Source organism: Phoxinus phoxinus, assembly GCF_949152265.1.
Source record: "Phoxinus phoxinus genome assembly, chromosome: 22".
Lineage (NCBI taxonomy): Eukaryota > Metazoa > Chordata > Actinopteri > Cypriniformes > Leuciscidae > Phoxinus > Phoxinus phoxinus.
The window spans coordinates 18,861,719-19,150,076 of record NC_136897.1 but is presented as its reverse complement, the minus strand read 5'-3'; the positions used below and the strand labels follow the sequence as shown (position 1 = coordinate 19,150,076).

General features: G+C 38.3%; 6 protein-coding genes across 11 annotated transcripts in view; 5 read left to right on the top strand and 1 right to left on the bottom strand.

The window, feature by feature from the left end:
• The window catches only part of utp3 (UTP3 small subunit processome component), a 9,421-nt gene extending 6,673 nt beyond the window's left edge, over positions 1 to 2,748 (top strand). Inside the window, exons 8-16 of the mRNA XM_079597448.1 lie at positions 1 to 34; positions 150 to 221; positions 334 to 374; positions 1,252 to 1,348; positions 1,425 to 1,541; positions 1,624 to 1,757; positions 1,838 to 1,892; positions 2,357 to 2,464; positions 2,554 to 2,748. The exon at positions 1 to 34 is cut by the window's left edge and continues 119 nt beyond it. Of these exons, the coding sequence (XP_079453574.1) occupies positions 1 to 34; positions 150 to 221; positions 334 to 374; positions 1,252 to 1,348; positions 1,425 to 1,541; positions 1,624 to 1,757; positions 1,838 to 1,892; positions 2,357 to 2,464; positions 2,554 to 2,643 (748 nt within the window). The 3' untranslated portion in view covers positions 2,644 to 2,748. The remainder of the gene's footprint in view (positions 35 to 149; positions 222 to 333; positions 375 to 1,251; positions 1,349 to 1,424; positions 1,542 to 1,623; positions 1,758 to 1,837; positions 1,893 to 2,356; positions 2,465 to 2,553) is intronic.
• Positions 2,749 to 2,877: 129 nt separating this feature from the next.
• On the bottom strand, positions 2,878 to 7,513 carry ppcs (phosphopantothenoylcysteine synthetase). Of its 2 annotated transcripts, none has more exons than XM_079597450.1 (4): positions 7,436 to 7,513; positions 4,227 to 4,768; positions 4,031 to 4,134; positions 2,878 to 3,689 (listed from the first exon to the last, which is right to left on the bottom strand). In XM_079597450.1, the coding sequence occupies exons 2-4, from the start codon at positions 4,759 to 4,761 to the stop codon at positions 3,369 to 3,371; spliced, it is 960 nt and encodes a 319-aa protein (XP_079453576.1). In that variant the 5' UTR covers positions 4,762 to 4,768; positions 7,436 to 7,513; the 3' UTR covers positions 2,878 to 3,368. The 2 variants fall into 2 exon arrangements, with proteins under 2 accessions (XP_079453576.1, XP_079453575.1); XM_079597449.1 differs by lacking the exon at positions 7,436 to 7,513 and adding an exon at positions 5,206 to 5,371 and having other exon boundaries at positions 2,966 to 3,689.
• On the top strand, positions 6,401 to 92,630 carry foxj3 (forkhead box J3). Of its 3 annotated transcripts, none has more exons than XM_079597446.1 (12): positions 6,401 to 6,640; positions 41,114 to 41,549; positions 66,015 to 66,089; positions 70,018 to 70,101; positions 74,332 to 74,433; positions 80,241 to 80,369; positions 82,528 to 82,702; positions 85,215 to 85,637; positions 86,014 to 86,115; positions 86,976 to 87,164; positions 87,246 to 87,347; positions 88,199 to 92,630. In XM_079597446.1, exons 2-12 carry the CDS (start codon positions 41,229 to 41,231, stop codon positions 88,309 to 88,311), a joined length of 1,815 nt encoding a protein of 604 aa, XP_079453572.1. In that variant the 5' UTR covers positions 6,401 to 6,640; positions 41,114 to 41,228; the 3' UTR covers positions 88,312 to 92,630. The 3 variants fall into 3 exon arrangements, with proteins under 3 accessions (XP_079453572.1, XP_079453571.1, XP_079453573.1); XM_079597445.1 differs by having other exon boundaries at positions 87,234 to 87,347; XM_079597447.1 differs by lacking the exon at positions 6,401 to 6,640 and adding an exon at positions 6,656 to 6,786.
• Positions 92,631 to 98,235: 5,605 nt separating this feature from the next.
• On the top strand, positions 98,236 to 116,347 carry prdm2b (PR domain containing 2, with ZNF domain b). Of its 3 annotated transcripts, none has more exons than XM_079598289.1 (9): positions 98,236 to 98,294; positions 102,305 to 102,369; positions 102,521 to 102,643; positions 103,166 to 103,269; positions 103,828 to 103,980; positions 105,652 to 105,778; positions 108,112 to 108,225; positions 109,217 to 113,784; positions 113,889 to 116,347. In XM_079598289.1, exons 3-9 carry the CDS (start codon positions 102,529 to 102,531, stop codon positions 113,913 to 113,915), a joined length of 5,208 nt encoding a protein of 1,735 aa, XP_079454415.1. In that variant the 5' UTR covers positions 98,236 to 98,294; positions 102,305 to 102,369; positions 102,521 to 102,528; the 3' UTR covers positions 113,916 to 116,347. The 3 variants fall into 3 exon arrangements, with proteins under 3 accessions (XP_079454415.1, XP_079454414.1, XP_079454416.1); XM_079598288.1 differs by having other exon boundaries at positions 98,238 to 98,294; positions 108,094 to 108,225; XM_079598290.1 differs by lacking the exons at positions 98,236 to 98,294; positions 102,305 to 102,369; positions 102,521 to 102,643; positions 103,166 to 103,269; positions 103,828 to 103,980 and having other exon boundaries at positions 105,528 to 105,778.
• Positions 116,348 to 118,254: 1,907 nt separating this feature from the next.
• kaznb (kazrin, periplakin interacting protein b) lies at positions 118,255 to 262,056 on the top strand. Its single transcript, XM_079597444.1, is given in 12 exon segments — positions 118,255 to 118,366; positions 118,533 to 118,722; positions 154,462 to 154,619; positions 187,361 to 187,568; positions 235,984 to 236,091; positions 252,642 to 252,833; positions 256,018 to 256,154; positions 256,498 to 256,668; positions 257,952 to 258,132; positions 258,215 to 258,351; positions 258,353 to 258,376; positions 259,273 to 262,056. Coding segments are annotated over 11 exon segments (1,566 nt in total). The 5' UTR covers positions 118,255 to 118,366; positions 118,533 to 118,646; the 3' UTR covers positions 259,447 to 262,056.
• Positions 262,057 to 269,414: 7,358 nt separating this feature from the next.
• On the top strand, positions 269,415 to 285,888 carry tmem51b (transmembrane protein 51b). Its single transcript, XM_079597443.1, has 3 exons — positions 269,415 to 269,634; positions 276,484 to 276,951; positions 283,238 to 285,888. Exons 2-3 carry the CDS (start codon positions 276,566 to 276,568, stop codon positions 283,659 to 283,661), a joined length of 810 nt encoding a protein of 269 aa, XP_079453569.1. The 5' UTR covers positions 269,415 to 269,634; positions 276,484 to 276,565; the 3' UTR covers positions 283,662 to 285,888.
• Positions 285,889 to 288,358: the final 2,470 nt, after the last annotated feature.

Here is a 288,358-nt window from a genome sequence, read left to right as displayed (position 1 = left end):
GTTGTTGGAGCTTATTCAGGACTTCAAAGCAAAGGTAAAGGCTTGCAGCAATGACATTTATGTGGTCTTTTTAGCATTGCATTGCTATTAGGGGCTGTTGCACTCAGTGTTGTTGTATTGCTAAATTTGAGTATTTTTTGCATATTCAGCTTACAGAATTGAGGGATGAAGTTCAGCCCCTTGTGGAGATGGTCAAAGATGGACGGATTCCCCCTGGAAAGGTGAGTTAAATCTACATAATTATTGCTGTAAATAGACAATTATTCTATTTTAATGTAATTCCATTTAAAATTGACATTTTTATTTTTGCTTTGTATCCTTTCCATCCTCTAGGGTGCAACATACCTCATTACAAAACAACAACTTTATCTTAAGTAAGCCTCACCTATATCATGTTATATTCTCTAATTCTGTGATTGATTGCAGTATCACAAACACTACCATTCAAAAGTTTGTGGTCAGTAAGATTTTTTTGAAAGTCATACTTTTTTTCAGCAAGGATGCATTAAAATGCTGTTCTATTGAACTTTCAATTAATCAAAGAATCCCAAAAATGATATTTCAGTTTCCACAAAATATTAAGTAGCACAACTACCATCACAGGAATAAATCACATTTTAAACATTTATTTAAATGAAAACAGTTATTTTAAATAGTAAATTTGGGCATCTGAAAGGTAGTGGGTGTGCCAAAACGTCTTTACAATTGTTTGTGTGGGGAAGGGTTAGGGGTTAGTTTATGTTGTAGCATTGCGAATCCTCTGGAACGCCCTTACCTTTCAGAACGGCCATTACTCCAACCTGAGCTATCCCTGTCTCACTGACTGTAAACAAAGCAGCATTGCACTTCTAAACTACTTTATTTGGCATTAAACAGAGGGGAAAGAAAAAGTAATTGAAACTTTTCTGAACAGTCAGTTCCCTTCAGAGATACATTCATATAAACATAAACTCCCACCCCCTATCCAATATTTAGTTTTTTTTCCCCAATATTTCAACATTTTGGGAAATTTTTGCAATGCAGTTTGTGTGCAAGTCCGGAACAGAGATCGGCCAAAAAAACTAAAACGGTTGATAGCCGGTCAACTGGTGCATTTCTAAATATGACTGTTGTACTGTATTTTTGTAAAATAAATACAGCTTTGGGGCACATAAGAGACTTAAATTTTTTTTAAAAAAAAAACATTCGACCCCAAACTTTTTAACTATAGTTCCATTCTATTTTTCACTATGCATATTCCCTTCTTTCCAGCTATTGCACAAATATTAGTTTTTATTTGGTTCTAAAAGCTAAGCGAATTCCAGCACATAACCATCCTGTGATTGAGAGATTGCTGACCTACAGAAATGTAAGTACACTCAAATTAACCACAGTCATTCATTTAAAGAAGCTTTCAAGACTTCACCTCTTTATCACTTTCACAGCTGATAAATGAACTAGGAGCAGTAGATGCTAGACTGGCTCCTCAACTGCGGCAGCTTCTCTTTGGAGAACAGCAAGACAGAACTGCAAGGAGATCAGCCGGCAGCAAACATACCAAAGTAATTGCTTTTCCTTATTAATGTGTCCGTATTAGCATTGGCACCATTTTTGCTGAGTTTGACCTGTCTTTCTTTATTTTAGGTATCAGAAGAGGCTAAGTCGGAAGGAGAAGAGATGTCAGATTCAGACGAGGAAGCGAATCTGCGCTTCTACAATGCCATAGCGGAGAGGCAGAAACTCAAGAGGAAAAAGATTGATGCGCAGAACGAGGACGGGTGAGTCTATTTACAACATTCAGCCCTTGTGGTTTGTCATAATGTTTCAGAAATCTTACTGTCACTAACTGCATTACCAGATTGGTGGAAGAGGAACAGATAAAGGGAGATGCTAAAAGAAGGATCACCTATCAGGTGAGGTGTTGTGGTTAATATGCCTTCAACTCGTACCCAAACAATTGCCCCCAGACTATGGAATGACTTGCCCATATCGATTAGACTGGCCTCATCTTTATCTGTTTTTAAATCTAAATTAAAAACATTTTTGTTCGATAAAGCATTTAGTACATGTTGAAGCACCCTTCCATTGTACTTTCATTGTTATTTTAAAATGTTGAAGCACTTATTTTATGGTATTTTACATACATATATATATATATATATATATATAGGGTTTTTTTTGTACTGTGTTGTATTGTTAGTTTTTGTGTTTTTAGTTATTGTAAAGCACATTGGACAATGTGGGTTGTATTTAATTGTGCTAATAAATTGCCATTGCCAAATGACCTGAAAGTCAGCCATTTCCCAAAACATCTATACAATTTGAAACAATATTACGGACAGTGTTATCATATTCACATCATATGTTTTGTGAAAAGATGTCCAAGAACAAAGGGCTCACACCCAAGAGGAAGAAGATTGACCGGAATCCCAGAGTCAAACACAGAGAGAAGTTCAGACGTGCCCAGATTCGTCGCAAGGGTCAGGTAAGTGTCATAGGATTCATTTGTTTAATCCACTTTCATTTGTAAAGCACTATCCAGAACGGACACTGATTACAGATTATTTGTGTCAGGTTCGTGAGGTGCGGCGCGAGGAGACGAGATACAGTGGAGAATGGTCTGGTATTCGTGCTGGAGTTAAGAGGAGCGTCAAATTCAAGTGATAAATCTACAGATGATACTCATCCAAGCTTGAATATGATATTAAAATGGACTTTTCTGGTGTTTCTTTTTATACTCTCTATCCCAGATATCAACAGATGGAAATGACATGTTTTATGCAACAATTCAAATAATGAATGAAATAAAATCTCAAGTTCAAGATTGTGCAAAATGTTTTTTGGGGATGCATGCAGTGCTTTTCAAAATATTCATATTCAAAGAATGTACTTCAAAGTACTAAAGTGTTTAATTTAATGTTTATTGCAGAAACCTATTTATACATGTTATTATTGTACATTTAATTTACATCATCAGCTGTTAGAGTTTGATTTGCTGTAGACAGACTCAATTTAATAAACAAGAACAGATTTAAGATATTAGGCAAAGGTGAGTTTAGGATGATAGCTACTGAAGCATATATTTATTTATATCATTCATTTTGTTTTTAAACTGATTAAAGGCCAAAGAAAATTGCTAAAATAAGATGTTTGCAGATCTCTTTGTACAGAGGAAATTAATAAAAGAAATTGATAGATCTGTAATAAGCAACTGAATTTCACAACAGAGAAGTTTCCGAACTCGCAGCAGTCACAAATAACCACAAATCAATTTTCCAGGATAAACTTCTCTTTTCTAATTTGAACCATAATCATTACAAGATAACTAAACATTCATCATGTCTGAAAGAGCAACTTGAGCTTACATGCTATGAAGTCAGCAAGGTTTTTCATACTTGAGACATAAATTGACTGTGTGCTGCAGTCAGATTACTGACAATCCTGTCCTCAATCTCTAGCTCTTTCTGCACTTCCTCGTCTGTGAGGACCAGCTGGTGTTGCGTGTCTTTGGTGACGACAACAACATAACCACGGCGAGTGTCAAGAACATTTGCAACCACTGCCTGGTGGTTGTACGTTTCTAAGGCACGCTGTGCTCGCTCCAAAAGTATGGTGGGGTCCGTTTCCAGCTTGAAAGAAGTGACAAATGCCTGAGGTGCCCAGTCCTTCACCAATGGAGACAGCATCTTGGGAACCATCTTCATACTTATCTACATAACATAAACAAGCAAATGAACAACGTCATATATCGTTTAGAGCCTAGATTAACCAAATTTAGACTAGCACAGTTTTCTGCTAGGGGGTCCATGTTATAAAAACACGTTAACAAAGAATAAATGATTTTAAAAATACATCAAAACAGAACAGTATTATAGTAAACAGAAAAAAGTAATAATGTAAAAGTATTTTACACATAAATAGGGTCTTTATCCATGAAAATACATAGCTAAATGTGGAATTTTAGAATTGGGTCCCTTGCACAAGGGTGATCATATTTAGCGATCCGTGGCTTCTAAAAGACTGAATTAAAATTTGTATTTTCACACAACACCTGAAGTGGCCCATTAGAGGACTGAATTTTATGTTCTGGCATTTCAGATGCTGGGATGTAGAAATCAGAAACAGCAGCAGCCAAATAAAACATAGCCTTGGATCCTAGGAGGGGAAAAACAGAATTAATTATAACTACTAGTAATCCCACTAAAAATGTATTCGGCCTAAAGTAATCAAAAGGTGGCTTTGTTTACCTATGGAGCTTAATGCTTGGGCTGCAGCTTTGAGAAGATGAAGGTACTCTGACAAGGTGTTGAATTCCACCGGCAGCAGTAATCCTGCAGCTTTCACTGCCTGATAGCGCTTTAAAACCTTTGCAATGTTTGGAAGTGTGTTCTGATCCACCAGGATCTGACCAGTGTCCTCCTTACCAGTCTCTAATTGTAAACTATCCATTAAATTGACCCCTGCGTACAGACGAGTATATGGGTAGAGAGAACGATGCCTGTGCAGAAAGATCACTGCATAGCCTGAGTCCAGGAAATACTCAGCAGAGGATGCCCCTCGCCGACCACTGCTGAAGTTGTCCAGGAATCGCACCGTTCGGGATTCCAGAGGAACTTTAGTTCCCCCCGAGGTGATCAGAACTACTCTGCGCCCGGCCGATGTGTGATCTTCAGCAAACTCTGCCATGAGTTTCCTGACCTCCTCCACATGAGAGGGGACCGCAAACTCTTTAGACAGTCTTTCATCCACTGCACTTGAGGCTGAGGGGTCAAAGTGGGCCATTGTAAACCTGAAAAAAAGTTTCAGTTATTGAAGTGTTATCAATAGCTATGTGGTTATAAATGCCAATTTTGAATTAAAAATATGCTAAAGACGATGACCTGACACATTCCAGAGCCAAAATTATGCCATTAAATGTTACATAATATTGTCACTGAGCAGCACAGTATATCAATATACTGTTGTTGGTCAACTATGAAATGAAGGTCAGATATATATTTTACCACATGCATGCAATAATTCCAAGTGTGAGCGAGCATCATAAATTATCATCATGACTTTCACAAGACAAAAAGAAAATTTCTTCTAACATGCGTACTAATTACACTAATCTTATATGTTGAAACCTAAACACAATAATATAAACATTCTCGCTGTCAGTGTATGCTGCTCTTGTTATCGCGCTGATATTAATAAATGAACAAAATAAGCTTAACGAAGGTTTACCTGTTTGCTCACTCACAAATAAAACGCGCAAAAATATATAATTAACTTGCGAATGACCCTAATAAACTTGGACTGAGTGTGTGACAGATCAGCAGAAACAGTTCCTACAACTTATAGGGGTTTACTGTGCGCGTGCGCAGCTTTGGCTGTTGTGATTGGCTCTTTCAGAGGTCTGCTGTGTAAATTCCAAAATAAAGGTTTTTAGATTATTGTTATTCCTTCGGCTTTTATGTGGATCATGGAACAGTAATATGAAAAGACAGAAATACACAGGAAAACAGAGATAAAAGAAGGACAGTGTAATACATTATTTATTTAATGTATTTAATTTACTATGGTCAATAAACTGTGGTATAATATACCATCCAAAAAAAAAAAAAAAAAAACCGGCATTGTAGGCTTTGTAGGAGGAATGAACTACAAAATATGTGTAAACATATAGTCCACCTCCAGGTTCACAGGGGGCAGCATTGTTTAAGCAATGCGAAATGAGAAGTATTTATACCATAGACTGTAAAAAAAAAATAGATTTATACAGCTAAAAGCTGTATTATTATTAATGTTATATTCCCATCCTACAAATAAAGTTTACGGTATTGCCTAACTCTTTTTTATAAGATCCACAATTATAAAAAAGATTAAGAAAATAATAATGGAATTAAATACAATTAAAATACAATTAATAAAGAAGATGTTATTTGAAAACAGAAACACCATGTACAAAAAAAGGTAAAACTAGTATTTATGAGTATATAATATTTAAATATAAAGTAGCTAATATTTTTTCTTCCTCCAGACACTGTGGAAACCTCGTCATTAAATTAACTTATAATAATAATAATAATTCTATTTATATTTTATTAAAAAATAAAAATTGGGTGGGTACTATTCACACATTCCGAAAATGTACATAATATACCGCCTCTCATTCGAAACAGACTTTATGATCTGTATTATTATTAGCAGTAAAGTTTACAATGACTATCAGTACATTTAATATTCGAAGTTTTTTTTTTACGATATGATTATGCTTAATATGATAATGGTAAATGTGAAAAGTCATTGATAATAATTCTCATGTCAATATTTTTGTACACTAAAGGCACTACTTTCCGGCTGCAAACCCTGTCGCAGCTTGGTACAGTGAGGCGTTCTCCGGCTAATGCCCAAAAGTAGTTCCGGATTTTTGATCCGCGCAGTCCCCGGATGTTAGCTATTCAGAGAGAAAGACGAACGAGCGAGAGAGAGGCGGAGAAGCTAGGAGACGCCACGGACAAACCGGTAAAGGGATTGCGGGTCTCAAACCCACGATAAACACGGAGAGCTGAGGCTCATTTCGAGGAGAGAGAGGGAGCTGTGATCGAAAAAAGGAAGGGGAGGGGACGCCTAACTTTGACAGACCTGCACTGGCCTCCAGTAGCGGACACGAGCCTGGGTGAGTGCGGGGAACGTTACAAGCTTGCGACATGGAGCTCGCGAAGTTGAAGTCAGGGCCCGCGAAAAATGGACGACTTTAACTGTTAGTTGTGTGGTGCTGAAGTTCTGAGTAGAGCGGGAGGACAGACGTTCAGGCCTCATGTGGTATGTTGCTGCCGCCGTCGGTCGGGGGCAGGTGGGGACACTGCAAGCTCCACTGTCACAGGAGAACAAGTTTAGTTAGCAAGCCAGCTAGCCGCCAATACGGTTGTTGTCAGACAGGTAGCGAGAGTGAGCAGCTAATTAGCCGCCAGTTTTACTTTAGCTCGCCTGCTTTTTGTTCGCGTATCTGACAGGCGTCTGACGTGAAATATTTGTGACTGAAACTCGGTCAGTAAGGCGAGCTGGAAGGGGGCTCTTCGACCGGGAACTGCCAAACGAGCAACTTTAGGTCCTGTCAACTAACAGTAGTTGGAGGTGGAGGCCGTATCTATTAATATTTTGGAAACAGACGCGCGGCAGCTGCGTGTCATTTTAAATACGAATCCTGGCCAACTTTTGGTGCCATTAATATGCATTCGAGTTCTGTTTTTGTGCCAACAAGAGATGCATGATTGTTTATGGAGCGTTATTGAGATTTTAGTTTGACTGAATGAAGTTGTGCTTGAGTTATTTCCTCTCTATCTCACAGCATATGCTGGATGAATTAGCATTATATGTGAATTCGACGACGAGGGATAATACTTAGTAAGTTTCTACAGTTTGAATCCTATATAGTGCCACATTTGCAAAATTTCATACCCATCTAGGTTACCTTGGCTGTCATAGTCGATGCAAGACTAGTCCCCCGTCTAGTCAGCAGTCAGCAGCTGGAATGTTACCCGCTGTCTGTATTTGGGGTTTCCCCTCTAGCTACTGCGAATAGAGACCTTTGCGGTCATGTTGTGCTCCGTGTTGAATTTCCTTCTTGTTGTTAATACCGCGATTTCTAACGTTTATAATTTATATGGAGCAACCATAATTTGACATTAAGCCAAAACACCACAGGTGATGGATAATACAAACAGATATCACTACTCCTTCCCAGATGATTAATCTCTGTATATGACAGTTGTTACGTACTACAAGTTTCTGAAATGGTATGTTTAAATATGCAAATAAGTCGTTATCAAATAAAATATGCACTAATTTACATAAAAGGGTTTTACAGAGGGAATGTTTTGATATCAAATTGGGAATTATTCTTATTTTATTCCATGTTTTAGTACAATTTAGTCTTAGTATTTGTATCTGTATTTCTCCTGTAGAATGCCTGAGCATTTCAATGTTCGAACTGTCACTGACATCTTGTGCATATGACAAATGAACTTGAAACTAAATTGTAAAATACTGTCAACAGTCAGAAAAAAATAATTTTCACCATGTTTTTAGGAATGAAAAATAAATCAGGCAAATTATATATGAACAAGCCCCTCTGTAAAAACATCATAATAGAGATGGTAATAACACTGGAAAGTTTGGTGTAAGTTCTACTGAAGTGGAGGTTTCTGGCTCAGTGCATGAGATAAAGCAAATTTTGAGAAAACATCCTATATTGTGTGATGAATATGTACTGATGCATATAGAGAAACTGCAATAAAATAAAAATTTAATGTGTATTTTGGATGTCTTCTGTTCACTAGTCTGAACACCTTATGGAACAAAATAGCCGAACACCTCAAAATTGACCAGTGCTTGAAAAAACAATGGTTTTGCCTGTAGATGACAATGACAGCTTGTCTGCATATTTTTGCATGCACGTTACATTTGTAATGGCCTGATAAAGATCGACCATCAGCATTCTATTAGTTATAATGGGATCCTGACCCCCCCCCCCCCCCCATTCACTTAAAGAGTAGAGTACGAATGGAGAGATGTTGAATTATGCACCAGCATGCTTAAAATATTGAATGATGGACATATGTGAACTACCCGAGACATATTTTCCCCACCCAGTCAGTGTGGCAGTACAATAGTGTGAAAGATTCACGTTAGCACCAGACTTGTTTGTCTTTGGGTTGTCAGCTCACAGAACGCAGAAAATGATTGAACCATCAGTTGCCTGTCAGAACATGCCTGGTGGTTCTTGTGCTGAAACTGATGCCTTTTAGTATTTACAATTATTGCATCAAAAACATTGTTACATTTGTTTAAAAATTATTTAAGTCACGCATGTTATGCTGTACATTTTGATCTCTGTAACTTTTTGTACCCTTATATTAATATAAAATGTTATAGCGGACTATCAGGCTACACTGGGGTGGTCAATATGACTAATGATTAATACGGCATTAAAAAACAGTTCAGTACTCGCACTGAATGAGCAGCGGCTTAATGTGCGGGCATTTCTCTCAGACAGCACACACATTTATCAAAAATAGTCGTCTTTTGCTCGTGAACGGTTTAAAATCACTTGTTTTTCAAATGTGCTGACATTAGGGATGTTTTTTTTTTATTTCTAAATATTTGATAACAGCATACCTATTTTTGCTATTTTATTGAATTTGATCAGCTTATACCATACATCACCAAATCCATTGCTGCTGCTTGCTCATGCTTTTGCTGTTGTTTTCCCACCAAAATGCCATTTCCTGTAGGATAGTGTCATTAGGGACCTGACATTTGTTAGTTAAATGTATATTATGTATTATATAGATATTAGAAAAGATTATCGGGGTGGAAAGTGACAGAAGAAAAACCTATGAATTGATTACCATATAAAACATGTTTTGTTTGAAACAATTTTATTAGATAAATCATGTTTACTCAGTCAAGTTTAAAATTCATCTCTGTTCATAAAAGTAAAACTAATATGGTTCCAATCTTTACAAATTGTGATTTTTAGTATCTTCACAGTGAAGTCGACTGAGAGTAGCCATGAAAGAAGTTTTTGTTACTCTGGTTTTAAATCCTGTCTTAAGAAAGGTATTAGCCCTTAAGTGTCTTTTATCTTTTAACTTGTTCTGTATGTTGTTCATTAGTGCTTTGCTAAATGGGCTGGAATGGGAGCTGTTAAAGAACACAAGCATGGCATCTGTTGTAGCGTAGCATAACTGTTCCCATGCCAGGATCTGACGAGGCCTTCGCTGCAGTATTGCATACAGACTCGTCTCTGTCTTGCCCTCAGGCCTCAATGGGCATCCTGCCGCTACGTCTAAACTCACCTGGAAACTGCTGGCTTTATGCATTCCACCTACTTTATCATCGCTAAACGACGCTATAGGCTACACGCCAAATGGGGCATTGTATGGTGCTTTAGATCTTTGGTGACTGCGTTATTAATTTTTTATATGTTGGAGCTATACGGTGTTCAGTGTAATGAGCTGTCTTTACCGTTACGCTGTTTACAGTGTTTTTTATTTTTCCCCTCTGCTGAATTGGTTAATGAGATTTTGTCCCACATTTAGAAAAGTTAAGCCTTATTCCAGCTGTGCTGCACAAACATCTGTTCTCTTACATTTGAGTCGTGTGAAACCAGTGTATCATTTTCTTCTTCTGTCTGGTTGCAACAAGTGGTTTGCTTCCCATTTTCCCCATTAGATTTTCAAAGTCAGGCAGATTTTAATTTGTAATGTTAAAAGCACCATAATGACATTGAATTAGTAGTAAGGCGTGTGTAGATTGAGCAGTCTGACGTGGGCAAAGAAGAGACAGCCCCTCACCTTTCGCATACCAATTGCTCATTTGGAATTCAGCGGTGGCCCTTTGCCCAGCCCTGTCTCACTCAGAGGCTTTTAATTTTCCCCCCTTGTTGAAGCGATTATTCAAATGGCAGTCCGTGAGATGAAGTTATCAGACCCCTGTTGGTAAATGGGGTCCAGGCAAGCTAAATGCATGGCTTCCCCAGCTCAGAAACCGCCCATCAGGTAACCGCATGTTACATTGCTCCTACTCTCCCTCTGGCGATGACATTAAATATCTTGATGATCATTTTTTTATTGTTGCTCTTCTGTATATATTGTCTTTTTTAACTTCCTGCTACCCTCAGTGGTTGTCAATATGTGTTTAAGCATAGAAATTAGTCAGAGGATAGCACTCTTGCAATGCTAGTGTTAATATAATTAGGGTTTATTTAGTTAAATGGAGAATCATTTACAGTCAGGTAAGCAGTGTTGATTCAGACAAGCTGCCACCATTAATATTACAGCCTCTTTCTTTTTGTATTAGGTAGGCTATGTGATAAAGAACGTATTTTCATAATCAACTAGTCTGTGGTTGTCTGAAAGACTAGTCAACTAAACTGTGTGAAGGAGGCCAAGTATCTACTTGGGTTGTGTTCCTCAAGGATACATCAAAGCTGAGTGCAGCTTAATAACTGTTAGATATAGAGCTTTGTTGGCAATATTGATTCCTCAATTTTAACTGATCTTCATTTTGATGAACCAACATTGATTCTTAAAATCTCAATATCGATATTTTAGTCCATGCTGTTTTCTGTTAATGCACGAACAAAACTTCACTATCACATTTTGTCACCTTAAAATGTACCAAATACGCCTATTTTATATTGTATATTTCAAGCTGTTGCAATAACGCCTTGCATGCCGAAGCTCTTGTTATGGCAAAATCCGATAATGAAGCCTTGCTGTGCTAGTGGTGAGAGTCAGTAAGTAGCTCGGTCTTCATTAGCAAAGCCGTTCATCACTAGAATGCAGATGAGCTATGAAGCCATTCATCTATGATTCCAATTTCAATCGTGTTTGCAGTTATATTATGTGAGCCCACTTTTTCATGTACAAGAAGTCTCTTTATGTAAAAGATCACCAGGGGATAATTGCACTTAAGTGAACCTCATTTGAAACTGACCAGGGCAATTACATTAACTGCAGTTCCAGGTCTAGGCATTTTTGGGCCACCGGTTGTAGGCCTGTCATGATAACTTCTTTTTGATAATTTTAAGACCATTTTATGCCATTTTAATATATAACCATAACAACAGCATAATAATGCAATTAGGCCTACACACTTTCTAATGACAACTAATTTGTAATTCTTAAGAATATTTAGCTACTGGAATTGGTGTCAAATTAAATATCCTAAAAAAAATGGAATAAAATGCACTTATATGGAGATTTTCCATCTACCAATTTTTCCCTGACTTTCTTGTCTCAGTAAAGGCCTCATTATACTTCTGCGTCGAACTCACGCCGTAGCTACTTCGTAGGCTGTGTGTAGCGTGCGTACCCTGACGTGCACCTGTCCAAAAATGTAACAACGGGTCAATTCTACGCGGACGCAAGCGCTGTGATTGGTCTGCTAGAACCCCTCCCTCGGGTTTCACACGCTCCCTCTGCATGTGTAATTGCGCGCCAACACGGACAACGACGCAGAAGTATAAACGAAAACCAACGCGTTGCCTACAGCGTAGAGGCTCCGGCGTAGGTCCGACGCAGAAGTATAAATCAGCCTTAAGGGTACACATTATTGCTGAAAAACACAAACCTTCCTTAGCAGTCAGATGTCCATATGAACAAAGGTAAAGATTCCTTAGGCCATATCTGCTGCTAAATCTATTTTTCTAGAGGCGTATAAAAAAAAAAGAAGTAACTTCTGAACTTCGTGTATATAACGCCGCATCATGCACGAGATGCTGCAAAAGATGTGAGTGCAACGGTAATATACGTCCGTCTAGTACACCTTTACATAGAAAAACAATGGAAAAACAGCGCAAAACGTGTCCTCTGTGAAAACTAGACACTTGCAACTGCCATGTCCTGTGTGAAACGGCCTTAGCTGTGAGTGTGCACCATTTCGCGCAGTCATATTTATATTTGCAGCGGAACAGTGGGATTTATTTGGAATTATTCTTCCAAACTGTCTTAAGTGTAACGAAAACGTTATTGCGGCTCGCGAATGACACCTTCTTTTCACCTATCGATGTCTACTCTGTGTATGAAGGAGCTGCCTGAGCCCCACTTTCACTTCCAACATGGAGAGCAGATGATAGAGGCAGCGCAGAATGTTGGTAACTAATTTTTACGCAACCATAATGGGCAATATATTGCGTCACCAAAGATAATCGAGGTCATGTCCAATATCGTGCAATAAGTCAGTATATTGCCTATATATGGCCTAACCAGTTGCTAGTTTCGCAGTTTCAAGGCTATGATCAGATTGGAAATGGATTGACATTGAATAGCAGAACAATTTTGAGCATATTCATTCTCATGAATGACAATCAAAATATTTTAGCGAATACAAAAAATGAGCTTTTCACAAGGTGTTACGAGCTGAAGCCAACACAGTTTCTTCAGGCGAAACCTCTGGGGCTTTTGGGAGCTGTTTTATTATTAATGTAATTCAGGAGCCAAATTTCGAGTTTTGCTCAGCTGGGTGCTTTAATCTATTTTTGCTGTAAATTAATGAATTTTTAAAGAGCCCCTCACTAGATATGGGTGGATATGGGAATGCTGCACTGGTTCAGAGTTTTTCAAACAACCCCCCACCCCTGGGAAGAGGAGCGCGGATCTACCGAAGCACTATACTTTCATTTTTTATTAATGCTGAAATACTCTGCCAGAGCTCTACCAGTCTCTCCATGTACAGAGAACTTTGTTAGATGTTGGTGTGTGCTGTGCTGTGCTGCACTGGCAGATCCAACAGCAGTTGGAACTCCAGATATGCAGTGCAGTGGACAGATTATGTGTCATCCGCCCCCATTACCTGGCTGGAGACCCGTTCTACCATCCGGATCAAGTTTTTCACGGGTGCAAACGGGGCCTTGACTGCCTTTTTGGCCTCATGCATCGGTTTAACTGACCTCCTTACCAATCTACTGTAACGTTTTGTGGTTTCAGTAGGTTGCATGCAGTCAGTCACTTTCATTAACCATACGGCATTACCTATTTGAGTACACATGCCCTCTGTTCACCACAGGCACGTCAGAGAAATGTGTGGGGATACACCTTTGGGTATTTTCATTCCTTTCAGTATGACGGCAGAAAAAATTCTTGCTGCATTGCCTATTTGTCCTTGGTGAAACAGGCTGGTCTGCAAAGGAAGCGTCACAGTGGAATTGAAAGACTTTGTGTATCTTGTGTCTCTTAAAACAGTAAGAGCAGCACAGAATACTTCACTTGGTGCGTTCTAAAGGTAAAGGAGACTTTCTTGTTCAGCAGAGATGGACACTGTGAGGAGGGAAAGGATTTTACCTAGATTACACAGCTTAAATAATCACAATCAAGCTTAGCTAATAATACCATTTAATAACCATTTTAATTACTTTAGCTTACTGCACACTCAGCTGTAGATACAAATGCACTTCTGGGGAAGCCCTAATAACTTGCTAAAGATGGTCAATTATCCATGCTCTGTGCTCAGAGAGCAATTTCTGCCCAGTTCCCTCTATGTTTTGGTTTGTTTTCCCCCAAATGAGAGTCTTGAGTGGCCAAAGCTGTAATGCAGACATTTGTCTGATTAATAAAGCTAATTGGTTTAGTTGCTGTAGAAATGTTCAAGTTTTGTTTTTAAAGTTGCCTTTATTTTAAATAGTGTTGCATTTATTCTGTATTTTAAGATGTTTTTTTAAAAAGGATTTAAAGCTTTCACTTTTTCAACTTTAATTTGACATATTATTATGCTAATGGAACAATTGAATAATGCTTGGGTCACTTTCCTGAGGCAGTGAAATTACTTATTATAACTAAGCTAAATCTGATACCACAGTGTTGGGTTTCTACGTCTCTTTGGGAAATGCTCAAGTTTTAGAAATTTTACATCAAAATTGTTTGGTTGCAGTGTTTTGAAGGAATATTCAACACAATATTTTCAATGTGAGTAGCATGCAAACGCTTCATAGGCTGACCAGGGAAGTAGCACCAAGTGATGTTTGACTGCTGAATTAATACTATAGTTGTTAATGTTTTTTTGTTCAATTTAGTTACGGTGTAAGCTTAACATGCGCTACAATTTAAATGTTTGGAGTGGGTACTGGGTAAGTCTCATGTTCACCAGGCTACATTTATTTGATTAAAAACAGTAATATTGTAAAACATTACACTTTAAAATAACTGTTTTCTATTTTAATTAGGGCTGGCCGATAAAGCTATAACAATAATTATTGCGGTTATAATTTCCCTTGATAAAATTAAGGAACCACTAAACGGCACTGTGAGATCCAGTGAAAAGTGTTTGAGTTCTCCCATACAAACCACAAATCAAATGCCTTGTGATTTTAAACTAGTGTAAAGCCAGATGAAACACTTAGGGTGTGCATCACACTGTAGTGTTTTGAACCCCATCTGGATATTAGGTGTGTAACGGTTCAAATTACCCACGGTTCGGTTTTTTATCACGGTTTTAGGTTCTCTGTTTCGGTACTGTTCGGTATGTGCTATGTTCAGAAAAAAGAGACAACGGTCAAATAATCAAACTACTAGTAATAGCACAAATTAATACAATAGAAAAAGATAAAAATAAAATAAATGGTGCTTTTCAGGTAGGTCTCATTGTACTTTTCACTTCAGATAAAAGTGATCAGATGTAAAATAACACTGTAGCCTATATAACGCTATATATATAACGTATATAAAGATGAAAAGTTAAAGTTACAGTTATTCAGTCAAGAGCAGAGAGTGATTTCTTTGTCTTTTGTCTTTTGTCATTTGATGAACATTAATTCTTTACCAGCGTTTTTTTTTTTTAAAGTTGCCAACCACCTCCAGCGTTTTTGATCATTTTCACAATTTCATGACCCCCAGAATATTTTGTTGTATGAATATCTGAACATGCAATATATCAGAAGAAAGAACAGACCCTCTGATTTATTCTAGCTTCATGCATTTTTTTTTAATCAACACTTTAATATGGGCAAGTTTCATTAAAAAGCAAAATTTTTGAGCAAAAAGCTGAGAAAATTACTTTTTTGTGAAAGACTAGATACTTGTTTTGATTTTTTCCCTTTCTGGGATTTGATCTGGATTTCCACCTTGGGGTTAAAGTGCAATCAGAAACAACAAGCCAAAAAGACAAGATGGCAGGCCCTGCCACTGTTTACAGTGAAAATCTAACGTAACAACATAACGTACTATATCAAAAATGTAACTTAACATATAAAATTATATGACCCTTTTTGATAAGTTTTCTTTAAACACAAGTTTAACATCTTGCTATTCAGTCGATAGGAGGTAGTTCTGATAAAGTGCAAACAAAACATTCAACAGCATTAAATATCAGTGCATGAGAGCATAAGGTGCTTATTTGTTGTGCTGTTTTTAGTTTGAACATCCTTTTCTTTTTTTTCTAAATCACATAAATTTGTTGTGGCTGAGTATAACGACACCCCTTCCAGCTCCCTAGCGATCCTTATGCGTGCACTGTTAAATGGCGGAGGCAACTTAAGAAAAATATTTGCGGCTTGGTAGCACATACCTGGGGTCCAAAACTTTCAGCATGTGAATAAACCCCGGCTTTTCAACAGTATATATGGGCACCATATCTTTTGCAATATACATTGTGACTGCATCCGTGATCGCTTTCCACAGGGCCCCATTCTTATCATACCGGATAGTTTGTAAATGTTTGTAAGACTAGGTTGTTTTTTGGCGGGTGTGCTTGTGCTGGGTCTTGTTCATTTCGTAGGGCGCAACATCACTCTCACTCGGCAGCATGCCTCTGAGGTGCTGCAGTACATTGGTCGTACTGCTACTTTTGCTAGCAACAGACTTTAAACAAACTTTGCAGCGGGTGTTGTTTGTTTTGCGTCTGACACCGTAAAACCAAACTGAATTCCAATGTGTGCTGTCGTGGTTTTTGGTTTGATTCGAATTTTGAACACCCCTATTCGCTTTCGTAACGTATTTGGAAGCCAGAATGTTCCCAGACTGGAGATTTGATGCCGTGAGGGGAGAACGGGTACAGTTCCTTTTTTTTTTTTTTTTTACCGAAAACCGTTACACCACCACTGGTAATTATATTAGAATAATGAAATTGGTCATTATGTTAAGGAGTACATTTCTTGTATTAATATAAACAATAACTTTATGCAAAAACTATGTATCCTAATGAAGGAAGATGTTTGGAGATTCTGTATGCTGTTAACAATCGTTTCTTCATTAACGTTCCGTTTGTAATTCAATGCATTTCTGTATTGAAATATTTTGGGATTAAGCTATACAATTGTAATTTAAGTGCACAATAACTGCGGTTATCTTAAATAATCTTAAACAGGCGATTATGTAATTACGACAGGTTCAATGACACCGTTTTACATAATCTTAGGTCAGCCTTTGACTGCCTCACCTGTCTTCTGATTAAAATGAGTTTACATCATCATTACAGGCCTGCTGTGGTTTACATCAAAGGTAAAACTGGCACAGGAAGTGTTTAATGCATTTAACACACTATCGAGCACAAGTTACAGTGATGGCGTTCTGTGATGCATTTCACTTAAGTTCTTTCAACCTTTTGACTTCATTGACTAATAGTTTCTGCTGCACTAAATTGTTCTTAACATTCCTCTTAAAGAGAGTGATTCTGTCATTATGCTTCAGAAAGTCCTTGAATGAAGCCAAAGAAGTGTTTAGTGAACCTGTGGAGCAAAGCTTTAAGATGACGTAGCTGACACCATAAGGGATTTCTCCGTCCCCCTTGAAGCCCCTCTCTCCTCCTGAAGTGTCACACTGCTGCATTCAACTGGCCTCTCTCACTTAACAAACAAGAGTTCTGTGGAGAATGCCTCATGTTACTCAAATGAGTCATATTTCCTTTGGACTCGGTGCTGCTCCCTTTGCACAGCTTGAATTAACTCGACTTGGGGGAGGGGCGCACTCATCCCCCTTTGACTCCAAAGCTTTCGGAGGCTTGGTCAGTGCCATTGGCCTTGTGGTGGTGCTTCAGTGACGGGACATGAGCCACACTGATCAATGGGTCTTTTAGAATGCCAGATCCCTTGGTGGCTGACACTGACATCAGGGTGGGCCGGCTGAGTCATCGTCTCTTAAATAGGCCGGCTGGAATCCTAGCCCTTGGAGTGACCCCACCAGCGGCTGCAGGAGAGGAGGAAGCTGCACCTGGTGTCTAAACTCACTTTCATGATGCTCTGTTTGTTTGTTTTTTATAATGCAAGCTTTAGAGTAAGTCCAGCTATATATTTTGTAAGTTTATAGTTTTGTGGGGTTATTTGAATATATTCTCCTCCTCTAAATGTTAGTAAAGGAACTGTACAGTCTTTATTAATAATATGTTTGCAAAGATTCAAGCATCGTGTGTTGATTTCCCTTGTTTGTCTCATAGTTTTGCTGTCCATTTGCATAATTGGTATTCGCCACATCTAATTGAACATGAATGGTCTCCATTCACGTTGTCATTTAAAACATACACTACCAAGAAGTTACCCTAAAAGTTTGGGTCAGTATTTTTTTTTTCTTGAAGAAATGTATACATTTTTAATTCAACTAGGTTGCATTAAATTGATCAAAAGCGACAATAAAGCCATTTATAATGGTCAATAGATAAAAAAAGCTATTCTTTTCAACCCTATACCTCAAGTGTTTTCAACATCGATAATAATAATAATAAATGTTTATTGAGCAGAACATCTGCATTAGAATGATTTCTGAAGGATCATGTGACACTAAAGACTGGAGTAATGATGCTGAAAACTCAGCTTTGCCATCACAGGAATAAATTGCATTTTAAAATATATTAAAATAGAAAACCATTATTATAATGTTTTACAATAATACTATTTTACTGTATTTCTGATCAAATAAAGCATCCTAAGAAAATGCAACCTTGGTAAGCAAAGACTTAAGCAAAAACTTAATAAAGACTAAATGCAATTAAAAGCTGTATATTTAATGTATTGTTTCAAACGGTTAAAATGAATCAAGTGTTTTGAATATTTTTTTTAGATATCTCAGCCAGCCCTAATGTGCCTCAACACTATAGGGAAGGCTCTGTTAGAGATCTAGTTTTACATGCTTCGTGTATTGTAAGAAATTCTTAAGTATTTAATGTTTTTGGAAGGGCAGTGTGCTGATTTGTGAACACGAACCCTTTGCCAAATAGCTTCAGTCAGAAAGGCTCTTGCCTTCCCTATACCTGCACTATTTGGTTTCTTGCCAGAATTGGTGAGTCACTTGAGACTGAATGACCTACTTTTAATGTCTTTAAGGAGTGCCAGAATGAGTTTTCCTTTTTTATAGAATAGAAAATAGAGTGGATAAATAAGGGTCTTAAAACTGTTTTTCGATTCAGGATGATGCTTATAAGCTGTGTCAGTATGTGCAATTGTGCATCACCTCAAATAAATCATACTGATAAAGCAAAAACAAATGTATGTTTGTTACTGAACATGAAATCTGAACCATTCAGTAGTCTAATGTTATCAGATTTTTTTTTTTCTCCGAGTAAAAGATTTTGCGTCTCTGGCATACAGGATTCTGAAAGCATGGTTTGGTCTGACTATAGAGAGGAAATCAAATGCTATGAAGGGAATGCAGTATTAGGGGATTTCCTAAGACCATCTTTCTCTGTTTAACTTGATGATGGGTCTTGCAGTGCAGCTTCGGGTAAAAGACATGACATTGGTAACGTGACACTAAGTCAAACTGTAAAAAAACACATCTTGCAAAATTGAATCTGCTCTTATTTAAGCTTGAAATAACACTCCCCTTCCCAAATGGCACTTTGAACCACTAATTGCTGTTTCCCAGGATTTGTTGTCTCGCTTTGAATCGGAGACAAATTTGAACTGAATGTGGCTTCTTGCCTGCTTTTCCCCTTTTACAAGCCTCTGTCTTTGATGTCATCTGCTGTGAACCCTGCAGCTTCATCTGACACGAGCAGTCGTGCACAGTCCAATCTTCCTGCAACCCCTAGTATGGCCGCTCCAGGGAGTGTGTTTATTCATTTATTCTGATGTCTTTAAATACGGTTTGATACATTCACATACCCGTCTTGATTTACTATCCCATTAACATGCAAAAGAGGATGTTGCTTGTAAAAGCCACTGTGCGGTAGGGGGTAGCAGACTTTTTCATGGGGTGCTTAATGGCCAAACATTGTGACCACACATACCCAGTTCAAGTTGCCTTTTTTAAAGAGACGTTTTATTTAAAAGCCTACAAGACAGCAATGTGAAGGTTGCAAAAGGATCTGCAAATTTAGGGCCCTATGATATCCGCGATGCAGAAAACGCAGACATAGCTGAATTCAGTTATAAAAACGGAATTTACTTTATAACGCAGAATTTCATGGAATTAGAAAGAATTTATGAATGAATAAAAAATCAGATTAGTACACTTTTTTAAAAAAATTTAGTTTGTGTGAGGAAATAAAACAGACATGGCAGATTCGGACGGGATTAAAATCAAAATCCCCCCCTGAATATTCTTTTGACCTCATATGACCTATTGTAAGGTCCAGCAATAATGCGTTTTGATCAGTGAAGCGCTGTAGCACAAGACTAATGCAGCCCTTTTGGATGAAATAATTTTTTGTTTATTTTATTTATTAGGTATAACTCAATATTTAACTAATTTCAAAAGCTAAATTATAAACCAAAGCCTACTGATTAATTAGTGATATAATCGACGACTACCCGATTAATCTTTCCAATAATCGTTGATCAGACGATTAATCGTTCTAATAATCTGTGATCAGACGATTAATCATTCTAATAACCGTTGACTAGACGATTAACCGGTATAATAATCATTGATTAGACGATCAATCGTTATAATAATCGTTGGTCAGACGATTAATCGTTCTAATAATAACAACTGATCAGACGATTAATCGTTCAAATAATCGCTGACTGGACGATTAAACGTTATAATAATCGTTAGATTATTTATTTAAAAAACTTCCTTTGTTGCAGCCCTAATGATCAAGCTAATTTCCTCCCTCTTTCTTATTGGTAAAGAAAACAAAAACATTTGCCTCAACTTTTCCCTTCATGCTTAAAGTTCCACACAAATTTTCACCGCTGGAATCTTTTGCGATGTCAATACTAATATATGGCTCCTGGTGTCTGATAATGGCAGGTCAGCAGTTTGCACTAGAAATCCTCTGAATGAGTCATGCTGCCTGCCACATGACGTGTGACTTCTGCCAAGTGAGTCATCCGAAACTAGCAGTTCACAGACATACAGGGTTAGAGGAATCAAATCTTCTATGGGTTTAGAGATGGACAAGATTTTGTCTTGCTTGTGATTTCAGGCTGTATTTGCTTCAGTGTCCCTACTCTTGTAATAGGAGCAGAGGTAGATAGATCTTATTACCAAGATGTTCGAATTAACTTTGATTACTTTTTTTAGTCGCATATTTTCTGATGATACTGAGGTGATGGAGCTTCTTATTGAAACATTCATAATCAAAGTGAGCCGTCTTTCCTTTCGTTCACACCGGCCCAACTTGAGTTTGTCCACTGTGATGGTTTTTTATGGGTTTGGTGAATTGCACAGTGACAAAATTCAGTTACATATTTTTACTAGGGCTGCACGATTATGGCCAAAATGATAATCACGATTATTTTGATCAATATTAAGATCACGATTATTTGTTGATTTGAACCAAAACAAATTGTATTGTCACATAGGCTAATTATTACTGCTTTCAGATCCATATTGTGCTACATTTCCTGCTAATGTACAAATATAGTTGATAATTTTATATACATTGTACTTATAAATAATATTAGGATAGACTAGAGATATTATCTTCTGTTATAATTTTGACCTATTATTACATGGCTTGGTTAAATTCTAATGTAGAATGCGGTCTGTTATTTCTTGATAACAGACCGTTGCTATAACACACCGTTGCCATGAAAAACAAAGCGTTGCCATGGAGGCGGTGTTCGTCAACGGAAGCAATACAATCGTTTTAAAATCCATAAACTCCTTTTTAAATCAATATTTTGTGTCAAATTATTGATTTATTTGGTAGGTAGCCATGTAAGCGGGATCCCTATGTCAGTGAATAAAATTCAGAGTCATTGTTATTTGAAAAGTCTCTCGTTATTTGAAGTCTCTCGCGCACTATCGCTCGCGCGCAGACACACGGTCTCTCTCTACCGAGTTCGCTTCACTTTTGTCCAGTCCGGCAAAACATTCTAGTTTCTACATCTAGAAACTAAGCTGCGCGGTGCAGGGAACAACTCTGATTATTGGCTCATGGAGTCCATAATCAGACAGTGGTTTATGGAGCGCTAGATTGGCTTTGCAAAACAAAAACCGGAATGACGCATTTTAAATATTGCACGATCACGCGAATTTGATCGTGGGAAGATAAAATCGTGATCGTGATTAAAATTCAATTAATTGTGCAGCTCTAATTTTTACATTGGCAAATAGTTTTTTGTTTTTTAACTTTTAGAATCTGGGGCTTTTTAATCCGGAGACCTCAATGAATTACAGACTAGTGAAAATTTTATTCTTGTGTTATTTTAATAAATGATCATGTTATAGGGGTGCCAGAAAATATAGATACATGTGACTATCGCAATATTATGTTTACCGATACTGTAGCAATTCTCAAAAAAGCTATCAGTAATCCTACATTCAGACAAACATAGTCAAGTTCATGTGCACATTTGCATCCTTTTCCGGAGATGTAAGTTGAAATATTATTATTTTTTTTTGTATATATCTGATTAATCTCATTGTTGCGGTTGGAGTTTAAGCCGCTGGTGCTAGCAAAGCGCTTCAGTTTACCAGTGTAATTAGCATCAGCTCAAACGGCAACGACATTGGGTTATTTGAGACAGTCATATTCTTTTTAAATGTTTCTTTTTAAAAACATTGATGTTATTAATTAACCAGCAGTGTTGTTTTTTTTTCATCTTTTTTTTTTTTCAACAGTAGGCCTGTTAAGATCGGTTCTCGTAATGGCTTGGAATCACTTGATAAATAGATGAAAATATAGTTAAGTGCAAGATGTGTGTAGTGCCAATCTACCATATAATGTATAAACATTATAATGACGACACAACACTATAGAATATTGTGAATTCGCATTGTTACGGGAAGATTGTATCCACAATGGGATTAGCACTTTCTAGCTAGCATGTAACTTAGTTCAAGTTCACTTGCATTTGCATCCTTTTGTGCAGAAGTTGAACGTTTATGTTTTGTATCTAGGATATCTGATTCAAGACGTCATGTAGAAGGGGCTTAGCCTATGTTTACTGGTGTTCATTTACTCTTCAGCTTCATCTCATGCAGCTATTCCTTTTAGATGTTTCTTTCCGAAAACATTGATGCATTATTGATAAGCTAGCAGTGTTATAATTCTAGTTATATGTTCATATTTCGATAGACATTTTCATGTCGTATTTTTATTTGTCAACAACATTAATTTTCGTAGCAGTGTTTCAAATAAAATATTTTGATTATCGCCATGACAGACTTAAAACATTTTAATATTCTCATTACTCAGTAATTAATTATAGCCTACTGTTATTTTTTTAAGAATAGTATAGTTTTTTTGTGTGTGCGCTTGAATTATTTTGTGTATCTTGAAGAGAAACGCACGTACTGCAAATACATTACCAACCAAACAAAAGCACATCCTATCCATGAGTGTTGTCACGCTCTCGCTGATATAGCTTAAACTACCCGATGATCAGTAGCGGTTCACAAATAAAACAATTCAATAATACCGATTTACAATAAGCTTACTGAAATCTAGGATTGAAGTCAATTCTAGAGAAACTTGGCGATACACAGCCCTATCATGTTATCTATAATAGTTATCTATAGTATTGCTAACTTTATTTTCCTGGTGACTATTGGAATATTTCTAGATGAAAGTAAAACAATAATAATGTTGCTGCTGATATGATAAACAAAGATTTAAAGCATCTCATTATCAGCAAAGTGAAAAGTAATTTGAGATGTTTGAAAATGTCAGGACTCCGACTGTGATTTATTTGACCGGCATCTTTCGATGGACTCCAATTTGGCATCTACACACCAGCCTCACTGCTGACAGAAATAGCAGGCATCACAATTCAATCTCCGCCAGTCAGTTTTATTTGCTTTTACTGTGATGTTCGCCCTTGTCTGCTGCATTCTTACTTTGTTTTAACCTTTTTTTTAATCCTTTTTTACTTTTATTTAACCAAATGACAAATTATCATTATTATTATTATTATTATTATTATTATTAATAATAATAATAATAATAATACAAATAGTCAAGTCATCTTCATTTATATAGCGCTTTTAACAATGTAGATTGTTTCAAAGCTGCTTTACAGAGGTAAACGTATAATTAAAGGTAACAGATTGTTTTGGCTTTATAGCGGTTCTTGAATAATGTTATTTTCCAGCTAAAGTTAGTTTTGATTGATTCACTTCCGTCGACAGGATAATTTGTTATTAAATTAGGGGCCGCTAAGACGACACCGTTCTCTCTAAACAGACTTTAAAAGCGAACCTTTGAGAAAAGCTGATGGCGCTCACGTGCGCATCAACAATTAATTCTATAGTTATGTGTGTTTGAATATATGTGCGCATGTTTGTAATTCCCTACAAACCAAGCCTAAACAAACTACTTGTCCTGCCTATAAATTTGATACAGATTTTAATTTTATTTTATTACTACAGGGGAGATACACAAATTTTCCACAATGGTTTATCTGTAGAGTGGTAAAGGGATCCTCCATAGGGAGAGGCTAGTTGGCACTTCAACGTTGCGTTGACATCGGGTCCAGGCGAAGGTCCTTCATCAGATCTGGATACCGCTAATAATAAAGGAGACATTTGGTGGTATTAAAACAATCTGTACAAAGTGGGCCAGCTTTTATATTATTATTTTTAATAATAATATTAAGCAAATATTTGGTGTTAAAGGAATATGTAAAAATGTTGACCATTTATTATACAATATTAATAAAAATTAATTCAAAACAACATTATTATTATATACATAATATTTTCTTGTCTAAAGCTACTTGCTGTACATTTTTACAAAGCGGAGAGTCAGGGTTAGTCAATGGTGGGTAGCACAGTCTCTGGTCTTCGGAGGTTTGAATGCACAACCTTTGGTTTACCAGCCAGGTCTGAGACTGTAACCATAAAGCTCTCCCTTCCCAGTATTATTGACTTATTTAAAAACACTTCATGGGACTGTGTGATATTGACCTGCCTTGAATCATTGTTCTCTTTTATTTTTTCACCTGTGATAATTGTGTTGTTGCAGATGTTGGATTGAATTGGTGAGTGTGGCCCCTTTAAGTTCCTCTCTTGTTATGCTGCTGTATCTGGGCCCTGAACTGAAGCTCTTGCTCTCAAATGAGTGAAGACTGGCAGAGGCAACCACTGGGAGTTTGATTTATCTCCACTCAAACTGTTCTGGAGCAGACATGCAAATCCAGTGAAATGAGTGCAGCACGTTTCGTGTCGAAGCTAAGAAAGCGACCGCAGATTTTAAGTGGAGAGGAAATAAAGGTGAGCTTCAGACCGATTTGTGAAATAAAAAAGGGAGGAAAATGTGGAATTAGAAGGAAGACTACTAAGACATGGTTCATAACAGGATTTCATTCACGTTCAAATCAAGTATTAATTAATTAACTGGATTTCCTGCTTAGTGTTTCTCTTATGGTGTTATAGTGCTCAAGGGGAAAGCTGTTAATGGTTTGGGTAATTGAGTATTAAACTAGAATAAACAAAAGCTGGCACAGAGTGGTGAAAGTAAGCTGCTAATATGTTCTGGTTTGGTTGCTTTAGTATTAAGCCGACTTTACATGTTGTTTAATGCATGTTCGGTTTTTAATATTACAATTTCTGTTGTTAAAAAATGTGGGCAGCATGTTTTACAGTTTTATTCTTACTGTAGAAATGCTGAACTTGATGTTTCTTTGAACTAAAAGAGGGGTTAATTGTATGCCTAGAGCAGTCTTATAGCCTAGTTCAACTAAATGATCTTCCAAATCAATGAAAAATGCATCAGACATCGTTTTGCAGGCCTTAATACTCAGAGGATTTGAAGATACTGTTTGATGAGCTTCTTGCATCGATTCACAGTAAATCAGCACATTAAGTGTATTTGACTGGTATTGCTTTTTTCATGGCTTAGACTTAAGCGGTAGTTCACCCCGAGATTTCAAAGTGTTTATTACCTCCTGAGCTGGTAATTGAGCTAGCAGGCCATCTGCATTTTCCCCAGAACAGCTGTTTGGCTGTATTGTGTAATGCCATTTTGGACGCAGTTAACTCCGGTTCAATCCAAGCTATTCTTTAATCCAACTTTTTAATAATATTGTCTTGCATAGTTTGTCATGCGTTAACCCTAATGTCAGTGTAGCATGCTGTAGCACGCTTGCTGCATTAGGCTATAAGTTTAATTTTCAGACTTCTATAGGCTTTAACATGATTATGATCATAATGTTAAATAAAAGCATTTTCACTAGCGGTCCCAGACTTTGCACCACACTGTGTGTTTATAATTTGTATACAGTAGTAAACAAAATTATTCAACCCCCATTGCAAATCAGGTTTATTGGCAAAATGTACAGACTTTTATCAAAGTATGAACAAATCAAACGGATTGTTTTTTTTTATGTTGAAAATTCAAATGTTGAAATAGCTCAACTCATCAAATGTTTCAAGTTTTTCCCCCAAATTCAACTACAAAAGTCATTCAAAGTTGCATTTTCAGTCTCAAATTATTCAACCCCCTGAATAGAATCCCTCACAACAGCACACATCTGCGAAACGGGTAGATATGCTCCGATCAGCATTTTTGGGGCCGATCACAGTTTACCGATCACCAAAATCATGATCTGCCGATCACAGAATGGCAGAGGAATGGGAATCTTTTATCTATAATCTAGCAGAGTTTGCACCATTTGTAGAAATGAAACTACTGGTAACTGAGGTGGCAAGAACAATTTCTTTCTGGAACAACCAATTGTGCAAAACGCCCCAAAACCAGTAGGTTGTTTATCAGACAGAAATTTGTGAAAGACCTTTTGTAAGTCAAATTTAAGACCATAAAGATTGAAATTTAAGACCTACACGACGCATTAACCAGCAAATAACAAATACAATTAGCATCAATATGCACTTTTTGTTTACATAAGCATTAAAATAATAACATATAAAATTATGGCTAGATTTTAAGTGTCTTGCAACATGTTATCTACTAACATGTACAAGCGCTCCGTTGACATTCTAGCTCTAAATATCCCACGTATAACAACTGAATTTGGTAAGACTGCTTTTAGTTATGCTGCTCCTTGGTGTTGGAATTTGCTCCAAAAAGTTTTGAAGCTTCCTGTTTTTATCCCACTTGAAAATTTTAAACAATTACTTAAATGTTCCAAATTTGAACAATGCACATGTTTTTAATGACTCCTTTATGTCATTCTTTAATTGTTTTATATGTACTGTAAATCTGTTTTGTTTGTTTCTGTGATTCTGTGTAACTTGTATAATTGTTGCCCCAGGGCTCCCTTGTAAAAGAGATTTGAATATCTCAATGGGACAACACCTGGTAAAATAAAGGATAAATAATATTAAAATAAATTAAGTTTTGACATAAAAGGTTTTATAAAAAGATAAACCTCACATATTTCAGCCTTTACATTTTTTTATAAATAGAATGAGTCAAAAAAAAGATGAATGACTGACATTTACAATGCACATTAGCTTATCTTTTATTATTAATAGTAAAATTCGGTCCGATTTTCCCGTGGCGTCTGTCGTTGCTATGCAACCATGCACTGCGCTCTCCACAACGACAAAGAAGTTTTAGTAGCTTTTGCGGAATTCTGAAGTTGAGATTTTTTTCATCTCGCTGCGCCTGGAAAAAACGGCCGCATCGCTTCTATAATGAGCGTGCCAACAAAACTTGGAACTTTTCAGCCCAATGGATCAGCGGTATATCTGGAGAAAGAAGAATGAAGTATATGCTGAAAAGAACGCTCTGCCTACAGTTAAGCGTGGTGGTGCATGGTTAAGCATGGTGGTTGATGCTCTGGGGCTGCTTTGCATCCTTTGGCACTGGAAACCTGAAGATGGATTCATTAAAGTATCAGGAAATCCTAGGAGAAAGCGTTGTGGCGTCTGTGAGGAAGCTGAAGCTTGGGTGTCATTGAACCTTCCAACCGGACAATGATACCAAGCATACCTCAAATTCCACCAAGGCTTGGTTGCAGAAGAAAGACTTGACTTGAACCCCATAGAAAATTTCTGGTGAAGAAGGCGGTTGCAGCACTCAAACCCAAGAATATTACTGAACTGAAGGCCGTTGCTCATGAGGAATGGGCTAAGATTCCTCAGAAACGCTGTCAGAAGCAGGTGTTTGGTTATACATATTGTTATACTAAGTGCTATAGATGCTTCCCATAAAAGTGTTGAATAATTTTAAGACTGCAGAAGTCATTAAAAGTTGCCTTTTCAGTTGAGTTTGGCAACCACTATTTCAATTACTTCTGTTTGATTTGTTCATTGCAAACAGCTGGAAGTCTGTACATTTTGCCAATAAACTGATTTGCAATGGCGGTTGAATAATTTCGATTACAACTGTATGTAGTGGTATATTTTTGAAGCCATTGACTGGTAAGCCTGAGCAACAATGATGCCGCATCATGCTTTGTCTGCCAGGCAGTTTAGCTGATTACTTTCCTGTTAGTCGGCAATTGTATTTTCTTGCAGGAAACATGTCAATAGCAGTCAAAGAGGGTAGACAGGCATTGCTGCTCATTCATTCACTCATTGAGGAGGCCAAGGTCAATCGCTGCTGCTAGGTGAAATGTTTTTGATGAACATCTGCTTTAACTCATGAAAGCTTGAGATTTCAGATTCGTGCCATAAATTAGTGAAGGGAAATGAGTCACTGCTACTGCATCCTGCCCCAACAATATCCTGTGTGTGTGTGTGTGAGAGAGAGAGGGGGGGTGTCTGTCTGTGGTTTATTTATCCTTAGACCAATCATTTGCTTGTAAAGGAATTAAAACAGAATTCCATTCTTTAATGAATAGCAAGAGTTAATATCTGAGGTGGGGGGCCTTCAGCATGAATGAAGTGTGACTCTTAGCAGCTTTTATGCAGCTGATAATATTCAACTGCTAAATAGACAGATCAGTGACACTTGTGATTTTGTCAACTGACTTCTGTCCACAATCAGAAAAATAACTGCAGCTACTAGATAACCGCAATATTGTAGTACCGTGGTACTGACAAGCCAACCGCAGAGAAATGTAAATAACCGCAGCAACCGCGATATTCGCGTTGTCTTTTTTCATAAGGCTATACCCTTCTTGTTTTGAACTTCGTGCATGTGTATTGAATGTTAAATAAGTTAATAATGATTACAAGACTGTTTATCACAGTGATTTGTACAGAGGCTTTGTGAATTTGCACTTAAGCCTAAACAGACAGTGAATGAGAGAGATCGGCTGAGTGTGTGCGATTTACCTGCGTCTGTCTTTTTAGGTCAAGTCATATATTCGTGAAAAGGTTGCCTTGTCCAAGGAAAGTTAAATATTTATGGTCAGCTGAGCCTTAAAAAGTGGAGCTCAAAGTTAAAAATAATTAACTTGTTTCATTACATCTATCTTTTATTGAATCAGCATTTTTGAATGTGTTCTGTTCGTTGAATGAACGGTTTAATGACTCTTGCCGTAGAGTCATTTAATGAGACGTTGCCGTAACAATGTAACTGTGCGCTGAGTGACAACGTTTCAATGCGCAGAGACGCTGTTTAGACTAAATTTTGTTAGAGGTCGCACTGGTGCCATCACCACATTGCCCAACTGATAAGAGCTGCCATTTATGTTGCATTTGCGTTTGATTTCGCAACCAGATCGAGTGGGAAGCACTTAAATTTGTTGCAGAATTCTGTTGTGACCCACAGACATCAGATCAAACAGCATTTTTTTTTTTGCAGCATTTTTTTTTTTTACATTGTTCATTACAGGATTCGTACAACCTTTTGAGAGTGAAATTCAAGCACTTTTCAAGTGCTTTACACTTTTTCCAGCATCAAAGATCCATCACATCAGGTGCTGGCGCCACCATCTGTAGAATTTAGTGGCAATGGTGCTACTGCTCTCAAATGTTAGTCTGGAGCCCTTTATTGTTATATTGTACAAAATATAATCTCACTTCACTCACCATTAGCAGTTGTGACCGATTCTTAATTTTGGACCCTGCTGCAACTTTACCCAGAGATTGTTAATGTCAGGAGTTTGAATTTCTCTTTATATGATCTCTGTTATTAATTCAGACCAAGTCATGGATGGGATTATTTTCCCAGGTAATCGCTGTAGATGTCCTCTAAGACCCAGCCTGTGTCATGCATTATGAGTTTCTATGCACAACTAGACTTTCTGAGGAAATCTCATACTGCAGCCTTTTGCTAGTCTGTCATGCTTGAGTTCTTCTTTCAGTCTAAATGTCTGCTACTGCCTCCACTGCAGAGCCGAAAGCAAGAGTGGCCACTTCAACCTTGGCGTAACATGACCTTATGTGGAGTCCCAGTCAGCAAGGTGCTGTCTCTGAGAACTTTTCGCCCTGTTGCTCTCCATGGATCATTTTACATCCTAATTAGGGGACTGTTAGATGGCGATGTCAGCCGATGGATGGTCTTTGACGTGGTTTTCTATAGTAATGAGTATGTGTCATTCAACTGCATTTAGGGTTTGATTCTGCCGTTATTCATTTCGATCTTGATATTGAGTTTGACCGACAGTCTTAAAGTCCGCGTGAACCGGAAGTTGCAAACGACTTTTCTCCAGTGTTGACACATTTCCAAGTGAAAGGGAATATTGAAAAGAGGGCAGGGTTTTACTTCAGCGCTCCTCCTCTCCATCTCTGCTCATAGCCGACTAACGGTTTGAGGGGAGTGGTTATGCGTTTTCAACCCAAGCCGTCAAACTGACATCATCAGAAAAGGAACGCCATTTCAGACCGGAAGTAACTTTTTAGATTTTGATTAACGTTTTTAAGGCGAACGTTTTTTTCCTGTGTATTAACTTGCACAGATAAATTGTTCACCACAAGACTAGTAATATGCTCTAACAAAGTAAATAGGGTCAATTTTGATTTCATATATGCGCTTTAATTATTTACATGGGTGTAGGTTACGTGTTGGAGCGGCTCCGTTCACAGTAAATGCTGCTCCACATGAACTGTTATCATTTACACATCTCAAACTCCAACTCTGTGTGTGTTGTGAGTTTGGGTTGCTTATAATGTTCATCTGGGAACGCAATGTGCACCATTTCATTAGATTTGTAAGGTAAATAATTTATAAACTTCTAGGAGCTTTTTATAGCGGATGCCATTGAAAACATGGGAAGTCTATCCCTCACAGCCTCGCTTTCATACCCGTCACGATGCTGCTCTGAATACGGTCTATTACAGTGACTGTAGCATTTCTATTGTAAAGAAGTGGCCAATTATTAAAGATTAAGTAAACATTTTATTTAGATGTCGTTTGGCCAATATTAAACAAGGATTTGATCTGCTGTAAAGTGTAAGCCATCTGCTGGCATTTGGTATAATACATAATATGAACAATCATCTTATATACATTATGTATTTTAACACTATTGTTTATAAAACCATATGATTACTTGCTTTTGATACTTTATTTAAAGCAAATATTATTGCCTCATTGTTATTATTTAAGTAATTTTAAAGGCTTACTGGTAGGTCTTTGCTTAGGTGTATTTTTATAACCACAAATATATCAGATTACTCGATTAATCTAAAATAATAGACCGATTACCAAAATAATAATTAGTGTTTTTTCCCCCCTTTTCTGTTTTGGTCATTCTTACCAAAATCAGCCTCATTAACTCATTAATTAGCACACTTAATCTTACTTTGTTTTTTCCACTTCCACAGATTCCATAGAGTTATTAGAGTGTTATTAGATTTTTAGTTTGATACTTTTCCTTTGTATTGGGACAGCAGAAACACCATCTCATTTTATTCCATAGAAAGTATTTTTTATTAACTGTATTTAAACAGCTTGCCATGAATAATGAGAAAGCTATATACTCACACCCATAAAGTATAAGGTTGGGTGGGTTTCTGAGTCATTGGGCACATCAAAGCTGGTCTTGTAACCTCTTTGTTTAACTGTCAAATTTGTTACTATTTGTTTGTTCATTGAAAGTGGTTACTCTACAACCGACAGAAGTAAACCCAACCTTCAGAGTTGAGTATGACTCGGTCCGGACTCTCTATATATGGCATCATTCAGAGGAATTTATGACTGGGTGTAACTATAAAGCTGCATGACCAGGAATCCCTGGTCAAATTCCTCTGCTGGTCTGTCCAGTTGATTCCTTCCCTGTCACCTGCTTCATGTAGCCATACTTCATTTTTGTGTGCATTAACCATTTCTTAAGTGTCCCTGGGACAATAGCATATTAACAACACATGCCCCTTGCCTCATATGACATGGCTCCTTTCTTGCATTGTCTTTTAAAAGTGATGGCTAAGCTGCAACATCAACAAAAGATGAAACTACTGACCTGTGACTTAATCCTCTAATCTCTAGTGTGCCGCCGCGTTGTGCAACCACAGATTCCGATGCATTATCATTCTGGGAAAAGGGTAAGTCTTTATAGTGGGTGGCTGCTTTTGAACAGTAACTGTTGCTCTTTGAATTGGTCGTCGTCGTACTACTAAGGGTTTTCTCTAGACCCAGTAACTTAAAATAGGTATTTGTTTTCTAATTAGCAATGCATTGCACTTACAATATATATCAGTTGGCTCCGTTTTATGCGCTCGATGTGAGAGTATTTGTATTAGAGAAATAGCAATATTCAATGTGGCAGACAATATGATTTCTAAGACTAAACTTTCATGTTTGAAATCACCAACTTTATTCCATATTTTCATCTGCCCTCGCTGGTATTCCCCCTCTGAGTCATGTTGTCTAAGTTCTTCATTTCCTAAAGGATTAGCCCCCTGTGACACATCACGCACTGCGCTCGCAACCTCAGATTCGTTAAGCATTTTTTGTCTCTGCATGTGTTTGGGCTGATATCTGCATTATTGCTGCGTTTTAATTTTTAAACATCTGATTTGAATGTTGCATCGAGGTGCTTGTCCTTTAGCAGAATCATAATTACTGTGCATTGTGGTTGAGACTGATCATGCTCTCTTTCACTCTCACTCCTGCAACGTATTTTTTGGTATCCGCCATTGTGTGCAATTCCTAATGTGAATCTGCACCCGCCGGAAGGTAATGCGTTTCTTTTTGAGGGGGATGCCGGAATGACAGCCAAGAAGGGGGGTGGGGGGACTGGTGTGTTGCAGTAAAAAGCTGCGAAATGACTGTAGGTGTCAAAGAGTCACATTTTAACAGTTAATGATGCAGCAGCAGCCAGCTCTGCCAGGCAATAAACTCTTTAATATGTTGTTAATTACTTCTGAGAGATTGGATATTGATTGAAAAGCAAAAGGGGTTTAATTATAACCCAAGTGTTAATGTCATCCCAAGTGTTGACAATTTTAGGCCTACGTGAGATGAACTTGAAACGGCTGAATCCATTCAGTCCTTTTATTTCAGCTTGTTTATTCGCTCGTTGTGACTAAATAGTTAAAGTGTGACAGATTTAACTAGACACATCACGATAAACTGTCAGAATATTCCAATGAAATATATTTTGGAATTGCAAAACAAGTGACGCATGAATGAGATTTAGTGAGGTCTTTTCTCATATCTTCAAGTAGTAGAGATGATTTTCAATATACCTAGAGGAGAGCAATTAACGTTGATTTTTAGTTGATACAAAATCAAGAAATTTATCAGAGGTTCGCCATCCGAAAGAGATGCAAAAGAATGAACGTCAATATCTCTCATTTCATTTTTTTTATTTTTTTTATTTTTTTATAATGCTAGTGAGCATTGGCTTGTGTCTGCTGCAGCTCTGAGGTCCCATTGTGCTGCCTGCTGCAGAGTCGAAGAGCTTAGCATTTAATTGCCAAGGAAAGGAGCAGGGAATTCTGATGAGAAAGGGGGCTTTCAAGAATGCCAGGGACAAATGATTATTTTGCCAGAGCCTTAAGTGCTTTATTTGAGATTCAACAGTGGGCTCTGGCGAATGGCTGCCAGCCTGGCACTGGTCGACGCTTCTCAGGGGAAAATGTGTTAATATGGGGGCCGTGGGCTCACAAAGCAGTGTAATTGGGTTCGCATGGTTGGTGTCAGGGCAGCGGCACCGCTCCATACACAAAGGGCACCTCCTAGCCTAGCTGCCAGGGACACAGAGACAATCCCCCTCCTGATCAGGGTTGTAATTCACTGGAAGGGCTTATTGAATTACTGGAATGCCGAGCGTCATTTTGTAAGGGCCCGCAGATTGCACAATGAGCCGAAGGCCTTGTGTTTGTCAGCGTGTGCAGCTCTTAGTCGCCCGGCTCTGAAAAGCACTGCGAGTGGTGGCAGACTGCTGAGAAAATCTCTCTAATATCCCCAAATGGCATAATTACTCTTGCATAAATTCAAATTCCTTCCTCCCTTTTCAGTAATTATTTGAGTGTATCTGCATCAGAGGTTACAAAGCCTGTTGTCTCTGCTTTTAACCCCATGTGACATCCTGCAGCTGATTAGCCTGTATGGATTTTTTTTTTTTTGATCTCTCAGTAGGCATGAGTGCAATGTCTGCAGCTGGAAGCTGATATGCAGTTACGATAAAATTGTCTGGTGTACCTTTTCTCCTTTCACATTCTACATCCAGCAGTCTGAGCTCAGTCTTTTTCTGTGAAGGTCGCACCACAAATAATCATTACACTCTGATTGACTGTTTCAGTCATGATGATTCAGTCCTGTTTTGTCATTGTTTTACTTTCCCCTATGTTTATATAGATCTAGATGTGTGCCATTTAGTTTTTGTTAAATAGGTGGAAATGTCCAACATCCAATGTCTTCCTGATTCAGCCAAATTAAAAACCAATAGTGTGCAACGGTGCTTTTTCAGCATTCATGGTTCTGAAAGTATTTTACCCATAGGGACAGAACAAAAAATAAGTCATGAACCAAACTAGCTAGCTGTGAGGTGAATCGCAACATTATAGACTTTTATTTGAAGCAACAAAATCAGAAAAATCTGACCAAACAAAGGTACAAGACAAGTACTTAGCAGTTTTAATGTGTTGGTCTGTCTTTAACAATTTATAAGTTATTGTTAAAAACCAATTCCCCTGTGGATACATTTTGTTTACAAGTTTCGAAATTCGACTGTTGCACACTATTCTTACCGGGAATAGCCAATATAATAATTAAATAATTTAAAATGATCATTTATATTTAAATGACCTGGATGTAGCTTATCAAACAGTACCCAGCTAACACATAGTATGATATTCATGCTTTAATTCAAATTAATACAACACTAATGGATCATTTTCAAGTTGCAGTCCTTGTTTCGGACAACAGGGACATAGACTTTTCAAAAGCAGAAGCTAAGATTCATATCATAGCCATCTGACAAGTTTGAATTCTTTGTTTTTATAATTTTTTGAAAACTAATGTTACCTTACATTATTGCGTCACTGTTAATTAAATGTATGAAATACAATTGTCATTACTTTTTGGTATGGAATAGGTACTTGTCAGAGGTACGGGAAGTAGGTACTGCATGATTGTACAGGATTGTAAATGCAACGCAAATATTGTTTCTTATTCAAATGCCACCCCCCTCCCCTAAAAAAAATAAAAACACACACAGCACCCCCATCCTAAAACATCTTCCCGCGCCCCTGGTACCGCACAGTTCCCATGAGAAGACAGATAATGCTACATTGTCTTATATCATGTTAAGATGATAGTAATAAAAATGTACAGCTTCTTTTTTTTTCTTTTCTTTTTTTTAAATGACAGTGGTTTGATTTATTCGTGAATATGATTTTACAATTTGGCAAATTACATTTTTCAGTTGACATTCTCTGCATATGAGCACATCAGGCTGAAATGCTTATGTGGGAATTCAGTGTCCATTTGTCTTAGCTGCGTTCATGGCCCTCGAGGCTTTTTAAAATCCTGTGGCTTTTACGTTAACCTACCATTAACACTGTGTCACATTTATGATTATCAGCTGCTCGGATGTGCGCAGTTCTCCATTTCTCTCCAGCCAGAGTGGCACTTTGCTGTGACTGGCAGATTAATTATGGAGTACATGTATGCGGCCCCTGTAGACTGCTGAGCCGGCGAGGTGGGAATCTGCCCTCATGTAAAGCAATGAGACTGGCACTCTGAGGACACAGCACCCCGGCCAGTGTGTATCTGCCAGACCTCGTTACTGGAACAGGGCTCCTTCGACGCCTCAGATCTCCCGGTCTGTGCACGCTGCCTTAAAGGAAATTCTCTGGCAGGCCTGAGATCAGCGCTGGCATCCGATATGCCAGGATGAGCGGCGGTCTCATTGTGACAAGCCCTGATCTGCTGCAGGCTGTAATAAGCCGAACAATGCGCTCGGCTGGCAGTGTGCGCAGCGGAGCGATAATTGACACATCCTAAAAATGCGAGTAACGACTGGGTTATTAATGTTCTCATCCTGGGGGTGGTTTCAATGCAACCATTAAGCCTTTAATGGAGAGGGAAGACTGACATTTAAAAGCTGTTGCTGTTACCTACTTTTCCATTTAATGAAGATGAGTCTTCGAGCCGGCCGCAGCGAACAATTACAGCACTCAACATTCAGGCGCAACAATGAGCCGTTGCTATTTTAGTTGTTGTTTTCAAAAATAACTCGAGATCAGCGCCTGGGGCATTGGAAAAAATGAGGAATCTCCTTTTTACTCTGGGGCAGGTGAGCGTGTTTCCCACCACTCCCTGTTTTCCCTTTCATGATCGCTAAGACAACACAAGCCTTTTCTACACGGTGTAATAATGTTGTTGATATGGAAGACATGGCCAGAGTTTCGGTTAGGAGTAGAAAAGCCAAGGGCTTGTTACTAGGTTACATCACTGTTGTTGTTGTGAAGCGGTGTGCCAGGTCTTCAGGCGCTGTGGAAGGAGCTCACAGAGAGTGATTCCCCTCTGCCGAAGCCAAGTTACCATCCCCCCGACGGGGCCTTCTCCACCGCAAGTCTGCTTACTAATCCACACATCCATGTGCACACACAAGTTTGCTCGCGTTTGTTCCGTAAAGTAAATATTTATTGTTCACACTTTGAGTCGTAGAAACGGCATCTGAGAGAGCATACGGTGTGCCAAAGCAATTAACGTTCTCTTTTAACACTGTGATCGGATGATAGTGAGTTTTGGAATGAGATTACTCACAAGTAAATGTCATCTTTGAATTGCAGTAGGATCGTATTTAGGATTGTTTGTATACTTTACCATGGGATTTCTCAAACATTGCTTAATGCTAACCAATAAAATTATGAATATGAGCATTTTCACTGTTTCAACATGGTCTTATTGATAAAATCTACCTTATGGATATAATTTTTGGATTTTAAAGACCATACACACACACAAACACACACACACGCATGGATGCATACATACATACATACATACATATATACATTTTATATGTGAATATTTTTTTAACCACAAAGTAGGCAAAGTTTTATTGGCTGATACCTTTATGAACGCCCCTCATTCGCTTTTATTTTTCTATTTTCATTTTATTTTTTTGGATTTTAGTACTTAAACTTTTTATTTATTTATTTATAGTACTTAAAGGGGTGGTTAAGTATGATTTCACTTTTCTAACTAGTGTGTAATGTTGGTGTTTGAGCATAAACAACATCTGCAAAGTTACAATGCTCAAAGTTCAAAACAAAGGAAGATATTTGCTTTTAAAGAAAAGGACTACAACAACACAACATTCCTCCTGGGTTAGTGACATCAGCAACCCTAGAATGTAGAAACCCCGCCCCCGGGAACACGCAGTCCATGACGTGTTGAGAAGAGGAAAAGTGGTTGTATGAGTACATTTGTGATTCAGCTCAAACTTTAGCATCCATCTTTTCACATGCAATCGAAAGTCACTCTGTGTGCATCTCACAACAGTTCCTATACAAGCGATTTATAGATTATCATGACAGAATATCCTAATTGAAGAGAGTTAACTCCACATCAGCTACATAAATTCATCAACTAACCACTCAGATATGTCCTGTTGCATTCTACATGTTGTCACTTCTTCTTGAGTCTCTCCATCTTTGTCTGACTCCGTTTTAACATTAAAGGCAGAACAGTTTCTGTCATTTTAGTGTGTCTGCGTGGGGTAATCGCAGCTGGTAACGCATTCAGGAGCTCTTGAAACCCTGCCCTCTGCAGCAGCTCATTTGCATTTAAAGGGCCAGGCACAAAACGGTGCGTTTTTGCAAACCCTCAAAAAGTGACAACTTTAACATAATATATAAAAATATCTGTGGGGTATTTTGTGCTAAAACTTCATACACACACTCTGGGGACATCAGAGATATATTTTACATCTTGTGAAAATGGCATTAAACCACCCCTTTAAACTTACCGTAAGCTGATAATCATTATAAACTGAAAATTTTATTTCAGTTTTTCATATTTCTATTTGATTTTAGTTCAGCTTTATTTTAATTGATTTGTAATAGTTTTATTTAGTTAACAATAACTACACTGATCATGTGGAATTTTTTTTTGGTTTACCTAAAACATTTACTCTTATGTCTTCTTTGGTGTAAATAGTATATTATTTTAGCTGCAACAATTCTCAAAGCAGTGACATGCATTTGTTGAAATCAATTCCTAGGGGTTTACTTGCATTAGTAGGATGAACTGCCTAACTCTGTGGATGTGTGTGTAATGGCCACCAGCCATATCCCTTTTGCATGCCAGTCAATGCATGCTCTTCTACGGAGTGGGGCCTGTTACTGAGTCGTCTGTACAGGTGCCACTGTTAATGAGGGGTGATGCTTAGCATTTTACTGCCTGGCACTGCAGAGGTGTGCTAATTAACACAGCAGCACTCCTGAGTGTGTGTGGTGCATTTCTCGTTGATGTGCATGCAGTCAAAATGGCAGCAGCCCTGTGGCAAAGTAGGTGATGCTTGAGACCCGAGTCTTTATCTGCAGATTTCATCATTTCATCGCAGGGATATACTTCTGTGGTTTGTGGGATGGCGTTGTGAATATTAAGTGCACAGAGAGCCTCATTCTGCATGCATCATTTAGCGGTTTTGTACTGTATTAGTTTATTAGTCACAGCCTTAAAATACATTGTGCATTATGCACATGTGGCATGAGCAGCCTCACAAATATTCAAAGTCCAAATTGGCATTTAATCAGCTGTTTTGTTTTAAATATATTGTAATGTTGAAGTGTTTAAAGGTTCACCTGAAGTAGGCTATATTAGCATTGTTTTCGTCATCTTGACCAAAATTAGACTTCCTCTTTAAGTTTGAACTTGATATGAAAGTTTTGAACTTTACATCAGTTAGGATATTTTATTGCTGTTTTTTATATATCTGATCTGATTGATATCTAACTCTTATCAATATTTCAAAGTTTTTTCTGAGCAATTCATTATCTCCTGCCCACAGTTTTATCTGCCACATTTCAAATGCATATATGTTCATAATCGACAAGGGGAAAGAGTGGCCTAATTTCACCCTCTGGTGCTGTTTGGTCTTTTTTTTTTTACCAAATAATGTTGTTTTATATTTTTCACTTCATCTGAATGGAATGAAACTTTTGGCACAAAATGAAGGTTTTGGCACTTGCTGTGTGAACATAAAAGAAAATGTACATGATTTGAATAAGTTAAATAGTCCTGAAAAATAGAATAGCCACACTTGTATTGTTCACATCAAAAATGACCACATTGGAAATGAATGGGACTGGGAGACGAATTTCATCTATTGGAAATGTTTGGTACTGCGCACAAACAAATTCTTACTGAAAGCAAAAATGTTTTTGATGTCATCTTCAAATTTGGAACGCAGCTTCTTTAGATTTATGGTTTTGATTTTCTCGCAGGAAAATACAAAATATTAAATAAAAAATAGAATCAAACTAAAATATAGTACAATCTTTTCATTGAGAAAAAAGAAAAGGTCATTTTTGACCGACATGGACAGTACCAGAGGGTTAAGGTCACAAAAACTGTTTATCCTGAAAAAAAAAGAATCAAAATTCTGTTTATAATAGTTTTTGATTACAATGCTGATAATTTGACTTTGAAAAACTTCAGACACTGGCTAACCTTACGTTTACATTTATGCATTTGGCAAACTGTCTTATCCAAAATCATGATTAGGCTATATATTTTACCATTAGGCTATATATTTTACCATTAAATGCTTATTTGCCTTAACTTTTATGTTTTTGCTGCCGTCTGCCTGGCATTGCTTTTGTGATGCTTGATGGTTGCCTGTTTGTTGCAACATGCAGTGGTTTCAGTTTGTCGATTCAGTTTATTTCTGCAGTCTATGTGAAGATCAGATTGGATACATGAAAAACTGAGTCCACTGTGCATTGATTTGATTTAATTTAATTAACAAGCGCCCAAAGGCGCTCATTTCCTGCATGTGAACGACGAGGATGCTAAATTAGAATTTTAAGTTTGCACTTCATACAACTAGATCAGAGGTTCCCATACTCATGCAGGGGAAAATCTTTTAAATTAGAGGGTCATGACTCACCTTTATGGAAATGACACAATAATGAAAAAAAGTGTCTGTCATAGAACTGGCCTCACAGACATCTCATTTATCAGATTTCAGAGGCTCGTGCTCGCTTTCTGCCATTCTAGAGGAATTTCAATGAGGGCGTCTCTTTCAGTTCCCGAGAGAACTGGGAAGGTATTTTTAAACTGAGGTTCGTCTGAATAATATGTGGGATATTCCCCCCCCTGGTGCCTTTTTTCCAGTCGTGTTGTCATTTTCACGATAATAAGTTCTATAGAGTGTGGATGGATTATGCCGGCTGACCGTAAATCTATGCGATGGGACGAGCCTCGCGCTTTTGCTGCCATTTAAAACAGGAGAGGGCAGCGTGCCTAAAACGCAAGGTTGTTTGTGGGTGTAGGGTGCAGCCGCAGACGGGAATAAGAGCCTGTGTCGCACAGTGACGACCATTCTGAGGCCTGTTTACAACGCAGACGAGATGGAGAGGGGGAAGGGTAGAGGGAGATAGAAAGGGTTACGCTACCCTCAGGAGAATTGGAATTTCTTGTGAACCAATCCCCCATTTGGCTGGCAGTTGTGAAAACAATTCCGCAGCATTTACTCAGTTTGCGGCTCGGATTACTGTTGTGTGAGTCAGCTGCAGGGTGCAGGCCGGAGGTAGGAGGTGGGCCAGACAGCTTGGCCGGTCTGTGCAGCTCAGTGTTTTTTTTTTTTTTTGGTTTGTCTGCAGATCAGCGTCTGTTCTGGAGCTTCTCTCCAAAGAGAAACGCAGCCTGTTTGAATGTGCTAATTAAAATGACATTGGTTCCAGCTGGAGTGGTTCTAACTATTGAAGTGTCGACGTGCTTCAGAAGCAATCACTCATATCCTGACAGTGTCGGGCAATATAATGATCCCCTCTCTTGCTCTTCTCCGCAGGTTTCATTTTTGAGTGACGCCGACAAAAACAGTGATCTGAGGGAGCCCCTTCATTCTCACCGCACCGGATCGTCACCCCTTCTTCGCCGCAGCCGCCGACACTCAACCTGCCATCATGACGTCGGAGCTGGAGAGCAGCTTGACCTCCATGGACTGGTTGCCGCAGCTGACCATGCGGGCGGCCATTCAGAAAGCAGATGCGCAGAACACTCACGGGCCAGGCATGGCTAAGAAGAGCGCCCTGCTGGACCCCAACACCACACTGGACCAGGAAGAGGTGCAGCAGCACAAGGACGGCAAACCGCCGTACAGCTACGCCAGCCTCATCACGTTCGCCATCAACAGCTCGCCAAAGAAGAAAATGACACTGAGCGAGATCTACCAGTGGATCTGTGACAATTTCCCCTATTACAGGGAAGCCGGCAGCGGGTGGAAGGTAAGGGGCGAAGTGCTGACTGGAAGCGTCCTTTAATTTGTCATTATTTGCTTTCTACCCGTCAGAGACATTTGCATGCACATGAGTGACGTCCCTCCACTTAAATTCAATCAGTGTACCAAATCAGCCCTGAATTTAGTCAGAGGAGACTGCCAAGGTTAATGTGTGAAATTATTCTCATTTCTTATGCTGTCAAGGCTTTTTTTTCTGCCTTTCCTCGCCAAGGAACATTTCGAAAATATCAAAGCAACAGCCACGCTGCATTTTTGCAAAGCACCATTCAGATCTGTTTATGACCATTAATATTTGACACAGTATCTTGTCTCTAGACACTAGAAAATAAAGGCTCTTTTTGCAGACACAAGTGTGAGAAGGAAGTGTGTTGATATTCACCCAGCCAGATCCAGCCACACAAGCCATAGAGGAAAAAACTCCCTTTCATGGCTTGTATTATTGATGCCAGATGCCTTGATAGAAGTCCATTATGTTGGAGAGAGCCATTGCTGTGTCACCATCTCAAGGAGCATATGATATACAGAGATGAAGCCGTGCTGATTGCCTTTTAAAGAGCGGAGATGGAAATTGATATTAGAATGAGCTTTCCAATCAGTTGACATTTATTGGCAATAGAATTGGTAGCACAGCTTTATTGCAGACAGACAAGATGTATGTGGTTCATATCCGTGCGAGACGCGGCCCTGTTCGTTCGTTCGTTCGTGTGTGTGTGTGTGTGTGCGTGTGTGTGTGCGTGTCTGTGTGTGTGTGTGTGTGTGTGTGTGTCTGTCTATCTGTTGGTGAGCATATTTTTACACCCACCACCCTCTTTTGCTCTGCTGTGAAACGGATATTTATGTTCGTGTAGATACGAGAGCAACGCATGATTTTGCAAGTTTAAAAATCACCTTAAAATATTTGTATAGATGCAGGTTTTACTTGATAACTATAATCAAAATAACAAATCAAACAATTGGCTTTATAAACTCCCACCCCTATTGTTGTCTGTGAATTATAGAGCTTGAGAGTTTCTGCATATTTATCAATCCTATTTCTTAAAGTTTTCTTTTCTCCAGATGCGTAATGAAATTTTACAGCTGAAAAGATTTGTTTGCAGATATCTTAGGTGAGTTTGAGGGTCAGTGTGGTGCTTTTATTCGTTAAAGACTAACCTTTTTATTCTCTTGCTAGAAACGGGCTCACACTTTGTCCATGGTACCTGGAAAGATGGCTCTAATTTAATGCATTTTGGACAGACATAACAAATGGATTTCTGCGGTTTTCACTGAAATCGCTGTACAAGGTTGCTGCCCTGACACGTTTACCGGGAGACGGCTTTCCATTTTGCTGGAATGTAGCCTTTTTTCAAAAGCCTTGTGGAAAGAGGCGACCCACCGCTGTTCTCAATGATGGCCGTTAATTGCCACATTCCATCTCTATATCATGTATTGTTACAGCTATTATATTAAAGATCTAGCAGCCTATCAATTTACAAAAGGCCAAATATACATTCTTTAATGTGTTGTCATTCTTCCGTTTAGTTAGTTGAAGGTGGTTCTGTTTCTTTATTTATTTATGAATCCATAGGTTGAAGATACAGCTGAAATCAAATGCCGACCAGTCTCTGAAAGTGCTATGCTGCTGTCATACTATGTGATGTGGAAAATGGCTTTTAGGATATTGCAGCAGAAACGCATCTCCTAGGCGGAAGAGGGTGTACTGATGGGAAAACGGAGCTATGGAGTTGGTGTTAAGAATTGTATAACAGCAATACGAGTGTTGCTTTTAATAGGCAGGAGAGCGTGAATCTCACTCCGACCGCCATCGACTATTATTTTAGAGAGATCCTTTGTCTCTGAAGTGCACGCTGCTATATTTGTGAGTTTCCACATATACCGAGTGTGGCTGGGGTGAATGTAGGTCTGTGTGCAGTCATCGCCCTCCATCTCTCCACAACCCCCCTGAGATGTCGGCAGCAGGAATTTACGACCCAGCGCACGCACACGTCTGTTCTCTATGATAATTCTAGCTGTGCCGGAGAGATGAGACTGGGCTAATCCAGGCGGCGGCAACTCATTTAGTCATCTCAATAGAACTCCATTAGCCAACACTTTTAAGAAAGATCAATAAGTGCTGTCAATAAGAATAGATAATTCATCAAGGTCAAAAAATATGCAGTATTAGGGAAGACCGATATGCAGTTTGAGATTAATTTTACCACATGCAGTCACTGTAGAGTAGGATTGTAACCAATTAACTTTTTTCTGTGACTGGTTAATTTTTTTCCAGCCACTTGTTTTAGTTTTTTTTCTAGCCATTTGTATATCTATATCTATCTATCTATATATTTAACTTTTAAAATTTTGTATTTACCGGTACTCTGTCTTTGGCTTTATAAGTGGACATTTTTGGATTTTATAAGTTATAGCAGTATGCAGGATGACTTCTCTTATACACTACCAGTTAAAAGTTTGGGGCCAGTAAGATTTTTTTTTTTTTCAAATAAATTAATAGGCTACTTTTATTCTGTAATAATTAGGGCTGCCCCCAAATAGTCGACTAAATGTTAATCGACTAGAGGCTTAGTCGACCAAAATTTTATTAATCGGTTAGTTGCAGAATAAAGAAAAAAAATACCATGTTGTGAAGTCAGGCAGTTTGTGAGGGACAGATCGTTAATGGTGGGTCCTTGTGGTAATTACAGTATGTCGGTCAGGAAATCCAAATGTTCGTCTATCGTCCATCGCCCTCAAATTTGGGTTACCATTTGAAACATGCAAGTTGCAACTTTACATGGCTACTCGCTCTAACGTTAAGCTTTATGCGTGCGCTTGAGCGTGGAAGAGGCTATACTGTGCCTATATTAAATGCTCATTATGGTTTAGTATTCTCCTCAGTATATATTTACGGCTGTCTATTAAACCTTTGACAAGTCCGATTACAGCAAACATTAAAATCTGCGTTTACTCTGTCGCTGAACCAGAGAGAGCAGTTTTCATGTATAGGTATGAAACGGCTTCACAAATAGTCTTTTCAATGACACAGTATCATTATTTCTGTGTTACAAATGTTCAAAATATATCAGAAGTACTTGGATCAAAGTTTATAGCTTGTATCTAAACACTTATGTATGTCTACGGTAGCGATGAAAATAGAGCAAATCACCTTTTGAAAGTAAATTGACACATCAAATATGAACTGGTTAAAATTCTGGATCCAGAGTCCAGAGGGTCCAGAGTCATTTTCCTGGCACGCAAGAGCTTGCTAGTAGCCTATAATTTGAGTTTTTGTGACGCGCTCCACTAACTTCGCGCGAAGAAAACCGTAATGGCAGAAAGCGGCATCCTGTTTGTTTTCTTTATTTTACAAAAGCACAATGTTTTGTTTTATTGTGAGTGTAGTGTACACAGATAAAAATAGACCCTACAGTTTCGAATGATGTCTTACTCTTAATTTTCTAAATTATGTCTGACCCTAATTTATAGTATTTCCGCTGACATAATGAGACAAAATCATTTGGCTTTGTGTCGTGGAAGTCTAACTACTTCAGTCCAGTGATTAAAAAATGTGTGTCCTGGAAACGGGATGCCTCAGGTGCCGCTTCACTCACTGTCTCCTCATAGAAAGGTAAATTCGACTCAGATGTAGATGCCACTTTTCTCCTCCTCACTCAACTTTTTGTGATTTCTTTAAAAGCAATTGTTACCACATGTCAATGAACACTCACTGGTAAAGAAAACTTATCTCTGCAAGTTTTATTTTTTATTATTCTATTTATTTTATTTTTAACACAAGAGATGCTTTTCAGTTTTGTAGCTGATTGTGACCCAATACCTTTTTTTATCAGCCCTACAAAAAATATGACCTATGAAAGAGTGCATTCAGTTTTATTAGTAGTATTATAGTATATAGTACAGTAATATAGTATATTATATGCAGGCATGTTTATACATATATACACAATCCCACAGTGGTTTGAATTAGAGCTCAAATTATTGTACATGGTTTGAATTAAACAATCCAGTATTGCTGCCTTGGAACAGCCACTATGCATACAATATATTGCTTAGAGTTAGACTGTCACCACGAGAAGTAATCCTCCATCCCTATTGAAAGCTCTTATGTAATACACTCGTCTTTGTCCGGTTCTCATAATTCCAAGTTATCTGCACGCAAGCTACCTCGGTGTAAAGAGTGAAAGAGCAAATTAGATTAATTTGTCATCTATCGGGTTGAGAGGCTCACTGTTCCCCGTCAAACCCACTTGTCACTGATGAGGTGTTTAATTCGGTCAAGATGCTTAGCACCCGGTCACCCTTTGAGTCTCTGCATGGTTATCTCTGGTTAAAGCGAAAGCCATCGCAGCCCACCTGATCCGAGCGTTCCAGCAACCTCATCCCGTTTGACCTCAGAGCACTTGTATAGAAGCTGTAACGGAGTGCAACCAGGCTAAACCTCAGTTTAAAAGCATTAAATGTATGGATGTTAGAGGATTATGGAGGACCCGAGCCATGCGAAAGCTCTTGTTATCCGCCGAGAATTTTCAATCTCTGTTTACACAACAGGTTTGTAATCCGGCCACAGAGCAGGCCGTAATCTGATCAGGCACTCTGAAAACGTGCGGCACTAGCAGATGTGACAGCGCGGCCTGCTTATGATGGCTTTGCCACGGCTTCTGCTCCTTAGAATACACAATGCGGTTCTGGCATTTTCTTGCCTAATTGCTCCCTTATGATTTACCAGTAGTGCTTCGGGAAGGCCGGGTGGCTTTTCAGGTCATCGCTTTACCCGCTTTTGAACCTCGAGTCTGAATCTCATTGTGCTTCAGACTGCTCGTCTGAAGCGCCGCCGAAAATCCAGAGCAGTTCTCGCATCTTAAATATGCTTACCAGTTTAAATATGCTCGAAATGTTTGTTCTTGAATCTCTGCTGTCGCTACCGGCATGATATTCTCCCGTTTCAACACCTGCATGCAGGCGAAAAAGTGTGCAAATGCATAATTCCTCACAAACGGCGTAGCCGTTGACACTCCAAAGCTGTTTCGGCCTGCGAAAATGGATAAATGCAATAGGCGAGTTTGAGTCTTGCCCTGTTTAAAACCGCTGTTGGCACTTGTGGAGTGTCCGAACCTTCTTCTTTGATCTCATTATGAAATGCAAATGCTCACCAACCTAAACAGATCAAAGGTTGCACCCGCTGCTGGGCTGCCGACATAATAATGGAAGCTAGGGGCGATTGACCGTTTTTTTCCCTAATAAGTGATTTGGGGGACCGCTTCACCACCCCAGGGCGTTATTTACTTGCAAGCCGGGAACACTATCTCTTAAGTAACTAAACAGCCCAAATCCCAACTCCCCTTGCTTTTATTTAAATGTAGAAGCCCAGGTATTGCACTCGTCCTATCTCTCGACTCAGGCTTGGTATGCAGGGTTTGGAATATTAAGATGTAAAATTGCTTCAGCGCACTCTGATTTTCAGTTTAATCCTCTAGCCAGGATCATTACGCGGTCGGGCATTTCATTTTTAAACTGCTTCCTGATATTTTTTTCTAAAAATACAGTCACCTTCAGTACATCAGATTTGATCATCTAATGTGCAATTATTGGGCCTGTGTTGTTGCATACATTTAGTACGCAGCCTCTCTCTATCTCTCTGTTTTTAATGTGGTAGCAGCAGAAGTGGCTGTGTCAGTGGTGGGAGTGGTGGTGATTCATGCCGTAGCCAGTTTGATCCTGCTGTTTGTCTGGCTCTCGTGTCAGGAAGCTCCCGCCTGGCCGCCCGCCTACCAGCCTCACCTTGCCCCATCCCACTCGTACCCCGCCGCTCACTCAGAGTAGGTGGGCAGAAAGCGTAGCGGCTCACCAGGTGGAGCTGGCAGAGAGGGCACTCGCTACACCTCACAAAGCACAGAATTGACTTTGGCAAAGCTTGTGGAAGAGACTGATGTCTTGAAGCATTTTATCCAGTGGTGCTGTAACCAGTCATGATCTATTCTTTGTCTTTAAATGGGGAATGCACTACTTTTGACTACTTCAGTACTTGGCAGGTAGATCAAACGACTAGTTGAATATTCTAGGGAGAGATTGTCATTCTCTGTACACTATCGTTCAAACGTTTGGGGTTATTCAAATTGTTTTAATGTTTAAAAAAAAAGTATCTTATTTTAAATGTTTCTAAGGCTGCATTTATTTTATCAAAACAGTAATATTGTGAAATATTGTTCATTTTAAATAGGCTAACTGTTTCCTATTTTAATTTAGATAAAATGCAGTTTAAAATGGCAAAGCTGAATTTTCAGCAGTCATTACTCAAGTCTCACATGATCCTTCAGAAATCATTCTAACTTGCTAATATGCTGATTTTGAGTTTTTTTTTTTTACTACAATACAACTATTGTTTATGTTTTGCTGTTGGATTGCTTCAATGTTATTATATTGTTATTTTTCATCTTTTAAAAAATCTTTTTAATTTATTTGCATGTCATGTGTGTATACACTCTTTAAAAAGTCACTCCATACTAAAAAAAAATGCCCCATTGTGATGCAGTTGCTTGTTTGCTGCTCTGACCAGACCATTATTCAAAAACAATAATCAAGTTGCGCTATAATGTGTTTTCATGATCAGTAAATGCTGTCACTGTCACTAGTCATTTCCATGCTTTATTTTAAAAGTACAATACAAATATATATTGTCAGTAAGCGTTTACAGACAGAAAAAAGAAGCCAATGCTCCCTACTGTCCATGTGGGTTTAGGCTATACTTCACTCACTAAACATCAATCATTTGTCCTTCATTGATTGATTTAACCCAGTCTACAGTGATAATGAGACCTGTTACAAAGTCAATACCTGACATGGAACATTTAATCCTGGGTGAACTTCGGTGAAATCTCTGCCTCTTTAGCTTTTCTTATTGCTTGTAAAATAGCAGCCACCTTTCCATCAGACACTTAGGGGTTAAAAGCAGATGAAGATTCTAAACTGTTAAATGTTGGCCAAATAAGCTCTGTGCTCTATTTTTATTATGTATTCACTGCTTTGTTTAAGGAATTCTTTATTTTGAATATAGTCACAGCTGAAGGGGTTGCTTGTCCTCTCGTACCTTATTTCTCAACTTCCTGTTTTCATATTTCCGTCTACGTACGTTTTCCCTCCTCCCCCACAGAAGTTAATTGCCATCTTCTGCTTAAGATGCTTGTTTTTGCTTTCTCCGTAAACCACTTTATAAATAAATAAATACAATCTTCAGCACGGTTATCATGCCAACCTTTAAACAAGTCAGCAGCTTCCCTCATTCTGGTGAGGATGCCCGGCTCTTTATTAATTGAGGCTGGGATGACCTGAACATGGCCTCTCGTCGCTGCTGTGATTTGGCCCCAAGAGAGAGGCGCTGAGCCATGATGAATTTGCGCATGCTATAAATAGAGTCTGGTCCTTGGAATCCGCCTTTAACTCGGAATCTACTCTCTGAAATCTGCTTAAGCTGGAGTTGGACGGTCTGTCGCTGCCGCAGGCATTATACAAAGAAGAAAAAAATGAAATTGTAATTTTCATAAATGGTTGTGCAGTTCACTTTGAAAAAGATTTTCTTCATCTCTGATTTTTAATGAATTGTGTGTCATGGATTCTCCTCTTCTAGGCCTCCTGGTCATTGTTTTGATATAATGAATTGTCTATAATTTAAGTAATCCGGTGTTCCTATAGAACTGTTATTTGATGGAAATGCAGATCTTTTACATTGCAGATGTTATAGAATCTGTGACAATAATGCTTTTGTATTTAATAAATTATTCAAAATCGAATATATATTAATGCAATTCTTACATAGTGACTCTCACACACCTCTTCTAAGATTAAGCCTGTATTAAATTTCGTTTTTATATAAAGTTGGTAGAACTTGACATAAAATTACATATAGTTGATAGTTTTTATAATTTCCACCATTAATCTTAATCTTTAGTTTTATTTTTGAATAAATACCTTGCTCTCACCATGAATATAGCCATAAAAGCTGGAATGGCGTTAAAGGAAAGAAACATTTTAAATAAATGAATTTCCACATTAAACTACAATACATTTTTTGAAAAAAAATATTCCATTATCATGGAAACTCTTATTTATCAGTCACTATATCCTCTGTCTTTCTGTCTACTCGTATTTGTGCATGAGGAGAGAAAATGTCTATGTTAATAGTATGAAGACTCAGTGTAACGGGAGATTGAGTTAACTGGCATTGAAGTTTGCGTGAGGAGCACCTCTTCCAGAATACTGGCAAATGCACAACAGCCATACAAAATAGCACGTGCGTTTTAAAGTAATTATCCATAAGTTACTCGGTTACTTTGCTTTCTCTTTAGCAAACCTAACCCTTCTTGTCAAGTCTTTTTTTGAAGATGCAAATTTAAAGATTAAGAAGACCTGCCAAGCCATTACCAGTACAATGCTGATTTTTAACAATAGGAAATGTGCCATGGCAGAAATGTTTCATCTCATTTTATGCCCATCTGACATGGTTTTAGCAGGCAGGAGCTGCAGACAGAGTGGCACCGTGTGTGTGGTGTCACTGAGGAAATGGCACACTGCCCAGGGACTTCACATAGAGCTCCCACATCGAAAATGTCATTGAGCTCCATGCTTTTACTATCTGGGTTTTGGGTGACTTTGGTTTGTCTGTGATGGTAGCTGGGAAGGCCACGACTTTGAGGTCTAATGAGTTAGACCGGGCTTTTTTGATCCTGTGCCTGTTTTTTTTCCCCCTTTGACTTAAATTCCCGCTAGGAAACAGCAGAAATTACAAGATCTCTGCTTCAAAGCAATATGTGTCTTTTGGATTATTTATTTTATTTTTGCCAGAAACCCAATTTCTGTAATCATCTCGAGATTAGAAAATTCACTTCACATGCCTGGTATCATCATTAGTTTGCCACTACAGGATTTGTGCATCCACAGGCACTATGTCCTTACAGAATTTACCCTTTACTCAGGAGAAGAGAATGACACTGCCTCCTAGCAGTGGAGCACCACCAGTGATGGATGAGATGCCAGGAATCAACGCTGTCTTCCTGTCCCACAGCCATTGACAGGCAAAGCTCCAGCATCTTTGCATCACTCTGTATAATCGCAGGTCATAGCAGCCATGGATATGACACATCAATTCCTCACTCATGATTGCCTATTTATCAGTGTCAGTGCTCTCAATACACTTTTTCCATCCTAATTTATTGAAGAAAAGCTTTAGGGTGCACATACAGTAGCCCCAAACATGTTTGGACACTGAAGTCATAATGAATGTATGTGATTGTATTGGATAACAAATCATCAAACCAAGTGGCATTTAAAAATGGCTCAAGCTCACTTTACAAGTAAAGCGTTTAGAAAAGAAGTACATTATAACAATCAAGCCCTTTCTGTTTGTCAAACATAAATATAAAATGCAATAGTTAATGTGGTGAACTACACCTAAGTTACTCTGATAGGTCACCTGTGTGAATGTGAAGGAAAATCACTTCTATTAAAAATGACCTTGGGCCAGTGTCAGAAATTAAGTTTTTTTTATTAGGCCAATAGAATTACAATATATTGCAGCACATCATCCTCTAATTGCAGGTGCTACTTGGTTTGATATTTTATAAAATGGCAGTGATATACAGTCCCTTTAAGCGTGTTTTAAGTGTCCAAAATACTTTTCATGGCCCTGAAAACTCTTGATGAGATATACAGCCCGAGTCTGTACGCAGTCGTCTTTCTTTTCAAGGTGACGTGGGCTGCAGTGGAGAGAGTCTGGTCAGCAAGCAGAAGAGAGAGACGGGCAGAAGTGCTGCTGCTGGTTGCCGCCCCCTGTAGCCTCTGTCCTCCTTATGGCTGCAAGGCCACAACCTCTCACTGCCAACTAATTGCCTCAAAATTAGACAATTAATGTGGCCTTGTAGAGGGCTGGAGTGTCTGACTAGAGGGACTGCAGTGAGCAGAAGGGTACCCGGCCTTTCCTCACCTCAGCAATGTATTATTTATGGGTCGTTGTGCTTGACAGTTTTACATTAACTTTGCTAATGGACTCTATAGGAGGGTTGTGACTTTTGGATCTGTGTTAAGTTGAATTCAAATGGGAAACTTGAGTATTTGTTGCCCCTTTCTTGGTCAAACCACAAAGAATCTGCTGTTTTGTTTTCTCGACTTCAGTTTAAAGGAGAACGTTGCCTGAAGGGAAAGTCTGTGTACGAGCTTCAGATGGATAAAGGTGTAAAAGACTGCTCCCTGTCCACCTTCGGCACCCTCTTCGCCGTGTCGGCCGTGTGTTCTGTTGATTGATTGACTGCCTGCCTCTGTTGTGTGAGGGATTCTTGTGTCAGTCCGCAGTTATAAATGAATGCTGAGTTTCCCTTGGTTTGCCAAAACAGCCTCTCCGAAGTGTTTTTTTTTTTTTTTTTTTTGCCCTTTCTTGAAAGCGTGCAGTGCCGTTGCACCACTGTCAGACCCTCTAGCAGATCGATTTTGTTTTCAAAGAGCCTAATTGTCGGCATTGACTTGAACAGTTGTATTCTGTCGATCTGATCATGCTGATTGGAGGCCACTAGCACAATGAAGTGTTCACATAACAGCCCCTGTCTTACAGTAGTGTGAGGAGATCATGCTGCATTGTGCATATGGGAACTGGATTGTCACCTCTACTCCCCTCATTAGCTCCATTGGCTGTAATAGTGGTTATTGACTAGATGGAGCTTTAAGCACCTGTAATATTAATGGCGACTCTCACAGCTGCGATGGATGAGTGCTGCGTTTGCTAGTGGTGCTGAGGACTCTCTTCTGTCGCTGCTTCATCAGCCACTTGTGCACGGCGGCCGTTCCAAACTCGGGGTTTGCTGGTGACCCTTGCGTGTTCAGGCCTGCTCCCATTTTGTTAGCTTTTAAATGTAATAGTCTAAAGCACCAGTGAATTTTATTTTATTTTTAGCACATTTGGAGCATACTAAAGGTGGAGGTATAATAAGATTCATTGTGATATTGTGATACATTTTTCGCAGTATGTAATTGGCATATTATCTCAAAAAATTGTTTTGACCCTTTATAATAATGTATGATGAAAGGCACATTGAGCAAACTGATCTAAACAAACTTGAACAGTCACCTTTTCTTTGTTTCTTTTTCTTTTGCGCTTTTGTTAAGTGATATACATCCTTTTTCTGAGGTGAGAGACTTTATTTTGTAACAAGTTGCGAAGCTAACGATAGAATAATGTTTTTCGCTTTTTCTCATGCATCTGACAGAAGTGTCATCAGCTTTCATGCACGTCTTTCAAAATTAAAGTCTTGCATCAGAAAAACGAATCTTTAAAAACTGAAAACTTTCTTTGACTGCACAGTCCGCGACCCACTCAGACCCACCAGTTGAGAAACACTTTTACACCCCAAAAACAAAATCAAGACTTCGTAAAAGGGCATCATAGGACCCCTTTAAAGTCTGCGTGAACCGGAAGTTGCAAATGAGTTCTCCAGTGTTGACATATTTCCTAGTGAAAGGGAATATTGAACAGAGGGCAGGGTTTTACTTTAGCGCTCCTCCTCTCCATCTCTGCTCATAGCCGACTAACGGTTTGAGGGGAGTGGTTAAGCGATTTCAACCCAAGCCGTCAAACTGACGTCATCAGAAAAGGAACGCCATTCCAGACCCGAAGTAACTTTTCAGATTTTGATTATAGATTACCACGGCGGAAACAAAATTCAGTGTATTGGCTTGCACGGATTAATTGTTCACCACAAGACTAGTAATAAGCGCTAACAAAGTAAATGGGGTCAATTTTGATTTCATGTCGACTTTAAGCAGCACAACCGTTTTAAACATTAATAATAATTTGAATACGTTTCTGAATGATCATGTGACACTGAAGACTGGAGTAATGGCTGCTGAAAATTCAGCTTTGCCATTACAGGAATAAATAACTTTTTAAAAATAGAAAAGTTATTTTAAGTTCTTATATTTCACAATATTACTGTTTTTACTGTATATTTGATCAAATAAATGCAGCCGTGGTGAGCACAAAAGACTTCTTTCAAAACCATATAAAAATCGTATCAATCCCTAAGTTTTGAATGGTAGTCTATAAAAGTTGATATGGATCGCAAATTTAAGCAACTAAAGCAATACTTAACATATTTAAAACAATCGACATATAAGGAATGCACCGATCATGATTTTTCATGGCCTATTCCATTTTTTTTTTTACAAGCAAATAGGCCCTGATAGGCAAATTTTATCTTTAGGCAAATTTATTTGTTGTTTATTTGCTCTATAACAGGCCAAATTGGCCTTGAACATAAATGTCTGTAACCATTTGAAATTAGAGGCAACCACTGCATTTTAATCATGATACAAACAAAAATGCGAAACTCATGTAACATGAGCCGTTGTTTTTTATTCAAATTAGAATGTTCTGACTTTAGCTTTGTGGCGTGATGCTACATAAAACATACCTGCACAAAACAAAAACAGCAGATGGACTGAATGAAAATGCAAATTCACTCTCTGACAGTAGATGGCGCTTATGAAACCGCATTGATATAGCATTTCCTTGGTTACCACTTTAAACAAAACACTACTTCTAAACACTACTTTATTAGGCATTATACGGAGGTGAGAGGGAAAGAAAAAGCCATCAAAACTTTTCTGAACACAGTCAGTTCCCTTCCGAGATAAATTCATATACACCCCTTCCCCAATTCAATTTTTATATTTATTTCAATATTTATTGGATCGCGAACAGTAATCTTGCTGTGCCTGTCTTTAGCGTGTCCTGTCTCCCGCCTGTGTTAATGTCCTGTTTACAGACTTCGGAATATTTCCACACAAATTACATTTTGGGAAATTATTTCAGTGCAGTTTGTGTGCAAGCCCGGAAAAGAGATCAGCCAAAATGCAACCTTCCTGTTCTGATTGATGGCCGGTCGACTGGTGCATCTCTGTAACATACAATGCTTAAAAACAATATATTTGGTTAGACCAAAAGTTGTTGAAGAATCAGGTTTCAAATCCTAAGAAGCTCAGTACATATTGCATCTTGACACCGGTCTTATGATAATGTTGTATTATGGATTTCCTGGAGGTTCTTACAGCCAGCTAGATATAAGTCCTCAGACTCTCTGCATGCATAAACAATTTGAATATGATTTTTAATAAACTGACCTCCTACCTGCAGCTACATATTTAAGTCTTCCCTCTGGTGAATCTCCAAATGTACATCACAACATGGACCCAAACCAAAATTCGAATTTCGGCACAGGATTGCGGGTATTGCACATAATTTTAATCATTCATTTAATAATTTTATTTTAATCATAAGGTGATTCAGCGGCGCTGCGTCTCTCTCTCTCTCTCTCTCTCTCTCTCTCTCTCTCTCTCTCTCTCTCTCTCTCTCTCTCTCTCTCTCTCTCTCTCTCTCTCTCTCTCTCTCTCTCTCTCTCTCTCTCTCTCTCTCTCTCTCTCTCTCTCTCTCTCTCTCTCTCTCTCTCTCTCTCTCTCTCTCTCTCAAAATGAGCTTAACATAAAATTGTATCTGTGCAAGGCAAGCGTCAAGTGCACTGCAGACGGCGATAGACTCGTGTTTGGGGAGTCGGGGCAGTTGACGGAATTGTTACTTCCACAATTGGGCCAGTGTTGTATTGTCTCTAAAGTTAATTATTAGCACGTCTTTTTAAGTCTTGATTTTTAAAACTATTCATGAGCAAACATTAAGGTGATTTTATAAATGTAAAAATTAATAATTTCAAAATGTACATTTAAATAAAATATAAAAATGGAATTTGTTTACTGATGTCCATTTTCAAATAGTCAAATAGACACCTGATAATTCCAAAAATATTTTATCAGGAAAATTCGTAAAATTGACGCGAAAACTTACTGGCACGTCTAAATTTTCGCCAATTACATTTTACTCTCATAAAGTCATGATTTATACATGCGTGTTTACATTTTGATGTTGTAACAAAACAAAAACAGATAGTTTTAAATGTAATGTAAATGTGTTTGTAATTGAGTTTATAGAAAGAGCAGATTTGTATTAGTTTTCTGCATATTTGTTATGCATGTAAACCGTAAAATGTGTATGGCTGACTAAAATGTGTAATGTGGTTCTTGAAGTATATCAAGTTATGTGTTATGGTGAGGGGAAAGTGTTATTTACTTGTTATATATAAAATTATATATCTAGTCTCTTTATTTAAAACATTAGAACACGTAGTAAACACACCTTAAAATACCTCAAGTTGACTCCTGTTTGGACGGTCTGCTCACTGCTTGCTGTTTTTAAACGCTGTTTGAAGCTAACCACAAACCAATTTCCCCCCCTAGTATTAATATCTGCACTCTGCCCAACTGTCTTCTCATTTTCTTCTTCGTAGCCCTGATTATAAAGGGACATCTCCCACGCAACTCCTTAACCCTGTGTTTTATCTGTTGGCATGGACCTAAATTATAACATTTAAATTATTTTCCTTTCCACCAATCCGTGTGGCACAAAACCACGGGATGAGACGTGAGGAAATACGCCGCCTCTACCTTCCGCTTCTATAATAGACGAGAAGAATGCTCAGTATCTTTCACTTCACTGTTCACTCTCAGACAAATCCTGTTTTTCCCCCCTTGTCTCTGTCTGACTGCAGTTTTGAGGCAGTGCTGAATAAGGCCCAAAGTGCCATTGTCAGTGGCTGTTGCAGGATGCCGCTCTGAGCCGGCTGATAATTAAGAGGAGGGCCTGACAAATGGCTCTCATCAGATCGCTCATCTGGAACTGAGAGCACACGAAGGCTTTCAGGGAGGATAAACCGGGAGACGTGTCTTTGCTTTGCAATCTTTCATAACCTTCTGTGGCTCCTCAGAGAAGAGCAGAGCAAAGAGCTCTCTCTTTAAAAACTCAACAGCTATGCTACACATAAGTGCCAAGTTCTCCCTCTGCCTCGGTGAGCTATTCCTGATTTTTACTGGACTAATACACAATGGCTTTTTATGTTTTTTACCACCACCCGTTTGGGGTTACCGGATTACTCACTAGTTTGGAAATATTTTCATTGTGGTGTAAAATTGTTTTAGGCTTTTGATTGTTTTTCACCTCTTTTTCCGGCATAGCCTTTTTATTTTTTTGATGCATCAGTTGCAGTTTCTGTTGGTAAAATACAAGACAGACATCAGTCTATGCATTATAAATGTATAAATACATTTACATAATGTAGGCCTACATGTAACTTGCAGCAGAACCTGACACCGTGTCCTAACTACATGCGCCGCGACACGCTATAAAAGGTATCTTTTCCATGTTAATCAGAGTTTTTGTCCTAACCAGCTGCGACGCGTGACGATTCTATTTTTAGAAACATTTTCTATTTTTCTGCGAGGTCGCGCTGGAACAACAAACACAAAGTGTGGCATTGATAATCTCAGGTACTGTTTATGTGCTTTATTTCATGTTAAAAGCGTGTAATGTGACTTTGAATATCATTTAGTGCTCCCAGCTTTGTAGCTTTAAAAGCAACAATGGATAATTCACCTCAGATCTTGAAATGAAACAAATGGAAACAAGAACGTTCAAACTGTGAACAAACAAGTGTATTATTTGACAAAGATTGTTTTAATAACTCAGTAGCCTATGTATTTGAATAATGTTTAAATGGTGTAATATTTGTGAATTTGATTATGAAGCCTACTTATCCATTTTCTTGCGATTGCCGTTAAGATTACTCTCTGGTGCTGTGCACTTGCCGCGAGAGACCGCCCACACGCTGTTCTGATTGGCTGTGGGTTTTGATTGATTTTTACGCATCTCGGAGTCGCGTCTAGTGTGGACGGACAAATTATTAGTCGCTGGAATCTTATCGCATCGCGTCTGGTTAGGACTCGGTGTGAGATGTTGTTTACAGCAAATAAAAAAATGTTCAGTGATTTGAAATGAGAATGCACATGGGTTATTGCTGTTTGTTAGCAGGTAATGTCACAGAGGTTTAATGTTTTTGAAAGAAGACTAATGCTCACCAAGGCTGCAGTTATTTGATCACACAGTAATATTGCGGTATATTATTAAAATGTTAAATAACTATTTTTAAATTATAATATATTTTAAAATTTAATTGATTTCTGTGGTGGCAAAGCTTTTCAGCATCATTACTCCAGTCTTCAGTGTCACATGATCCTTCACATTCTTATTATTATCAATATTGAAAATATTTGTGGTGCTTAGTGTTTTTGTGGAAACCGTGATAGATGTGTTATACAAAAGAACAACATTTATTTGAAATAGAAATCTTTTGTAACGTTTTAAATGTCATTACTGTCATTAATTTAATGCATCATTGCTGAATAAAAGTATTTATTCCTTTTTTTTTTTTTTACCTTTCCGATCCCAAACTTTTGAACAGTAGTACACATGTAAGTTGTATTTTTAACATCCCACATCGCTGATATTCTCACTTTGCACTTGTTTTGGGAGTATTTATTCAACCGTTGGGTCAATTTTTGGAACATATTCAATGGCTGTGCTTCTGTAAAATTAGTAGCCTAGTTGGTAGTAAGCCATTGCGTGACATAATAGGTCAATAACAGGACAATACCATTAGCTTAACTCAGATGCTTTTTCACGTATTACTGATTGACTTTTTTTATATATTTTTTCATAACACATTTTATAAAGACACAGGCCTTTTCCCTAATTCCTGGTTTCACAGACAGGGCTTAGATTAAGATTAGGCCTTAGTTCATTTAGGGCATTTAAGTGGCTTTTTAAAAAGTGCCTTTAAAATAATAATAAATAAAAAAACATTACTGTTTTGTTCTGTAGACAAACCAAGGGCACTGACATTTGCTTTCAGTTAAAATGGCTCAAACATGCATTTTAGTCTGGGAAAATGGGTAAATCTGACTAGTCCCATGCTTTAATCTCTCTGAAATTTGCTTTTTCATTTCTAATCTGCTGAAGTAATGAATGAGACATATATATTATGTAATATTATAGGCTATATTATATTGTCTTAGCGACCATTTTCCTTAAAGTCAACATGAAGTAAAAAAAAATATTTGCTTTGCATTCTTAATGCATATTCTTAGCCTCATATACATCTTTTGTGTGTGTGTGTGTCCAACCACCTGGCTACATTCTGGTGTGTATCGCCCACTTTTCACAATCCAGTCTATTCCCAAGTTCCACCCATATTTTATTTCTCATTGAATATCTGGTTTGCATAATGTAGGAAATGCATCATTCACATTATGGGTTTTTAATGTGATAGTTGCAATGCAATGCATCTATCTGTAGTTTATGTAGAAGGACATGTTTCTTTGTTTTGTCTAACAATAACTATATAGCACAGAAGAATTAAATCAAGCTAATCCTCTAAATATATTCTCTCTAAACCAGAGCCATTGAGCAAGGCAGGATTCAGTTGAATGTCATTCTTCAAGGTTGTTAGAAAATGAAGAAAACTCTTTTTGTTGACCTCTCAGCTCTGAATTATGAACATGCCTTGCTAAAAGTCTAGCTTTAAAGAACATTAATTAAACTCCAGACAAGTGTTTTTTCATGTTTTTGAGTTTTTGGCCTGTTAGTCAGAATTACATCAGTGAATTTCTCCCCAAAACATTTTAAACCCTTATTAAACGGTTGCTGTTTAAATTGGACTCTGTACTGTTAAACTAAGCGAAGTACTGCAGCCTTGAACACATGCAGAAAACGATACAGAGGTTTTTGAAATCTCCAGAGAGAGGTCAGGTCGTATGAAATAGCTTGGGTCTTGAAGCTCTCTTTGCTTTAAAACCACCATGGGAGACAAAGCCAGCCTAACTCAGGAAGAAAATCTGAATGAATAGTCATCCTTTGTATCTTTCTGAACCTGGTCACACAGTTGTGTGTGTGTGTGTATATATTTCTATAGAAAAATTTGCAACGCCTTGCAAAGTGTTTGACACAGCTACACTAATGTAGAGGAGGAAGTCCATTTGGAAGACTTTCATTGCCACTTTCAACTCTTTTTAAATAAGAGGATCATGCAGCCAGACTCTCAAGATGCATAAAGAGGTTATTAAGGTATTTATTTATTCCATCAACACTCTTGTCTTTTAAATAAATAAAGAGACTTACACTTGATGTTTGACAGTCACAGGCTCTGTACTCAAGATCTCCTCAGATGGATTTTTTTTTTTTTTACTAATTTGGTCAAGATGAGAAAAATATTCCCAAAAAGCGCCAGTGCCATCATCTGCATGCATTGTCTAGTGTCTGTTCAGGGCTCACTTACCACGGTACTCATGTATTATTAGTCTTATAAATTAACATACTTTACATGAAAGATGGGTTTAATTTAAACTCTGAATTAGTCAGTCCCCCAAGGTGTTATATTACTTTGTACGGCATCTGCAAATTTTAATTATCGCAATACTTCACCGAGTACACCGCACACGGCATTACATCACACCGATATTGACCGCACCGCTTCTCGACTTGTTCTTATTGTGAGCTATTCAGATCTCAGTGTAATGGGGCTCTTTATGTTTATTGAGGTTTTCACCTTGGCATTAATTTTTGCTGCAGCTAGCAAAATCTTCATGTTTTATTAAAACGACTTATAAGCGAGTAAAGATCAGAGAACGAATGGTCTTTAAAAATGTTGCATGCCAACACACTGCTACTAGATGCCAAGAGAAAAGAGATCAAATACCTTTGAAGTCCTTGAAAATGAAGTTGAGAAATCGTTAAACTAGTCGTCCACTGCTGCTCGAATGTGGGTTGTTTGTCTTGAAGCTGAAGTTAGAAATGCCGTTTTGCTCTGCTTTGGTGTGCGTTTCCTCTTGTGATTGTCAGCCATTTATAAATAACTTGTATTTTCATAAAACCGATATATAGTGAATATAGGTATCAGTACTCAGAGACCCGTTTATTTCTGGTATTAAGATTAGTTTCTGGTGATCCAATCAATCACATGTTCAGCACTGAGTATTTTAATAATAATCAATTGTAAATTGCATTAATAATACTTGCATTTTTTTGGGGGGGGTTGCAATTTAAATTTTTTACTTACATTATAGGTATATCCATATTGGTAACACTTTACAGTAAGGTTCAATTTGCTAATAATTGTTTTTGCGTAAGTATCTTGAACTAACAATTAACATTTTACAGTATTTTGACATGTAAGAATAACAGTCCTATTGGAACATTTTGTAAAGTCCATACGTTTACACGAGACTTGCGTAACTAATTTTGTATGCCAGTCAGTGTTGTGATTTTATATTTCTTGTATTCTGTGGCTTTTTTGTGCTAGGATCACCTGAGACTTGTTAATACCAGGTTTAAACAGTGCCCGACTTCAGGTACAGCGCCAGTGTGATGCCTTCCTCTTATTCATTTAACAAGAGGCACCCACATCTTAGCACCTTATCAGCTCCTGCCTCTCTCACACTCAGTCATGCTGTCCTCATGGCTGTGGCCGAGGGTGAGGGATTCTCCATGCTCTAAGTGGATTAAAACCTCACTGCATCCAGTTCCAGACTGCAGTCGCATGGCTTGTCTGTCAAAGGTGGGGGATAATTTCGCAGGTTTAGTCTGCGAGCTGGATGGTGCGTTCCACCTTGGGTCTGGTTAAGGGCACCGTTTGTGCCTCCTCTCACCACACACATGGGAAAAAAAACTGCTCCAGCATCTTCCCACACCCACTACAAACACAGTCTGCCAACGTGCTACATTCCCTAATGTGTGTAGAGATATTGTAAACTTAAGAAATGCCTGTGTACGTTTCTGTGTTTGCAAAAGGCTTGTCAGGAACTGCTGTGGTTGAGGGAACTTGAACATGTTTTGCGGATAAGTCCATACGTCAAATATATTGAAAGCTTTAGAGAGAAAGGATATAAAATACTCTATGGAATGCGTCGAACTGGGAACTGGTACACTGGACAGAAAAGACACACAGCGTATATGGAGGAATGCTGGGAATTCCAGGCTGTGTTTGGGATGTCCTCCATGCCCTGGAGTATTGAAACACTCCTTTTCTGTCTCACTCAATCAAAACTTGCTCTTTTTGTTTTTCACACCTCTCGTATGATAATGAAGCATTGTGCTAAAACTTATTTTGATTGGTGGCTAGACGCATGCCCCCAAATGATCAATTCATGCTTAGGTCATACACATCACATTATACCTGGTTATTTTGTGTTGAGATGCTAGGTTTTTTTTATTTTTTTATCCAACAAACTAGTATCTATGAAATGTTGTTGAAACATCAAGTTGTTACATGTGTCTGCATGTTTTATATGAATTCATTTTTTTTTTCTAAGTTAGAGATTCTTTAAAATATATATTTTCTTTTATTCCGTTCTATATGTTTCATAATATATTAAATGAATGAATTTTTTATGCTGTGTTGTTTTTATATAGCAAAATATATTCTTTATAATAAAAAAAATTCTGTCATCGTGTACTCACCCTCATGTTGTTTCAAACCTATAAGATTTTTGTTCAACCTCCAAACACAAATTAAGATATTTTTTATGAAACCTGAGAGATTTTTGTTCCCCAATTTAGTCCATTCAATTCTGACAAAAAATTTTCATAAAGGCACCGTAAAAATTATAATTCGAGTGGTCTAATCCAAGTCTTCTGAAGAGACACGATGGCTTTATATGATGAACAGATTTACAACACGCATAAACTTGAAATAAACACGGACATTCCAATGCATTTGTGTGACGCACGAAAACAACATGCAAGTAAATGCAGAATAAAATTATTGGATAAACTAACCATTACTACATTGAACTACAATAATGTACAATAATGCAATGGGGAAATATTTGTTGGTGCAATTGTGAATAATTTGTAATAATATTATTTTAATAATAAAAAATAAATAAAAAATATTATTTTGACTTAAAATATCCCAATAGTATCGTATCATGAGTTCAGTATCATGAGATTTTATCGAATCGTTACACATCGAATTGTATTTTTAAATGTGTCTTTAGGAACCAATGCAGACTATATATATGACATCCCATAAGAATGAAATTAAGATTATTTCTGTGATAAGTTCTGCGGATAATATTATTTTTAGTAGAATGTGTTCATAAAAGGTAAAAATATGACCTTTTTTTATATGGGCTGGAATTAATTAGTGCATTAAGCAAACTGCTTAATGTATTGTGTATATAGTTTTCCGTTACAGCACAATAATAGCCTGACGTGAATTTAATGTGTATTTCTGCTTTGCCATATAGAGACCCTTTACATTAAGACCTTCAGAGATTAAAATGTGTTTCATCTTGTGATTTAAGTCATCATCAGTTTCTTGGCTAACCCTACCATAATTTAAAATCTTCCTCTGTATGTAGAGTGAGGATGTCAGGCTGGATTTGCGGGCACTGATGGGATGGTTCTGTTGTAACCTGGGCTCCCTGGGCCGAGAAGGCATGGAACTGCGGTATGTCCTTGATGAAGAACTCCGCTGCGACATGGCCTGTCCCTTTGACTCACGCTGAGCGCTTGAAACTCGGGACGAGGAGGTCAGTCTGACCCACTTTCCCCCGCCTGCCCTTCTGTCGTGTTGGAAGAGGTGGGCGAGAGGCCAGGGGTGAGTGGGCGAATGGGTGCACTAACTGTCAACGTGCGAGTTTGTGCGGGGGGTTACCAGCGAGCGTTCCCGCTGTGAAACGCAGGTATATCTCAGCCCACAGAGACAGTAATGGACAGGCACTCCCACAGAGCTCAGTGTCTGACCCTCTTATTGTAGCTCCTCATCCTCGATGACTCCTACAGCTCTCTTCCTCCTCTTCATCACTTCACTGCACTGCGGTGCTTCTGAGCTCCAGCTGTAATCTATGCAATCAAGCATAAGATATTCAGAATCAGCAGTTAGCTGCACATCATTTTATGAGATGTGGAATATTTCTATGCTCTGTAAGTCATTTGTTATGTCTGTTAGTGACCTGCCGACCTTTGGTTTTACACCAGCAATGTGCATGTTAAGATGCTGTCAGAGATGGCGTGTTTGCTAACATGTAGTGATATCTAAGGCAGACACCGGTTTGGTAACTCATTAAAAAGTAAAACTCAATTTCCAGGTTGAAAGCAGGGTCAAAAAAGATAAAAGTGCGTCTCTGATATAGCTCACTGACAAGCAGGTCTCTGCTGAATTTAGACAAGTAACATGTCCTACCTTAAGTGTGCAAAGATGTAAGACATAGTAGCACTTCATGCCATCATGTATAATATGTCTTAAACACAAAATAGCATTCACAACCTATTGTCTATTGTCAATATTGAACTATTGACTTCTTTATTGTGAGGAGAGAAAAAAAACCATTTAGGATGAAACCTAATTTTTATTCTTTTGAAATTGATTATATTGTGAAAGGTAACCGTTTTTTTATTTTTTTAACTTATTTAAATTTTTTGAATGCGTTACATGCATTTGATTTGGTAGCTTTCACTATACATGATCCATCTGATAAACACAGACTGGGCTTCTACACGTAAGCTGTCACACTCTGACTTTCTCTTGGGTCATTCTTTTTCTCTTTCTTTTTTTCTCTCTCTCACACACACACACACACACACTCAAACTCAGTGTGTCAGAATGGCAGCTGGCCCTGCGGCTCTCCTGGTTAGTTCCCCTGATAGAGAGTTGGAGACAGACTGGACTGGTGCAGTAGTGCTTATTAGCCGTGTCTGTCTGCAGGAGCCCTGCTGAGCCAGCCTTGAACCCTCTGGCCCCCAGCAGAGAAAGAGGGAGAGACTGTGAAGGGAGAGGGAGAGGAAAGTTAAAGCAGTGGAGGACAAAAGAGAGAACGTGACAGCCAGGGAAAGAGACCTGCCTGTCTGACCTGCATGTCCACTTAGCTGGTCGCAACCTAACCTGATAGAAGGTTGTCACAGAATTGTTACTTTGAACAAAAACGGATCCGTTTCTTTTCATCAGATGTTGGAAGCCTGCGTTGATTGCAAAACCTATGAGTTAAAGCATGACAGTCTGATGCACATTTATTATAATAAAAAGATCTCCCTTTATCTGCCCTCTCTGACCTAAAGACTCTTCTGTTATATCTTTCGAGTACCCAAGCATTCAAAATGCCCAAAGTGCACATCGCTATTGCAGAGCAGGCTTAAGTAGTTGACATTGTGTTTGTTTTTTTCCAGAGAGACCATGACGCTGTCTGCCTGACTAACCTCAGATATTGCAGTGTGGAGAGTTGCTGTGGCGGCTAAAGTTTTAATGCGCTACAAGATTAGGGTTTGTGGACAGATACGTAGATGCCGTCAGGTTCAGCGGCGGGTTACACAGTAACTGCTCTGACCTGCCTTTTTTTTTTTGCATGCATCTTTTGGACTCTGAGGTTCAGCCGTCCTACAGAGCTCACCTTTATTGCGTCTAATGGTTTCGGTACTGCTGATGCAGTCGGAGACTCCCTTCGGTCCACTGTTAAACATCCAGCACACACCTGCAATCAACCCTGATCGGCCCAGTGGAAATGGCCCGTTATTGCCCTCATTAGATGTTGTGGTAGTTCTCTTATACAAATACATCACAAATTAACATGGATTGTGTTTGCTTAGTATTTTCATCTAATTGCCTCTCTGAGCGTTTCTCTCGCATTCCACACCAGACCAGCACATGCGAAGATCCCAGAGCTTTTATATCACACCCATCTGTCAAAACAATTTGGTCAAATGATTTCAAAACCTGTGCGTTTCTAGTGTCTTAAGCCAAGTGGCTGGCTAAGCTCCAGCTGGAACGCGCCGAGCATTAAGGCATGATGTGCGTTCAAGCTGCCTCCTGCTGATTCATCCCTCATGCTGAAAAATTACCTTTTGCTCATTAAAGAATTGTGTAAGTTAAAAAAGAAATTATTTGCATAATTCATTTCCGTCTGAGAATCAGGATGATTAATTAATTACAATGCTGTTAAACTGGATCTTTCGCTCTTTTTTTTAATTAACCTCAGGACATCCTTCATGTATGGGAATTATCAAGGATTTTTTTTTTGTCACGTCAGTTTCAGTGCTTTTGAATGTGTGGGAATCACAGAAGTTATGAAAAATCTCTGGGTCGTTAAAAATAGTTAAGTCAGGGATATTTATTATTGAGTTTAGGAGTCTCAATATTGTGCTATCATCCTAACCATCCTTCCTTTTTTTTTTTTTTTTTTTTTTTTTTTTTTTGAGGCTGTCGTCTGCAACAAGATGAATCTCTTTAATATATTTTTCTGGCCCGGTTGCTTTGCATAGCACTGAAAAGATGACGCAGGCTGGGTTATAATACCCCAGTGTTTTATTCATATTCTCTTATTTGCAGGGACCCTACACACTCACGATTGCTACAGCACTGTCTGACAGCGCGCTATAGGCTGCATGTAAATGCGGGTTTTAGGTACTATTATACTGTAATATCATGCGGGAGTCTCATTAACCTATAAACAACCTAAACACTTCTGTCTCTCTTTCCTCCTACAGAACTCAATACGGCACAATCTCTCGTTGAACAAGTGTTTTCTTAAAGTGCCTCGCTCCAAAGATGACCCAGGAAAGGTAAGCTTTCTCTTCTTACCTCCATATGTAGTTCTGTTTTATTAAAAAATGTTTTGTACATTCTCTAAATACAAAATGCCTCTACCAGAGCAGATTCAGCCGTTAAAAATGCATACGTATCCTTGTGAAAATAGATGAGAGCGAGCACTCGCAGTAATGTTTTAAAAGTGCTCTCCGGAGCTCTCCCGGGTAGAGGAGAAAGCACTTCAGCCCGGCACTTCCTGCATGAGAGGGGGAGACCACCACCTGCTTCCCCTCAGTCAGCGTGCCGTTACCCCGGCCTGTCTGAGCTAAAACAACCCAAACAAATTCATGTAGGCCAGAGTGCAGATAGACATGCAAACATGCACCATATATATATATACATATATATATGCGCGCATCACACGGTTAACCTGTTTTTTTCCCTCCACATAGTACCCCTGCCACAAACGCTTGCTCATTTCTCTGTATCCTCAGCCATCTTGTGCAAGCACATTCACGCACATACGCTCACAGCGCGACATAAAGAGAAGAGCCGAGGCATGCAGGGGATGGGGACTGAATGCTAATTTCATGTTTTGGTGTAATCCTCTGATATTGACACTCCTGGGATGTGCTCCACTAAATACAAAATAATCTATCGCTGGATGGATTCTATTCCGAATGCACGGCCAACATGCTTGCATCCCTAATGTTCAATTTGGAATTTGCCTCCTTCCACACAGCCCTCCCCCTGGAAGGAGAACTTCAAAGCTGCGAAGGGCTCTCTTGATATGTTCCATCAATATTGTAAGACGGCAGGAATATGGACCCTGCTGTTTGTGCGAGATAGTAACTGAGGCGTGTTTCTCAGAGATGGCAAAAACGATTGTTCACTTCACCTTTGTGATCCGCAGCAGCTGCTGAGAATGAGGAAGGCCGAACTTTGGGGCGCATACAATCTTGTTTGCCCTTGAGTAGACTTCTGGTCAGGGAGGTCTAGTCTGCGTTAAGACTGTGTCAAACTGATTATTTCCATTAGAGACCAGATTAGAAATTAGATAGTCGGTTACCATTAAACCATCACAAACACAGCTGATATTTTTCACAATAATTTTGATCAAATAAATGTAACCTCTGTGAGCATAAGAGACCTTTTCTTTAATCTTATCGACTCCAAACAATATAAATACAAACAGTGAAAATAGTAATACTCTGAAATATTATTACAGTTTAAAACTTTTTTTTAAATAATGTACTAAAGGAGTCATTATTCCAGTCTTTAGTGTCACGTGATACTTCAGAAAAATTAATTCTAATGCTGATTTACTTAATATTATTATAATGCTGAAAACTTGATTCTTTGATGAATAGAAAAATAACAGTATTTGTATAAAATCTAAATCTGTGTAACATTATAAATGTTTTAATTGATACCTTTGATCAATTTGATGCGTCCTTGCTGAATTAAAGTATTAATTTCTTTGGGGAAAAAATCATAACCCCAAACTTTTGAACACTAGAATATAGTATTTATATCATCTTCATTTGTCGTCGTCTTTTTTTAAATAATGAAGACAATTTAAAAAAAATTGGTGAACTACCCCTTTATTACTTGATTTGGAGACTGTTAATGTTCTTTAGTTGATTGCATTACCGTCTGTTAATTTTGGGGCTCAACTGAGTTCATAATCTAAAGTAGTAACCTTGACAGTTTTATTGTATTGCCCCGTTTCAGATACATGTAAACTGTCCTTTCATGGATTTCTTTAAACGTTGCTTTCTCTCTAGAGGTTGTGTGTTGTAGCCTACAGATACTCCCCTCCCAAGGGCTTTCCGTTTTTCAAGATTTTTCTGCTAATTAAAAGGAATGATACTCAGCCTCCCCTTCCACAGTGAAAGTGTCTTGCAGTAGTTTTAATTTCAATTACATCTGCTAGGTGTAACAGACTGCCAGCATTCTCAGTCACCTTCAGCTGTCCTTCATCATCACTGCATCAATTACAGGAACATGATGGTTTAAATTAAAATCATGAACATGAGGGTGTTTAAACAGTGAGATTGCCCTGCATGTTATGAACTCTGATGTCTAGTGATGGAATATAATACGTAAATAGCGATGCAGGGTGAAGAAGATCGTGTTTGTTAAGCGATTTGTTGGATTGTAGCTGTGCTTATCTAGCCTGTTTGTTGTGTGGAAGCACTCACTATCTGTAACATTTAACATTGTTAGGATACTTAGGCTACATTAGAATATATAAAGAAACTTAAGACCCTTTCGCATGATTCACACTAGCGCACCTCTCAAGTGGTGTATGCTGTTGTTTAATATGCATACAAAAGATAGTGTGTAATATGATGAATTATTCTGTGAATGTCACAGAATACTGATTTCAGGTAATCAGTAGTAAGTAGGTAGTAAAAATTAGGGCTGAGTCTTTTTTTATATTTTTTATATAAACATTCAAATGGTGACTGTCAGGTTGAGTAAAAATATAATGAATATGTAATAAAGTGAATATATTTGGCAAAATGCTCCTCTCTAATTAAATAAACATAAATCGAATTAATTTATTTTTACATTATAAATGTAAAATTGTTAGTTATGCATTTCTATAATACACACACGCATGCATAACTTAAAAAAATGTCACATACAATCTTAAAATTAAATGAGGCTCTTATTGAAGATTGTGGCGATTAAATAATGGCTGTAATGACTGACTTTGGTTGACTGCCACAAAGTGATCTACATTCATTAATGTTATGTTTTGAAGGCCTAGTTTGTCATTTGATTAATGTTAGTTATGTCACTTCCTTTCATCAGGCCGCTTTTAGTACACTGCTTCTAAGGCCAGAAAATGGCATGTTAAAGCAAGGTGTGATAATGCTGCAAGCTTTGTGATTGGTCAGATTGTTTTGGAGCTGTCATCGCACTTAAATAACAAATTGATGTAACATCCGGGTGTTAAAACGGAGACAATGAGTTATTTTCTTAAAGAAGAAATGCTTTGAAAAACTGTTCGGCTGCTGGAGCTTTGCTCATTGCTATTCCATGGCTTCTAACCTGTGCTGTATTGCGGTTTAAATGCAGAAATTTACATCATTTTATCAATATGTCTTTGGAGGCCGAACGTTTGAGGAACCTAAAGCATGCTGTCTAGACAAATCCTTTGGTGATTTTCAATTATTCTCCTTGCTTAGGTGCATGCGCCAGCTGTGCACAAGTAATTTTAAAGGTCTTGATCGCACCCTCTCTGGACAATTGAGATCTTATCCCATATAATATGAAATATTTTAAAATAAAACCCAAGCCTGCAGGTTAATTTCTTTTTCTTTTCGCCTAACTTGCCGGCCAGAGTTGCCTTTAGATTTTGGGATGAGCAGCACTATTGAAAAATAAATTAATAAGGAAGAATGCAAAGATAAATTATTCAACCAGGGTCTTGGGTGCTTGGATACCAGCAGCCCCAAACCAAGGTGTGCTATTTTCTGCCTGATTATCAGAGCTCAGACCTGACCAGAAATCCAACACCTCTGTGTCCAGCCCTGAACAGGAGCAATCGATAAACCTGCGGCTGAGGAAGAGGGGCTTCAGGAGGGGCTTAACATTTTACCTGCCTCTGCCAAGGCTCAGGAGAAATGCGAAGTGAGAGCAAGCGAGCGCAAGAACCGGCTGTAGCGAAAGACCCAACAACTTCGCACCTCAACATATAGCTCCATGAACGTCCTCAAGACGTGACGGGCTTACAAATGAGCTCGCTGAAACTTTGATGAACTAAAAGTTGTACGTGTTTGACAGCAAACGCGCACAGTATCTGATTACTGAAGTTTCTCTAGAAACCCTGCTGATTATCGTGCTCGGCTTTTATGAAAGTTTTATTGCATGGCTGGCTTCAAATTGACCACTGTTTTAGAATATTATGATTTGTTTGGAGCTAATATTCCAACTTTATCCTGTTTCTAGGGTTCCTACTGGGCAATCGACACAAATCCAAAGGAGGACACGCTGCCCACACGACCCAAGAAGAGGCCACGGTCTGGAGAGCGGGTGAGTGAAAGTTTGTCCGCGTGTTTTCTGCGTGTGTGTGTTTAAAAACGACCCCCTGGTGGTCGTTTTTCAGGCTTACAGACTTTCTCAGGCCAAACTCAGCTCATTACTTTGAGTCTGGGAATGATCAAAGAGCAGAAAACAGTGAGTATCTCACTCTCCCTTCAAGCTCAATGTCACTTATTTGCACCATAACAATTCACTTAATTCTGTGGTTGCCTAAACCACACTGAATACCATTGAATCGCCACTGTAAAAAAAATTCCAGGATGTTGACAGTGTTTTAGTTCTCAAACTTTTTCGAAAAGCCCCATAACTTTATTTTTATTTTTTACAATTTCCACCTGATCAAATATTTAAGAGTTTTGTATAACTAGAAAAATCATGATAAAAATGCTCATGGAGATTTTGTTAGATTTTGCATGGACTTTTCCAGGTCTATAAATTATACTTTTAACATTAGGCTACCTCATATATCAAGGTTTTTCAAGACAATTGGAACCCTGGTTCATCAAAGAAAAAAACATTGTTGAATTGCATAAGAAATATTTAGATTTTAAGTTGGTTTAAATGCTTGTTTTGTCCTCTATCAAATAATTTAAAGCCATCTTGAGGCCCCCTTGGGAGTTTCCTGGGGCCTCCAGTTGAGAATCATTGATCTAGTGTGCCATGGGAAAAGAAATGGTTTTACCTGAGATTTAAGTTTGCGGTTTAAATTGAATGGTAATGCGATTTTAAAAACTACTTAATATCTTAGGATTACTTCAGAGGCAGGTCTTTTGATGCATTTTCTTCAGGGCTACATGATTCATGAGTCAGTTCTTTAGTGAGGTGCTCAAGAATGTACAGATTTGTCTACTATTTCATACTATTAGAATGGTCATTGAAATAACATCGACTTGCTTACTGACTGGATGTTATGTCAGTGTCTACCTAAAGATACGGATATGTAAGGTGGATATGTAAGCTTATTAGTCTAGTTCATCTTTTTATTTAAACTTAAACGATCGGCAAAAAACAAATGTGTTTCTTTAGTGAAACTGTGTTGATGGCTCGTAAATGTTTTTATCTTTTGGGAAGAGCTACAAACAAAACCAACAACACAAGTCATAAAACATTTACTGTTTATATAGTCTGACTTTGATTTGACATTGAAGCTTTTTTTTTAAATAAAGGGGTCTTTTTCCCCCTTAACATTAGCATTCTGGTAGCCCATCTTAGCAATATGTTGGCTGTATTCGTTCTAGCTAGAAATGTGTGACAACATGGACTTGGTGTAAAATCATTGATAGAAAAGGAATGAGACGGGACTGAATATTTCCTGAGTTGAGAACGCTGGCTTTCTTTCATGTCTGAGTCGGTGCTTTACAGTCGTGCCGTGCACAGGTTTGCTGATTGGGCGCTTATATCTTTTTAAATAGCTGTCTCACTCAGTGCGGCTCAGTTTATCTTGTAGAGGAGGTCCGACTTATTAATAAACTGTGCCCCAGGCAGCCTTTACATACGTTGCATTCTGCACTCATTTTTTAGCAAACATCAATTAATGCAGAGTTTCTGCGCCGGTTATTTTCAGCCAGAGCTTTTTCCTTCCATTATTAATGAGCAACGCTCACCGGAATATACAACTCGGCTGCACTCGACGCCGGCCTCCGAGGTTGACCTGGCTCAGAGGTATCTTGCATCATTTTGTCCAGCCCTGCGTTGTGGACCGGAGGCACAGGCGAACCGAAAGAGTTCAGCTATATTGAGAGAAAGGGGCGGAGATTGAAGACATGTAGACATTTAACCATGACAGGAAACCATATAGACTAGAGGAAAATAGCATTTGTGAAAAAGCATTTATTTATTAATTGTGGTCATAAGCAATTTTCTGTTTTAGGTGCACTGTAGGGATGTGCGATATATTAGATTATATCTAAATATTTTGTCGATAAAGATAATTAGACTATATTTGGTGGGTGTATTTTTGTTCTGGTACCTTGGCTGGTTTAGGCCTGTCGTGGAAAGATGACCTTGAACCTTTTCATATCCTTCATATTCTGTACGGTGGTTAGAACGCAGCAGTAACAGAAATGAACTTTTCCATTAAGAGGCAAGATTTTTTCCCTTAACTTGATTTCCTGGGACATTTTTACCTTTATAAAGGGCCAAAGGCATTTTCTAATCATTAGATAGGGATGCATGATATTGGATTATTGCAGATATCCGATATGCCGATATTTTTTTAAAAAAAATTGTCCAATACCGATATATTTTCCTTTTGATTGGAAACACCAAGTCTCTCCTGTGCAGGGATTATAAACAAATTATTTTATCAGTTTGTTTCATTTTGAGCAAAAACTAAAACATTATTTAAGTTATTTTTATAATGAGAGTACATTGAAAGCTTTGAAACTAACAATAATAAAATAATCACTGCTGGGGTTTTTTTTTTTTTTCAGACCAATTTAGTTGTAACCTTAAACATTTTATGGTTGCCAAAGAGCTGTAAAAATTAAAAATATACATTTTTTGAAAAGACAAATACACATAAATTACAATATATTGCACAATAATTAAACAACTGTATATATCAAATTATTTAATTTACAAGTGGCATGTTTGTGATTTTTATTCATCACATAAACTATAGGTGATATTATTTATCATTAATTGCTGCTTTATTTATACAGAAACACAAGTCTCTTAATGGTATTTTGCGTAATTTACTTTTCATTTTATTAACATGTAGGGCTGGAGCACCCCCTAAACAAATAAAACTCCTTATCGGGCAGGCGTTAGGACCTGGTGAGGATGTTGCTGCTCCTGCACGCGCTAGTGACTTGCACACCGGACGTGTCATTCTGTACTCGCATTCTCAAATTCAGCGCAGCGATCTAAAGCAGTGAATCTAATCACCATTCAGGCAAAAGTTTGCTCCAAGAATGACCACACTGCAGACGTTATCATATCGCTAGCACTTCTTGAGCACATGTGAGTTACTACAGATGTATAATCAACAGTATTATCGGCATCATTTTTCATATTGGGCCGATGTTTACATTTTAAGCCTTTATCGGCTGACGACGTGCCGGAAATATTGTGCATCCCTAGTACCGGTATTAGACACATGCATCATCTTTTGTCAGATTCTTACATTTAATCAATAAATTCAACATCACATTCATCACATATACAATCGTGCTGATATTCAAGAAAAACGGCACTCTTGCTTGTGTGATGTTGTTTAATTATATCATGATATTTAAATATAAGACAAAGACATAGAGGGTCACCCCCCCCCCCCCCCCCCAAAAAAAAAAAAACATTTGAATTTGTAAGCATTATAACTAGTTACACTCATGCTCTCAACAAGCTGTGTTTTTGTTCAATTGTTGCAAAGTGAGTGATATACTTAATTAAGTATGCTCGCACATCAGTATTTATATGAATGTAAATATATTGGACCAAAAAGATATGTCAGAAATCATATGTGATCAGCCTGATTGCCTAATTGACCTCATGTGTGTTGAGTCTGTAGCGTGTGTTTTCTTCTGTAGGGTCAGGCAGTTAGGCTGGTGTCATTTATAATCGCCACACTCCAGTGAGAGTATCATTCTCTCGGCACACAGCTCTGCCCTCAGGCCACACACACAAACATTTTTCATACTGACACTCACTTCGCTCACATCAAAAACCTCCAATTAGATCCATTCTCTCTCAGCCTGATCCTGCATGAAAAATAAGTGGGAATTCTGTCTGTGCAAAGTGTGATGCTCGCTATTAAGAGTATATTTCATTAGACACACACACTCGCGCTCTCTCTCACTTTCTCTCATCCTCCTCCTGTCTTGTTTAAGAAATTCTTTGACATTAAAAATTGTGACTTGGCAAAATCTAATTTATGTTTATCACAAATTAAAAATCGCATTGTTGCCAGGCAATCCTCTTATAATAAGCAGTTTTGGGAGACAGGCGTGCTGAAGTTATCTTTTACCCCAGCAAGAACAGACAGAGCACAGGGAGCCGTTCCTCTCTCCTGCTCATCTCTTTCCCAGAATGCCTCCAATTTTGACCTAAATAAAAGGTGTTGCTCTTTTGTTGTTGATAAACGCTTGCTGCTTAGGCTTTCAAATTTCTTGCACCAGAGTAATATCAAATGCCTTTAAAAGAAAATCAAAGTCACTTCAGATCACTCATCATCTCCATCCTGGTTGGCTGAATGTGTCCTTTTTTTTTTTTTTTCTGCAGGCATCTACGCCATACAGCCTGGAGTCGGATAACTTAGGAATGGACTGCATCATCTCTGGAAGTGCCTCTCCAACGCTGGCAATCAACACTGTGACTAACAAGGTAGCATTCAATTTCCAACTCCACAAGTCCTGACTGTGTTTGTCCCATCACAGCTGACATTAGCAGCCTACATACCCAGTTTACATTTATATTTATCCTGCTATGACTATATGGATGAACTGCATAACAAGACTGACATGTGATGCTTTTGTTTACACGGACTCTCAGAAAACTGGCATTGGGTTTCATCTATATTGGGCAGACATTATGTATACAAATCCTCTTAACAGTGCATATGCATTGTATTGTGAATTGCTAATACCTTATTCCATTCGTCTGTTGAGTCCAAAATGTCAGGTTTGCGCCTACACAAGATATTAAGCTATGCAAAAATACAGTATTCTTTGAGTAAAAAATATTTTTGTGGTAATCAAGATTAAAGGTGCTGTATGTAAGTTTTTGACTGTACTAAAGCATAAAAATACCATATGTTTGCAGATATTTAGGAAACATGCTGAGTTCACATACTCGTTTATCTGAAAAACAATGCTACAGCAGCCATGGAAGCCAGCGAACAAACTGGGTCAGAGATTGCAGATTCTACCCAACCTAAAAAGCCTCAGCACCCATCTAAAAATCTCTATGAACGGGAGCAAATTAAAACGCGATATCAACTCAAATAAATCAATAAATCAACTCAACTTACAAGTCTCCCCACATTCTATTGTCATTTTCACTCGTTCCTGTTGCGTGTCCTCAAACTGGCAACCCGCGCAAGCGTCGAGTCTGAGGAGGAGGGGGCGGGGGAAACGACTCTCCAATATTTTGCATTTGGACTACAGTACCCATTTCAACCGCTAGCTGTCAATCTTACATACTGCACATTTAAGGTGCTGTCTTATTTACCATTTTACTGTGAATTTTCACAGACAAAATCCAGTTATTTCAATAGAAATCCACAGTCCGAATTTTCATATGAAGTCAAGACTCTTACGCAGATTTCACAGGGTTTAAGTTGGGCAGACAGATTTTGTTTGTTGACCAAGGGAAAGCTGCTTGGTTTGAAAGTGGCTTTGTTAGTTGTGCTTCATACATCACTTCTTGACAATAAACAATGGACCATTTTTTTTTGTCTGTGAAATTTCACAGAAATTTGACTGCACCTTTATAGTCAGTTTATAGTTAACTTAACGGAATATTCCTTTATAGTGAAAGTTAGGTTGGTTTAAAGTTTGTACTCCATCTTAAAAAGCTTCGTAGTGCTAAATGCTTGCAGTACTTCTCTGCAAGAGAACAGTTTAATGTTTGGAAGTATGATTACCTGCTGAATGCTTCTAGGCAGAGCACCCCGAGTGACTCTCTCCGTAACTCGCCCTTCGTGGCATGACTTCATGGAGAAGTGTGTAAAAAGAAATAGAGTAAAACACTCTGAAATTTAAATAGGCTTTTTAACCTTAAGCGCTTCACTCTTGGCCTGTTGCGGGCTGCTCACTCTCTCTGGAGTGCTTTTACAAAGCCCAAAACCATCAGTTATTAATTTACTTCAGGCATTAAACCAATAGTTTTTCACATTAAGCATGGTGTTTAAGATGATGGCGAGGGGGATGTGGAATTCATTTGGATTGAATTATAGTAAGTAAGGTGATCTGTTCATCTGGATAAAATGCAATATGTGCAAATTTTACATTTGATTATACGTGTATATAGAATTGTTGTGTTTGTAACATTACTTTGCAAAACCTCCATTAGTAGTGACTGGTCTTAGCTGAAATTGAACCTTATAAGTGACTAATTTGGTATTAATAAAGTGATTAGTGTAATCAGCATGCAAGTTGAGTAAATTGTTTATTTTCAGTTGTTGTTGTTTTCCAGTTTTTTATAGGTTATTTTCAATATTGAATGGATATATAGTACATTTTACAATTGACTTTGTCATTCTCTCCTTTTTGCTAGCTTTTCTTAGCAAATGTTCTGGAGTTTGTCTCTGATCCCCTAAAATGCTCCTGATGTTGGAAGTTCACTAAGTTTTGAAACCCAACCTATTTATGAGAACAATAAAGCTCTTTATTGATTGTTTTATTGCAATATTATTAATGTAACCGCGCATCTCAAACGACTAACCCTTTTACAGTTTTTCACACAACAAAACAATGCGAGCATAAGGTATGACTGATTCATATGGGAGGAATTTCAAGATCCACCCAGAATGGGATTTTGAGGTTATCCCATGAGCATATGCTTTCTTTGCCCTCCTACTCGAAACGCTGATAGATTAGAAACCGAACACGCAGGAGAGCGAAAACAAGACTGCAGAGTTCGGTGGCTCCTTGGAGATGCTGTTTCTCAGTGTGGGCCCTGTAAACAGAGAACACGCCACGCCTCTTGAGTGTTCCATGCCAAGCCACAGGAATTCCCTCTTTCTCATACTTTCCCGCCTGCCGGTGCAGGCCAATGGGAAAAGCGCCTGTGCTGCATAACATTGAGAAGGAAAGCCTAGCTGTGACTGAGCATTCTCTCTCTCCCTCAATTTAAATTATCATCATGCAGTGCTTTTCCCTCTCTCAGTTCGGTTGGTTAAGCCTACTGAGCTGACCCATTGATGGAATCTGATTTTTGGATGTTGCTGATTTTAAGGAGGGTTAAAGGTTAGGGGTTAAAATCTGCAGAATGAGTTCAACAGGAAAATGTGTTAACTGTTGTATACTACAGGCTAATTGTAAAGAAGTTAGCATATTAAAACAGTTTTTAAATTATTTAAAATATTTAATTGTATTCATATTTATAAATTTATTAAAATATGTTTTACTATATTTATTATTTTATTATATTGAAAGATTATAATCATACTTGATGCTTAACATGAACATTAACTTTCTAACTAATGCCGTGTGTGTGTGCGCAATTTTGTGTTAATATATTTATGTAAATTATTTCAATATATTTTAAATATTTATTATTCTATTGAATTTTATTTAAAGATTGTAACTTAAAATGGTTTGAAGCTGAATTACTTTCTTTTTTCTAACTTTCTTTAAATTGCAATATAAAAAGGAGTCTCACATTGCTAAATAAATCTATTTGATGTAATTAATCATTTTAATATTTATATTTAAATATGCATGTATTATTATTTATTCTTATATTGAACGTGTAACATGGATTGAAACATAAGCTAAACTTTCTTTTTAATTATTATTCTTTATATTTCTTTCTTTCCTTTATTTCTTTCCAACATTGTATCTAAATTGCGTAGAGTTTTCTTTTGAATGCGAGTTATTGTTAGAGACACCTGGGTGGATTTCTCTTTGATTTCATAATCCTTGTCTCATGCTGCAGATTAGTCGCCTGTATAAAAGACTCCACTGGCTTTTGACTTTAATTCACGGCTAAATATAGCGCTCCTTTTCCACTGCAGCAAACACACCGGAGTATTTGCAATGGATTTGTTCACCTCTTACCTTCTCTCTGCGTGTTACTCTCCCACTGTGTGTACTGTATGTGTGTGTGCGGACGTGCACACAGTGTATGTAGGCGTCTACGTTTTAGGACTTGAACAAACCACAGTGTGATGAGGTCTTTAAATCATACTTTATGGATACAGGGAGTAAAAATAGATTGTGGTGAAAGGCTCATGGCTAAAAGCCTCTTTTATGACTTAATTACACATAACATTTAGACTTGTTCTTCACACCAGGTTTTGATTATAATTGTAACTGGTTTCTGCGTGATTGAATTTTCGACTTGCCTGAGCCTCTCAGTGCTTAGTTGCGCACAGGGTTAGTTGTTCTAGTAATGTACTGTTTCCAGGCCTAAACATAGCAGAAAGAGGGAAGAGTTATAAAATGCAAATCATTCTATGACATTAACCCCCCATCCACCCTCAATCCAGTGCAAACGCTATGCTCCGCTCTTTTGATGAACAGGGAATAATAGGATTGGGAAACATTTATTCTGCTTGAATGATAATTCTCTGTAAGAGACCGTGATCTGTAATGTGTCTTTCTATCTGCTGTCTCGCTGAGTCAAGGGGGAACAGGACCGAAGCGTTTTCTGCATCTCTTGCAGCAACAGAATTTTTGGGGGGCCTTTCACTCTTGAAATTGTTTGCCTTGCGTTTTGGAAACGGTCCATAAAATGAAAGTGAATACGGTCGAATGTTGTTTTGGACCCCACTGACTTGCATGTTATTGACACAAAAAAAAACATTTTGAGAGATTTTTTTGAAATATGGTCTTTTGTGTTCAGCGTAAGAAAGTAAGTCACACAGAATTGGAACGACATGAGGTAGAGTAAATAATGACCGTGGTTTAATTTGAAGTGGTTTAGTGTTGCATGAAAGCCTCTGTACGTCCTTACACGTGCAGGTGAATCTTGGGACTTGTTGCGTGGTTTTAGCACTATTCTGTGGCTGCCAAGACATGCGGCGTGTGATGCGAGCATGGCCAGCATTGTTGCGATTCCATTCATCCTTTCCTACCACGGCGAACTCAATGTAGGACTATTCTCCCAGGAGCTCATTATATTCATTCCCATACCATCCCTCCAATGCTTTATTTATTCTCATTTTGCAACCAGCACATATTTGCAGTTCAGCTTTTCAAATGATAATTGGGATTATCATTTTGAAGTCGAGGTTCTTACGCTTCGGAAAACTGCGCATTCAACAGTGCACACAGAAAGGTCAGGGTCTCTGTAGCATTCGGGACCTTTGTGAGCTGTCCCAAACCAATTTACGCTGTGCAAGTTGACGGTTTCAACGCTGCCAGCATCGTGACCTTTACTGAAGGAGAGCTCTCCCTTCTCAGCCGTCTGAGACAGCAGATCATCTTGCTGGCCACCAGCCACGCTCTCCCTCCATATGAGGCACAGTGTGGGGCGCGCGTATTAACTGACCTTACTCGTGTACAGAGTGTGGTGTACGCATGCCACACGTCACGTGTGTGACGCAACTGTCTGTTGTGTTTCTGTTACAGTTTGAAAAGGGATAAGAATTCCCCTAAAGACCTGAAACTAGGCGGTTTCTGTTTGATTGGCTTTTCCTCAGCACCCCACCCGCAGTATCTGCGCTACAGAGACTTCTTGTCGTATCTCAAACTAACTTCTGGAATGTACCTGACAATGGATGAAATGGCACAATAGCTTACTCATTTTTTACTATTATTTTTTATTAATGTTTTCCAAAATACATTAAAATGCAATTATCTGAACTCACATCTTCTATAGTAAACATGTTTTTCTGAGTTCTGATTAATTTTGATAATCATAAATATGTTTTATATAGTTTATTTTATACATCTAATCATTTTACTCATAAAATGTTTAATATGCGACTGTTTTGATATCATAATAAGGGGGGGGGGGGGGTTATTTAATGGAATATAATTTATATTTTTTATTATTAAACATCTTATATAATTGTATTAATACAATATATTTTATACATGTAATTAATTTATATTAAATAAATATAAAGAAAATCAATCATTATTTTAAATAATTACACCGTTCAGGGGGCAAAAAGTTAAATATACGTACTTAATACTACTGTCTTCATATCATAGTAAAGAATTTCTAAAATATATTATGAAATACATATTAACATAAAATATTGAATTTATTTTGTATATTTTAGTAAAAAGAATTTGTATTCACATGTATTCAATGTGTAAGGAAAATGTCCTTTTTAGTGTCATTACATTTAACCCTGTTAGTATTATTAAAGGTGTTAATGGTATTAAAATGTTGCAAAACTGTATGACACCAACATAAACAAAGTCTAAGAACTTGGCACATGTATTCTAAACTAGATTTTTACCATAGACACTCTTACAGTAAGTCATTAACCCTTTCCCTTTCTTGATTTCCAGGTGGCATTGTACAACCCTGACCAGGAGGGGAGTGACAGCCCTCGAAGCAGCCTTAACAATAGCCTATCTGATCAGAGTCTGGCCTCTGTGAATCTCAACAGCGTGGGCAGCGTGCACAGCTACACACCGGTAAGAGTCCAGTTTTCTTTGCAATTCCACTCTTTAACCTCATGAACCTGAAGCAGAGCTCTTCATTTGCTGAGTTTTATTGTGGATCTACTTTATGAAAAGCAGCAAGATTCCAGTGCGTTAGTCAGATTGCCAGAGATTGAAGGCCTGTGCATGGGAGCGTGCTGACACCGAGGTTAAGGGAATGAAAGACAGAGCTCATACTGCTGGAGCGCTGCTAAAGAGAGACGCTGCCTCTGATGTCCTCCCACCAGAGAAGCCGCTTCTTTGTTGTGGTCCCCTAGAAGCCCCGCATGCTTCTCGCTCCAGGCTCTCAGCATTGATCCGGCACAGACACTGATAGATTCACTTCAGTGGGCCAGACAATGCTCTCTCTCTCTCTCTTTCTCAGTCTCTCTGTCTCTCTTTTTCAGCTCCATCCAGCTTATTCGAACACTGTAGTCTGTTTGAACATAACCAGATTATATGCTCATCTTTACAGTGATGCATAGTGTGTCATCTGACTCCCACCGCTCATATTTCTTGTGTACAATTAGTCTCTGCTGCTAATGGTGCATGCAACCAGGTCTTTTCTTATGCAAGTTTTTTTTTTTTTTTTATCGTGCTAAGTAACTAGTGTTTCCTCTCTGATTTTACTATTTGAGTTTGCAACTGTAATGAGGATAATGTAGGGATGCACAGTATATGTATATGTGCATAACGATATATGAGTGTATGTGTAGGTACTGTGTGTGTTTTTATTTATATATATGATTATTTTTTTAGATTTTTCTTGATATTCAATATATATCGGTCAATATTGTGTTTTTCATTGTGTATGTTAATTTCCCTACTTTTTACACTTAGATTACTATGGCCGTCATCTAAGACTCACCACTAATAATTTAATAACACTGTTAAATGTAATCTCATGTTATCCATTTTTCATTCAAATGTTCTGATGCACTTGTAGCATGTTAAAGGACTGATTTTACTTAATGTTTTGTTTAAAATGTATTTGGATAAAATAGTGTAGAATTTGAATATCTGCCATTTATTACTTATCAGCCATAACATGAAACTAATTATCAACTTTTTGGTGTCAGCCTGAAAGTTAATAATGTGCATTCTAGCAAAATATGTCAGTCCAGTTTTAGAATGATAAATACGGTTCTGTTCATTTGCATTTCAGCTATTACCAATACTATAAAATGTTTTGTTCTTAGACAAGGTATTTACTTTTTTTTATTGTTACTATACTGCTACAACTTATTAACTTATTATCAGAAGGGGACACTGTCTGAATCACTGGCGCTAACAATTATCTGCTTAGGAGACTTGTTTGCAATAGCTTTGCGATGTGTTCAGATACTGTACATCCATTTCCCATCACAGCTAGAACTAGACTTCTTTGGAGTCCAGATGACTGTTTTGCCAGCCTCTCCAGTCTGTTAAACACTTTTGTCTTGAGCTAGACATGGCAGAGCCTCTGCCCTTGTGTACGCCACAAATATGCTCGGCATTATGGAGGCCTTGGGAGCCATTCAATGAATCACTCATTCTGGGCACGATAGGCATCTCTTCAGACTCAAAACAGTGAGCAGATCCCCTTTGGAGTGCAACACTTACGATTTCATAGATGTGAGAGTTTAGACACTAACTAATTCGTTTTGATGGGCAAACCTGTACTGTATTTAGTTAGAAGGATATTTATCATTAGAAAGATTTGTTTTATGGATCACTGCCTTTTTTTTGCAGGCAAGCTTTTATGATCTCGCTGTCGAATTCAGTTGCGTTGCTCAGTTAGTTTCGCCGAGCTGTTAATTACAGAATAAACAGCCGTAAAAACAACTTCAGAGAGTCTCTCAAGAGACGCGCGTCTGTTTTGATCATGGCTCTGTGGTTATGTACAGATTCAGCCGTGCTCGTAAATAAACGGTCAAGGATTGGAGGGGTTTTGTGCGCCTGAGATTTGGCTCCTGCATATTGTGCTGCAGTGTGTCTGGCAGTTCATTTCCTGTGCCGTGATCCTGAGTGCTGTAGTCAGTGCTGTCATGTTCTATCTGAGCTCTAATCTACCGGTCACTGGGCCTGGCTGAGCAGCTCTGCCGTTTAGAGTGGCAAGGCTGATTTCTGTCATTGTTGCTAATCTTGCATTCCTCCTCTCCTCCCCCTTCAGGTGTCGAGTCATCCAGAACCGGTGTCCCAGTCCATGGGCTTGCAGCAGGCCCCTCAGGCCCAGTACAGCATACCGGACCGAGACAAGCAGCTGCTCTTCTCCGACTTCGAAGATCTCAGTGCCTCCTTCCGCAGCCTTTACAAGACTGTGTTTGAGCAGTCCTACAACCAACAGGGTGAGTTTTACACACGGACATCCCACGTCAGCCAAGTCCAGATGGAGTCTGCAGACTCTATGTGCCATGTGCAGAGCTGAGAGCACTTCAGTCTTATTGGTAGCTGAAAGCACCATCATATCAGCCAAAATGATTAATAAACCAACATGCATAGAGTGGAGATTGTGTGAAGCTGTTCAGTTCTACAGAATGTGTGCGTGTACAGATTCTGTATGTGCCTGCCTAAGATTGGGACTTTCAGAAACTATATATTGCTAAATAAAGAATTTTATAGTGTTTATAATAATTTATTAATAACATTTTATTGGCTTTATTTTCGTTGTTATAATATTTATAGGTAAACTAGTTCATAATATACAATTTTATAAATGATTAATCTATTTTTTATGTCATTAATTATATCAAAAGATAGTAACCTAAAATTGATTGAAGCTTTAGCTGAGCTTGCTTTCTTTCTTTAGACTTTGTCACTATTTATTTTGCAATATATGCAATTTAATGTATGCCAAAATAATTCATTGTTGTGTGCACAATGGCACTATTATTCATAGCCAAAAGCATTATGAAATTCATTATAACATTAAGACAAGGATGGTGTCTGTGGTTGATGTTATTTATCAGTATTTATCATTAAGAACTGTGCATTTTTAAATTACAGGTAACTTCCGGTTCATGGATTTTTTTTGTGAGGATGTATAAGGAAAATGCTTCTTTTATACAGGCTTTAGTGTTTAGAAGCTGTTTTTATGTGTATTTTTATGAATTGCAAGGACGATATTGGCTTTGTGTACGGTAAGATGTTTTTCATTGAAAGAGTTCTCCATCTCAAATGGCAGCCCATCAAATAGATATAGGAACATTGCAGCGCTAGATTTGGTTCACTGCGAGCTTGCCTGTCTTTTAGAAGTTAATTCCTATTGTTTGTAATCTGATTGACTGATGTTCAAAAAGCACTTGACAAGCGGGTTGCGTGCAACACCAGACGAGCCCCTGTGTCTAACCTACTTTGCTCAAATCAGATGCTTTTCATGTTAATGTTTCCAAAGTGAACTTCTTTAATCTATCATCTATGTTTCATTAGCTGAAAGTTGTTACCTTTTTATGTGCATAAAAGTGAAATCTCTTAGTCAGACAAGCTTGGGCAATTAAAATGAGCAAATAAAGCTGGCGAGAGGATTTCACACCCCACTGCTGGAGACACTGAGCTAATTCACTGGCTTTGATAATAGGTAATGAATCGCATTATTATTCAGGGGAGCTGCTAGCTAATTGCTTTCTGTGCTCTCCCATGGTTGGACAATAGGCTTTCTCTGCTGATAAGAGATGCACCCCTGTCACCCCGCCGATGAGTGTTCTCTGGCGATTGCAGCGATGCAGGACCCCTCAGTCTGCTCTAAAAGCTCTCCACCGAAATAGGTTTACAGTGCCAGCGCCATGATGGACAGGGCCTCTTAAGACCGCGAGCCGCACGCTTCGGTGATTGCTATTGAGTGTGCAGATGTTGGAAGCTTGTCAGCCGTTTTTAGAAACTAGTTCAAAACAATCGCTTCACTAATGAAAAGTTATAGAAATTCTGGTTCGGTTTAAGAGGGCTTACCATGACTTTTTCCTGAGTGACCGTCTCGGCACCCTGGTGCATTTGAAAAGAGACACAATTAGAAGTTCTCAATGTTTTGGACTTTTAACTACATTAATAAAGACTGGGTAAAGTATTATTATGGATAGAGTAGGAAATGAGATCAGAAAGACTCAAACTTGTTGCTGGCACAAACAATGACTAATCAGAGTATGCATGGCAACCGTTTGACCGCCAAGTTTTTACGTAATACTTTACCATAAGGTTCTGTACTGTGTAGCTGTACTGTACTGTTCTGTACTAATTAGCTATTAGTGAATGTATGAAGTACTGTGAAATAACAATGCATATACATTCATTACAGCATTTAGTAATCTTCCCTCATTTATATTTGTATTTTGTTATTGTATATTATTAATAATTATTTAAATAAAATAAGTCATATATTTTTATTTTATATTGATCAGAATAAAAGATAAAAAAATATTAACATTTCTGTTAACAGTTTATTTGTGCATAATGTTAGCATATGATTTTTTAACTAACTTTTTTTCTCTAAGTAGATATAAACATTTAAGATTAATAACCAGATGAATATATATTATTTATTGTGCCTTGTTATTCATTTTGAATAACTTAATTATTGAACAAATTAAATATTATAAATGTTTTGTTACGAGTGTGTTGGTATATGTAGAAATTCATATTTAAGATCAATAACCAGAAGATGGATTAATGCTGTAAAGTGATCATCTTGTTAGTCCATGTTAACTTGTTTCATATGCAACCTTAATATAAAGTGTTACATATTAGTGACTCTGATTTGAGTATAAATACATTTTTGAAATTGACCTGATGGAAATGTAAATTTTTCTTAAATTCTGATCAGATGCAGACAGCATTTTTGATATGATGCTCTCTGTTTGATCCTTCCAGGTCTGATCGGAATGCCCTCGGAGTCGTCCCAGCAGACCCACACCTCCTGCTCTTACCAACACTCCCCCAGCAGCACCATCAGCACCCACCCTCACAACAACCAGAACAGCATCACTAACTCTCACCCCAACAACATCCCCAACAGCGGTAGCCAGGTGCCTCTCTCCCACCCCCCTCACTCGGCCCACAACTCGCCCCACGGACAGCACCTCTCCCAGCATGGCCCTCACACCCAGCACAGCCAGCACCCGCACACGGCACATAGCCAGCACAGCCAACATCCCCAACACAGCCAGCACAGCCAGCACGGGCAGCATCCCTCCCAGCACCAGGCCCACGGCCAGCACACGGCACAGCAACAGCAGCACCAGAATCTCTCCCACCAGCCTCATCCTGCCCAGCAACAGATGCAGTGCAACACCGGTAAGAGTCTGCTTGTCTGTGATGGTTCTTGCTATCTGATCGTCTGTCTTCTTTTCCTCTTGCTTTCTGTCTCGAACCCTCAGCATACTTCCTTCTGTGATGGCAATGCCCTGACAGGCCGATTTATTCAGGCCTCTTCTAACAGTCATTTATTTTAGATTAAGAAATTTATGACAACTTTAGAGCAGTCTGCAGTAAATCATGGGGTGATTTATATAGCTCGCTCTAATGAGAACAAAGCAAATCCTGCACACTTCAGAGAGCAGGCCTGTAGCAGAGGGTTATGGCTCCCCCTGCTGGCTCAAACAGGAAGCTGCTTCCACACATCCAGATGAGTTCTGCTGTGGCCTTCACTACCTTCTTGTTTGATCTGCAGGTCTTCCCAGTGACTGGTACCCCAACCTGGATGCGCTGAAAGCAAGCTGCCGCATCGCCAGCAGCTACAACTGGGCTGATGTGGATCTGTCACCCTTCCAAGGTATAATCAAAATGCCTTACTTGTATACTATATTTGCTGTCATTAGCTATTTAGTATTATTATATATTTTTTTTAAATTCTTCAAAATAATGAGTTACTTTATGCAAACAATAACAACTATTTAATATTTATTTTAATATAAACTTTTACATTATTTTATTTAAATATTATAAATTAGGGCTGTAACGATTAATCGCGATTAATCGAAATCCAAAATAAAAGTTTGTGTTTACATAATATGTGTGTGTATTGTGTATAATTATTTTGTATATATTAATACACACACATGCATGTATTTATTTGAGAAATATTTGCATTTATATACTGCATATATATTTTTTTATGATTTATATTATATATAAATAGAACTATTTTATATATAAATAATTTTTTTTTATTAAATATATACATGCATGTGTGTGTATTTATATATACAAAATAATTATACACAATACACACACATTTATTATGTAAACACAAACTTTTATTTTGGTTTTCGATTAATCACGATTAATCGTTACAGCCCTATTATAAATATAACAACTCTGAGCTTACGGTATTTTATTTAAAATCTGTGTGATGAGGTACATTTTTATTTTAGTAGTTACACTGAAAAATGAAAGACCTGCCTTTAAAGTAGCATTTTGAATAAAGAAAATATATAGATAGTTTTAATTGACTGTCACAGGATTGCTTATTAACTTGAACAGGCGGGGGGCTGTTAAGCAATTTCTGTGCTTCATTTGTTTTCTATATTATTTCACTTTGCATGTCATTTTAAAACCGTAGCCATAGATGTGAGGTGTTTTAAGGCATTTCATTTTAGTTTGGTGAAATTTTCTGTCATTGTTTTTCTGAAGGTTTGAAAGAGAGCATGAGGCAGGCGGAGCTGAATAACTGGTCTCTCGAGCCCACTCAGATGGCAGACCTCTGCTCTTCCATCAATCAGTTCTTTGCTCGCACTGGAATCCAGCCACAGGGGGCAGTGCAGCCTCCAGTGTGCCACGGCTCCATGCATCCAAACAAGCCCAGCCCACACATCAACACAGGTGAGTGAACTTTAGCATCCCTTACAGTCATACATTAAGACTGTCACAATAGTAACATAGTAACATCAGTTTGTTTTTCAGGAAACATGTACATGGATTCGAGACAGAGCTTGAGTTCTATGATGGGTCCGCCGGGATATCCTCATATGCCGCCCATGAGCAGCGCTGTCCCCACTATGACAGGTCCTTGTCTTTTATAGCTCTTATATCAACAATCAAATGGCCTCAATTTTCCAGCATGTTGAGCTGGAGCTAGTGTTTGAAAAACTTGAATATTGCTCGTACTCCAATACCATTAAACAATTGAAATAAGTATCTTATGCTCACCAAGACTGCATTTATGTGATCAAACGTACAGTAAAAACAGTAGTATTATGAAATATTATTGCAATTTCTTATTGTAATATATAATAAAATGTGATTATTCTTGTAAAGCTGAATTTTCAGCATCATTACTCCAGTCTTCAGTGTCACATGATCCTTCAGAAATCACTCTAATATGCTGGTTTGGTGCTCTTTTCTTATTATTATCAATGTTGAAAACAGTTTACAAATTGATGCATTTTTTTAAGAATCAAAAGAACAGCATTTATTTGAACTAGAGATTTTTTTTAACGCTATAAATGTGTTGACTGTCTATTTTGATCAGTTTAATGCATCCTTGCTGAATTATCCTGCATTGCACAGTTTATGCTACTGATGTGAATGATGCCTTAAATCGTGCAGCCAGAGGAACTGTGCCATATATAGTGACCAGGGTATCATAGAGACCCCTTGATATTTCTAAACACCCTAGCAACCACCCAAAACACATTAATAACGCCATAGCAACACTGTAAAACACAACCAACCACATAGTAACAAGCATATACACCTTACTTGTCACAAGGGAACCTGTGTATAATTCACTAATAGTCTGAATTTAACACTTGCCCAGGTTACAACTTTCCACGATATGTGTGGAATGTGATTTTCTTAACATGCACGTCAAAGCATTCGTGTGTCGTGACCGTTCCCCTCTGCTCTGTCCTCAGGCCATCACGCTCAGATGAACCAGCAGCATATGATGCCTGATGGGAACTTCCAGATGCGCCGCATGCCCGCCGACGACATCCAGGACGACTTTGACTGGGACTCCATCGTCTAACCCAGTCCCAGAATGCAAAGAGTGGTGCAGACAAAATGAGAGAGGAGCGTATGGAGGCAGAGTGTTTGTGTTACAGAGCAAGAGGGCTGGACCTGAGGTGTCTGCATGCCCGTGACCGAAGGCAGATTGGAACGGGACACTTGAAAAATAGTGCAGGTGTTGTTCATTATGACCTGAAAGAGACTCCTGTGTTCCTGGTGTTTTTATGAAACAAAAACAAACAAAAAAAGATATTACTTTGAAGACAATCACATTTACTAGGACATTTAAGTGATCGCTTTTATACTTGTCCAAGGGGCAAGTGGTTCATGTTTATGTCAAATGTCTCCCAACCCACAGCCTTTCTACAAGCCCGCTCAATTGCCAAGCTCTCGCCCCTGCTCTTCAACTGTTATTCTGTGATTTTCGAGTAATATGTCTGGCTTGTTCTCCCCTCTCATGGTGACTAACTCAGGCCTTGACTGCCTATCAGACAAGATTGGCTCCTTCATTTGTGTTGTGAAACTTCCTCTGAGATGCAGGGCACTTTTCAGATGAGGGCCTATGGTGCAGGTAACGTGACACTCAAAGCACCTACCGTTGTTCTCGCTGGTCATTCAGGCACAAGTAGCCCCTTTTTTCTTTCTTTTTTTGCTCCTCTGACCCTACACACTGTAACATGTCGAAGTCGCCATGCATCCGATTCTAGCCGATTTTACTGATCGTTAAGGCTCGTAATGAAACGTGTAAACCACATTACCTGCAGTATTTGTACTTGTGTATCTTTGCTGCCTGAAGTGTGTCATGTTTTTTTGTCACTAATAGTTTTAGGCAAGTCTAAACGTGTGCGTCAGAAAATGATATCGATCCAGACCTCACTATTAACGTTTTCCCTGAACGCTTTACGTTTGCATGTACAATCCTCGTTCTGTCAACTATCACCCGTCAAACTGTAGTCTCCCATTTGGACTGCATTGCTTTTAAGTTCATTTAAAGCCCTCAGGACCTGCCACTAAAACTTTCATGCATTGTTTAGGAGCAGACCGGAGATTTGTGGGATAACGGAGAGCCCCGTTCACATTCAGAAATCATCCTGCTGTGTGGCTCTTTACAGCAGCGTTGAGAAGGAGATGAAATCACGTCAAGGCACATTTGCTTAATGGTCCGCAATAAAAGAGCACTCTTTATTTTAACCCTAGGACCAACCGACATGAAATCGCTTGCTCTTTGCTGCACTGACAAGGACTTTTTGCAGAGAGCGTACCCTCACTTTAGCTGATGCTTTTGGATGCTGGGTGTAGCGTAATACCGAGAGAAAGGAGATGACTGAAATATTTAGATACACTAATAGCCTTATGTTGGAGGAATGTTAACTGCTGCGTTTGAAATTCTGCTTCTAAAGTCTTGCGAAGTTTAAAATCACACACATTCACACTGTCCTTCAAAATCGACCAGGAACTAGACTGTAACTGCGTCTTGCTCTATCAAGCGTGGCCCAACTCTCGCTGTAATTACTACATACTACAGTCTCTATTTTTTACACGTTTAGTCGAAAGTGTCTGCTAGCGTAACAAACCACGGTGTCATTTTATTATATCCGCGATATTATGGAATGTGTTTGTGCAATATAATTAATTTAGGGCTATCAGTGATTACAATCATCTCTTTTGAAGAGCACAAAACGAATGCACAGGATGTGGACTAGAATAGCGGAACCCAAATTAGAAATAGGTGCAGGCTGTTGACCTTTAGCAGGGTATTTATCAGTGGAAAGTAGCACTTCGATTAGACCAAATTCTAGAGAGAAGTGCTTATTCAGAAAAGCCATTAAGTGCGGTTGAAAAGGGAAGGAGTGGATCTGTTTCTCATAGCTTGAATGTTTACGCACTCCCCGAGTCTCCTTGGCTTCCAGTAGTTTTCAGTCATCTTATGGGATTTGTTTTATTATTTATCAGAGTGTACGTGCAAATAGACTTGTAAAAGTGAAATGATCTAATGACAGTTGTTTTTTCCTTTTTGTATTTCAGTATTATTAACTCTCAAAGTATTTACACTAGTCAGTGACATGTATCGGCCTTTGATCCCTAAGGCCCTTAATGTCATGGATCCATGAACCCTACTTAACGGTTTGTCGTATACTGTATGTCCTTCTAATATCATGAAAATGTCGCATTACAACCTCAAAATCAGAAAGGGGAAAAGATCAATTGTTTTGCTTCGAGGCATCTATTTTTAAGACCATTAAGATTTGGAGTTCTGACATTTATTATCATGAGACATTAAAATCTCCTGATATTTTTCTTTTTGTAATTCCCTGATTATTCTCTAGTCATTTTCTCATTACTGTAATACAGTATTTTTATTGTTTCATGGAAAAATCAAATTGAGTATATCAATTTATGGTGAAGGCAGTCTAACAAATACTGATATAAAATAAAATACCGTTTTATTCTGCTTTTTTCCTTCAATTACTTGTAATGAGGTGCTATTACATTTTTACAGGTTTTTAATATGATTAAAAAAAACAAATTAGAATATAAATAATAGAATAATGAACTTAAGGGTCTTAAAAAAAGTTTCTTTGATCAAAATATTACATTTTTTAATTTGGGGTGAAATTTTGAGGATTTTAATGGTTGAGGAACCCAGTCAAACTCATCATGTTCATGACATTTCAGTGCAATCCTGTCCACCATCAGCTGTGTAGTTCTTTACATATCCGTGTGTTCCATCATTACAGAACCGATCGTCAGATCCTTTTGATGCTAATGGGGTTTAAATTGGTGAAAGCGTATTACCGAAGCCAAACATAACCCTGCAATCCAACTCAACTGGCCATGATACTGAATTTGTGAGTGTGCTTTTACAAGAGAAGAAAAACAGTGACAGAACTGTTATCCACTTTACCCCAGACCGACTGTTTAACGTCTGTTTTTTTATTTTTTTTTGACTGCGATGCTGTGCACATTGTTCTTAAGCTAAGCTCCATTGCCCAAATCTGCTTTGGCTCTCTGCGTCCTTTTCTTCTTTATCGGTTTGTTCGTCTCGTGTTTTTGTTTTGGATACTGTTGAAGTGTTCACAAGCCTCATTCACCTAGCCTCAGTGTTTGTCATACAAAGAGCTTTCGGAGCTTTTATCTGGTCATTTGTGCACTTTGAAAAGAAGTCAGAAGCACAAGCGTTCATGTCGTTCATTAACTCTCCCTCGAGTGAATGTCTGGCATCGATCCACCCTCGGTGTGAACTTTAATACCATACTGTGGTGTTCACCCTCCATGGTTTGTCTGGATAGGAGGAGGAGTGTCTGTTTTAAGTTGGAACTATTTTGTATGTATTGCCAATCTATTCGTGGTAGTGATGTGTTTGGATCTCTTGTTTGCCAAAGAGAGGAAGTCTAACTTTGCAACATTTAAGACGGCGGCGGCGGCGGGTTATTGGCGTAAAGTAAGTCTGAAGGATCGGACTGAACTGAAAGCTTCAAGAGAGCGCAAGAGAATATGAGCTGGACAGGTGATGAGTTCTCTCTATCTCTCTCTCTCTCTCTTCCTCTCTTCCTCTTTTTCTCAAAAAAGAAAAAGTAAAAACATTGCTCCTTTGATTTTGTGTTCGTGTTGTGTGAAAGTTTTAACTGTTTAAAGACAATTCAGTTTTCGTAAAACAAAAGAAGAAAAAAATAACTTAAAACAAGTGGAGACGCGCGTATCTGCCAGAGAGATTACTGTAATCAAGGAAGATTTGAGAAGCCTTGTTACATTTATGGGAGAAAACTGCCAACAAGTTCTGGTATTTGGAGCCTATTTTATTCATTGTTGGTGTGTTGTTGTGCTTACTGTAAATATATGTGTTTTCGATTGTCCTTTTTTCCTCTGGGGTGGTGAGGGATCAAGGCAAGGGCTCGGGTTCACCTGCGAAAGAAAAGAGGGAGATGAATACAGAGTATTTTGTTATTGTCCAATCCAAGGGTGACACAGTATGTATATATCTATATTGTATATATGTGATGAACATGCGTTGGCTTTTTGTGTGACACTACCTTTTACTTGTACTATGGTTCAACATTCAGTGTTTCAGTGTTTATATTCTATTTTAATCTTTGTTTTCTGTTTGATTTTGTCCTGGTCATTACTTGTATTTGTTGTTTCCTTTATTTTCCCCTTTTTGTCCTTTTTGTTATTGCACGGTTTATTACTTTTGCTGTCCAATAAGATGACACGGCTTCTCTTTGTATTGGTTTTAGTGCTGTAAAATAACTGAAGTGTCATTAGGATTGTCAATACCACCCCTTCCCCGATATGCATGAATGGCACTTAAAGAAATAAAATATGTTAACTTCACTGTGCAATCCTTGCTGCTTTGTGATATTTATTTCATTATTTATATATATATATATATATATCAATTCAAAACCAGATGTACTTGCAGAGAAGCCTTCAAAATGCCTTAATTTAATTGAATGGATGATTTTGCTGTTATCGTGTCAATTTGTTTGTTTTTGAGCTCATATATGTATACTGTAAACTTTTCACTACTGACAGAAAATTGGTTAATCATGCTATTCAGCTGTTCAATTTTTATTGACATTCACTGTCGTCCATGACAACACTGTATGCGAGTCCTCTCTTCCGTGTAACACATAAACATATACAAACACATACATTAATAAGTCGCATTCTGCAGTAGAATAATAATAGTACTCATAAAACCTATAATAATGAAACATTCGGGTAGCCTACATAAAATTATTTCATAATGTCAGTAATAATAAAGGAGATTATAATGAAGTATTCATAATATAACATTACAAATATATACAGAAATATAAATATTTTCATTATGTGTGTATAAACATACATATTCAGATACATATTTTCATTTCCCTTGTTCCGCTATACACTGGTTGTTTTTTTGACTGTTGCTTCCACGTCTTTTACAACATCTCGTACAAATAAAGGAATTAACGTGCTAAGACAAATATATAATCCTGACTTTATTTTGTATTACTGTTTTTCCTTCTTTTTTTTCTTTTTTTTGCATTTCTTTTTTTTTTTTTGCTTTATTTATTCTTTCATTTATATTAATTTATTTATAAATGCATAAATGAATCTGGAAATATATATATAAATGCATGTGGGAATTAGTAAATATAAATGAATGCATACATATAAGAATAATTGAAAGAATAAATAAAAGTAATAAAATGTTCTGTATGCTGTAATGGACCATATTTTTCTTTATATTTTTCCAAAGTTTTTGTTTAATTTAATTTATAGGTACAATTATTATTTTTTAAATCAAATCCATATTTAATGTCCACAAATCTATTTCATGAGTAACACAGGACAAAGCATTCAAAGGACTTATCCCAGATATCCCAACGCATTAATATCCACATGCTAGGCCTATATCATGATACATGAAAGCAACTGACCTTAATGTGAACTTTTAAGGTTGCACTCTCACATTAAACTTAAAATCGAATTCATTTTTCATCAACGTATTCTGTAAACTCAGTCTTGTAAGGAGCACATGCAGCTGTCACAATAGGTTATAACAATAAGCTTGTTAACTAGCCTGTTTTTGCTCAGCAGATCTTGGTTAGCCATCTTGCTTTTTCAGTAAAAACCAGTTTCTGATGGCAAGACAGCCGCTGACTGGATGTTCTTGGCTTCGAGAAGCTTTCGCAACACTCAAGATGCTGTAGCGTTTGAAGCACCCTACAAGTTTGCATTTCCTCACTCTTGTGTATTTGGTGCACTCACCACGGTGCTTTGAAACCGCTTAAGCCTTTGTAATCCCAGTTTCCTCCTGAAGAGCACACACAGTCCCTTGGTATTTTACCGACCTATTTTGAATTTGACGATCTGATGCTGTCACTGACTTGGTGGTCTATTTCTAGTATATGAAGCAGAGTTATGTTCAAAACCACCTTAAAACTCAAATTCACACACACATCCACCCCGGTAAACATGATTTCACCAAGTACATGTCCCTGGATCACCATCGTTGTTGATCCTGGAACAACATTCCAGTAAACCAATCAGATTTGAGGGAAAAGTTTTTATTTATGTTAAGTTTAGGGTTAGTTTAGGTGTTTTCCCTCTGATTTTAGTGGTAAGTTACGGGTAAGGTTAGGTTTTGGGATAGGGATAGGGTGAAGACTACATTTTCTGACAGGAAAGTTGTTCTGGGACCAACACAATATGTGGATTCAGGAACATGTCTTACTTGGCAAAATCACGGTGACCCATCGACCCCATCAGATCAATATATCTTCCTCTAGTGCTGTGGGGATCCTATAAAAAAATCTCTTTCTCTGCCACGAATATATAAAATGTATGGGAATGTGAACTTTGGGTAAGACTTTGGAGGGTCTATCAGGACAGCAATGATCAAATCTAGATTCCTGCTAAAGAAGACAATCATGAACAAAGCTTCACCTCAATGATGTTGCTTCAACAAGTAAGTGTGAAATGTTGCACTTTGTCTTCCTCCTTCTTCAGATATGTATTTTGCTGAAATCAATTGCTATAAAATATATATATTGAGTGCTTTACTTGAACAATGGAAGATATAGCCTGCAGAATGTCTGAATGGATGATGATCGTCAAATTGTGCTTGTTTCCAATTAAGTAAAAAATGTGTTTCTATTTTAAGTAACATTAAATTATTTTTGTAGCCATTTGCGACAGAAACCTTACATGAACTTTAGAAATAGTAATTTTTAAAGCTACAGTCCGTAACTTTTTGCGCATTAGCGGTAAATAAACAGAACTGCATGTGTCTTGCGGAAGAACATTGTAGCCGGAGCTACTTCTCTCTGTTTACGTCTGCAGGTGAAACTCGAAAAATTAGAATAGTGCAAACGTTCATTTATTTCAGTAATTCAACTTAAAAGGTGAAAAGGTATTATTTTGATGATTATGGCTTGCAGATTATGAAAACCCCAAATTCAAAATTAGAATATTGTGAAAAGGTTTTCATAGCTGTAAGCCATAAACAAATAAAGGCTTGAAATATCTCACTTTGCAGGTAATGAGTCTATATAATATATTAGTTTCACCTTTTAAGTTGAATTACTGAAATAAATGAACTTTAGCACGATATTCTAATTTTTCGAGTTTCACTTGTATGAGCAGGTACTGAGCTACTCCGCAGTGGTAGGATAAGACAAAAACACAGTTTGGAAAATAGTTTCATGATGCAGCTTTAATTTGTAATTTCATCCATGGTTAGCGTGTTATTACTGTAGATGTTTTAACCACAATGCGTGCAATCTAAAAGTTTCCATTATTTGGCAACTTTACAATAGGAATCCATGGGATCAGGAATTTAGTGGATTTTGAAATGCCGCATTGACCAACAGAATTTAGTTTAGTGACTGTGAGATGTGCTTCATAGACAGTTGACCTTTTTTATGCCAGTGAAGTTTCGCTAATGTGACCACATTGATATGATACAATGTTATTTTAATCAAATAGACTTCTTCACGAATATAGCATACAATTTTATATTGCATCTCTTCCATTTCAAATGATGTAACATTGTAAGAATCAGCATTAAAGCTACTGTATGTTTACCTGCAAAAGAACACAAGAAATGTATCTTTACAGTGTGTTTAATGTGGGATTTTGCTGCAGTGTCTGTAAAATATGTAAAATATTCCTTCTGTGCAGCTTTTCTGACAGGATATCATGTGCTTATAAATAACATGTGACTTTTGTGCTCCTCCACTTGGAGCCTGTGCTCCCTTCTTTTCCTGGTGTGTTGTACTTTATGATCACAAATTCAGTATGGTATGTCCTGTGATGAACAGGGTGTTAAAGAGAAACTTGCTTCAACTGCAGCAGAGCAAAGTTCTCCATTAGAAGAAACCGTGCCAAATCAAATTTCTTCATCTTCTGAAACAGAAGATGTTCAGGTGATTCTAAGGAGCCTTTGTAGAAGAGCCTAGAAGAACAATTTCATGCAATTCAGTGGTGCCCCACAAACTGTCCATGTTGAATGCAGTGTAATATTTTCTGCGCAGTCTCAACGCTGCCATTGTTTAGGAGGGTTAGCTGAGGTCTCCTTCTGAACGCTGCATTCTTCTCTCCATAATGATTCAGCAGAGCCATATCAAGAACAATTCTGCTGAATCTGGTCAGTATGCTGCAGGATCAATGCATCATAATCTCCATCTTTAATAATAGCATGATGATACAACATACCTTATTGTGAACAAAGTGATGGTGTCAGATCGAAGTACAGGTTCATATCAATTCATTACATGTAATGCATGTCTTATCCATGTTATATCCCAAGTTAAATAACTATTTGTCATATATAAATCTGTGTATGTCTCTCTTTCATGTAGTGGAATAAAAACTGTTAAATGACAAATTCCCAAAGTATGTCAATAAATGCAGACACCTCATGTTAGTCTACCTTCTCTGGGGACGTATAGAACACACACACACACACACACACACACACACACGAGCGTGTGTCTAGCACATGTTGCGCAGAGGTTGTTGGGTCAAGCAGAGAAACTATGTCCATATGTGGAACATGCATTACTCTGAGAGGCATATGTCTCACTCTCTCATAACACATTATATTTATGTTGGGAAATGCCTGGATTTATTTGGGATGTGGACTGTTGTACGCATCTGGACCAGAGACAGAAGGGCATCAGGCGTAGACAGATCTCTCTGAGAACAGAGGAAAGGCTCTGCATATTTATCCGTCAGGGTGATGAATTATCCTAAAATATTTTAATTCTGTTTTTATGACTGAATACACGTTTAAAACAAACTGATCATTTTCTCTACATGCTAAATGTATTTTTTAGATCTGACTAAGAGACTCAATCTAAGGGCTGAGATCAAGAGTTCCTCCTAGTGGCCGAAATCACTACAAGCCTTCAGAATAATCATTTGGGAGGATTCTGATTTTAGGGAAATTGTATATTTTGAATTTAGTGCATGGTTTAGTGCTTTGTTCTTCATAATTTATTAATCATGTTACACCTGTAAGCCCTTTATTTGATCTCTTCATTATCAATTTAAAATATTACTTGTCATTTAGCATTTTTTTTTATCCTTTTGTTAATTATTATATCGAATATGTTTAATGAGAGATGATGAAATTTCATGTCCAGTGCAATTTCTGCATTATAAACAGAATATTTTCTTATTTTAAAAGGTCTAGGCTATATAGAAGTTCAGTTCTACAAGACAAATGAAAGAGCAAAAGAATGTTATTAGCCATATTTTTTTAACCAAATGACAAGGATAATGTTATCCGATTGTCTCTAATTGCAACCAGGTTCATTTTCATAGACCTTTGTTGACATTTCCCTACAATATGGGCAGTATTGACTAGATAGTATTAGGCAGATCCAAAAAAAAAAATCCCCTAATTTTAAGGAGGTTGTCACAAGGTGTTTTATGTATGTTTGTTTTTGTCAAAAATTAGTGTCTTTAAATTAGTCTAAATATGTGATTTTTCTCATAAACATTGGTCAAATTGTCACACTGTTTCATATTGTCATTATTTACATTCATTATTTATTATTAATTGTAGGCCAAAACAATTGGGTCATGTAATTTTGTTTTAAAACTGTTTCTTTTTTCTTGGGCAATAAATGTAAAAATATTCAGTAGCTTTTTGCTGTACCTAGCTAAAACTTTACACAGAAACTGACAAAAAATAAACAAACCTTGAGAAATATTCACTGGAGAAAAAACTATGCAAAGTGTAAAATGAAACAGGTTAGTTATACTATCCAGGCACATTTCGAATAGCCTACTGAAGAAGAAGCTGATTTGTGATGGTCCAGGTTTCGCCAGCTTTACTTTCACCAATGGCCCATCGTGAATGGTTGTGTGCCTCTCCCAATTCTGCGACCCGACCGACCAGTTACATTGGGGAAGCTCTATAAGCTCCAGTCTCCATCCGCCATTTTCAGCACATTGGAAAGCAGGTAGACCAAAAACTACACAGTGCCGGTAAAAAAACAACAGGTAAGTGTTCAAGAACACCATGCTCACATTTTTATTTCAATCAAGCCTTTGCAACGCTGCACTGAACGGCTGGGAAAGCAGGAGGACACCTTGCTCGGAGTGAGTTGCATCGGGTTTGTGCACTTCTGAGTGCTCGGATTGATGATAACAATGAAATCTGTTTGTCCTGCCAGTCCACAAAGCAACTCTAGTGCTCTGTTGAAACATTCAAGAGAACTTTTTCACTCATAGAAGAGTCCTCAAACGAAAATGTGACCATTAGAAGAGTCTTTAAAGCGCGATGTGTGTTTGTTTGCCTGAAAGTCGGGATACACAACCTGAACAGCTTTGCACGAGCTACTGAGTTAATTCACGATGTAACATCATCTGGTTTGCATGACAATATTTTAAGCACGAGGATACACTTTCAGACTGTTTTGCATACAACCCGCAGTTGTTTTGTGATTTATTTAATTTAAGTTTATTATAATCATGTTGTGCGCATTTAAGTATTGTATGTCTGTGCATCACAATCCACCTACAAATATCGTGTAAGTTTTTGCTGGTGTTTCTTTTAAGAATTTTGAAACTTTTTCGCTGTTGGTTAAACCATCTTCTGCTTTGGGTGCTGAAACGCCTTCTTTCTTTGTCCCACCGCCACCGTCTGTTATTAACAAAGATGACACCACAATGAAAGGCATCTCATTCATCTCCTGGTTTTATTCATGCTCATTCCTCGCAATCTTTTTCATATTCTTGCATGTAGTTTCGAAATATGTTAAAATACAATATACAGTGGAGGGTGTACAGATGAAATTCATTAGTAATGGGGTGCACTCAGCAATTTTTGATAATCAAAAAAAGTTGTGAAAATTAGCAACACTTTTGATAAATATCATTAAAGTGATATACATTCACATGATTTGAAGACTGAAGTCTGATATCAGTTTTGTAAAAAAAAAAAAAATGTGCATAGATTATAATACATTTTTAAGGCATTATGATTGTATCTTCTTACCGTTTTATTATTACTTTGCTTTAATTTGATAATTTTTTTGTGTAATTGTTTTGTCTTCCATTTAAGTGCAATAGTAACCGGTTTTAATAAATACAGTGGTGGCCAAAATAATTAGAACGGTAAGTTTTAAAAAGTCTCTTCTGCTCACCAAGGCTTCATTTATTTGATCCAAAAACCGTAATATTTTGAAATATTTTTACAATTTTAAGTAACTGTTTTCTATTTGAATATATTTTAAAATGTTATCTGTTCCTTTGATCAAAGCTGAATTTTCTAATATGATGATTTGCTGCTCAAGAAACAATTATTATTATGATTATTATTATTATCAATGTTGAAAGCAGTTGTGTACAATTTCTTTTCAGGATTCGTTGATGCATTTATCTGAAATAGAAAGCTTTTGCAACATAATACATGTCTATACTGTCAATTTTGTACAATTGAATGCATCCTTGCTGAATACAATTATTAATTTCTTTCAAAAAAAAAAACTCTTACTGTCCCTAAACTTTTGAACGGTAGTGATAATGTTACAAAAGCTTTCTGTTTCAGATCAATGCTGTTCTTTTGAAATTTCTATTCATTAAATAATCCTGAAAAAAATTGTAAACAACTGTTTTCAACATTGATAATAATAATAAATGTTTCTTGAGCATCAAATCATCATATTAGAATGATTTCGAAGGATCATGTGACGCTGAAGCCTGGAGTAATGATGCTGAAAATTCAGGTTTACCAACACATAAATAAAATGCAACAGTTATTTTAAATTGTAAAAATATTTCACAATATTACTGTTTTTGCTGTATTTTGGTTCAAATAAATGAAGCCTTGGTGAGCAGAAGGGACTTCTTTTAAAACATTTAAAAAATCTTAACGTTCTAATAATTTTGGCCACCGCTGTACACACACACACACACACAAACGTTTTTTTTTATGTTTTAAAAGAAGTCCCTTCTGCTCACCAAGATTTTGGTGAGTTTTATATATATATACACACACAGTGTGTGTGCTCAATGATTTTTCAATGTTCTTTGCGAAGAATAACTCCAAATACAATGTGTTCCAGCATAAAAAAAGTTTGAGATTAAATCCAATAGGCTAGATGTCCATTATATAGATGAGTAGGTGCGTTCACGCGGCACGCCATGTTGGAAATTACATTAATTACAAGATTCCGACTTGTAAAAAGCTTTCACGTCCTCATTATTACAACTTGTAAACTCTGAATTTTCTCCGAGCTCTGACTTGTACCACGTGACTGCTGCAGATTCGCTTGTGCATTGATAGTGCTGCCATAGAAATCCAGAATCCTGAGTCTTGAGGACGTCACGTGAACAGTTCTGAGTAGATTGTTATGGGTTGCCATCTTGTAATTACGACATACTGTGGATGCAGCTAGTGTACTAAAACATGTATATGGGTATGTGTAGTATAAACACATAAATTAAAAGGAACAAAACAGCTTTGGTGTAAGCGGCAGCAGTTAATAAACAAACCTCATGCATCCAGACCAATAGGTGTCACTATAGTGTTCAAAACCATTGGTAATATTGGCACAAAAAGAACCAGTTTATGAGTTTAACTTTAGAAAGATCAAATGCACCTTTAAGGATTAAATCGAGGAATAAAATACTGGTGCCAAAAGGTATATAAAGTTGGTAGTTATTAAAGTTATTCCACACATTTATGAGACTGACTTCAGAGGAGGTCACTGCTGCAGCCTAATCATTTTTTGCTGACAGACAAAAGAATGAATCCTTAATGACTGCAGTATACTTGAGCACAAAGACTATTACTGACCAGAAGACATGATCTTTCTGTGGCTGTGTGACCACACGTAGGCTTCTGCAAATTAGAAAGCATGTCTATTTCGATTCACTATACTGAGATTTGAGTAATGATGTCCTGAATTATTTCTGCAAGCATCCATCTTGTCAAATTAGAGGGGGGAGTTTGAATCGGATGTTTTAATTTGATTCCAGCGGCTTGTTTTATCACACTTTCTGTTGTGTATTTGTGCTCCCACCCATGTGAAAGTAAAAGGCAGCGGAAGCCGAGAATCTGTCTCCGACCTCCACACTTATGTAACAGCGTCACATCAGAGAGGCCCCCTTGTGTGTCATGCTGTTTTCTCAATTTCCCCTTCTTCTCTGTAGCTGTCATCCAAACCTGATGACAATGTTCTACTTACCGTCCTGTCAGCTCTCGTTATTGCTCTGTTCTTATGCTACGAGAAGAATTCTCTGCAGACCCACAACAAAATGGATCATCATTTGTCTGAAACTGAGATTTGCACCTGAATGCCTGACTGAATATAGTTTTTTTTTTGTCTCTCAGGTGAGGCTGGGTTAATTACACATAGTGTAATGCTGGGGTGTCCCCTGGTAATAGATACTGTTTAAAGTCTAACCACACCTGTTAGATCATCACCATTTGGTGTGAAATACACCTTGAGGGTGACTCGCCTGAGAGATGATCTCTGATGTTAGAAGAGCAGCTTGATTATTTGTTGAAGTATTTTGTTTATGAATTATGCTGTACATATGAATTATATACACTTTCATTCATTTCTTATGCTTTTGAAAGAAGTATCTTATGCTCAACAAGGCTGCAGTTATTTGCTTCATTTCACAGCATTGTCGTTTTGTTTTTATCGCAATTTAAAATATAATTTATTCCTGTAATGTCAAAGCTAAAGCTGATTATTTGATAAATAGAATGTTCAAAATTACAGCATTTATTTGAAATTCTTTACTGTTAGTTCTGATCAATGTAATCCTCTCTGAAAAATCTATTTCCAAAGAAGAAGAAATCATAACGACCCCAAACTTTTGCATAGTAGTGTAAATAAATAAAAAAATCAGAGGCTTTGAGTTTAGTGCGGTTTTTAAAGCATGTCTATTCATATTCAGATTTGGGATTGCTTCAAAACAAGTCCCATCCTCCTTCATAAACATAGAGGATTATTTCGTTCTGGTTAAAATAACCGCTTCAATTTTCTGTTTTACAGAATCCATGAAATAAGAAAAGTCTTAGGAGTCTCAAATTCAATCGAGTGTTAAATCCTTGCCGCAGGTATGGCGAAACAATTTTTTTCTGATGTTGTATAAATGCTTTCCCTCACAAAATTCATACTTTTGTACCATGAGTATTGGTTATGGTGATATACAGTTAAGGAACATATTGTAAAATACCCCCCCCCCCCCCCCCCCCGCACCTTTTTTAGAGGCTGCAATGGCTTTGCCTCAAGGAGCATATGAAACCTTGGATGACATCCCTGCCCATGTGTGGAAAGGGCTGCCAAACAGCATGAAGCTGGGACCGTCAGCTGTTAACCCAAATCGCATTGGTGAGTAACAGCGTGGCTGAATACTTGTAAATGATGCTGTTGATGAGAAACCATGTTCATTATTGCAGTATTTCATTTTAACTCCGCTTGCTGAAAGACTAAAAGTTGTCCCAAATATTTGACTTTGAAAAATTTACAAAGTTTGCCTGTTTTGCTCTACAACCATCACTTTTGACAGTTGCCTTGTGGTTTAGGTCAGCATTTTGAACCAAAGGAATTGAGAACGTTAAACAATTGAGTTGCAAACAACGTAACTGCAGTCTTGTTTTGTTCTACGTTTGAAATGGAGAATGCGCAGTACGCTGTGATGCTGCCCTAGAAATATACAGATAAATGTTTAATATCGAATGCTCCAAAAAATGGCTCTGTGAGAGAGTCTCTGGAGATCATAAAGTGGCTCATTCTGAATGAGGATTCATGCTGAAAAATCCATCAAATAAGTTTGAATGGTGAAGAAAATCACATTTCCGGTGTTTGCTCATATAGGATTTCTCGTGACATGCTGTCCATGTCTCTCTACAGGTGTATGGGCATCTAGATTAATACCTAAAGGCAAAAGGTTTGGACCATTTGTAGGAGAACGAAAGAAGAGATCTCAAGTTACAAGCAATGTTTACATGTGGGAGGTATGTATTAGGTATCTCATTGAGAAAACTTCATCCTTGAGCAGAAGTCTGAATACACTGATCAACACAAAGCATATCTCAACCAATATACACTACCATTCAAAAGTTTGGGGTCAGTAAGATTTTTTATGTTTTTGAAAGAGGTCTCTTATGCTCACCGAGGCTGCATTTATTTGATCAAAAATACAGTAAAAACAGTAGTTTGCCGTTTAAAAAAAACTGTTAAAGTGTCGCTTCAGTGTCACATGATCCTTCAGAAATCATTTTAATATGCTGATTTGGTGCTCGAGAAACTTTTCTTCTTATCAATGTTGAAAACAATGGAAACTAATAATTATTTTTATGATGAATAGATAAATCTAAAGTTAAAAAGAACAGCATTTATTTAAAATATGAATCTTTTGTTACATTATAAATGTCTTTACTGACACAATTTTGATACATTTAAATGCATCTGCTAAAAAAAAAAAAAAAAATTACTGACCCCAAACTTTTTAATGGTAGTATAGGTTTAAGTGGTGGTTCTTAATTAAATACATATTGTTCCACTATCATTAGGTATATTTTCCAGCCTGGGGGTGGATGTGTGTAGATGCCACAGACCCAATGAAAGGAAACTGGTTGCGGTATGTGAACTGGGCACGCTCTTCTCAAGAGCAAAACCTCTTTCCACTGGAAATCAACCGAGCTATTTACTACAAAGTATTAAGGGTAAGAGCTGATGAACTGGTTCGATTTTCACCATGTTGATTCCCACCAATTAATGTTTTATGATTGTAAAAAGATTAAGCCTGGAGAAGATGCATACAGCGAAGTAGTACACTAGTAAAGGGGTTTTCAAACTTTTTTTAAGCTTAAGATCCCCAAAATATGATTCCCTTGCAAGAGGCACTCTGCCTAAATTATTAGCAGCTACAGTATAATACCTTGTCAAAGTTTGGGGTCAATATGAGACTTTTGTAACAAGAAATTAACACCTTTATTCAGGATGCATTTAATTGACAGTAAAAAAAAAGGAGACAGTAAATACTTTTACATTACAAAAGATTTGTGTTTCAATGCTGTTCCTTTAAACTTTTGTATTCATCAAAGAATCCTGAAAAAAGGTGTCATTGGTTTTCACAAAAATATTAAGCTGCGCAACTGTTTTCAAATATGATGATCATAAGTCTTAATAATAAAATATTTCTTGAGCAGCAAATCAACATATAATCATTTCTGATGGATCATGTGAAAAACTGGAGTAATGATGCTAATAAAATGAAGCTGTTGCCATAAAAGGAATAAATTATATTTTAAAATAAATTAAAATAGATAACAGTTGATTAAAACTGCAAACTACTGTTTTTACCGTACTTTTGGTTAAATAAATGCAGCCTTGGTGAGCATAAGAGACCTTTCTCAAAAACATTAAAAAAAAATCTCACTGGCCAGTAGTGTTTGTATTTTCATGTATAAGACAATATGTTGTAAATGTAAACAAAATGTAAAAGCATTTCTTAATTCGCTTGTATTAACTTAATGACATAGTTTTTTATACCACTGTTAATGTTAGATGTATAATGCAAAGAGAACCATATTCAGATGCATTACTTATGTGGTTCTTTTCACAGTAGCCTAATTAAATATTGCAAAATATGAATGAGAATGTTGCAATAGAACTCACACTGAGCAAGCAAAAGGAAACAACAACAAAAAGACCATGTAGTTTAATACGAACTGTTCTTGAAAGCATGTACGTTGCAAGGAAGGAGAAATGTACACTTTTACATAAGTCATTGTTAAAATAGGGCTGTCAATAGAATAGCCATGACTAATATCATGATTGTGCTGTGGGTTTTTATTTATTTATTAATACTTAGTTTTTCACTGTCATTTTCCCAGCACTATTGCAACCCCCTGGGGGTCCCAGGACAGTTTGAAAACCCCTACACTAGTACGATGCACTCAATGATAATAGACATGGACTAAATAAAACAAAACTCCAATTTTGATTTCATAGTGTGCCATGGATATTTGAAAAGTAGTAATCTGGGACAAATATAGAATGATTATAATTATTATTGCTGTGCTCCTGCTTAAATGTATGCACATTCAACTTTTATATGTAAATATTTTATAGGCCTACATTGACCAGTAGAAATTGATATTCCTTTGTTTTTCTTTTTAAATGCTTCTCCTACACTTAATGTAGTTGACAGATGAACAAAGCATCTTTAACGTCAATTAAAATGTTATAACATGAGCTTTCTCATACGGCACTCTAGTTTGTTATTGGGGTCTGTTTCTAAATGCCTGACAGAACGTCAAGGCCTAGATAGTATTTCATCCTATGGCATACCAAAAACCTCGACTCTGATTGGTCCGTCTACTCTTCGTCAGCCAATCGGACCCGACGAAGAACTTCTAGTGTGGTACAATGGGGAAGACAATCCTGAGATAGCAGCTGCATTAGAGGAAGAAAGGACTAGCAACCTGAGCAAGAAGAGTTCACCTAGAGCAAAGCGAGGTAAAATGAAAACACCACCTCTTACTGCTACTACCTGCAGTTTCCCCCCGATAAAAATTAGTGTCTAATTAGTGTCCGAGAACATATGTTTATTCTATTCGGAAGTATTCGCAGTCGTTAGCTGGAGCTAGCATGTTAGCCACCTGGCTATTCTCCCATTTCCTAGGAAGATTATTTAGAAACCGGAATTATAGATGACGTTCTGTTTTAAACAGCTTTGTTAAAAAGAAAAACACACCGGGACAGAGCCAAAGTGCGATGAATATAACGTACTCTTCCTCATGTTGATGAACGGGTCAGTTAGCCGCCTTGCAGACTCGGACCTTATTTCAGTGCCTGAAAATCTAATGAACTTCTCGCCTAGAGAGCATTTTGAGCATCACGGGCACGGCCGAGCGTTCGATTCAGAACGTTTGAAAGATTTGAAACTCGCCCGTGATGCCCGAACATGTCATCTCGATAGACGGCTCACAAGGTTTGGAGACACAGCCCATGTCTGTCAGAGATGACCTTCGAGACCCTCCTCGCAAAGCATTTTGAATGAGACCTAACGTTAAATGACCCATAACATAAACACAAAGTTTCACCTCTAAAAGCTCCAAGTATGAGAGTCTCATTTGTTTGTTCGTCCATAGCTCATTTTTTAATAATTTGTCACACATCACTACATTAAGTTTGATGCTCTAAGCTTGTACGTATTTTAATAAACTTTTTTATTTTGGAATTTATTTTTCTATAAAATATTACACAAATATGTATTTGACTTTAAATGTATATATTTGGTCTGAACTGTCTTTATAGACTGTTTTAATGACTGAAAAGGACAGATGCCCGACCTAAAAGAAAAGGAGCTTTTGCTGGTCATTTCATTGAGTAGGCTAAATGGTCGTTTGACTTTCCCCTTTTCAATGACAAGTGCAGCTAAATCCATGATGGTTCAATTTAGCTAGTAATATTTTTAAAAGAAAGGTTGGATTTAAGTAAAGGAGTTCTTGAAATATTTGACCTGTTAATGATATCCAAAACTTTGCTGTCAGGGGACATTTTTAGGAATTGAGATAAGGATATAATGTTTTGTTTGTTTGTTTGTTTAAACTTATGTATGTTAGAAAGTCTTTGTGAGTTATAAGTTTTAGCCTAAACAATTTATAGACATTTTGACAGTGAACCTTTTGATGTTTTTGACAAGTCAAAACACATTGTAACTATATATGTGCATCAATCCTTTATCTGACAAAAACCAGGGTCAAATGACATTGTATTACCATGTTGTATTCAAATATGTAGTGGTGAATTTTGTTTGAAAATGTTCTAGATTGTGTACATGGAATAGTAATAGACTAGCCTTTAAGGACTGAGTTGGATGTGGATATGTGGGAATGACTATTTGACAAGTATGGTCAGATGACCAAGTTTGCAGCATGTGTCTGTTTTATGAATTGGGTTTTGTATAAGATGTTCCCAGATGACCTTGTCACAAGGACAGCAGCTGATAGCTGGTTTCTTTGCTTGGCTGTGACAATATCTGTGATCCATTGTGTAAATGTATACACATGTTTACATGTCATTATGCAGCATTTATACTTCATCAAAGGGAAAGTTCACCCAAAAATAAAAATTCTGTAATTTACTCACATCATGTCACTCCAAGCCTGTACGACTTATTTTCTTCTATGAAACACAAAAGGAGATTTTTTTTTTGTCTCTGTCTCTGTCTCACTGTTTTTTTCCCCCGTCCATACAATAATAGTCAATGTTCTTCAGAATTTTGTGTTCCACACAAGAACGTCAGTCATACAGGTTAGGAACAACATGTGAGTGAGTAAATTATAAGAGTATTTTCATTTTTGGGTGAACTATCCCTTAAACTTTAATGTTCTACAATAGCCTGTAATTCAGTAACACTACATTTAACATGCAATTACTTTGGTATAGATTTTATTAAGGGCATTATTAAAGTGTGAACAACACGCATTTCACACAATGCAGCAGCTACTGAGAAGTCAGTCTGGTTTTGTGGTGAGCTGCTAGTTTACAAAAGAAGGCGGTGACATACTTGTTTTGGTTCTTGCAGGTGGAGCTCTTTATTCTAGTTAATGTACCAGATGTTCTTACAAATCTTGGTTATTTCCAGTTTACAGGTTTCATTTAATATTTATTTATGGCTACTTTGATGAAATATCATTGGATTAAATTATTGTAGGTTTTGATGGCCATGAAAGGAAACCTTAACCTTTATTAATAGCTTTTTGTTGGCTTTAGTAAGTCTTGAAGGCTTTCTCTTTTTTCTTTTTCTTTTTTTATACTAAAAACAGATTTGTTTCTCCCTAAAGCAAGGAGGAAGCTGTCGGAAAAAGCCAGACAGGCTGATTTGGGTGGATTCTGTGACCCGAAGAAATCGAGTACCGCTGAACCCTTATTCACAGTGATGCGGGACTCAGAGGAAGGTAGGTTATGCTTTTCATCAGCCTCTGGCAGGGATTTATGCTGTTCCCAATATGCTCAGCCCAATCATATTTTTTTATGGTTAACAGTATGGCTGCAACTAACAGTTATTTTGATAATCAATTAATGTGTCATTTATTTATATGGTTAAATGGATTCAAAAATGGCAAAATTTTATTTATTATTCTGTGTTTGAATGAAAAGCATGTTATTCTACATCTTGCCCAAATTTTTCTTCCAAACAATGTGTAAATTGAATGCAATGAAATTGAAAACAATTAAAGTGTAGGCTATAATATATATTATGTGCAAAGAGGTTTACAATATAAATTCTACATTACATATGATAATATATATATAATTTTTTACATTTATATTCTATTCCATCTTACACCTTTTATACTGCTCTCATTAAAATACCAAAATACCATTACATGTAAAATGTTAAAGTTAATGTCCAATAACTATTTCACCTAAATTAATGTTTCAGTCAGAATTATTGCTCTTTTATTTTTCTGTGTAAAACACGTCCACACTTACACTTTAATTTATCAGAGACTTGTTTGATTTGGATACATTTCTAACATTTATAGATTAGGATATAACAATTAAATGTTAGTTATGCGCTGGGTCATACATGTTTCAAACACATTAAATAGCACACACGTATATCCAAGTACTTGAAATGGAAAGCCGCATTAATCTAAATGCATGTGAGTTTAAAACGCTTAATATAAAACATTATCATGTCTGGGGCAGCTTACGGTGTGCACAGCTCGCTCTCTTATCTCCATTATTTTTCAGATGTGTTTTGTAGTGTAACAGAATTATTTGTTTAGATTAATAATTTTCTTATTCACTAGTCAGTTTTCATTTGCTTGAGCAGTTACAAACACTGTGTTGGGTAGTATTTAGGGTCTGAGCACCGATGGTGTGAGGACCCTGTTGGAATTGCTCCGTTTATTATTTATATATATTTTTCTTGTGATTCAGGGCTTAATGATGAGGAAAGACCATCTTCACCTCCAGAGTTGGAACAGAATGCAGTTTCCCAGTCATCTTCTGTAGAAAGTGAAAACCCTGTCCAGTCTCACACAACAGAGATGAACCAGAGGGAAGGATTGGATGAGAAACATGTAAAGGTTGATGGACAACTGTTAAATCAGTGCCTACAGCACCCCTCTGAGGCAGAATTAGTTGATGGGAATGAAAAGTCTCTCCAGCTATTACATTCGGGCAACCCTGCAGAAGAAAGCTCTGAGAGTCCACTGTGTGATACAGAGTGTATATCTTCTTTAGCGAATCCTGAGGTGGAGGCAGATGGAGATTTCGAGGATGACCCCCAGGGAGGAACGTACCCCTGTCAGCACTGCGAGCGTCATTTCTCCACCAAACAGGGCCTGGAGCGCCACACTCATATTCACACTACTTCAAACCTTCAAACTCATACGTTTAAGTGCCGGTACTGTGCCAAGCCCTTTGGCTCTCAGGTAGGCAGGCGCAGACATGAACGTAGACATGAAAATGGGAGTAAAACTTTAAATAGGCCTGGGTCACTCAGCGGAACAGCGTTCCTCCACAGTCCTACAATGCCCAATGATTCTGCTACTTCTGGCAGCGTGTCCAGTCCAAGCCATGCAGTCATTATGAACACACAGAACGGTCCTCCTCAGCTAACCTCTGACAATTTGAAAAAAGAGCCTGGTGTTGAATCTGACCGGCCTTTTATATTAGATGAGAATGGGGAGTCAAAAGAGCTTCATCCTTGCAAGTACTGTAACAAGGCTTTTGGGACACACACCAACATGCGCAGGCACCAGCGCAGAATCCATGAGCGGCATCTAATGCCTAAAGGTGTTCGCCGGAAAGGTATACTCCTGCAGGACGGCTCCTCCCAACACCAGCACCATGAACAAGGGCAGCCTGTTTTGCTCCAGGAAGAGTCACCAAGTGCCAGTCCACCACCTATTTATGTGCCCAGTGTGGAGACCGAGGATGAGGGAGAGAGGGATGAGTGTATGGTTGATATCTCTAACAACATTTCTGAAAATCTCAGCCATTACATTGATGGAAAAATACCATCTACAAGCACAGTGAGCAATTGTGAGGTCATCGAGGTTGATTCAAGCACTGCAGCGTTGTTTGGCCTTGATGCTCTTATTTTGAGTCCCAAACAAATAAGTCATGCTCTTAAAGTTGAAACACGGACTTGTCCAGTGAAGGAAGTTTCATGCATGTCTCAGACAACTTCTAAAAGGCGGACTGCTACACCTCCGCTGCTGCCTGCTGTGAAAGTGGAGGCTGAAACTGTGTCCTCCTCTTCCTCATTGTCCTCCCCTTCCTCTCAGTCCTCTTTGTTGGTTGGAAACATTTTCTCCCAGTCATCCGAAACGTTAGCTTTTCAAAAGGAGAAAACGGTTTATCTCTCACCGAAACTTAAACAACTACTACAGGCCCCGGACGGTCAGAAAACAGCCATAGGTCTAATTACAGATAATAGATTGACCACCCCACTTTCCGTAACTTCACTGCCTGCTGTCCAAGGTAGGTTTAAAAGAAGAACCGCCTCCCCTCCCACAGCTTCACAGAGTAGCCCACCACAAAGAAATGATAACATAAGCTCTGCAGCTGGGGTTTCATGTTCTCTGAAGGTGCCAAAGATTGAGACCCACTGCATGACTCATTCTTGGAGTTTGTCCAGCAGTGATCATGGGGACACTGAAAGTCTGACAGGAAAAGACTGGTCTCCTTCAAGAAGTGGAGGGAATTCTTGCAATCAGCAGCCGCTTGACCTTTCGAATTCCTTCAGTAAAAGAGACAATAGTGTAAGCAGAGGATCTGGAGAGGCTGTGCTTGACTTAAGTATGAACCGTAAAAGTCCTGTTGACCATGAAGTAAAGACTTGCTCAGCCACACTACCACCTCATGTGAAGAGGAAAAAACCTAATACCAGCATTTTAGAAAAAGTGTTAATGAACGAGTATGCTGGCCTAAACTCACCTGGAGAAGAAGGATCCAACACTCTTGGGAGCCCTGACGCCCTTTCATCTTCTGAGAGTGCCACATGTGTAGCCCCTTCTAGTCCTGGATCAGGATCAGGATCAGAGCACCTTCCTTGTGAATCAACCTCTCCTCCCTCCTTGACCCCTATGACTATTAATCCATCCTCTCCATCTTCCTCTAGTATAGCTTCATCTACTCCCCCTCCTCCAGTCTTACCCACTATCCCATCTCCTCCGCCTCTATCATCGCTGCATTTTCACATGTCAGACGCCTTATCACCTTCCTCTTTTCCGGTGTTGTCCCCTAAAATGTCCCCAAAAGCAGTTGATAGTTTAGAGGAAGTGTCTGATTCATCTGCATTAACAGAATCATGCCATGATACATTAAATTCCATTGTTAATGAATCAGACCAAACTGCTGAGCAGTTAGACCGTGCGATTTCTCCACTGCCTCAGGATGCAAAAAGACATTGTACAGCAGATTCATCTTCAAAGTCAGAAACACTACTTGAGGGCTCAACCCATGATTCTAAGCCTCAGTTTTTAAGAAATGCAGACCAAGCAGGTTCTTCTCACCTAGAGTGGGATACTGCTTCTGTAACCAGCCAAAGCCATACCTGTGAAGGAACTCTCCCCCAAGACCTCAATATTAAAACAGAAGGTCGACACAAATCAGAGCCTTCTCTTTCTACAGTACAATCAATTACTAAAGAATCTTCACCAAACTTCCTCAGTGAATTGCATTCTCCACAGAAGAGTTCAGAGGTTGATAACAACGTGGCTGAAGAGGATGTAGGGAAAAAAGAGGAGCCGGTTGATATAACAAATGGAGGTGACGCTTCACCTGGGAGTCCGGTCAAAAATTGTGACGTTGAAACACCAGAGCGAGATAATTTTGTCAAAAGTTTTGTGTGTAACGTCTGCAAAGAGCCATTTCGCTCCATCAAAGACCTTAGTGGCCATATAATAGAGCATGCGTCAGAGTGGCCTTTTAAGTGCGAGTTTTGCGTTCAGTTATTTGGCAACGCCACTGCGCTCCTCGAGCACCGCTCCTCTCTCCACGGGGTGGGAAGAATTTATGTTTGCTCTATTTGCTCAAAGGAGTTTGCCTTCCTCTGCAATCTCCAGCAACATCAAAGTGACCTACATCCAAGTCAGAGTTGCACTCACACTGCCGTTGAAAACGGGAAGCTCAGACCTCAGAACTACACGGATCCTGCTTACACAAATGTGGAGAAAGATGCTGTTGATGCTGAGGATTCTTCTGAGGAGCATAACAGTGACACTAATAAGGTGGAAGATGAGGAAAATGGCCATGAGGACCCTACAGAAGAACTATACACTACAATAAAGATTATGGCATCTGAGGCTGGTAAACCGAAAGGTCCAGATGTGCGGCTTGGCATTAATCAACACTACCCCAGCTTTAAGCCTCCACCTTTCCCGTACCACAACAGAACACCTGATGGCTCGGTTGCCTCCGCTACTAATTTTACCACACACAACATCCCCCAAACATTTAGCACTGCAATCCGGTGTACCAAATGCGGAAACAGCTTTGACAACATGCCAGAGCTACATAAACACATATTAGTTTGTGCTAATGCTAGTGATAAGAAACGCTACACCCCTAAGAAGAATCCCATTCCTCTCAAACAAGTTGTGAAACAGTCTCCAAATGGTCTTTCCACCACTGGAGCCTCCACTGGGCAGAATGCCTTTCGTAGAATGGGTCAACCAAAAAGGCTCAACTTTAACCAAGATATAACCTCTAAAGCAAAGTTATCATCCCTAAATAAGAAGAAAAACCAGCTTGTCCAGAAAGCCATATCTCAGAAGAACAAGTCTGCTGCCTCTGCAAAGAAACCGCCAACCCGGGTAAAGGAAGAGGAGACTCATGAGGTCCATGCATGTCCATACTGTAATCGAGAGTTCACATACCCAGCCAGCCTCGCTAAACACATCGCTTGCAGTTGTCCACAAAGACCTGTTGCCAAGAAATTAAAAAAAGGTGCACTGATGCCTCAAGACAAAAACAGGAGTCTCCGAAGTCGAGCCATTGAGTCTGAAGTCAAACAAGAGGCAGGTTCTGGATCAAGTGCGAAGCCTTTGGGGAAAACTAGAGCCCGGAGCTCTGAGCCAATTGAGAATGAAGCTCTACCAGCAATTAAAGGAAAAGAACCTCAGGTACGTACAAAGAGACCAGCCTTGAATATGGACAACACTGCCCCACAAACTAAGAAAGGCAAAAAGAGCAATGAGCCACTGACTTCCATAACTCCTGCAGTTACTGATGACTCTTCATCAAGACCACCTTCTAAGATGCAACGTGGATCTAAAGAGGTTGTTGTCAAGAAGGAGGTTGTTGTCAAGAAGCAAGTTGTTGTCAAGAAGGAGATTGTTAAAACACACCAGTCTAAAAAGGAGGAGCGTTTTTCAGCAAGGACGCGGGAGAGAAAAGGTGGGCCGGTGACGCGAAGCGTACAGATTGCTAGTGCTTCAGCTCCTTTGGAAGTGAAGACTGAAGACCTTTCAAACCATGAACCAGGCCAGTCTGAGGTAATGCAGAACTTCATTGTTATCATTGATATAATGTGATTATAGTAACATTTTATAGTTGTGAGTTTTTGATTTCATCATGTTTCTTTCTCTGTTTATTTCAGGAGTCTCTATTGAAGTTAGCCAGGTAGAACTCAATGTTCTCTAAAGGATTGCTTGAGTCAATGACTGGAAGGGGAACTTCTTTCAGTTGAATTGGATTACCTTGGTTATAGCCTGAATGTTCAGGGGAACCAGGAGTTATCTCCCTGCTCATCTTTTGTGTTGGCCCATTGGAAGTATCTTCTCAGTGCACTTTTATAAATACTCCTTTGGATGTCTAACCCCCTCCCCAAATGGACTGAAGAATATGATGAATAAATAAATCTCAATCAAGCATAATATTACTTATGTAATATTAATAAATGTTGACCTTCTGGTTTTAAGATATTGCAAGAGGCAATCATTCAACAGTTTCTCTTAGGCTGATTGACCCATGTTTAATCTGTAAGGTTTTCGGATCCAGTGGTCTCCTAATGCATGTGCTTCTGTATACAGTATGATTGGACTGATCCTTTCTCCATGTCTGTACTCCATTTTGACCTGCTCCTCTTTTACTGAGAGAAATTATTTGAAGAAGAGTATATATATATGTATATTTAAGTAAATGTAATCTTCCACAGGGAATGTTTATCATACTGAAGCTCTCCTAATCTGTGAGGCTTTTTTGTTTTTACTTTGTTGGTTATGTTTTTGTTTATTTTGACACAGTAAATGAATTGAGCTGTTTGATACAGTCAGAGTGAGCAGGAGAGAACGGTTTGCTGTATGTAAAAGTTGTTTGACCTGAACCAGCCAAAACTATAAGCCGTTTTGTTCTTTTCTTTTCTCTGTTCCTTTTGTAATCTACAGATTCTACAGCAGGGCTGCTGGCCATTAAAATTACACTAAAACTTCAACTGGGAATGACCAACTGTCTTCTGCACTTGCATGATATTAATTAAAAGTTGTAAGTGCCATTATTACAACCCAAATTATGTAATTGCCTATTACATACATATTGCATATTAGTGATCTGGTAAATCAGATTGCTTGTTTCTATGAAAAGCACTTTATTTAGGCTAATTTGCCTTTTATGGATATCTCAAAGTTTGAGGTGATTTTACAATATGTGATGACACCTGCTTGAAAACTATAAAAACACCGCTAATTTTCACCGGTATGTTTATGCGCATGTGCGTCACCCTGAGGCAACCTCAGAAATTTGCTTCCAGTCTATTAAGACCTAGTTAATGTTGCATTATTAGTACAATTAGCCGTTATTGCCATGACGCCATCACAAGTACTCAGACTCTTTGGTAACCAAGCATTACACAAATGTTTTGTTTTTATCGTTTCTCATTTTATAAAATGGATAAGGCATCTGCTTTAATAGAACATCAACTGCACTTAATTCTTAGTGGTCTACCTCCTGGCAAGCTTTGAACTGATGCGTTTTCTGCCTTTGGACAGCGTAATCCCTCTCACTCCTAAGCCTGTCTCTGCCATGTCATTTTCACTTTACAACCTGGACAATGAGGACCGGTATCTAAACAAGATCTGAATGCTTAAAACATTTTTTTTTTTTTTTTTTTTTAAGCAAGGAACTTGAAACAATATTTCCATCTTGCAGTAGGCTATGTCTTTGCTGTCCTGCATTGATATATTTTTGGGAATGAAATGTTGACCGTGTTTTGTGACTATGAATAATAACCTTCACAAATGTAAAATGCATTGTCCTAATTGATATATAAAAAAAGGAAAAAATTCTATGTATACCTGATTTTAGCTTTTAGTTTGACTTCAGTGATACTTCAGATTGTATCCACAGATAAGGTACCTGTCAAATTAGTTTTTCACAAATGTTTTTCAATATTTAGGTTTGATCATATGCATAATCACTATTCATTGACCACATTGCTTCCTGACTAAACCAGGCTTTTGCATTACCTATTTCTGTTAGCACGTAGTAACATTCTGATTTTTTGTCCATGTCCGATATCAGTATGTTTTCTTTAAATCACCTGGCTTGTGAAATTGAACCTGTCTTATTAAGAGCTCGAGCTTTCCAGCAGGATTCATATTTTATTGTGGCTTTAAGAATCTTGTATGACCATCAAAAAAGCCATTAGAGTGAAATATAGTTTTCTTCTAGGCTAGCTAACCCTGACCAAATAGCCATATAGCTGTAAGGACACTTCTAACCGTCTGTCTTGCCAATATTCAAATGAAGAATAGAATATTGAGTGCAAATTTGTTCTGTTACACAGGACAGATCTTTATGTAGCAGGGAAAGCAAATCTTGTTTATGTTTCCCCCATGCCATGGTGCTGTTCTTTATGGTTCCTCCATGCTGTGTGTTGGGGAGAAGAGGTGCATGATGCTATGCTCAGCTTGACAGGATGAAATATTGCCTCACTTAATCCTGATTACTGTGCAAGTTGGCATAGCCCTAGTCATAAAAATGCAGCCCCATGCAGCTTCTGAGTTGGTCGATGCAGTACGTTATGATGAGGAAGTGACGCTTAGGTTAGAAATCATCTCCTTTATAATTTCTCCAGACCTATGTTTTATTAAACACAATATTGTTTTTACTTATAGATATCTCAGAAGTTTTGCTGTCATATATTTAAAAAAAAAAATTCTGTCAATGCTTAAATGTTTAATGCCATTTGCTATCCTTCATTTATTTGATTTACCAATTAGGTATTGACTGAATTATGAAAACAGCAGAATACAGTGTGAGATTGTTAAAACCGCCTCAATTTTTGGCATTTGGTTAGCATTAACCGGTAGCCTGTGTGGCCTAAATAACATCTTTGGAAAAAGTAAGTAATTTCACAAGAGCAAGATTTTGATTTAAACTCTTCTTTGATATCTTGTGCACCAATTAATTGTTCGCATTGAGACCATAACTTGCATTAATTATGTAAATGAGGTTTTGATTTCTTGTGGATTTTGACCTCAGACTTGCTACTAGTTGTATTGATCTATGTATTGCTGCAAAATATGACTTCTTCCCTACGTTCAGAGACCATTAGAAATAGCATTGCCTTACGTAACTAGGTAGGCAGAGGATATGTTTGTGCTGATGTACATGCTATCAAATACCTTTCTGCCTCTCTGAGGGGAGCAGAAGAACAGTGAAATTGAGAGAGCAGAATCACTCCTCGGCAGAGAGAGAGAGAGAGAGAGAGTGATCTGTTCTGGCAGGGGAGTGTATAGGAGGAACAGCTCTACCCTTCCCAGCTGACAGCTTACTATCTGCATGTCTCTTCAGTTCACGTTCAAAAAGAATTTGATTTGAGCGAACCTTCAGTTAGACAGAGGGAATTAATTCCAGCGAGCTCCAGCCACTTGGCATCTGCCTTTTCTGTCAGTTGAAAGCTGTGAAACTAACTGTGCCTCTTGTCACAACTAAATTTCAGAGGTTTGCTGATATAAAAGGAAGAAAAGAATGTAAAATCACCTTCTCTTTCACCACTCTGGCACCGCAGGATGTCCTTGTGGAAACCAGTCACCTTTCAACTACACGACTAGCTGATGTAGCTGGATGTTGCATAACACCAGGTTGACCGTGTTTCCTTTTAAAACACGAGGATATGGTTGCACTTGCAAATCTTCTATTTTCTTACAGCAAGGAGCAGATCCGACTATCGCACTGACCTGACACAGCTTCCAAAATCTAACGAATGGATTCATATACAATGATCAATGTATAAGTAGATTCATAGATCAATGTATAAGTACTTTCTTTTTTTATCTAGCTAGGTAGGACTTTCACAGCTCTATTGGATGAATAATTTGTCACAAGGAAAATTGAAGGTTACGCTTTATATGAAGATTGTGTTATTATTGTATAATATGGGTTAAGGATAAGGGTTTTAGGGTTAGTTGCTTGTAATATAACTATTAAGTTATGTGCATATAAGAGATAAAAATGTAACATTTAGATTGATTGGTTGAATAATTATTTAGGAATTAATGTTTAGAAAGTGTGACGATGTCACGAGTGGCATCTTTATGCTTCCCTCCAGGTTTGATATTTTGTTATATAATGCAGACATTCCTACTCTTTTTAGTGTCCAAGTGTACATGTTGGGTGTCACTGTAGGTGAACACATCCCATAAGATCCCGCCTAAAAAGATTTCTCATTGTATGTCAATTGTTATTTTTCACCCCTTGGGTGAGTTACCCAAAATGAACTTTCCTTTTCAACTTCTCCTCTCTCCTCCACAGGGGGAGGAATTAAAAAGTAGAGCTGCAAGAGTTGCAAAAAAATCTTTTCCCTGCAGCCGCGCTTCTTATGAAACGGATCATCGAGTTGAGAGGAGCGAGCAAGCAATGAAAGGGAGGGGTAGAGCCGAGGCAGAGGGAGGAGAGAAGAGGGCACACGCACCCGATCAGAGCACAACAAACGGCAGTCCACCCTGAGCCTGGGGGAACCGAAGGCTTCTCACTCAGTCAGCAGGACAGAGCACACTGGACCAGGAGCTTCAGACTCTGGAGAAACCTGCCAGCGAGGCACAACCTCAACACATGATCATAGAGCAGCAGGAAAAGGCAAGACATCATTGCTCTGATTCTCTCTCTCTTTCAAGCTCGCTCTCTGCACACACTCTCACTCATTCTCCTTGACGCACATAGACACACTCCCTCATTATCTTGCATGTGAGTGAGGCTATTTCTCTCCGTCCTGAGCAGAAACCTCTGTGCTATTCTTACACAGCTGCAACGTTGCTCCAGCTGCCGTTTTCAAAGGGAAGTGAAGGCAAACGGGGCTTTTCCTGCGTGGCGTGTCGTTCAGAGACTGACCCATCAAGCCTAGTGGGACATCCCAACCATGGAGGACACTCTCACCTGTACTCCCACCACCTTTTCCCAGGTTTTCGGCCGCCAAGGACAGCTGATGCAAGCTAGTAAGTACCCGAGATCTGTCATATTGGGACCAAAAAATAATAATACTTTGCCAGGTTATGTCAATTTGTAGGCCTTGGGGTAGTAAATATGAAGTGGACAAGTACTTGCTTATGCTCTGTGAAAGCTCTGCTGGTGAGACCATGGTCCACTGCATATCCTGATCTCTTGGTTTAGGCACCCAGCATGCAGAGAGAAACCCAGCTCTTGTTCCCCGCTGCTTTCAGCCCGCTAATGAGCTGCACACAGTCAAGAAATGTGTCTGCGGGTGTGCATCTCTCGTCTTGCTTATGGATATAGTGATCTTAATAAGTCAGTCATGAGGGCCGGGGCTGAAAGAGGAACATGACAGTTAACTCAAGATAGATTTTTTTTTATGGAGAACTTCACCAGTGTAATTCTGAAACAGTGCAATAATTCCTTGACAGCTTCATAAATATTGTACTCCTAAGCATTGATGAATTATGAATTTTGTCTAACAAAAAACTCCCAGTGCTATAAATAGATACCGCTTCATAGCTTATGTCTCACAGATTGTACTTCTGCATTTAATAGCTTTGTACAGATTTTGTATGGAAGCGGCTTGTACAAGATTACCAAAATACCTCCGATCCTTGTCTTAATTTAGAATGGAAATGGAAACTAGAGACAAATTAGCTCAAGACAACTCATAAATTTGGAATTAAACGCAGGTAACATAGACAAGTTTATTATAGATAATATAATTTAATATAAATCATATATTAAATCTTTAATTTAATGTGTAAAACATTTATTATACATACACTGTATGATTTTATTTACATGCCAAAACACAAACTGATCACACACACTCTTGTACACCATGAAAATATGAAGATTTTTTAAAATATTATTTAATATTCACGTTTTAATTTATTTTTCATTTATTATATAAAGAGTATGACTTAAAACCTCTTTACATTTATAGTACTTTGTATGTATCATTTTTTATTTTTTTCTAATAATTGATCAATGCTTGAGACTGCAATATTTATGAAGCTGTCAAGGATGTACTGATGATAGTTTTTGTAAACTAACTAGCTTTAACATTATTTTAGTGTACTTCCATAATTTTTTCGTAGATATATCTGGCTTATATCAATATCTTATATTAGCTTATAGCAGATTTGTACTCTCATGTCAAAGTTACAGCTTAGATGTCGGTGGAGAGCAATTCAATTAAAGAGATAGTTCACCCAAAAATGAAAATTCTGTCATCATTTACTCACCCTCAAGTTGTTTCAAACTTTTTCTTCTTCTGTTGAACACAAAAGAAGATATTTTGAAGAATGTTGGGAACCAGACAGTTGACTATAGTTTTGACTTCCACTGTAGGGGAAAAAAAATACGATGGAAATCAATGGCTACCGTCAACTGTCTTTTGTGTTCAGCAGAAGAAGAAAAAAACTCGTACAGGTTTGGAACAACTTGAGGGTGAGTAAATGATATTAGATTTTTCATTTTTGGGTGAACTATCCCTTTAAGGAGACTTGCAGCAGGACGCAATTACTCAAACAGCAGTTTGTAAATGACCGTGATACTAGCGGTAATGACAATCCAAGCAGATTTTAATTTGATGTCTAATTCGATGTCTCTACACATTAACATGACAATTAGCAGAGCAATGCCATGCTGCTCAATATCTGTTGAAAAAAACATGATTGCGTTCTTCTGGGAGAGTTTTAAAGAATGTGCATCTACATATAACAGCAATCCTGGAGAATATTAACGATAAATATTGTAACGATACAAACTAAAAGGATTGTAATGCTAAATATCGGTTGTGCAAACATGCAGGTTTTATATTTCATGTGATGATATGATTATCATGCATAGAAGAATATCATGCAGATGTAGCCAAAGTCATTGGGTTTTACGCCATGATTTTCCCAGACTGTGCGTGATTTTTTTTTGGAAAGGATATGTCCTTAAATTACCTTCCTCTGGGTGAGAGATTTCTGCCCTTTAAACCACTAGAATCTAATTTAAAGCATCTTTACCCACAGTAAATGCATGCTTGCCGGAAAAGTTTGTAAATTTTGTGTGCTAAGAAATGTGCATTATCTGAATGGTAGGCTATATGTGTGTGTTAGCAAGGGGTTTTGGTGGGAGGAATGGCAGCAGTGAAAAGGGACGGGTTGGGGGTGTTGGGTTTGTTTGAATGAAAGTCTCTCTCTGTCTCTCTGTTCGCTCTCCACAAATAGAAGAAAACTTTTATAAATAATGCCCTTTGTTTGCTTTATTTCTGTGAACTCATTAGCTGTTTGGTATGCAGGGATGTATTAGTGTCTGCAGAGTGTGTGACATTGCTATGATTAATATTCTGCGTGTGGCTTTGGAGCGCTGAAATCCTCTTTACTGAATTTGTGTTTCTGAAGTGCCTGAAGATGAGACTTCTCTGCAATATCTGAGCCTCAGAGGTGCCGAAATACTGTATGTATTACCATCAGCCACTTCTCTGTGGCTCTTTGCTTTGAATGTCTCACATTCTGGATCATCCATAATGATGAGATTTTGTAGTTTCGAGACATTCTGATGTCTCGTTCCCCGTGGACGCACTGGACGTGGATTTTTCTGAAGTTTCTGCCTTTATAAACAATGAACTGATTTGAGAGGCTTTTTCATTTTTTCACTAAAATAAGTTTTTTTTTTTTTTTTTCATTAAAGTCTTCCCAGAGGAGGATGTGGTTCTTTTCGGTGCACTTTCGCCTCAAACAATTTTCTCTTTTAACATTGATCAAAGTGCCTTATGTTTGCTCCATAAGTGTTTTTACAGATCATCTTCAAGCGATGCAAAAGTATCCACAGTGCAGATTTCATTGGCATGACGCGCCACTGCTTTTATGTTCTGTGTTGGTGTTTATATGGGTATGCATGAGCATGGCTGAGATCCAAGTCTATGCACTCACCCGCCGACACACAGACTGTTTTGGCTGACGTAATAGACGTGGCTGGACAGGGCTGTGAGTGTGGGCTCATTTGTGTGTGTGTGTCTGCAGATGTTAGTGATAGCACAATATGCAGCACCAGTGACTCTAATAGGAGTTACACGGTCTCGGTATGGACCTCTTTTCCTCACCGCATGTTTGATTGAGAAGTGCTTACTGTAGAAATATGCCTCGACACAGCATATGAATACACATCCATACATGCTTATATGTATCACATGTCTCTTTGGAACACTTGATTCTGATTGGTCAAATATTTTTGTATAATAGCCATTGATTTGTAGTACAGTAGTGCCAACCGATTTCCTACAAAATGCCAGTTTCATGTCTCATCACATCACTCTCTTTTTTCTCACAGAATAAATGAATTTCAACTCAGATCAATATTTAATGTCCATTTATGTGCAATAAATAATAATTACTGACTGTACATTAACTCTTAATGGGTTAGTTCACCCAAAAATATAGATTATCCCATAATTTACTTATCCTCAAGCCATCCAAGGTGTTCGTCAATACGTCATGCGTCGGGTCAGAGGTCACACTTCGGCCGGAACTCACAAAAATAAATGTTTTATATATTTACAGTAGGAAATTTACAAAATATCTTCATGGAACATGATCTTTACTTAACATCCTAATGATTTTTGGCATAAAAGAAAAATCGATAATTTTGACCCATACAATGTATTTTTGGCTATTGCCACAAATATACCATGCGACTTATGACATATAACGTGTAACAAGGGCACTGTAAAATAAAGTGTTACCGTAAAATGCTACCACTTTGATTTATTCTTTGTATAATGCAGGTGATTTAGAATATAAATAACTTATACAATGTTGCTTTAAATTTGCTTGGTAAAACTATATTAAACAAGCAGGGATATATGTAATGATTATGTTATACTCTCTCTCTGTGAGGCTTGGTTGACCAGAGCGCACAGAAATCAGGTTCGCTTTTGCCAAGTCTTTTGCACCGAGCCCAAGAATGTCACCTTTCTGCATCATTGGCCCAATGTAGAGGAGGTAATATAGCAGTAAGAAAAGAATAGCATCAGCAGAATTGTCTAGAAGTTATTTTCTTCCGTCACCTCTACCAATAAAGAGAGGGCCGATCTGTGTCCCTCTGGAAGGAAGTCATGATCTTGTCCTAAAGTCCTATATTTGTGCAGACAGAGCATAATCAGAGCTCTCCTGATACTACAATATAACCTCGACGCCAAAAGATACTTGGACACCAAGGCCAATCTTAAAAAGATTTGAATATTATGGCATTACGTAGATAACAAAAAAGCATATAATGTAAAATAATTAAAACACTAACAATATTTAAGAGATGGCACAAGCACATTTCACAATAAAAATGCTGAGGAAAAACTATATAATTCTACTTTCCAAAAATGACTCAAATCTGAAAAATGCTATACATAATTTATTATTTATTGGCAGATAACATTTGTTGAATTGTTAAATTTTTGTTGACCTGTTTCTCATCTATTGTGAAAATTGGGTCCATTGCAAAACACTACAACATTGTTGTTGTCATATTTTACATATTTTGAAAGTTAGTAGTTTGTGCTACTGGCATGTTGTTAGTTGCAATGTAATGACAAACAACACAGCGCTGCTGCACAGCTTCCATATTAATCTGACTATTCCTCCCATATGTTTTTAGGCATATTTTCATGGGACATTAGATGCTTACAGACTGTCACTTTAATATTGTGCATATGTTGCTCACAACAGAACGTTACTCACAACACTGTACTGTACTGTTGATAGATTTTGAAGAAGAAACTATTGCAAAAATTGATTGCCTTCTTGCTCCACTTTCTTTGCTGTGGTTATATCTTAGGTTTACTGACAAATCTTTATTGACCCAGAGTCATTAGATGTCCCTCATGAGGCCCCATAATCACTTCATCTGGGTCAATAGATGCCCAATCCGAGAGCTTCTCTTTCTTAATCACTATTATTGAATCTCACAACTATCCGACCATTGACTTGAGAAGAAGCCGAGGTGGAAAGGACATTTTTTAATTTCTAATCACTGTCGCAGAATGACATAGCCATAGGTTCTATAGGGTAGCACTAGCACCTTTGTGCCGAGTGCGAATTTGCTGATCGAATGCCGCAAATTTTAATTCCAAGAACTTTGGTGTTCACAATTGGAAAGAAATCCATTTTTCTTCTAAGTCTATTTGAAAGGAAGTGGTTTTAAGTGGCAACGCAGCCGTTAGTGCAGAAAAGGCTTAGCTTACAGGCAGCGCTCGTTGATTAGAGCGTTCTCATGAATTTTAAGCAGGGGCCAGTTTTGTTTGAATTGAAGCTTTGGAGTTTGAAGATTTCTGAACTATTTCACTTATAATAAGAAAAGTGATGTAACTCCCTCTAAACTGCAAAAAGTACACACAAGCCGTCCCCTGGAGAGTTTCCATAAGGAATAAGTTCAGAAATGATGTTGTGCCTCAGCCTGTGTGGATTTGGCTGATGCTGTTTACCGTGAGGTTAGGTGTGTGATTGTAGGCTAGTCTGCAACTTGCCATGCCGGTTTTATCCAATTGACGGGTTACTTTGGAGCCTAAAATTGCTTTGGATATCAGTCCCTACACATGATGTTCTGAACTGCTCTGAATAGTGTTTACATCTGAGGGAATATATTTTGACAGAGGCAGCTGGCAAGACTTGAGCAGCTAAAGAACTTCCTGCATGCAAATTTGTTTTCTTCTGAAACCACATCAAAGGGATCTCATAATATGTCTGTGGCAAGTGCGTCGTATTTTTAATTTATTTATTTCGAAAATTTGACACGTCTTCCGGAATGTGGGATTAAATCCACATATTTCGTTTTCATTATGTAACTTGAAGACTGCTTAATATGATCAGATCCTCCCCAACCGTCTCTCTCTTATTTTCCTCTCTGTAGACTTTGTGCTGCAGAACTTTTTACACAAGGGTCAATTTCACACCTTTCTGAATTTATGCATTTGGGAACTGCTGTAGCATTTTCTGCTGTCTTTGTTGTACAAGAAACCTTGCACTACAGTTTTATAGCAAACGGCTTGTTCTGAGATTAGGTTTCTGTCATGCTTTAGTAGCCAAGCATCCGTTTTTAACATCTGCAACAACAGATTATGCTGCTCTTTCCTCTCCATGGAGAGAATCATTTTAATCACTTGGTTTCTCTGCCTTTACATAGGATTTACTGTGTAACTCCCTTACTTTTTGCATTATATCTGGCATATATATAATATTTATTAAAATATACGTACTCTGATTTTATTCAGAAAGGATGCATTCAGTTGATCAAAAGTGACAGTAAAGACATTTATAATCTTACAAAATATTACAAATGCTTTTTTTCTTTTCTTTTTTTTATCAAAGAATCACAGTTTACACCAAAATATTACACAACACAACTGTTTTCAACATTGATAATAATAATTGAGCATATTAGAATGATTTCTGAGTAACGATGCTGAAAATTTAGCTTTGCCATCACTGGAATAAATTACATTTCAATATATAATAAAATAAAAAGCATTTGTTAGAAGTGTAGCCTGGGTAAACATAAGAAGCTTTTTCAATTAAAAAAAATCTTACATCAAACCTTTAAACAGTAGTGTGTATTTATAGGATTCGAAAACATGGTTTTATATCTAAATATAATCCAGATATATACAATTTGTGAACTCTATAATGGATTGAGTAAATTTTTTCAATTTGTTATTCTGTTGAAAAATAAGATGTGCATGGGTTAAATACAAAATGGAGGCATTGTCACCAGTGGTCTCAGGCTTTTAGCTTTTCAAACGGACAAGCCTTTAAAATGTGCAGCTTCAGTAACAAATCTCAAAGCTTGAGGGCTGCCAACATTTTCATTGTCGCCATGAACATTCTTGACAAAATGGATGTCAAACATTTAATAAATCATTCACCACCTCAAGCATGAGCCATAAAATGTGATTTTGGTTGATGTAACCTTTAAGAGTGTCACACTTGCTGGAATTTTCCATTCGGTTAGCTTGTTTGTTGGTTGGAGAACCGTGTGCATTTGCTATATAGAAACACATTATTGCTCTTTTTGTTTTGTGTGTTATCATGTAGAGAGATTGCTCAGTTAACACTGTTATCTTTTTCAGTCTTAGACACACACCGCTCTCCCATCTGTGTGCAAAGACGTGACTTGAATATTAAAACTGTACGTTTTACTGCTCAATAGTGATGAGTCTCCTGACATCGACTCGGGTAGATGTGGTTTTTCTCTTCGTCAGATGCTATTGGCTAAGCCTGTAGGATCGGGACATATTAAAGAACATGGGAGGAATATTCTGCCTGCTCTTCCTAGATGTATTATGAAAACTGTGTTGAATGTTATATGCTTTGACTTTCATTTGACTTAAGGCTCAAGCTTTATCTTAGCTTGTTCTGCCTCATCCTTTGCTCGAGGAGGAGTGCTGCTGTCATTTGCTTGCAAAATGGCAGATATTAGCAAACAATTCAGCTTGTGTTGACACACAGGGATTGAGAGGTGTGACAAAAGGGGTTTATTTTAAGCAAGATTAAGCAAAATGAGGACACCGCTATGAGTTCTGATGTCAGCAGCCATGTTGGCTTTGCTTGGTGACATGTAATAGACTAAAGCTTATTAGTGATCAGTCACACTTTGGGTTCCCTCCAGGCAACGCTTGATTTAGACATCTAAGGCAGAGCTGGGGCAAACTGTCTCACTGATTTGAGATGATTAAAGGTATTACTGTGATGAGAGGTACATTCGGAAGCATAAGGGTTAAAGATGAACACTCAGTACCCAGCAGTCTTTGCTAATGGCCATTGCTTGCCCAGGTAAATGTCTTCCTTGTTCTTGATTGCATTCATGATTAACATAGGGTTGGGTGGATGGATTTAAACTTAAATAAAGGTAATTGTAATTAAAAAAAAGAAATTGCCTTTTGGTGAACTTTGATTTACAGCACAATTTATATATAACACTTGATATTCAGTAAATAATCCTGAAAATAAACTAAAGAATCCAATTTCCATACAATCCATAGTGACAAACATCTTCTAAATGAATACATGTAACCTTAATGTTTCAGCTTCAGAAATGAGTAAACCCAAAAAAAGAAAAATAATAATACATATAATGCAATAACTAATATGCTGGTTTCAAGAAGCATTTGTTATTATTATCAATGTTGAAAAGAATCAATATAAGAATAAATAATAAGAATTTATTTGTTTGATTAAAAATACAGTACAAAAAGTACTGAAATATGATCCTTCAGAACTCATTCTAATATGCTGATTTGCTTATTACAATCAATGTCGAAAACAAAACAGTTGTGCTGCTTATTATTTTTGTGGATCCATGATCTGATTTATTTTCAGGATTCTTTAATGAATAGAAAGTTCAAGGGAACGGCATTCATTTGACATATACATCTTTTGTAACATTATAAATGTATTTACTGCCACTTATGATCAATTTAAGGCAACCGTGCTGAATAAAATGATTAATTTCTTTAAAAAAATCTTACTGACCCTGTAATATGGGGTTATTATTGTTGCAATATTCCAAATAAATAGATTAATATTCACAAATAAATGTAAAGAGATTCACAAAAATGTATCGAATGCACAAATGAATAGATTAAGATTCACAAATAAATGTAAAGAGTTTCACAAAAAATTATAAAATTCACAAATAAATAAAATGAGATTTGCAAATAAATAAAATATTTACAAATGTTTTCTTATTTTACAAACACAACTCTGCCTGGCATTTATTTGTGAATCGGTTCCTGTGCATTTGTGAATCCCCTCACGCATTTGTGGATTTTGAAACACTTCTAGCGCAGACGTGCAGAGAAATCCACAAATAGGTGGACTCCACCCACCGCCTACTCAAGCCAATCAGATAACGGCCACATCGAGCTGGCCAATCGTAACACGTTATCGCTTCAACCAATCACGTTAGGCTTTACGCTCGGGGCGGGAAGTGGGAACTGATTCTTGCATCAATGAAAGGAGCACTGGAGCGCAGTAGTAGCCTAGCGCTGAACTGTGTGTGGTAAAAACACTCTGTTTTCAAAAGATTGTTGGAGTTTAAGGCCTCTTTATATTTCCATCAGGACACACTCAGGGAATTATGATAATCAGAGATCCCGAGCATCATGAACAGTCTCTACACCGGCAAGAGGCGCGACACAGCGCGTCAAAAGCAAATAGGCACTGTCTATTCACTGCTGCCGCTTCAGTTTCAAATAATGTAAAACAACTAGCATGTTTGAAATGTTAACACACATTCCCTATGTGACGTCTGCTTAGCTTTATATGCATAATCGTGCTCTTAACGGCCCTGATCGTAGCCTGCTTATTGACTAGTGCTGGTTACTTAAATCATATTTTGTGATAGTGTACTGGACGCGGGGCATTCACTGATAGTAAACGGATGCCCGCACTTCTGATGTAGCGGCTACTTCACGCAATTAGGACATATTTGCACATTCGCTTTGCCCAGTGTAGATTGCCTCGCACAGGGTAGACAAGATGCATGACATTATACGATTTTGCCTTTTAAAGCACAATCGCAGTGACAAATAGCAATAGGATATAAATAAATGTAATGTAGAATACCAAATATAAGCCCAAATGTATAAATACAAAAACATTTGTCCTAATTGCGTGAAGTAGCCGCTACATCAGAAGTGCGGGCATCCGTTTACTATCAATGACTGCCCCGCCTCCAGTACACTATTACGAAATATGATAGTAACCAGCACTAGTCAATAAGCAGGCTACGATCAGAGCCGTTAAGAGCACGATTATGCATATAAAGCTAAGCAGACGTCACATAGGGAATGTGTGTTAACATTTCAAACATGCTAGTTGTTTTACATTATTTGAAACTGAAGCGGCAGCAGTGAATAGACAGTGCCTATTTGCTTTTGACGCGCTGTGTCGCGCCTCTTGCCGGTGTAGAGACTGTTCATGATGCTCGGGATCTCTGATTATCATAATTCCCTGAGTGTATCCTGATGGAAATATAAAGAGGCCTTAAACTCCAACAATCTTTTGAAAACAGAGTGTTTTTACCACACACAGTTCAGCGCTAGGCTACTACTGCGCTCCAGTGCTCCTTTCATTGATGCAAGAATCAGTTCCCACTTCCCGCCCCGAGCGTAAAGCCAAACGTGATTGGTTGAAGCGATAACGTGCTACGATTGGCTAGCTCGATGTGGCCGTTATCTGATTGGCTTGAGTAGGCGGTGGGTGGAGTCCACCTATTTGTGGATTTCTCTGCACGTCTACGCTAGAAGTGTTTCAAAATCCACAAATGCGTGAGGGGATTCACAAATGCACAGGAACCGATTCACAAATAAATGCCAGGCAGAGTTGTGTTTGTAAAATAAGAAAACATTTGTAAATGTTTTATTTATTTGCAAATCTCATTTTATTTATTTGTGAATTTTATAATTTTTTGTGAAACTCTTTACATTTATTTGTGAATCTTAATCTATTAATTTGTGCATTCGATACATTTTTGTGAATCTCTTTACATTTATTTGTGAATATTAATCTATTTATTTGGAATATTGCAACAATAATAACCCCATAATATACTGTACATGTTTTATTCAAACCAACAAATAGGCCTCTTCCCAGCATGCACTGCAGCATGAATAAATAAATGGCTGCATTGTTTGACTGTTTGACAGTTTTATGTAAACTGTTTTTGATTTTGTTGTCAGATTTAGTGGCGTATTGTCTTGTGATGTCAAGATGACGTGTTTTTTCTTCTACTTAAAATGATCTGTCAGTTGATTGTTAGCCTTGGTTGGGTTGCATGTACCAAGTTTTGACGTCTGTGTGGAATTTGAAGGTATTTCATGAATGTTTTTTTGTGTGACCAAGTGATGAGTATTCATTCAAACATGAGATGGAGCATGTAATATTCAATACTTTAAAACCATGTCAAACTTTTTTTACAGCTTTTTAATCTAGATAGGTGGTAGTTACAGCGATGGTGGATTATAAGTCATGACCATTTTTAATTCAGTCAAAACATTTGACTTTTTATTACAATTTAAATAATGTTCCACAGGCTTATTTTCATGCACTTATTTTCAGTGCATGACAGGTCTGTCAGTTTTTGACATCTGAGGCTGCACCATTACATAGAGTTCATTGTGTGCGGCCCAGTGAAGACATATGATTGACTCAACATGGCAGTAACATTTTGATTTTTGACATAACCCAGCTATAGGCAATCGACATGTCTTCTGCCGGCTAAATGCTCCCTGTGCCCTAAAATGCCTGCATCAGCATTGTTCAGCTATGGATGGAAGTAAACAATCACAATCCATAGTGTAGGCAACCTATAAGTCAGATTTATGGCAGGGAAAAGCCACCCTCTGCACTCTTCATAACCATCCTTTGTTTTGTCTCTCCATCAGACTGAAAAACGGGAGGATGAGGTCATGTTCTGCAGCGGCAGGCAGAGGGGAAATGAGACAGGGGTGAAGAGATTAATTCATGCAGGTCTTGGTCTTGTGCAGGATGAGTGATCCATCTATCATTGAACTGAGAGCCTGTTCTCCTTGCACTTTGAACAGAGATGTCTGGATTATGGACTGAAATGAGGCTGCTTTTAGTGAGCACAGCATCTTCAATAACCCCCTTTAAATATTTTATAGGTTTTAGTTTGAGTAGATGGTACACAAAACATGGCCTGGTACATTGTTTCCTTCCATTTCTCCTTAATTCAAACCAAATATAGTTTGTCAGCTTAAATAGTAAGTCATCAGGTAAATAATAAAACATTTTGAGTGCACGTCCATGTTTAGGAATGGGTCTAAGTCGAGTACTCTTAACATATAAAACATTTTTATCGTATATTAACTTGCATTTAAAGGTACTGGGAAAAAAAATATATGTATTTTTTGGAGTGAAAACAGCATAAGAAATAGTCACATTATGAGATTTAAAAGTAACATTTTGAGAAATAAAAACAAAATAAATGAAAAATGTGCAAAAAATTAAGATTCAAAATTAGAAATTTAAAATGCTGTTTTTACCTTACATTTAACACAAAATTAATATTATTTTTATTCACAAATAAATACAAGTTAAAGATAAGCTTAAATAGAATAAATACGCTATTCTATATGGAAATATGGAATGTAATAAATGTGAAGATATAAAAGTCACATTATGAGAATTAAAATAATAAATAAATGAACAACGTGCAAAACAAATTAAGATAAAAAAGATTAATATGAAAAAAACATGTTAGCTTACATGGAAACCAATTTGAAGATTGCACGTAATCATGTACAGTATAAAGGCTATTTTATTTATTTACTACAAGTGATGAAAGTCTTAACAAAAATGCCTGCTGTGAAAACAATGTGCTCTGCTGCTGCAGGTTATACTGATTCTGGTTTGATAAGCAACTGAGTTTCTCTCACATAGAGAATCATTAAAATGGATTGGATGCATGGATGGCCAAACAATAGCCAAATATACCAATAAGAATCAAAATAATGTCACACTTGGATGCTCTTGAGAAGCGTAGCGTTAGTTCTGGCAGGTCACGTTAGTCAAGCTCGCATCAGCTGACTCTCAACTGATCCACTACTTCGTATGATTTAGCAAAAATCTTACTAATTCGTACGAGTGAGGTCGTATGAATCCGTACGAATTAGCCACCTCGTAAAATTCAATATGAATTGCCATGAGATCGGGTTGTATATTCACTTTTGGTTAGTCAAGATTGAGTAGCTGATTTCAGACATCTTTGCTAGCTGCCATTTTGCAAACTTCTGCAACTAATTGCTAGGCGATTCAGGGTTTTTGATTGAAAAAAAAAGCTGAGAACTGCTGTGATCTCTCGGGAACCTGTTTCAGTTATGCAGTTTAGTACATTTAATGCCTGCTATTCCCCAAAAAACAAACAAACTCCAATTTACAACACCTGCGCATGAGTTATGACACGAACAATTCTGTGCAAAATGAGGTTTGCATAACAATGCACTGTTTCTAAATTACATGTTTAGCACCCTAAACAAATCCCTGTTGCGCCGCAAGGCCTCGCTTTCTTTCGTGTTGGAAAAGTTTTGACGCTTGCGTTCTCTTTTTAGAGGTGTTGAGAAGTGCTGACCCACTTTCCTCCTCTGAATATGACAGGCGCTGGCATTCACACACAAACACCCTTAATTGGCTCAAGCCTTGTCACAGGTTCTCCCTCTAGTCCTTGCTTTCCAAAGGCGCATCATCGAGGCATTAAAAATCGACGTGCGCTGTGTCAGTGCTAATCTGCCTCAGGGACGCCTCTACCTAGCCATATTTATCCATTCCTCGCATGTAAAAAGTTCCCTTTGACTGTTCTCTCATACCGAGTCTCAGCTGGGAGAATATGCATAGATAGGCCTTCTTACATTTACAATTATATTTCATTTAGCAGCAATACTTCTCTTGTATGTGGTCAGGTGGTTCTAAATTTCCCTATAGTCTGCATGTAAAAAAGCCAGCAGCAGCTTGCATCTCATGAATACATTTTGCATGTGGAATATTCCACAGTATCAAAGGCAATTTGATTTCACTGTCACTCGTCAATATGAACCGAATGTCAGCTGGCATTTAAGATCTTCATTATTGTGGCGTGCCTCTTTATATTCAGAAATGCCTGTGGCAAGACCTATTTGAACTTAATTTGTGTCCTTTTGCATTGTGGAAAAGTAATGGCGCTTGTCCCTGCGAGAATGCAAATACGATCTGACCTCTTGTTTAGTAGGATCAATATGGACGATTAGGCAAGCACCCTGTCCCACACAGCTGCTTATCTACCCTATTGTTACATGCTTCATTACAAGTGTAATTGATGCTTTGTGCTCCTTGTAGCTCTTATGTCAATTTAATTCTCTCTCCTTTGTCTCTCTAAAAGGCCCGGCTAGCATTAAGAGGAAAAAGGGGGAAAATGTGTAATGCAATTCAAAGGCATCCAGCTAGTCCACTGTAAGCCCTGGGCTGGGTATCAAAGGGTCAGAAGAGGCTTTTATCTTCAAAAGCTTAGTCAGAGCTTGAATTGCAATCTTTTTTTCCAGAGGCTTGAATTCAGTGAGAAGGCATCCAAGGCATGGAGAGCTGTACTGCGGGATGTCTCACTAGGTGGCGGACTGATCAAAGATTTCACCTGAGGAGGGCAGTCGCTCCACTTCTAGTGTGACACGGCTGCGTCCCGGCGGCATGCTAACAATGAAGTATTTGCTCGACTCTATGTGCAGACTTGACCTCAATTTCCCCCCTCCGTGAGTAACTGTGCTGCACTGGTGTCAAATATTACATAAGGACCATCATTGACCCTAAATGATATTGAGAATCAGCTTTGCTGGAACAGATCATTCATTTGGTCTGAGTTCGGACTGGCATACTATCATACTACTTTTCCTGTAGAATGCACATTGAGTATTCTATGTTCAGAATGGCATTCAAGTAGAACAACACCATTCAAAAGTTTGTGGTCGGTAAGATTTTGAAATATTGTGAAATATTATTACAATTAAAGATAACTGTTTTCTATTTTAATATATTTTAAAATGTAATTTATTCCTTTGATGGTAAAGCTGAATTTTCAGCAGCCATTCAGTGTCACATGATCCTTCAGAAATCATTCTTATATGCTGATTTGGTGCTAAAGCAAACGTTATTAGTATACTTATTATTATCGATGTTGTGCTGCTTATTTTTGTAGAAACCATGACACTTTTTTTTTTTGAATTCTTTGATGAATAGAAAGTTCAAAACAACAATATTTATTTAAAATATAAAAAATATTTTGTACAATTATAAATGTCTTTACTGTATCTTTTGAACAATTTAATGTGCTAAATAAAAGTATTAATTTCTTTCAAAAAATCTTACTGACCCCAAATAGTGTGACCCCATAGGTAGTGTGTACTGTGCACAGTATATGCAAAGTTTCACTCTTCACTTAATGTTTATATAGTATACTGTGTTTATTATGCATATTTTTGTTTGTTATATTTGCAAGGGCACACTAGCAAACTAGTATGTATGATGATCACAGTATGAACATTTTCTATATGCTATGGTTCAGAATGGCATATCACCATACAGCACAGTTTTTCCTGCAATATAATGTGCATATAAATGTTAATTATTAAATGTTCAGAATCGCATACTTCTATTTCTGCAGTCAGACTATTTCTGCAGTATGTAGTATGATTACTGTGCACAGTATGCTAATTTTAAGTATGCTGTTCATAATGGAACGCCACCCTTTTACTAGTAATATTGCTTTGGCTACTGTCTCCCATAATGCACACTGCAAAATTATTATTTTTAGCGATTCAATCACAATATTAAACATCTATTTCTCAGACTGTCAAAGGTTATCACATTTTTCAATAAACTTGAATTAAAAATTCAAATAATGGCATTGATCTCTGAGATAATAAAGCATACTAACATTGGATACATTTGCATAATACATGCAGTTTCACATGTGTTTAAAAAAAAAAAAAAAAGTAGTATGCAGAAAGCAGTATTCCAGTATTCCATTCCTTAGTCTTTCTCATTATTCTTTCTCATAATTACAATAAAATGTGTTGTCAACAAATAGACATATTTATGTGTCTGTGGTTTAATCACTGTTCTTCATCAGGTTCATGTTCATTCCTCGTGTTGCTTGATTTGCTATAACTTTCAGAGCCATATGGGGGCAATATTGTCTCTTTGGAAAGTCAGATAGAAAATTCCATACCTCTCTCGCTCATCCTAATATGATTAAACGGTTGAGACTATACGCGTATTTATCTGAGTGTTAAATAATAAAAAAGGTGCCAAGACGCCTCCAATAAAATGATTTTCTTTAAAAATGCAATAAATCAAGCTGCAATGTGAGGGATATATTTTGTTTTGTTTTTTTCTCAATTTGGTAACACTTTTAGTGCTAATTGCAGCTGCTGAGGGGTAATGAATTTGACTAAATCTATTATAATAGCGATGCAGGATGCATAAAGATCAGTTTGATTGGCATGCATCAAGATAATTGTTAAATCATGTGATGGGAAGCATTTTAAGAAATTGAGCTGAAGCATAGCCATTCTTCCCTTGAAGTTCACAGATGGGTGTGAGAATATTCTTGATGATACTGTTGAAATAATCCAAAGAATGAACTCTGACTGCAGTCAAGATGTCAAGTGTTTGCTTTGAAAATCCCTGAGCTCTAAGCAGTTGAATAGACAGTTAAGCGCAAATCATTCAAGAAGAAAAACATACAAAAAGGGAACGGTTCAGAACCCGCCTGAATGCTATAATTGAGAAAATCGAGACCATCAGCCCTTGTGTGAACTGTTACAATTGGCTGAGGACACATTCAAATTGCACAATGGGGTTAATCTACTTTTAAGAGCAGGTCAGTGAGAAAAAATCTTTGCCATGTAGTTTAGGTGCACCCATGATTAAGTGTGACAGGTAAAGACTAGTTCTCTAAGGGCTTGATACAAATGTTTTAGTCTGTGGTTGAAGTATCCGGGGTACGGGTCTTCTGAGGTGACTGTTGACATTTGCTAAATGTTGCTACATTACAGAAATGCACTCAACTCTTTGACTTATTAGTAAGTCTATTACCTCTAACATTTAATGCATATTTATTCACCGCTAACATTATTGCATTTGTAATTGCAACAGTTGAGTACATTAGTAACCGTCATTAGTATGTTATCTATGCTTCAGTTTGTCAGTATGTATTTAGTCACTGATTATGGGTTCAATTCCCAGCACTACAACAAATATTTATGTAACACATTTATAAATATTGATTTTTTATTGATTATGATGATAAATATTAATTATGTAAAATAAATGTATATGACTTTAAATAAATACATTTAATATTTATAATGTACATTTTTTTATTTAAAATTTAGTAAAATGTACTATATATATATATATATACATAGAGAGATTTTAAAGAGATAATTGAAATTGAAATATATTACTAATTATATATACTGTAACTGTATATAACAATAGTTATATATAACAAATATGTTTATGATTTTCATTATATATGTGCTGTCAAATTGATTAATTGCGATGAATCGTATCTAACATAAAAGTTTGTAAAGATATATATATATATATATAGAGAGAGAGAGAGAGAGAGAGAGAGAGAGAGAGAGAGAGATTTAAAGAGATAATTAAGAATATGTATACTAATTGTGATATATATATATATATATATATACATATATATAACTAAATGACTAATTATTTAATTTATAGTAATGTATGTATATAATATAGTAATACACACACACACACACACACACACATATATATATATATTTTTTTGTGATAGGCTTATAAGTGCTGTCAAATGGATTAATCACGATTATTTGCATTTAACAAATTCATCCTACATTTTTTTTAAATATATAATATATGTGTATGTATGTATATATGTGTGTGTGTGTGTAAATATACGTAGCCTATATATATGTGGGGGATGAATGTTGAAATCTGGTAAGGCACAGAATTCCACACCGTTCATACATCCATCTGCTCACGCGTCTTTTATTCATACACAATGATTTATTTGTTTATGAAATTCTCCACTGTCCCTTCCAACAACATGATGTTCAGTATAGTTCTCAGTGTAACGCAGTCAAGCAATCTTTGGAGGACAGCCATGGGAAAAAGCTCTCTGACTGATAAGAGCAAAGCCTCGCGGCATGTGTGACATTAACATTGATCTGAGAGCAAAGGAGGGCTGCTTTGTCACCATGGAAACCGGCGCTGAGACGGTCTTAAGTTAAACTTTCATTTATTGATGTAGGGAGTTTTCCCCACCCTCATTTGAATTTTGATTATAGCAGCTGTTGAAATACTTTGAATTTTGTTGAGAGAAAAAAAGAAGTTCACTCTATCTGCCTTGTTATTGTTAGAAGAGGAAACTAGCAGGTCCTCTCAGCAGTCTTATCAGGGAAGAGGTTTTTATACTTCAATAAATATTAATGCAATTACTGGCAGTCACAAGCACAGCAATACAGTCGTGTGCAGTGAAAGAGTTCAAAGCTGTAATTTCCTCATAAGCCAGGGATGTTTTATACAGTTTTGAGTCAGTGGTCTTGGCATATTTTGTCACCGAAGAGAATTTCAGTTGCTTTAAACATTGTGACCGCTTCATACTGAACGTTTTAGAGGGATTAAGAGCAAGTATGTGGGGAATATTTGAGTTTTCTGTGGTAATTTGAATTCTGATCACATGTGTGGTCATTGCCGTGTAATTCAGCTGACAGAATCCTTGAGCTTATGGAAACAATTCACCTACGGAAGTTAAATGGGAGACATCAGATGAATATTTCTGGAAGGTATAAAAGCGAAACGAGGAACATAAAGAGAATTCAATTTAAAGTTGGTTGTATAAATCTTAAGGGCTGTGCAACTTTTCCTGGAGAGTCAGCAGAACTCTTAATGTATCCTAACTGATAAGAGTAGGCCTACATTTATAAAAGCCCGGGTTCAGTCAATGAAAATGGTTCCTTTTATCATTTTCTATGCCTGCGTCACATTGACAGTTTTGCATGATGGACTTATTCAAGATTATTAAAATCAGATGTAGGTCTCCCTTTAATTTGTTTACTTTTGGGACTATTATTATTTAGTTCCGCTTTGCTTCTGGTTTCGTTTTATCGTGCGTGACTGCTGACGCACAAACTTTTAAATGCTTATTCCCTCACTCTCTTCTTTAATTCCACCTCTGCCCAGTAAACGTCTCTGACAGTGCGCTTGCATTCAGCCAGTCAGAGCTGTAGTTCGGAAGAGCTTGAGGGCTCGGGGGGACTGCAGTTTGTGTATGCCACTGATTAGAGGCTTTGTGGAGGTGCTTACCAGCCCTATGTTCCTCTCAAAGCCAAAGAAGCCTGTTGCACAATGAAAGTCGAGGTGGTTGAGGAGGCCTCGGGGGAGTCGGCTGACAGGCTGGGAAGATGGCAGTGCATGGATCTAAGCTGAAGAAACAGCAGTGAGGTACTACTGACCTGCTTCAGTGTTTGTTTTAGAGACGCCTGCTGTCATGGCTTGTGATGATGAGCGTCTCTATTAGTCCTTAAGGGAATAGTTCACCCCAACATGAAATTTGCCATCATTTACTCATCCTCATGTTGTTCCAAACCGTCGCTGCGTCATAATATGCCTTCTTTCATACTATATAGTGGGTGAAAATGGTATGTGAGCCGAGTAGTTTGTTCGAATTCACATTAGGCGAAAAATACCCGGATGACCTACTGCTTCCGGAGAGATTCTGAAGTGTGCATTATTTGATGGACACTTTACTATCCAATGCATCCAAGTGAGAGGATTGAGGATTGTGAATGTATTAGCGACGCAACTGCATGACACCGTAGAGTACATGACAATGACAATATGGCTGATTAAGTATGTCCGAATTTCATTCTACACATATTCACTATAGAACACAGTTTTTAATGGTCGCAAAGTAAGTAAACCAAATGTACTATTATACAGTACCGGTATATACAATTTTGGACGCAGCACATGTGATTTTCTTTCTTCTGTTGAACACAAAAGCAGAAGTTTATTAGAATGTTGATGCAACTCTTTTATATACAATTAAAGTAAAAGGTGCATGGTCAAGCTCCAAATATGACCAAAGTCAGCAAAATGCACCATACAAATGGTCCATATAACTTGCATGCGAATATCAATTTTGTTTTAATTTGTAATTTCAATTTATTGTAGTTTTGACTCTATCCTTGTTTATTTACTGTATTTGTTTGAATTTTTATAATTTTTTTTGTAGATTTAGTTTTTAGTGTTGCCAAAGTTAACTGGTACAAGTTACAATTGTTTAATAAAGTTAAATTGATCAGTAACAGTCTTTAATTATACATTCTCTAATATATATATATATATATATATATATATATATATATATATATATATATATAATATACTATCCCCTAAACAGTTTAATTTGGGAGAACTATCCCTTTTACGGTTCAGACCAATTTGTTTTCGGAAATCCCCACATTTACATTTTTTTTCTCTACTGAGGACTGACCATGTACAACACTGTAACAAGCCTCCTTCTCTGTCTCTCGCTCTCGCTTGGAGCAAATTGTAGAGGTGCAAAGGTCTAAATGGTCACAGATGGCTAACACATACTAAAAATCTCTGACTCATGAACACAGCCGTTGAATGAAAAGCCGTTGATTTTTTTTTTTTTTTTTTTTACCTTGTCCTGCGGAGCCAAATCATCATGTCCAAAACTGCAAATGCATTAAGTCTCTTTGTATCAGGAATGCAGGTGCAGGCTCACACAGTCAGCCTCTCAGAAGACCATACAATCAAAAGCACTCAGGGAATGGATTGCACACTGTCAAAGATAGCCGTTTATTACGGTGATGTAAACAGCAAAATTGCAGGTTCCTGAGTGAGTGATGCAAATGGTGTGGAATTCTGTTATAATATGCAAAACAATGGCTTAGAAAACTATAATAAAACTGTCAAAATTGTCTAGGCTTCCACTGCCTGGCAATTAGCATGACTATTGCATATGCCATTCTGGAATCTGATTTCACTGTTTATTTTTGAGGCTAAAAGAACGGGATCGTGCTCCCCCCCTTGAAGGCAGTTGCAGCCATTTCTTGTTTCTTTTCTGTTTTGTCTCCATTTTGATTTGGTTGTGTTTTTCCTTGGTAATGGGGTGATGCTGAATGCATTCCCTGGTGCACTCGAAAAACCTGCAAGGGACCAAACATCCATTCATCTAACTCTGCTCCTCACTTTTGAAGTGTGAAGCCATTGGAAAGCTCTCAAATTGCCTTGGCAGACGGTGCCCCATAGTGACTCCTTTTGCTCCCAACAGCTACAGAGGAATCAAAGACCTCATCAGATTCCCCCTTGAACATAATAGTACTCAGAATTTGTTTCTTTCTTGCTCTCATCTTTTGTTCCTTTGGTTCTGGAAGCATCAGAAATGCTGTTGTAGAGCTAAACTGAATTTGAATGGAGGATAAACTTTAGTCAAGTCTCGGTATAACAGTATCGTGTTCAGGCAGTTACGAATACTCTGAGGTCGGTAAAGCACACTACGATTTATTAGGATTCATTTTAATCATGGCTTGTCTAGAAAAGAAAAATGGAAGAAAACTGAGATGATGTGTGTGGAGCAAGTGGTGGTTTGGTGTTGTCCTACTAATTGCGTCTGCAGGTTCTGCGCTCCTATTGGTTTTTGATTTGACGGTTGTCGTAGAGAAGCCACACTGCAGGACTGTGCATTAAATCTTCTGACAGAATTTGTCGGAGGTAAAATTTGATTGCAATGGTTGTTAATCAGCTCATGTCAAACCAGCAATCAAAGACTTTGGCCTTGGACATGGGATCCTCAAATCCAGCCCTGGAGGGCCACTGTCCTGCAGAGTTTAGCTCAAACCATGATTGAACTCACTTACCTGCAATAAACTCTGAAGACCTTGAAAAACTTGTTTCAGGTGTGTTTGATTTAGGGTTAGAACTAAACTCTACAGGGACCAGATTTGAGGATCCTGGCCTTGGATCAGAAGAATATTTTAGGATTCTCAACATTTGTCGCAAAAAGCCAAATTGTAGCCAAATTGTACAGTGTGAACCCGGCTTAAGACAATGTCTCTATGATTTGTCAGGTATTTCCTTTTTTTTTTTTTTTTATGATTATTTCATTTTGCAATACACCTTAATCCGTTTGATCCATTTTATTTATGAAAAATGTGACTTATGTGATACTTATCATTTGCTGACTCATAAACATGATTTGGTACTACTTCTTGTCCTCAAATTTGATTGGCTGAGCTACGTTTTAAGAAGGCGTTTTTGCAGTCCACTGCACTGCTTTTCCATGCATAGACGTTTTTGTTTGCAGCGTTTTGCGTATGACATGGCTATTCTAAAATTGTGGCATTCAAGTTAAAATAAGTAACATTAAAAAAAATTCTGTGATCTGCCCCGTACAGTCTAACAGCACTGGGGATTTTCTTTTTTTTCACTCCACCATGTATTCGGGTTATAGACAGGCCTTCACTAATAATTATTAAAATTTTATCCCACAGATTGCTTGGTGATTCGTCCTTTTGGTTACACACAAGTGACTGTCTTTATGAGTGAGTCTGATGAACTGATTCGTTCAAACACTGATTAATAGGAATGCAAACACTTCTGCTTCGTGTTGTGCAAAAATACACAAAGTAACCAGAAACTTTGTTTAATATAAGTTACTCAGTATTATCTTCTTGATTATTGAACTGTTTATTTGTGCAAAATAACACCCACAGTTGTGCATTTGGAAAGAATATCACGTCTGCATTTACCTGTCGAACGAGGCTGCTGATATCGACTCCTTGTTTATTGAACCATAGAACACTTGCAATCGAGCTTCAGTGATGTTCAGTAGGCCTACATCATCACTCTTGCTCATGCTAAATGTAACACTGTTTTAGTTTTTTTGTTCACTGTTTTTTCAAATTGTGACTATATTTCAACATGAACATAAATATGAGGAACAGCCAAAATGTATTACAATTACAACATAATGCGTAATCTCTTAAATCCCAGTTTATCAAATTCACCTCCATCCAAAATAAACTCTTTTGTGTGAAACTGGCGAGTATCATACATTTGTGTTCAAGCCTGGTCGAAATGCATAACAGATTACAGATCTGTGTGATTCATCCTTTTATCTTATCTTTGGCTCATAAAGAACTGATCTCTCTCGATCCATAAAGCCCTAGCTTGGCTTATGACTCTTGAAATCATTTTCCACTCGTTCTCAGAAAGTTTTTGTATTTTATCTTCTGTCAGAACATTTAATGTGTCATTTCGCTCTCTGAGAGAGGAGTGCGTGTAGTCATTTGCATGGTAATGTGTTCCAGGGGCCACGCTGGCAGGGTGAATGAGTGGGCGGCCCTGTGTTGGCTTCAGCAGGGCTCTTCTCATTTCCTGTCAGGCAAAGAGAGAGAGAGGACACCAACCATCAGTTGTCATCATCTGAGAGCAAGAATAGAGATCAGATGGCCACAGGCTTGGTTCAGCAATGTTTTTTTTTTCCTCTGTCTTTCTCTTTCATGTGTCCACCAGGGAATCTGCAATCTGTTGTGTGTGACGACAAACGGCTCTCTGATGTAATTATGAAACTGTCACTTTGAACAGTCTGAACTTTATTCCATTCATCTCCCAGATCAGATTGTAAAGCTTCATCAGAACTGTCATACACACAAAGAGTCACCAAAAATAAATATTTAACAGAACTTTAACAGCAATGAACAAATCTTGCGATTCTTCCAAGATTTCAGCGACTTTTGAAAGTGTGACCTTGCTCTTTCATAGCTCAGGAGACTTAAAGGATATTGATTTTTTTAAAACTTTTTTTTAACAAAATGGCTCATAAATATATATTTATATATAAATATTTAATTATCCTTTAATGGGTGTCCTGGAGTTTTATACAGGCTGTTAACTGTTGTCATTTTATCCCACAAGTGACCCTTTCTGTAATTTACAGCATTATGCCAGTATGTAGCGACAAGTGACTGTCTTGAATAATTTACTGATTCATTTAAGAAATATAAACAAGTGTCTGCCTTCATGAACGAGTCATTGAATCATTCACTGATCATAACAAGTGATTCTCTTTATGAAAGTGTCTTTGAATCATTCGCTCAAATGTTAGCTTCCAAATGCTGATTTACTGTATTTAGGAACGCAACAAGTGATTTGCTGAATTCGGAACCTCGCACTAACATACTACTATTACTATTCTCCATAGAAAGATATGGTAAAAATAGAGTGTGCGGTTCTGAATTCATAGACTCTCTTTAATAATGAATGATTGAATCAGCCCGTCACTTAAACGGTTCGTCCAAAAACACAGATTCATTTAGGAACGCTGAGTGGCTAAGTCATTCATTCATGTATAAGCATTGTCTTGGTGTTTATCTTCAAATTCATTTGGAAAAATTAAAATAGAAGCATATAACATAAGCTATAAAATTAGTATGGATTGCTTAACTCAGATTAGTTCGTTTTGGATTTTTTTTTTTGAGTTTATATTGAATTAATCTCAGATTGCACACATTTAGCTTGTTGAGATCTCTTCTGAAACTCATTTGAGATACCGCTGTCTTTTTCTCAAGGACATTTTTTTTTATAGAATTCTCCATTGACCTGCCAATTAATGCAATTGCTGTTTGGGACAGTTGACAGACTAAAGAGATCTCCATTCCTCAGTGGACCTGTCGTAATCTGACACAGGTCTGATTGCAAAGCATCTATGAATGATCAATGCGAAACATAAACGCTCTATTCTTTAGCCGTTGCTGTGAAGGCAGATAGCTCTCTGTCATTACACTGGTATTGAGACTCAGTCTTTATTGATTTGCTCTTGGGAAAAGTCTCTTGGTTGTCTCTATTGAACCACAAACTCCATGACAGACAGCCCTGCTGGAAAATTGAAACAGTGTAGGGCAGGCTATTGCACTGCGTTTCAGTATGCGATGCCGTGTCACTTTCAATGTCGTGGTTTCATTATCCTCTGTCACATCTTAAGATATCCTCTTCAGAGAGGCACCTCGTAAACTGCTGAATGTGAAATTAGACTTCATTCGTCAGTTGGCACTATAAACATTTTATTTAGCTTTAATTCCAAGATGTGCTGCGGCGCTCGCAGAGAAGAGGTCTGATCATAAATCTGCTCCACATACGCGCTCAGTGCTCTGCAACTGCATTTTATAGGCTGGCCTGTCTCACAATCGCAATGTTTTCTGACACTGACCTTATTGGTCAATGGAGAAGCCCACACACGCTTTGACCTTCTTTCACACAATCTCTCTCTGTAAGGGCCTTAAAGCTCAGTTATGACACTGTTAGCTACTGCTTGTGTTTGGGTAACTAATTATCTCTAGTTCCATGATACGTGTCATTTGAGCTTTATCATTTGTGAATAAGGCTGATAAGGCTCCAAATATGTGTTTTTGTCATTAGTTGTTACTGTTTTTAGGTTATTCGGGTTTTGGCATAGCCTAGGCCTACTGTTTTTTTTCTGAATTATTTACTGATAAATAAATGATCATACAGTCCTATCTTCATTATATTCATTATTATCTTCATTTAAATTATTTTATTATCTTTCTTCTAATACAGTATTGTTTTAAAAAATTGGGAAGAATGTTCATAACATTGTGAAAAACAATTGGCCTAAAACAAAAAGATGAATATTGCAACAATATTAGCCTATTATTAGTAGTAGGCCTAGTTTGATTATGCATTCTAAGGTGGCGTTAACCGAAAATGTTCAGTCATTGGCGTTATTTTTTTTTAGCAGTGACGGAAAAATCTGAAACCCGTCCGTAATTTTGACAGATAACGTACTCGGTTACTAACGTAACCTCGGTTCTCTCTAGGAGAGGGAACGAGTACTGCGTCGAATCGACGCTGCGGGAAAGATATTTCTTTGTCGAGATTGAAGCCTAAAAATTAATCCTTAATTTTGTAATATGTAAAACGCTTTTCTGTAGCATACAACCCTAGGCGGAGCAATACCGCTCGCCCATTGGCTGCTCCGCCAGAAAAGCACAGCCTATGCGAGGCCAGTGACGCTGACCAATGAGGGCGCTTCGCGCCCTTCTGCGTCATCTCCCGCCGAAACAGGCGTGGCCTAGGTCTATAAATACCAAGCATAGCTGCTTCCACTCCGATTTTTGTCACAGAAGCGACACAGCGTGGGCACGCACGGCATGAGACGCAGTACTCGTTCCCTCTCCTAGAGAGAACCGAGGTTACGTTAGTAACCGAGTACGTTCTCTTACGTAGAGTTCTCTCCTACTGCGTCGAATCGACGCTGCGGGAACCCCTGTAAGACGCCGTGCGTGCTCTTGGACCGACACAGACACCCGAGGGCGCGCGCACGCGCCCCGGCATGCCAGAGCCTACACCAAGAGTATACAGGGAGAGCGGCTAGGATAGCATCATCCCTTTATAATAGGGCCCCTAAGGGCATAATAACATATATATGTAAATATAGATATATATGGGGGGGGTAATAGCATGCTCATGGGACACATTGTCAGTGAGTGATGCTTAAACATTTAGTGACCTGGGCCGCCGTGCGGGGCAGGAACACTATACCTGGTCTTAGACCGAGAGCAGTTTAGCCTGCAACGCAGGAACCTCTAGGTTATAGAACCTTATAAATGTAGACGGGGAGGCCCAGCCTGCCGCCATACAAATATCATGCAATGAGATTCCGCTATACCAAGCCTACGACGAGGCCATGCCTCTCGTAGAATGTGCTCTGATGCCCAGGGGGCATTCCGAACCTCTAGATGCGTAGGCTAGCGCAATGGCATCCACTACCCATCGAGATAGGCTCTGTTTCGTCGCAGCACGTCCTTTAGAGCGCCCACTGAACGAAACGAAGAGCTGCTCCGTCTGTCGAAAAACAGCGGAGCGGGACACGTAAGCTCTTAATGCCCTGACCGGGCAAAGGAAGCTATTTCCGTCCTCAGAGGCCGGCAGAGCCGACAGGGAGATGACCTGAGCCCTGAACGGTGTGTTGAGGGACTTAGGTACATACCCATGCCTCGGTTTCAACACGACTATAGAGTCGTTGGGCCCGAACTCCATACAAGAGGCTCTTACTGAGAGCGCTTGCAGATCCCCCATACGCTTCACTGAAGCGAGAGCCAAAAGAAACATGGTCTTGAGAGACAGATGTTTCATGTCAACTGAGTGAATAGGCTCGAAAGGGGCCCCTTTCATAGCGTTTAACACTGTAGAAAGGTCCCAAACGGGGACTGAAGGAGGCCTTGGAGGATTTAACCTTCTGGCTCCTCTAAGGAAACGTACCACCAGGTCGTTTCTGCCCAGTGCATGGCCAAGCGTCGGATTGACGAACGCTGATATGGCTGCCACATAGACTTTGAGCGTGGATGGGGTCCTACCCTTATCCAACAGCTCCTGCAGGAAGGAGAGAACCTCCGTTTCACCGCACTGAAGAGGTGATAGACCTTGGTCTGAACACCAGTCAGAGAACACCGACCATTTGGAAGCGTAGAGCCGTCTAGTAGACGGGGCCCTAGCCTGCTCGATCGTGTCTAACACTCCTCTTGGGAGTTTAGCGGGTACCCGTTTATGGCCCACACATGAAGGGACCATAGCTCTGGGTGAGGATGCAAAATCGAGCCCCTGGCCTGCGAGAGGAGGTCCCTCCTCACCGGGATCGGCCACGGAGCAGTACTCTTGAGCTGCATCAAGACTGGGAACCAGGGTTGATTCGTCCAGTATGGTGCGACAAGAAGCACTGAGCATCCGCTTTTCCTGATTCGCTCGAGCACTTGGGGCAGGAGCGAGACAGGGGGAAAAGCATAGAGCGGACGGCGGGGCCAGACTCTGGCCAGCGCGTTCGTGCTCTTTGAAAAGAATTCCGGGCAGTGAGCGTTTTCCTGGTTTGCAAACAGGTCTATCTCCGCTCTGCCGAACGTTTTCCACAGCAGACGCACTGTCTGTGTGTGTAGGGACCATTCTCCTGTCGGAACATTGTTCCGTGAGAGTCTGTCTGGTCCTACATTCAGGCGACCAGGCACATGGATCGCTCTCAGCGAGCGCAGGTTGTGCTGGGCCCATACCAGTATGCGTTCCGTCAGCCTGTAAAGGTTTCGGGATCTCACGCCACCCTGGCGGTTTATATAGGCTACTACCGACGTGTTGTCCGAACGGACTAGGACGTGGTGTCCTTTTATCCGAGGACAGAAGCGCCTCAGCGCTAAGTCCACTGCCATCATTTCTAGGCAGTTTATGTGCGGTAGTTCGACTCGTTTTGCCCATTGGCCAAAAAACGGTCTGCCTTCGAGCAGTGCTCCCCAGCCTGAGGTGGACGCGTCCGTGGACACCACCTTCAGGCTCGAAGAAGTCCCCAGGCTTACACCTGACCGGTACCAGTCTGACGCTCTCCATGGTGTCAGGGCTGAAACGCATTCCTGATTGACCTTGAGGCGATAACGACCGTGGACCCATGCTCGGCGCGGTACACGCGCTTTTAGCCAGAACTGCAGTGGGCGCATGCGCAGCAGGCCCAACTGTAGAGCTGTCGATGCTGCGGCCATGAGGCCTAGCATTTTCTGAAATCTCTTGAGCGGCACTATGTGGCCGCTGCGGAAGGATTTCGCCATCCGCAGGGAATCTCGCCTGCGTTGTGATGACAGTCGAGCTGTCATAGACAGCGAGTTCAGCTCCAGTCCTAAAAAGGAGATCCTTTGACTGGGAAACAGTGAACTTTTCTCCCAATTGACTCTCAGACCCAAGCACTCGAGGTGATCGAGAATTAGGGTCTTGTGGCGGATGAGTTCTGAAGGTGATTGAGCTAGAATCAGCCAATCGTCCAAATAATTCAGAATTCGAATGCCGCGGAGTCTCAGGGGTCTTTTTTCGGTACCAGAAAATATCTGCTGTACAGACCCCCTTCGCTCTGAGCTTGAGATAGAGGCTCTATGGCCCCTTTGCTCAATAGCTTCGCTATTTCGGCTCGAAGTAGATGTGCTACTTCTGTTTTCACCGTAGTTTCGACTTTCTCCGTGAAACGGGGAGGGCGTCGATGAAACTGTAGCGAATAGCCTCTTTTTATAGTCTCTAGCACCCATTCTGAGACCCCGGGAAGTCTTTCCCATGCATCTGCACGTGTGACTAGGGGTTGAATGTAATCTGGGCCCTGGTCGCGAAATGGCGGCGACACGAGAGCAACCGTGTGCTGTGACATGGACGCCGTGGCGTGTGAGGCGGGGGGCATGTTTAACACAGTATGCATCCCGCGCGCGCTCGGCTCTCTGTGTCGAGAGAGAGCGCGCGGGACGAGTCCCGTAGGGCTCGTTATGCTTGTGAATAAACGTGGGCGCTTGGTGGCGGGCACATTTATAACACCGGGGACACTGTGTTTGTGTACTGACTGACCGTTCGTTAGTTTCGTTTTTACAGAAACCTCGGAACGTGCAGTGTGTAGTGGTTGTGGGCACTTGGCAGTGGGCACGCTTACTACATGTAAAGCACAATCGATCTGAGTCGATTTTAAGTGTGCAAACCCTGTGTTGAACGGGGCTGCCCGTAGGGCTCGTATATTTGTGAATAAATGTGGACGCGTGGTAGCGGGCACATTTATAACACCGGGAATACTGTGTTTGTGAACTGACTGACCGTCCGTTGGTTTCGTTTTTACAGAAAAACCGCGGAACGTGCAGTGTGTAGTGGTTGTGGGCACTGGACAGTGGGCACGCTCACTACATGTAAAGTACAATCGACCTGAGTCGATTTTATGTGTGCAGACCCTGTGTTGTACGGGGCTGTGCTTGCACGGGTTGAAAAACCGGGCTCTGGTCGCGAAATGGCGGCGACACGAGAGCAGTCGCGCGCGCGCTCAGCTCTCTCAGCTGAGAGAGAGAGAGCACGCGGTCTCCGTAGAAACCATGTTGACATGTAGCTTGTAGTGATTGTGGGCACTTGAAAGCGGGCACGCTCACTTCATATAATACACAATCGACATTGAGTCGATTTTATGTGTGCAAGCCCTGTATTGTGTGGGGCTGTGCTTGTGTGTATGAATGGGCACTGGGTCGTGGGCATACAGTTACACACATTACATCATCGGCTGTGGCCGGGACACCGTGTAGCACAGAGAGTACTGTCTATCAGAACCGACTGACCGTGCATTCGTTTCGTTTTTACAGAAACCACGGGACATGCAGTGTGTAGTGATTGTGGGCACTGAAAAGCGGGCACGTTCACTAACTTACATGTATTGCACAATCGACGAGTCGATTTTATGTGTGCAAGCCCTGTATTGTGTAGGGCTGTGCTTGTGTGTACGAATGGGCACAGGGTCGTGGGCATTACGGATACACACATCACACCATCGGCCGTGGCCGGGACACCAGAAAATACATTTTCAGATTTACCTGGGGCGTCGTGAAAACGGCGTTTGTGTGCAGGCAAACGAGCATTGATGCCGATTTGGTGACTGCAAAATACACTGGCACGGTCGCGTATGTTGGGACTGTGCGAGCGAGACATTTTAGTGAAATCCGGCCGCGGCGGGATTTTAACACTGTAGCTTCCCTCGAAGCAGATGTGCGCATCCTGGCTGAAGACGGGGCTTTCCGGGACTCCGCGATTTCTTCGTGAATTCAGGAAGAGAAGGGCGCGGGTCGTGAGGACGGTAACGTACGTTCCTCTGCAGAAAAACAGCCATCCAGCCGGTAAGCGCATCGATGCTGGTCTTTCTCCGTCGACGCTCATGAGCGGCGGGGGAGGGGAGATCCTCGGAGCTCGCCCATCCGAAGCGGGAGAGAAAAGCAGTCGTCCTCCACAGGCGCGGCTTCACCTTCCTCGTTCATGACGGACGCGGCGGCACACAGCGGCCCTTGTCCGTCGATCAGAGAGTCCAGCGAAGCGGGCGGAGAAGCTGGCGGCAGCAGCGGCGAGCACCTCCTGGTGGGGGGAGGTTCCGGGCTCCGCTAAGCACGGCGCTTTTCACGGCGCGGCACTACAGCGGGCGTAAAAGATGCAGCTTCAGTAATTGAACGCCAGGCGAGTCCGCAGAGTCACCGTAGGCATCAAATCACAGTGATGGCAGCCGCCATCGACGAGAGCTGAAGCTGCGTGATACTCACAGGCAGGAAACACAAGCACGTGGTCCCCGACGCTGAGTGGGGCTCAACACGAGCCACAGGAGGTGCGAGACATCTTGAAAAAGACGCTCGGCTCTTTTAGTGTGGAAAAACTGTGTGACGCGACGGCGAACACACACACAAAACACACACACATAATGTAAAGGATATTCCACGCCGGAGAAGCGCAGCAGGGAACGGCGGCTGAAGGCGGCGATGACCAGCGGCTTCAGGTAAGGGCTCGTCCTGCTGAGGTGCTGTATCAGACGGCTGTGGTGGCTCGAATCCGGTCCTACGATGCGTGTAGCTTCGTGAAGTAAAGAAAATCGGAGTGGAAGCAGCTATGCTTGGTATTTATAGACCTAGGCCACGCCTGTTTCGGCGGGAGATGACGCAGAAGGGCGCGAATCGCCCTCATTGGTCAGCGTCACTGGCCTCGCATAGGCTGTGCTTTTCTGGCGGAGCAGCCAATGGGCGAGCGGTATTGCTCCGCCTAGGGTTGTATGCTACAGAAAAGCGTTTTACATATTACAAAATTAAGGATTAATTTTTAGGCTTCAATCTCGACAAAGAAATATCTTTCCCGCAGCGTCGATTCGACGCAGTAGGAGAGAACTCTACGTAAGAGAACTAGTATGTTCCTGTAACTCTCACTCCTGTCCACTTGGTGGCAAGCGCTCTCTCGCTGACTATGGTCAAATAATGTCTTTTCGCGGTTGAAACACCAATTGAGCGATTGACACGATACGAATTTCGGTAAGTTGGACTGTATCTTTAACATATTTTCTGATTTTCATTCATGTTTATTTCTTTCTGTAACGTATTGTTCACTGAGCTGAGGCGCTACAGTGATCTCTCGCGCCACATTCAAGAGCGCCAAAACGGTATTGTTTGAAATTTGTGATAAAAGGGACAGCATTTGAAAGCTGAGACTTTGTTTCATATCAAAAGTAACAAAGCATAAAGCTTATTGCGATTTATTGGACAAGCATTCATGATGAAAACTGCATTGCATGGTCTCTGTTCCAATTCTCTTCATTAAATGCATAATCTTCTAGCCTATATGCAGCTTGTCCTGTAAATTCGTGAATACAAATTAAAAGTGAACAAAAACAGAGCGTATTAAATAGCTTATTATAGTATTCAAATATGAAAATTATTTTTTTTAAATCCCTGAGCTGACCGTCAAAATGACGGACAATGCGGAAGTCTTGACCTCCAAGTTACGTTTTCTACTTGGAAAAACATACTATTTTACTAACTAGAATATATTTAGCTGTGTGTGACACATCTTCCTTTATGTTCTCTCTCTCTCGGCTCTTTCTACCAGTTGTTTTTTGTACATTTCTATTGAAGTCTAGTGAGGCCATTTTTACCAGTCGCAGCACTGCAAAAATTGCATTTCATGCTTTGTAATCGTATTTGCTTTGAGTAAAAGGTGCATAAAATTAATAAATAATATTCACATGTATTTAGCTCCCCCCCTGTTAAAATATCTCTAAATTCTTAAAACAAGGTACATTTATTTTAGAATTAAGCAACACTGCATTCATTTAACAATGCAAACAATTTTTTCTGAGCCACATAAAGGTGAAAAGTGTATCACGATCTGTGTTTTTGACATTATTACACAATGCACAAACTTCAGCAAAACTTCCAATTCAGCAGTGCCATTTCTAAGCAACTTCTCCCATTTCTGGTGAATGGATTCAGTGTTTTTAAAAACAAGATTCCAGACTTTTATCTCTAGAGTGGTTGAGGATAATAAGGAAACAATGTGATTCCGTTGCAGCATTGTGTTATGCCACCGTCAGCAATAGCAGAGATATTGTGGTATTTCCTGAAATGTGATTTAAGCATCTCCTATCACACGAAAAACAATACACCCATGGAAAATGGAAGATAAACTGCTTGGAAAACTCTCTAAGAGGAGATATTACTAGTATTTGCTGTCTCTATGTGAAGGTATCTTTCTCAAATCTTAAATGACCCCTGCAATGCTGTAGCTGACTGTACCAGATTTTAAATCCATACCTCAGTGCGAAGGGAAGATAGTAAAGGCTCTTTCATGCCCTTGTGCTTCTGCTTTTGCTGTTAAGGGCCTTTGGATCTGCTGAGTCACATCCTCCCAAATTGAATTAAGTTTTCATTAACTGTGCATTATGAGATCAAACTGGTCCTTGTTTTATTCATCCAATGAATGACTCCATATTCTATCGCTTGTTAATCAGGTGGCAGACACCATAGTGGCTAAAAATATCTGACCTGGTAAGCCAAAGGTTTGAGGTTCAAACCCTGGTTCATCTATCTATCTATCTATCTATCTATCTATCTATCTATCTATCTATCTATCTATCTATCTATCTATCTATCTATCTATCTATCTATCTATCTATCTATCTATCTATCTTATCTTTTTGTCTGTCTACATTTACATATATGCATTTGGTAGACACTTTTATTCAAAGCGACTTACTGTACATTGCATTTCAAGGTACACATTGACATTCTTAACAGTTCTTGCTTTCCCTGGGAATCGAACACATGACCTTGGCGTTGAAAGTGGACAGAACCGATAATAAGGACTATAAGTAATATTTACTATTTTCCAATATCATAAAAAACTAAATGTTTACATTTGCAAGGCATAGAAATATATGTACATGATCAAATATAAGATATAGTGCTGGCCCATTAGTGCAAGTGACAGTTCTCTGACACCTGTCCTGAAACTCTCTCATGCCTTAATGTTGAACCTAAGGTATATTCTATCAGTATTTTTCCTTCTGTGTTTCTCAGCCGAAATAAAGTCATACAGGTTTGGAACGACATGAGGGTGAGTGCGGATGATGACGTCTAATTCTCACTCCTTCTGTATGACCCTGCAGCACTGACTTGTTTGCCATCAGAGCTGATGAGTCGAACTAAAACGAATTATTGGCCGTATGTGTCAGCATTAGCTTCCATGGCCAGCTGAGGTCAATGCCATACTGAATACTCTTCACTGTGATGTTGTGTGGAAGTATTCTGATGTGCCTCTTTTAATTTGTTGGATACGCTGATGCACTGATTGATAGAGGCAAACAAGGGTCAGGCGTGATTGCCGGGAACTATGAATAAATGCATTAAAATGGGCATGGATGTGAGATTTCTACAGTGGTAATGGACTTACAATAATTCTGGCAGCCTTCGCTAAGTGAGAGGGATTAATGGTAAATGGAAGCTTGCGCGGGGAGCTGCCGATCCCATGGGAGAAGGATTAGAGAAAGGCAGACTGCATGCCAATGAGCCGAATCATCTGAAGGGTTGCAATCCAAACACATACCAGTTGAGTTCTTGCACATGGGCTCACCTTTGCTAATGATGGCAAACCCAGGCTATTGACTGTGATGAAATATTGGAATTGCAACATGGTAAAAAGTGTTTTTTTTTTTTTTTTCATTCATACTGGTCAAATTCATGTCAGAGTGATGCATACATCGGGTTTTTTTGCAACGTGCACAAGCAGAAAAAACATTGACTGTATACACTCTACAGATGAAACGCGAAAAATTTGAATATCGTGCAAAAGTTCATTTATTTCAGTAATTCAACTTAAAAGGTGAATCTAATATATGGACGCATTACATGCAAAGTGAGATATTTCAAGCCTTTATTTGTTGCTTACAGCTATGAAAACCTTTTCACAATATTCTAATTTTATTTTGGGGGTTTTCAAAGCTGTAGGCTAAGCCAGAATCATCAAGATTATAACAAATAAAGGCTTTAAATATCTCACTTAGCATGTAATGAGTCTATATAATATATTAGTTTCACCTTTTATGTTGAATTACTGAAATAAATGAACTGTTGCATGATATTCTAATTTTTCAAGTTTCACCTGTAAATGTATTTATCAAAATAGTCCTTTAATATATAAACTTTTCTTTGAACATATTTCATACCGACTACTTTGCAACTACATGTCAACTTATTCTACAAACCCGAAACCATAACACCTAACCATAACAATCTACTACAGTCTACTAATACTCTAATGAGAGTTAGTTGACATGACATTTGTTGCAAAGTTACTTCTAAAGTGGACCATAGAAAGAAAGGGAAAGCTAGACGTGCACACAAAAACTAAATCGGACTGAATCTGGACGATTTAAGCAATTTATAACTTATTCTTTGGGTTTGGATTATGTTCTTTGTAGACTAATTACCATTTACATAGTATATCAATTACCACTCAAAGGTTTGGGGTCTGTAAGATTATTTAAGTTTTTGAAAGAAGTCTCTCATGCTGACCAAAACTGCATTTATTTGATAAAAACAGTAATATTGTGAAATGTTTCTAAAATGTAAAAGAACTGTTTTATATATATATATATATATATAATTCATTCCTGTGATGGCAAAGCTGAATTTTCAGCATCATCACTGCAGTCTTCAGTGTCACATGATCCTTCAGAAATCATTCTAATATGCTGATTTGGTGCTCAAGAAGCATTTCTTATTTTTATCAAATGTTGAAAACAGTTGTGCTGCTTAATATGTGCTGCCAAAACATGGTAGTGCAAATGTACATTAGATTTCATGACCATAAAGTTTTCAAGCATTCTTAATGACACACAATGACAGTTATTTTACAATTTTTTGGCTAGCTATTACTGGGTAAACGCTCAAAGTGTTTTTCTGCAAGAGCTGCAGACACACTGAAAGCCCTACACACATGTGAAAAAGGCTTTTGATTGCTATGGTTGACGCTTGGTCCAAATGGAGTGCCAATGCTGGCTTTATTTTTATGTTCTTTTTGCCCAGAGCAATTTAAGAAAAGCAATAACATCTCAGAGAGTCTCATGGCCTCATGTTATCTCATATAAATGACAAGGCAATTATTCCATCAGTGAAGTTATAACAGTGCTTTATGTATGGGCGGTTGTTGCTATATAATGTAAATTGATCATAATAAAATATGAAACCCATATAGGGGATAGGGTACAAGTGTGTGCGCTCAGGAATGATTCTGATCCATCTTTCATTTCTCCAGCTGTGCAATCTCTGAACAGCCTGAACGACCAGATCGCTCACTTCATGGTGAAGAGACCCAACGCCATGAGCCACGAAGAGGACACCTTTCTTCCCACCGAGAGAGATACCTTGAGCCAATCCATGGCTCTAATGAGACACCTACTCATGGATGCACAGGTAAAAAGCATTTCATTATATCAGGTAGGGTGAGAATTGATTTTCCAAGGGCATTTTTTACCTTTGTAGGGACAATTTTTTAAATATTACCTTATTAAATGCATCTGTTGTTTTTTTGTGTCAAATACTTGAATTTAACCAGTTATAATCAATCACAGTGCTATACACTGTTACAATGAAAGTCATCTTTATACTGCAAGGTGGAACAGAAGCTGCATCTGACATGGCATTTATGTTTATTTACAGAGACTGTTTAATGCTGCTCATGTACATGTACAGTATTTACACAAAAATGACATAATGTAAATAGCCTATAAAAAAAAAAGAAACTCATTAGAGGGTAAAGCTGCAATATCATGACAAAAATAATTATTGTTGCTTATTGCTCTTGATATTGTAACAATGTTTTTTTGTTGGGGAAAGCACAAAACAAACTATTAAAGTTTATTGCTTTTTACGGATTAGAAAATCAAAGTTTCATATTGATAATTTCAGTAGCATGAAAAACAAAATGGGTATTCAGACTAGAAAGAAATTAAATAAAGAGAGCAATCAAATAACACTGAACCGATCCAAGATTTTAAGTCTAATGCGAGTAGACCGCTTCAGTGATTACAACGGGAGGTTTTGCGAAAGTGCATAACTTTAAATCTCTCAATCTTTTCTGAACTTTGTTGTTTATAATGATGAGAGAATTTGCGAATACAGATTTAGAATTCAGTCAGTGAGCATGCGTACTAAACAACTCAGGCGAATCAAAATGCCTCTGATTGGAAATTGCATTCATAAGCTCAACAGAAACGTGTATGATTGGCTATAATGCTCAAAGCTGCAAACCGTGCATAAAAACAATTATGATGCAACATGAGCAAATCTACTGTAATCGTAATACAGCAATTGATACTTAGCATTGATTTCTCATTTCACTTTTAATCGTAACAGCCATAAAAGATCTTGCTTAATTGTGCAGGGGCATTTGAATTTGAATTCTTGAATTTGAATGAACATTTTTGTTCATTTTGGTGGCATTTTTCCCCAAGCACCCGTTAATATCCGATCATGGTTGTGTACCATTTAGAATTGAACTGAATGTTTTTTTAACTTTCATTGCAGTTTCTGAATTTGAATCAACTTTGATTTGAGGTAGCAAATAGGATTCAGAATTTTAATTTGAATTAAAAGTTATGGAAGTAAATGGAATGACTAACTCAAACTCAACTGTTTATTTTTTAATGAACTATTGACATTTTATGTAAAAAATTGCCATGTATCAGATACATTATTATATATTATAAAATGTCTTAAATTAGATTATATACCTATCTGTTGATAATGCAATATACTTTTTTATTATATAATATATTTATTTGTTTTGACAGTATTAAACTTTAGAGAATATCAATTGTGGAAACATTATTCAGCGTTATAAGTATTCTACTGTACATGTCAGGGAATAAATCAGCATTATTATTCAAAATGATGCAATAACTATACATCACAAAATCTGTGTAGGATTAATTCAATTCCTGCTCAATTTCCCTGTTGAATGTATCTGAATTCAGTACATTCATCATTCGATTCAGATTCCAGTTCAACATCCTGAGTGGCCAATTCCATTAAATGTTAAATGTTACATTTATCTATCATTATCATAATCATTTATTAACATATATTACCACAGGATCATAATAAGCATTTTACAGCAGAAATTCGAACAAAAACTGTAAATCAATTGATACCAAGCAATTAATTATATACATTTCCGATGCCTCTGCACCCTTCTTGTTCCTAAAGGAGCTGAAAAATGATTGTTATTCATGAGAAGACGAGACTCAGAGGGAACATCAGCGGTTGAGCTTGTGATGACTCATTCCTCATTATTTTCAATGGGAACAACATGAAATTTCAACACATTAATCAAGGAGCTTTAGCCTTAGGCAGACCTCTGTGGCATGACACTTAACTCCTGATTGCATCTATGTCACACAGGCTTTAATAAGTAAGGACAACACCACCATCTACGCCACTGGATCCAATAATGGCTCTGTCTGGACACACACTGTCCACAGGCACCCTAAAAACACAATTTACAATCATAGAAAGATGTCAACTCAAACCTCTGGTTAACGCCCAGAAGAAAACACGTGACTTGAATGCAGTTTTTCTCGGGAATTTTCTCCATCATTTGAGTCACAATTGAGACAAAAACATCTCTTATGAAGCAAACTGCTGTTGTGCTCTTCCCTCAATGGAAGCATGTGCACTACTGTTTTATGGTCAGTAAGATTTAAAAAAAAAAAAAAATTAATACTTTTATTTTACAAATATGCATTAATTTAATCAAAATTGACTGAAATCTTTTATAATTGACCCTTCGCTAAGCCCCGCCCTCCTTAGTTACTGTTGCTACGCCTGACAAGCTTTTGTGCATGGCACGCTATAGTATGTACGCACCGGTGTCAGACATTCCTAAGGAGATCATTCGTAATTTTTGGCGAACAGGTGAAATATGTGAGAGAGCAAGACAAAAGGGACTAAAGTATGCATTCGTGGGATATATCCACGACATAATATGCAACCGATTAGAGAATAATTTCATCAAAATTGAAGCTAAAGCCTTATAAATGTCTCTACTAGTACAAAATAGAAGCTCTTCTTTTGAACTTTCTGTTCATCAAAGAATCCTTAGAAAAAGGTGTTCCTTAAAAGTATTAAGCACAACATTTTTCAACATTAATAATAAGAAATCAACATAATTATAAGGATTTCTGACGGATCATGTGACTCTTAAAGGGGTCATGACATGAGAAACCAAATTTGCCTTGATCTTTTGGTATATAAGAGGTCTTTGTACCATTAAAACATTCTGCAAGTTTCATAGCTTAAGACGTCCTCCCCATTATAAACGAATCATTTATTTAATCAAGCTCTAAATACAGCTCGTTCTGGATCCATGGTAAGAAGTGACGTTACGGTACGAAGTGACGTACCAGCGTTTGCATATGACCGCCTCCAGCGCAATGCAACTACGCTTTAAGCGCAAGACAACTACGTTCATTTCGTATCATTGTCGCGCCCGTGCGTTGCGCGCCTCACAAGTGTTCAGTCGACGGACAGCGAGTGGGTCTGTGTACAGGGAAATTACGATGCCACGCAGATGTGCTGTTCCTGGCTGTGGACAAACAACATCTTTGAATACGCTGCGAAAGATCCAGTCGTCAGGGAAAAATGGATGCACTTTATTTTTTGCGGACGTCTCAGTCACGGCAGTGTTAGTTTAAAGCGTTTGTTCTATACATTTGAAGGATGACTGTTTTGAGAACAAATCCCAAAATGATGCTGGCTTTGCCAGAAAACTGTTGCTCAAAGATAAGTCCGTGCCGACTATTCTGGGCTCAAAATCGACGACGCAAACTGTAAGTAATGTATTTAAAACTTTAAACTACTTTTTAAATACGCTGAATCCGCAAATGTTCTGGCTGGGGGCGTTAATAATTGATGCATAGGCACTGACGTTAGCCAATCATAACAGTGGGCGTTAACACTGAACTCTTAAAGGGGAAACACCCCCAAAACAGACTGTTTGAATCAGAGGATGAGAAACAGGGTGGGAAAAGGTCATAAATCACTACATTTTAAACGTTTTTTGTTAAAAAAAACTATAGTAATACTATAATTGCACCTAAGGGAACATAATAATAAAATTAAAAAAACCATGTCATGACCCCTTTAAGACTGGAGTATTGGCTGCTGAAAATTTAGCTTTGACATTTATTTACAGGAATAAATAACATTCTAAATATATATTGAAGTATATATATTAACAATGTGTTCATCAATCGAAGATCTCTAAAATGTCATAATATCATTTTAAGACAAAATTGGCTGCTGCAGTTGGGCAATGTATGTTCAAAAGTAAAGTGTGTAACTCACAGACTGCAGTTTAGTTTGGTGCCACTAGGGGTGCAAAAATCACACATTTCACCTGGCTATAAGTAATTTATTTAAGTGCTTCCCTTATCTGTATTCATATGCTTAATACTGGAGATGTTTTTGGCACTGCTTTCAGGGTCACATTGAGGTTCATGCATACAGGGTCGAGGAAAGTCGATGTCGAGAAGGACCAAAGCATTTTTAAATGTCGGAATTTGAATAACTGAATGTCACTTTATTGAAAGAGGTGCATAAATAATTTAGTGCACCCCTCTTCTCTGCAACATTCATTAGCTCTCTATCCTTATTTGACAACAGATACTGCATTTAATTGGCATCGTTCTTTCCGACCTGGAAAACAGTGAAAAGAATTATCAAAGGAAGCATTTGCTTGTGTATGTAGTCTGGGACAAAACATTTTATATGCCTCAGGATGTTGGATAAAAAGTATCCACTACCTGGTTTCACTGTTGTTGTTGTGGGAAACTAGTCTCTCTGTGCTTATTCACTTAATTGTTTCCTACTTCCATCTCCAGGATGTATGTCATTGTCGAGGGAATGTTTGTCCGCAGCACAATGCCTGTCAAAGGCTTTAAAAAAAAATGATTTCCTGAACATCACAATCTTTCCTTCTCATCTAACGGAGCTGTTTACATACACAATAGAAACACCACTCTGGCTAGAAACTGTGAATGCTAAAGTTAAAAAAGAAATAAATCCCAAATCTACTAAGTGCAGAAGAAGTAACCTGCGTAGTGCTTGTTTAGGCAGCTACATTGAGTTTGATTGGTGGATTTTACAGTTGATTTTCCCTGTGCATCTTCTCATAACTCTCTCGCTCATCCTTGTTAAATGATGAATGTTCACGCTGACAAGACGTAGTGATGTATTTGGCTAATCAATTAGACACAACGCAGATACGTTTGATTGATAACATGGCTCGTCCTCATTTTTCAGAATATATTTCTTACTCGCAGTGTCATTGATTAAGGACAAAGTAATTCAGCGAAAGGCCATCGCCTTCAATTGTGGGAGGCTACGTGCCAACTGTGCAGAGAGATTGTTAGCCCCAAGTCGCTTTTGCTTTCAGAGCTGGAGTACCAAGACTTTATGATGGATGAGCATGAATTTATGAATAGATACTGGGGCACAGGTGCTGGAAATGTTTAACAGGTTGCACAATTTGGGTGAAAAAAATCTAGTTGTAATTATTCTGATAAAAATAAAAACCTTCAGGTTTTCTGTGCTTGTTTGTTGGGCTGCACAATTTTGCCAAAAATGGTGTCCGGAGGGGAATAGTTTGGGGATTTGCTTTTAATTACCTTACAAGGTCATTTAAACCATCAAAATATGAGAAAAATATTTTATATTTCTAAATATGTTAATTAGGAGTAAAGAACAAAACACTAAACTTGGTTAAGGTATTTATTTAACAAAATTATTTGGCAAGAAATGTGTAAACTACTGCCCAGGTTTTATTTTACAATGCAAAAAACAAACACAAAAATGCATAGAAAAATAAAAAGCTCACAGGAAAAAGCATATTGACCACATCTTAATCAGTTATTAATATTTTGTTGGTTCTCTCGCTTTTGCATGTGTTCACAATTTCTTTGTTTGACAGCCTGGCCAAAAATTATGTCTGCACAATTTGGCATGTTTAATTGCGTTATCATATCACAAATAAAACAATGGAATCCAAGCACAACTATGCAATATACAAAATCTTTAACTAATAGAGTTGGAAACTATATAGAATGTGAAATTGAAACTGAAAATGTAAAAATTTTTAGCTACCATGCATTATCACTAGTGAAAATGTCTTTCCCTAAGAAAGATTAGAGAGTTGAGGGTTTTTGTGCCAAGTTGAATGTGATTAATATTTTGTGGAGGAAATTTGCATTATAGAAAAACAATATTATTATCTGCACATCTTTATGTTTGTAATCCTTCACTATCAAACAGGAAAATGAAACTGCAATTTCAAAGATTATTGAGATGATAAAAATCACTCAAGGCAATCAAAGCACCAGTTCCCTGGTTTTATTTGTGTAATGCACTATAGTATTTAGATAATTGCATTGCTCTGACAACACGAGTTTAGAAGCTTGAGGTTGCTAATGTTGATCCTTTATGAGTCTGGGGCTAAAGAGGAATCCCAGATGAATAATGTGTCACAGAAACTTCCATCTGGCTGTTTTTACTACACGAGCAGTGCCAGCCAAAGCCTGAGGGGATTAGCTGGCTACATTAACACATACATGACTATAGGTTAAGAGTCTAAAATAGTGACAACATGAGTCCTGAGTCCTGACTGAGAGTTTGCTTCCTTCCAGAGTTTTTTTTCTTCTTCTACTTATGAGTAGGCTGGGAAGCTCTCCACACATTTTGCAGAGCCTAGAGAGCATTAACTGCCAGGGCTGCCCTTGAACAACATTACAGTCCAATTCATGGCGATAATGGACAAGCACTCCTGTGCAAGACTATATTGACAGGCTCATAATCGTGGCTGGAAGTCAGGCACATTTCCAGTATACCTGGAGGAGATATGTGATGGAAAATGTTCCAAGGTCTTCAGTCAACATCAGCTCAACGCTCAAGTTGCATCCAAACTAAATTGCTCATTGTCTGACCTCTTTCTCCACTGTCAGGTAATTTGGGCATCATGGTCCCTGAGCCTCCTGTTCAAGCGCATTTCAACTTTATATTGGCTAGTGCACGTTAAAGCGTTAGTTCACCCAAAAATGTTAAATTCTGTCATTTACTCACCCTTATTTTGTTCCAAACCCGTAAGACTTTCGTTCATCTTCGGAACACAAACGAAGATATTTTTAATGAAATCTGAGCGATTTCTGTCCCTCCATAGACAGCTACACAACTGCCACTTTGACGCTTCAAAAAGTTAATTCAGAGATCGTAAAACTAGTCTATGAATTGAGCGGATTAATCCAAATTTTCTGAAAAGACACAATCGCTTAATATGATGAAGAGTTTTAAATTTAGGCTTTTATTCACATATAAACATCGATCAGCGAACATAAACAAGCTCAACCGAAACTGCTTGACACGCGAGAACTAATCGCATTAGTTCTTGCGGAAGCTCAAACGTGGTAACGCGAGAATTAACCTCATTGGTTCTGACATGTCAAGCAAACATGATTGAGCTTCCGTTTACCACAACTGATGTGTGGGTTGGTGAATGTTTGTATGTGAATAAAAGCCTAAATTCAATCTGTTTAGCATTTAAAGCAACACTAAAGAACATTTCCTCTTTGGTCGCCCTACAGGTTGGAAGCGGAATTGTCCATTACCGCTGATGCGGTTTTGGAAACATTATTTTAAGGTAAAAAAAATTATTTAGTGTCTATAAAACGAATTAATCTCTTCATAAAATTAGGACAAAATCGCTCAATTCATATGGATTAGTTTTACGATCTCTTTATGAACTTTTTGAGGCGGCAAAGTGGTAGTTGCGTAGCTGTCAATGAACGAAAGTCTTACGGGTTTGGAACGACATGAGGCTGAGTAGTTAATGACATAATTTTCATTTTTGGATGAGCTACCACTTTAATCCTAATTGTTCTCTGGAAAGTTGTGCTGTGTTTTTACCTCATGAACTACAAAATGACTCGGTCAGGATCCACTCTAGAACCTTTTGCCACTGGAAAATTTTCAGTAAATTAGGGCACAGTGCAGGTGAAGTGCTTTTGTGTCAGTGTGCCTTGTTCTTCATCATTTATTGCACTTATCAACAATGTTGACAGCCCCTTAGGAAATGAGGAGTGTTTTTTTTTTACACAAGCACTTGCAATTACATTACGCCTGATTTTTGGCACTTCCCTCCATCTGTGCACAGGAAAATTAGAGCCTTTTGTACGCACTAAAAATCAACCATATAATGCCTAGGGTATCGTATTTGATACAAAAGGCCTCTAAATGATCAACATGATCAAAACCTGTTGTGCACAATCTATTGCACGCCTTCTGTCGTCTGATTTATAGAAGATTTATAAGAATACATTTTATATTATTAATAATATTTCAGGAATGCAACTTACTGGACTGAAGCAACTTAGATTTACTTGACTATCACATCAGGTTTTTGAGGATCTCAAGTCATCATTGATTTATATGTTTTGCCCTCTACAATTAAAACTACAGAGCTTTTATTATAAAACTATTTAAATATCATCTCACTAAGACATATTAGATATAGAGTGACAACTGATATTTATATGCATTTTATGAAGTAGTCTGCTATACTATTATACATTCTCACTAATTTATCATATCAGAATTTCATCTTATTTTTTGTCCATATAAATATCAGTGACTGCACCAAATTACATATTTTCTTCTCAGTTTGAGGAGTTTTTTCTCTGTCCTTAAGTATGAGCTCCATATTCTCTTATATAATACTCAATAAAACACTTTCAAACTTTGTTTGTTTAAGTTTTAATGTATAATTTCAAATGACAGGCTTTACAAGGTTAATAACTTCATTATGATTGAGCGATTTTTAATTTTACAGTTTTATTTTACATGCAACCTCTGTGTAGAATGGCTTGATTATCTGTGAACTATATTTTAATCAGATTTGTTAGTAATTCAATGCCCACTTTTCTCTAATTTGTCATCTCTTTGTCTTTATTTGCAACATGCTGTTGAGGCCTCTGTTCGATTGTGAAGGATAATCTAGAGGAAGTTTTCGCATATTGAATATCGTTGGGCAGATTGTGATAGGTAGAAAATTAATTTGGATAGAATTTCCAATGTTTCTCTTTGAACGTGCTCCAGGAATTGATTGCTTCATTTGTCATTTGCACAGATGAATTATGTATGTGTTGCTTGCTGGAGGGGAGGGATTAATCAAATGCATTTTGATAGGTTGTGAAAATGTGTGTGTGTGTGCGTGATGCGAAAGAACGTGGCCTGTTTGCATGCAGAAGTGTTGATTGGCTATGACAGCTCATACTGCCCAACTCTTTTACAGTCAATGATGTTTCCTGATTGGAACTGAGGACTAATTATAATGTCATTTTTATTGTCCCCCATACGCTGTTAAACTTCATCTGCAGACAAGTTTTGTCTAGGTCAGGGGTCTAGATGAGCATAACAATCAAGATTGAGGGGATAGACAGAGGAGCTGGCTATATAAATTGATTCCGACCAGATGAATCCCTCTGGATGTAAACAGTATAGAAAAACCAATCTGATAACATGATGAAAGGCATGATCTCACTTTTGTGTTGCGCAAAATAAGAAATGATGGGTTTGGCGCTAGATGCTTTTAACTGCCTGGAAATGTGATTCCATATGCTGTAATTTGTGAAGGAGCTAATTTATTCTGTTATAGTACAGACTTTAGGCAGAATCGCATCTTTAATTACTTATTGACCAATCAAAGTTGAGCAGAGTGAATGCATGCTGAGGCGTCACGATTAAATGTTTTCAAAGGCTGCGGTATTGATCAGTGTGGTTTGAGTTGCACCCGCTGGACTGTTTCTTGGCTTCAGCGTGTAATATATACAGTACTCTTTACTGTTTAATAGAATCATTGATGAAAATCCTTGTGAGAAGTGAGAAATGAACTCAGACTAGAATTACATAACAGACATAATACACAAGTATTATTACGTTTTAAAACGTAACTTACATTACCCTTCAAAAGATTGAGTTGGCATTATTGTTAAATGTTTTTGAAAGAAGTCTCGGTAAAACTTTACAATAAGGTTCGTTAGTTAACATTAGTTAACTACATTAGTTAACATTAACTAATACTTAACTGCACGTATACAGCATTTATTAATCTTCTTTGTTCATGTTAATTTCAACATTTACTAATACCTTATTCAAATCTTGTTAACATTAGTTAATGCACTGCAAACTAACATGAACAAACAATGAACAGCTGTATTTCTATTAACTAATACAGTAACAAATGTATTGCTCATGGTTAGTTAATGTTAGTTAATACATTAACTAATGAACCTTATTGTAAAGTGTTACCGAAGTCTCTTATGCTCAGACTGCATTAATATTACATTTTTATATTAAATATAAATACTATAAATTTATAGTGAAATATTATTACAATTTAAAATAACTTTTCTATTTTAATATATTTTATAAATGTAATTTATTCCTGTGAAGGCAAAGCTGAAATTTCAGCATTATTACTTCAGTGTCTTCAGAAATCCTTCTAATATGCTATTTTTTCTTATTATCAGTGTTGAAAGCAGTTGTCACCATGAAACCATGAAACTATGAATACGCTATTACTAAATAATCAGTCAGAGAATTCAGGTTGATTGGGACACTTAATGCCATTGAGATGACTGGGAAAAAGGGTCCCAATCAACCTGAATTCACCCTTTATCTGTGAATCTGACAATGACTCAACATTCAAGCACAGAAGCAAATAAATATCACACAGCACTGGTGTGTTGGTGTAAAACAGTGAGATAAACACTCTCTCAAGCTCTCTTTGCATGTTAACTCCTCTAGACCTCAATATATTTTGAGAGCTCTTATGTGGATTCTCAAGAACTTTCAGAATAAAAGGTTCAGTAGGACAACAAATAGATTGAAACACAGAATCATAGATGAAAACAATTGCTAGTTGAGGGTGTTTGGAGGGGAGGAAACAATTTAGACTGAACATTTTAATGAATGCGTTTGAGATTTATTTAAGGCAGCAGGGGAGCTAAGAACTGAAACAACAACAACAAATCTATTGAGCCATATGGGCCCAGCTGCAAATGATAATATACATATAATACATTAAGTCTTGAAATAAAATGTCTCAATAGATGAACCATAGACCATGTAAAGTTTATTAATATTTATTCTGAAACAAACTTAAATAATTAACAATAGACACAAATAGACCCAATTCATGGCCAATAAGCCAAGTACTTCTTAGTTATGTAAAAAAGTGTTTTTATCACTATTATTATTACACAAGATAAATGTTATTTTGAGGCCAATGACATGGCAATTAAACCGAGGGCAAATAACAAAAGTGAAATCTTTTGGAGGCATATTTTCAAATAAGAAATAAGGTAGTTGAAATCATTTCTGTGCTTTGATATTCAGCAGACCTGTGTTGTTTGCGGTCAGATTTCACCTTATTAAATGTCAGGTGTTCACAGCCATTACCGTGAAACAGACGGGCTGCCAGAGGCCTGTATGGATTCTACCGTTGTTTGAAGTGTAAAAAAGCAAATTACATCGTGATGTGGGAATAGAGCAGATATCTGGAGATCAGCCCTGATACGGAAATGATTGGAAGGCTTTCATCCAATGTCTGATCCAGAAATAGACTAACTTGCCTTTATTGCTAATTCTGTCAGTTGTGGCACTCTAAAGAGAGCTGAGGCTATCACTAACTCTGATTTTCAGGGAGTCAGAATACCTTTCTAAAGATTTTTTACCTTTTTCCCCTCAAGGTTTAGAAACTATATGAAATTAGTTAAATTTTGTAAATTTGATAGTAAGTTAAGCAAATCTAGACATATTTCACATTTTATAACAATAATAATGTTATCAAACAGTTAGAGAACACAAATAAAAGTTTGGGGATTATGTAGTGACCGAAAATGTTAAACAAATTAATTGTCAATTGTCATTCAACTGATTCTTGGACAAACGTTGAATCCATTCATGAATAAAACAAATGAATGAGTCTTTAAATCTTCCACTCGACTGACTCTCTTGAGTAGGTACTTACTTAGAAGTAATCACTTCACGACCGCTATATGTGACATACCAGCATCAGTTGCGTCACTTCACTGCCATTCACAAATCCTCTACCATGGCCTCATGGGATAATAAAGTGTTCATCATATGCACATTTGAGCGTCTAGCTGGAAGTACTACGTCATCTAGGTACTTTTTGCCTACTGTTTTATGAGTATACTGTGAATTCGGACGTAGCCTACTACTTTTGTCACATGCTGTTTTTCGCCTACTACATAGAAAGTATGCGATTTTTCGGATTCAGCCTCTGTCCCTTGGTTACGTGAATCCTGTCACTGTTTAAATTGCCCTGTCAATCATATTTGCTGCGTCCCAATACGCATTCTATCTGTCCTAAATAGTATTTGAAATTATAATGAATGCGTCCCAAATCTTAGTATGTTAACTCCAAATCTTAGTCTTTTTGTCACTGCAGTTTAAAGGAGAAAATACTCAGCAATGGTGTTAACAGATTGTTCTTATATATACCATATATATTACATTATTTCCACATTGTTCCTATGTCCCAGTTCCTATTATTCTTTCTGTTATTAAGTGAGCATTGCTTATCAGTTAAGGTTTGATTGTTTTGCTTTTTGTTTGGCTTATCTACATTTTGCAAACAATAATTATTTTTCACATCGAAACAATTAATCTGTTGAACACTCGTATCAGATTGAATGCAGTGATGCTTGGGCACTCTGTAATGAAGTATGTGCTGTGGAATTTGTGACATTTTGATACACTTCATGTGGCAGTTGTGACAGCTCCATCAGTTAAATAGATATTTCCATTGAGACTTGCAAAAATGGCTCTATTTTATTAGTATGCTTTAACCATGCCTACTGAGCTGGAGATGTGAAAGAACATTTGAGATCAGAACCATTATTCCCATCCAATGCTTTTTTATATTACTTCATTTGGTCAGCTCAAAGACTGTTAACCCAAGAACATCCTTATATCCTTTCCATATCTATAGAAACATGTATATGTGTTGCATTGAATGGACTTTTTAAGTTCTGTGCTACTTTGTATTTAAAAGCTAGTCTCTCTCTGTTATAATTGCTTTTAGTTTGCTATAGATAACGGGCTTCGGCTTCAGCAATTTCCAGCCATTTGAAAAATGCTTTTCATCTGTTTGTTCCTGTGGTATTGCATCCATGAAGATTTTGAACTGTAAATAATTTATGAGAGGCATGTTCTTCACTCAGCTTGTGCTCCCTGCCCAGAAACAGTGGAAAACAATACAAGTCTTTTGTTTATTCGTTCTGGCTCTTGTTATGTTCTGTCTGATCCTTCTCTCTTCTTTAGACATTTTTTTTCACGTGCCTTTCCTATGCTCCTCATCCTGAATTTCTCCACCAGCTGTGTTTTAAATTCAGAGTGGTGGCAAGAAGGACTACATCTGAATTTAAATCCCTCGCCAAAGCAACTGTTTTCTTCCCTGAACCTCTGTGGAATTCAAAATCGGCATGTTGTCTCTCTCTTTTTTGTGCCTAAGGAGAAGCTGTGCTGGAATTACGTTCCCTGCTGACTGATTTCTGCCAGTCACAATCTGTTCAAGGCGCCCATTTAGGTGGCAGAGCGATTCCATGGAGGACTTCACATTGATAAAACTTTCTTGTGAAAACTGCTTCCTCAATGGCTATCAGTTGCTTGCTGAGTTTGTCAAACGGCACTTAGCTTTGTCTGATTGCACTGAATCTTTTTTATGAGAGTGTGTCGTTTGAGAAAACCTCGGCTCCATTTAGCATTACCATTCCATCAGGTCCAGACGGAGTATGTGGACTTTATTTGCATTTTATATTCTGATTTTGAGGGATGAAAGTATTTTTGATACATATTAAAATACTATTACGCTTATATTGGCAGTAGAAATAACTTGTTGAAGCCAATTTGTCATTTAAGATTAGTTGAATGTTGATTCTGTGAAAATATTACAGCTCTATACCCCTGCTGCTAAATGTGCACGATATGCCAACATGTAGTAGAAACGGATGTCTTGTTTGTATCTGATTTAGCTAAGCCACTAGCTGTGAAAGTCAGCATTAACATCACTGATGCTGACACTCTCAACTAGATGACTATTGACTCTTTTAGCTGCAAGATAGGTCATTTAACCCCTCTCTTACTAAGTGGTTGTGTGTATATATATATATATATATATATATATATATATGTATCTTGTTGCATGTGTGATTGTGTTTGGGATTGTTATCATTTTGGAAAATACACATTTGATTTCGAAACAGATCCTGCATACTTGGCTACATTGTGTTTGTTTAGCAGGATTGGTCCATTTTCTAAGTGCTAGCAACTTTGTAGATTCTCCCAACACCTGCTGCAGACATGCGTCCTCAATGCCATTATGTTTCCCCTGCTGTGCTTAATGGCGCCACGCATGCATTTGGTATTAACACACTCCAGTCATCTCCTACGAACGTGCCTGACACCATCCAATGTTATATTTTGTTATATTTTGACTTGTCAGACTGCAGAACGTGGGTCCAATCTTCCACACTCCAGTCCTTATTTTTTTGTCAAATGCAAGGTGTTTTTTGCAGTAGATAAAACAAAAAAATGATTTTTTTTTTTACTGGTACACAACCTGTCAATCCAGCTTCTTGTAGCCGTTGGCTTACTGTTCAAGATGAAATTGGAGGTTGGTGGTCTCATCCATGTCTTTAGAAGCTGTTTTGAGGAGTTCCCACAGTCAGGTGATTTTCATCCTTCCTTGACCAGACAAATCACTTTACATTCTGCATGGTAGTCGTGGTCTCACGATGCGTGGAATTCATTCTGTGGACATTGTGACCATTCACATCCTGCACATGAGCAATATCCAAAACTGATTGACAAGATTTAGTCATTTTAACAATGTCCTCCTTGGTTGCAGAGGACTGCCCCTTACATCAGACTATTTTCACCAAAACCCATAAAATTACAATAATAGAGCTTATACTTGCCACATAGTGATTTATTTAATTATAGGCTGGGAGTGCAAGCTTGGTATGACCACTTGGCCAAAAATTATGATTCGGTATGTTTCGTTGCATCATGACAAATGATTGTGCCGTGAAACGAGTACATTTACTATCCAAAGCGTCTTACAACTGAGGACTACAGCAAGCGAGTCAAAAGCGAGGCAAAAACAACACAAGAAGTGCTCAAAATACAAAGTTCAGGCATTGCTCAGGGTAGTATAAGCCAAACAAGGGAGGATTAAAGGAAAATATATCTATATTTTTTTATGTCAAGTGCTCACGGAAGAGATGAGTTTTCAGTTGTCTTTTGAATGTGGTCAGGGATTCTGCATTCCGGATGAGGGTGGGGAGATCATTCCACCAGCATGGAATCGTGAATGAGAATGTTCTGGAGAGTGATTTTGTGGCTCTCTGTGATGGTACCACGAGCCGTCGCTCATTGACAGAGTACATTATATTTATTAAAAAACGTGAGGTATTATTAAAATGTAAAATAACTGCTTTCTATTTTAATATAATTTAAAATGTGATTATTATTGTGATGGCATAACTGAATTTTCAGCTGCCATTACTCCAGTCTCCACTCTTCAGTGTCACATGATCCTTTTAGAAATCATTCTGATATTCTGGTTTTGTGCTTAGTATTATCAATGTTGAATGCAATTCTGCTCCTTACTATTTTTGTGAAAACAGGGCTGCATGATTAATCGCAATTTCCATGTAATCGTACTTAAACCGGCTTTTTGTGATTTTGAAATCGCAAAGGCTGCGATTGTTCTTTATGCGCAGCTTGTTATTGATGTATGGATCTGTAAACGCTGCTCTATCTGAAAGCACTGTGAGTTTGAGTCACTTATAACGTGCATTTGAAAAAGCAACACGCGTCAAACATCTTTCCAAACATGAGAAGCATTTAATAACCTCTTGTCCAACAAACATTTAATAACAGGCTTTTACTCAAAACTCACTTCATAACGACAGTTGTGCATCCTTCTGTGAGATGATGTGGCTTCTTACACAGAATAAGGCAGTTGTGTGTTTATTAGTCATGTTTAATAATTCAAAGCGTTTCAATCTTCTGTTTATTCAGCTACAGCGATAGGGATTTCCTGGAATGATGTGCATTACCGTACTTCTCGGGCGGGGCATGTTTGGTGTGTCTGCGTGAGACAGATGTTCAGATGGAGCAGCATTTACTACCGATCAGCCACACTGCACTGACAAGCTGCGCATTATCCCAGCCTTTGCCAAATCACGTGCAGCTTCAGTGCGATTAATTGTGGAGCCCTAATTTTTTTCCGGATTATTTATCCTAAAAATGTAATTGCTTATATTGTAGGGATGTGCATCTCCATACCTGAGGCCGATGCGATACGCATCTCGATGCTTAGCCAACGATAAGATACATTAACGATATAAGCAGCTACCGATGCGATGCAATACGATTACCTACTATTACGATGCGGTGCAATCTGCATCTGATTCGATTCAACGCCATGCAATGCTATTCAATGTAATACGATGCAATGGAGAAAAATATGATGCTATACAATTCAATATGGTATAGATAGTTAACTTTTATTTATTTTGTTCAGACATAGGCCTACACCAAATCATAAAGTAGCTTAATTAAGTGCCATCTGACTTTTAACGCATGGCTCTTTCACAAACAAAAGATTAAATAAAAACAGACATTATTTTCCTGTCCTGTCTCCAGTTACACTTTTAAACAGCTCACACATTTAACAGTGAAACAATTTAAGGATGCACTCACACTGTGTCGGCACTTCAAGTGTGTTGTTCAATTAGTCGTACTGCCTGTATATTTTATAGCATAGGTATAAAATGTAAAATAGAGTAGGTAGGTGTTCTAGGTAGGTGACTCTCAGGACACACCTCGGTCTCCGTAATGTTGTGATGATACGTCATATTCACGTAGCAGCTGCAGCAGTGGTGATGAGAGAACGTGCTTGAGCAATAGTTCAGAAAGGAGAAATCAATCTAACAGTTACATAATAACATATCGGTCACTTTCTAAATAGTAAAAGTATAGCACATCTACTAATAATTATATATGAATTAATAGTTTTTTTACCGATGCAGATATGTTAGAAACGATGCATCGCGATACAAATGCCAACTTGTATCCGATGCACACTTACTTAAATCAATGCATCGCATCGTAAGCTTTTATGCCGATGCACTAGGGATGCAAATTATCGATTAATTAATTAATCATTAGTTGATTGACCTTATCGATCGATTAACGATTAACTGATAAGCGGCTATTTTCCTGAGAATGTAAATTTCTCACAGTATTAATAGTGTCTTTAACATAAAAAAAAAATATATATTGCTTATATACTGAATAAAAATGCATGTTATATTGCTCAATTGATGTTTTATTGTAACAGTTGTTTAGGGATGTCGATTTTCACAAATTCCCATGATCGATGGATGAATGTTTTGATGTCATTGATTATTTAATTATCAAATATAATGACTACTATACAACGCGTCACCAGCGTCGCCTCAGATGCAGAATGTGAGACTGTGGACGAGCTCTCCCTGAACAACGCACTGAACACGGCAACTAAACCCAGTGCATTCACAACCATTTAATACAACAGTGTTCTCGTGTTATGTAATATGTCAGTCCCAAATTATTAATCGTTATTATTAGTCGTGCATTTCTGTTTGAGCTGCGCGCACTGAATGAATAGCTAAACTTGAGCACCCTAGCGCGTTATTTAACTCAAAGAAACGCATCCTATATGAGATTCATCAGATATATTCAAAATAAACATAATATTACAAATTATTTCTGCACAAAATGACGTGAATGCACAAGTGAACTTGAACTAAGTTACGTGCCATTCATTCAGAATGATCATGTTGTGGACGCGCTCTTCCTGGAGCAACGCGACACGGCAACTAAACTCAAATAATGCACAATGTTTTATTACAATATTGTTCTCTTTATAATGTTATATAATATGACAGTCCTGCCAATAGTCATTATTAGTCGTGCAGTGCCGTTTGAGCCGCGCGCGCTGAAGCTGATCACGCGCACTACAGCGTTCATTCAAGGGATGCATCAAATATAAGATAAATCAGATATAGATAGGCATACACAAAATAAACGCAATATTACAACTTACATTTGCACGAAACAAAAGGCTGCGAATGAACACACAAACTTATAGTCATAATGAAGGTGTAAAATGGTCCCAAACAAAACGCGCTCGCTTTGTTTCGCGGTTGAGCAGCACGCACGCGCATGAACCTGCTTAATCGATGATCGAGAAGTTGTATCGATTAAATGTATTATCGACAATTAATCGTTGACATCCCTACGATGCACCGATGTGAATCGGTGAATCTTACCATCCCTATTATATTGTGTACAGCGCTTTGAGAAGCTGCTTTTAAAGGCGCTTTATAAAATCAAGTTTGTTATTATTTAATGAATAGAAAGTTAAAAAGAACAGCATTTATTTGAAATATAAATAGGCACTTCAAAAAAGGTAAATGTTCTGAAAATATGGATATGGCACCTTTTGGTACTATGAACTAACAGATTATTACATGCAGTAAACGAAAAATAAGTTGTGCACAGAAAACTGCCCGAGCATATGATTTAATTGGTGCAGTGCTCAATGGCTATGCCTCTCTTAATGATATAGTAAAATAGCAAAAACTTTTAATTGTCTCATCAGTCCTAGCTCATTAAAAAGAGGTCGGCAGTCAGCTTATCCTGTTAATGCATATAATCAAGAGTATTTCATTAATATTTTATAAGTGATATCACGTCTTCAGACTTGTTAGGGGGCATTTTCACTTTCGTGTTGCTTGTGGGCAAATCCATTGTGAGTTTAAAATAAAACTTGTCCTCCGAACCACAGTCCCTCATTGGTTTCCATGCAAGTGGAGAATCTCGCACCTGCTATGATGGTGGGTGGAAGGGGGAGCCGGGTGGAATGTAATGGGCAATCGCAGCAGGTATGAAATCCCTTCAGGCTTGATTCTCTGGAAAGCGTTTTAGAGCTGATAGGATGAGCAGTATGTGCATGCTTGCATGCTTTGGTAATTTTATTTTCAGCCGCTGCATACTTCAGGATGTGTTATGACTGTTTCGGTTAGCCTCACTGTTATTCTTTCTGCCCGTCGGGTACCAAATGTCTCACACACAATTTCTCTTTCAGCCACACATTTCAGGCACTGTGACATTAGTCCAGGAGGACCCATCTGTGTAAATTTGTGCTTAATATGAAACATCTATGCAGAGAAGCTACACAAAACAAACAAAAAACACAATATTAAATGGAATATTAAAGGACAAGGAAGGTTATTGAATATATATATATATATATATATATATATATATATATATATATATATATATATATATATATATATATATATATATATATATATATATATATATATATATATATACCGGTATACATACAGGTGAAACTCAAAAAATTTGAATATCGTGCAAAAGTTTGTTTCAGTAATTCAACCTAAAAGGTGAAACTAATATATTATATAGACTCATTACATGCAAAGTGAGATATTTCAAGCATTTATTTGTTATAATTTAGATGATTATGGCTTACAGCTTATGAAAACCCCAAATTCAAAATGAGAATATTGTGAAAATGTTTTCATAGCTGTAAGCCATAATCATCAAAATTATAACAAATAAAGGCTTGAAATATCTCACTCTGCATGTAATGAGTCTATATAATATATTAGTTTCACCTTTTAAGTTGAATTACTAAAATAAAGGAAATTTTGCACGATATTCTAATTTTTCGAGTTTCACCTGTATTATTATTATTATTATGCTGATGCATGTTAGCATGTACCGCATCATATGGAGATTTTAGAGTTCAACACCTCAAATGAAATGTGAGCCTTTGCTTAAACATTTTATTGTTTGGCATTAGTTTTTGTTTATAACCATAATTGGCTTTAGTTGTGTTTAAATATACTGTCTGTTCTGACAGCTTTTGGCTGACAGTCCAGTGACCGGACCACACGTCTTTTACATACAGCAGTCAGTCATTCCAGTCTCCAAGTAATTACACAGTTTTTTGGGACCTCTTAAAGGCATTTAGCAGAACAAATCAACAGGCAAAACATAACCATTTTGCCAAAATACCCCTTGTGTCCAATATCTTTTTACCCTAGTGTTATTAAATTAGACTTTCCCTGGTGTATGGTGGTCACATTTGGTCGAATAAATTGAGTTGCAATTGCAGATGCGATGCAGATGGTCTATGCTGCAAGGCAGATGTAGAGTTGCAAATTGCACTGGTGTTAAAATAAGAGCGACAATTTTTTCTGTGTAGAGCAGGTGATTGTTAATATGAAAGATGGCATTAGCTCACCGCCCATGCTGTATTGTGCAATGTGGTCTGTGTTATCTAGCCATAACAAAGCTTAACAAGATTCCTTTTACTATATAGCACATTGCATGAAGCTAATGTCTGCCAGAGAGGCTTGTTTCCAGACAGCATCTTATTAAATGAAAACATTATGATAGTCATGTTAACCCAAAGTCAATTAACCTCACTGGGTCTGGGCATAATTAATATGGGGGGGAAAGTAAAATGCCAAGGCCACCGATTATACAAGCATGATATTACTTTAAACGAATTCATTTCAAATGTTTCTGAACCTATTGAATTTCCAACTAGGTTATGAAATCCCACTGCACTTGACCTTTTGTCCAATAATCTAATGTCTCAGAGGAAATGAAATCAATTCCAGGCTTACCTTGATGCTGTCTGAAGATAAACATTAAAGCGCCAGGAATAAAACACAAGGGCCCAAAGACGCAGCTCAGGCCTGCCATTTAGGTGATGTGAGAGCGTTTTCCATATTAATCTCATTTTTTTAACTTGATTCATAAAATTACGCACACACGCGCGCACGCGCACACACACACACACACACACACACACACACACACGTATAGTGATAGTGTGTATACATTTGATTTAATTTGCGTTTAATTCTTATATCAGTGATTATATTAAAACATTGAGTTTAGAATTAGAATAACCAATTCTATAATTAAATATATTTATATATGTACACAAAATAATTGTATGTGTACATAATTTTATGATTAATTGACAAAATAATAAGGCATAGTTATATAATTTTTCTCACATGTTTTTTTGGTTTGTATTTTAGGGTCATGATTTTCAGTCATTGCTGTTAAATTATTATTGTAAAAAATTTGCATTCAGAGCAGATTTATTTGTCATGGAGTTGAGCAGGAGGAATTGATAGTGACAACAAGTGGGAGGACAAAAGATAAATTTGCACTCAATTGAAATCAAGAATTAGGACAGATGCTTTGCTCCTTCTCTGACAAACTATAAATAGAAATATAAAAGTATTTTTTTTAAATGTTTTGGCACAACACCAGATTGTAAATCAGACCTACATGTACAGCCTCCAGTTGATTTCATAACTAGAAAGATATCATAATGAGATCAGTGTCAGCTCAACCTCCTCCACCCACACAGGTGTGCTTCTCTGACTGCTCTATGTCATTATATTGGATTGACAGCGACAAGCTTGATACTGTAATTCACACACAGGTTCTCCTATTGATTCAACTGATCAGCCCTCACTTTACACCTCTCCATTCTGCACAGAGTCTGTCAGCTGTCAAACTGAGAGGGAAATCATTTGAACGGGTCCCAAAGAATGAGGATGTGTTGGTGCAGGGTTCCCATTCGAGTGTTTAATGGCCTATTTTAATTCAAGCCTATGGCTGAATCTCACCATGAATGTAAATGTGGATAGCATCCAGGCTGCTTTGTTTGGTGAATTTCATTCCACCAGAATTCAAATCTACAAAACTTGCTTGGATATGCAAGAACCAGTCTGTTATGAATATCAGACGTTTTGATATTTGCATTATCGCCGTGACCGGCATGACAGCCTGATCTCAAAATATCTTGGCGGTTCCTCAGAGGCCATGACATTTTCAGGAAGACTAGTTACCTTTTGGTATTCTTGACTTTTAAAGAAAGGCCAGTCTTGAGCATTGCAAATTAAACTTTTAATCTATAGGGCAACATTTGAGTGGTTTCATGAACAGAACATACTAATAGAACATCCTGTGCATTTGTCTTGTCGGGTGATCAATTTGCTTTAAGTTACAGGATCGCTGTGCGCCATAATCTTGGCATTTCATCTCATGTTGATTCTTGCTGCCTCTGTGAATTAGAGCCCATAATCATCTGGGGCTGAGTGACATGTTCTTAATGCTGAGATATGAAATGTTATGGGAATATTTCTGTCACAAATGACACATCAGTCATTTTTTCCCCTTCCCACTGCTCTCGCCTCGCAAGGTGTTTCTGGATGGAATTTGAGTTGATCATGCAATAAATAAGGCTTAAAATGTTATAAATCATGTAACGCGTTAAAATGTTTGGCGGCCCCAAGATTGATCACTTCTGGGAATGGGGAGGCTGCACTGAATCAGTCTTACATGAACCAGAACTGAAGGGAGGGTGATCATCGCAAATATCCTGCGAGATACACACAAAGCAATTGACATTTATCATTAGCGACCGGCCCTGACAAGAGCAATAAATGGTCTTCACATTCATATTCTACATAGACTGCTTTTGACAAATGAGACATTATGGGACAAAAATATGGTCTAAGGTGTAAGTGTATAAATTCTTGGTGCATTTTTATACAGAGTGATAGCTATATTTTTTAAGCTTATGCTCCCATTTACGTCCAGGTTAGCAGAAGTACAGAGGTGGCTAATTTCTGAGTTAGGGTGAGGAAAACAAGTCCTAGACCTGCAGAGCTGCTCAGCATTTTTTACCTTTTTTTTTTTTTTTTTGCCCTCAGGGTCTGATTAGACTGCTGAGCCATACAAAGTCTGCTGACAGAGGGGAGCAAGGTGACTAAGATCGTTGGCAGTGTTACTATATCATTCCCAATGTTTCTAGAGGAAATGGGAAGGGTTTTAAAGGTGTTGTAACCGATTTTGGTCGTTTGGCTAACTCCTGCCTATTTGAGATCCTCACAACCACAGGCCCTTTCTCCAAAACCATGACCAACAAGCATTGTCAAATCTAATGGCAGCAACCGTCTGCAGAGTCTCAAGCTGTCACAGAAAATTGTGATTCATTTTTTCAGGTCTATTTTAATATTTTTTTTAAAACTTAGCTAACATTATAACTAGACCTGAGGGAAAAATGTGATAATAAAAAAAAAAAAAAGTATGCTCTGTCAGACAACTTGATGCACTTGACTTAATGACTTCACTAGAGGTGACACCGTGAGGTGAATATTCTTGCTCAAGTGCCGTTCAAATTGCCTGAAAGGAAAAGTTTGTTCACAGGCACTTTTTCTTCTTTGTAGGCTCAGTTACTTCTTGAGTTTCATCCAGCATGTTTTCATGAGTCAATAAACATTCCAGTGACCACTGACTTCACCAGGCGGCGTTTCTTTAGACATGCCTTGCAGTATTATGTAAGTAATAAAGCCTTCAGCCGCCCTCTCCCTTGCCTCCGTGTTAAAGCACACTGAGCCGGTCTCTTTGAGCGAGGGCTGTAATTGCATCCGCTCAAAGAGTGAGGAAATCAATTAGACATCACAGGCGGTGCTAAGGGGGCAGTGCTGACATGCACCGTCTGTGTCAACACCGTCGCAGTCCCCCTTCGCGGCTCGCACCGCCATGTGCCACACATCAGTTACTGTCAGTGTTAAACGGCAGTGTCCGTCGGGCTCCGAGCCAGTGATTGGTGGGAGGGAGCCACAACAAAGAGACCAAAACACAATCCTGATTCACACAGAGAATTTGGAGTTATGACAACGTGTCTTCCCTCGAGGGCCTGGCGAGGGTATAATGAGAGCAGAAGGCCAGTAGGGGGCAGGGGAGAGAGAGGGAATGTGATGTCGAAGAGGAGAGAATACGGCAAAAAGAATTAAGGCTGCAGCACTGGGCTACTCCCCCAGTTTCACTCACAGCTGCAGGTCTACATTAGCTTTAGCTGCATTGCAGCCTTTTTCAGGTACACATGAATTACCTCATTGTGCTCCTAGTGCAAAAACTGCAGGGAGTTTTTAAGTGCTACCTAGCATATAAAAGCTGTTGTTATAGTCAATATAAAGAACAATATTATTGGATTATTGAACACGTTTTATAGTGGTTGCAAGGCAGCACAGTATTGATATTACTCAAACATTACAATTACAGATTACTTTTTATATTCTTATATTCTACATCTATCTATCTATCTATCTATCTATCTATCTATCTATCTATCTATCTATCTATCTATCTATCTATCTATCTATCTATCTATCTATCTATCTGTCTGTCTGTCTGTCTGTCTGTCTGTCTGTCTGTCTGTCTGTCTCCATCCATCCATCCATCCATCCATCCATCCATCCAAACTTTAAATTACAGTTATGGCTTCTTGTATTTGGATTTCTTACAAATGTCTTAATTATACCTCCTTTTTTTCATTTTCAAATGGTAAATCTCAACCCTGTTTGCCTCTATCCAGTACCTCCTCAATTCAAATTCAGGAATTGAATTGGAATTTGAAAGACATTCTCATTTCAGTTCTGAATGGCACTGAACCTTATGGATTTTCCTGATGTATTAGACTATTTTTGTTTTTCACATATGTATGTAATAAATTCTCACCCTACCGAAACAAGCCATCCACTGAGTGTAATGACAATGAATAATAATGCAGCATTTAATTTACACAGAGCCAAGGCCTCAAGCCTGAGCTAAAACTATAACAGAGAAGAACAGAGAATTCTTTGCTACCATGCAAGCACTGTCATTTCCTCCAGGAAATGCAAATCTAGTTTAACTGTAACAAACTCAATTTTCCTTCCATATGAACTCTGTCCTAATGCAGTGCTCGCAATAGTCACATGTCATGCACTCCAGCCCTTTCATTCATTGATCTTTTTGTATGCGTTGTTTGCTGTGAGCACAAGTGAGCAGTAATGGGGCTATTTATTCACATGCCTAAATCGGAAAAGCAATACTTTACAGAGGTAATGATTAGATCATCATTGCAATGGGGGACATGAGCGTTCTCATTTCTCTAAATCATTACCCACAAACCCCCTTGAACGCGCACATTCCATTCATGCCCTGTTCGCTGCCGCTGCTTGCAAAACAATCTCATCGCTTCATAATCAAAATCACATTATTCAAATTTTTGAATGTCGCAGTGGCCACAGGCCAAACAAGAAATCAAACAGATTTTGAACCATAAATGAGTTTTATTCATGCTCGCACTGCCCGCAGCAGCAGTATTAAAAGTTTTGAAAGCCCATCCTTTTCAATCCGTTCACTCTTTGTTTAAAAAACTTTTTGTGTGTTAAGAACAAACTGAATAAGAGCGTCGAGATCTGCCTTTCTAACGGTCTCTGTCAGAAAAGGGCAATTACTCGCAGCAGTGGCAGTAATAGCCATCTACTCTTGCTTAGACCTGACATTGAGAGAATAATGCCAGCGAGTCAGTCGTCTTTAAATCTCCCCAGCCATCATAGCGTCATTATACTGTACCAGTCACCTGCATCTTATCTCCGGCTAGAGCCCAGCCATCGTCTGATTATATTTAAGTGGCGTGCCATGAATCTAAGCTTGTGTCCTCTGACAGAAAATTCCTGCCTACATTCCAAATTCGAAGTCAAGCTCGCCAACAGGTTCAAGGGAGAGAAAACGTTTCTTTCTTGTCACTCCTTTTTCAAACCTCCCAGCCAAGTCTTATCGTAATCCTCATCAGAGCCCTCAGCATCTCAGCACCGCGACTCTGAGCGTGTGTTATCAGGGGATGGAGGAGGCGCGCCACTGTGTGAGGGTATTAGGCCGCTATCTAGAACGCTGGTGGAAGCAGGAAGTAGCACTGGAGTTGAACGTTGGAGCGGATGGTTCTATTGGTTGAGCTCTGGGCAGGTATGGATTGTTATCTTGCTGTCAGACTCCCAGCCCTTATCTAAGTCAACATAGCCTGGCTTCATTTACGCTGGGGTTATCTGTGGTGAGCTAAAGTTGCCTTGCTAGGACCTAGGGGCTACATTTGATGCGTCAATAGGTTTGTGATGTTGTTTGTTTGTGATATGGATCAGCTCCCTGCTGAAAAGATCAGCAGAACTGATCACCAGCATATGTTGTGTTTTGGTTGCTGGTGTGTTGTGCCCCTTTATTTTCGCCTAGCCAGCTTTTTAAATTCTTGCCTAATGTCTGGTCTACTCACGTTCACAATCCGACATGCAAAATGATCAGACAGAGTTCAGTCCTGTTTAGTTACCAGTTATCTAAGATAATTGCGATGACAAGAATGCATTGTCATGGGGAAAAAAAGTATTTAAATAACTACACGGCACAAGAGACTGGCTAGAGAGAATAGACCAATAAAAATAGCAGAAATGTGACTTCTTAATCAGATTTTCTGTAGTTGAAATATCAAAATATACATTCGATTGTAGTGCAAAGATCATTTTTAAATGTCCTCAAATTCCGTTTATTATATAAGTTAATATGTTTTCTCTTTTTGTTGCCTGGGAGATGAACTTGTTTATTTCCATGGTGATGCGAAGTGTTGACGGTTATACCAGCAGCAGAGCAGCAGCGTTTTAATGAGAAACAGCATGTTTCTTTCCCAGTGAGGCTGTGCACGTGGTGTGCTGAGAGGTGTACGCTTGACTGGGTTCTGTGCCTAATTATTTGCACCTTAACTCTCTAACATTGTTCTTTTATAATTTACACATCTTTGTAGCTTTCACAGGAGCTCTTCGGAGACCTAATCTTGCCCTGTTGCTGCCTATTAATAGTGATGGATGTAGTAACTAGTTTGACTGATAAGTGGCAGGAGAGGGGGCTGCAACAGGGCTGTGCCAGGCCCTTGGGCTCCTCCATTGTTCTATATTTGTTATTTTAGGACTCAGCACGTTCATTCAGCCCAATAAGAGATGAAGAATGAGGGACCAGCTTCCGTCTGCCGCCCCCAGCGCTGCTCTGCGTCAATGCCCCTCTGTCCCTCACAGCCACCAAACCAAAGGCCAACCGCAGCGCTCTGTCAGTCACACACACAAACACACAAATGTGCTCCTGCACGCACACACAGAAATATGTATTCGCATCTGCCCAGTTACGACATTTACACACACTCACACAATGCACTAGCCTTTTCTTCATTTAGAGGTTTCTGTTCACTTTACTAAATGGGCTGAGCAGAGAACACATTGTTTCTTCTGCATGAGCAGGGAATGTGTCTCTCTATAATTACAGTTTAAGTGACTGCCATTCTTATATGAGTGATTGAGTGCACAACATGCAATTTCAGAAACTTTTTAGAGACTTTAGAGAACTAATTGCCAGAAGCTGTTTTGAAAGCAGAAACATTTTAGTACATATTTGCTGTTGTAGTCTTCTCCTGACTATATCTGTTTATGAGACTTATACATTATATATATAATTCTTAAAAATAAGACTTCATAGATATATAATGAGCTGACTTCTCCCAGATGAACATTGTTAAAAAATTGTGTAAAATGTGTATACTGTAGATAGCTACATGTTCTCCACATCAGAGTAAAAATTTAAAAGATAATTCTGAGATAAAGTGTAAAATAATAAATAAAGTTGCAATTGTGAGATATAAAGTCTCTATAATAAGACACATTTTGCAGTTGTGAGACATAAAGTCTCAATTTGGACATGTAAAGTCACAATTCTGTATGTAAAGTCTTTTTATTTATTTAAATTGGATTCCATATACAGTAGATGCACTAGGTTTGGGGTCAATAAGATACAGTAAGCAAGGATGGATTTAACTGACCAAAAGTAACAGTAATGTCTTTTATAATGTTACAAAAAGGTTTCTATTTAAAATAAATGCTGTTCTTTTGAAATTTCTGTTAATCAAAGGATAATAATAAAAATAATAAAAAAATGTATCACGGATTTCACTCAAAAAAATCAATACAACTGTTTTCAACATTGATCAAATCATTCATCATTGATAATAAATCAAATCCCGCCCTACATTTTTCTCATTTTAGAAGCCATTTCTAAATGTCACAATATGGAAGAAAAGACTACCGTTTCATGCAAACTTAAAAAACTAAATAAATAAATAAACCTTTTTGCCAAACCCAAACTTTAAATGGTAGCCATGACTGTTGACATGAAATACTTTTGGGAAGTTGACGTTCTACTGTGTGATGTTGTACTCTTTCAAATTATGTTGAAACACATTTTGCTAATTGTTTTATAATTATTTATCCTTTTGAAAAATGTCACATTGCAGAACCATTAAAAAAACGGAGAAGACAAATGCTACTTAAAAGTGGTGAAAATAAAAAGGAAAAATGATGCTGGTGAAAAAAAGCTTTCACATCAACTACCCTTCAGTATATCATATCAGTTGTTTAATGGCCATTGATATAGTTCATTCATATAATTTCCTATATCTCCTAAAACCAACAAATCCTCATCATCTGGACCCTGTAGGAAAGAGTGAAAAAAAATGTACATGAGCTCAGCCTGTTCTGCATCAACAAGCTCAAGTCCTATACTCAGGAAATGATATTGCTCTTTCCTGTGGTTTTGGACACCCTGCTAGTGCATGGATTCAGTGTTGTAAGAGTCTGTGGGAAGAGCCCTTGACCTCACACATGCCCATGATCTCTGTACTCGGCCCTCTCACGCCCCCTCACACATACACACTGACACATGTGAGGAAACAGAGTTGGCAGCCAAAGGATTTTCACACAGCACCCTGATAAGAGCCTTTTAAAAAGTTGGCTGTGCTCACCAAACTCTCTCACTTTCTTTGAGAGCAAAACAGCAAATATTCCAGTTTACCTGGCATGAGTCGATATTCAATTAACCAGTCCAGCCTCTCACTGTGGCCGTTTATCAATACCTTGTTTTAAGTGCACTTGCTTAATCACATGCTATTTACGGGTGCAACCAAATGCACAAACGAATAACAACTATTTGGAAAGTTTTTCAGTAGAGAAGCAGACGCCCTACGAGAGGAAATGCGTCTGGGTCCTGTCAGTGGATGTGCCAGCATTGAATAATCACCTGATGCCAGGTTTTTAATTAGTTAGGGTTAGTTTGTCATTTCAATTTAGCTTTCCGTGATAGTTTAGGGTTTTTGTGTCTTTCAGTTTAGCTTTTTAAAAAACCTTTTTAGTGTTTTTAGGGTAGCCAATGTTAACATTTTTTTTGAGATAATTATATATTTAAAAAAAACACATTTGAGTTTAATGTGAATTTATTTGACATTTAAAATGGTTTCATTCTGTTCTGTTCAGACGAGCATGAACGCCGAACACTCACAGCAATCCTGTAGCCAAACTCGCATTAAGCAATAATTGATGGAGAAAGAACTTCTTAATTAATTTATTATTGTTTACTTTTTAAAATCCAGATGGGATTTTATAATATAAGGAAAGTCGTTTGTTGTCTTTGAATTAAATTAGCACTGAGTTAGTACACATTTGCCTAATGACATTTCTAGTATTAAGTATTAAGGGATAAAAGGAGTATAGGGAAAACAATTTATAATGTGAAAAGTAAATGACCTACTTCTACATCTTTAAAAAGCACATATAGCCCTAGTTCTGTGAACAATTGAAACAGAAGTCTCTTGAGCCCCTTTCACACAGCGCATTGATCCTGGGAAATTACCGGGAAATTGCCAGAACACCTTTCTTAGTGGACGCAAAAACGACTCTGGATCGATGCCAGGTTGGGGACCTAGTAACATTGCCGTGTTCAGTCCCAGAACGCGCGCTGTGTGAACAAAAGCCGTAATCAATGCCGTGTCGTAATGATGACGCTGAAGCCGGGATCGTTCGCCAGCTTGTGAAACGGTACGTAATGCACTGGTTTATGATCGAATCGGAGAAAAAAAATGCATAAGCGTGGTTTCTCTCTGGCGGAAATCGCAGCTCATAAGCAAACTTAAGACGCAGCTGAGACATTACATGTCACATCGATGTCACGTGTCTTTACGGGATTTTTCCGGGTTGTGTGTGAATGCACTCTCTGATTCCGGAAAATCACTGGCAGTGTGAATGAACCAAAATCAAACTAACCTGGGTCAAATCCCGGGTCACTTTATCCGTGTATTTTCCGGAATCTCTGTGTGAAAGGGGCTTTGTAGTATTATCAATGTCTTTAATGTCACTTTTGATAAACTTAATGCATCCTTGCCAAAAGTATTAATTTATTTTAAAAACGTTTTATATATATATATATATATAAATTATGTCACAGTCACCTTAGTATAGTTGATAGTGAAGTGCTTTTGACTGTGTTCTTGCCAATCGGAGCTTTCATGATCACTTGCTATCAGCCAATGTACTTTTTCCACTTATGATGTGACATCCTAAAAAGCCTGACATTAAAGTGTGTAGACTATTTGTGATCCAAACCTCCCAGTTCTGAGGGTTTTCTTATTTGAAAGCCCCCTTGGCTACAGAGCTCACTCTGTTTGGTAAGCGGCTTGAGCATATTCTTGGCAAAAGGCAGGTGACAACAACAGAGCCTAGGGAAAGGTCTTGTTGTAAAAGCCATGGAACAACTGTTACCTGTCCAGTTCCTGCCCTTTTTCCTTTCCCACTGACATTCAGCATTGTTCACTCCAGGTCCTTTGTGAGGCCTGGTGTGTTCCAGTCAATGGAGGTGACTTTTAATACGACTGAGATCTTTTCTCTGTCTTCTGCCGAATGGAAAAGCCACAGAATATGAAACACACTGGACTAGATTTTCCCAAATATGTTCCTCTTTCTTTCTCTCTCCACCACTCCTTCTCGTTCTCTTTCTAACTCTCTTGCTCTTTTATTTTGTGTGACTATAGTGGTTTCGGGGCTAGGATTTGAAAACAAAGCCCTGCCTCACTGCCTTTTTCAGCTACAGCCTGAATCTCAGCATGAATGGTGTTAGCAAAGCAGATGTGGCACTCTTTCCAGTTCATTTCTGATGAAAATCAATCAGTTTGCCTACTGAAAACTTTGTGAGTTCATAGCATTACATTTGAGACATCTTTAAATTATGAGCAAGACGGATGCAAGTGAAAATCCACAGACAATAAAAACGTATTTACTGGGGGGAAAAAAATCTTTGTTTTCATATTTTAATAGTAGTTTTTAGTGTGGATTCCAATGTTGTTCCCCATTAATTTCTGGCATTGCTTCTTGTGAATACCAATGAGGACGTGTCTCAGTCAGACTGTTGAAATGATAGGTTTTCGCTGTGATGGTTCACCAGATTTGCTTCTCTCACTCACACACCCCATCAATTTGCTCTAGGAATTTTGTGATTTTTCTCATTTTCAGCCAATGTTTTGCTTGGGGAATATAAAAGCCATGCCGTTAAAAGCTGATGTTGATTATAGTCATAAGCAGGGGTTAAATTTGGCTGGATTTGCCTCTAATCGGTAGGCATTCACCTAGATTGGCTCTGTATATTTTAAAATTAAATACTTAAATGCATGAAATGGCTTGATTGACGAGCATATATCAACTGGGTTCCTATTTCCTATTTTTATTCCTATTCCCCTATTTTTTAAATATATATATATATATATATATATATATATATATATATATACATACATACATACATACATACATTATTTTCATTATTTATTTATCGTTATTTTACCCTAGTTAATGCATGAATTGATATGATGTAGACCTTGAAAGCAATGCAAGTCATTTTGGATAATAATGCATACATTTTTTTTCAAATAATTTTTTCCAGGTAATGCTTTAATTGGTATAATGTAAATGGTATGGATAATCTGCCAAATTCCTTCATTCATTAGTTTGTTCTTTAATTCATTCATTCATTCATTCATTCATTCATTCATTCATTCATTCATTCATTCATTCATTCATTCATATTAGTACATTTTATGGCTTCCCCAACACCTGTTCAAAAGGATATACATTTAGGATAGATGATGGGCCAATTAAGGTTATGGATGATCTCGAGGTCCATCCAAATGTAACATAGGCCAGTGTGTCACTGAACAGCATAGGAGCTTCTTTGATTCCTATACTTAAAGTACATACAGTCTTTTCAATCTGTTGTGTAAGACTTCTGGGAAAGGGTAAATCGTTTTGGGTCTGCATCTGAAGACCAGAGAGCTTTTCAAAATCAGCCCCAAACTTTTGACCCTGCAAGGAGATTGATTGCTTTCAGTGTAATTCTCTTCACTTCCTGCGTGCAGGGGGCCGGACTATAGCTGTCCCTCGTGTCAGCACAGAGGTCTGCTTGGTTCCTTTCCCCCTGAGTTGAGTCGACCCACCCCCATCCGCAACCTCAAGAGTGGGGGAGCGTTTCCCAGGGACAAAAGAATGAATATGTAATGAAGAGAAAGGGAAAGGGGTGGGAGTGTGTTTGTCCGAGAGAATAGATGTATCCAGCTTGACAAGTGTTTGTCAAGGGATCAAGGAAGTGCGAGAAAGTCTTGTCTCATTTTCCACGTCGGCAACATAAGAACAGTTACTTACTTGTTACAAAACAATACAAACAGGGAAGCTCTCCGAGGGGAAGCCTGCAGTTTACAGAGTTTCAGAAACATCGCACTTAGCTCCCTCCCTCTCTCCCCCAGAAATCTAGCACACATGGTACGTTCCGTTTAAAAGAGAGCATGTCATCTCTCAATGCACTGTGTTTTCTCTGGAAGCAGCTGCTGGGAGCGCGTTTTTTCAGCGGGAACTCTTTCACTCCTCTACCTGCTGTTTTGTCTGTCCGTTGCGTTCTCTCACATGCTCTCTCTCTCCCTCTCTCTCTCTCTATACACTAACAGAGGACAGGTAGTAATAAGGTCTTTTTTGCTGGGATAAGGAGGAGGGAGTCTGACTTGGGATTTTTTTTTTTCCTCTTCTCCCAGCGCGTTTTGTTTGTGTGGTCTAAACTGTGGCAGCCGTGGAGAGATAAAGGGGGACAGGGGACCCGCGGCTTGTTCTACCCCCTGACCGAGCCCTTGACACCATGCACACCATGCACCTCTGTGTGGATTTGCTTCTCAGGGCAAAATCCTGAAAATGATGGAGGACAACAAGCAGCTGGCTCAGCGGATCGATGGGGCCATTCAGTCGGCCAGCCAGGAGGTGACCAACCTGCGCTCCGAGCTCTCCGCAACCAGCCGCAGACTGGCCGAGTTGGGGGCATGCAACCCTGTGGGCCTGGAGAACAACCAGCAGAACCACCATCACCACCACCATCACCACCTCCACGGTAAGACATGTGTCAAGTTTTGCTTGGTCTGTGAGCTGCACTTGTTACTGTTGAGAATAGTTCATTTTTAAGGGTTTGTGGGTGGGAATGAGCTTTTGTTGAGAGGAGAAAGTAAAGAGGGGAGGACGGGGGCAGCTGATCCCGTTCTTCACTGCCTCGTCCCGTTTCCCGGGTAGCCGGTGGGACGGCTTTCCAACGCAGCTGTGACATATCAGGCAGAGAGAGGCCAGAGAGAGAGAGAAGAAAAATGAAAGCTAGCATTGGATTCGATTGTCGTCATAACTCCGGTCTCTGACTGATTCACAGGGAATAACATGAAACACGTGGTTCAGGTCTGATACTAAAACTTAGTTAAAGGTAAAGTGTGTCTTTTTTATAATGTTAAAATACTAGCTTCTCGCTTTTAGACAACTGTAAGACAAACATTGGTAGAATGATTTGAGCATCCCGACAGGCCCAACACAGCAATGTTGACTTAACTGATGCCGTGAGATTTAGCTGGAGATGTTTGTCAACCAGTGTCAGACAGGATAGTGTTTAAAACTGCCATTCTCCCACACATTTCCATGTTAAAATGATATTTCACCAAAAATTAAAGTTATGTCATCTTTTCTTCAACTTTATGTCATTCCAAACCTGTTTGACTTTCTTTCATTATAAAAGAATGAAAAAGAAGATTTTTGAAGAATGTTGATAACTAAACAGTTTTGGGGACCATTGACTTCCATTGTATGGGCAAAAAATATCTATTTTTTATGTTTCACAGGACATAAAGGAAAATCATATGGTTGTGTGTAAATTATGACAATTTTTTTATTTTCGGGTGAACTATCACGTTAAGTCGAGATGACAATCTCGGTATTATCGTCAAAAGTGCTTGATGATATCACACATGACCCGTGCTTGTCAAAAACTTGACAGCAAGATTAGTTTTAACATTGTTAGTTCATGAAACCTAACTAATGAACAGTATTTTTACAACATTTATTAATCCTAATTTCACAAAAGTTATTAAAATGTCAAGTTGTATACATCAATATACACTACCATTCAAAAGTTTGGGGTCGGTAAGATGTTTAAATATGTTTTTGAAAGAAGTCTCTTATGCTCACCAAGCCTGCATTTATTTAATCAAACATACATTCAAAACTTTTTTTATATTTCAAAGTATTATTGCAATTTAAAATAAATGTTTTAATGTAAAAATGTCATTTGTTCCTTTGGGAAAGCTGAATTTTCAGCATCATTACTCCAGTCTTCAGTGTCACATGATACTTCAGAAATCATTATAATGCTGATTTGCTGCTCAAGATATTTTTATTTCTTAATATGTTTGTGGAAACCATTATCCTATTTTGTTCACTTGATGAATAGAGCAGGATTTATTTGAAATATAAATCTTTTGTAACACTATAAATGTTTTTACTTTCAAATTAAATTTGAAAAAATGCTGAATAAAAAAATATTAAATTCTTCTAAAAAAAATACTACTGACCCTAAACTTCTAAATGGTGGTTTCATGTATTATAAAAGAGCATCAATTAATAATGAACAATAGTATTTTTACAATATATCCTAGATTAATAATAGTTGTTCATGTTGTAAAAGTATTGTTGTTAATGTTAATGTCACCGTCACCAAATGCATCCTATTGCAATTGTTACCAAAACTACCCTGAATGGGAGTTCATTTATCATTGTGTGTTGTGACTCATCTTTTTTACTGGTTATCTCAACTTTCACTTCATGTTCTCTGAAAAGAAGTTAGGTGTGGCGAGATCCGTCCGGTTCTGCTGTACAGATTTCATAGCCCAAGGCAGTTTTTAATTCAGGCTAGAGGTCATGCGGCTCGGACAGTGTCTGTGTGTGCGCGGCGAGGACCAGTGTATTGATATTGTGTCAGGTTGATGATGTTATAGGGGTTAAAGCATGCAGGGCAGCCCAGCGGTGGGCAACATTCCCGCCGGTGGTCTTCTGCAGGCTGAGACTCTTTCAGATGGAGCGAAAGTAATAGAAACTGTGTGTTTGAACAGGTGTCATTAGCGGGACCCTTCTAAATTAATGAGATTGTATGAACAGCACAGCTTCCCCCCTCTCTCTCTCTTTTCACATGGGTTTAAGGCATCTCACTGCAGTGAACCCACATTCCTCTTTACCAGCGCACTGATGTAATGCTTCTCCCTCTCTCTCTGCCCCTCTCTCTCTCTCTCTCTCTCTCTCTCTCTCTCTCTCTCTCTCTCTCTCTCTCTCTCTCTCTCTCTCTCTCTCTCTCTCTCTCTCTCTCTCTCTCTCTCTCCTCTCTCTCTCTCTCTCTCTCTCTCTCCTCTCTCTGTCAGTCAGTCAGGTGACTGTTTACATGGGAGAGCCGGAGGCTGAGCAGGCAGAATGTAATCAGATACACATTCCTCTGTTCTGCCGTATGTGGGAGTTTCTCTCATAGTTTAAACACAAAGCGGCCCCCCCTCCCGTTTCAAAAAACAGCATTCCTCTAATCAGGGCTTCGAGTTCATTTGTGTTCTGCTCACATCCTTCCGTCGTTATCGAGCCAAAGGCTGAGGGCCACGAAAAGTCATGTTTGTTGTAGGGCCAGATTTGGATTGGGTTCAATTTCATTTCACTTTTTTTTTCTTTTTTGGTGAGGAAGTATTTTTCCACTATCCTGACCTTTTACGAGCCACACACGCATTTGTTGCGGCTAATAACTTTTTTCACTTTGTTACAAACACTCAAAATGTTTACCTCATGTTGCAGGCGGACACACTCTGAATATAAAGTTGAAAGCAGACCGGTGTTTAATGGACTATGACAGCCTAATGGAGAGATGTGGCATCCAGTTGTGCTTCGGCTCTCCATCTTTACATGACAAGTGCAGTTTATGTGATGACAGGATCTAAAGAAGAAAACTATAGTGAGGCGGGTTGGCCACCAGAGTGTTGTGGGTGTAATATTATTATACTAGATTTATATGATTTTGTGATTCTAGAAGTTTCAAGAACTGCATGTTCTCCATTAAAAACAATAGTGATTGAGGGAGAAAACGTATATGATTTCTGTTTACATTATGATTACATGCTTTTTGAAACATTTCAATTAATAATAACATTAATAACATACAGTTTTATTAATAACATAACAATATTACATATAACAGTATTATATAATATTATATATTAATAATAATATGCAGCCCCCTTGGACGTTTGCAGAGGCCTCATGGTTGAGAACTACTGTTCTAGTTTTCCTGAAGACACACAATTTGATGTATAATTAGCATAAATGGTGTAGGACTATAGTTATGCGACAAAGTTTGATACTTAGGTTTGTTGAAATCCCTAATCATAACAATGATACTTTACATTCCCAAAAATGTAATCAATACACTGCCTTTTTTCTTTATGACGATATGATTAGGCTTATCAGATTGCGATTATAGTTCAGACTCGTGTGCAATCATCTGATAAACTTAAAATGATACATATCATATGACTCTGATGATTGAGATGATATCCTGAAGGAATTACATGTGTGCCCTAGTAAAAAAAAACAATACCAAAATGTATTTAAAATATATTTATTTCATACTATACTATAATTACTATACTACTATTTGTATATTACAAATCCATGAACGTATTTACTGACATAATGCTTGAGGCTTACTGATATAAATATTATAATTAAACATTATTTGGAGTAGTACTTTATTGCACAATGCACGTTTCTTAATATAAGGCCTAAAATGTGTTTTAATATAAATCTTAGTAAGGATATAATATCTCTGTATAATATCAGTCTTTAGATGCATTTTTAAAGTCTACCTAAAGTATACTTGCAATAGTTCCACTTGAGCACAGTCAAATATACTTTAAGTATATCTTTAGTTGGACTTCAGCACTATTTTATGATAACTAAAGTGCATTAAGTAAAAAATTGTTGTTCCAATTTAGCAGGTTTTAAGTATATCGGTTTAGTATACCAAAAGTACAATTGTAGGGTATTTATTCAAATACATTTTGGTACATTTATTTTTCACTAGGGTGAACATGTAGATTTACATGTATCCAAAATGTATAATACCTATTAAAAAATAATAATAATAATAATTCTCCACAAATTATCTTGTATTTTGTAATGTCTTAGTATTTGTGTTTGTCTCTCTTTAATGACAACAGACCTCCATGAGTTTCTGTTAAACCTGATGGTCCAACAAACATCTGCTTCAGTAAAAGCAAGAACATCCAGCCTTTTATATAAGGAATTTACATGCTAACCGTCATGAATGAGAGTTTGATTAGTGACCTAGTGTCAGGGTTGAGTGATGGACAGATGTGGAAAATGAACTAATAATCAGGTAACAAGATGGGAGGGGCTAGACAATCCACAGGAGAGCACATGGCACAAGGAAACACACATGACAAGCCATGTGCTCACACCAAACATGACTAGAACACAAGCACATGGCCAGTAAAACAAATCACAAGCCATGTGCTCACACAAAACGAGACACGGAGCTAATGAGAACACTCATACAGCACTCATAAGGCTCGAGAACACTCAAGCCGCGCGCCCTCACAAAGACATGACAAAACAGGAGTGTTTAGAAATAAACTAGACCGAAGTGACAGAACCCTGACACCTAGACATAGTGCAGAATCATATTTAATTTGTTATAATTTGTATATAGTCCAATAGTCAAGACATTGTTTATATATTTTTTGATGACATATAATATTAATATAAAATATGTATTCATTTGTTTAGCTTTTAAAAAAAAATGAGATTTAAAAAAATTCATCTGGGCTACCAGATTTTTGGACCCCACTGTATAAAAGCCTGTTCACACCAAGAACAATAACTATAATGAAAACTATATTAGCATCCATTTCAACAAATGTGAATCTCATGTTCAATAAACAGAACATTGTCGTTCTGACACTTTAAATGCTCAAGCTCTTAAAGGTGGGTGGATTCCAATTGGCTGTCAATGTTTTTTTTTTTTTTTTTTTTGTTCATCAGCTGGAAAAATTAATTCTGAAAGTGATTTCAACAATATTGTTTCTCTGTGCCATTATAGTTATAGCTGAGGTATGGACTTTTGAACGATTATTAAAATATATATTTATATATAAAGTTTATCTATATCTTCCTGGGTGTAAATGCCCCTAAAACCAACCACTGTTGTGTTAAAGTGGAGAGGATTTCATCTTATCTGCATTACCTTTTGCATATTATGAATATTTTCTCCCTAGTCAAGGGCAGACACGTCATTCAGGTTTTGCATAATTCAGAGCCATATGGATGCTGTCTCTGCATTGTCATCAATTTGCTTGTTCCAACAGTTTATTGGCCATAGTATGTTAAACTTTGGTTTATAAATGAATGGACTGTATTACCATAATCAGATACACATCCAGTCTCAGGAGGGAAAAATAAAAACCTACACACAATATATATTTGCTGATCTTTTAAAATGGAAACGGTTCCCTAAAAATCAATACCGCTAAAGCATAATACATTATTCACAATTCCGGCTGGTTGGTGCTCAGGTGTCAAATCTACATGAAAAAGTGAGGTATCACACTAAGTTCACTTCCTCGCTTGGTGAGCTCAAACAGATTAAAATGTGCTTCTAAACGCAAGCTATTGGGTGCGAAAAGTGTGAAACTGAAAAGTAGGCCTAGCAGAGCTCTTTGCTCACAGCTCACGCCGAGAGAGACGCCAGCAGTCCCTAGAGACGAACACTTGCACGACAAATGAGGAAAAGTCTAATGCAATGACATCTGCACACGCTTGAATGCCTGATGGAAAGTCTAAGGTTGCAAATTGGCCAAGTCACCATTCAGATTAAGTAATGCTTGAGAGGTGCGATCTCAATGTCATATCATGCCAAAGATGTAAGAGAAGTTGATGTGAGGCAGTGAAAGGATGTAAAAGTATCATAAAAGTGGTCCATACTACTCCTGCCCTATATTTGAAGTATTTTTTCAACAGTTAAGTGTAAGTGTAAGTCTAAGACGACTGCCTTATTGGCCAGCGCAACTGTAGTAAACCTTTAAAACAGAGTAAAGATTGAAAGAGATACTTATAAAAGAGAGTAAGTGAGATTTTATTTGCAGAAAAAAAGCTCTTTAGCAAATCGATGGGCCATTTCTCAGCGACTGACAGACGGTGTGAATGTACCCCTGGCAATACTTATGGCATGAGAGAGCTGCATGCCTCGTTGGCTGTGAAATCTGATGGTCCATAGACCAGAACATGCAGTAAACACAATCATCAGAGAAGTCGAGCCAAACAAATCCACAATGTGGTCTTAAAGCAGGGCTATGCAGTTTCGGGAATTTCTTCGCTGTATTCTCTTTTTGCTCGCAGGTTACTCTATAGAGCTCCCCCTACAGCTTCGGAATAGATATTTGACAACACTGTCAAAAACTTGTTGGCGACTTCCCAGATACCAGAAGCTAGTAGATCAACGACATCAAAGCAGACGGGACATTCTTTAAAAACATCGTCTTCATTCGGGTTTAACAATATATTATATATATTAAGCACCAAATCAGCATATTAGAATGATTTCTGAAGAATCTTGTGACACTGAAGACTGTAGTTATGATGCTGAAAATTCTGCTTTGCCATTACAGAAATAAGTTTTAAAATGTATTAAAATAAAAAAAGTTGTTTTAAATTGTAATAATATTTCACAGTATTACTGTTTTTACTGTATTTTTTTTTATCAAATAAATGCAGCCTTAGTGAGCATAAGGGACTTTTTTTTCTAAAGCATTCAAAAATCTTACCGACCACAAACTTTTTAATGGTAATGTGTATTTAATGTAATAATGCAATCTGAGATTTTAGTGTGTTTTCTACACAACCATTCTTTCCCCCTCCCACTGCATTTGTATTGCATTTTTTTCCTTCCATGTGTATACAGTATACTAATGTATTTCAGATATAAAGCAGGGGCAACCAAACTGTAATTGGTTGATTTTAAACAATCTTTTTTTATCATGGCAGTTTTTTGGCCCGAATCAGCTTTATTGTGAACTGTGAACCAAATCTTATTCTTCTCTTTAAAGGTCTGGCTACGTGATGTTAACTTCACTTAAACTAGCCCAAACAAGCTGTAAGTAACATGTAAACATTTAAACTAAAAATAATAAGTAGGTCATGGCAATTTATGTTGTTACATTACTTTAGCTTGTCAAAATAATTTAAGAAATGTCATGTTATACAAGTGTCAACTTGATTTTTAAGTCAGTTTAAGTTTAAATTACTTGTAAAACCAAGTTGATAAGGTAGAAACTGAATTAAGTTTTTAAGTTCAAACAGGTGTAAAACATTTTTATTTTTACAGTGCATGTTTCTCTTCTGAGCTGTGCTTAGTAGAGTAACACTCATAATTGTAATTTTCCTCTGCCAGGTTGACACAAAGCAATCCAACAAGCTAATACTAAATTTAAACTGATGAAAAAGATTGTGACAAGCCATTATGAGTATAATCAGATGACAGCGCTGCCAGCATCAGTGGCAGTAGCCGGAGGCAGTAGGCAGGGTGTTAAGGAGCCTGCGGTGGAGCTTATGGCTTTGCAGTGCCCTTGTGATTTATGCCAACACTAGTGGGACTCGCACAAGCCAGCATGCTAAACCCCCCGCAACCCTGAGAAAGTGATAAGCAGAGAGAAATGCGACAGAGTGAACTCAATAAAACGCCCGCAGACGGAGGTGATGTTTTAAATTGCTTTTAAATCAGCCTTTGGGAGGTGGTGCGCCTCGCTGATTTTGTGGGATTTTATTTTATCTGAAAAGTGGATGAATTTTTGAGGATTTGTTGTAAAGGTTAAGCAATGCTTGCTGGGTGTTTGGAACCCAGGGATGTGTCTTTTCTTCCCTGTAGTTTTCTTCTCAGGTTTCTCTTGTTCGTTGTTACATATGTCCTTTTTACATAGACAAGGTGCTGGTGCTGGTTCAAGAACTTGAGACTGTTCTGCATGTTTCCACCTCCAAAAAGATGACTCTGGGCCAACTCTGCACCAATGTTACTTCCCATACATTTTGATTAATGTATTTCTCATGACTCAGTCATTCATGAATACTTTTTTTTTTTTTTTTTTGGTAATATATGGAGATTTACAAAGTGCACTTTCTTGCCAATAAAACATTGAGCATAATTAGAAAATGTTATATTCATTAAAGAATACTTAATGATGTTTTAAAGGGGATGGTTCTCCCACAAATGTAACATCTGTCATCTTTTACTCACCATAATGATGTTCCAAATCTGTATGACATTCTTTCTTATGAAGAACAAAAAGGAATATTTCAGATGTTTTTGTCAATATAAGAAAAGTCGGTTGTGGCCAAAAGAGCATTGGACCCCATTGACTTTCATAAAAAAAAAAATCAACATATCCTCTTTTGTGTTCCTCAAATGAAAGTCAGTCATATAGGTTTAGAATAGAATAGAATGAGGGATTTATATAGCGCTTTCATATGTACTACTGTACACCCAAAGCGCTTTACAATCATATCAGGGGGTCTCTCCTCAACCACCACCAGTGTGCAGCATCCACTTGGATGATGCGACGGCAGCCACAGTAAGGTCATGGTTTAGTAAGGTCATGATTGTGAAATGTCCCTATAAAATAAATTTCCATGACTTCTTAATGTTACCATATAGATCACAGTTTCCACAAAGTATTAAGCAGCACAACTGCTTTCAACTTTGATAATAATCATAAGAAATCTATCTTGAGTACCAAATCAGCTTATTAGAATGATTTCTGAAGTACCATGTGACTCTGAAGACTGGAGTAATGATGCTGAAATTTCAGCTTTGCATCAGATTAGTAAGTATAAACTATTTTCAAATAGAAAACAGTTATAATAAATTGTAGTAATATTTCACAATATTACTGTTTTTTTATTTTTATTAAATAAATGCAGCCTTGGTGAGCATAAGAGACTTTCTTTCAAAAACATTAAACAATCTGTCCACAAACGTTTGAATGGTTGTGTATGTCTCAAGGCAGTAGCCTAATGTTCCATGTTTGTTTGTGGAAAAGTTGTGTAGTAACATCATCAGTTAGGGGCCGTTCATGCAGGCCCTTAGTTCATCGTTCACCTCTCAAGTCACCGGAGATACGGCCTGGTTCTCAGCGAGCACTACAGATCTCCTGGCATGGGAACCAGAACTACTTGGGTGGAAAAAGCGTTAATACTAGCGTGGTGTTTGCTCTAGTTAGCTGCACCAGTACACTTGAGACGGATTATAGTACAGCTTTGTTTTCAAAGAAGAGGGAGTATCTCTTTCCCCTTATTCGCCCCATGGGATCTCCCACTTTTCCTGTCAGATCCCAGAGAGTGGGGAGATTTCTCTCTCCCCTTCCTCCCAACTCCAAACCGCAGCGTGGCCTCCCTGAACCACGCCCTGTCTGTGACCAATGCAATGTGAGGTGACATGTGTCCAAACAATAGCCTTAAGGCAGGACCTTGCTACATGGGATGGGCAAATTATCTAGAAAACAAGCACACACATTTTTCTCTGGAGACTTTATTACTAGCCATGAGCTTTGGCACATTTTGAGAAGGAAAAATTCAGTTTGCCCTTTCAGAGGAGCAGCTATAGATCACTCCTCCAGATATATCCCTAAGCCACACATACTTCTCCCAGAAGGAAAACCATTCCAGGAAATACTAATTGTCCATTTTAGTGGTAAAATTGGGCTAAAATAAATCAATCCTTATGGGATGTGACCTTGATTAACCTTAGCAGCTCAAGGCAATTTAAATTTACAGCTTTTTTTCCCAGTCATCGGTTGTTGTTCACTCATATTTAATTCATTGTTTTGGACAGCCATCACTCAGATTGGCAAAGGGTTAAATATCGCAAAAACATTTTAAGAGCAGTCTTTATGAATCCATAAACCTTTTATGAGCGATTGCTGGAAACAAGGGGTTGTGCTGCAATTAATCATTGTTTGTCACTGTGATGGACGTGGCTGTAAAACTTTCGTCATGGTCTCATTTTACCCGTCATATTTGTTCTAAATTACTCTCATAGTTGTAAGGAATGCCATACCATTTGTTGGTAACACTTTTAGTTTAGGATCCAATTCTCACTATAAACTAGTTGCTTATTGCTTATATACATATTACTAGGATATTGGCTGTTTATTAGTTCTTATAAAGCACATATTTATGCATTATTCTGCATGATCATATTCTACATAACCTGAAGTGTCAACCAGTCTCTCCTCCTCTCCACTCCGACTTCAACCAACCGGAACTGGACAAATACTCTGATTCATCCTGAACTTCTGACCTGTAATGCTCCTGAATCATAATCATACACTGTTCACTCATTGGCCAGAGGAGAACTGGCCCCCGACTGAGCCTGGGTTCTCCCAAGGTTTTTTTCTCCATTCTGTCGCCTGATGGAGTTTTGGTTCCTTGCCGCTGTTGCCTTGCCTTCTGGCTTGCTTAGTTGGGGACATTTAATATTCAACAATATTATAGATCTGCCTTAAAGGTGGACGATGATGAAATAGTTTTTTGTATTATTTTCATGTTATCACTGTGAAGCTGCTTTGATACAATCTGTATTGTAAAAAGCGCTATATAAATAAAGGTGACTTGACTTGACTGACTACATCCTTAATCCTACCCAAAACCCAATCATAACAACTACCTTAATAAATATTAATAAGCAGTAATTAGGAGTTTATTAAAGGAGAACTCCAGCGCAAAATGAACCTTTGGTCTAATTACACATTGTTACCTAGTCAACCGTTATCTGAGATTTGTTTTCATGATTATCGAATGTAAATAGTTTTATCTCTAAAAACAGTTTAGCCTATAACGCTAGTATAACGCTAGTATATTGGGCATAGAGTAATGACAAATAAAAATCGCTTGTTAATACCACTAACAAGGCTCAAAATAGCCCCACACTAACACGGTAGCATAATGAGGGTCCCTACCTTCAAACCGAAGCATTGAGAACTTTGACAGTGTCCAGACAGTTTAATAAGAATATATTTTATACATACAGTCAACTTCACGTATACAAGCAGAAGCCATCTTTGAAAAACAGACTCGATCAGTCGATCAACGAAACGCCAATCTAAATGCGCTGGACCATATGAGATTCTACACAGTTCAGCGCATTTAGATCGCCGTTTCGTTGATCGACTGATCGAGTCTGTTTTTCAAAGATGGCTTCTGCCCAATATACTAGCGTTATACTAGCGTTATAGGCTAAACTGTTTTTAGAGATAAAACTATTTACATTCGATAATCATGAAAACAAATCTCAGATAACGGTTGACTAGGTAACAGTGTGTAATTAGACCAAAGGTTAATTTTGCGCTGGAGTTCTCCTTTAAGGCAAAACTCGGTTTTAATAATTAGTTAATAGTGAGAATTGGACCCTAAACTAATGTGTTACCCATTTATATAGATTAGCTAGAAACTTAAGAAGTAACTTAACAAAAATGAATTGCTAAATCATTGCTAAACCATTGCATCGTATTACTTTTGTTCAAAATGATTGAACCTCAAAGCTTGCCTAATTTTTATTTCAAGGTCATGTATTTTCTTTTCCATCGTTTTTACGTAACTATATACATACAATATATATATAAATATATGAGTTAGGTTTTTTTGTTATATATAACAAATAATTGCGTGCGTCTGTGCCAAAAAGTTGCACTTGAACACACCCCAAAGACTACAGCCAACGATCAACTAGCATCACTTTCGCTGCTCTTCTCGTGAACTGGTTCGCTAAGCTGAACAGCCAATCAGAGTGATCGGTCTCATCTACTGCCTGATGCGTATTCAACTTGCTCAGTTGGCCAAAAAGCCGCTGACGAGGTCCGACTTGTGAGCTGACAGACTAAGTCTATTTAATGCGCCCTCTGTTGGTAACCCATTGTAAACTCAATCATGTTTGTTTTGATAGTCCGTATAGATTTTCCTAACTCTCCTAAGCCGATAGCAGCGGGTGTTAATGTAGACAGCCCTTTCAATCACCTCAAGGCTCTCCACCGTCCCTTTGGGTGACTGCAGATGGCCCTGTCCTCCACGCAAGTCAGATGCAGCTGGGTAAAATGGCCACAAAATTACTGCCTTGAGGTGTACGTGCCAAAGTGAAATCGAAAGTATGAAATTATGATTTTTAGTTGGCCTGAATGGTGTCATATTTTCTGTATATATAGCAGAGACAAGATAGCGCTTAAACGGAGAGCGAGGAGGAGTAGCAGTGGATGCCATTTCACGAAATCTCTCTTTGCCTTGATGTGACCTGTCTCTCAGTTTATTCTTCAGTTTGGTCATCTCTCAGCCACGTGTGTCTTGTGAGAGGCATAATTCCTTATCTAAAGAGTGAATGATTGGCGAGGCAGAGCGCAGGGCCCTGTTTCATGCTCCAGTGCTGCAATGGCTGCAGACTCTTCCCTTCTCCTCTCCCCATCTCTTCTCTTTCCTCTCTCCCCAGTTTCTTTTCTTCACAGCCCACTGCGCGCTGTCTGTCTCTCAGCCTCCCTCACTAGGCCCTCTCATCATAACACAATAAGCTGTGACACGCCACATATTTTCTCAGCAGACCGTAGTTACAGGGTTGGGGCTCAGGAAATGAGACATTATGCATCCTTCAAGTCGTTCATATCGCTTTGTGGGAATCTGAGGTTTATGAAGACCATATGTTAGCCACTATAACTTTTTTTTCTATGCACTGGTAAGTGAAATAGTGCTTCCTGTGCCCGATTCGGAAGGATACATTAGATGTATCATCCATCCTGATGCACATCTGGAGGGAATCAGAAAGAAAGCTAAGGGTGAGTTATCCCACCGTGGACTGCAGACTGGAAAGAGGGAATGATGCTCAAGTATAGATGTGTGCAGGTGAAAGCAATGTAGATATAAGAGAGGGTTCAAATAGTTGTCGACTAGTGTGGGTGTCCCTTACATTATCAAATTCATTCGTTTTTTACTTTAATCTAATTTTAGTAAGAACCAATATATATATATATAAATTATTTTATTTTCTAAAGAAATTAATTAAATAAGACGCATTGAATTAATCAAAAGTGACAGTAGGGACTTTTACATTGTTACTATTTCAAATAAATGCTGTTCTTTTGAACTTTCTATTCCTCCAAAAATCCTGAGAGAAATTCAAGCAGCTGTTTTCAGCTGTTTTCAACATTGATAATAAATGCTTTTTGAGCACTAAATCAGTATATTAAAATGTTTTCTGGAGGATCATGTGACACTGAAGACTGAAAATGACCACAGCTGTGCCATCACAAGAATCAATTACATTTTAAAATAAAATAAAATAGAAAGCCACTTTTTTAAATAGTAATAATATTTCACAGTATTCAAGTTTTTAGTGTATCTTTAATGAAATGAAATCAGCCTTGGTGAGCATAAGTGACAAAAATTTTACAGATTACAAACTTTTAATTAATCTTTATCATTGACTATAATCGTAATTGACTCCAGTTAGATTACTTGACGCAATCGTGATCATTCTAAATTTGTTTTGTAAGTGGATTGTTAAAATCCACAGTAAGTTTGAATTAAACTTGATTTATTTTCATAATTTTAGCAAACATGATCATGTACAAAAAAAAAAAGATTAATGAACCCTTTTTTCAGTAATTTCTCTGACGAGAGGTCAGAGAATTTCATTGGGTGAATGGGGTCTGACATCACCTTTAAGCCATCATCAGTGATGTTGAAACATCTGGCCGGGGTTGACCAAGAACTACTCTTGGGAAGGAATGTTATTGCCTCTTCGTGAAATGAACAGGAAGTAGCAAAGGGTTTCTTGTTTCACCAGAGCACCATTTGGCTGTGTACCCACACATAAATAGTAAATACTTTCCCCCTCACCATTTCCTTTCTCTTTTCTTCTATAGGAGGTGGAGTAAATCTCTCATTTCATATTCCTTCCATCTGCACAAACCCAGCCCTGAGTTTTCACCTTAAATCAAGCAAATCTTACTCGAGTCCAGACATCAAACGACTGTAAGCGAGGAAGTTGAAGAATGCTTGAGCACTCATTTGAAAAGTCCCAGCTCATCCCATTAAAACGCCCCATTGCTTTAGCTGTAAAAGAGCGAGTAGAGACCTTCCTCTGGCAGTATGTATGCATTCTGAGACGGGCTCTGACAGATTGAAATGAAAAACGGGTGTGCAGAGCTAGTTCATTTGTGAGACACAAAGTGTAAGATTCAACCAAGCAGGACTGCAATACCTGGAGAGAGCTATCCATTAGCATTCCCATTTATCTCAATGGCAGTTGTGCAGCTAGTGCAGGATCTCACCGAAGAAAGCAATTTGAAGTCAGTCATCTTTGGTCATGTGACCACAAAAGTTGCAACAACATTTACCTGAAAGGGCTACAGTAGGTGAATCATGCTAACCATCCAAACTTTGGCTTATTGCTAATTAAAATCGCATTTCTGTTTGCAAAATTGTTCAGGTCTCAAAGAAGAGACACTCTTTGCCCTGATTAGTGGGGTAAAAATACACTCAATATGAAATGTGATGGACATTTTACAGATCTAATTAGTTTCCAGAAGAAGCTCCAAGCACATTCGTCATGATCACAGCAAATAGTGTCTGTCTCTCAGAGAAAGATTATGTTGAAATTAAGGTCCTCGGTTTGATCAGCTGTCACATAATTTCCAATGCTTCGAGGCACGGCTGCATGATAACTAGCAAAAAATAAATAGCTTGAGAAAGATATTAAAACCAGACGTGATTTTGGTTTTATCACATTATCATATGCCACTGTTCATTTTCACCTTGTTTCAGCGGACATCTTGATTAGATAATTACTAGTATTATCTTGTTCTCCAGGCTACCACATGCTTACCATATGCTATATGATGAGCACCTTCTGTCTGGCATTGACAGTTGTAAAAAGACATTTCTGAACTTTTATGTTTAGCGGTCTTGTGTGCACTTATGAAATTTCAGCCCCATAATGAAGGTCTTGTTCAAATGTTGCCATTCCTGCCCTTAATAATTGCTCTGCCTTACTCTCCAGCTAGAGTTAAGCCTGCCCTCCAGATAGCAGTTCCTTCTCTTGAGCCCACCATTTCACTCTCTTTCACCATTCAGTCTCTATGAATTGACTTTCCTCACCATATGTTGTGGCTCTTCAGAAATGGTGGTGTGGTGAGATCCTCCTCCTTTATTCCTGGAAAGAAAACAATGAAATTCATTCATTCACCATTTTGACTGGCTTTCATTTGAAACATTTTTCCATGAGCTTCATAATTAACCATGGCTAGTCTGTCAGCTGGATTCTGCTGTGGGATGTTGTCCGAAACCCAACTCTTTTTTGCTCCACCTCAAGAGCCAGTAGCAGGGTTGTGGGCGTCTCTGGCGGTTGAAGGATCTGGAAAGCTTGTGCTTCAGCAGAATGTGAGGATGAAGAATTACCTTTTGTGGTGAAAGTAAAGAATGATCAGTTACCTTTAGCTCAGAGCTAAAGAACTACGCAAGGTAGTATTTCAAATGTGCGGTTTCCTTCCGTGCATTTTCTGAATGAGTAAACAAACAATTCCAAAATAAACTCGTCAATCACGTGAACACTGCAATATGAAGAGCAATTTGAGTGGGAAAGATTTTAAAAGTCTTTACTTTAAAAGACCAACTACACTAGAGAAGAAGGCATTTTTTCCACCATTATTTCAGAGCAGAGAAAGACTTTAGCAGAAAGTCAACTCCAGCAGAACTGGAAACATTACTAGCTGACTTTGAATGTAGTGGTTAAAGTCAAAGGCTGTGTTTACATGCACACGCATAGTCTGATAATGGCAAACATCTTTACCCCTGTTTACGTGCTTTTTTGTTTATTCACTCAGCCATTTTGTTTACTCTTACCCCAAGCCTCAATACAAAATGTTCAGTTTGACTGCAGTAGGCATGTTTGTTGCTGATGTTTGTATTTGTTATGTGCCTAAAAATATCGTACATAACGTAATTTGTCTGCTGCACTATGTTCACTGTGGTCAGGGTGATAGCAATGCGATAAAAGGGGAAAGCCAAGTTTTTTTTAAATGAAATTAATACATTTATTCAGCAACAGTTTGGGGGTTACACATTATCAGTAACTCGAGTTATGTAATCAGAATACTTTTTTAGTATTAGTAAAGTAATAAAGTAATGCAGTAAAGTAATGCATTGTAGTTACTTTTTCAAATAAGTAACGTAGTTTACTTTGTTTTCATAAACAGCTCTCTTGTCCTCGTGTTGAGTGAAATTGGGAGTAAGTACAGAAATGCTAAGTGTGATTATGATGCTTATTGTAGTTCTGGACTTAAATGTGAACATGCATTTACTAATCTAGCACAAAAAAAGATTCAGTATTCATTCAAATGAATATCAGTGAAATTCAAAATCAGAATACTACGCAAACCTTTTTTTTTTGCATTTAATCTCACTTTATTGATCAATGTACTTGCTGCTGACCTTCGATGAATCAGTTAAACCATAAGCAAAAATTATTAAAAAAAAAAAAATGTGTTTTTTATTGTTGAAGTAAGTGTTAAACTTTCTTCTCCTTCATCCTATTCTTCTGCAATCCAGAATGGCAGAACAGCTGAAAGGTCTGTTTGAGCTGCACCCTCTACTGTACACACATGCATTTGCATTTCCTTCAGCCTTATTATTTAGATTTTGATGTGAAAGGGCCTTTACATTTGCCCCAAAATTTAAAAACAAAACAAGCCCAGCCCAGGTGAGAAAAAGTAACGCAAATGTGACGTAACACATTACTTGCAATTATAATAATGTAATTTTACTTTTTAAGGGAGTAACGCGATATCGTTTGCATTACTTTAATGTACCACCCCACATCATTCTTGCCGGTTATTGGCTGGAACAGTTTGTTATGTTTCGTGGTGCGGGTCGCTCTGTTTATTGCTCAGTTTGTTTTTGCTGCTGTTTGTGGAGCTTGGGCTCTCTGCAGAGACCGCGTTTTTTTTACAGTGTGTTCAGGGGACAGGCAGCTAGCGGATAGTGAGGAGATGTTTGCGGTATTTGAAAAAAAATGTTTTGGCCTAAAAAACGGGGCAAGATCGCTTAGAGCACCTTTAAGATTTGTATAATGTTACTTAAGATTTCAATTCTTTCTATTCGACATGGTGTGAATGCAGCATAATGGCATCTGAAAATTCAGCTTTTCAATAGAAAACAGTAATTTTAAATTGTAATAGCATTTCACAATATTATTTTTTACAGTTTTTTTAATCAAATAAATGCAGTATTGGTGAACATAATAGGCTTCTTTCAAAAACATTTAAAAAAATCATACCAGCCCCAAACTTTTAAACGTTGGTGTACATATCTGTATACTATAGTTCAATTAAACCCGCAGTACTCCACACACATTTTACTGCAGTTATGGTTACTGCAATTATAAGCATAATCATATTAGCATTATCTCAATATTCTGTTTACATGAGCTCTAACTCAATTGTATTACTGCCTTAATCTCATTATAAGGGTCCATGTAAACAGCTAATCATGGGGACGAGGCAGTATGAAATTATCATTTAGGTCACTGATTTAGCATTGCACTTCATTAGAAACCCAATAAGTCAAAGATAGCTAGCTGAAGAATTTAGCATGGTCACTAAAGACGTTACATCTGCCTTTTAGCCTTGAGCTTATAGTGTTTGTAGTTGTAAACAAATAGTGTAGTGCTACAATTTGGCCCTAAACTTGCTAGCTAGCAATGCTAGCATGCATTGCCTGTTTGCAGTTCTTTCATTGAATGGATTGATGTTGCTCTTGACTCTGTATCAACTGTGAATACACAATACACAGCCTGCTGACAGGTAAAAGCATTGCACACTGGCAGTGAAGTGAAAAGCAGGGGACTTCACACCTTCGAAACGAGTGTGAAATGGAGTGTGGCACCTCTCACAGTTGTCTTTTCAACAGCGCCCACCAGGTAGCTGGCGGGGCAGGCGCGTGCCTCTTTGTTTCAGACCACAATGGAAACAAACTCAGCCCTCATGTCAATCTGCAAACCCTGACTCAAACCTTCATGAATACTAAGTCACTGTACAGATTTGAGATGGTGCCAACTCGCAGCTCTGAGCTGGGCGGTCCTTTCCAGCTAGCAAACATGGCTGCTTTACAAACCTTCTGCTTGACCTTTTCCAGTTGATCAGTGCAGTCACCACATCCTGCAAGTTCGCCTTAATTCACCGCCTCGGACCAGATGGGAAAACACAGGTTTATGCCGCTTTCCATTTTGGCAGTATAGATAAAAGAAAACAATCACCATCTGGACACTAAACAGATTGTAATTGTAATGCCAGTTACTGTGTCCTGTTTCATTTCATAAATGCCTTTTTCAATCTGTGATGCTTCTCTTTCTTGCTGAATTTGTTGCTGGGGTTAGTGATTATTGCAGTCCTTGAATAGAGAGTTATTTTAACATAACATGATAGCTTAAAGGAATAGTTCTCTCAAAAATTATTTATAAATACATAAATTATCATGTCCAAGCCCATATGCAGAGTTATTATAGTTTTACTGTTTCTGTAGTTTTAACATTTAACTTTGTCTGTAGTTTTATTATTTTACAAATTTAACAAAAAATGTTCAATGGCATTACATTTAGCAGCACAATCTATTGATATTGCTTTAATGGTATTTATATGTTTAATGGCAGCAGGAAGTAAAGGTTTCATAGTATCCCATGTATTTTCAAAAACTAAATCCAAAATTTGAGGACTTTTTAATTTTCATTTTAGTTAGTCTAGGAGTCATTAAAATGTATTTTAGTATAATTTTTTAGTAGAAGTATTTTGGTATAGACTAACTTTTTTTTGCAGCTTGATGGACACTGTACATCTGTGTGTACAACTGTTTGGAAAGAGCTATGTAATAATTTGTAATAATACTTTTTTATTCCATGAAAAAATAACAGCATATGGGTTTAACATGAGAACAGAATGTTCAGTTTTGGGTGAACTTTTCCTTTAAAGAAATATTATAGTGTAGATTTATTTAATTATGATAAGTTGCCAGTTAAACTGTAGAATAAAATGCTATTCATATTCATGGCATCATGTTTATTCTCAAGTGCAGATATACATTCAAAGTGTATTTTACAGACGCTATGTATAACAGATTCCAAAACTTCTCACTCCCAATATGGTTGTGTTTATGTTAGGAAGAGGTGAGACGGGGCAGTCTCTCTCCACCACTGCAGTGGGATTTCACTGCATATTTTTAGCAAGTCTGCACTGTTCTTCAGAATTGCATGGGATAATTTATAGAGGGTCTTGTGTCAGTCTTTCGTGTCTCCTTTAACCCGTGCTGTAGTGAAAAATGACATTTGTAGAGAACATATATGGTCTTTCTCATACTATTTTAAAACCACTAAGCAACTCTAGTCTAAACTTCTATTCTTTGGATTCTGTCACTATGGGCCTTAGTTACAAGCCCCGCGAGGAACAGAATTACTGTTCGTGGAATCTCTGTTACTAGCTGATGAAAGCAAATTGGCAGGCTATATGGCTGTGGAGTTAGTACACATTGAAAGGAATCCAGGATTGAACAACAGGGGGGTTTTGGAAAGTAAATTCGCAATTTATCAACGTAAATATGTAATTACAGGTCTAGTTTAAATCTGTTAATTCCTTCTGTTTTGTTATTTTTTGTTGTTGTCCTGAACGTTGCTTTATTTCCATTTTCGCCATTAAGAGGCCAGCCGAGTTGTTCAAAGTTATTTCAAGCCACAGATGGTATTTGTTCTGTTTGATGGGAAAATATTCTTGGCTGTGGGCCATCTTCCTTTTTGGCAACACGGAGGGAAGCAGGTATATGGTATTGTTAGAACAGGAAAGAGCGGATGTGAAAGGCCAAGAATATCCTGATCATTTGCAAAGGAATGTAATTATCGGTTGCACTGGACAGTCTCACGTGTCATTCAAAGTTAAGGGAGTACATGGTTTGCCAAATTTCTGATGAAATCTTCCAATTTAAACCGAAGCTTAAAGTTAAACTCAGCAAAATGGTAGTATATATATATATATATTTTTTTTTTTTGCTGACTTGTTCCACTTTCTAAAGTGTAAAAAGAAGCACTGTACTGTATTTTTGAATGAAATGCCGAGTCATTTAAGCTTGTGAATGAACTCCAAATGTTTGTCTTGTAAGCAGATTTCCGCCTAGAAAGGAAAGGTTATGAATGGAAGGAATGTGTCAGGATCATCCCACATAAATCCAGTACACTTGCTTCACACATGATGAATCGCGTAGAGAGAAGTCTTTAATTGTCAGAGGCAGGGAATGAGCCCATGGTAATATGCTGTTAGACTTTAATTGCTTTGAAGCGGCAGACTGACGGGGGACTCTCCATCATGATGTATTAGAATAAAGAGCCAGGTGGCAGGTGCTCGCAGGGACGGTTAATTGCTTTCTTATTTTTCTTTCACTTGAGTTGTATTCTCCATGAACTTGAGATTAAGTTTGGAAACTTTTTGGATTTTTTATTATAGTTAAAGCATCACTAAAACACTTGATCTTTTGCTCGCTCTAATTGTCTCTTTTGCATTCTAAACACACACCCAACTTTTTAATATCAAACCAGTAATTGATAACCACACACATGCCCTGCAAGTAGCAAAATCAGGACCACTTTCATCAGATATTATAGGATAGTTCACCCAAAAATGAAGCTTCTGTCATGTTATTTCAGAACTGTATCACTTTCTTTTTTCTGTGGAACACAAAAGAAGATATTTTAAAGAATGTTTCAACTGTTTGACCATACAGTCAAGGCCTCCCCTTGACCACACCAGGCCATGCACCCCCTAAACACCCCCTGCATACAATGAAAGTCATTGGAACCTAAAACAACATTAGACAACATTGACTTTCATTCTATGGACAACCCCCACAAAACACAAAACTTTTTTTTGTGTTAATATGCAGAAGAAGAAAAAGTCATACATGTTTGCGAATATTTTTTTTTATAGAAATATTTTTATACTATTTAGTTAACTAATTTAAATAATAATTTTGTCATTTTTTTCTGTATTCTTTTAATTTATTTTGATTTCAGTTTTTAGTAATTTTAGTACCTCAACTTATTCAACATATTCATTTCGGTAAGTTGCAGAGGCAACATGCCTAATTTTTAAGTTTTTCCATATTTATATTTAGTTTCAACTTCATTTCAGATTCTGATTTTTTTTAAATAGTTTTAGTTTGTTAATAATAAAATCACTAAACAGGTCATATTTTATTTTCAGTATCGTTTTCCATCTTCTCTTTGACCCTTAACAATAAGGTTGCTTTTTCACGTGTGAAATGAGCAGTGGTGATAAGTGCTGACCAAACTGTTGCATTGTGGAATTGTGTGACTGAAAATACCCATTAGTCCCGCCTCCCTCCCCCAGAGGCCCATAGTTTGTTGGGGCTTGCGTCCCGAAGCCCTGGGGCAGCTCCTGGCAGGTGAAGCTCTAGTATTGGTTGACTCACGACAGGTTCAGGCTGTGAAAGTCCAAGCGGCTAAAGACAAACAGTGAAGGCCAAAGGCTGGGGAGGATTACAGTAGAAGCTGCTTCATTTGACATCATCTCAGCAACCCAAGTGAGGAGAAGCCCATCTGGACTCCATTAAGCCCTGCTGCAGTGGAATGACTTTGACACACCGTGCCAGACTGAGAATTTTATGTGTGCCCTTCAATTACTTAGTCTCTCCCTTCTTTTACGCCTCTCTTCGCTCTCTTATTGTGTCACTGAAACCTATAGCACATTTAATGAACATTTTCTTTTTTAGAAAAATAAATAAAATAAAAAATCCTTGCCTTAAAATCTTTGTCCTTAAAGTTAGGGTAGGCCATTTCGGAGAGGCTAGCAATAGCAAGCTAGCTTTGAAGATCCTGCTCTCCAAAGCCATGCCTACTTCAAAACACATGAACACACGCAGCAGAGTCCGCAAGCGTCACGAGATGAGATGAGAGACAGCGTTAAATTACCTCGTGTCTCAAAACACATAACTTTGCAATGATAATGAATGTAAACAGTTTACATAGCTCTAGTTGTACCAAATGACTGCTGCGGATAGTGTTGATAGTGGCGTCAAAAGTGTTGACATAGAAATACATAAGTCCGAGTCTGAGGACATGAACAGCTCCAGGTTGAACGTCACGGGTTGCCATCTTGTAATCACTGTTACGACATGACGTGAATGGTAAAGGAGGAAGTGATAAGGAGCGTCTGCTGTTTGTTTGTGGCACTCGGTTACTGTCTACAACTCTGCATAGCCTTACGGAACATGCTGATGACGTGTGATGTCTGTGTGAGCAAGGTGTGCAGAGGCATGGAAATGCATGTGTTGACAGGCAGGTAGGACATCGTATCATTGCATTCAAACCGAATCCAATGATTGGACGAACAATTGTTGGTCCTGAGACTTCCATAGAAGAAAAAATGTATGCTTTAATATTTAGACCGCTATATTGATTGCTATCAGGATGTGAAGAGAGTGTCAACCAGTATAACAAAAGTGTCTACCCTACCTTTAATACCTCAAATAATTTTACCCAGAGCTGCATTCTATTAGCAGTATTCAAACTCTCTTTTAGCAAATAGTAACCCATAGAAACACAAGTGACCCCACACGAATATTTAAGCTCTGTCACCGAGCCCACTAATTGCTGACATGTTTGGATGCGGTGTTCTTGTGGATGCCGTTTTCTCTAGTTGAGATATCAAAGGCATCCTGTCAAGGCTAGTATTAGATCCGTCACACTTTAGCTATGGTATTTCAAAGCTATACTTGCATACATATCACATATTTGTGACATTGCTGCACAGTAAGTGGTTGTGATTTAAAGAATAATGGGAGGGTCCAGTAAGACAAAGACAGTAAGAGAAAGACAACCCATCTGCTGTGCAGCCCACTTCCTGGGCAGGGCGAGAAAGTGTTACAGTGAGTAAAGGGGGATGGGGAGGGCTGCACCAGCTGCTGGAGCAGCACTGGATGGGTCAATAGGACTGAGGGGATTTCTGAGTGTACTGTACCACAACGACCGGCAGCCTTAGTTAGGTAAAGTTACACAGGGATGGAGAGGGCGAATTTGGCGTCTCCCTGGTTCTGGATGGAAGACAGCTTGCGCTGGCCTGGCTGTGTGCCCTGGGACATGGATGAGGAGGATCTAGCACAAGGTAAACTGTGTTAACATGCTCCCGTAGTTTAGACAGTCTCTTAAGAACAGCTAAGTATGTTAGCATTAGCATCAAGTATAGACTATAATCCACAGGCTTTCGCCCACCAGATGTGCGTTGTCCCACTTTTCTACTGTGGAATTTGTCTGCGATTAACGCTTTAGCTGGTATGGGATCTGTTCCTGTCCTGTGGTTAATAGAAGAATTTTTATTTTTTTTGCCTCTTCGGTTGTGCCCTCGCAGATTTCAGGTTTCAGGACATCATTTGAAACTGTGCTCAGCAGAATCAGGGCATCTGACACCAGTGGTTTCCGAATGCTAGGGTTGGGGAAAAGACAGAATCGCTTTGGATGTCACCTTCATTGTTACATTACCGTAGTACAGGGGTTGGAAACCTTGTTTTTGTGTCAAAATGAACAAGGTCATAGATAGTGCCGGTAGTTTTTTTTTTAGATACAAATATATTTTATTTCATTTTATATTATTTACTCTTTACTCACATTTACTCTCAGGATAATATATATGTATAAAAGAGGAGGTGTTACTCTGAGTAATGGATTTATGCAGTATAGGAAGACGATTACGTATGTTAACACATTTAATATTGCATAAAGCTTTTCAACCGGTATACATACTTCTTTACCTTACACTCATAAAAATAAACAGCGGCACCTACAATTTCATCATGAAGGCAAGAGATGCACTCTTTTTATCACCACATGACATTTAACTCAGACATGCAACAAACATGACAACTACAATGCAAAGAAACTGTAAAAATAGTAAGCAATGAGGCTGTAATTAATTTGCATGATTTATGCTGTATGTACATGCTAGGAAACTGCAGAAATCACAACATACATATTTTTGTTATATATATATATATATATATTGCGCAGGATGAATCAAACTCTTCAACTCGGCTTACACAAACCCCCTCCACATAAATATATGTGATAAATGAGTAAAAGTGATTAAAATTATTAATGGTGATTAAAATGTCACAACTCTCTGCTGTATTGCGGAAGTTACACTAATTACACTAGTATTATTCTACGTAGTGACATCTGACCTTTAAATAAATACTTAAGATGTTCGCTGTAAAACCCTGTAAAAGTGTCTGATGTGATGACATTAACTTTGCCATTCTAAATAAATGGTCCTTATTTGTTCATAATCTGTACACTTAATGTTTTTAGGGGCCTTTAACTGGGAAATGTGATCATGTGAATGATAATTTGATAGTTTACAGAAACCCAAAATGACACACCTGAGACTTCCCTACACCTTATGTACAAAACTAAATTTGAACAGAATCTGTGTTAAGCAGATCAGGCTGAATTAATTTGCGGAGAAGACAAAGAAGAAAAAAAATTACGTTTGAGGACCATCAATACTGTGATGCTTCGCAAGCACTGTAATTATATGAGTTTCTCCCACCTACAATTAATTGTCCTTTGTATTCATCTTCATTCCATCTTCTTTAAAAAACTGTGGAATACTCCCCCACTTTATCCCCAGACACTTTCATGTGCAAAGGGGATTCAGATTTAAGCTTGTGTTTTTTATGTAACCGTTGCTTAGCAACTAAGACAGTATTCTCTGAGCGAGAAAAGTGCCATTAGACACAACGCAGTCCCTCATGTGAATATGTTATATTATAAGAAAATATTTATCTTCAAGGCGTGTGTTATGACATCAGACTCATTCCTCACGGTTCTTTCTGCATGCCTGGATCCTGCTAGTTTATCTCGTCCATCTCACAGCCGTGTTAACATATAAATGCTGCTGCGCTCAGTTTTTCCTAAATAGGCTAATCATTTTTGTTTTCTTTTGAGCTCAATTTGAGGAATGTGCGGTAGCTTAATGGACATACTTTAACTATTAAATGATAGAAGGACCATGTGAAGTTTCTATGAAAGCTATGCTAAAAATGTAAAACAAGGCCAAAGCTGTTAAATGCTCCTTTAAATGGACACACATAAAAGGTTGCTTGGCTTGTCTCATTTTACAGATTTCCAATGATTAATTTGAGTTGAAATTACATGTGATACACTTGATATACACAAACACTTGATACACTCGATATACAGTAGATAATATGGTAACACTTTAGTTTAGAGTCCAATTCTCACTATTAACTAGTTGCTTATTAGCAATAGCATACATATTAATAGGATATTGGCTGCTTATTAGTACTTATAAACCACATATGACTGCCTTATTCTACATGACCATATTCTACATCCTTAATCCTACCCAATCCCTAAACATAACAACTACATTACTGACTATTAATACACAGTAATTAGGAGTCAAAAGTCGCAGTTAATAGTTAGTTAAGAGTGAGAATTGGACCCTAATCTAAAGTGACTAAAAATGTTTGGGGAAGTTTTCAATAACAAAATTAGAAAAGTTGGGCGTCCTCACTGCTACCAGATTTGCATTTGACCTTTTGAGAAATTATTTACATAATGCATCGTGGACATAGAGCGAGCGTGTTTTTGGCGATGCGTTTTAGAGGGCACATTGATTATGAGCCTTTAATGAGAGGTATTTTCAGCACTTGCAAAGGAAATTCGTCTTCCATTTGAGCCTCACCAGCTGCCCTCAACATCTCTTGAGGCTGTTTTTGGTTAAATCTTGCTTAAATAAAATCAATGCTGAGGTCTCCATAATTAGGAATCCTGTGCTGTTAATTAAGCGCAGCTCCGGAGGAGAGGAGGGTGTGTTGGAACGTCTCTCTATACCCAAACATCCCATCGGGGACTTGAAGGTGCCGCCAGGGACATCCTGGTGTGTTTTAGATACTCCTCTGCCCTAAATGCATCGAGGAACAGAGCTTGCCTCATTTCACCTGTGCTGTAAGATTTGTATTTACAAGAGCATGGACATTTTAGTGAATGTCTCTGACCATTTATTTGTAGATCTGTCCTGCTATTAGTCAAATCAAGTCACCTTTATTTAGATAGCGCTTTATACAATGCAGATTGTTTCAAAGCAGCTTTACAGTGATAACAGGAAAATTGTTCAATGATTCAAACAGAGTTAATTTTGATTGGTGTTCAGCTGAAGTCGGTTCAGTGTTGATTCAGTTCCATTGTAGAGATCATCAATTATTAAATTAGTTCATTTAATCTACTGTATAAATCAGTTCTGCGGGAAACAGTGATGTCATCATCCAGTTTAGTTCAGTTCTCATCCAGTAGTGTCAGTGCATTCAAATCAATAATATTGTTGAATATTAAGTGTCCCTAACTAAGCAAGCTAGAGGCGACAGTGGCAAAAAACCCAAACTCCATCAGGTGACAGAATTGAGAGAATAAAAACCTCTGTTCTCCTCTGGCCAACGAACGAACACGGTGTGTTTATGATTCAGGCTGCATCACAAGCCAGAAATCAGATTGTGGATTAAAGGATTAGTTCACCTTAATGAGAGAGTTTCATGAAGAATCATAATACAATTTTGTGTTATGAACAAACTGGAGTTTAAGTTATTATTCACTGATAATATTATAATATTATAATAATATCCCCTGTAGTGAGTTGTTAACCGGTGCAACTGAATCAGAGTTGAACTAGAATCGTGAATGAATCATTCAGACTGGTTCTGGTTACTGGATCAAATGAATGAATGAGGCATTTATGTATACAAACAAATAATTCATTGAAAAAATTGGTCTGAAAAGAATACTTCCTTCGTTAATCATCTCTACATCTCTCATGAACTTGAAATGAATGCGCTAGACTCAATACAGCGTGTTTTCTTGTAGTAGTGTGATTTCTGTTTTGATGAAATTCTTTAGTGGTGCATTTGTTCCTCATGCCAAGAACTGACAAGATTTCCAACAATTTTTCACAGTAAGCGCCATCTACCCCAAACAATCTTACACTTTCTTCCCCTCACTATTTCTTTCTCACTCATAGCGCCTCACATATTGGTACTTCACACAGTGGCAGCCTTGATTCCGTCGTTCTCTGTTCCATTATGGTGAATCACAGCACTTCAATGCATGGCTCTGGTGAACCTGTCATTGATCCACACTGGCCAATTTCACTGTCTGCAGTCTCTCTGCCTTTTATTTACCGAGTACCCTGTTCAGTACCACCCAATTCACTGGAAATACATCCAGAGTTCCTCCTCCTAAGGAAATTCTAGTCATCACCCAAAGAGCTTGTTAATTAGAGTAGGAAGTGTGAAGTCAGGTAGGATAGTGTGCTGTAGTGAACACCAATTTCACAGCTTTAGTTGAGGAAATAATTTACCCATTCATTTCCTTCAAAGACATTAAAAAAAGATCTATATTTATATACATTTATATTTCCATGGGAACAGTGACGTCTGATTGTGGAATCCCTTTACTGGGTAGTGTAAACATTATCATGAAAAATCACATTTACTTTGTAGAAAAAAGGGGAAAATGTGAATAAACAATGCAGAAGAAGAAAAACAGAACTAGGCAAGAAAAAGTAAGAAAAGTGTTAGTCTGCTGGGACATGAACGTAGATGCTGACACACCGTAAGCTCTTCCTCTTCCTCTTCTATTGCTGGTAATGAGGACAGATCAATCACGCTGTCGACCACTAAGCCAGTCGGCTATTGTCTGTACTTAACATTAATCACATGGAGGTCAAGTCCCAGAGATGTTCAGGAATTGTAAAGCACCACCTCTGAGCTTATATGCTCTGAGAATGTCAAAATGTGGGCATGCATTAATAAAACAGTTGGTTTGTTGGTTCATTCATGGACTTGTTTGGAAGGATTCGTTTGGAACAAGACACCTAGTCTCCGTCTTCTGGCAAATGAGATGCCTATTCGTCATTGTAATTGCTCAGATTTGTTCGTGGAAGCTGGGCACAAATTAGACTTTTGTCTGAGGGGTCAGATAAGCCCGGCAACTCGTTACCACTAGTTGGAAATCTGAATCAAACATCAACTTGGATCAGCAAATTGTTTATACTGCAAGGCTGGCGATAATTGAGCAATTTATTATAATCATGCCACAGTTTGGGTCAGAAAGCCAGTCATAGACGGACCCCTAATTGCTCAGACTGTGTGTGTGCGCAAAAAAAGATGAATAGCCTGTCTGCTCTGTGTCCTGATCTGGGGTCAGACTGGTCACAGAGTCTTTCTGGGATTTAGCGCTCCTCACACTCATTTTCTCTGGACTTTGCTATATTCTCAAACGTGACCTTGTGATTTTATCTGAAATTAGCCAGACGACATTAGTGTAACCACATTTTTGGTGATCCTTGTACAGTTTTTGCACATGAAAGGGAACGTCCTCTGTTTTAATTGGCTTGAACATGCATATTAATCACAGAATCCAGAAAGCCATTAACTAAGAATAATTCAGCTTCTCCTTTAGTGACAGTTGGTCCTCCTACCTGTCTGATTCATAAGTACAGGCCAAAGGCCCTGTCGGTGCAAACTTCATAAGCGTTGTAACTTTGATGCTAATTAATGTCACCACGTAGCAGGCAGTTAATTACAGGCTTCATCACAACAGTGGGAGTGGATTCTCTGAGAACTATTTTGTATGCCTGACATATGTGCCACCTGGTTTCCCATCCATATATTTAGTATGGTTTCCTATCTTAATGTTGTTTTTAGTAAACTTCGTTTAAACAAGACAAAGATTTATTCATACACTACCGTTTAAACGTTTGGGTTCAGTAAGCTTCTTCTTTCTTTTTTTTATGAAATGTATACTTTTATTCAATAAGAAGCCATTAAATTGATCAAAAGTGCAGTGAAGATTTATAATATTATTATAATGGTACAAAAGGTTTAAAAATATTACATTTTATATAAAATAAACACAGCCTTGGTGAACCTAGAAGAGACTTTATGAACATTAATACATCTTATCATCACCAAACTTTTAAACATTAGTTTGAAAACAATATATATCTTGAATTAAGTTTATTTTTCTTAACCCATAATTAGTTTTTACTCATTAGGAAAATAATGTCTGCAATGTCTCTGAATTTGCCCAGTCATATACAGTAATGTCACACACATCAGAGTCTTGCAAAAATAAATGAAAGCTATACTCCAATGGCCAATATCCCTTAGCGTCTGCCAGTAGTTTTGATTCATTAGCAAGTTTGTCATAGAATAGTTTCCTTCCAGCTGTAAATTTATGTATTGCTGCTAGCTTGTTTTGTGGCAGCATCTGTGTGAGTTATTTGTTTGCACTTTGTTTTTGGTCACAGAAAAAAGGCTGACTTCCCTTTTTTTTTTTTTTTTTTTTTTTTTTTTACCTTGTCACGTTTGCAGAACTGCATGAATCACACTGGCTAGCATAAAATTATTGAATTAATTATCATCTATAAATTAATTTGCAGTTCTCACTAATGCTCAAAAAATTCATCACATAGCTGACACTCAAAAAAGCTGGTACCTTAATATGGAACGACACTAATAATTTAAACTGTGACAGCCTCTCAGAATTAATTCGAAAGCTATTAATAGCTTCATTTATGATCTATCTATCCCAGCCATAATTGTTATTTGTTTACATGACGTATTGTAATAACCCTTGAGTCTATTAGCATAGGAATTGCTCTGGAGAGCCAGGTCTAAATGCTGAAAGACCTCTGCGAGCATGTTTCATTCATTAGGAATCTTTCCAGAGTCTGGACTGCATTGATCGGTGTTCTCATCACTTCGCCCTGAACATACTCTCCTCACCTCCTCATGCTGCAGCAGTGACGCAGTTTCAATACAACGCTGCTGTATTCCCCCCACGTCTCCCATCCAGATATCGATCAGAGGCCAATATGTTACTTTCATTTCCCCCTACGCGTGTTGCAGCCAGAGGAAATGCCTAATGTCATCAAAGCACTCCATTAACTTGAAAAGAGGAGGTGGCGTTGGAGAGACCCCATCCCGACAGATGGCTATCGATACGGGGCCCGAAGCCAACCCTTACACTCATACCACCGATGCCATCGGCGCGCTTCTAACGAGACACCGGAGGAAAAGGGTGTGACGTCTTTCTGTTTTTAAATTATAGTTAACCAGATTCTGTTTGATTGTGAGTGTACTTAAAAGGGTACAAGCTGTATGTGGACGAAGACTGGTTTTAAACTGATTTTCTGTTTTGCAAGGGCCATTCAAGTGGTTGAGCAACAGGTTGCGTGCTCAAATGGCGCAAAGCTTTGCTAACAAAATAGCTCTGACATTAGCGCTGGCAATTTAGCGAACACATTTGTGTCTAGTATCTGACCGGCCTTATTACAGTTTTTTTCAATTGCTAAACGACAGTGAGCACAACTGAAGCTACATGTGCAAAACTCGAACTACAGTCTGCACAGCAGTAGTTCATGTGGACCAAACTCTAGTTAGTTTTTCATTGCTTGAACACAGTTTTCAAAACTCTACACACTTATCCCATGACTTTAACCACAACCTGCACAACACTGTGGTTTTACATCACTTTGTTCAAATGCTAACACACTGCTGTCAAAACTGTGAACCACACATTCAAAACAGAACAGATTTCAGCCTTGTGTCTTTCAAACACTGCTGATGGCAACTTCAGCCGAGACAGGAGAGAGTTACATCCTTACAGTAAATGAGAACATTACAGTAATATATTTTCTATTGCAATTATATAATATTTACACAGATATATATATTACAGTAAGTTTGACTGTAAAATATAGTTTTTACTGTATTACTGTATATACTGTAATATACAACAGGACCAAGGCTGGCCCCAACAGGAGGAAGAGGAAAAATATTTTCAGATGCGCAGGAAAATGCTATTGTCTCAGATTTATGGTTTTGTACCTGCCTGCATATTCACCCTTCCTCAACCCAATAGAGGAGTTTTTCTCTGCCTGGAGGTGTAAAGTGTTTGGTCACCACCACCCACATGACCAAATGTCTCTTTTGGAAGCCATGTGTGCCGGATGTGAGGACACGAGTCCAGAGGACAGGGATGGATAATGCACTCCAGAAGGTTCTTCTCCAGGTGCATGGCAAGAGAGAACATTAGATGTGATGTTGGTGAAAACCTGTGGCCTGATGCTAGAGAGACGCAGGATTAGCCCCTCAATTATTTGTTCGAATTACAGTATGTACTTTTAGTTTCTACCTTTTTTTCCTCATTACTGTAATTCCGTCAATTACTACAGACTATTGTGAAGCAAACTGCTAATTTTCATTTACCTTAAAGAATTGTTATGTTCTAAAAATGTAAATAAATCATGTGAAAGAATGTCACTCTTTTCTTTGAAGAAAATATTACTTTGTATGAAGTCACTGAAATTGTTCAAACTGTAAAGATGAAAAGTTTGTATTTTCTGTATTGGTGTTTGATGCTAGTGTTTTTACTCTCAGTGTGTTCTGAGTGACAGTGTGTGTTATCTCAGTGAGGGTTGTGCATAGTGTTTGGCTGCACTGAGTCTATTTTGAGCCATGTGTTAAGAGTTGTGTTGCTTGGAGTGAGTTTTGCAGGTGATGTGAACTGTTTAGCTCAGGTGACTGTTGGTAGTGCAGACTGTAGTTCGAGTTTTGCACATGTAGCTCCAGTTGTGCTTACTGTCGTTTAGCAATCGAAAAAAACTGTATCTGACAAAACAACAGTAGAAGTATAACTTGAGTATATAACACAAATTACATATGTTACATTTAATTGTCTTTTCTGACAGGCTTTGTTGTGAATAATGTATACTATATAGATATGTCTTGTTGTGATCACCTTTACCTCCCATACCATTGCAAGCATAATTCAGAAAACTATCCTGTTCTCTAGTCTTACTAGGTTCACCCAAGCATCTGACATTCTTTAAATGTCCCTTCACTCCATGAGAATATTAAAAAGCATCTGGTTGAGCAAGGGATCATTTCCCCCTTTTCTGTTCCCATCAAGTATATTTGAACCTTTTATAGAGGTCTCAGCTACTCATTTCAAAGTGCCTCTGAACTGGTTGTGCGTGCGTGCGTGTGTGTGTGTGTGTGTGTGTGTGTGTGTGTGTGTGTGTGTGTGTGTGTGTGTGTTTGTGAGAGAAGAGCTTCTTGTTTTCCCATTGTGTTTGTTGGATTTCTTTCAGACAGATTTTGTAGCTTTAATCTTTGTTGTAAATCCTACCTTATCTCATCTGTGTGCTCAGAAAAGCTCCCAAAGTCAAGGAGATGAGGGCCTGGTGCATCTGTGATTAGAAGTCTCCATCAGACGAACATCTCTGGCCCTGCTTAAACCTGGTATTAAGATTTGTCTCTGGTGATCTGATCACAAGATGGATTACCATTCTCCCATGATCACTTGTGATCAGAATTTGTGACTACATTAAAGTGTTACTTAAAAAAAAAAAACTTAATTTAGACCTGCATTTACATTTATATATGTGCATTTTGGCAGAGACACTTTTATCCAAAGCAAGCAACTTACCAAATGCATAATGCATCCAGTGCATTCCCTAGGATCCAAACCCATGACCTTGGCATTGCTTGCACCATCTACGGTTTGAGCTGCAGTACTGTGAGAAATAGTACGTTGGATTTTTACCCTCATTCAGTAGTTTAAAATCTTCATGGCACTCTCGATAATGAATGTAAGAAGGGCTCTATTGGTTCCATTTTTGGGGTGATGAGATCATGCACATTGTTTTGCAACCTCAAACTTTCCGCCGGGTGACGGAAATGTAGTTAAGAATGCGAGTGACTCATGGGTAAGTTGTCAATCAAAGCAGATTAAGGCACAATGCCTTTTACAAATCTGCAATTCTGCTGTTCTTGCTGTTTTTTGAGGTTTATGTACGACTTAAGAACCCTAATCATTGGACAGTGGACCATAACGCTGATAATTGCCCAGATTTACTGCACTTGACATTTTGTGAAAGTGGATTCAGTTTGGCCTTGAGTGCAAACAACTTGAATGTAAAAGGCCGTCTTTACAGGCATAGGGACTTACAAAGATACATCTTGAGCGTACAGTGAGATAAATCTTTGAGCATCAGTGCAAAAGAAGATGAGAAGACAGTCTATTTGGGAATAATAATGAAATGCAAAGCAATAAGACACCAAATGGTAAGAGTAAGGCGATTCATCAGATGTTGGCTGTCTCACATTTCATTACTGAGATGCCAGTCATTCCCTCTCTGCTAATGCACATACTGACAGCTGTAAGCTTTGGATACCCAAAGGGCAAAGTAAGCATTTTTCTTTTTTCTCAAAGAGAGAAGCTTGTGCTGAATAACATTAATAAATCACTCTCAGTCACCGCCACCTGATACCTGCCGCATAACATTTTGTCGACAGATGCAGAAAAGCCTGTTTTCCTCAATTAAACACAGAGGACAGAGGTCACCAATTAGCAAACCAGCAGTCCAGATCCAGGCCCATGATTGGTTCCAGTGGGCTAGGAATCATTTATCATAAATTAATATCATTAAAATTGAGCAGATTGTTTATTCACATGGATAAACAGCATCTGATGTGGAATGTATGTTTAATGTCATGACAACTACACTGTTGAGAGACACTTTTAGTCATTTACTTTTGTTTGTTTAATTGACACACACGCAAGTCTAATAATTGTTTTCTTGTCACTTTGCATTTGTTACTTTTCTAGTCTTACTAAATATACTTTGTAAAATTGTAAAAATTAATTTGAATAAAATGTCATTATTTATTTGCAATTTTTAAATGAACAAATAAGCAGTCTCTGAGACTATTTTTACTATTTAAAATTGATTATTTCTTACTTTTATAATGTATTTTGGCTGTTAACCTGAAAATGCACAATTTGACTGAAATTCATAGCTATATAAAGCATATTGACTCTTGAAAGTGTAAGCTATTTTGAGACCTTTGATTGATTGGACCTTTAGACTCTAATTAGAAATGTATTGAATATCCCTGAGGCCTTATGAAAGATGCTGATCTTTGACATCTGTAGCAATGGGGAAGCTTTGGTTGTAAATAACACTCAGTTTTTCAAGCTTAATTGTAACTGCTCTGAAGCCCAAAGTGCAATCAAACTCATTTCATAAGATTATGCCCCTGTATGAGTGGACGCCATATTTGTTTTGACGCCTTAGTGATTTCTATCACACACTTGTCTGTCCTTCAGTGGCAGTTGGAATTGAAATGTCAAACCCCTGTGACCTTTCCTCAAGATCCCCTGTGTGGGTTTCTGACCCTTAAAGAGCAGCTTGGATCATTAGTATCCAGCTAAGCCCTCTGTAACATTTAGATTGCCCTGCACACCCAGTCAATCCTTCTGAGTAAGCAATCATTTGAATCTGCAGGAAAACCGACCTTGTTTTGAGTATTGGACTGTGCAGGCCTGAGAAGCACTTAACTAGATACATTTATCCTCAGGAACATGCAACATATGTCATAGCTGTTGCTTCTAAAAGTTTCATGTGAAAACATTACTTCAAAGAGCACCATTTTAGTTTACCTCAGGCTTTATTTGCTTTCTCCAGTGGACTGTAATTTCTCATTTTTACGTGTTACTGATCTTTAGTTCTCACATCTCATCTTCATATATATATATATATATATATAAATATATAATTTATATAGTTCTCATGGTACTGTACTGTAGTAGACATTTATTTGATAAAAAATTCAGTGCATAAACCGTAACATTGTGAAATATTAGTTTTAAATTATTGATTTATATTTTTAATATATTTTAAAATGTAATTTATTCATATAAATATATAATCCCTCATAAATTATTCTAATATGCTAATTTGGTGCTAAATAAACATTTATTAATATTATCTATGTTAAAAAACTGTTGTGCTGCTTAATATTTTTGTGGAAACCATGATACATTTTTAAGGATCCTTTGATGAATAGAACTATAACATTATAAGTGTTTTTATTGTCACTGGGTCAATTTAATCCATTCTTGCTGAATAAAAGTATTCATTTCTTTTTTTTAAAAGAACAAAGGAAGGAATCTTACTGACCAAACTTTTGAACAGTACTGTATTTATTTATGACTATTTTCCAGATTTAAATGTTTAAAATACATGTGGGAGGGGATTTTTAAAACCATGCATTTGTACTCAACAGGAGTATCAAGAAAAACTCTCTGGGAATACCAGTGTCTTGTGTTGTTTTTGAGTAGTCCTCCATCTCATGCTGCTTATAAAAGAATCATCTTTCAGCGTTTCCAGCGGATATTAGAGAAAGCAGTCTATTGAAATATTTATTGGCACAGCTGACCTCACATGAACAGATCCCATGTTCAAAGAGATTCTTTCTCGCATTATTCTGACATGCATCGTCACTCCTAACATTCCGCACGGAATTGTCTGTTTGCTCTTTATTCTTTTCATTATGAATGAGAGGTATTCTCTTTAAAGAGACAAAGGGAAAATAGGACTGCATGTAATATTTAAACTGTGTTTGTGTGTGTGTGTGTGTGTGTGTGTGTGTGTGTGTGTGTGTGTGTGTGCGCGCATGCGTGCGTGCGTACGTGCGCGTGTGTGTGTGTGTGCGTGCGTGCGTGTGTGTGTGCGTGTGTGTGTGCGTGTGTGTGTGTGTGTGTGTGTGTGTGTGTGTGTGTGTCAGTGCTGAATTGTCCACATAGATTCCAGCCTACCAAACCCACTTGAATGATAGAGTAATACTATATCATTATTGCATATTTGCCACAAGGCAGTTGTTGTAAGAAATTCAATTTGCTTAAACTCATGAAGACAACTATTTATCAGATATATTATTATGATTCACCCAGGCCCAGAGTGTTGCATAGCGCCATTGACGTCTTTGGATATCTCCAAACTGCTTACAGAGCTTTCCTTCCACACCAGTTATGAATAGAACTGCAATGGCCTTCTGCAGCGAAGTGGCTCTTTGAATCATCGCCCGCAGCATTGTCTTTTGACAGCCATTGTCATTCAAATGGTTTGTGCACTTCATTTAGGGATACTTTGTCACCTTTGATAGTGAGCTTTCAGTTCATTTTCATGATAATACTTCTTTAATACACTTTATTTGACTGATCCATCATCACCTACACAAAAGAATAGGAGTGAGTAATGAGTTTCCAGGACTTTCGCACTGGTGTGTGTCTGGGACTGTATAGGCGGAGGATGGACTGATATCTAAGAGGTGGGGTTTGAGTCCCCCTTTATACCAGGATATTTTTTTCTTTTAAAACAGCTTTAGAATACATTTCCTGGCATACTGTACATTTTGTATTAAGCATTCAGCAATCAATTTTAGTGACTTATTAGTTTCAGTTGATATTAGATCATTTAAATGTGTGCATGCTCATTTCTACCTGTCTTAACATTTACTTTACCTTTAGATTCCATTTCCTTGAAGTTAATCTTTACACTCCTGATGATGACTAAATTAACTTTATTTAGTGGATTTGTATTACCGGCAATCAATTAATTTTATTGAATTTTTAAATGGCATGGAATTTAAATTTTGGCCTTAACATCACCATAATTATCGACTTTTTCCTGGGATTATTTACCAGATTTCTTTTTTTCTTAAAGTATTTTTATTCTTTCTAAATAGTATGGAATTAAATCGTGGCCATCTCTTACTTAAAAATTGGTGTAGTAAGTAATTTAGTTAGTTAGTTAGTTAAACTTTATTGTCCTTAAAGGCAATTCTTTGTGTAGACAGCAGTAATAGCAGTAGTATACACATACACATAATAACAACACAACACATAAATTACCGTAAATTACAAAAAATCATTTAAAAACTTAATTGCCGCCGGTATGAAAGAATTTCTGTATCTATTTGATTTACACAATGGGAGTCTGAATCTCCGCCCTGAAGGAAGGAGTTGAAATTCAGCACACAATGGATGAGTAGCATCAGAAAGCACTACCTGGCCCTTCCTAGTTGTCCTGCACTCATAAATCTGTGAGATAGTCCTTAAATCGGTCCCCACTATCTTGCTGCACATTGTCACAATGCTTGTCAGCTTCCTCCTGTTCTTTATATTAAGGTTACCATACCAGCAGACAATGGAAAAACTTAAAACGGCTTCAATAAAGCATGTATAAAACATTTTCATAAAAGAAACATCCATGTTAAAAAGTCGAAGTTTCCTTAAAAAATGCATACGCTGAAGAGCTTTTCCTCTAATTATATCAGTATTTTCCTCAAATTGTAGTTTATCGTCAATTATAGTCCCCAAATATTTATATTGTTTAACTACTTCTACCTGCTGTCCCTTTATAATAGAAGGCAACACAGGTGCAGAGCTCTTCTTACGGAAGTCAATAAACATCTCTTTTGTTTTTGAAGCATTAATATTTAAAAATGAATCATCACACCATTGAATAAAATTATCGATCACTGGCCCAACATCTGGCTCAGACTCAGTGAGAAGAGACACAATCACAGAGTCGTCCGCAAATTTAACAATGTGTCTCCCATTAAAAACACTACGACAATCATCGGTGTATAAAGAAAACAAAAGAGGAGACAAAACGCAACCTTGTGGCGTACCCGTGGAGGACATCAAAATATTCGACAACACTCCATTGACCCTTACTCTTTGGGATCTATTAGTTAGAAAATCCACCAACCAGCACACAATATTTAAATCCAGTTGAAAAGTATCAATCAATTTCTTTGCCAAAATGTGAGGCTGAACACAATTAAAAGCGGAAGAAAAATCTATAAAAAGCAAACGTGCATGACTTTTCTTACCTTCTAAATGTCCTAAAATCATGTTCAACAAGGTACAAGTAGCATCATCAACTCCTCTACCAGATCTATATGCAAACTGCATAGGATCAAGTGCTGGCTGTGTTAGGGTTAAAATCTCCTTCCTTACTATTTTTTCAAAAGATTTCATAATCAAGGAGGTTAATGCAACAGGTCTGTAGTCTTTAAGAGAAGAAGAATTTCTTTTTTTCGCAATTGGTACCACAATGGCATCTTTCCATAAACGAGGGACTTTAGAAAGTTTTAATGATTCATTAAAAATAAATGAATAAATCCCTGAAAGCTGCTCTGCACAGTTTTTCAACAACCTACCACCAATGTGGTCAGGGCCTGGACTCTTTCCAACCTTGACCTGACTAAAACAGCTACGTACATCAGCCTCATTAATTTGAATTTTAACAGGAGTGTTCTGAATCACAGATTTTCCCCTATAATCAGACAATTCTCTTGAAAAATCATGATTGTCAAAACGTACATAAAACGAATTAAAAGCATCTGCTAATTCATAATCAGATTTCCCTCCTAAACTAATACATTTCTTCTTCTGTTTAGTTCCTTCTGTTTAGTTCCTATAATTAGGAAATATAGATATTTTCTGTTAAGAGGTATGTAGTAAACGCTAAAGGATGAAGTTGCCAACAGCCACTGATCTACGGTTAGTTTTTACTTGTCACTAGTAACGTTTAGGTTAGTCAGGCATGGATTTGGATGGAAAGGGAAAACTGATCCTAGACCAGCAGTTTTAGGCTGTGTTATCCTGCTGCAGCAACCGGATGTGGTAAATGTTTTGAGTTGGTTAATTCAATCTACAGTTCCATATGCAAGTCTGTGTGACTAGAATCTGTATATAAAGCTATATAGATATACAGTAAATTAACAGCCTCTAATATGCAGTAATGTTCCTCTGCTTATCGCTTTTGGGATTCTTCCCACCCCCTGCTTTCCCTTTCTGTGCCTGTTTCATGCTGCTTAATTGCTGACCTTTGTATTCCATCTGCCCCTTGTGTGCATCGCATCATGGTGCTGTTTAATGATCTGAGAACAGACATTGGCCTTTCACGCTGATCCAGGACTGATTCCCTACCCGAATCCTAATCTCAGCTGTCGTTAAAGAAACTGGCAAATCCTGTTTCATCCCTGCTGACAACACTTGCATGAATTTCCGTTAGTGTTCTCATTTATTGCAACGACAGTTATTTAGCTGGCGCATGAACTTTTTAAACACTAGTCTGTTATTGCAAGGGTTTTTCCAGCATTGAAAATATTTTGGCGGCCAGCAAAATCAATGTTTGTCCCACCAAAGATTAAATTGATCATTTAATGTGACGATGCCTGCCGTTCTGCAGTACCAGTACCCGCTGATAGCCAGCTGCTTTAAGAAGAGCGTCAAAGGTTTATATTTACAACGTGTTTTATCAGCGTTGAGCTTTTTAGCCAATCACAGACATATCTGTTGAGCGCTTGAATGCAATGTCTAATCAGATGTGTTTAAGTTAGTGAGAATCCGTTTAACACTGCAAAAACTGTATTTTTGTTCTGCACGCTCGTGAATCCTTTCATTATAACCAACAGTATAAACACGATGTCAATGAGAGATTTATTGCCGCTACATTGATTATAATGGGAGTGTTTGGAAGAGTGCAGCTTTGTTGTGTACCTCTTTTGTGATTGACAGCTTTAATGATTATAATGGCAGCGATCTTTTCTCACTCTCTGTATATAATATAGAGAATATACAATCTCTGTATATTATATTTAATATACAATATAAAATAATGCCGCTAACTACACATAGCAAAGTTTCTGGATTGACAACCGTATTTAAATGTGCGATTGAATCCGATTGACAGTGATAACCATAGCAAAGTACGAAACACAACAATCTGATACTTTCAAATGTAATTTGTAAATTGGAGTGTAAATGCAAAATAATAGAACTGACACTTTTCCTTTGTAATGTGTTACTTTGTTCGTTTTATTTGTTGTTCGTTTGTAACTTTTTTACATATAAATTTACTGATTTGGTATAAAATAGTTCAAAGCACTTTGTTTTATGATCTGTCCTGACAGTGAATATTTGTTATTTCATGAATAAATAGGATAAGTTAATATTATATCCTGTTTCTTAGCCTTTTGTTTGGATTTATTGTCAGTACTGGGCTTGCAGTTTACAGGGGTAGGGTACTTTACTGTGTGTGTGTGTGTGTGTGTGTGTGTGTGTGTGTGTGTGTGTGTGTGTGTGTGTGTGTGTGTGTGTGTGTGTGTGTGTGTGTGTGTGTGTGTGTGTGTGTGTGTGTGTGTGTGTGTGTGTGTGTGTGTGTGTGTGTGTGTGTGTGTGTGTGTGTGACAGTGTTCGTTCGCCTGCCCCATTTTAACCGAGGAAAAAACGCTATTGTTAGCTGGTTCATTAGTAAAACTTTGCTTGTGAAGTACAGTCTTTCTGATAAATGTATGTACAATTCACTGGTGTTACTGATTCCCTCTGCAGCATTTTATCCGTCTGTGGCGGAAGTGGCAGGTCTCTGATGAAGCGAAGAGTGTGTCTTCGGAAAGCCTCTGCTCTGGGCAGTGGATTGTTGCGGAGCTGACAGTAACCACACACACGAAGTGACAGTCAATCACACAGCCCTTGAAGCATCGTCTCAGGCTTAATGTGCAGTGAATGCAGTGCCTATTGATTCCTCCGTTGTCCATGACTATAAATACAGATTAATAAACAACATTTTTCCAGCCGCTGGCAGCATCCTGTCCACGGGGACAGAACTCAGACTGAATTTTTGAGGGTTGAGAGAGATGATGGAGACAGGGCTTGAGATTTTGATCACTTGCACCTATCAGGACACTGAACACGAGCCCAAAGGGTCTCATCTCGTATGAATGGTGTGTATGGTATCCTATGTCAGTCATAAACCAGACAGAAAGTACAGTAAACTGATGTAGAAGTAGACTTTCTATAGTCAGAATACTAGGTAAAATATATATGCGTATATATACACACTCCTAGGCAATAAAATTGGGCCAAGCCAAAAATGGTAAAATATATAGGGCCAGATTCACTAAAAGCTTGCTCCAACACAAACCCGCTTTTGGTGTTAAACTACCGTCAGGATTTACTAAAGACACGCAGTGAAAAATTAGCGCTGAAAAAGCATGGTCCCTGTTATTTTTGCAGCTGATCTTATTGCATAAGAGTTGCCCTTTCAAATGCTAAATTTATGAGGAGAGTATTTAAATAAATCATGCAAGGTGATTTACTAAGGTTTGCGCTAGTCAATTTACTGGTATTTGCAGCATTATTTAACACCCAAAAAAAGCATGTCTTAAACCAGAAGCTAATTTGCGCTGCTCTTGGTTGATTGCGTTGGTCATTATGGAAATGATCCTGCTGCGCCTGTGTTCTTTAATTTATGTGTCGTCATTAGATCACGCGCAAAACTTTCCAGTCCCATTTGTGCTTTTTCGGAATTGCGCTCTTACACTAATTTGCATTGTAGTAAATATGGCCCTTAGTGGTCTTAACCATTTTAAACACAAATCACTGGTCAAGAATTGCACAAATACTGTTTGCAGACAGCTTTTTGTTGGAAGAAGAGTCTGTGTTGTTTCACTCAATGTTAATGGCTTTAAACAGTTCATGACTTGTTGAAAAATGTCTCCCAGTTCGCTTGAGTTTAGAGTGAGACCAAATATTCTATAGGGTTCAAATCTGGACTCTGACCAGGCCAAAACATGAGCCTGATGGACTTGTTCTCAAGCTACTTCTTGGTTGTCTTTGGAATCTGGGCAGGAGCATTGTCTTATTTAAAATCTGATCATTCCTCTTTAGATAACATCTTTCTTTTCATATGGGGAAGCAAGCCATTCTGCAATATTCTTCTGTACGGCAAAGCATTAAATGATTTTTCACAGTGAAGTAGTTACCAGTAGCAGCAGCTAAAAAGTCTCCCCACACAATGACACATCTTCCTCCATGCTTCACTGTGGTAGAGAAATTTATATTTTTCACCAGATTTTTGAAGACATCCCTCTGGAGCATCGCCATGCAACTCGTGTTTCACTGTGATCCATTACGTCACACAGAACTTCCCATATTCAGCAGTGTATTTTTTATTTTACTTCTTAAACTTGAGTTTTTTTATGTTTTATATATATTTGTGTGTGTCTCACTTGTAGCCCAGTGTTTAAATCAGTACTTGCATGGTCACACTACTTTAGTAGTAGCCTCTCGGGACATTTTGTTCAAATAGATTTACTTTTTTTCTGCTTGGGACTTTGAGTTTTCAGCTTGAAATTACATTTGCGCAATTTGTTTCTCCAAGGATTAGTTTATCATGCACAGGTGAAGCTCATTCGCACAACAAAATTAGATTTGTAATATTAACTCTAAATGTACTCTTAGTAAAATTAATTTGTTTCTGTTCCCTGAATATGGCCTTAAGGATTTCACTGTTGCAGACCAAACATAAAGACCCTCTAAAATGTAGCATGAAGGATTTTCAAGCTTCTGAACTCACATAATATCCTTCTGTACTCCATCAATGCCAAAAAACAAAACTCTCTCCATTGGAGGGCCCAACTTTCAGGCTGCCTTGAGCTTTTCTCCTTCCACAAGTTTTACCAACCCTTCTCTTTTACCACAATTCACAGAGAAGATTGTTTCGATTCATCAATGCCATCGGCGGCATATCCGTGCTAATGATACCCAGTAACTGCTGGGTAATGCATCTAAGTGAGAAAGTTTTTTGTACTGTTAGCGCTCCTTCGCTCTGAATTTGGATGAGGTCCATGTTTGTGCCTGAGAGTACAGAACTACGGTAAAGGTTAATTCATATCTTTTAATGAGACTCAACACATGAATGTATTAATTAGGTCTAGATATACTGAGGTCTAGGTATAATTTCAACAGGAAATTTGATTTACAGTATTGATGTGTAATATTGACAATATTGAAATTTTCCCTTGGCTTAAGGATCAACGCCTCTGGTCATGATATCAAAATTTAAGAAAAAAACAAATGTGATGGATTTTCAATATGGTTAATAGTCAATTTCAGCCTCTTAGTTTAAAAACAACAAATGCAGGCAGAAATGCAAAACTCAAAATGTTTTTATTTATTTCTGTGGAAAACATGGTCTTCAGCATTTACAAATCAGAAACCACATTGGCGCTAATGCACATTTAATTGGCTTTTTCCAAATTAAAATGTTCATAAGTGCCAGTGAAAAAATAAAAATTAAGAACAATTGCAAGTCTTGCTTTCAATAAATGTTTATCTGGGTTTTAAGCCATCAACCAATGTACAGTATTTGCATATCCAGCATATTTTGCTACAAAATAAAGCAGATTTTTTTTTTAAGTGACTGACATTTTGTTAGTTTTTAAAGGCGGAATGCATAGACTTAAATAGGTGCAGTATTTACATTTGAGCATCTATACATTTCTTACATAATAAAGCATGTAGACCCACTTATGCAAGAATTATTCTTATATTTATTCTTTTATTATGACTTTTCTCATGGTCCTTTTTTTCCTCTTCTTTCTATTTAGTGGTGATTAATAATGCAGTGTGTTTTCTCGTTAACTCGGCTTTAACAGAGGAGCAAAGACTGTCATGTCCGTAATAGAATGCAGAGGGAGTTTAGCATCAGCAAACAACTAAATAAAGGGATAATTGCAGCTTTAGTTTTATCCAAATACCTAGGCAACACAATTAATCCATCTTCTTGCTCACAATTGGTGCAATGGTGCACAACCAAAAACAGGCATCATCAGACGCAAGCCCCTCCCACTGCACAGAGGTATTTTAAGACAGGTCAGCATGTCACTGGTCAAGATATCTTGAGTGATATGTTGTGTTGACAGGTATTGCATTAATAAGGAAGTGCAGGGGCGCCTAGAGACACAGTGATTGACAATATGCTGCCTCCAAGTCTGGCCAGTTTGAACTCTTGTCCACCTAGGAAAAATTGACCTCTCTGTAGTGTGTATGTGTGGGTTTTGGCTGTCGCCAGAGAGACAGAGGTGAGCTACCAGGGGCCAGGATCTTTGTCAGCAGTATTCATAGCAATGCTCCCAGCAGACTATGCATTTGTCTATAATTGTGTTTTAGTTGCAGATTAATATTGAGGGAGGGACTCAAGCCATATCTAGGAACCAGAATATCATTCCTGATAAAAAATACAAATAAATGCTGAAACCAGCCTAAAATGGTTTCTCCGCCTGGCCAAGCAGGTATTTAACTGGTTTAGCTAGGCAACTACTGTAGCTGAACAGTGCCCAAAATCTGAGTGAAACAAGCCAACAGACCAGCCTGATTAGGCTAAGATCAGAAAACCAGCTTAGACTCAGATGCTTAAACCATCAGAAGCCAATCATGTATTTACTTGTTGTTGTTTTTTTTGGGCAACTAACTAAAAAGTGCCCTGAACATTATAAAACCAGCTAACAGACCTGCCTGATCATGCATGCTTAATCCAGAAAACCAGCTTAGACTGGTTTAAGATTTTTAATTTTGTTTAAACCAGCCTAATATGGTCTTTCAGCAGGGCCAAGCATGTATTTAACTGGTTTAAGTGGGCAACTAGCTGAAAAACCAGCTTAGACTGGTTTAAGATGCTTTTTTTCAGTAGGGATAGAGAGTTGTGGGCTCTTCTGACTTGGGTCAGTAAGCAACCACCCATACAACTCTTGCTACTGCCTAGTAACCAATCAGAACAACCTAGCAACCACATAGCAATCCCCTCCAGACATATTTTCCTCCAAAACAGTCTTTAAGTTCATGTATTCATTCCTGCACAGCTATTTGTGTCAGCAGACTCTTATTGCATCTCTTCATTATTTCCATAACCTTTGACCTCTTGATAAAAGCTTTATATCTAGTACGCAGGAGGCCAGCGTAGTGGGTCGTCTGACCACTCCAAACTGTATTACTTCACTTTAGTGGATATGTTTGTTATGTTTGGCTGCCTTTGTGGCACTAATGTGATAAGAAAGGGCAGAAAAATAGTTTTTAGCCTAATGATCTTGTATTCAAACAGAATTATAGCTCTGGTAAGCAGTCTTGATATTCAGAAATGTCTTGAGTGTGTGAAAGTTAAATGATAATGACTCTCTAAATTGTCCAAAGGCAACATGAGGATGGCACTTTGGTGGTGTAAACGGAAAAAAAGAACCCTATAAAGCCTCTTTCTAAATAGTCCTTTTATTTGCTTTTTGCGACAGGAATATTTCAGAAATGAACTATCTTAGCAGGGTTGCGTGCAAAGAGCCTTCAATAGCTCCATTAAAAATCTCTCAAATGAGTCAGTCCTAAGGGGGTTAGCAAGTTGAATCTGAGGGAAGATGGAAATAGGAAAGACTTTAATCAGGGTGGATGCGGTAATATTAATGAGAGTCTTATTCTTGTATACATTGAAACACTGTAAATAGTCTTTTTTATCTTTTAATATATTCTTGCATTTATTTTATTTTTATTTTTTTAATCACATTTTTTATATCGGTTTTAGTTTTTTGTTTTTGTTTTTTTTACTACACATGGCTTGTAAAAATTAGACATGACCTAAAATCGAAAGACAGTACAACCTATTGATTGGACTGTACTTGTATCCCACACAGCCTCAGTTTTCATTCACATCAAGAGAAATATGGCGTTCACCCAGTGACTAAGGTCCATTAAACACATTTATACCATGGTCTGGGTGAATACTCGATTCTGATTGGCTGCAGGGTGTCCGTTAAAAAGTGATAGAGGACACCTAAATAAACTGTCAGGCGTAACCAAGGAAACCAAGTTATTGTTTGTAACTTGTAACTTTAGGTTTCGATTGTAAAACTAATTAAAATATAAACTAATGTTTTAAAAATGTGTTATTTGGCAAGTGACCATGGTATAAGCGGGTTAATGCCCTTCGAGGAGTCCATTGTCAGGTTTTAATGGACTTCGGCAGAGGCAACCGTCCTCCGCTGCGCGTCGGCCGGTTCACACCTCGCCGTCGTCCATTAAAACCTGACAATGGACACCTCGTCGGGCATTAACCCTTACTTGTATGGGTAGTTTTCACTTCTGCCAAAGGATGTGCTCAAAGGTTAATGCGAAAGAGAAATATCTTTGAGTATCAGTGCAACTTGCTATACAAGCCAGAGGGTTGTTGTTGTTGTTGTTTAAAGAAAGGTTTGGCAGCTTCTATATCCTGGGACCTTTTCATTGTTATGAGTAATTTCTTAAACATTCAGTGAGACAGAAAGGAAGATCTGTAATGTTACTCGAGTCGGTCAAACACAGTGTAATTTAACCAGATCACAGTTCCATAAGGTGCTTCAGTCAATACAGAAATATATTATACTGAGAACATTATGTTAGGGGTCAGTAAACCTCTCAGTGCACCATTACTCAGTTTTGTCTTTACTTTCTACTTAAACAGGTAGCTGTTATGGTAATGATTGTTCATTTTCTCCATTTATTAAACTGCCTCAGTGCACCAAAAGATTAAGCCTTGAATAATGTGCTGCACTTTACAACTTCGTCTTAATATATACAAAAACTTATGCACAAATACCTTGCACAAGTAAATGACTGGCTATTTCAATGTCCTCAATATGCATTAAATGGTTCATTTGGCTTTGTCATGCCATTAGTAACCCAGCAGAGCACAGATTTGTGAAGAGCCCTCTTAGATACAGAATATTTTCGGACCATAACGAAACCTTTAAATCAATACCTTGTAACCAAGAAGCATCTGTAGAACTGGGCAGACATAAAAAGCAGAAATGTGAATTCAGTCATTCATCACCATTGACCCTCTACTGAAAATGATGCCACGACACAACAGGGATGTTATTGACTCAGCCGGACTGAAAATGGACCCCTCTCGGCTTCAGGGTTCCCATGCTTTTTAAACAAACTTTTCTAGTTGTTCTATGTCATTCCAGTCTATTTTTAAAAAGTCATTATTAGAGAGTGTAATCACAATGAATCATTTCTAACTGATGACATTTTTTTTTTTAAACTATATTAGTTTCCTAATTCCTGATACTTTTCCATGACCGAGCACCTATATCTCAGGGTTCTTCAACAGTCGGTCTGCAAACCCTACGGGGGTCCATTGCATTATTGTAAGGGGTCCGCCGATTTTTGTTTGATCCCAAACCATTTTTTGTCAGAAAATGAAAAAATGGGGTTAATTTAAAGATTATTATTCTTAATAAACCTTGATTTTACCAATTGGTTTCCCCCACAAACTTAAGAATTTGTACAATAATAATTACAAAATTGGAATTAATCAAATGTGATGCTGCTGCTTATTGGGAAAGGTCCACGAGCCGGGACTCGAACTCTGGTCGCACAACGGCGCTACATGTCGGAGCATTTGCCCACAAGGCTATCGGCGCCGACTAGAATGCAAGTTTTATACAATATGTAACAGGGGGTCTCCTTATATACTGGGGGTCCTTGGGCTGAAAAAGTTGGAAGACCCCTGCTCTAGCTAGTAAAGTGCACTGTAGGATGAGGACCAGCGTTTAGAAAGGATGGGGGGGAGAATTTGCAGTATAACATGTCTGAGAACAGAATAAGTCACATTAGGGGCTTTGTAAGTGTAAGCAGGTAACAGGAGCAGACACAGAGGCACAGAGAAAAGGGCACTTGAAGACACTTCAATTAGCAGCATCAGTTCAGGTGTGCAGCCGACTGTGAAGTCTGAGTCACGAGAGGGAGGGGAAGAAAGAACAGGCAGTGCTGAGATGGTATCTGTTAAAGGGAATGGCGAAGAATGAACGCTGTCTGACATAATGATGTGGAAAATGACAAGCACCATTTCATATCTCCTGTCAAAGCCTGTGGTAATTGACACACAATTCCTCACGGAAGTGACATACCAGCACTCTCCATGTCGGCGTCAGGTGGTGTAAGGTGTGTGATATGACAAAAGAGCCATTTATTTATGATGCTCATGATAGAGTCTGTTGAAAAATCAGTACGCCGCCCTTGTTCCTTCCACACAGGTACACAGAAATCCCTTGTGGCCTCTGAGAACCTTATGATGTTACCGCGCGGAGGAAGATGATTGATGGTGGTTGTAAATCTCAGCACTCTCTCGTCCTCATCAAACGAACATTGTTAGCTTTTTTTCCTCTTCCTTTTCAGATCCGAGGGAAAATCGTGATTCGGTGTGTTGTTCGTTGCACTGTACATGAAATTGCTACCTGTCACTTTCAATGCACATTGATTACGGCTACGGCGTGGGCCGCGGACGGAGGATGATTATTTGTCTTTAAAAGCCATTCAGTGGATGTGGCGCTTTTGCGTGGTGCGTGTCACTGTTTCAGAGTTAATTACAGATGAGCAGTAATAGCTGCGAGATGCTCGGTGACTCACGAGCCCGAGTCGCTCCGACACACTCCGCACGCCTTTCTTGTAGGAGGCCTGCACTTTTCCGCCCTCGGCCACTTACGAAGGGGAAAATGTCAAACCTCTCGGTTAGCTCGAACCTGAACAAGCTCAAATCTTTTGTCTTTCTGTCTTGCAGAGCCTTCGGTCCACCACCGGCAGAAGGCATTGGTTTCTGATCTCACTTTCCAGACAGGCATGTCGAGCTTGATGGACTTCGGCACTCCAGATTCTTCACTTGACAAGGGTAAGATGTCAAAATATGCATAAGCACAATATTGCCTAGTAGTAATTTTCCACAGACTGTGAACATGCGGAGCTCGGGTAATTCATGACAACGCTGAATGGCAATAAAACAAAACCATTGTCCTGTTGGATTTTCAGCCTCTCCCCGCTCATGTGTTTGTGAGGAGCAAAGCGTATGCGACTAAAGAAACGCACTTCTACAAATTGCAAGAAAACAAAAAAGCTTTGTCTGATTCGTATAATGTCACCCGCTGTGGGGAGGCGTCATTATGAAGTGTATTGATTAAACTGGAAATTGAACAGAATCTCTAAGTCTTATTCTAGACATCCCATTTTCCACACATAATGACGCCTGTTACTCTCTATTGCCTTTCCTCCGGAGTGCTGTCCTCCTAAATCATAATCTTTATTAAAGCGCTATATAAATGTAATGAATTATTATTATTATTATTTATGTCTTTATCAAAGCCAGCATCACAAAGAAGCCAAACTACCCTCTTAGGATGATAGAGGGTCTTCATTTTAACCAGTAGCAGGAATAATTTTCGACTTCACTCGAGCTGATGGCGAACACTGAATGCTAATGTATTGCTAGCACCCGCAGCATGGGTTCGTATGTGCTTTATACTAGTAACATACATGCTAATTTGTATTAGTATGTACATTCTATTCTATTCTGTTTTATTTTATTTTATTCTATTCTTGTATGGACATTTCGTTTATTCTGTTTGTTCTGCTATGTTCATTTCATTTCAGTTTTGTTCATTTCATTTCTGTTCTTTTTTTCTATGTTGTTTTGCTGTTCTGTTCATTTCTATTTATATTAATAAATATATAACTGGCTGGTAACGCTGCCTGCTGCTTAGCTGTTTTCATGTATGTTTAATTTTCACAGTATTATGTTTATATTGGCATCAAATCTGGCCATATACAGTACCAACAATGCCATGGTATATATCATGGTATTTTCTAATGCCATTGCTATACCATGCTACCGCACAGGTTTTTGGTAAGAGCTGTTCCATTCTATCTTATTCTTTCTCTTTCTCTTCTGATTTTTTTTATTTTTTCCTGTTTCTATTCTTTTCCCTTGTGTTGCTCGTTTCACCCTGTGTGAAAAGCATTATTGATGTTGTGCTTGCTGTCAGTACTTCATTACTCCCAGCCGAGCCTTAAATTGTTTTGAAAGATAACGCTCGGTCTGCCAGGCAACTGTATCTATGCAGTTGAGAAATAAAAGGAAGCAGGCAGCCATATTAGAGCTCCTTTAATGTACTAAATTCATTACTTTCAGCCTCGTGTGCTCATACAAGCTCCCTTATGTGCAACAACAACTTGAGAGAAAGACTCAGTGGTTGAACTTTCCCTGATGGACACACGTACATTTAATCAACACGCAACACACTTGGGCTCATCCTGTGTTATATATTAAGGCAGTCACTCATTCATTACACAAACAGCATACGCTTTATAGTATCACATTGAGTTTTTTGTGTACAAACTGGTAATTCTTTTCCTAGCAGGCACTCTGAACTCAGCACCCGCATTCTGGTCTTTAAAAGAGAGTGATAAAAGGAGAGATGAGTCAGTGTTAAGACCCTAAGAGTCCTTGAGTCCTCTTGCCCGGCTGTGTGTGAGACTGCCGCTCTGCTGTAGGTTGAAGCCTGTGCACTGTGACAGAGAGTGGGCCCCTATCTGCCGGTGTCTCCATTAGCTCTATGAGACAGGGGACACTCATCCAGCCCTTTATCTGACAATATGTCCCACAGATCCCTGCATGAAGTCTGCTGCAAGGACTTATGGGATGTGGATGGAAAAAGATCATGGATTGCGGAAACAGGGTGGGGTGTCAGCTTCACAAACAGTGTTTTTAGCTACACGGTATTGCTATTTCTGTGTTGCAAACATCCAATAATAACAGGTACAGGGGTAACTGAAGCAGAATGTCCTGCATGCTCTTTCCTATACAATAAAAGTGAACAGCTCTGTAAATGACTAAAAATAAAAGTATTTTATTAGAATTTTCAGCTAATTTTGAATAAAACTTTAGCCGTCCCAATCCAGGACATTTCCTAGATTATTTTTTTATGTTAAATAAGTGAGCATCATAAAAGGATCATAAAAGTAGTCCATATGGTTTATTTTATTTTGGAGTTCTTACTGTCAGTTTGATCAATTAGGTTTGTTCATTGTAATAAAGTGAATAGCTTCAAAAATGACAAAAAAAACATAACTTGTTTAGTGTAGTATGTTAGCTTATGATTTTTGGTGCCCGACAGCTTTAGTCCCCATTCACTTTCATTGAATGACAAAAAGAAGCATTCGTGCTGCTAATCTTCTCTTTTTGTGTTCCATGTAAATATAAAATTCATACTGGTTTGAACTAGTAAATGATGACAGAATTTAAATGTATTTGGGCGAACCTTTAACACAAGAGAACAGAGAGCAGTCTATCTGTGTCTTGTTTCCACCATTAGATGGAGCTGCAGGGCCGCTGAAGAGAGACTCACCTGCCCTCTCACCTGATCAGACAAGCAATTTGTCTCCTCCCCCTGTCCTATGAATGCGCCTGTTCATACAAGGCTGGGAAAAGCAGTGTCATTCCCATTTTGAACTCTCTGCACCTTTTAGGCCGAGAGGAGTATGTGTGTGTGAGTATAGGAAGAGTGTAGAGGGGGTGGGGAACTTAAGAAAACGCCCTAGAGAAACTCCCAGAACTGGTATACGGCTCACAGAAGAAGGCGGCTCAAACTTGTTTATACTCACTCGGGAACCCCTCCCTAGTAACCTGTCAGGGAGGAGCTCGCGGACTGTGGTAGGAGTGAACCGTGTACCTGTGTGTGTGCGGGAGGTTTAGTTGAGTTTTCTTGCTATGAGAAAAAGCACCGGCGCTGAAAGTGGAGCCTGCCGGAGCCGGCACTGCGGGAGTCATGAGATCTGAAAGAGAGGAGGGCAGACCAGGTGAGTGTTTGCGTGTGTACGAGAGCTCAAGACGGAAACTAGAGCAGTTACGCACCACTGAATCATATAACCAGCTGACCAGGCATGTAAATCTGTGTGTGTTACGATGCACAGGGGCTTGTCACGTGTGTCAGCAAGTGTTGGGACACATGTAGGATATTGGATGACCTGTAACAGTGATTCCCAACCAGGAGGTTCTTTGGAAAGATTTTGCTTTGTTCAAGCTACTGTATAAGACGAAAACTGTGACTTAAAATACTAATATTATGGCTGCTAGAAGGCCATATTAAATCTCATGATTTAAGGGAACACTTCATTCGGTTCCTTTCTGAAGAAATATAGGTTATAATAGAAATTTAAAAAGAGAATATTTCATGTTTTGTGTCATTATGGACGTACTGATGGGGAACATAATTCAAGAAAGTGACCTATATCCCATCCTGCCGATTTAACCTTTTGTACTTTGATAGATGACCACCTTTTGGACTAGTTGATGAGTCAAAGACACACAAACAAAGCATGTGGTTGTCTTTAATTTCATGTAATCTTGAGTAATACTGTGATTTACCATGTGTGACGTGTAGCTCTTACCCAGCAATCAGCTGTAATTACGTTAGTGACACATATGTTGTTTGTGAGAGCATATGAGATTGCGATCATACAGTGGCATCATTCTCTCTGTTTATGTGGGGATATACGCGCAACGCATTCCTTGATCAGACCCATAATCCGTCACAATAATCTGCTTTAAATGTATGAAAATGATCAGAGTGATCGTGTGAAATTTTTCAGTGATATGTTGTCACTATTTTAAATGTATTAACTTTTCTTCTCAAAGTGGAAACATTTCATGGCCATTTTCCAAGCTTTTTGTGATCTCTAGTTTCAGACCGTTGGGGCATTTTAAAATCTTTACAATCCTCTCTCATTGGTTTACTCACAAAACCATTAAAGCTGATCCGGAATCAGCCACTGTTTGTACGTCTATAGTGGACAGTAATAATACCCGCGTCTTCTCCACACCCCGCTAAATCAACACTGTGAGACTGATCTTTACACTCCTCATTCAAAGTCTAACAACAGACCCAGCAGGAACTTATGGATCATATTTAGGCACTTGGATAGATGCCATCGGCAAAACGGGAGGAATGCAAACCATGCATACAGTAGCTTACACAACTTTACACTGCCTCATAGTGCACATAGTTTGAATTCACGAAGATAACTCATGAAGATCATTATACAGGTGATTCATGTGTGAGGTGTCTTATGAAGTCAGGTTTCACCAAAAGCTATGTGCTTTTGAATGCTTGTTTTATTATCTGATTCATTGGAATCTAAGTGTTTGATCTTGATGGTATGACAGTGCAGCTTGTGCTTTTGAAAGTCTTTACAGCAGGGTAGTATTGTTTTTGACTGAATGATTGAATTTTGTTATTGTGTTCTTCCTTAACCTCGCCTCAGGACGCTTCCACCATTGCTCTTTGAGATCAGCTAACATTAGACGAGTACATTGGTGCTGATCTGTTGTTAAGAACAAACATGCTGGCATACACAATTGTTGTGTTTGTGTATGGTTTTTGTATCTATGGTAGGGCTTGACAATACAGCAGAAACATACCTGGTGATATTCAGTATATTTGAGTATTTGCACTGAAATGGACTTTATAGCATTTTTTTCTTTCATTTAAGTCTCTCATGCTCACCAAGCTTGCATATATTTGAAAGCCAAAGGACAGTATCAAAAGGACAGTAAACCAGTAATATTGTGAAATATTATTACAATTTAAAATAACTAATTTCAAAATGTATTCCATTCCTCCATTCATCTCCGTGTCACATGATCTTTCAGAAATCATTCTAATATGTGGATTTGGTACTCAAGTAATATAAAAATATTTAAAACAGTTGTGCTACTTAATATTTTTGTGGAAACCACTTTTTTTTTTTCGCGGCCCTTTGATGAATAGAAAGTTCAGCAAAAGAACAGCATTTATTTGAAATACATAGAAATCTTTTTAACAGTATAAATGTCTTAACTGTCACTTGATCAATTTAATGCATTCTTTCTGAATAACAAATCTTACTGAACTTTCAAATGATAGTGTATTTTTGTAAAACATTTGAATATATAAAAGATGATAGTAATAAATGACTCTTTAAAAATGGATAGTTTGAACTGATTCCAAAAAATGAAGCAACTTTGACATTTTACATTAAAGCAGAGAAGCTTTGAAGATTTGACTTAATACTCTTGATAATTCGAATTACTTTTTTTAGAACCTATTGTAAAACCTAAAAATCATCACAATATTTAGATTTCATTGATATTTTAGATATTGCAATTTTTGTTGATGCAGAAATGCATGTGTGTTTATTTTATCATTTACAAGTGGACACACAGGTGTACCTGCTAGTGTCTGTGTGTGTGCTCATAGTCCAATGGTATTTTGAGACTGCCACCGGCGCCAACAGGGCTTGGTATGACCTCTGCGGCTCAATGATCTACTTGGTGCCAGTGGTTACGCTCCAAATAGATGAAGATAATGAGTTTGACCCTCCAAGCCCCTGATGCCAGATGGTTCTGTCAAGCTCTGCCCTTCTCTTTCACCCCAGTGTACAAACTACAAGTTCACACCACAGCTCACGGACAAGTTTCCTGCAGCCAAAACCCTGTGTGAAGCACCCACGCCGACAGCTACCACAAGATGCTGCATTCCATCACCACGGCCAAATCCACAGGGATTTTGAAGAGACACACTTCACGTAAGTGTTTGTGTTACGTAACAGAGCAAATGACACGTCCTAAACAAAATTGTGCAGTCGGAAAGAACTGTCCAACAGGATTTGCTGCTGCCAAGCTAAATGACAGAACAAATGGTTTTATTCCAGTATCAGAGGAAAGCATATGCTTGAGTAGGAGGTGAACAAAAACAACAGTAACAGCGTTTTGAATGTTTGAAGTCGATCCATTATTGCTTCACAGTGACTGGCAGGCCAAGTTTCCAAACACGAATTGGGCGTCACAGGCATGTAAATGTGTGCGGACACATGTAATACAAACAATATCTTGACATCAGAAAGTCAGCCAAGCTGCAATAAAAAGGTTTTTTTTTACAAATGTAAAGGCTAAACATGGCTATAGAGTAGAAAGTTGTTGTTTTTAATTCAGTGCTACCTGGCTAGAGAAAACAGATAAAAAAATGCTGTTGTCTTGCCTTTTAACAAATAGGCTGGACATCTTTAACACCCACAATGCACTGGGTATGTTGCTGTCCAAAGCCATTCCCACCAGTCTGCCATGAATACACTTACCAGAGTCAAATACTGCTTTAGTAGGAAATACTTCTTAGCAAACTGACATGTATTGTTCCCAGGTGCAAGAATTCAAAGAGTAAACGTTTAGCAGGAGTGAGCTACTTTTGGTTTCCAGTGAAGGATCCAGAGCGTTGTAGATAGTGGCTAAAGGCCGTGAAGGAAAATCTAAAAAAAACGGTGTGTTTGTTTGTAGTCAACATAACCACAAACACAGTGTTTTAGGGTGGGAAAAACTGAAAGAAACTGTGGTTCTGTGAGTTCCACTTAACCCGCCGAAGTGAAATGTTGGCATTTTTTTCATAGAATGAAACCATTTTCAGTGATAAACCTACTCTAACAATAAGTTTTTTGTATATATTATATTATATCTGTTTATATTATATATAAACATTGGCCTACACAGAAAAGCTTTCATTTTTGAATTACCAGGAGTGTTTTGGGAACATCACGTTGAGTGTTTATGTATGTGCGTGTTTTGGTCAGGCACTTGGTGCCCATCCGTTGGCATGGCCTAATCTGTCCTTAATGAAAGTGTGAATCAATTACCACTATCTCCAGTTGGCATGGGCAGGCTGAACTTGCAATTTAAACTCAGAGCAATTAATTCAGCACAGCTGTTACCCTCAGATATCCCCACACAGAAGACTATAGAAACACACACACACACAGTTTTCTCACTTTTTTTGCCATCATACATGCAAAATTTTATACGATGCCAACAATACATGTGCTTTTAACCTTCACTTCATCATCTCAAAAGTGTGCTACACACGAGTCAGCCGTATTTTCTTGACAGAAGGAAGTGCTGGCAATCTCTTCACTTTGCGTGCAGTCTTGTAATGCATTTTAATGCATGTATATTAGCGCTGGCACATGTAGCTTTATCGTAGTATAGCAGCCTACACCTCCTACCATTTTAATACTTCTATCACAGCTCTCGATTTTGAAATGTCATTTGACGTGGGTGCTATTTTTGATATAAGCTCTTGTGTAGGTCTTTAAAGAATGCTGAGGTTGATTTTCTTTGCCTATATGGGGCAGCATATTTGGGTCATGTTGGGGTTTTATGTGGAGTACACAAATATTTTATCCGGATTAATAAAAATGTCTTGGAATTATGCGTTTCACTTGATGTATTAGTAACTGTCTCGTTTAGCATTTTTGGCAGTTGTTCCAAGGAACAATCAAAATCCAAATCAAGCTGATATTTAGTGTTTCTGACTAGCTTCTCTTCTGAGACAGTTTTTTGCAGTTATGGCTTGGCTCACTGTTTACAATTCCATTTACATTCATTCGTTTAGCAGATGCTCTTATTCAAAACATCTTACAAATGAGAAATACTAGGGAGATGGAAACACAAGAAGGGCCACAAAACACTGTTCAAGAATTTGCTCTGAAAAGTATGTGTCTGAAACTATACTACAGTATATATTTCAATATATTAGTATATACTATAATAATATAAAGAGCTGTGCGTGTGTGTGTGTGCGTGTGCGTGTGTGTGTGTGCGTGTGTGTGTGTGTGTCTGTGTGTGTGTGTGTGTGTGTGTGTGTGTGTGTGTGTGTGTGTGTGTGTGTGTGTGTGTGTGTGTGTGTTTGTGTGTGTGTGTGTGTGTGTGTGTGTGTGTGTGTGTGTGTGTGTGTGTGTGTGTGTGTGTGTGTGTGTGTGTGTGTGTGTGTGTGTGTGTGTGTGTGTGTGTGTGTGTGTGTGTGTGTGTGTGTGTGTGTGTGTGTGTGTGTGTGTGTTATTTTTGCTTTTTGATAGCTTGATAGAAATTAGACCAATTACAAATAATATCCATTATGAATTTACCAATAATAATGTGTATGTGTAATAATGTAAATAATATCTTAATATGTTGAGCACTTTTGAAACATTTTCACTTAAGCATGAATGAATGTTAGGTCAAATGTTGGTTAATTCATATTAACAAAAATAATGAAATATTTGAAGTTATTCTACTAGTGAATTTAACGAATTTGCTGGCATCTCCTTTCTCCTATCTAACTGGCAACTGAATAGTGTTTGATGAGATAACTGAACAATTATGATTATTAATGATGAATATATCTTGTGTGAATTAATTATTATTTATTAGTTTTTCATTTGTTTCGTGGTTTTTGACTGTTTATTTTGTTTCTGTGTTTGGTCAAAAATAATGATATATATATATATATATATATATATATTTTTTTTTTTTTACAAAAATAGATTATTTGTATGAGATTGCGAAATCCTGATATTTTACAACGTTGAGCATATGAAAACACAAAGTTTAAAAATATATGTTTTAAATCATTTTGTTTTGTACCATCTTATACAAATTGTCATGGGACAAAAAATATTCTCTGACGATTTCCGCAAGGACATCTTGTTGGTTAAGCTAGTTAACCTTGCCCACACAAACATCCAAAATTCAACAAAAGCTGGTCCTTAAAAAAAACAGGGCTGTTGTGTAGTATAATGTGAAATGCTAATTTAATGAACCTTTCAAACGTATTTTGTGTTTTCACCAGAGGAGTGATTGACAGGAGATCAGGGAGCCTGTGTGGCTGGATTCACTGCTATCACAGCAGGATAAGAGTCTCCCTCTCTCGACCTCTGCTCTCCTCTCAAGCCACAAACGAGAGCCGTGATTTGTGCTTCTGTAATGTGCTTCTCAGCCTAAGAGGCATTAGCAGCGTGATCCATCAGATGAAGAGTGGCTCTTATCATCAAGGCACCAACCTCTGGTCTCCTGCTGCAGCCCACAGAATCATGTTCTGTGCCTGTCAATTATATTCATAATCATCAGAGTCGAACGGCTCGCTAGGAAGCCAGTTATTGGTCCGCGGGGACATATATGTGCCAATAGCTGCCCTGCTTAATGCATGTGCGATCTATTGAACACCATGCTGTTAAGACCCTGAATCGTTTTCGTTGCACATGAGTGTGTGACTCTCACCACGTACATTTTCCAGCCTTGTTTTTCAATATTTAACTATTGAACATTCAAAAGAACTCACAGACTGACCTATAACATCTAAGGCAGATTTCCCATAAGTTTTAAAGCATGTAATATCCTCAGAAAGATCTACGTCAACTGTAACACAAACCTCCCCAAAGACCGCTGCTTCTCATATATGCGTGGGACGCATACTGCCCAGCTTCTGTATTGGCTGTGAACTTGTGCTCCTAAGCACAAAATGTAAAATATATGCGATGAAAAAGAAAGTATGTGATGAAACATTCCTTTGCATTGATCAAAATATCTCAAAGGAAAAGCAGAAATCAAAGAGAGCCTAAAGAGCAAGATTGAATAGGGTAGAATCAGAATAATCCACTTTAATGATATTCTCTTTTGTGTTTTATCGGTTCACCTTCTCTGACTCACACAGGCTCAGAGCGAGAGGGTTTTTGAACTCTCCGCAGCATGCTGCTCGCTCATGTTAATGATTAAAACCACTGCAGCTCACCACGAGTCCCATGCTGCTGTATGGTCCTAGACTCCCCCCAAAATGGGCTCTCAAATTTTAACCTAAGGGTTTAGAGCTCCTTAGACGGTCATATCAGAGCCTGCATCAGCGCTAGTTTGGGAAAGCATTGTGGGAAAATGCCACAGACACCGTGCCCATGTCTTGGAGGAAATGTTTTGCATTTTTTATTAATGGATTATTTGGGCTTACTGTCACTGTAAATCTTATGTCACTGTTAATCCATGGTGAATCGTTGTTGTTTGCATGCAAAATTAGTTGCATAAAGAATGAGCCTTTAATTTCTGGTTCGTTCCATAGATCCAGCCGTCCCTTGAGATTTGGAAAGTGTGCCATAGCCCGAAGACACCTGCAACCTCTCCATCATTGACCTTATGTGGTCTGCTCTGGGTTAGAAGTCTGTTGGTGCTATTGGGATCCCATAACTTCATTAAACTCTAACATGTAAAGATACACTTTGGTTTTGGAGAACCAACTCAAGGATTGATTTCCCTGCCACAAATAATGCTTAGTTTTTCCTCTTCCGCTGTATTTTCAGTGATGAATATCCCTTTGAGGATTTTTTTGCCTAAGGACCCAGTTGCGTGTGCAGGTTGTTTGGGAGTTTCTTGGAGACGGTTATACATCAGCACTTGTCTACAGATCCGTTGAAACATGCATTCTTGAGTTTAGCCCTTTACGAAATGGTTTATCACAGAACTGCAGAACCGCAGGCCAAAAACTGTCAGATAAAGACAATCCATTGAGTTGAAAATATCACTGCCACTGCAAGTTTATATAGCTGGTTACTGTCATGATTTTATGTGGCTCCAGACAGCACCGTCAATGTGATTGAGATTTTACTACCCTATTAAATTAAGTAATCTTCATCTTTTATGAATGTGATAGAATAAGTGTTAAACAAGTGTTTGGTGCTTCGTATTGACCAACTTGATTCAAGTTTGAATAACAGACTTGGCAGAAATTAGTTCTAGAAAAATCTTTTAAAAAAAATAACGTTTAGTAGCTTTTAATGCTTTATATATAGACTCATCCCATCCATAGCTGTTTTTTGACGGCTCAGTTTTGCTTTGATTTATCCACACACTTTAGCTCATGGTTAGTTTGGCTTTTGAGATGATAAGTGATGTGGAGATATGACGTCAGTGTGAATCGATTGAACTGCATTTTGGGGAATCAGGGGCCTGATTGCTTTTGTGTGTATCAGCCTCAGTTCTCACAACATAAAGACTCAGATACACTCTCTCCTTTCAGGAAGTTCTAATGAGATTTCATGCAACTCTATGAGGGAAGACTCATCAGCCTCTTCAAATAGACTGAACTCGTATTACAACTTGGTCCTGAATAAAGCAGAATAATTATATAGATTAGAATGCCAGATAATACTTGGATGGATAATTAATTCATATATTTTTATTAAATAAATACTCTCTGAAATAATCATTCTGATTGATTTATTCAGCAGTTAGATATTTCCTAATATTCTGTCGTTCATGTCAGCGCAGTACATAAGTCTTCTCATCTGGGTAACTAAATCCGGCACTACTCTCTACTACTCTCTCAATTCTTACAAATTCAACTGCTGCCATCTTGCATCATCTCATTTATTATGGTGCCATTTTATTGTATATTATATAGACTATAATGATAGTGTATTTAGGTTTTAGTAATTTTGTGTAAATGTGTGTAAACTGTGCTTTAAATTTCAATTACCAAATACATTTTTTAATAGTTTTTTTAAAAGGGTAACTCTCGCCAAAATTGATCCTAGGCTATTTTTATTAATCTACCCGAGTCAAACATTCGTGTAAAAGCATAATTAGAATGGACACTTTTAAGTTTGACCGTATTTTAGTTTTCGGTCAAAATGCCTTTTGAATGGGAGTGCATGGGGCACTACAATGAGAACATTAAAACCACTATTTTTAAAACACTAAGGCGGCTCGAGTCGAGCTCGACACAACATGAAACTGCTTGAAGTATCACCAGGGGCTCTACACATGAACTTGAGCATTGACTACATTGTTTGTGTAGACAGAGTTTACTAAAAAGAAAGATTTTGAACAACTTACTGTGTTTCCGTCCGCCGACATTTTGTCAATCAAAAGTAGTCGATCTCCGAATGCAACGTAATTAACTGACTCCATATGAGGAAATGTCATGAACTTGTAATTCCAATGAAAAGGATGATAACTTAGACACTTACCTCCTGACAATATCTCATGGAAACCAGCTTTTTTTTTTCCATCTTTACTCTCCTCATGTTACGTTGCATTCGGAGATCGAATACTTTTGACTGACAAAATTCCAGCCATCGGAAACACTAACTGATAGAGTCGTACAAAACCTTTGTTTTTAGTAAACTCTGTCTACACAGAGTCAATGTTCAAGTTCATGTGTAGAGCCCCTGGTGATACTTCAAGCTCAGTTTTATGTTGTGTCGAGCCTCATTAGTGTAAAAATAGCGATGTTCTCATTGTACTGCCCCATGCATTCAAAAGGCATTTTGACCGAAAACGAAAATACGGTCAAACTTAAAAGTGGAGTTTCCATTCTAATTATGCTTTTACACGAATGTTTGACTCGGGTAGATGAACAAAAATAGTCTAGGATAAATTTTGGCGAGAGTTACCCTTTAAACCGTTAGTTCACCCAAAAATTTTTAATTCTGTCAATTATTACTCACCCTCATGATGTTCCAAACCAGTAAGACTTTTGTTCATCTTCGGAACACAAATTATGAAATGATGAATCTTTTTGATGAAATCTGAGAGCTTTCTATTTCCCATTGACAGCGGACACTTCGTTGCTCTATAAAGTTCATAGAGATTGTAAAACTAATTCATATTAATTGAGCAGTTTAGTCCAAATTTTCTTAAGAGACTCCATCACTTTATATGATGAACAGAAATGAGGTTTTTATTCACATATAAACATTGATCAGCAAACATGGGTTTGGAACGACATGAGGGTGAGTTATTATTAATTAATGACAGAATTTTTTATTTTTGGGTCCACTAACCCTTTAACAACACTGATTAACAGAAGCTTTAAGATAATATACTGGTAAAATGATAAAATCATTTCAATTGTCATTTCTGGTCAAAAGGTGCAGTGTAATTTTAACATGCTTTGGTTTTTAAACCGGTTTTCCAACATTGATGCAATATTGACTTGTTTTTGAACCTCTTATATTTCCTCAAGAAATGTTATGATCTGCTGGTTTGTTTGTATCTCGGGGACACTGTAAGAATGATGTAAACCTGAACTCAATAGTGTCTTGTTTGTGTATTTCAGCATGTCAGAGATCAGCGTTGATTCACTCAATGATTAGTATGTTGTTTGTTATTGAGAGAACCTTTGTTTATCCCATGAATTTGACATTTTTATAGACTGACGCTGGTGTGTGTTTGCTGCAAAATCTGAGCCTTAACATGGAGGATCACGCACTGTGTAATTTTATGATTCATACTTTGCATTTAGGAGTTTGGCACAGACCAGCTGAACTGTTGCTTGAGCGCAGAAGCCACATAGTTCTCATACAAATCCTGGTCATAAGCCAAAGCTTTGTGTATGTGCTGGCGCTCAGAGCGGGACAACAGCTGGACCCACTGCCCCAAATAAGTCTCTGCCGAGTTAAACAAATGAATAAGTGGCTTTGGGCTCCAACGCGGCAGCATGAAATATGACACTTTCCAGGAAAAGGAAGCTTCCTGTGCCATGTTGAAACCCAGTGTCTTGCCTCTGCCTGCTGGTGGGTGCAGACATTGACCAATGGGCTGTCCCTGTCTCTGTCTTATCAGTCGCGCTGCAGACGCTCACCTTGTCAACGGCAGGCTGAAGAAATGCCTCGGGCACCTGGTGCTATCTCGACTCGCGGCCGGCCCACTCTCTGTCTCGCACGTTCACGGCTTAAGAGTGGGATCATTTTAAACATCCACCGCTATCGAACTGCGCCTTAGCTGGTTGAAGTGAATTAATTGTCAGTTTTATCTGGAAGTGCTCTCATCGAGTGATGTCATGTCACATTAAAGTGTAGGTGAGGTACCAGCGGTTCCTGCATGGCGGGATGTCGCGTCAGCTGGCACATGCACCCTCAGATTGAATACAACTTTCAAAATAATTACGTCTTTGATTATTCATTGGCTCTATTAAATTAGGTAGGAAGTGTTTAAAAGTGAAATATATAGGTTTTTCTGTGGGTCTTAAAAAGTCTTAATTCAGAAATTAAATTAAGGTATTAAAAAGGTCTTAAATCAAAGCAGAAAGTCTTACATTTATAAAGTCATGGCATTAAATGTTGCATGCATTGCAACAACATTTTTTTTTTATCTTTCTCAGTATTTTTTGTTCTGTTTTTCCAATACGAATATCTAAACATCTTTGATCCATTTACTCCATGCAAATGTAAAATGAGGTCTTAAAATATTTTTTTTAGGTGAGCTTATGATTAAAACAAGAGCAAATATCTGTAAATGAGTAATGAAAACTTGCCTTTGGATTAAGTTGATTTATCTGCGCCCATTGGCAGATATTTGTTCTTGTTTTAATCATAAACTCGTTTTATGATTTTATGATTAAGACTTTATTTTGCATCTCAAGTAAATATATCTTGATTTAAGAATCTTTAGACAAACATACCGAGGAAGAACATCCCTTTTTTTTGCGGTGTGATCAGAAGGTACAGTAAAATATACGTCCATATTCTAGTGGTTAGGAGCGGAGGGATTGAAGCTGCTTTTTATTTGTAAAATTAATTAAAAAGTAATAGAAATCTGTTGAAAGTTTAGTTTTCATACGCCAAAATGTTGCTAATAGAACTCGTGTTCCACCCTAGACATTATATTTAGAGAACATATGTATTGATTTCCCTTCAATTTGAGTCTTAAAAAGGTCTTAAATTTAATTTCATAAAAACGTGTATATATTTATATTTTCTCAGATTGTACTAAATAAATATTACATAATTATTCAGTATACTAAAAAAATACTAATTTTCTGCCAGAGGTCCTGGACATCTTTTTCAGATACATGGCATCATGGATTGGATCAAATACCAACAGATAAAAAATCGAAACCTAACAGCCGGGGCTAGAAATCTTATAACGGGCCATGTTTGGATCTTCCAACAGGACAGTGATCCAAAAACAAATATCAAATTCAAAACAAAAATGGGTCACTGAGCACAAAACCAAGATCTGCAATGGCCATCCCAGTCCCTGGCCTGAACCCTATAGAAAATGAGTGGGCTGAACTGAAGAGAAGAAGCACCATCATGGATCTGGGAATCTGCAGGATCTGGAGAGATTCTGTATGGAGGAATGGTCTCTGATCTCTTGTCAGGTGTTCTCCAAACTCATCAGGCATTATAGGAGAAAACTCAGAGCTGTTATCTTGGCAAAAGGAGGTTGCAAAAAGTATTTAATAAAAGGGTGTCAATAATTGTGGCCAACGTGTTTTGGAGAAAAACATTTATTTCATAATGTGATTTAGCCCCACTTTCAATTCTCTTGCTTCAATGAAAGGTTAGAATTTTGGCAATTTTTTGAATGAAAGATCAAAAGGATAAACAATGCAGATTTATTTTTTTACAGCCAGTTTTGATCATATTTACCAGGGGTGCCAACAATTTTGGCCATGACTGTATGCTAAATATATATTTAGTAGGTTAAATCAATATTTCGTATTTAGACCCTTAAATTTAATTCAACTTTTATTATTATTATATCTTCCATTATAATTGAATTAGGTAAGAAGTGTTTAAAAGTTATATATGTATGAAGATATATGACAAGCATGGCGGGATGTATTTTGCATTACCATGTTGCACTCCAAGCAAAATACCTCATTAATTGTATTGATTGTTCTTGATAAGTGCTGTAGATTTACTTCATCCCAGTTGGGCTTTTATTGTCGAGGCTGCAGTGTTAGTGCATTATAGTTTACAGTTAATTGAATTCTATTACTTGATAAGCTCCCTCGTTTCCCCTGAAAAAGATTGATGTTGCAGCTGTTGCCTGGTAATGCAGAGTACATTGAGCGAAGGCCTCCGTTTAATTTATTCACTTACTGAGCGTATCAGTAGAGGCAGAGCGCACCTGACTGGCAGCTCGGTTAATTCAGCTTACTTTCATGACTCGATGATGTTTCCGCCACATTAGTGGGACAAGCCTTGAAATGTTGACGACAGAAAGTCGCCACATGAGCTTTTGAAAGTCCTTCAATCAGCTTTGCTCTGGTTTATAGGCACTCTCAGTGCGGGGTTGAGATATGGGACGCTTGTAGGCACCACTCTTCCGCTTATTAAAAGAGGCTCTGTAACATTTGTGTCCTCTCAGCCTCCTGTCTCTCAATGCCTAAACAGTTTTGCTTGTGTATTTGTTGATATATTGCCAATTGCTGCTGTTTTGCTTTAAGTGGGCCTGAGTCCCGCTCTTGTTGCTGTGGTTTCGCTCTCATTCCTAATGTGCCTGTTCTCTAACTCCCTTGACTCTGTGAAAGAGTCTTGAAAACGGTGCAGAGATCGTCTCTAACCCCCTCCAGATCTGAATGGCGCATTTTTTTTTTTTTATTGTGTGGTCTGCTTCTCTGTGATTAAAAAGAATAAAAGATAGCATTGTTTAAGAGTGAGTAAATTCATGAAATATCTTAACAGCCACTCTTTGTTTGTCATAATTATGCTGTTTCCTCTTAGCCTGCTGGCCACATAGAAATATGAAATAATATGTAGCATTACAACTACTTGCTGAGAGCTACTTGTTACTAAGTGATTTCTTTCTCTCCGTCTCTCTTGTTGCAGTGTTGCTGAGGGAGGAGGTGGCTCAGTTACAGGAGGAGGTGCACCTCCTCAGACAGATGAAGGACATGTTGAGTAAAGACCTGGAGGACTCGCACGGCGGCTGCTCGGCCGACACGCTGTCCGCCGCCGAGCTCAAGGTGCAGTTGGGGGAGAAGGAGCAGGAGCTGGAACGTGCCAAGGAGGCCTTACAAGGTCTGAACCCCAATCACAAAGCCAATATTGCAGGATTACCAGAGAAATCCCCCCTGTGTGCTGTTCTAGCGCTTCACCCTCCCTAGACACATCAATACTGCCTGAGTTTACCCAAGATCATTGTTTCAGTAACAGGGATGGATCGCAGTGGTCGGCCAAATACCAACTAGTCAATTGTGTTATATATAGCATGCAATAAAAAATATCAGTTTAATGCGTTAAAAATATTTAACAATTAACGCAGCATACATTTTTTTCCATCATCCTTTGGCTAGCGGTACATTGTATGATCACAAAAAGCAAATGCTTTTTTAAATAATTTAAGCGCGATAAGACACAAAAGAGAACGCAGTGCAGTACTGGTGCGCGTCTGTAAATCTCCTGCCTGTTTGACACACACACACACGACTCGTGCGCACAGAAAGACCCTTCAGGCAGCGACTTGAACGGGATAAAAGAACGGACAGACCTGCTACTGTCTGTCATTAAGGATAATCGAAGAAGAAAAAGAGAAAATCACTCACTGCTCTTGACTGAATAACTTGGAAAAACTTTTTGTGCATTTTGACAGGGCAAGTAAAAATCTGAACTGGGCCAAAAATAATAATAATTGAGCCCTGATATATTGTAGGGCATAGGGTAAACGTGACATTTTATTGTAATGGGTTTATGTGAAGATTGTTGCAAGTTCACTTAAATTATGTTGTTTGTTAAACAAATGTTACAATTGATAGCTTTTGATTATATGGCTAAAAAATGTTTTACCGATCCCCACAAAGTCAGTAATAGCAGTAATTTTTGACCTTGTGTACATTTTTCTGTCCCCATGAGGAAAACAGCTCATAAATCATTCAGATTGATCTTTTTTTAATCGGATATACAGTTTGTACAGTATAAATATCATTATGTCTATGTAAAGTCCCCCTTAAACATGGAAACCCAACAAGAGAGAGAGAGAGAGAGAGAGAGAGAGAGAGAGAGAGAGAGAGAGAGAGAGATGTTGCTTATCTTATCAGCTATCTGTTTATCTCGGGTGTAATGCTTTTTTAGAGTATTTGAGGGATTTGTATAAACAGAGGATGTTAGTGCTAGAAAAAAATGGTTAGTGTTGATGCAGTGTGATTCATTTAAAAGTGTTTTATCAATGAGTTTCTGCAGTGTGAACTGGAGCTGCTTTTAGGAAGACGTGTGAAAGAAGGGTTTTTGAAATGTGGTTTATAACAGTGGTAAACTGTTATGTGCTGACATATTAAAGTGTCAAAGTAACTCTTGTTTTAGTTATAAAGTGATGACCAATTTAAATGCATTATAGTTCAATAGCTTGTGGTCAGTTTCGTTTACTATTTTTTTCCACAAAGATGCATTAAATTGATCAAAAGTTGACATTAAAGAAAATAAGATTAAAATGATTTCTAAAGAATCATGTGACACTTAAGACTGGTGTAATGATGCATGAAACTTCAGCTTTGCCATCACAGGAATAAATTACATATTAAAAACACATTCAAATAGAAAACCGTTACTGTAATTATATTTCACAATATTACTGTTTTTCCACCCCAAACATGTATAGTAGTATACAGTCTCAGAGGAATATTTGTATTTCTTAGATTTAATAAAGTTCTCAGATGTTTCTTTTAATTTCCTTTGGAGAGATAAAAACAGACATAAATGAGAATATTGCTAACATACAGGAAGAATAAATAGCTATAAACAGCAAGCACAAACTACTTGCTTACGGAAATTGTAATGCTAATATTCATATTAAACTCTTTTGATCTTAGACTTTGGTATCTTGACAATCAGTTTAAGACATTGTTGAGATCTCATCTGAATCGCTTCAGGAAACACACAGGATGACAATCTAGACACCTTGCGTTTTTGTCAAGAGAAAATATGAGAAGCAAGAGACTTAGGCAGAAGTCTACATTTGCTCTCCATTTAATCTATTTTTGTGAAATGGTTGTGCTGTCTTTCTTAAAAAACAAGTGCCATTTTTTTGGTTGAACGAAATGACATTCTTACATCTGTTAAGTGTGGCATATGTTTTTAAAATATAAATCTTCTGTCAGTCAAATGGATTTTTCTTTTGTCATATTTAATCTGTACATGACATGATATGAAAATGGTTGGGCAAAGTAATTGATAGAAATGACATCAAATTGTTATCTACATTCTTGAACACTTTTAAAAGAGATCTACATCGAAAACGCTGCACTCAAAATCGTGACACACTTTACACTAGGTCAACCGTGTTACTTGACACTCATTTAGTTTGTAATGTAACACCTGTAGTACCTAAGCAGGAACTGGAGCAACCTGCCAGTCCATTACAAATATTCCACATGCGACAGACTGCGTCGAGCTGAGTTTTCAGCAAACAAAACCATAAATCAGATTTGAGTCTTTTTGGCCCTTTTGGAGAGAAGAGAGATGGGGAGAGAGACAGAGGTGATGGATGGTAGGGTACATGTGTGCTCATGAATGTCAATGGTATCATAGTGGAAAAACAGGTTTGACTGTTGAATGAGGAGCCTCCTTCAGTTTGAGGGGCAACGAGACAGTTACCTCAAGTCAAATAAATGATTTACTTTTTACAAGCAACAAGACAGCAGACCCCAGAGCGGTTTAGATTGTAAATGAAATGTTAATTAATTATATGGAATTGTTCTGAGGTGTTACGCCTCACATTTCCTCTCTAATTAAACCCTTGAAATGAAATGCATTTGTGTGTAATGTTAACTTTATAGTGGAGCATGGTGCCCCCTGGAGGCTGTTTTGCGGCACAATCTTTAACTACAACACCAGTCATTTATTTATGCCACTTATAATAATAATTATCATCAAAAGATGCCTAACAAGACACTGGATTTTGACTGTTTATTTTGTACACGCACAGGGTAATCCATCACTTTGTATGTCCACAACTCTAATCTGACAGATAGGGGTCAGAGCACAATCCGCAGACGCGTCATTCAAGGACACAAAGCATGTGTGTGTGTGTGTGTGTGTGTGTGTGTGTGTGTGTGTGTGTGTGTGTGTGTGTGTGTGTGTGTGTGTGTGTGTGTGTGTGTGTGTGTGTGTTATGATGCAGGAGGCACTCGGTTGTTTATATGCTTATAATGTGCTAAAGGTGAATATTATTGCTGCATTTCTGAATATGACTGTGTATGTCTGTGTGTAGCTATGAAGGGTGATCGGAAGCGGTTGAAGGCAGAAAAGGCTGACCTGGTGAACCAGATGCAGCAGCTCTACACCACACTGGAGAGCCGAGAAGAGCAGCTCCGAGACTTCATTCGAAATTATGACCAGCACAGAAAGGTGTGCATGAGATTCTCCACTGACACCAGTTCACTTATAATCTTTCAAAAACGAAACTTGCCTATCCTTACTTTATCTAGTTATTGTATCTTCTTTCTCTTTTAGTTCAGGGTCGCACTAAATAATTGTAAATTTGAAAAGACTGATAAATTTACCATTGGCTGACATGATCTTAAAGAGAAATTTTGTATTAGAGGAAACTTAGGGAGGATTAATACATTTGACAATATGTTGACAGATCCACTTACAAACTGATCGTTTTTTTAGCTGAAAGAAAAGTAGTGTGTCTGTGTGTGTTTACATGTGTGTGACGGACTGATGCTGACTGTGTGCTGTGCTACAGGAGAGCGAGGACGCAGTAAAGACTCTGGCCAAAGAGAAGGACATGCTGGAGCGAGAGAAATGGGACCTGCGCCGGCAGACTAAAGAGGCCACAGAACAAGCCAGCGTCCTGCGCTCCCAGATAGACATGAAGGAGAACAGAATCAAAGAGCTAGAGGCAGAGCTCACCATGGTGAGATAGCATCTCTCTTGATCTCTCTCTCTCGCAGACGCGCACTTCCACTTCCCACAATGCCATAAACACTTACACCTCTTATCTTGTCTTAACTCATCCTCTTGACGGTTTGCATCTCTTATCATTAGAAGCTCTCGAATGACCTCTCAGTGGCTCTGATTGCCGATATATCAGCCTCAACATTCATCAATTAAGATCCACAGATGGATCATGGAACCCCAACTGATCTGCATTATGCAATTTTACATTGTGCTGGATTGGCATTACAATGTGCAAACATGCAGTCACACAAAAATCCCCATGAAGAGGCACATGGCTGTCAACTGAGCAGTAATAGCATCATTACTCACTTCATCTGCCTAATCTGTTGTGCCCGTGTGCCTCACCAGTATTCACATGCACACATTATCTCAAGCATACTAATGATTTCACTCCCACTGAGATTTTGAAATCCACTGTTTTCCCCCTGAGCAATCTGAGGGGCAAGATGCTTTATATCCTTTAACATCTATATACTGAGTAATGGATACAAAATGTAAACTTTATTGATGTACAGGGGGGTCCAAGATTTTTGTGATTAAACTTTTATTTGTATTTTTATGCAAGAACAGTTAGAATATTAAGAAGTATTTAACTTTATTTTTTAATAAAAAATTAATTTAATACAATTTTAATATATATTTATAAATAAAATATTTAAAAAAACATATTTTATAAATATATAAACATACACAGAAGTGATTTTTTTGTGAAACCTGGAATTAACCAAAGTTTTTGAGGAAATATTTTGAAAATATTCAGATGAACAGTTGGGAATATTACAATATATACAATCTATTATTATAAATATATATACAAATAAAATATGAAAATGAATGTGTATATACAGTATATATATATATATATACACACACACACATTAATGTATATACGTTAAAATAATTTTGTATATTATATATATATATATATATATATATATATATAGCAAAAGTTATATAAATTATCAAATTAAAATTATATAAAGTATGTAAATTATTTTTAGGTCACTAAACAGACTCAAAATTGTGACACATTTGTTCAGCTGGAGAACATGATTATCTGGTTTTACATGAACTTGTGGAGTTCAAATTAACATTGATACAATTTTGTTATTAAATATAAAAATCAAAGCATTTTAACTTTGGATCCTCTTAATTATAGACCCAACTGTATAAAGCTTCTATAGTGATCATCACAACTAAAATATGGTACGTTTGTGTGCATGTTCTTTTGTACCTCAGGCAAAGCAGTCTCTGGCCACTCTCAATAAAGACGTGCCAAAGCGTCACTCTGTGGCGATGCCATCAGAGCCGGTGGTGAACGGCAGTCAGGAGTGGGTGATGCATGCAGACCTTCCCCTCACTGCGGCAATCAGACAGAGTCAACAGACCCTGTACCATTCACACCCCGCTGACAGGCAAGGTACAGGCCTACACAACAGCATGCAAAGATACGCCAAAGGTCTTCTTTAGTCCCCTCACACACACGTCTCCTGTCTCCACAGCTGCTTTAAGGATCAGCCCCTGTCACTCCCGCCAGCCCTCCGTCATCTCCGACGCTTCAGCTGCCGACGGCGACCGCTCATCCACCCCGAGCGACATCAACTCGCCCCGCCACCGGACTCACTCCCTCTGCAATGTAAGAGCTGCCTGGCCCCCCCGACCAAGTAAACAGCCTTCCCAACTTGCTTTTATCTCCACCTTCACTCTTCTCAAATATTCAGTCTCTGCGCTGCTCATCAGCATGGCTTCAGGGGCACGTTTTGTGTTGATGGTGGTTCATGCAGATCAATCAAAAGATACAGAAGAATTAACTTCTGTAGAAAAAAGCTGGTAGAAACAGCAATAAACATTTATGCGTGATGTACCAAAATGCCCAGTGACCAACCAATCATTTTATAATTATTAATATGGGATCTCCATATGTGTTAGAAGATTTTTGTCATTTTTATTAACTCTTAACACTTTTGAATGCAGCTCTATGCTGGTTTGCCAGCCTGGTCACGCTGCTCTGTTTGCTTGTTTTAGAGGGGTTTGGGTCCTTTCCAGATTGTCAGACTGGAAGACCAGCTTAAACCAGCATGTTTCAGCTGGGTCTGGAGAGTTCACCCGATGGCATATATTGTTAATTCCCCAGGGCAGCTATACTGAAGTCAACTACAAAATAGTGGTATCATAAATTTAGCATTTTTGGATCAAATTGCTCTACACAAAAATGTTAAGCTAATCAGAAAGGTGATTGGCTCCTTTAAAGGACTGCCGTTTGAACAGTCATCGTATTGAATTGATCACTATTATTTCTGCCACTCTTATTTCTGTGAGTGGTCTAATATTTTTTGTAGGTTTTATTGTAGCAACGACTGCATTTTTTGGTAAATAATAATAATATTTTGAGTGCGTGGGCCCCTGAAACAGTGCTGATGAGAGAGGGCAGATTTTCCTGAGATTCCTGATGAAACCACATGACTGACCTGCCCCCATATGTCCACCATTACTTTTCTATTCTCTCTTCTCCTTCCTCTCTCGCTGTCCCTGTTTCTGCCTTTTCTTGTTCTTGCTTCAGTCCATGGAGGACCTCGAGGACCAGAAGCGTAAGAAGAAGAAGGAGAAGATTAGTCTCGGCTCACTTTCTCGAGTGTTTGCCCGGGGAAAATCTCAACGCAAGTCCTTGGATCCGGGCCTGTTTGATGGTACTTCCACCCCTGATTATTATATAGAGGAGGATGCTGACTGGTGACAGTGCTATTGCGTGCGTGTGTGTGTGTGTGTGTGTGTGTGTGTGTGGACGTACGCCTGGATATGTATGAGTTAATGTGTGTGTGCGAGCGTGCATAAGCGTTTGTGTGTGCCTTCAAATGTATTCCCCGTGAAAAATACAGGAAAGAGGAAGAACTGCTGCCTCCTTGAAATGTACATAACGACACTTAAAAACATCTATGTAAATGAAATATATATTTATATATGTATGCATATGTACATATGTTTACATTGATATAAATATATACATGGGATCATTTGCGTGTGTATATGTTAATGCTGTTATAATGCTTTATTTGTGGTAATATGTCTCTTTTTTATGAACTGGAAACTTGAATTACTGCTGAGCATTTGTAAATAGGAACTCTTTGTGCACCTTGTGTTTGCTGATGTCTTCATGTGGAATGCTTCTTTTTCATGACTGCTTTTACCATGAACCCAGAGCTCCAGGCTGTCTTCACACACCATAGCGTGAGCTCCATCTGAAACATTTAAAGGTGCACTCTGTCATTTTTCCCATCATGAACGTTTTTAAATGTTAGCATGACATGATCACATGAAACGTGAGCCAAATAAAAGCTGTTTTATGTCAGCGGGTCACTCCATGTTGAGATCACATGACCAGCTAATGTTATTTATAATGTTATATATTTATTCTTCACTTCACTCTCTTGGCTGACTTAAAATATGACATTTCTTCATGGAATCTCTAAACTTAGTGCCCATGCCACTAGGTGTCAGTATAAGGCCCATTCACACCGAGGACAATAACTACGACAGTTTCAAAATAATTCTAAATGTAAAAGAAAAGTCCACACCAACTATAATGATAACGGCACAGAGAAACAATATATAACAATAGAGTTTGTTAGTGTGGACGCTAATATAGTTATCGTTAAAGTTTCTTTTAGTAATAAATGTGAATATGCCTTCAAGGGACCCAAAAATGAAAATTTGGTCATAACTTACTCAGCCTCAAGTTGTTCCAAACCTGTATGAGTGTATTTTTTCTGTTGAACACAAAATAATATATTTAATGCTGACAATCAAACAGTCGACTCGACACGGTAGCCAATGATTTCCATAGTGGAAAAAAATATTATGGAAGTCAATGGCTACGTCACTGTTTGTCACCATGATTCTTTAAAATATCTTCTTGTGTGTTCAACAGAAGAAAGAAACTAATAGCCTACATGTATAGAACAACACGAGGGTGAGTAAATGATGATGTAATTTCCAGTTTTGGGCGAACTATCCCTTCAAGTCCAAGATGGCAGCCAGCACAATATTAACGAAAAATGACCGAGTGCACTTTTAATGTTAGGATCTACGGTGTTACATCCGGATAAGATAGTTTTCTAAATGTTTGCCTTAGCTGTTCACCTCAGTAATCTAATCGCTAAGGGAACATCTGCGTAAAGCTGCGGTCAAATATCTCTGTGAGATTTTGCGGGCAAAAAAAGGTCTAATATCCATCGTGAATCCGCGTGACCAACTTGAATACTAGCGATATCTGTGTAGAGAACTTTTTAACCCGCAAAATTTTGCAGAGAATGGGCTGCACCTTAATGGGGGAATTTTGTGTTTACCTCAAGAGTTACACTCAGACAGCTGCCAAACCGAGATAATGATCATTTGAAAGCTAATATTTTATTATGCATTATGTCCTCTTGCAAGGCTGCACCAATGATCTTTTTAATCTTGACAAATGTGAAATGAAAACCTCTTAAAATCTGTTCTTTATCGTCTGGAAAGACTGAATAAATCGTATTTTAGGCAGTTTAGTTCCATTATGATGGTAGATTGCGAAAAGATGGAGTAATTCAGTTATAAAGTTACAGCATGCATCAGACTGGCCTTGTCGAGCTATTTCTGCTTGGTCTGATCAGATCACCTGCCCCTTTTGTGCTAAAAGACATGTAGCATTATTTATTAGACTGTTTCCATATTTAAAAAAATCTCACATTTTACAACCTATGAGGAATTACGTTTGATTTTGAAGTGATATTGGGAAAGTATTTTGGGATATTGGGATCTGGAATATTCATAAACCAGGTGCTGACCTTACATCAATAAAGTGCCAAAGGGTTATAGTGCAGCTTGCAGAAGAACACAAGAAAATACATAGGAATATTTTCTTTTCTTTTCTCTGCTCTATCAATTGTGCAAATCGAATGCCCGTGAGAACTCACAACACACCCTGCTTCATAACATTCTTCTCCATTAATGTTGAACCCAATGATGTCATCATATCACATATTTCTTTCCGTTTCAAGCTTTCCTTTGCATCTTGGTGGCACTGATTTATTTTTATTTTTTTCCCTCTTTTGTTTTGATCTTTTAAATTAAAACTGAACTTCATTCCTCATGTCACTCTAATGATTTTATGTTGTAAGGTTTGTAAAGTAGATTATGTGAGATATAAGATTAAATCTATTAAAGAATTTATTTAAAGATTAGGAAAGAGGTCATTTCAATGAAACCAGACTATCTTTGAATTTACAGACTGATGAGAAGGTTTTAACACTCTGGAGATTTAAAAAGAAAAAAAGAAACAATTAAAATAAACTTATTTTAAAATAAAAACACATAACCCAACATCCATGTGCCTTTCTTCTTGACCCTGTGTGTGTGTTTGTGTGCAAGTTGTCATAATGGTTTCCTCTTAACCCTCTTGTTCTGGGGTTGCCATGGTTTGGGGTGACCCCGTCCCCACCATCTGTGTTAACACGTGTCCTAACATTGTCTTACCTCAGTGGATGAGAATGCCCCAAACTCACTACATTCATAACTCATATAAATATTTCAACTGGAACCAGTCTATCATGTACACCGTTATCCAAAACATGAGCACGGTCATGTGCACTTCTACCCAAAACATCATCGCATGACTACCAACTGATTCTTTATTTCGTTTAGTTTAAAATGCTACACATTTATTAGGGTTTATATATCATAAAAAAAGTACATTATATAGGCCTACTTGAGTTTTCTATTCACAGCCTCGTGAAGCATGATGGAGAGCATGCTACAGTAAATTCAGAGCAATTGGGTTTTTCCTTCTCATTAATTGAAATGGAAACAGATTGCGATCTCCATTAAAATCCATTTTTTCCATAAGCCAGCGGATGCTCTCAGATGTCTCGAGCAAGGTCAAGGCTCTGTCTTTGCTTAGACGAGCGCCAGCCTATTTCCTCTAAAGGTTCGAAATAGGTGTCCTCTGCCCCGATGCCCATCAGTTAATGAGTCTTATAGAGGTAATTTTTTCAGCTAATTAAAATCTGATGAAGCCTAAAGAGAAGAATGATTCAGTGTGAACCCTCAGGGTGATTTCAATCTTGTTTCATACCTGCCAGGACACACTTTTAGCGTTAGGAGGGCTATATTAGAAACCAAATAATGTACATAATTAACTATATCTAATTCATTCAGATTCGACTGAAAGTCAAGCTCTGCAAGGATGACATCACTGCAGCAGTCTGAGCTCAGTTAGAGTTTAAATGGCGCCACCTGCTGGTGTAGACATGAAACTACATGTGTGGATTATGGCATTCATCAAATCTGGTGACTTACAACTATATAAAAACTCAGTATGATTTTAATTTTAATCAGATTTGAAAGAATACTTTGAAAGAATTTTCACTCAGAAATTGCTAGTAAATTCCACGGTCCCTCTTAACATCTTTACCTACTATGTACTAATATTTAAATAATTCAATTGATACAATGCACTTATAGTTGAAATACATGTTTTACGTTGTACTTATATTTTAAAAATACCTGCATGTAAATATTTTCTGTAATTACACTGTTGACCCTTCGCTTACACTGTAACCCACGCTTAAAGATAACCATACCACAGAACATGTGCCTAACCTTATCCGTAACCCAGCTCGATAGCAGCGAGTCTTTTGTTTTGCAACATAAACACAATAAGTACATTGTACCTAACCTTTTTAATGTATGTACATGATGTTTAAAAAGAAAAGTGAAAGTGGCATGTGCAGGCCAAGTATGGTAACTCATAATTGGAATTTGTCCTCATCCAAGTTAGTGCACACACATTAGGAGTAGTGAACACACACACTGCAAACCGTGGACACACACACCTGGAGCGACAGGTAATTTCCTGCCGGTATTGAGAATCGAACCTGCAACTCTTCAGGTTACCAGTCTGACTCTCTAACCATTAGCCACGACTGCCTCTTATAAAACTGACAAAGCACTTAATAATAAAGTGTGAGCAATTTCACAAATAACAAAGAAACAACAAGTTAAAGCATTGAAGTTACAATAGTAACTAGTTTTAACTGTTTTTAAAGTGAGGTCAATCCACTATACAGTAAAAACAAAAAGGCCTGTGACTGACAACCATGTACATATATTCCTGATATAGTAAAACATGCTGTAAAATTCTTGTTTAATAGTAGATTCGTATATAAAAGCAAGTGAATTCAATGTTAGTTTCACACAGGAAGGGGAAGGAAGTTAAGTGGTTTTGAAGTGAAAGTCTGAGGTGGTGAAAGTGGTTTTGTTTCAGAGGGTGTGTGGGTTATATGAGGATAGATAAGGCCTGTCGATGTCGACCGCAGGCCTAATCGGGGCTGTCAGTTCTTGCTAGAAAGCAATGAGTCATTTAAGAAGCTTTTTAAGAGCAGAAAATACTGAAATTAAACAGGAGGATATGGAGGTGGGTGCTTTTCCTGCACAGCAATAAAAAAGCTTTTATGTGCAAAATGGATAAGGCATTTTTGTTTTGCTCTCAACCCCTCTGAACCCCTTAAATTTGCCCCCCTCCCCTCCTATTCCTGCCCCTCCTGACCAATCCAGACTCAGACAGCCTCTCCAGCCAGACCCAGCCCAGCCTATCAGATGGCGAGGAGCAGCTGGAGCGGCTGCAGCAGGCGGAGCTTACGCGGAGCAAGCCCATGTCTCTGTGGAGGGCGCTCACTGTGCAGGCCTGGCTGGAGGTTGTCATGGCAATGCCCATGTACATGCGCGCCTGCTCTGAGAATGTCAAGAGTGGGAAGGTAAATGCTTCTCTTTATTTTTTTCTGTTTTACATGTGCATTTTAGCCCTTTAAAAGCAAAAATGCAAATAAATACAACTAATAAGCTATATTTATAATCCTCTCCTTGATTAAGTGATATTCTAGGATAACATTTTCAATTCTGTGGCTGCTGATTATACCTGAGTAGCCTACTATTACTTCCCATGTGCTCTGACATCTAGTTAATGATTACTCTGTTAAATTGGAAGACCTAGGCGATGATGTCAGTGAGCTGCTTCCTGTTGCAGGTGTTGTTGGGGTTGACCGACGAGGATCTGGAGCTGGGTTTGGGGATCAACAGCCCCATGCACCGCAGGAAGCTGCGTTTAGCTATTGAGGACTACCGAGAAGCAGAGAACGGACGAGGGTGAGAGGCCACACTTGCTTAGATTAGAGCACACACACATACACGTGTGCATTGGCAATTGGTTTTGTGTTTCATTTATGTCACTCAGACTTTCCAAAGCTGCTGATATGGATCATCACTGGGTGTCTCAGACCTGGCTGGGTGACGTCGGGCTCCCCCAGTACTCGCAGGTCTTCCACAACCAGTTAGTGGACGGCAGAGTGCTGAACTCGATCACACGAAGAGACCTGGAAACCATCTTCAACATCACCAACAAGTTTCATGTTACCAGCATCCTATCTGCCATTCAACTTCTGCAAATGCTTAATTTCGACAAAGAGGCAAGATTTTTTTTTTTGCATACTCACATTCACTTTGAATATTATGCAAGTATTGTTGGTGATATTGTAAAATACACTGATCGGTTTGCTTTTATCATAACATCTCTGCAGATTATACAGGCACGTCGTGCTCAGTGTGAGAATCGAGATCTGGATCCGGTGGTCTGGACTAGCCACCGTGTCATTAAATGGATCAGAGACATTGATCTTAAGGTGGGTAAGACCTAAAAATGAATGTACACTACCATTGAAAAATGTGAGGTTGGTAAGATTTTAAGGTTTGATTTATATGTTTGTGGGAACCATGTTTTTTTTTTTTTCTCAGGGTTCTTTGATGAATAGACCCCCGGATTCACAGGGCTTAAGATTAGTCGCAGACTAAAATTATGTTTTAACTGAAAGCAATTTACAGTATTAATTTAAAAAAATAATAATAAAAAACATTAATGACCCCAAACTTTTATTTTTGTAAAATACACTGATAAAAAACATTAATGACCCCAAACTTTTTAACCGTGGGGAATATAAATTGGCCCCAAATGTAGGTTATTTGGATACTTAAACCACGCTTAATGTATAAATGTCATAATTGCAAAAATCTGAGAAAAGGTCTCATTTACTACTAGGTTTGATATTTTTAGTAAGACGTTTACTGTACTTTTATATCCAACCTGTTGAATGTTGTCTTTTATGCAGGAGTATGCTGACAGCCTTCAGAACAGTGGCATCCATGGAGCTGTGATGGTTCTAGATCCGACCTTCAGTGCGGACAGCATGGCCAAGGCTCTAGACATCCCCAACAATAAACACATGATCCATCGTCATCTATACGAGGAAATGAAAGTGCTTCTCAACCCAGCAAGGTGTGTGCAGCTTCATTTCATAGTCATTTTTAGTAGCATATGAATATGACCAGCTGTTGCGATTAATAGTTATTAGTGAACTTTTAAACTTTATAAGTCCTTGTGCCGTTATCCACCTTTTTTTTTTTTAATTTTGGAAGTAAACTGTATTGTACCTCTAAAAAAATATTCGGAAGCTGATGAAACCAGAAGCCTGACACATCAATTTACGCCCCGCATGAAAAATAATGTAGGCTACCACTCGTTGGCCATCTTTGAAACGTCTCTCGGGCATCTATATCAATCATGCAAGTAGCCTACTAGCTCCTGTCTCTTTAAACGGGGAAACATTACATTCTCAAAAAGAAAATGTTCGATTCTTATTAGTCAGTCACTTCATCCAGCGGTCGTCCATGGCACTGTGCATTAGTCCGCTCATCCGAAAAAAGACCGGCGCTACTTTCACATTTCTCGTGTTTGTACATTTTGTCAAAACAAGATAGCCTATTGCATCATGATCTCAGGAACATGTTTTCTACAGTTGTAATATTTTAAGCGCCTTTAGGACAGAATAGCCTACAGAGTGACAGAGTGGTAACTAAGTTACTAAAAATGTCGTATGCTTTTGTTTTGAATAAAAGTGTGTTTTTATGCCAAACAAAGAGGTTGAATTTCATGTGTAACAATATAGGCCTATTTTAATGATAGGTAGGTTTATTTACATAAATGTTGATTTGGTAAAAGCTGCTCAAAGTTTTGTGGCACTTTAAAATTATTAGATTTTTTATTTTATTTTAATATATAGCTGAAAAATAAACAAATGCCTTGAATTACTTGCAGTATTTTTTGTTTGTTAAATTAGCATTATTACATATATAGCCTATCTCAACTCAGATCAGTATTTAATTTCCCTGTATCTCATTTATTTATTTGTTGCGTATATCCGTGTAAAAAGCACTCTGCTGAACAGTAACTGTATTGATCTTAAGAGTGTGACCGGGTAGTATTTCTGTCTTGCAGAACTAATCAGGCTCAGGACTACAGGAAAGAAGGGACTCCCACACATTCACCTGTCTCAAACTGCCGCAAAACGGAGGAAGGATTTTCTCCCAAGCAAAAAGTTGGCAAGGTAGGGGCTGTCCTTTATTGACACAAAACAATCTGTCAAAATTAAGACAAATGGTGGACTTTGTCCGCCTATGTTATTGTTTACGATCTGTAAAACGCTAAATAGCCTTTCTGTCATTCCTCAGAGCCCTTTGAGATTCAATCCACTGGTCGCTGTTGGGAGGGACTTCACTTTTCAAGGCGGGTGTGGATCACCACCCAGAGAAGATCGCATCAAGATCCTGCAAAGGACCAAGGGCAGTCCCATGCACGGTTACTCGAGCATAGAGATCACGAATGTCTAAAGCCAACACTATGTTTACCTTGGATGAACTAGGAAGAGTGAACCTCCCCTAACCTCTAAATGGACCAAATGAGCTCAATTATTTGTAAAAGAGATTTGAAAATTGACCATTTGCACTTATGAGAATTTTGTATTGGCAATAAATCACAACTAAGCACTTAATTATACATTTTATAAACTGGCTGCATTAAAAAAATGAAATATTTTGTTACTGACTTAATACTTAGATGAACTTGTCCGGATTCCTGTAAATTCCAGTCAGAACTGTAGGTATGCAGCTGAAATCAATACCACATGTTCAGATGTACATTCCCTCCATGAAGGTCATCACAACACTGTGCTTGTTTAACGTTTCGGAAAACGTGTGAGGAATAGCGCTGTGAATACATTGTGACAATGCTTTGAATGCCTCATCAATGTCTTTTCTTTGTTTGAAGACATCTGTTGACATCTACTAAGATGTTTGTGTTTTCAAAGTCTCATTTGCATACAAAATTAAAAAGCAAGAGCCACTTTAGTAGCAATGTTGTGTGGGTAATAGATTAGTCATACGGATCACTCCAGTTTAATTGAAATAAGGGGAATGAAAGACAACAATCTTTCTTATTCCCTTGTGATTTTCAACATATCTTACCATGCATGCAATTCAGTTTGTTCAATGGAATATATATATCTATCAATGCATTGTATAGTGACTCATGCACAATAAGGAAACGCAAGAGTGATATGATTGGAAAGCCTTTAATCCTTTCTTTAAGGAGTGAGAGAATCATTCTCTGTCATGACCAGGGCTACCAGATGAATGTATGGAAAGGTAAAATATGGTATACAATCTACAAGCCAATGCCACACATGTACTGCAAATTCTACAGCTGTGTTTTCCCAAGTTTTCCACACAGAGCCACAGGGCACAAAGCAAATCCAGTTTTGCAGCTCAGTGCAACAGCATTGAGCTTTGATGCAAACAGCCTCTGTCATGTGGGTCGACAAGTTAGATAACATGATTAATGTGTGTTTCACAAATTCAACCAATTATTATTTTCAGATCTTGTTCAAATCAGTTGGAAATGCCAATTATGAATCACAGATATCCTGCTTGGTTTGACTCAAAATGTCTATCGATAGACATTGGTCACACATCATACCAGCAGATGCACAGCTCAAGAATATAGCAGTTTCTGGTGCATTTTTAAGGTGGATTTTGCAATCACAAATCATTTTGATATCTCTGTACCTTGTGGCATTAGTGAAAATGTAATTTTGAGAAATATTTGTTTATAGATACCATGTGTCATTGACACAATAATCTGTATAGAAAAATAAAAACTCTACATGCATATATATGAGTGTTGCTGTGTGTTTGTTTGTTTGTCAGGTTGGTTTTATACACTACCGTTAAAAAGTTTGGGGTCAGAAGGCTTATTTTTAAAATAAATTAATAATATGATTTAACAATTGTGACATTTAAAAAAAAATTCTTTATCAATTTTCCACATAAAATTAAGCAGCACAACCATTCTCAACATTAATAAAAGCACCAGAACAGAATATTAGAACTATTTCTGAAGGATCATTTAACTGTGAGAACTAATGTAATGTCTGCTAGAAATTCAGCTTTGCTATCATAGGAATACATTACATTTTAAAATGTATTTAAATATAAAACAGTTATATTAAACTGAACATTTGTAAAACCTTGATTCATTAAATTAATTTCAGATCTTTTCTGGGTTAAAAATAACTTTTTCATGAAGTTTCAAATGACTGTTTATGTTTTAGAAGAAAATTGTAAAGTCTCTCCAAGAAATTTTACAAACAAACCTTAATTAACTGATCAATCAAAAACTCTTATTGTAAAAAAACTTTTATTGTAAAAACATTTAGTAATTCCCAAGGTTGATGCCAATACCTTTCCGGGAATCCCTCTATCTTATTCCTCTTCAATGAAACCCGCCTCACTTTAGGACCACGCGTCCTACTAAACTCTTTACAACTGAGGGGTTGCTCTCGAGTTGATTTTAAACTAAGTTCCTGTCTCTGTTTAAGCCCACAAATTGTAGAAGCAGAGTGACTGTGGAAGGAGTTAGAATATTTATCCAGCTTTTCCTTCCATAAACGAATGAAAGGATCGTGAGGACGCTCGTTTCACCTGCGGCTGGGAGCGACACCTGCCTCAGGTACTTTCATGACACAAGGTGCGAAGGGCGTTAAACCGCGGCGGAGCTCAGGTTAGGCCGTACACTTTAGCTTCAACTTGGTTTATGCGAATTTATTTGCCATTTTTCGGCGTCGTTGAGGTGTTTGACTTTTCTGACATAAAGTAACACCGGAGATTCTTTAGAATGCTGGAGTTACAAAGATTCTATTATTGTTTCAAATTGTTTCAAAATATCGTGAAAGACACTCATGGACTTCCTCTTAATAGCTTCATGTCAGTAAGATGGCATTAATAAATACATCAGTAATCATTTATATTTTATCTTGTTTTCAAAATATAAAATAATTTGTTTCTCAAACTTCACATCTGATGTCATAGTGTCTAATAGACTTATTTCCAAATGGTCAGTGACACTAAATCTTTAAACGACATGATGAAGGTCATTATTTTTTCCCAGGGTGTTTTGTAGTATAAACAATGACACTGAAACGGTAGAAATACGATCTGCTCGAGTTGCCCTTATCAGAGCTCTGGGCTTTACCACGGTAACAGACAAAATTCCATGGTTTACTACTTACTTATTACCGTTACTAATGTAGAATCATCATACATTAATATGGCATCTCATCTAAACAGTGAAAGAAACTTGTATTGATGTAATTTTGATTGATTTTTTTTTACCACAGTAACAATTAAAGTAGTATGGTATTTTGGTGGTAACTATAGTTACAGTGGTTACCATGGTAACAATAATGTCTGATTGTATCAGTATAAAAGCTATAAAGGTATTTAAGTTGACCATGGACTTCACTGTCATATCGGTAAAAAAAATATTTTTCGTATTTTACATAAAATCAAGACAATCTAACATAATCACTCATGCGAATGGAAGCGGAACAAAATACAGAACAATAACATAAAAATACATTTTAAAAAACAAAATACAACATCTGTTGATGTAATCACTCCAACTCTGTAATTGTACATAAACGATTGATTTCTTCTCTGATAGATTTCCATAATTGCTTCTTTCCATCTTTGAATTAGTGAAGGTTCTGGTTTGAACCGTGCCTTCCTAATTCACTTCAAGGCCACAAAAATATTGTTTTATACTTTCAAAATTGAGGGAGTTTATCAAGAATAGAGATTTCAGAGCATTTTTCAATCATGTGAAATATATCTGATTACTTCATCCCATTATTTTTCTAATAATACATTTCAAAATAAAATTTGACTCTGGTTGCCCTTATTTTACTCATGATTACAACCTCCCTTTTCAGAACTATTGTATTCAGTTTCTATAACCAGTGTTAAATTAATATTCCAGACAAGACCCGAATGCACGCCGTTTATTTTACCATTGTGTGACCATTCTGCCATGTATTCTGTAAGAATAAGTTCAGATCAGCTCAGATAAGGTCATGGGGTGCATGTTTAGATGGGGGCATTTAGTGACCTGTGGATCTCTGTCTGTTTACTTCAGGACGGGGAGCAAGTGTTGCTCTGTGTATTTGGACAGGCCTTCCTGGTCTTTTGTCATATTTCCCTATTTTAGTTTCTTTTGTTTTAACCAGAATTTAATGTTCTTTGCTCTCATGGACTCCTTTGTATACTTGTCACGTACCAACATCTGCATGTGATCAATATGTTTCATTTAAGGTTAGAATTGTCCAAAAAATAATTAAGGCTATTTTCTCACAGATTCGCTCCTGAGGATGAATTCTATTGATGTTGAAAATTAGGGATGCAACGATCATGATTTTTCATTGCCGATTCTTTTCTCTTTTTTTTAAACATGCAAATTGGCCGATCTCGATACCAGTTGCTGATTTTAATCATGATCCGAACAAAGATGCTACACTCATGTAACATGAGCAGTTGTTTTTGACTTAAATTATACTTAAAGCAAAAACAGAATGATCTGACTTTAGCTTTGTGACATTATGCTACACACACAAGACACACCTGCACAAAACAAAAACCACAGACAAGACTGAATGAAAATGTAAATTCACTCTCTGACAGTAGATGGCGCTTGTGAAAAGATAATGGCACTGATACTTTTCTGAAGGCAGTCAGTTTCCTTTATAGATCCATTCATATAGACCCCCACCCTCAATTCAATATTTACAATTTTTCTTACAAATTTTTGGGGATCACAAACAGGTATCTTACTGTGCCTGCTACAGTATTTTCTCTGATGGCATGTCTCTGTTCTCCTCTTTGTGTCCATCTTGAGTGATGTCTAACTGCAGAACCACACGTCACAGCAGTCTGAGGAAAGCAGCGTCAGACCGGAAGATAGGATAATGCTGATGCTCATCCCGCCCAAACACTAACCCTACCCTTCACAATAAGCTCTACCTTAAAGGTGCTCTAAGCGATGTCACTCGTTTTTTTAGGCCAAAACATTTTTTGTCACATACAGCAAACATCTCCTCACTATCCGCTAGCTGCCTGTTCCCTGAACACACTGTAAAAAAAAAACGCGGTCTCTGTAGACAGCCCAAGCTCCACAAACGGCAACAAAAACAAACTGGGCTTATAACCCGCAATAACCGACAAGAAGGATTTGGGGGGGTTAGTGCGCGGATGAGGAGGAGGAGGGAGGGTCTAGCTAGCCTCCGTTTTGTTTGACAATACTTCGAACTTCAACAAGAAGTGACGTCACCCAACATCACTTAGAGCACCTTTAATGAACCTTAATGATATGTAAGCTATAAGCTCCACCCAACACCGGTCTGAGACTGCTGGCCTGAAGCTGATGTCCTCAGACTGCTGTGACGTATGGCTCTGCGTTTGATTAATAATGTCCATTACAGGCCAGAGTGTTCCGTCTCTGGCCTGTGTTAACGTCCTTTTTACAGACTTCGTAATATTTTCACATAAATTACATTTTGGGTAATGATTGCTTGCAATGCAGTTTGTGCACAAGTCCAGAATAGAGATCAGCCAAAATAAAAACGAAAAACCGATCATGTGTTTGTAGCAAAAACCGTCTGAATAAAGCTACCTATCAGATTGTGCTACCAACACTATTTGCATTGTTTTGAGGGTAGATTTAGGGTATGGGTAGGTATAGATGTTAATAAATCTTCAAACCACATGAATGTGATGCTAGTAGCATTTTTTTTGCTGTCGAATTGTGCTAACTACTGTTTTAATGGGAGGTAGTAAAATGTGAGCGGGTAGCAGTTGCACAAATCGCCAGAACACCGGTCGACTGGTGCGTCTCTATTTAAAATCCCTTAAAACAAAACTCCTCCTGCCAGTCTTGAAAAACAAAGACAGGCTTTTACCATTAGAGAGAGTGCACATTTTGCAGTGCTTGTCATGTCTTGCTCTGTGACAAACCTGTTTTTTTAGTGCCCTTAAATGTACAAGGCTTTCTTAAACTAAACTACACTTTCTTTCTACACAGACGTTTGCTCTTTCTCTCTCTCCATCCGTCCATTCTTCATTCCTTTCAAAATGTGAATAACGGAATCATTTGTTCTTCATCCTGAAGCCACTTGTTGTAAATTGAAATCTGAACATTATAAAACATATTTGACCATTTACTTTTCACCCTCTAATAAAGGCGGATGATGAGTCATCCTGAAAGGTCCCATAATGCCTGCAATCGTGATTTCTGTTTTAGTGGTCTAACTGAGCACATAACATTAAACGTTTGTAAAAACCTGCACCTTATGATAAACCGTGGCTACTCGCCTCACATTGCACACCGTATTTATATTTACATGTTGTTAAATGGAACTGTATTGAAAGAGTCTTGTATAAATAGACTAAATACTCTGAGCATTTTGTAAGAATGAAACGAATTCGACTAATTTTGGTTTCGCTAAAAAAAATAGGTTGTTTGTCCTGTTTTAATGTGAATTTAAAGTAGCTTTTACCTAAAATGACACCCCTTCCCCATTTTCATTCTGAGCGCAGTGAAGTGCCCACATTCACGAGTGAACAATGCTGTGTTGTTATGGCAACAGTTGGTGTACAGCAGCAACCTAACCTTAGTGCACTGGATCAGTTTTAGGAGATTGTTAGTGTGCCACTGTGCATGTCTTCCTGATGGGTCTTAATCTTTACTTTCAAGGATATTTGCTGAAAGCTGTTGTTGGTGTTATGAGTATGGATGTGGGAAAGAGTGTAAAAGTCGCAAGTGTTAAATGTCGTCTTTTTAATGCACTTATTTTATCACATCGAAATGGTCCCTGTTGCTTAATAGGGATGCTGTCATTTGAGGAGTTCAGAAATCATCATTTAGTTTTTTGGCTGAAATGTCACATTTCCTTTTCTCTTTTACCCAACAAAGACAGGAAGCTTTTTAGCACTTGTACAACAAAATAAAGATCAAAGTGTGTGTCAAACACACACACAAACACACACACACACAAAATGATGGGAAACATGTTGTTGCACAAGCCTTGTTGACTCATAAACCGGCTAAATGAGTTGTACTGTATTTTCTGCCAGGCTTTTTTTTGTGTGCCAGCCACAAACTGCGTAAAAACTGATTTTTATGCTCAACATTAAAAATGTAACTATGATGATTACAATTACCCCCTTATGATTCTTTTATTGACACCCACCCAACAAATTGGCTCAAAGTGTTTTACTGTGAATGTGAATCGCTGTGATTTTCAATCATATTTCTACCATTTTCTATATCATTGTTCATAGAACAAAAGACCCCCAGAAAAGCGATTGACCTTTTAGTATTGTAATTATGTTTCCTGGCATACAGAAGTAGTGATGTTTTCATCTCTATTGTGTTATAAATCAGGGGCCGTATTCACAAAGAATTTTATCTTAACACTAGGAGTACTCCTAAATCGCACTAAAAGATTTTAACTAGGAGTGTTCTCTTAAAAGTTATTCACAACGCCTTTCAGACCTACTCTTAGTAAGGAAAAATGACAACTCCTAAACTAAGAGTGAGTCTTCGTTGCTATGGATGACGTCAATTCTCATGCACGAGCTTCCTCGCAATGATCACGGTGATTGGTTGTTAGATGACAGGGCCATCATGCGAACCAACACAGACGCACCAAATCATGGAATTACGACATCTAAATATGTCTGTGTCCTACACAAAATAATAATAGTAATGTCATCGAAATGCATATATAATGACATGTTTGTGCAGGCCCCAGTGAAGTGTAATTCTAAAAAGGCAGAGAGAGAGAGAAAAGTTGTGAATTAAATTAAATTAAATCAAGGTAGCCTAATATCCTAATGAAAACCGCCACTTGCCTAATAATGAAAAACGACACTTGCATTAACACTTGCTTGGTTAATTGACATCCTATTAGCCTAAATAGACTACTTAAAGCAAGGAAATGTTGCTCCTATTGAAGTAATGTAATAGTTGAATGGCGGTAGATTATGAACTCGCCAAAACGGAAAAGAAGGCCCAACTGGACGCAGGATCAGTCACTGCTGCTGGCCCAGTTGGTGCTGAAAAAAAAAAAACGTAATAAAAGGGAAATTCGGCACTGGGATACGGATACAACATCGAGAATTGTGAAGTTTGCATCGAACACAATCTGGGTATTGAGTGGGTTTTCTTTCTATTCACAAACATGTCCTCATCCTGACGTGGTGCATTATTTTAATATGTGTCCCGTCTATAGCACCGACCACTCCGGGCACACCGGCAATATCCATAAAGCTGGCTTTGTTTCTTTGGAGTTGGCGAATGTCTAAAGGAAAACTTTGTCGAAAAAGAACTGTCGAATAATATGGGGTCTACAGAGTGTATTAGGCTACACAATTGCATTTTCCCCGTTGCCAGGTAGCGAAGTGTTATCATACATTTAAATTCGGCATTGATTGGGTTGTTGCGATTAGTTAACGCTGTTATTGCATCCCTCACAAGATCCACAACAATCAGTATTCCCTCACGGTTAAGGCGGTATCTTTGTAATAACTCCGTGTCATTGAGTGTCTCCAATACACTGCGTCGCGCGGCGATTTTAAGACGCGTTGTGAATAGGTCTTAGTGAGTTAGGAGTCCTCTCGACTTCTTTTAAGCTGTCCCAGACTTAGGTGCTACTTTTAGGGCTAAAATGCTTCGTGAATTACTCTTAGTGAAAAAAATTAGGAGTCCTAAAGTTAGGAGTGACACGCCCATTATTTTTAGGAGTTGCTCCTAAATTCGCCTGTTAGGAGCTACTTTTAGCCTTAAAATTCTTTGTGAATACGGCCCCAGAGTGAAATGGATTATCTGGAAAAAATGTAAAGCCTGGTTCTGTCTGTCGGTTTGTGATTGGATGGAGGCTGATCTAAATGCGAGCTTGCAGTGGATTGCAAGAAGGGGGGCGGGATTTAAGCCGACAAAACGATTGGAGAAGTCCTGCATACATCACCAGAGAGCAGTCTGACGTTTCACTGCAAGATTGACTTCTGGTGGATATCATTTTGATGAAAAATGATGAGGTAAAAAGAAACGTATTTAAGGATGAATCGGTCACAATAAGATCAATGACCTGCCATCTTTAGATTATGACCAATACCAATTAGATTGTTTAATTGTCAGGCCTGAAAACTCTCATAAAACGTGAGTTTCCCTGGTCATTTCGCAGAAACGAGACTGACATGACTTGAAAGCAGCACAAAATTTGTATTAAGAGTTGTAGCGAGTTGTACAATGTCCATACATGGTAATTCTTCCAATGACATGCTGGAATGCTACCATTTGACCTAGAGCGGCATTGAGCCAAATGGATCATTTTTTTTTGCTTTAGAGTTTCTCTCCAATGAGCTGAATCATAGAAACTCTTGACTTTTGTTCCCAGTCATTTCCAGGAAGTATTTCCCCTTCAAAAATGTTTATAATGGTTGTCTCTTTTTGTCTTTTTGTTCATAGTTCTGCTCTCATCCTCCACATTTGCTCCACCCTTCCGGGGTAAGTGTATGTTTGTGAATATCGGAGAGGATCATTTACAGCTATGTGCGCCAGTGGGCAGCCTCTGTGTTCAGGAAGCAGGCGTTCACCCAGCAGTCAAGAGGGCAGTAGTTCAGGCTCCCAGTATGCTCTCTGTGCACTGGGGGTGGGCCTGGTGGCTCTTGGTGTTGTCATGATCGTGTGGAGCATAGTCCCTTCTGAAGTGACACAGCTGCGCAATTCTACAACTACGAGCAGTGGAATTGCCATTGGGGATGTAGGAAAGACATCGTCTGTTGCATTTGTGCTGGTTGGAGCTGGTGTTGTCATGTTGCTCCTGGCCATATGTCTCGGGGTGAGGAACAGGAAGCGGATGAGACACAGGGAAACTGCAGGTGCAGGCCGTGCTGCTGATTATGTGGATCATGCCCATAGAGATCAGGATGAGGAGTGAGTACTGCTCTATTCTCATTACACACACCCTCTCTGTAGGGTGTCAAAAGATGGATGTCCAGGTTTTGTATAGGGATACACCGATACTACGATTCTGTACGATTCTACGATTAATACATGTCAATAATTATTTTCATGGACGATAACTGATAAATGGCTTATTTTAAAATATATTTTAAAATCTGTCGTTGAAATGGACGATTTTTTTTTAGTTTTTTTTTTTAGATTTGCTAAATATTACATTTAACAGTGTTATTAAAGTTCTGGGGTCCGTAAAAAAACGATTTAAAAATAAATGCGCTTCTTTTGAACTTCTATTCATCAAAGAATCTTGAAAAAAATTGTATCACTGCTTCCACAAAAATATTAAACTATATTAATGTTCCCTTTCGAAGGGAACTCGACAATACGTCATCGACGCTTTGGGGAACGCCTCAGGCGTGACAGGTGTCTGAAATCACAATCAAATCACGGCAATCACATTGACCGGCGACAGCCCGTGAATCATTACGTGAATGATTAACGTGCGACCTGGAAGTATATAAGGGCGCCTTGCAAACATGACAAACCATCTTTTCGTCTTCAGGGACTGTTTTGTCTGTAACCGTTTTTGAAAATCAGGTATTTATGAAATGCACTGAGAAGGCTGAGTGTTTTCAACTGTGCTTTTTCTGTCTGGAGGAAGAGCGCGCACAGGCAGTTCTTGAGGGAACTGCCTGTACAATTGCGAGCGTTTTTCTTTGAGAACGCTCCGATCTCGTCTGACCCTCTCCTTGAGAGAAGAGGGCTCAGCATCTGGGTGTAAAAAAAAAAAAAAAAAAAAAAAAAAAAAAGGGATCCCAGATGAAGCCCGCCGATCGCCTTGAGAGGGGTATAATCCTCTCAAGCGATGCGGCGGCTGACGAGATTAAGCAGTGAGTGCTTTTCCGGACAAACAGGAGATGGCTGATGAGGGTGGTGATAATCAATCTTCTCAGCCACCCTGCCCCGTGTATGCTGAACTGGTGGTTTTATGGTAACGTTGGGGGAAAATCGCTCACTATGAGAGCGTTTTTTCCTCAGTCATAAAACCACTAGCTCAGGTGAGCCTTTCATTTCTTCCCGATCTCATACTGAGATCGAGAGGACATGGAAGAACCCATACTCTGCCCGTGTCCACCGACATCAGCGGGCTAGTCTCACTGATGTTGAGGTGATAGGAGAGCATGGGTATGTGTCGATGCCGCCCATTGACGAGACGTTTGCAACTATCTCGTGTCTGGACAGGCGTCTACACTGAGAGCTCAAACCCTGCCAGTTGAATGGCAGAGCATACACGCCAGCGGGTCAGGCCGGTGCTACCCTGCACATCATGGTGGTGTTGCAGGTACACCAGGCCAATCTGCTGGGGGATCTCGTCCAGGGGGTGGGGCCCCTGAGGCGGTTACTGAGCTGCGCCACGGAGTGAACCTGGCCGACATCGGGGAGAAGAGAGAAAGTCTTTCTCCTCGATTCGCCCTCGCCCTCTGAGCTTTTTGGCACCTCCGTGTAGGCGGTGGCTGGAAAGTTCAGAGAGGCGAGGGCGCGCTCAGCTGTATTAGGACAAATACATACCGCTGAGATCCGTATCCACACCCAGACAGACGGGAGGGCCTGGCCCATCATGGTCCGGGGACCTTAGACAGGGCCAGAGAGCCAGTGTCGCCTCTCGTGCGCCTCCTCCGTGGAGGAGTAGATCGCTGTAGAGGTGCAACTCCCGCAAGAAGAGGGATCTGAGGGAGGTGATCCAGCACGATTGCACACAGCATTGGCATGGATCACCTCCCCCTGAGGGCGTGATTATATCTTAGCCCTCTCCTCTCTTCCCCGACTCCCCAGACACTTTCTACATCAGGCCTGAGGCTGGGCTCATGGTTAGAACAATGTTCTGTTGGCCTGCCTCTGCTTGGTTAGGAGAGTCCCTCTTTCAGGCATGTATAGGTGGTAGACCCCATGTTCATAAAGAACTGTCTGGTAAGTCTTCACTTCGCACGCCGCAGGTGAGCTGAGTGGTCTTCTTTAAGAGTAATTTGTGTGCAACTAACACTAAAATTTATCTCTCTACAGACCTCGTTCCCTGTATAGAGCTATGGGGTCATGTAAGGTACATTTTTGGATTATTAGGGCCCTGAAGTCCCCCTTTAGGTGGCTAGAACGACTATCTTAGCCCTCGGGCTGTTAGCCACCTCAGGGTAGAGTAGTTGGTCTCCCTCCCATAGGATTTTTATCTTGGAGTATAGACTGACGCTAGTGCTTCAGATAGATCTTATGTCCGGTCCATGGGACCGTCTGACTTCCTTCCTGAGTACATCGCCCCCTTGAGCTCTGTTTGGGTTTTCAGTGGGCTGAGCGATTCTGCAGCCAGTTGTATGAAATAATAACTATTTTTCTAGTAAGGCTGTGGCTCCTCCGAGCCCTCAGGTAGATCTATGCTTGCAGGCTGGCCCTCACCAGGGCCGCCTCTGTAGCTGGCCTAGGCTGTGCCAGGGATAGTGGAGGCGCTCTGCTTAAGCATTTCTGCCTCTGAGCCTTCACTGTGTGAATATAGGTTCCTAGCATCCCTGTATGACAGCCTCCTCCAATGGGAGTCGTTAGGCCAAGGCCCGCCCCCTTCTCTGCATTCTGGGGCGACAAGTGTAATGCAGCGTGGTGCAGAGGCATGGTTTATAAAGATCCTGGGTTAGGCCTCAAATAGGCCTCCCCGGTACAATGTGTCTTTATTGAGCAGGGTTAGGCCGCCTTTCGCCTCACGAAGAGGCTGGGTCTGTCTGCCCGACCCTGCCGTGCAGAACTAGCATACGGATATGGGCTGCCAGTATAGGCTTTACTCACCTCGCTGAGCTACTGCTCAAGCGTCGGGTTGTAGGTGGTTGGCTCACAAACAAGCCCCACTCCCCTAGGTTGGGCACAGATACTTTTTCTGTCACCCCTAGAGCCACTGGCGGGCCCGCACCCTGGTAAACCTCAGGGTGAGGTGGAGAGTATTCCCCTGTGATACAGGGCAGGTCTGAGTCCTTCACTTTCAGTTCTGTATTATCCTACCTCGCACCACTATGGCTCGGGTTGAGCGGAAAGTTCTAGCCTTCACTTCTTTTTTGGTCGAAGTACGCTCCCCTGAAGCCAGAGCATTGCCATGAGCTGACGCCCATGCTTACAGATGGTAGGCCCCTGGCTCTGGGGCCTCCATTGAGGCAGAGTGGCGTATGTTGTACTCCCCTTGCTCAAAGGGTGCTAGCGCTTTTGCTGAGTACACTGCCATGGGCAATGTGATTAGGTACCAGAATGCTGTAGGCGCTGTGTAAACAGCTTATCTGCCAACGAAGGCTGCGCCATTAGGTAGTAGGCCTCAGCAGGGCTCCTGTATGGGCAGCCCCCAAGTGGGCGCTGTAGGCCAGCTCACTTCAAAAAAGTGCTGCTGGCCTTGGTGGTTCGGGCAGTTGACTCACTGATGGGTAGTAGGCCCTAAACAGGCCTCCTCGGAAGTGAGTCCCAACATTGTGGGACTTACTTGTTGGTGTGGTATGATTCCCAACAGTGTACCTTTGGAGCAGATTGACTTGCTGTCAGCTAGTAGGCCCAACCAGGCCTCCCTGATAGGCGAGTCCCCAGTGGGCTGGCCTTAGCAGGCCGCCTTCGAACCGTCACCCAGATTCAGGGCTCTTAGCTACCAGTTGTTTAAGATTACTTTCAGGTAGTAGGCCTCCTCAGGCCTCCCTGAAGGTGAATTCCCACTTACGGTGGCTATCAGGTAGTAGGCCTTACCAGGCCTCCCTGTAGGCAAGCCCAAAGGACAGGCAACTGGACAGCTAGCCTGACCTACTATCAGGTAGTAGGCCTCACCGGGCCTCCCTGAAGGCATGTTCTCACGTAATGTGATTATCAGGTGGTAGGCCGCTAACCGGGCCTCCCTGAATGTGAGCTCCCAAGTATTGTGGCTGTCAGGTAGTAGGCCTCACCAGGCCTCCCTGAAGGTAGTTCCCACATACTGTGGTTATCAGGTTACAGGCCTCACCAGGCCTTCCTGGTCATGAGCTCCCACATGCTGGGGTTATCAGGTAGTAGGCCTCACCAGGCCTCCCTGAAGGTGAGTTCCCTCATACTGTGGTTATCAGGTTACAGGCCTCACCAGGCCTTCCTGGTTATGAGTCTCCACATGTCAGGTTACGGGCCTCACTCGGCCTTCCTGAATGTGGGCTCCCACATATTGTGGTTATTAGGTTACAGGCCTCATCCGGCCTTCCTGGTTTTGAGCTCCCACACACTGTGGTCGCTAGGTTACAGGCCTCACCAGGCCTTCCTGGTCATGAGAGCTCCCACATACTGGGGTTATCAGGTGACAGGCCTCACCAGGCCTTCCTGGTTATGAGCTCCCACATACTGTGGTTATCAGGTTACAGGCCTCACCAGGCCTTCCTGGTTATGAGCTCCCACATACTGTGGTTATCAGGTTACAGGCCTCACTAGGCCTTCCTGGTCATGAGAGCTCCCACATACTGGAGTTATCAGGTTACAGGCCTCACCAGGCCTTCCTGGTTATGAGCTCCCACATACTGGGGTTATCAGGTTACAGGCCTCACCAGGCCTTCCTGGTTATGAGCTCCCACATACTGTGGTTATCAGGTTACAGGCCTCACCAGGCCTTCCTGGTTATGAGCTCCCACATACTGTGGTTATCAGGTAGTAGGCCTCCAGGCCTCCCTGTGAGTGGTTCCCCAACCATGCTGGGTTCTGGAAGCTAGTGGCCGCCTGCTATCAGTTCAGCTGGCCTTATTAGGCCGTTGCTAAAAGCGAGCTCGTGCCCTGGCTCAACTAAAGTGTTCATCCTCTGCTTCTGGTTCCCTCCGGGAACTTCTTACTCTGCCTACAGCCTGGTTCCTACCAGTCGGTCCATTGCTCCCCTCACTAAGGGTCTCTATGAGTGTTTGGACTCCTGAGTCTGGTCAGACGGTCGTAGGCCTCTCGTGAGGCCTCCCAGTTAGATCAGCCCCTAGGCCTTCACAGGCCTCCTCAGTGTTTCAAACACAAACACTGGGTAGATCCATGGATCGAGTAGAGAAACTCCCCTCTCTAGCAAGGGTTGTAAAGCACTATGCTGAGTCATACTCTCCGGGATATCCCGTCTCTGAGATCCGGGCTGAGGGTTCACTGCCAGCTTCGCAGTCCCTCGGGTTGGATGCCTTACCTAAGGCAAATGTCCAGAGGCTCTGTCTCCAGACAGACAGGAATTTGGCCAGACTGAAGTGTCCGACGTAGTGACACCAGGTCAGGCCGTCCTGGTGGCATTTCGGGTGGTATATTCCCCCGAATAGTGACTGGCTGGGGTTCCCTCGGGTTCCCTAGCCACATTCCCTAGAAGGGACCCCTTCTAAATTGAAGTTGTGGTCCTAGGCCTTTGAGCAGGCCCAGGTAGGCCTTCGGATTACATATTTGGAGTTCCTCCTGTTAGGCTTATAGCTTGGGCTATGACCGTAGGGAATGCTGTCACTGACAGCCCAGTGTGACCTGAGGGTGAGTGGTTCTTGCATTTCATTTGAATTTGCTGGTTCTGACAGTTGTCACTGCCTCCTGGCATGCACTCCCCTCAGCATGGCGGAGTGGGTATTTCGTTCCCCAAAGCGTCGATGACGTATTGTCGAGTTCCCTTCGAAAGGGAACGTCTCAGGTTACAACTGTAACCTTTGTTCCCTGAGAACAGGGAACGAGACAATACGTCTCCCTGCCATGCCTCGGGGCCTGCCTACCAAACAGTCCCTTCAGACGAAGGATGATTTGTCATGTTTGCAAGGCGCCCTTATATACTTCCAGGTCGCACGTTAATCATTCACGTAATGATTCACGGGCTGTCGCCGGTCAATGTGATTGCCGTGATTTGATTGTGATTTCAGACACCTGTCACGCCTGAGGCGTTCCCCAAAGCGTCGATGACGTATTGTCTCGTTCCCTGTTCTCAGGGAACAAAGGTTACAGTTGTAACCTGAGACGTTTTCAACATTGATAATAATAAGATATGTTTCTTGATGATCATGTGACACAGTTCAGTTTTGCTATCACATGAATAAAATATATTTTAAAATGTATTAACATGTAAAACTGTTATTTTAACTTAAAAACACTTTAACTTAAAAACAATCTCTAATATCAGTACGGATATATTGTGCATCCCTAGTTCCCTTTCTTCAAATCCATCTAAGTGAAGCATTTTGACTTATTGACTGTTATGTTTACCTGCATGCAACTCATGTCATGATATCTATGTAAATATTAGATTGAGTGAACCCGTACCCAGCTTTGACGTCCCCACCTATGAGGAGGCGGTCACCAGCGGACGGTACCCTGTTCGACAGAGCAACTTGCGACAGAGTTACCTGCTGCCCTCGTACGAAGATCTGATTGCTGCCGTTGAGAATGAAGGCCAGCAACCGAAAGAAGGTAATGGCCAAGAGGCCCCTCAGCCGACTCCTGGCCCCGCACCCCAGCCTGCGGCGCCCACCCGCACCAGCAGCAGGGCCAGCCGCCTCCTCAAACCTCTCCGAGTGCGCAGGATCAAGTCAGAGTCCCACAAGTCCCACGTCAAGGATATTCGTTTGAATATCCAAAAGCCTGGACAGGGTAGGGTGGTCATTGAACCACTGACCCCACCACCACAGTATGAGGACAAGCCCCCTCAACTACCCACAGAAGCGGTGTAATCATTCAATCACAGGATTTTTGTCGAGTGTTTGCATCTGTGGGTTGCTTGGGAAATGTTGACTCATCTGTGCAGAAGCAGAAAGTTTCAGTGAGAGCTATAAATGTATCTCTAAATCTGCCAATTTATGAAATGGGATACATTCATGTGCGCTGTCAATTTTTTTTCTTGGACAAAACACTAAAGCCTACTTGAATGTGTGTGTTTTTTTAAATCAGAACTATCAATATTCTAAGAAGGATATTACAGTAATTTTTTTTTATTTTTTTTTTATTTTTTATAACTGTATGAAGAGGGATATGGATGCCACAGCGTCTTTCTTAAAATATATTCACTGTTTACTTCCAAAGAACTATACAATGTACATTGCAAAAAAATAAAAACAAAACAAATTATTATTAGAGAATAACTTACAACTCAAGAATCCCATCAAACAGTTGCCATGAGTGAAATGCTAAACGCTAGTTGCTGTTTTTTTGGAAAAGTTTTTTTACATGTTATCGTAAATCTGAATGATATAGTTTTTCAGCTGAATTTTTTACTCTGAATATATATATATACACATTTGAACCAGTAGTGCTACTGTGGCCAATTTAGCAGGAATGCAAAATGAATGTACTGTATATAGATGATGTCATTCCACATACTAATTTGCTTAACTAATTTATTTAGTACCATAAATCTAACTCATATTATAAATCTGAATTTTTTTCAGTATGTTTTTATTAACAATGTGTCACTGTCTGTTCCGTTTGCCATTAACTTTGCCTCTTTTTATCTAGATATATTTTTGAATTAGAATGCAATTTCAAATATTCTTAAAACTCGTAGGAAATTTTTTATGTAACCTTGTTATTTTAGAACAAATTCTGCATTCATATGAAATTATAAAAAGTGATATTAAAAAAAGCAAATGCACCTTTTTTTATGGAACTTTTAAAGATTTGGCTACTATTCCAACTGCAGTTGGACTGTACAAATAAGCCATCATGCTGCAAATGAACCGTTTTCAATCATAAAAATGCTGTTGATGTTCTTTTGTATATGAGCTAAACTGCACCTTTTAGCAAATGCTTTTGTTTTTATTTACAGCTTAGTTTGTTATAATTCAGTTTAATTATTTGATTGTGGTGTAAAATCTTGGAGAATGTATGCTATTGATATTTACTTGACAAAAGGAATAAGATTATGGGTAATTAATCGAATTAATATTTTAAAGCAGAATCTGTATTTTATTTATTTCTTGTGGGACTTAATAAAATTGTGTAAATATGTTTTTGTTTATCTTTATGGTTCCCCGAGTTGAAACATAATGTGTGCTGATTTGTAGTGCCCCCTAGTGGCTGAGAATCGTACAAACAATTTTGAAATACTGTCAAGGATGGCAAATTCGATTGGACTTTTCCTGCCATAACTTTTAGCTGCTGTTGTCTTGACATAATGGATAATCATTTAGGCCTTTCATTATGATACTTCTAATTTTACTTTGTGAGTGGATGTGGTACAACATGAGGGCGAGTAAATGATGATAGTTATAATTTATTACTTTGAAACAACAACTTTCGTTATATTTCCCAATTAAAAATGTAATTGTGTCACTGCCAACTCACACTGTTAATTTCCCATGTTTTTAATCTGACCATTTTTCCTTTACATTTATCATACAATTCTGATTTCAGACATCACCCTACAGTGTGTGTATAGTGAAAGAGGTCTGTATTGTGACCGGTATTTGAAGCCAATTCAAACTGTGCATTCATGATAGTGTTGGATTTCAAGCAATCCCACTTCAGGCATATGAGCCAAAATTAACCATTAGACAAATGCTTGCGATTTCATGTTCCATGAAAAACAAATTAGGCTGTTGCAATATCACCCAAATGACCCAATCTAAACAAAGCAGTATGAGTTATGCCTTTACTAAACTATGCTTTTAGATTTTAGAACATTGGTCAAAATGACGTTTTGAAATACAATGTTTAGCTATTGTTGAGTCCGGTTTGTCACAACTTGCTTTCTGTCCAAAAATGTTCAATACTACAAGCATGCTTGCAATCAATGTAATGTGACATTGCTGATATACAACAGTAAACAAGAATTGAAGTAGGATTTTTTTTAGATGTTGTTAACCATAAAAAGGGTAAGAATAAAGAGACATCAATTAATTAATTGGATGCTAAATTCCATTTTGTTAGGACAAAAATAATAAAATTTCGTGATTTCGTTTTAAAACAGGACTTTTCTTTTTGATTTTAGAGTTTGTATCCCCCAGGCGTCAACCCTTTTGGGGTATAAAATCATTGAAAACAGAATGCTTGTTTGGCAAAGCATTTTACAACATTTAGCCACATTTTTAAAACTATTTGTATAGTGCTATACACACACACACACACATAAGTTTGCATGTTTTTTTGTTTTTTTTAGTATCATATTTCATTCACACACACAAACATCATATTTGTTTTTTAAGTTGGAGGGCACGTTGCTTGGGAGGGGGTTTGACACTTTCCCTTCCTTCTGCCATAGAAAGTGTTGACAGAAATTGCCTCAAAATATTCATGTATTGTTGACCTAAAACTGAATTTTGTATAGCTAACTAAATGATTAATGACTAAATGATTGAATTTTTATTTAAGAGTAGGCTATCAAGTATTCCAGTTATTTTCTAAAACATGCGTATAAAGTCTGTAGACCACGGAGTTGTATACCCCTTAAAGGGAAACGTGCATTTACAGATTATGATTTTTTTTTTTTTTATGAAATTCATTAAATTTCAACATAAACCTAATAAGCTAACGCTTAGCAACAACTTCAGTCCCATCCAAATATTGTAAATATGTGATATATCAACTTTTATCTGAAGGTGAGATTTCCTACTACAGCCAGGTGGCCATGTATTTAAATGCTGCCAGTGAGCTAAACGAATGTATGAACAAAGTCACCAGATATGAATATTCACAACAAACACAATTTCAACATGAAACCAAGAAATGAGACCTACACTTTCACTACCTCTCCCCACAGCCTTGCAAATGTTTCATGTTTGTATCCCCCAGGAAACAAAAACAGCAGGGAACGGCGAACAGTAGCTAGATATAGCCTTACATCGACGTTTCTCAACTGGTGGATTGCAAGACCGTTTTGAGTGAGTCGCATTGTGTGCAGTCAAAGAAACGACAACAAACGTAATTCTTTGTTTTTATGTTGCTACTTTTATTTTGAAAGACGTGTGTGATGGTGGTGATCGATCAGATGCTGAGAAGAAGAAAAAAATCAGATGCTGAGAAAAACGCGCTGTCTTTATTCAGTAGGCTATCTGCGATCAGACGAAATGTTATCAGGCTACATGTCAGTAAAACTTACAAAAACGTGTCAGCCGTTGCACTTTTCAATATCATGCGCAAATGCGGCGCGTTGTAGTAGGCTATCACTTCAAATAAAGCGCAAAAGAAACTACGAGCATGTAACGTCGTAGGCCTAGTTCTGTTGTAAATTAAGTCATGAAATAGGCCTAACCAAAACTGTGCGTGCATGAATTAATTTGTTGCGTCACATCATGTCTCTAAAGTAGGCCTATGTGGAGATCACAATATAATGCACAATAAAAAGAATGCACAAATAAATGTAAGCAATGTGCATCGCAGGCTACTATAGGTGTAAATTTTGCGTTCATTTGTAAAGTAGCTACAAACAAAAAAAATGTTTAAATGCATGATAACATATTTTAGATTCTGTCATGTATGTGCTGTTGACTTTCGCCATTATTCACATTCTTGCACATGAGGATTCAAATAAGAACACATTTTTTTCCTTTGAGTTTAATTTAGGTAGGCCTATGATAGAAGTGTTGCAATTATTTATTTTGACAACTAATACAGTTTCCTTTTTTGTTTGCGAGTTTTTGAAAGACAAAAAAAAGTTAATTGATTATATAAAATTCAATAAAGGTTGGATAATCTTTGAACTACAGTATAGATATCAGCATGTCTTATCCATGAAGATGCAACAATGGAGAACAAGATATGGGGGGTTTGAGAACCAGAACCAAGCTGACCGAACTTAAGCTATGGGAGGAACCCTTTTATTATGCATGTGCGGATTAGAAAATAAAAATAAAAAATTGTCAAATTAAGTAGGCCTATTCATTATCTGATTAAGGTTACTATCTTAATTACAATTAAGTCCTCATTTACTGTAGGCTATTCAGTTGGGTTGCAGGCACTAAAACAGTCAAACTGTTTTTTTTATGTTGAAATAATGAAGATTTCTGCCACCCCAGATGCTGGCCCCTACCTGGCCACCCCAATGAAAAAAACCTGGCTCCACCACTGCCATCAAGATTACATAAAAACGGTAACATTGTGAAAATTAAATTAGCCTACACCCTTTCTAGGCTATTTTGATATATTTTAATATATAATTTATTCCAGCGACTGCAAAGCTGAATTTTCATAATACTCCAGTCTTCAGTGTCACATGATCCTTCAGAAATCATTCTATGCGATTGACCAATGGGAATAAAACATTCCAAATCGCACAATGTTTAAAGCTACGCTAATGAAAGTCATTTAAAGTGTTAATTTTGTCTGGAAACGTAAACTCTAGGAGCGGCTACTATCGGTAAGAAGTTTGGCAGTCAGTAAGTTTTTTTTTTTTTTTTGCTGTTGCAATGAATTGATACATTTAGTCAACAGTGAA

What these genes read in the sequence shown, in the direction of transcription:
- ppcs (XM_079597450.1), bottom strand. Translation starts at nt 4,761, where the DNA reads ATGGCCCACTTTGACCCCTCAGCCTCAAGTGCAGTGGATGAAAGACTG. An exon ending in CCAAGCATTAAGCTCCATAG is followed by an intron (nt 4,135 to 4,226) that starts GTAAACAAAGCC and finishes TTCCCCTCCTAG; the next exon opens with GATCCAAGGCTATGTTTTAT. An exon ending in CCTCTAATGGGCCACTTCAG is followed by an intron (nt 3,690 to 4,030) that starts GTGTTGTGTGAA and finishes TATGTTATGTAG; the next exon opens with ATAAGTATGAAGATGGTTCC.
- foxj3 (XM_079597445.1), top strand. Translation starts at nt 41,229, where the DNA reads ATGACGTCGGAGCTGGAGAGCAGCTTGACCTCCATGGACTGGTTGCCG. An exon ending in ACAGATGCAGTGCAACACCG is followed by an intron (nt 85,638 to 86,013) that starts GTAAGAGTCTGC and finishes TTTGATCTGCAG; the next exon opens with GTCTTCCCAGTGACTGGTAC. An exon ending in CAGCCCACACATCAACACAG is followed by an intron (nt 87,165 to 87,233) that starts GTGAGTGAACTT and finishes TAGTAACATCAG; the next exon opens with TTTGTTTTTCAGGAAACATG.
- prdm2b (XM_079598288.1), top strand. Translation starts at nt 102,529, where the DNA reads ATGGCTTTGCCTCAAGGAGCATATGAAACCTTGGATGACATCCCTGCC. An exon ending in TGTTAACCCAAATCGCATTG is followed by an intron (nt 102,644 to 103,165) that starts GTGAGTAACAGC and finishes GTCTCTCTACAG; the next exon opens with GTGTATGGGCATCTAGATTA. An exon ending in ATGAACCAGGCCAGTCTGAG is followed by an intron (nt 113,785 to 113,888) that starts GTAATGCAGAAC and finishes TGTTTATTTCAG; the next exon opens with GAGTCTCTATTGAAGTTAGC.
- tmem51b (XM_079597443.1), top strand. Translation starts at nt 276,566, where the DNA reads ATGTGCGCCAGTGGGCAGCCTCTGTGTTCAGGAAGCAGGCGTTCACCC. An exon ending in CATAGAGATCAGGATGAGGA is followed by an intron (nt 276,952 to 283,237) that starts GTGAGTACTGCT and finishes TGTAAATATTAG; the next exon opens with ATTGAGTGAACCCGTACCCA.